The sequence below is a fragment of the Lynx rufus genome, unplaced genomic scaffold (assembly GCF_022079265.1).
Source record: "Lynx rufus isolate CCGP_SWC_20201006 ecotype Redwood Valley unplaced genomic scaffold, mLynRuf1.p SCAF_4, whole genome shotgun sequence".
Classification (NCBI taxonomy): domain Eukaryota; kingdom Metazoa; phylum Chordata; class Mammalia; order Carnivora; family Felidae; genus Lynx; species Lynx rufus.
This window is the reverse complement of record NW_025814856.1, coordinates 155,190,710-155,436,190: the sequence shown is the minus strand read 5'-3', so window position 1 is coordinate 155,436,190 and position 245,481 is coordinate 155,190,710. Positions and strand designations below refer to the sequence as shown.

The following is a 245,481-nucleotide window of genomic DNA, read 5'->3' as shown; positions in this document are numbered from 1 at the left end:
TCTATGGTCTATGTGAAAGGTGGGGGAGAAAAGAGGTGCCTCGGTGACCAGCTGCCTCAGGGAAGGTGGGGTGGGAGCGCTAGTTCAGGGAGAAAGACGGGTTCCCTTTCAGACGTGGTGCTTTTGCGGGATCTGATGGCCCCGTCTGGGAGGATATGCGGCACCGTGAGAAAGGAGCCGTGGACCTAGAGGAAGAAGGAGTACGGGGTGGGGGCAGCACTTCAGGGCAGAAGAGGGGCCCGGGAAGGGGGCAGACAGTGGCTGAGTCTGCTCAGGAGGAGGACCCCGAGTGCAGGTCACAGGAGCCAAGGCTACAGAGATAACAGAGGCCTGTGCCCTTCCTGTACGTAATACCTGCAAGAGAGTCGCTGTTCCAGAGCACGCACACTTAGCCCACCTCAGCAGCTGTTACGGGAGTGTTACCCAAAGCACCTTTATGCCTCCTCTTTCTTCTAAACCGGCCTGCTCTGGTCCAGCCGATTGAGACCTAAATCTGAACGAATCTGTTCTTTTGTAAAAATCCAGACTGTCGGTGTGTATACCTGCGGGATGTTGACCCTTCACCAGGCTCATTTGGTACCGGTTATCAGGACCTACTCTCCGTAGACTTAGCTTGATTTTTGTGTTTGCACCAAGCAGTGAGACTGAGACGCATCACTGTGAGATGTGTTGTGTGACCCAGCCCTCATTTTAGATTGAGAAGAATCAGGTGGTATGCCGAACACAGAGTTTTGGACAGAAACCCTCATTATCTTTGTTCCATTTGAGTACTTCCTGCGTATAAGGGATATTTTCATTTCTTCCCCGGAGTAACCCAGCGAGGTAGGTGCTATATTCCCCATCCTACAGATGAAACTGAGGCCAGAGAGGGTAAATAATATGTGTGGGTTCACACTGCTAATAAAACAGATTTTAATCAAAAGCCTACCTAAAAGCTCTGGTATTTCCTCTGCATTTGGCATTCTCTCATTATTTTAGTTGTATACTTTCAGTTATTAAAAAGGAATAGATGGTCCTTAGGAATGGTTTGTGTTCGGGGCGCCTGGGTAGTTCGGCTAAGTGCCCGATTTTTGATTTCTGCTCAGGTCGTGCTCTCACGGTTTGTGAGTTCAAGCCCCGAGTCGGGCCCTGTGCTGACAGCGTGGAGATTGCTTGGGGTTCTCTCTCTCTTTCTCTCTCCATGCCCCTCCCCTCTCGCAATCTCTCTCTCTCAAAAAATAGACATTAAAAACAAAATGGTTTGTGTCCTAAACGTTTCCTTGTAGGTATCCATTTTGGACTGAAATATCTTCAGAAGTTTTCTGTCACTCAGCTTTGAGTCTAGTTTTCCCAGGGACACGCACACATGAAACACTGGTTTATCATCTAGAATCTCACCTTCTAGTGGAGGACAGGCTGTAAACAGGGAACATGGGATACCATTACAATACATGAACCCAACAGCGGTTCCCAAAGCCGCATCCCAAGGGTCCCAGTAGGGGCTGTGCCCGGTGCCTACGCCGCTTCCCGGGCCTGGATGTGGCCCCCGTGAGGGCTCAGCTGCCTCCCTCGCTGCTGGTGCCGCCACCTTCCCCACTCTGAAGCTTCTCCTGCTGCCCTCTGCACCTCCACCCTGTAGGTGGGCCAGCCCAGGTACGGAAGGAGAGAGAGAAAAGACCGGCTGCCTGCCTTCCAGAGTCTAGCTTTCCCCCCCACCCCCACCCCCGAAAACTCCTTACCATCCAAGTCCCCAGGTCCTCATCTTCACTCACTTCCAGGAAGGTTCTCCATCCCTGCTTCCTGGGCTCTTCCCACCCTCTGACCCAGAAATACCCTTTACGCTCAAAAAGCGCTAATTCTGATGTGTTGTAAAGTCATCCCTTCTATGCCGGAGTTGGAAAAAGAAAAAAATGAAGGCCTACAAATAGAAAGTAACGTGTAAATTCCATACACTTTTCTGTAAGGCAAATAAAACCTGGGACAGATTCTCGGTAACAGTAAGAATAGTATTTGACCTTCCCCTAATCATTTACTCTAGAAGCTGCCCTACATAAGGAACTTGAGGTCTATCTGTGTCTGGCATAAAGCATGTCGTGTTAGTGGTGCTTGGTGACCTGGGGAATAGGAGATTCTGAGGCTGGGAACTTGTAGACACTTCGGGTTTATGTCTTTCTTTCTTTTTTTTTTTTCCTAGTTCAAATAACTTGTCAAATTCGAAATTATAGGAGACAAGTGGGTTCCACCACAGGGTATGGGTTAGCTGCCCAAGAACACACTACTCACGCCGGGGTACCTATCTCACCCCTCAGAAATCAGACCCTCTTGCTGTACTGGCCGCCTAAGTGGGGCTTGGCACACGGGTCAGGGCCGCTGAATGGACACAGAGCAGGTCACCAGGGAGCCCTTCCTCCCTCCTCTTCTACTCTCTGCCCCGTCCCTGCTTCCCTTGAGGCTCTTCTCGCTCTGCAGTGTCTGTTCCTTGTTTTGTTCGAACTACCAGCCTGAGTGTGTTCTATTCCAGGGTTTAGCACAAATCTCACTAAAATACACTGAATAAACATAAACACAGTCCTTTTTACCAAGATTCTCTCTCTCTCTCTCTCTCTCTCTCTCTCGACCAGTGGGATGAGATGGTTGGGGGTGGGGGGGGGTGGTGGGAAGAGATAGGGTAAAAGAAAAAAGCAGAACAATGGGAAAAGAACCTAATACAATTGTAGAATTCGGTCTCAAGTATTAAGAGCTGTGGAGGGGCGCCTGGGTGGCTCAGTCGGTTGAGCGTCCGACTTCGGCTCAGGTCACGATCTCGCGGTCCGTGAGTTCGAGCCCCGCGTCGGGCTCTGGGCTGATGGCTCAGAGCCTGGAGCCCGCTAACGATTCTGTGTCTCCCTCTCTCTCTGCCCCTCCCCCGTTCATGCTCTGTCTCTCTGTCTCAAAAATAAATAAAAAACATTAAAAAAAATTAAAAAAAAAAGAGCTGTGGAAACTCACCAATATAGTATGAAAATGGGTGTTTGAAGTTTCTTTACAATAATAAAAAAGACAGAATAGATTTTAATGAGATAAACGGGTTATATAGCTCACATAGAACCTAAAACTTTAAATTTTATTGTAGTTGCTTTGTAAATATTATATAGGCGTGCCTTGCTTTGGAGCTATGGCAATGGTTAAACAGTAATGGTTAATGTCTAAAACCACAAAACAAATTACTTGGGTGGTACATAATTATGAAAGGATTTTTTTTTTCTATCCAAAAGGAAAAGAGCTTGCTAAAAATTACTTGATTCCACAGAGCACTATTTTCAGAGGTTTGAAGCAGGACCCTTCAAGGGTGCTGTCGCTCTGCTTGAATTCCTGGGCAGTGTAATGTTCGGAAAGGGAATTGCTCAGGAGTTCGGCAGGGCTCACCTTGGAAGACAAGTCGTAACGCAGCTGGCCTGGCCACGGATGAGCGTCTTAAGTAAGCTGAGCCCAGCAGAGACTTTGGGCTCTACCGATTCCTGGTAAGGAGCCTGGTCAAGAGCAGGACCAGCAGAACACAAGCTCATCCAGGCTTGGTTCCCCAGCTCCAGATCAACTCCACCTGGTGGAGACACCTTACACTTGGGTATCAGATCCCAAATTCCCACGCTGAATTGCAAATAGGCTTCTATGTGAGTGGCCTCACCAACGTTCAGTTGCCCAAGCCAGATTCTTGGATGCTGTCCTCAAATCGCCCCTCTCCCCACCCAAATCAACGATTCACCTGACATCAACCATCTCCCCACTGGGTAGTTTATACAGAATGAAACTATGCATGAGTTATGACTGCCTCAGGACAAAATATGGACAAAAAGCTTCCTAGACCCTGCACCCCCCTCCTTCCTCTAGTAAGTAAGGCTAGTTGTTACCACCATCTCCTCTGTTTCCCTTTACAGCAAAATTTCTTGCAGACCCTATCTCCATTTGCTGTTTTCATGTCCTCACTGCCCATTCACACTTCAACCCACTCCAGTCTTTATCCTTAATCATTCTGCCACCCATCACACTATAAAGAAGCTTGGGACAGACTGCTAAGTGATGAGCAGTCACACAGATCCCAGAAGGTGAGGGGCCATCTTGGATGTTCTAGTCCCAGCTGAGCTCCCAGCTGAATGCAGCCCCAGGAATGACTGGTTATACTGTGTGAGGCAGAACTACCCCACTGAGCTCTGTTGACTCACAAAATCATGAAAACGGAGCCATTGTTTTTAGCCCCTAAGTTTTGGGGTGGTTTGTTGCACAGCAATGGATAAAACATTTCTCTACCCTCTTTTACTCAGTCTCTTGATGACACTCAGCGTAGGTGATCATCCTTTCTTGAAATATTGAAATATTGAAATATTTGGCTTTCATGATTCCCTAATTCTGGTTTTCCTCCCACCTCAGAGGCGGCTCTCTCTCAGCCTTCTCAGCTCTAGAGGGGCAGATCGTTGGACTTCTCTTCTCAGTTTACACTCCTACCTGGTGATCTAATCGGTCCTGTGGGTTTAGCCATCTATATGTTCACAGCTCTTGTTCTGACCTTATCTACAAATGCCAGACGCACAGATCCAAGTGCAGGCTGGGCATTTTCCGCGTGGATGTTTAGTAAGGAATCTTCTAAACTCTTCCATCTTAAAACCCTTCGTGACTTGTGTTTTAAAAGGGGTTTGTTAGGGGCGCCTGGGTGGTGCAGTCGGTTAAGCGTCCGACTTCAGCCAGGTCACGATCTCACGGTCCGTGGGTTCGAGCCCCGCGTCGGGCTCTGGGCTGATGGCTCAGACCCTGGAGCCTGTTTCCGATTCTGTGTCTCCCTCTCTCTCTCTGCCCCTCCCCCGTTCATGCTCTGTCTCTCTCTGTCCCAAAAATAAATAAAAAACGTTGAAAAAAAATAAAAAATAAATAAAAGGGGTTTGTTGGGGCGCCTGGGTGGCTCAGTCGGTTAAGCAGCCGATTTCAGCTCAGGTCATGATCTTGCGGTCCGTGAGTTCGAGCCCCGCGTCGGGCTCTGTGCTGACAGCTCAGAGCCCGGAGCCTGTTTCGGATGCTGTGTCTCCCTCTCTCTCTGCCCCTCCCCCGTTCATGCTCTGTCTCTCTCTGTCTGAAAAATAAACATTAAAAAATAAATAAATAAATAATAAAAGGGGTTTGTTTTAATCAGGTAAGACGCACACACAGGGAAATGTCTGTTATGAAGGGAGATGTTTTTATATTCACAAGTCCCCAGAAACAGGAGGCGGGCACACCTTGCAGGGCCACGCAGGGACGCACCGCCAACACTGGCAAGGGGGCAGAGGGAGTGGGAAAAATGCGGGCAAGAGTCTTTATCGTGACTTCTGTGGGAAGGAATCAGGGTGGCATGTGTATGGCCTTCTAGATTCCTAGAAATATATTGGAGCTTTTCAAAGCCCCGGTGGACATCTCATCCTTCAGCTTTTCCTGTTAAGCTTTTGATTCGTTTATTGTTTGCCTCGACTGTTATCCATTGCCTCAGTGGTTATGTTAAAACACTGAACAAACACCGTTGAGGAGAAGCCATTAGGACTAGGCTAGTTACAGTGAGGACGAATGAATACAAGTGTTTTCAGGAAGGTCTTCCAGGGAACCAGTGGACAAGTCTAACAAGGACTTTTGGAAACAGCTCCAGCCCTGTTCTGCCCTCTCTGGTACCAGCAGTGTGGGCTGTTAGCTTTCAAGGCCCCCAAGGACTGAGGAGGAGACAGGACTAGGGGAAGTTGAAGTGCTACAAAGTTTGATGTTTTCAACTTAGATTCAGCTGTTGCTTTTTTTTTTTTTTTATTTAAGTAAAGTCTACACCCAGCCGTGGGGCTTAAATTCACGATCCCCGAGATCAAGCTTCGACAGGGAGGCCCTCGGCTGTTTTTCTTGACTAAATGCTAAATGAGTTGCTGCAAAACTTTATAATTTCCAGAGCTCTGAAAATAGGGATTTTGGCCATTTTGGCCAGTTTTTCACCTGGAAGGGCAAACTTTCTGAGGTCCTTACTCCACCATTTTCACTGCTGTCATCCTTCCTTTTAAAAAAAAACAAAACCGCAAAACAATATTAAAACCACAATTAAAAATTAGAATTTTAAATTAAGAATTAAACCTAAAAAATTGTCCACGATGTTTTAAAGTCCAAATTTATTTTATTATTTATTTATTATTATTATTATTTTTTTAATTATTTTTTTTAACGTTTATTTATTTTTGAGACAGAGAGAGACAAAGCATGAACGGGGGAGGGTCAGAGAGAGGGAGACACAGAATCTGAAACAGGCTCCAGGCTCTGAGCTGTCAGTACAGAGCCCGACGCGGGGCTCGAACTCACGGACCGCGAGATCATGGCCTGGGCCGAAGTCGGCCGCTTAACGGACTGAGCCACCCAGGCGCCCCAGTACAAACCGTATTATTATTTTTTTAATATTTATTTTATTTTTTAGAGAGAGGAGAGACGATGAGCTAGGGGAGGGGCAGAGAGGGGGACAGAGGGTCTGAAGCGGCCACTGCGGTGACAGCAGAGAGCTCAGTGCGGGCTGGAATTCACTAACAGAGATCATGCCCTGAGCCCAAGTCCAACACTTCACCACTTACCCGGACTAAGCCACTAAATCCCAGGCGCCACTAAATCCACATTTAAAAGCCAAGCGATAATTGCCCCTCACCCCCTAATTCATTTGTGCGTGTTACTTTATACTCACCATCCACACACTTAACAGATTTTTACCGTTTTGCGGTAATATTATGGAGAATTTTAACATCGTACCTAAGTTTCCTTCCCCTGCAATCTTCCCGCCCCTCATTTTTCTCCTACTTTCCTAGTGCCCCTTACTGCATACTCCCCGACGCCAGTGTTCATGAGCAAACTTTGGCACAGTGTGTGTCCTTTCTGAGCCTTCTCCTTGCTCATTCAAAAACAGCCACATTGCCACACAAATAGGTTCTCTTTTTGCTATTGATTCAAACGGTTCTGTACCGCTTTTCCCCCTTAACACGTCACGGACGTCCTTCTAGGTCTGTAGAAATTTAATGCATGCTTGCTGAAGTCCTGTAACAAAGAGTCTGGACAAGGATCCCCTGCGTTGCTCCCAGCACCATACCTCCTCCCCGCCCCCCGCCAAACACTCTCACCAGAACTTACTGTTGCTTTTACTTTTTTTTTCTTAGGAGGGCTAATTTTATTTTTTGTTTTTATTTTAATATAGCTTACTGTCAAGTTAGCTAAGTGAAATAAATCAGAGAAACACCAATATCGTATATTTTCATTCATATGTGGAATTTGTTCCTTTTAGTGCTAGAAGATTCTCAGAAGACAGACTGCTGGGTCAAAGGTCATGCATCTTCAAAACTTTACTAGCGGCTCAGGGACTACTTTGCCCAAGGGCGCCAACAGTTCACCTTTCCATCCGCCCCCCCCCCCCAACGCCGGGAGTGTGCCGGGACCCCGAGCGGTCTCTAAGCGCTCGGTCACTGTGCTATTGAGCAGGGCTGAGGAGAAATGGCTTTGCTTTCGCACAGGACAGACGCTTCGGAGCTTAGAACGGCGGGATCGCCGCCCAGAACGGCGCGGATCGCGCCGGCTCCAAGAGAAAGTAGCGCCCGAGCCGCGCGGCGGGTCGGCGTGATCGCGGTCACGTGGTGTAGGATACGGCCCGGCGCCGTCGGGAGCAGTCAGGCTGAGGGGCTCGGTCGCCAGGTGGGCGGCGTCCCCGTTTGCTCGGCCAACGCCCGAGCGGAGAGCTCCCGGGGCCGGCGGCCGCGCGATTTCCAAATGCTCGGGGCTTCGGCGAGCGGCTGCGCACGGCCCGGGCATCTCCGCCCCCGTCCACCAGGCGAAGGCGCTTCGAGAGCCGCGAGGCGCTGCCCCGAAGGACCAGGCTGCTTCTCTCTGGAGCGCCGGAGAGCCGCTTTCCGGGGCCCCCCGGCTGCCGACGGAGCGGGGGAGCGGGCCGCGGGGCCCGGCGGCCGCGCACAGCTGGGAGCCCTGAGGCCGGAAGGCGGCGAGCCCCCTCAGCTGCGGGCCGGTGGGCGTGGTGAGGCGGCACAGGTTCCGTTTTTCCGGGCCCCCGAGAGCTTTCGCTTTCGCTTTCGTTTCCAGCTGGCGTCTGAGCCCCGCGGGAGCCGCCCGCCCAGTCCGCGCCGGCCGCCGCCCGCGTCCCGCCAGCAGCTCTCCGACGGGCAGCGCGCCCCCGCCGCGGCCATGGCGCAGGCTGGCGTCCTCGGCGAGGTGACCCAGGTGCTGTGCGCGGCCGGGGGCGCCTTGGAGCTGGAGGAGCTGCGGCGCCGCTTGCGGGAGGGCGTCGGCAACGACGCGCTGGAGCGGCTGCTGCGGGACCGCGGCCGCTTCGCGGTGGCAGCGAGGGCGGGCGGCGCGGCGGCCTCCGCGCAGCGCGTCGTGGTGGCCGTCTCGGCGCTGCGCCTGTGCCGCGCGTACCAGAGCCCCAAGCCGGGCTGCGTGGGGCTGTGCGCTCAGCTGCACCTCTGCAAGTTCTTGGTCTACGGGGCCTGCAAGTTCATGAGGGCCGGGTAAGCGCCGCGCCCGGAGCCCGACGGCGGGGCCGGGGGACCCTGCTCTCTCCCAGCCCGCCCTGGGCCCCTCCTAGAGTCTGGGGAGACCGGGGGGCGTCCGTTCCCTGGCCTCTCCCCACCCTTAATTCTCTACAGCGAACATTTATTGAGCACCTGCTGAATACTGGGTGCCGTGTAAGGGACTCCGGGTGAAGCGGTGTCCCCAAGGCTCCTGCAGTGTCAGAGAGGGACTTGGAGCGCGGTACCCGCTGCGACAGCCCGCGGGTGGCGGGGGGTGGGGTGGGGTGGGGGATTCTCCGCGAGAAAAAGCCGCCTCTGGCTTCCGGAGCCCCCCGACGCCCGGTCTCCAGGGCGACCTTTGAGGGGCCCCACAGCCGAGGGCTTTCTCTGCCCGGCAGCGAAGGAATCTTCGAAAGCCTGTTTCGGCTTTTGCTCGCTTGCTTTACAAGCCGGCAGTGGCCTCCGTGGCACTGGAAAGAAAATGCGTGCCCCTGTTGAGAAGCTAGTCCGCTTATGTAGAAGAATTCGTTTCTCCTTATTTCCTTTTCTTTCCCCTTTCCTTTCTTTCTTCTTTTTTTTTTTTTTTTTTTTTTTCTGGCTTCACTTCTTTCTTGCTCCCGTCAGGTCCACTAGACAGCATGAGGTAGTGGTCTTGATCCATGCAGTCATTCAGGGACCCAGGCCGACTGACCTAGACTCTGTCTCCTTGGCCCATGGCTCTTTAGGCCATTCTGGGTCTCGGATTCCGGGGAGCAGGTGGAGAAGATGGACAGGGGAGGGTTGGGGGGAGGTTTTCCATCTGTTCCCTGGACCACAGGATGTCTCATGACCCCCATCATGTCTAGATGCGAGGGAGGCGGGGAGCTGGGAAATGTGGCCCCTGGGAAGCAGCTGTTGAGAAATACCTAGATTAGAATATTCCAACCCCCAGCTTAAGGCCTTAAGAGGGGAGGGTGTGTGTGTGAGAAATGAGAGAGAGATGGGGAGTTGGTGAGAGTGTGGGGACAGGATGGGGGAGAGGTGATGCCTGCTATCTTATTGTTGACTGAGGGATGACTCATACCTCTCTTTTTTCCTTGTTGACTGAGGGATGATTCTTACTTTGCTTTCTTATTGGCGGAGAGAGCAGAAGTGTGTCCAGTGGCAGCTCTCCAAGTCTGCAGCCTGGGAGAGCACGGCCAGGGTCCCAGGTGCTGGCATGGGAGTTGACGGCTGCAGCCCCAGGAGCGGGTCAGGTCTGAGGTGGAGGCTGACGGTGGAACCTTGGGCAAACTGGGCCCTCAGGGACTGGTGTGGATGGGTCACTTCAGGGGAGAAGGAGGAGCAGTAGCTGGAGAAGAAGGTGGACGTAATAAATGGTGGATGGGTGCATCTAATGATGGGGTAACTGGTGGATCTTGTTAACGTCTGTATTTGGTGAAACAAAGATGGCAGCCCTTTTCTCAGCTAGTTCCCAAGGTTGGGGGTTGCGTTTTACTTGTCTTGGAAATCTGGGAGTCTGGTATCTGTTGGCCTAGATGATTCTGAGTTTTCTTTTAAATTCTTCCCTGTTCCATTTTCCATGCGGTTCACACAGGACACTTAATTGAACCTTCCTTCTTCAGCTGCTTTCGGGTCACATAAGGGAGAGTGGGTGCGGTTGGCTGCATTTTCTATGCTTTCTTTGGGACTCTGCTTGTCTCCCTGAACCACAGGGTCCGCTGTTTCAGAAATAGATCATGGCTCCTGCTTTTGCCCACTGGTCACAGCTGGGAAGGGTCCCAGGTCCCTGACTTCCATCCTTTGCTGAGGAGCAGTAAGCATCGTGGTTAAGAGCACAGCCCCAAGACCAGCCTGCCTTGTTTCAAGCTGGCTGCACTCCCTGCTAGCTGCACGATTTTGGGCAGGTGACTTTGTATCGGTGTCTCAGTTCCCTCATGTGCAAAATGAGGATAATATCACCTACCTCATAGACTTGTTGAGGACTGAATGACTTAACTGATAAAACCTCAGGAAATCCCTGGTTTGTGATAAACGCTCAAGTCTTAGTAGCTATCGCTGCCGTCACTATCCTAATTATTAGCTATATTTGGTTCTGGCGGCACCAAGTTTGCCTAGAATGTTTTCCTCTTCTTGCCTGGTTCCTCAACCTAAATATTTGGCCCAAGCTTTACACCTTTTAGGCACTGTCCCTTGAGTGCTTCTTTCAGGCTCAGGTGCCCTTCCCGTCTGCATAGACGTACTCTCAGCACAGCTGACCATGCCATTTTAGAGTCCTCTCCATATCTGTTATTTCCGCTAGAGGAGAGAAGGGGAAGAGTCTGGATGACTCCAAGGTTGTCGGTCTGTGCAGTGAAGGAGGGAAGTGGTCTTTTACTGAGCTGGGGGAGCTTGTGAAAGGTGCAGGTTTGGGGGAGTCCGTCACGGGTTGGGTTTTCTTTTGAGATGCTCACAATAAACACGTGAGGTTTGGCAGAGTCTGAGTAAAGCAAATGATATTTGCCTGACTCTTCCGGGTCCTGGTGACCTGGGAAATCATTTGAAGTGTTTGGATCATCAGGGCGTGGTGCCAGTACGTGGCTCACAGTGAATGTTCAGCCAGGGCTTGTTAATGGAAAGAACGGAGGAGGAGAGCAGAGAAGAGGTCTGAGCCTCAGGGTGTGAGTGTGTCTGTGCACATACCTATAACCATAGGTGTCCACACTCATTTATTCAGCCAGTGTTCAAGTGTCTGCTAAGTGCTCATTGTCTGTCATACTGCAACTCTTCTTTGGGGGATGGCACTGTCATTCTTACCAGATATTGATGAGAAGTGCTGTCCTAGGCCCTCGAGCTTGCAAGGTAATGCCTTTTCCTTTGTGAATAAGCATTACATTTTTTCATCGCATAGACATGTGGGTTTTTTTCTGATGCTCCTAAGCAATGTCAAGAACGATGCCTGAAAAATTATCTTCGAGACTGATTTTACTAGCTTTATTAGTTTGCTAGGGCTGCCATAACAAAGTGCCACAGGCTGGGGGCCTAAACAGAAACTTCTCACGATTCTCAAGGCAGGAAGTCTGAGATCAAAGTGTTGGCAGGGTTGATTTCTTTCTGAGCCCTCTCTCCTTGGTTTGCAGATGGCTGTCTTTTGCCCGTGTCCTCACAAGTGTGCATCTGTACCTTAATTTTCTCTTCTTGTAAAGACATCAGTTGGATTGGACTAGGCCCCCACCCCCCAGCCCAACAACCTCTTTATAAACTATCTCCAAATACAGTCACTGGGGGTTAGAACTTCAGCCTAAGAATTTCGGGGAGGCGCAGTTGAACCGTGACACCAGCTCTGCTTCTTTGCAGGAAGAACTGTAGAAACAGTCACAGCTTGACGACAGATCACAACCTGAGTGTGCTGAGAACTCACGGTGTTGACCACCTCAGCTACAGTGAGCTCTGCCAGCTTTTGTTTCAGAATGACCCCTGGCTTTTGCCAGAGGTGAGTTCCAGGAGGGGGTGTGTATGTATGCAAGCGATGGGGGAGAAGCCAGAGGTCGGGAGATAGGAAATCTGTGGCAGAAGAGGAGCCAAGGACCCCAGAGTGACCACAGGGATCTACTTGAAGGAGACCTGGATTGAATTCCTGGCTCTGCTGATTTTTAGACCTGTGACCTTGGGCCAACCTTGCCCCGTCTAGAGGCCTCCTTTCCTTCAGTGTCATTTGGGCCGGTATCTCCTTTTCAGGGCTTCCATGAGATTGGGGGAGTCTGTTTGGCCAGTGGCTGCAACAGGATGTTCCTTACATGGGGATGAGGGGATAAGAGACTCCAGCCTGCTCCTCTCTGTCTAGCAGGACTTGGAACCATGTGTTATTGCCAAACCCAGGAGTTCTGTGAGGAAATTTTTCAGAGATGCTGACAGGCAGGTGATGAGCTCTCTACTAAATCAGTTGCACCCAGGGAATTTTGACCTTTAGTTGATGTGCATTTCAGATGCTCATAATGCATTTCAGATGCTAACCGAACCTCCCTGTAATGGCCGTGTACTATCTTGGGTCCTCCAAGAAGCAGACGCCAAGATGGGATTAGAAGTGTAAGAGATCTAGTGGAGAGGGAGCAGAAGGAGGTGGGGAGCCTTCGGACAGTGATGTTGCAAGAGAGGGGGAAGGAAGGAGACCGGGTAGGAGGAGACCCTGACTGGAGCACAGTTCTAAGAAAGCTGCTGCTTGGCCATTACGAAGTTCTGAGCTAAAGTAGCTCATTGTTGGCTAGGAGCAGCCCGTGGGAGCATGGTCTCTGTGTGAATCAGGTAGTGGCTCCCGAGGGCAGCAGCTGAGCTGAGTAAGTGGTGCTCTGCAGCAGATCCCAGTGGTGTGTTCCTGTGGCCAGCACAGGTTTATGGGACGTTCTGGCACTTTCTCTGGGATAAGGCTACAGAGATTAGATTGACCTGGTTTAATGAAAATGCTTCCATATTACTCAGTTAAAACCACTTATTTGAGAACGGTGCTTTGTGGCTTAGTGACTGCTACGTAATAGATAGTAACTTTTCTCTTGCCTTTTGAAAATTACTATTGATTCAGCTAACCTTTATTGAATAACCACTACGGGTCAGGCACTGCCGATAAGGAGATAAAAGACCCTGTTCTTCCCTTCCAGGAGGCAAGTTTACTGGGTGAGACAGACAAATCAGTGTGTGATTGTAAGGTGCTATTTTAGGTGCTGCGATAGAAGTGAGCACTCTGGCCTCAGGCAGTTGGGGCACTTGGGAAGGCATCCTGGGGTAGGCGGTGCCTGCTCTGAATGCTGAAGGGTGAATGAAGGATGAAGGTCTGGGAAGAAGGGGGGCACAGAGGACAGAACCTGGCACGGTCGGGGGACAGCATGTAGGTGAGCACAGCTTAGATTTAGGTTGGGAGAGGAGAGAAGGAGAAATGGGTGAGTAGAGACTGATCCATGCAGCCTTTGGTATCACAGGAAGGACTTGGGGTGGGGGGTTGTGTTTGGAGAGTGGACATTAATGTTTTGGAGTGAGCAACTTGTCAGTGGTATAAAAAAATGAATCCGAAGGTGACCAGTCTGGAGTGTGTAGCCTCTTGTCTTCTTGGGTATGCAGGTGGTTTTTAGAGCACAGTGCCGGCAACCGGAACTGTGACCATAAACTCAGATCCAGTGCAGCTTTCCTGCCAGGCCTTCTGCTCTCAGGCTAGTCCCCTTATCAGATGAACAGTTGGGGCCACCACCATGAATCGAGCACCCACTATGTTCCAAGGCATTGTCTCGGCCACTTTGTATATTTCCCATTTAATCCTCATAATAACCCAATGATGGAGGTAGCATTATTCCCATTTTAGGGATTAAAAGCTGAAATTCAGAGCTGGTGAGTGACTTGTCTAAGGTCAGGCGTCTTGTAAGTGGCAAAATCAAGGTTAGGGCCCAGCCTCTTCTAGCCTTTTCCCTTGGGGCTTCTGTCCCGAGTGGGGTCCCTGCGTATCTAAGTCTGGGTTCTGCAGCCCTCTGCTGCTTTTTTTTTTTTTTTTTCAACGTTTATTTATTTTTGGGACAGAGAGAGACAGAGCACGAACAGGGGAGGGGCAGACAGAGAGGGAGACACAGAATCGGAAACAGGCTCCAGGCTCTGAGCCATCAGCCCAGAGCCTGATGCGGGGCTCGAACTCACGGACAGCGAGATCGTGACCTGGCTGAAGTTGGATGCTTAACCGACTGCGCCACCCAGGCGCCCCCCTCTGCTGCTTTTCTATCTCTTGTTCAGTGTATGAATTGAGTGGGTAGGCCCTTGGTGGTCTCTAGGAATTTGGAATGTAGAGAAGGAGCAGTTGATTCAGGTTTAAGTCTCAGCTTTACCAACAACGCAGTTCAACAGACATTGCGTATGCCAGATGTAGATAGCTGGCAGTGAACTAGGGCAAGCCAGTGAACTTCTCTGAGTTTCACTTTGCTCTTGAGAAACGAAAGGGCTGTATTTGGCCTTCTCTAAGATGCTTTAAATGCTCAGAACCTCTTTGACCTTGAATTTCAGAAAGAAGGGAGATAGAAGCCTGGCTTTAGGGAGAGTTGGTGAGTGAGTGGGGGAAGGGTGTAGGTGGAGTATATGGGTTGTTAGCCTCCTGCTATGTGAGTTATGTTGAATTGTCTCCTGGGAAGGGAGCAGCTCTGATCAGTTGGAAGTTCTTTGGATTTTCCCAGTGGAAAGGCTTGTTCTGCTCATTGCTGTCCACCCAGTTCCCGTTTTATCCAAGGGCATATGTTAGCAGTGGTCCATCTAGAGTGGAGGATGTTCTCAGAGCTGTGTGGCTTGTGTGGATGACGGAATCACAGCTTTGGCCAGATCTCTGGAGGAACTTCTTCTGACCGTGGACTGGTCAGTAGCGGGGTGGTGTCCTGTGAGACCTTCCTAAGCTGGTGTTTTTATTCCTTTTCTGTCAACAGATCTGCCTTCATTACAACAAAGGAGATGGACCCTACGGCTCTTGTTCCTTTCAAAAGCAGTGTATCAAACTCCATATCTGCCAGTATTTTTTACAGGGTGAATGCAAGTTTGGCACTGGCTGTAAGAGATCTCATGATATCTCTAATTCTGAGAATCTGGAGAAACTGGAGAAGTTGGGCATGAACTCCGATCTGGTGAACAGGCTGCCTTCCATATACAGAAATGCTCACGACATCAAGAATAGGAGCTCCACTTCCAGCAGAGGGCACCCTCCTCCTCCAGGCCCACAGGCCACTTCTGGTAAGGCCCTGGGCTGGCGCTCGTAGATTCCAGCTGGCCATTAATGGAATGTATGACTTTGGGCAAGTCACTGCTGCTTTTAGTAAAGTCAGTTGGTGATTCCTTCACCAGTGGGTGTTGTAAAGATGACTTGGAATCCTAGCCATGAACAAGCAAGACGAATGCCATTTGAGGTTGACTGAATGAATTCCCCACAGGTCTGATCTACCGTGAAGGAAGCATATTTTAATTTCAGCTCTCTTCTTGGCATGAATAAATGGGATTTTTCAGTCCCTGTAAATTTTCTTTGTTCGCTCCTCGTCTTCAGCACCTAGACAGTGCCTGGTCCATAGTGGGCATGCAGGCATTTGGTGAGTGATTGAGCATGCTAGTATACTTTTTTTTTTTTTAATAAAGGAATTTGTTAACTATAGTGGCATCTAGGATTTTTAATAGACCACTTCCTAAAATATCAGTTCTAGGTGTTGCTAGGACTACCAGCAAACACACTTAACACTCTAATCTTTAAAATTTTTTTTTAAATGGTTATTTATTTTGGAGACAGAGCATGAGGGAAGGGGCAGAGAGAGAGGGAGTCACAGAATCCAATGCAGGCTTCAGGCTCTGAGGTGTCAGCACACGTGGGGCTCGAATCCATAAATTATGAGATCATGACCCGAACTGAAGTTGGACGCTTAACTGACTGAGCCACTCAGGCACCCCAACATCTAATCTCACTTGATTTTGATATTTAAAAATTGTCTTTGCCATATATGTGTTTTCTTTACATTTTCTTCCGTTATTTTGGGTTAATTTCTTTCAATAGTAGGAAGCTAGATGTAGACAGGTTTTGCTTTAAATAGGTTTTTAAGAGTGTCAAGTGGATTATGGCCTTAGAAAGGGAGGGAAGGATACTTGTCCTTGGGGAGCAAGGGAGGTTATTTCCAAGGCCCCAAAGGTGTGGGTTTTGAGGCCCACCCTGTGGATGTCTGAAGGGCCCATAAAAAGAAAAAGGAAAAGGAGTAACGTAATTAACAGGCGATACTGAATAGAGAGGGTTTGCGAATGAGTTTTGTTTTCTTGTATTATGGTAGGTGGGTGCGGTGGTAAATGTAATTGTTAGGTAAAGTCTCATTGGAGCACTAGTAAAGATAAATTCTGAAATACCCTCCATGCCTGTTTTAAGTTAAAATTCTTGCAATTAATGTAAAGTTATTAAGGAGGTTTCATATTAAGATTGGGAGCATAGAGCTGAGAAAAAAAGAGCCTCTCCATGGTGTCCTGGATTTGGCAAGCAACTGTGTGGCTTTGGGTTCCCTGGCTCCTCCCCTAAAAAGCAGAGAGGGGGTCCACTTGTATGTCTGAGGGTCATTTTATCTTGAACATCATAGGATTTTGTGAGATTACCTCGCCTACTTTTGTCTTATGCAGGGAAGTGAATGCTCTTTTCTGTCCTTTGTATCTTCAACTACTCTGACTCCACACTGGAAGCTTTGGTGGATGCTGATACATCTCTGTGGTGTTTCCTTGTAGAAAGAAGAGATAGTTCAGGTTGTGTATCCCCAAACAATGCTAACCAGGAGGAGAATGATCAGATCTGCTTGTACCACATCCGGAAAAGTTGTAGCTTTCAAGGTAAGTCAGAGGAATCCCCTTCATCCGCTTGCAGGTAGAATAGCTGCTATGTGTTTCAAGAGTTCTGCCCTAAGGCCACCCCTCAGGGCCCTCTCCCCCATCCAGAGAGGGTTGGGGCCTTCTTCATGGTGAGCTGGTGTGGCACGTTGCCAAACCAGTTCTGAAGCGATTTTGTTGGGGAGTTGAGGATGGTAGGAATTGAGTTTCTTGAAATCAGACTGTAGATGAGTTTTGGGGAATGTAACTGGTTCATTCAGTGTCAAGTGTTGACCCTTGATCACCTTAGCATGAGGTCACAGGCCTGCACAGATGCCCCGTCTAGTGGAAACAAATATAAGTGTCCCTTATAAAGGGAGGTTGTAGACTTAGAAATGCTTCAGAAACCCGGAAGGCCCCCCCTGAGGAGGAGATGCCTGTGTGTGCTCTTGGGGAATAAGAACTTAAGTTGGGGGTTTCTCTCCATGGTCCCTCTTTTTTTTATTTTAAAAACATTTTTTAATGTTTGTTTTTTGAGAGTGAGCAAGCTGGGGAACAAGGGACAGAGAGAGGGAGAGAGATCCCAAGCAGGCTCCACACTGTCAGCAGAGCCTGATGCAGGGCTGGAACTCATGAACCGTGAGATCATGACCTGAGCCGAAACCAAGAGTCAGACGTTGAACTGACTGAGCCACCCAGGTGCCCCTTCTCTCCATGGTCCCTCTTTTATCACAAGTAGCAATTCTTGTGTGTACGTGTTTGTCTGTATTTACTAAAGCTTTGTTTTCTTCTTATTGCTGTCCTGGGTTTTGACTGAAGAAAGCTTCCTTCTCAAATTCGGTGACTGCTCTTAAAAAACAACCGCCAAACTTCTTGTTTTGTTTTCAGTCTTTAAAAGCCACCCAAGCAATTCAGGAATACTTTCACTTTGTGAAAGAGTCCAATAATACAGAGTAAAGTCTGAAGTCCTCCTTCAGCCCTTCCCAAAGGTAAACACGTGCCGTGTGGTTATGATACTTGTTTCGCATGTTTTTCAACAGATGGGAACATGTGATAGGTATTATTTAACCTGCTTCCTTCACTTAACATTGTGTCTTGAAGATTTTTTTCTACATTGGTATGTGTGCGTCTACCTTATTTTGAAAAACAACTGTAGTGTCCAGTAAGAGTGATGTTCCATTGAGCATCTGAGTACACATAGGTATTTCCATAGCTAGATTCCTGGAAATGGAATGCTAGCTCAAGAAATATGTATCATATATGCATGTATGTGTTTAAAGTCAATTGTAGTGAGATATAATTTACACACAATAACATTTTAAGTATTTAAAAATTTTAAGTATACACTGAGTTTTGGTAATAACAGTTGGGGTAACGGAAGAGTTTCCTTATTCTAAAGGGTCCCTTTGTCCTGTTGTAGTGAATCCTCACCCCCCAGTTTCCTGACCTCACACAGTCTCTGATCTGCATTTTGTCACTGTAGATTTGCCCTTTCTAGAAATTCATATAAATGGAATCATACAGCATGTATTCTACTGTACCTGTCTTCTCTCACTCAGCATGTTTTTGTGATTTGTCCATGCTGGCAAATCAGCAGTTTGCTCCTTTTTATTGCTGAGTTGTATTCTGTTGGATGGATTGAATACAATTTATCAATTCATATGTTGATGAACATTTGAGGTGTTGCAAGTTTTTGGCTTTTACAAATAAAACTTTTATAAATATTTATGTGCAAGTTTATTATGGGTGTATGTTTTCACTTAAATATTATTTTTGATGTTTATTTTTGAGAGACAGAGTGTGAACAGGAGAGGGGCAGAGAGAGAGAGGGAGACACAGAATCTGAAGCAGGCTCTGGGCTCCTCCGATGCAGGGCTCGAACTCATGAACTGTGAGATCATGACCTGAGCTGAAGTTGGATGCTTAACTGACTGAGCCACCCAGGCGCCCCTGTTTTCACTTCTTTTGAGTAAAGACCTAGATGTGAAATTACTGGAACGTATATAAGTGTGTGTGTAACTTTATAAGACACTGGTGGGTATACCTTCCCACCAACAATGTATGAGAGTTTGATGCTCTGTGTTTTTGTTAACACTTGGTATTGCCAGTCTTTTAAACTTTAGCCATTGTAATTAATGAGTAGTGATATTTCATTGTGGTTCTAATTTGTATTTCCCTGATGATAATGATTTTTAACGTTTTTTTTTTAAATGTTTTTATTTTTGAGAGAGACCGTGGAGTGGGAGTGGGGCAGAGAGGAAGAGGGAGACTCAGAATCCAAAGCAGGCTCCAGGCTCTGAGCTTTCAGCACAGAGCCTGACATGGGGCTCAAACCCACAAACTGTGAGATCATGACCTGAGCCGAAGTCAGTTGCTCAACCGGCGCCCTGAACGTTTCTGTTCATGTACTCACTGGCCATTTGTATATCTTCAATGAAGTATCTGTTTAAATTTTCTGATTTTTTTATGATAGCTTGATTGAGGTATTGAGTGTAATGCACATACCATACAATTTACCCATTTAATAGTTTTTAGTATAATTATAGAATTGTGCAGCCATCATCGCAGTTAATATTTAGGACATTTCATGATCCTCGAAGAAATCCTGTACCCATTCTTCCTGCACCCCAGCTCCTGGCAACTACAGGTTTACATTCTGTCTCTATGGATTTGTTTGGTTATTTCATGTGAACGGAATCATATAATACATAGTCTTTTGTGACTTGTAAAAAGCTTATTTATTGTGAAAGAAAGCGTGAGTAGGTAAGGGGCAGAGAGAGAGGGAGACACAGAATCCCAGGCTGGCTCTGCAGTGTCAACACAGCCCAGTGCAAGGTTAAGACTCAAGAACCTTGAGATCGTGACCTGAGCGGAAATCGAGAGTCAAACACTTAACTGACTCAGCCACACAGGCGCCCCTTGAGGAATAAAAGTTTTAATATCAGTGAGGATTTTAGTATTTTTTTGTTTTATAGTTTTCTTGTGTCTCAAAAATCTTTGCCTGTTCCAAGCCTCTGAAAATGGCGCCATGTTTTTTTCCTGAGTTTTATCGGTTTTATTGAGGTCGAGTTATTAATCTATATACTCTAATAATTATTTCTTGGGTATTGGTTTTTTTTAATATTTATTTATTTATTTACTTTGAGAGACTGAGTGAGCATGAGCAGGAGAGGGGCAGAGAGAGAATCTTAAGCAAGCTCTGTGGTGACGGCAAAAAGCCTGATGTGGGGCTTGATCTCATGAACCATGAGACCTTGACCTGAGCCAAAATCACAAGTCTGACGTTTAACTGACTGAGCCACCCAGGTGCCCTGGTATTGGTTCTTCTGTGTGAGTTAGCTTCCTGTCTGTGTTAGTCTCCCTCACATGTGGGGTGACTCGTGGTTATCTACTCCAGAATTCAGTGTCTGCTGGTGATGTGGATTCTGATCGAGGCTTAATGAGGAAGGGGCAGTACATTTTGTGCGGTGGCTTGGGCTGCTAGTGTGTATCCTTGGAATGGGGTGGGAGCTTTGATGGCCCTCTTAACATGCTTGTCTCTCTCCAGCACTTAGGTTCACAGTCACATGTTCTGTGGGACAAATAGCAAGGTTGCTGGGCACAAGCAATGCACAGAGGGAGTTCCTGCTCTGGTGGGTCCCATTTAGTTTCATTGTGAGTGGCAAGGTTTCTTTCTTGCCTTTCATTACGTGTAACTCTGAGTTTGTTAGGCCACTCTACCCAGTATTTCCCCCTTCCATGGTAGATCTCTTCATATCTTGCAGGGGTTTCTCTCTCTTTATCTCCCTCAGTTTGATTCTGTGTCCTTCATATTCTTAGGGATTCTTCAATAATTCTGGTCTTTTGATAGCACTGATTACTGTTTTTCCAGCATTTTTCAATTTGTTCTTCTCTCTGGTCTGTCATTTCAAGTGATGTAGGGAGAAAGGGGATATGGATATGGTACTTTGCCAAATTAATTTGTTTTTGCAACTTACCTTCCAGAAGGCCTAGATTCTAGAATGCTGCAACAAGGAGGGGAACGTTAGAAGGAGGGAGAGGAAATCGAGAAAGGGGACAGGAGGACCAGAGAAGATGTGGCAGAGAAGGGGACTCACCAACTGGGACTCCACTCTAACCAGCCACTGTGGCTGCAGTGGCCTGTATGGCACCTTCTTTTCTTAGGCTTGAGTGATATGGTCTTCACGTTGAGCTCACATTAAGAGTTGGAAGCCTGGGCCTGCAGTCTTTTGACCACAGAGCCTTCCCTGTGCCCCTGTGTCCTTCCCAAGGAAGTGTCAGCCTGGAGGGTGGTAGGTGGTGTGCCTTCCTTGAAGGGGATCTTCTTAAGGAGAGAGTCTTCAGGCTGTCCAGGACTCACCTGAGCCGAGGTATATAGGTGCAGTGACTGAATGCTCCTAACTCTGATCATTCCCTTCGTGCCCTTCAGGGAGGGAACAGGAAATCTTACGTGGTTATGACCTCTGGACCATAGCTGTGCTCTTACCTATCCAGGTTGAGCCCTTCATTATTACTGTATTGTGCATATCCCTGGTAGAGTCCAAGAGGTCTCTTGGCTTGGTATGAGCTGTCCACGCTGTAACTCTGGACAAGTCAGGATGTCCTGAGTCCCCAGAGTGGCTGAATCCAGCCTTGGTGAACTTGGAGGGGATTTCCTGGGTTGAGGTGTCTCTTGTTCCCTGAGTCTTGGCTGGGTGCTCTTGTCTGTCCTGTCTGCCTGGCATCAGGCCTAGCCTTTGACACCTTCAGGCAGCCTGCCCACCTTCCTCCATGGTCCTCCTGGACCAAGGTAACTTTTGTAGATCCTGTGGGAAGGAAGTGGCATTGAGATATGTTTTCCTGAAAAGCCTGCATACAATTTTAGAAAGTTTTTTTTCAAGTGTCAAATTAGCCATGCCTCATTGTTAATATTTTGACAGATGAGTTAAAAATGTACAAAGGACAGCCAGTAAGAAATGTCTCCCTCACACCTCTTTTTTCTAGCACCCAGATCCCCTCCAGAAGCAGTCATTATTACCAGTTCCTTGACTATCCTTCCATGAAGATTTTATATGTACACAAGTATATATGTCTGATCAGTTTCCTTCTCACGTAGGTGCACTGTGCACACTGTTTTGTATCTTTTCCCACTTAACTAGACATTTAATTTTTTGGAATATATTCTTGTGGTTCAAACTTCAAAAGAAAACAACACAAGTCTTTCCTCATAACTTTGTCCCTGGCTACCAACTTCCCCTCTGCAAGGAATAATATGTGTATGTATATGTATTTAGAGTATTTCTCATTTTTCTTTTCTACCTTTTTACCCAAGTAGAGGCGTTCTGCACCTTTTTGTGTATCATTCTACCTAATAACATATACCTTGGAAGTAGGTCTGTATCAGAGTGCAAAGAGATTGCTGCTGCTTTTCTTTCCAGTGTGCCTTTCCTCGGTGGGGATGTACCAGAATTTCATATAGGATATTGAAAAGTAACAAAAGTGTCAGGTGCATTGCAGGTGAGGGGCTGGCATGAGCCAAGGCGAGGCAGGCAGAATGTGCTAGGAGTGACAGAGGTCCCAGGGTGCACAGGGAAGATGTAGGGGGAGCACCTGGCTTGAAACTGTAGACCTGGGCCATTTTGTGTGTTTTGGCAGGGGCAGGGCAGTGTATATAAATACCTTCAGGGATGATGTGGGGATGTGTCGAGGTGGTAAGTATGTTAGCAGCCAGAAGATCAAAGCAGGCTGGAACCACGCTGCTGACCTGCCTGTGGTCAGATGCATCGGGGTTTGGATGGGTTTCTAATAGAGATGAATCTGGTTCAGTTTTTAGTGTGACTGCTACCTGTCCACATGCTACATGGATAGTGATAATGGGTGATCACACTGCCTCCCGCAGTCTGATTGACCTTTTCATGGTCAGCTTCTTTGCTCATGAGATGAAATTCAAATGTAATGTTACCTGCCAACATACGTATTTTTAAAAATTGATGTAACGCCCTATTAAAAGGGGAGATGTAAAACGGAAGTGCGTATAATAAAATACACAGTATTTCAGTATTTAGATGCTCAGGTATGACTGCACTAAAAATAATGCCCCCACAGATCTCCAAAATGTTCCCAGGTCAGTGGGCATTACCACCCCCATTGAGAACCATGGGCCTGGGTCATGCTATGTATTGCCAAGATGTCTTACTTCTTAATATTTTTATTTTAGATAAGTGCAATAAAGTTCATTTCCATTTGCCATATCGATGGCAGTTCTTGGACAGAGGCAAATGGAAGGATTTGGACAAAATGGAGCTTATTGAAGAGGCATATAGCAATCCCAGAAAAGACAGGTATGAAATACATTACTGGTGTCTGCTTTGTGACTGGGCTTTTGTGTGCAGTGTGGGAAGTTTAGACACAACAGAGTTTAGGTTTGATCACACACACACACACCCCAATAAACAGCTTGGGCTGGAAATTGGAAGTTACTGTTCAAACTGTGGATTGGTGCCTTTATCTCCTTCAGGGAGGAGCTATGGGGAAAGGAACTGGTGGTACCAGATAAGTTTTGAATTACTAGCTGCTGGGATTGATTGTGTACATATATCCACATTGATTAATGCAGAAAAGCGAGAAGCAGTCGTTTGTGAAATTTTAGCCTTTGCATGTAAAGTCATGCAGCTGAACTGCTGTTTACTATTCAGCCTTTAACTTTTTAATTTTTCTGTGTGTGTCCCAGTGTTTTCACTTAGTTGATTCAGAATGAATGGGGAAGTCCGGGGAGCCTTATTTTCAAATACTTCGCCATATCTTGGATTGAACTTGCTAAAATATGTTGCCATGAAGAGAATTTAAGCCCACTGTTTTTAAGGTGGAAAAAATAAATTTGTGCTAAGAGTGCAATTGTGTGCAAATTGTTGCTGCTGGGGAAGTATGTGGAACAAATGGTTCCCCTTGGGAAGATGCATTGGCTGACTCTTCCCCTCTCTCTGTTTTTCTGAGGCAGAATTTACACATAGGGAAGTGCACAGATATTAATCGTGTAGTTCAGTGAGTCTTGATGAATGCATGCGCTCATGTAACACTCTCATCCAAATAGAGATCATTTTCATCACCGTAGAAAGTCCCCTCCTGTCCCCTTCCCATCCGTGCCCACCCCCAGGCCACCATTGTTTGGACATCTGTCACCACAGGTTAGTCTTGCCTGTTCTTGAACCCTGTCTGAATGGAGCATACGCTCTACCACCACGTCTGGTGTCTTTCTCTCAGTGCTTTGTGCTCGAGTCTCTGCTTGTCTCCTGGTGCGCGTGCGAGCGGGCTTCTGTAGGCCTGACGTTTGGGGATGAGAGTTCTGGGAGGTAGGCTGGCTCCCTCTTCAGCTCTGCCCGGTGGCACTAAATGGTTGTGCCACTTTCCACACCCGTTCGGTCTGTGGTGACCGTGTCCCCAGCGTTTGGTATTGTTTGCATCTGAACGTTTCGCAGCCTGGGGATTTAAAGTGGCACGTGGCATCTGCATTTGCAGGTCTCTGGGTCCTAATGAGGTAATGTGTCTCTTCACCTGTTTCTTGGCCACTTGAGCTTCCTCTGCTATGAAATGTCTGTTCTTGTAGTTTGGCTGTTTTGTTGAAGGGGAAGGTTGTGTGTTCAGTTACTTATTTAGTTTTAGGAATTCTTTAAATTTCTGGATATTAAATGTGCGTTGAAGATAAACTCTTCCTGTCAGCTTATGGTATATTTTAATATAGATAAGTATTTATCCGTCTTTTCCTTTACGGCTTTTACTTTTTGAGTCATAAGAAATCTTTACCTATCCCAGGACTGTAAGGAAATTTTTCTGAATTTTCTTTAAAAAATCTTAACGTTTTAAGGACTGTTTAATCTTTATCCTGCAGGTGGTGAAATATGGGTCCAGTTTCATTCTTACGCAGATGAATCACCGGTTTTGGCAAAACTACTTTTTAAAAATATATTTAAGGGGCGCCTGGGTGGCACAGTCGGTTAAGCGTCCGACTTCAGCCAGGTCACCATCTCGCGGTCCGTGAGTTCGAACCCCGCGTCAGGCTCTGGGCTGATGGCTCAGAGCCTGGAGCCTGTTTCCGATTCTGTGTCTCCCTCTCTCTCTGCCCCTCCCCTGTTCATGCTCTGTCTCTCTCTGTTCCAAAAAAAATAAATAAACGTTGAAAAAAAAAATTAAAAAAAAAATAAAATAAAAATATATTTAATTAAAAAAATATAAAATTGTGGTAATATATACGTAACATAAAATTTGCCATCTTAACCATTTATTTTTATTTTATTTTATTTTATTTTAAATTTATTTTAATTTATTTTAATTTAATTTAAATTTAATTTAATTTAATTTTATTTTATTTTTTATTTTATTTATTTAAAGAACACAGGAGGGGCAGAGAGAGAATCTTAAGCAGGCTTCACACCTTCAGCGCAGAGCCCAGTGCGGGGCTCAGTCTCACAAACCTTGAGACCACGACCAGAGCCAAAGTCAGATGCCTAACCAACTGAGCCACCCAGGCACCCCTTTATTTTTATTTATTTTTTATTTTTCTTCTCATTATTTTTATTCTTATTTTTGAGAGAGAAGTGGGGAGAGGGAAAGAGAGAGAATCCTAAGTAGGCTCCACACGTAGTGCAGAGCCCGGCACGGGGCCGTATCCTGTGACCCCAGGGTCATGACCTGAGCTAAAACCAAGAGTAAAACACTCAACTGACTGAGCCACCCAGGTGCCCCATCTTAACCATTTTTAAGTGTAGTTTCAGTGGCATGCGTTGCATTCACATTGTTGTACAGTCATTCCCATCATCCATTTCTAGCAGTTATTTTTAAACCCATCAAAACTGAGCCCAATTTGGCAGTGTTAACACATTTTATAGCTTATTTTCAGGCTGGTGTGCCAAATATCACTTGTTTAAGTAGGCCAGCTCTGCACCTGTTTCTAAGTGCCACCTGTGTCAGGCACTGGATCAGCGAATGCACCCACTGGTCCTCTCTTCTTGTTCACTGGTCGGTCTGTCTCTGCTTCAGTGTCACACTGTCTTGACCTAGTGGAGCTTTAAGTGTTGGCATCCGGTAAGGCAAATCCCTGTCTTCTCTTTCTTTGAATTGCCAGGGCTCTTGGTCTTTTGCTCCTCTTCAGAAATTAAAAAAAATTTTTTTTTACATTTATTTATTTTTGAGAGACCGAGAACAATTGGGAAAGGGCAGAGAGAGGAGACACAGAATCCGAAGCAGGGTCCTGGCTCTGAGTTGTCCGCACACAGCCCAGCGCGGGGCTCAAGCTCAAAAACCGTGAGATCTTGACCTGAGCCGAAGTCGGATGCTTAACTTTCTGAGCCACCCAGGCGCCCCTAGAAACTTGTAAATGTCATTGGTTTTCACAAAAATCGCTGTTGTGATTTTTGAAATTAATATTGCATTGACTTGGCATTTCTGGGGAACTGACACCATAATGATGCTGAGATTTTTCTGTTCATATACATGGTAGCATGTGATTATTCAAATCTTTTAAAATATCTTTCAGTGGTTTTTATAACTTCTCCATTAGGGTCTTGGATATCATTTGTTAGAGATTTAATTTTTTTTCCAGTTGTGCTGAGATGCAATTGACTTTCAACACTAGAAGTTTAAGGTGTGCGGCATAATGACTTGACATATGTGTATATTGCAAAATGATTATCTGGATAAGTTAACATCCATCACTTCATATAGTTACTAAACAATTTTTTTCCTGACAATGAGAACTTTGAGTTTATTCTCCTACCAACTTTTAAGTATACCGTATAGCATTAACTGTAGTCGTCATGTTATACGTTACATCCCCAGTAAAAAAAAATTTTTCTCTGTGCTGATGTATAGAAATGCAATTGACTTTTGTCAGCTGTTGTATCTGCAACTTTACTAAGGTATCTGAACTCAGAGGACTCTCTTGGTAATGTTTGAATTATCTGTATAGTTATCTATATATTCCAGATATCTATCTAGACATTAATATTTGTGAATAGCATTTTAATTTCATCCTTTTTTATTCCCCCCCTCCTCCCTCTCTCCCCCTCTGCCCCCTCTCCCCCCCCCTTTCTCTCCCACTCCCTCTCTCTCCCTCTCTCCTCTCTTCCTCTCTCTCTCCCCTCCCCCCCCCACAGACACACACATACTCAACTCACACAATGCTGAATTTTGATGGCCAGTACTTAAGATATTTGCATTCATATTTGAGTAAGATTGGTCTATAATTTTTTCATATTGTCTTGATCTGGTTGTTATCTTAAGTGTCTACCCTCATGAAGATGAGATTGGGATGGTTTCTTTTCTGTTTTCTGAAAAAATTTATGTAAAGTTAGAATAATTTTTTTCCTGAATGACCATGTGTCTGTAAGAGTATCTAGGCCTAATGTTTAATTTGTGGGAAGATTTTAAACTGCTAACCAGTCAGGTTTTCTATTTTTCTTGAGTCAATTTTGGTAAACTTAATGATTTTTCGAGGAGTTTGTTCATTTTATTTATTGCTAAACTAATTGTCATACACTTGCTTATAATACCTCTTTTAGTGTCTATGACATTTTTAATTTTTACCTTTTATATTTCCAATATTCTTTTTTTTTCTTATCAATCTTGCCTCTGAGATTTATTGATTTAATTAAAAAAATTATTTTTATTTTTTATTGTTTTATTTTTTTTTAATGTTTATTTATTTTTGAGACAGGGAGAGACAGAGCATGAACAGGGGGAGGGTCAGAGAGAGAGGGAGACACAGAATCTGAAACAGGCTCCAGGCTCTGAGCTGTCACACAGAGCCCGACGTGGGGCTTGAACTCACGGACCGTGAAATCATGACCTGAGCCAAAGTTGGCCGCTCAACCGACTGAGCTACCCAGGCGCCCCCAAAATTTTTTTTTTTTTTTTAAATTTTTTTTTTTCAACGTTTATTTATTTATTTATTTTTTTTGGGGACAGAGAGAGACAGAGCATGAATGGGGGAGGGGCAGAGAGAGAGGGAGACACAGAACTGGAAACAGGCTCCAGGCTCTGAGCCATCAGCCCAGAGCCCGACGCGGGGCTCGAACTCACGGACCGCGAGATCGTGACCTGGCTGAAGTCAGACGCTTAACCGACTGCGCCACCCAGGCGCCCCCCAAAATTTTTTTTATAAGAACCAACTTGTACTCCCCTCCCCCCACTTGGAAACATTTTTCCCCCCTGAGGTACGTGTCACATTGATGTTCACGTCTACCAGCTGAGCATCTAGAAGACCACAGGTAGCACCTGAGTGTTCGCTTGACTGGTGGAATTTTCAGTTTACCTCTCACTTCCTTTGCAGGATCCTCTGTGCTGAGTCAGCCAGCAACTTTCACTTTGATTGTCTAGACTTTGACTCCATGATGTTTGGTGCTGCCCCAGCCCGCCGCCTCTCCACGGCCTCCTCGGTTACTAAACCTCCACACTTCATCCTCACCACTGACTGGGTTTGGTACTGGACTGATGAGTTTGGTTCTTGGCAGGAGTATGGAAGACAAGTAAGTGTCATGGAAAGAGGACAGGTGTTTTCTCCTGAGGGCCCCCAATGGAGGAGCCATTTCAGACATGAGCACAAGGATTGTTCTGGGGAGTCCTTGATAGAGACAAAGAGCCCCAAACCCTCCTGTGACTCACTTGCTTGGGGAGAATTATGATAAAACTAGGTAGTTGGGAGTTCTTCTGTATGATTAGGTATCTGTTGGCCTCATGAGAACATGGCCTAGTGTAAATTATAGTGAGAGGACATTTCTTCATTGGTTTTGTTACATGGGATAGAAAGATGCCTCCCTTAACTGTTGAACAGATAGCTCCAAAGCAAGTGTCTGTGTGTATAGGAGACTTGTGTAGCTGCAGAATAAACTTTAAGGCCCTTTGAAACTAGCTTCTGACTTCTCTGTAGCAGCAACTTCATAGAACGTGGGCAAGTGTAAGAAAATTGATTTATTTCAGGTATTGGTTTGGAATCTGGATCTGATAACTGTTGCTGTCAATTATTTGAAGATGTTCATGGCTGGATCACATTAAAGGGAACCCTCTGGGCGCCTGTAAAGGGACAAGTATAGGGAGGTCACCATTTCTATAGGAACAGCTTTCCGAAATGAAAATTGGGATATGTGGTCTGATAGACATTTGTACTCTTCTGTGTTGTATAAGGCCGTATTAAAGCTTTAGTTTCTTATTTTGACTTACACCTAGGATATCTTTTTCTCTGGGAACCCTGTAATGAGAGCTCCATGAGAGCAGGGAGTTCTGTCTCTCTTTTGCCACACATGTGCCCTGTGTGGAAGACTCTGCCTGTACCCTGCAAGTTCTCAGGTCATAGATGTTGGTGGGTTGAAGGACAGAGTAATTGCTGCCCCACGGCCACTGCTGAGTTGGACATGGTCACTGTCAGCAGTGGCCTTGCTTTAGCCCTCATACACTTCTCCATTTCTTGCAGTGCCAGCCTTTCCTCATTGGCTATTCTGTCTGCCCTCTTTCCCACCCATCTCCCTCTCCTTCCTTGCCATGCAGATATGTTCAGGGAGGCTCCCCAACATTGCTCTCGGTTTGGTCGGGAGCAGGAGGGGAGAGGCCATGCCTGGTATCGAGGAGGGGGATAGAATGAGGGGCTGGTTATGTTCCATGGATGGAACTTCTCTGGTGACCTGATGAAGGAACTCATGGCAGGTGAAAAGCACTTAGCAAATGTGACTACCTCTCACGTTTTTGTTTTGTGGTGTGTTCCCCTTCTCGGGGAGCTGAATGAGATGACATGAGACCCTAAGGGCATCCGGTGAAAAAGTAGGATTCTCTAGGTGACTTGGCAAACTGCATTATCACAACTTTAGGAAGTGGGGGCCTTCTTCCTCCAAACAACCCGCACTCAGGGCTTTACCTTTTTTTTTTTCTATGCTGCTCTTCATTTACTCCGTATAGTCAGAGTGTATAACTTCACTTAGAACATTGAGAATCTCTGGGAATGACCTGATTTGGGTATCATAGATGTGCTACGTGATGGTGGGGCGCAGATGCACGTGTGTGAATTCAGTGGTTATTGGTTGTGCGGTCTCATTTGGTACCATTGGCTGAATTGCCTCATAGGGTGACCTGTCAACTCCAGCTCTTCTTTCCCGTACATTTCTGGTGTCATCCTGTATTTGGATTTCTTTCTTAGTTTTCTGCTAATGGCCAGTTTAGGACCATTTTCTTTTGATTCAGAAAGCTAGGTTCTTTTCTTCCCAAGCTCAGGAGGTACAGCCAAATTTCAGTCCAAATTACCTCCACCCTATATTAATTTCCTAAGGCTTCCATAACAAAGTACCACAAGCTGGGTGGCTTAGAACAGCAGTGACTTACTGTGTCACAGCTGGATGCTGGAAATCGAAATCAAGGTGTCAGCAGGGCCATGTTCCCTTTAAAGCTTGTAGGGAATCATACTTGCCTCCTCCTAGCTTCTGGTGGCTTCCCTGGTCTGTAGGTTCTTCAGTCCAGTCTCTGCTTTGTCATCACGTGGCCATTCTCTTATAAGGACATAGGTTATGTGGATTAGGGGCCCACCCTACTCCAGTATGATCTCAACTAACTACATCTGCAGTGACTCTGTTTCCAAATAAAGTCAAGTTTTGAGGTACTAGAGTTAAGACTTCAGCATATCTTTTACAGAAAAGGAGGTGGCATAGTGCAGTCCATAACCTAATCTTGTGTATAAAGGTGTTACTGTCCAGGCCCACTGAATTTTCCTGCATTAAACTCAATGTCCCTGAGGTGTTGGGCTCCAGGATGCTTTACCCTGACCTGTATCCTTTTTGGATCATTCTCAACAAGCTGCTCATGTTGATAGACCTTTTGAGTTAGCACCCTTTCCTGTGATCTGCTTTGCCTTGATCTAAAACCTCTACAGTTGTTCTCACCCTTTTGGGCCTGAACAACCCATTCATCTCTACATGGAAGTAAAGACCCCTGTTCGTTCCTTCATTTTCCAGGATCTAACTTGTGTTCCTGTTACTTGTTCATCTAGCCACTTTTCATGGAGCGCTGGCAGGACGTGGGACCTTGCCAGACACAGCCCTTACTGTGCCATAGAAGCTGGCAAACGGCCGTGGGCCCAGGTGCCAAATCTTGTGGCATTTGCAGCCTTTGCCCGCTCCCTCCTCACCCTCCTGTCTCATTCCTCCTCAGTCTCCTTCATGGGCTTCTTCTTTCCACCCTCCTTCATGAATGTTGGGGTGTCCCAGGGTCCAGCCCACACCTCCATTCTTCTGACATTAGTGGCCACCTTAAGTGGTCTCTCCACGTCTGTCTGCAGACCAGATTCTTTGAACTTGAGACTGATGTATCTAGATACACTCCTAATATTTCTGTGGCACCTTTACTTTTTGTTCCAGGCACTGTGCTAAGTGCTTTGCAGGCCTTATTTTAATTATTTTCCTAGTCCTTTGAGGATGGGATGGCACTGTGGAATCATGATAGGAGTATGATTTAAGTTTTCTTCCTGTTCTGTTGAGATAGTGGAGGTTCAGAGAGGTTGAAATAACTTGTCACAGTTATGAAGGAGCCAAAATTCAAGCTTGGTCCATCCCCAAATTTTAGATAGCTTGGAGGTAGTTGGATAGAAGTTGTGGGATCAAAATGGATGATTGAAAGCAGAAGAGCTTCTCCAAGGGCCCAGAAAAAGAAAACAGGAAGACTAAGCTCTGACTGCAGGGTGGTGGGTACAAGACTGGGCAGAGAAGAGGCAGCCATGCTCAGGCCATCCCTTCATGCGGATTGGAGAATTCAGTGTTGGTGTTCACCTTCCCTTGAATGGAGGTGTCATCCCTTAGGAGTGAATGCTGTGTCTTATTTTGCTGCCATCCTGGTTATCTTGGTATGGTTAGCCAGGATCTGCATTTACTCCCTTTCATTTTCTGGGCAGCTTTTGGAGGCATTCGTGCTGGCTTCTATTCTGTGCCTCCCTCTCCTGCCGCACCCCTACTCCCTGGCTCTTCTCTTCCGGCTCCCCTGCCTCCCGCATGACACGAATATGCACCATGGTCATGCCTGCAGTGTGGTGTGGGTAGCACCCGGCAGCTTTCCTCATCATTGTAGGTTCTTGGCTTCACCAGGCGTCTGGCTTTTCCCTTGTAGGGCATGGAGCACCCCGTGACCACCGTCTGCAGCAGCGATTTGGAGAAGGCCTACCTGGCATACTGTGCACCTGGGTCTGATGCCCAGGCAGCCATTCTGAAGTTCCAGGCTGGAAAGCACAAATATGAGTTAGATTTCAAAGGTACTTCCTGACCCGCTGCCCCCACCCAGCAGGGCTTGGCCATCTTTTGGCTCTGCCTTCTCCACCTGCACCCTGGAAAAGGTCCATGTGCACACTGAGGGCCAGGAGAGAAAAGGAAAGGGTGGTAAGGGTGGTCCCTGCTCCAGAAGTGCTGCACATCTGGAATGGGAGACAGATCTGTAAACAGATGATGCCAACCCAGTGGGATGGAAGAGAAGTTGCCTGGGGAGAGGGTGGTGAGAGAGGACCCCGAGATGGAGACAGGGGCCCGAAGTGTGGAGGGATGGGGGTGGTCTGCATGCGTGCCGTGGTGGTGGGCCTGTAGGCCATGGACGACGAGTCCCTCTGGTCTAAGGGTTAACTTGAGTCCCTGATTCCTGTCATAGCAGTTCTGCTGTGTCCTCCCTCGAATGGCAGCTCCATGTCGTTGTCTCCGTAGGCACCTGTGGCTTAGGTGGGCTGCAGATTAAACACATGCTAGGTGCACACTTTCATTAAAAGTTGCTGGGAAGCAGATTATCCTGTGCTCCAGATGTTCTGACACTGGGCTTTAAGTGACTTGTCCTGGTTGCCTTTGCAGACAGACAGAAACAGGCCAGATACTCTTTGGCCAGTTCATGTAGTGACTGATTTTGGAGAATTCCTTTGTTTAAATTTTAGTTTTTTTCTGTAGCTTCTCTGAAGACGTTTTCTTTTGGATTTATTAGTCCAGCTGTGTTTAACTCAGTTTTGCCTTACATTTGCTTATTTTTTATTTATTTTTTAAATGTTTTATTATTTATTTTTGAGAGAGAAACAGAGTGCGAGTGGGGGAGGGGCAGACAGAGAGGGAGACACAGACTCCAAAGCAGGCTCAGGCTCTGAGCTGTCAGCACAGAGCCCGATGCGGGGCTCGAACCCACAAACTGTGAGATCTTGACCTGAGCCGCAGTCAGATGCTTAACTGACTGAGCCACTCAAGTGCCCCAACATTTGTTTTTTTAAAATGTTTATTTTTGAGAGGGAGAGAGTGCAAGCTGGGGAGAGGCGGAGAGAGAGGACAGAATCTGAGGCAGGCTGTGCACTGTCAGCAGAGAGCCTGACGTGGGGCTTCAGCCCACAGACCGCGAGATCATGCCCTGTGCTTAACTGACTGAGACACCCAGGCACCCCTTGCATTACTCACATTTTAAACTCTGAATCCTTCTGAATGTTCAGTCCTTTTAAGGGGAATAACTGGGCCTTCATTTAAATATGGTTTACTGTTTTCTCTATTTTTATGGACCTTCTTCTGGATAAAGGGCAGCAAAGTGTGTCTGGTGAATTATCCTAAAATCACTTTACCTGCCTGCTGTTAGCCAGTTGTTTTTCTTGTGGTTGTGGGGCTTATCCTCTTCCTTAAGGTAGAATCGCTGCCCCCTCGACTTGCCCTTACAGAGAACTTAAAAGTTTCTTCTGCTCTGCGATGAGAACTGCTTACCAGCCTTCAGTCTCTGCTGGAGAACACTAGCCGTACATCAGATGGTTTGCAGTCCACGGTCTGATAGGTACAAATACACTAAAGGGGACAGCCAACTCCATGAGGATCAGGTCTATACGGCTAGCACCCATCTGACTGCTGCTGGCAACTGTTCTTAAGTATCTGGAAAATATCAAAACCAGAAATGTCAGATGCAACCTTGATCATTCTCACCCTGGGCCACAGCCCCAGGGGACGTAACAGAAAATCAGGCTAAGGGTGGGAAAGAGCACACAAATGCAGTTTTCTGCAAACTGCAGGAAGAAGCGAGTTCACCCCAGACTGACCCAGGCTCATGCGAGTAAGGAGAATTACTTTTGTTGATGGTGGAGAACAGCAACCACAGAAGTAGTTTGAGATGAGTTAGCTTCCCGTCTCACTGCCTCACTGAGAGGTGTAGTGAAAGCAAGTCTCGGACCCAAATCTGCCAGACACATTTATGAACTAAGTATTATTAGGAAACAAGTACATTTAAGAAACACACACAATAGGTCAAATGATTTGTACTGTAGGATTGAGGGGGGAGGAGGAAGCCTCAGGGAGGTGGTGGGGGAAGACTCAGTATTGTCATTTTAGGGACTCTTGTTATAAGTGCTGCTCAAGGCCACTGCCAGGGCCAAGATTCCAGAGGCAGAATTCTGACAACTGTTAGCTGGCAACAGATGGGTAGAATCCCAAAGGTCAGGCTTGTGTAGGGACTCAGCCTATGTATCCCTGGTAATGTAAGTTAGAGAAAATGTCTTATTTTTCCCTGTCCAAGGGAGGGTTGGGAGTGGGTCTGACATATATTTAGCCAGTCCGCATATCTTGAATCATTTCACTAGTGAAAGCCCATTTCAGATTTATCATGATGTCAGTCAACAGGCCAATAAAAACCCACGTAAGTGTGCTAATTATTGATGGGGAGTTGAGTGGTGGACAACAATGGGGGCAGTGGTAGCCATGTCTGGATTGTGGGTTCTTGATTAGAATGTGGGGGACCCCCAAGGAGTGCCTGCTCTTGACGACCTCCTGGGCTACAGCATGAGGGACACACATCTAGGTGATAACGCAGCATAGGTTCAAATGCTGTAATGTAAGTTACAGACACCTACAAGTTAGTATTAAGTGTTTTTTAAATGAAAAAAAGTTGTTTTTGTACTCCAGGTTCAGAAAGTAAGACTTGACAGGGTTTTCCTGGTGGGTAAGGACATGGAATCTAGCTCATAGGCATTTGTGATTTTTCAACTTGAGGGTCAGTGTCGTCCTCCCCCACCCCCGCCCGCCGCCAACCCTCAGGATTACCCTGAGGGTTTTGGGGTGGGCATGGGGCAAGAATTTTGTTTATTAAAGATGGTACAGGTTTAAAAGGTTTAATACTGCTATGGAATCAGTTTAGTCAAATTAAGAAAAAAAGTCATAAGAGTAAAATTATTATATTAACTAAATCCCACTGGCTTAAGATGTAGTAATTTAGTCTCAGGCTGGGCTGAAGCTTTTTTATATCCAAGCTGGGATATAATTGGGATAATTGCTAAGCAAAATAATAGTTTAAACAAGATTGGAAGGAACAATTTAAAAGTACTCATGTATAATTGTTATGTCAATTACTCATCATTCGTGTGTTCATTAAACCCAGTCTCCTAAGGATACCTATTTTCTTTATGGATATTTGAAATGTGAAAATTGCTTTATTTCTTAGCAGACTGATCCTATACTACACATTTGGATTAGTTTTCCAGCCCATTTAGTTGTGTTTATAAAACCTTGCTGTCCTGTGTGCGTATATACATTTGGTGTTTTTTTTTTTCAGCCTTTGTTCAGAAAAACCTGGTCTATGGCACGGTCAGAAGGGTTTGCCGGAGACCCAAATACGTGTCTCCCCAGGAGGTGAAGGTGAAGCAAACCTGGTAGGTGGCATGTGTGTCAGTTGGGGTGCGCTGTGCTGCGTGTACAGAAAACCTACTCAGACCAGCCAGCACAGTGAGAGGGTTGTTGGCTTCCATAACCGAAAGCGCCCACACTCCCGTCTCTGCCTAGCTCTCCTCCAAGTACCTTTTTTCTTAAAAAAAAATTTTTTTTTAATGTTTATTTATTTTGAGACCGAGAGAGACAGAGCATGAATGGGGGTGGGTCAGAGAGAGGGAAACAGAATCTGAAACAGGCTCCAGGCTCTGAGCTGTCCGCACAGAGCCCAACATAGGGCTAGAACTCCTGGACCGTGAGATCATGACCTGAGCCGAAGTCGGATGCTTGACCGACTGAGCCACCCAGGCGCCCCTCCTCCACGTGCCTTTGTACTTTCCTTCACTGAATGCCAGAGTGCTGGTATTAATATCAGTGTTCTATAAAAGGTCTGAGAGTTCATGAATCTGAAAAATCAGGGTACACCTAGCACATTTCAGATAGAGAAATATTAGCATGTATTACAAGAGTATAAAATATAATGCAGGTATAGAGAGGTGAACGTTAGAGTATTATACTAATTACCAGATTAACTTTTATTTATTTTTAATGTTTATTTTTGAGAGAGAGAGCGAGACAGCATGAGCAGGGGAGGGGCAGAGAGAGAGAGAGAGAGAGAGAGAGAGAGAGAGAGAAGGAGACACAGAATCCGAGGCAGGCTTCAGGCTCTGAGTCGTCAGCACAGAGCCTGATGCAGGGCTCAAACTCACAAAACAGTGAGATCACGACCTGGGCTGAAATCAACGCTTAACCAACTGAGCCACCCAGATCAATTAATTTTTAATAAAGCATTAAAGTGACAAAGCAAACACAACATATGTTTTAAGTGTGCCAGTAATGTTACTGAGTCATAAAGGTACTCTTGTGCAGATTTTTCCAGAAACCAAAAAAGTTCTTGACTTTAGACTGATTTGAGAGAATGGTTAAGAAATAGTAATAATATCACTCCTAATATTTTCTCTCTGTTTCTATCTTCATGTAACTTTCTTTTGTTATAACTTGGAAGGGATCTTTTCAGTAGCTCTTTGGGTTTTTTGTGTTTAGTCCCAGAGTTTTTTATTGATAGTGAACTATGGTTTTTGCTTGTGATAAAAGCACATTGCTCTTTGTTCTCCATTTGCATCATGAATGAATGGCAGTTCTGATGCCAAGTCACCTGTAGCAATTTGACTCCTGGCATCCATATTCCACTACTTGGGAAATGTTTTGAACCAGAGAATTATCTTTGTAGGTAGGAGATTGGTGATACACAATTATAAGGCTGTTAGTTGTGATCAGTCTAGACTTGAACCTGGCTCATCAGGTTTTATTTTCAGTTGACTAGTTGAATTCTAAACTTGAGTATTTTAAAATATTAAAGTAATAGAAAACTAATGGAATTAGATCAATAAAAATCCATGTATTTCAGGACTTGAATCTCATGGGATACCAAAAAACCAAAAACGGATACTTGAAGGCACTAACAGGCCAGCTTCATCCTCAGAGTGGGTTCCCTTACAGCTGCCAGAAGCCATTAGGGTAGCGCCCTGCCTTGTAAGCATTTCAGAGCAGGAGAATGCCCTTCTGCGGCTGATGGGGGTATATTTATGAGCTTTGCTCTGATCAGACTTCCTCTGAACCACTAGTTTTAGGCTTGGTGCAGATGTGCCAGGATTGGAGCTGGGGAAGGGGTCCTTTCTCTCCGATCCACGCAGCCACATGATGGGGGAGAGGAGCCTGGCTGGCAAGAGATACTATAGTACCAGTTACATTCGGGTGTGTCACGGCTTAAGCTGAGACTTCAGCCAGTGTTGTTAGCCATTTCATGGAGAACTGGTAGTTTCTCTGTTGGCTCTTCTAGGTCTCACAGATGGACTTCAGTGGTTGTATTTGTGGAGCATGGTCATTTAGAGGAGAGTTTGATACAGGATAGAGGGGAAAGGTATTAGCAATTCAAGCAAAAGGTACACTCAGTGGTCCGTATCCTGCCTGCTGTTATCTCCAGTGTTTCCGTAATGAGGACCTGTTTGTATAAGTTTTTGGTTTATCTTTATTATCTTTTTTTTTTTTTGCAAAAATAAACAAATGCATATACAGTGTTTTCTGGTTTTTCTTGTGCTAAGGGTAACATTCTAAATGTATTGTTTGTTCTGTACCTTTTCTTTTCCACTTAAAAATAATTACTTCCTTTCAATGTCAGAAGACGTTAAAGTCTTCTGAAATCTGTTGTTGTCTTCGTGGCTCTCCATCACCTGTATATACCCTCGTTTATTTAGTCTGTTCCTTTTAGAGGTTTATTTTGCATTGTTTTAGATTTTTTACTGTCACAAGTGTAACGGCACAATGGATGATCTGGTGTATGTGCTGTTTCATATTCATGGAGGTTAAAGCCCTAGAAGGTAAATGCAGGTTTCTCTTGATGGGGTTGGACCATTATGCACTTGCCCCAGGATGCTTGAGGTGCCTGTTTGCCTCACATCAAGCTCTTGGACTTTTGCTGTTCTCGTGGGTGGCAAAGGGTATATCAGTGTATTTTAATTTGCTTTCTCTTACGAGTGAGGTTTAATATTTTTTCCTAACCTGTAACAGCCATTTGCCTTTTTCTGTGGATGGTTTGTCTTTTTGTCCAATTTTCTGTCAGACTTTTGGTATATTTTGTAAATATTAAGAGCCTTTTATCTTTTGGAGAGCTCACTCGGTTTCTTCTTTTAAATTTTTAAAAATATTTATATTTGAGAGAGGGAGAGAAAATGAGTCAGGGAGGGGCAGAAAGATAGAGACAGAATCCAAAGCAGGCTTCAGGCTCCGAGCTTTGAGCTGTCAGCACAGAGCCTGATGCGGGACTCAGAAACTCAGGAGCAGTGAGATACGACATGAGCTGAAGTCAGACGCCTACCTGACTGGGCCACCCAGGTGCCCCATCACTCAGTTTCTTATACAAATTGCAAACCTTTTTTCTTGGTTTGTTATTTGCCAGCTTTGTGTATGAAATATTTTACCATGCAGAAATGTTTATTTTTTATTTTTTAGTGAAATTTACCCATGTCTTCTGTGTATTGCTTCTGGATTTAGAGTTCAGTTAACTGTGGCTGCTTCTACTTCTGAAAGTTTATTTTTGATTCTTTCCCTATCCAGAGACTACCTTAGATACGGTTTGGAAAAAATCTGTCTCCTTTCTGAGACTGGATGTCTTTTATTGTCACCATCATGTTGTTTTCATGGGGCCACAAACACACCACACATCAGAAATAATAGTGATCATTTTGGTTAAATTCAAACTGAGATGTGACTCAATTTAGGATCTCTCTGCTGCATAAGCTAAGAGTCAGTGTCCATGCAGTGAAGTTTGTGGCTCTTCCTGCTAACCCATGTGACAGTAGCCAGATGTTGTAACTCTAGAAACCAAGTCTGCTTGGGCCTCTGTGGCAGAGTGGGACTATTAGAGTAGGTCGCTTTCAGAAACAACTTCTTGGGGCACCTGGGTGGCTCAGTCAGTTAAGCGTTTGACTCTTGATTTCAGCTCAGGTCATGATCTCACAGTTCATGAGTTTGAGCTTTGCATCGGGTGCTGTGCTCATAGTGTGGAGCCTGCTTGGGATTCTCTTTCTGTCTTTCTCTGCTCCTCCCCCTCTTGATCATGCATGCTCAGAGATCTCTCAATCTCAAAATAAATGAATAAAAAGAGATACAACTTCTCTGTTTATGTGAATGACAGGGTCACAGAATATGATCTCCACATTCCACAGTTATAATACAAGAGTTTAACGTAAAGTTCGAAATGGCATTTACACATCAGCTATCCGGTTTAGCTCCTTACTGTCCTTATATCCTCCATAAAAATGTTTTATTCATGTGATTGGGTCTTATTTTATCTTTTCTTGCCTCCTTGTGGATATTTTTTGTCATTTTGTTTTTTTTCCCTTCTAGTTTGGAAGAGTTATACATTGTATAACTATTTTTTTTGGCCACCTTAGAAATTATAATAAGTGTTCTTAGGTATGAGTCAAGTCTGTATCTTTGTGCTTGTATCAACTAATATAAGGGCTTTCATATACCTGATTCCATTATCTTCCTCTGTTTTTTAACTTTGAGGTACTGTTATTTTATACTATGAATGTTTCATTAGATTTATTCACATTTTACCACTTTGTAATTTCAAATTATCTTAGATGAGTCTGTTGGAAAATTCTGTGTTTTTGTTTGCCTGAGTACATCTTTATTTTGCCCTCAATCTTCAAAGATAGTTTCACTGGCTGTAGAATTTTGGGGTGTGGTTATTTTCTTCTGGAATGCCGAAGAGGTCACTCCACTGTCCTCTGGTTTCCATTGCTGTCTTTGTGAAATCAGCAGTCGGTCTAACTGGAGTTTCTTTCCCAGAATCCCTCGTTTTCCTCTGCTTTGCAGATTTCGTTGGTCTTGCTGTCATGCACTGTCACCTTGGTGAGGCTGGGCATGTGCTTTTATTATCTTGTTTGAGATTCTTGGGGCTTCTTAGACCTATGTGTCAGCGAGTCTCCTTTGTTCTCTTTAAGATTGCCTCCATCCTTTCCTCTCTCCTCTCTTTTTCGAGGTTCGGTTAGGTTCCAAGCAGATTCTGGCCTTCTGTCTCTCCCTCTTCTCTGTGTCCCAGCTTCTTCCCCACATCTTCCACCTCCTCATTGTGGGGCCACATTCTGAATTACCACTTAGCATCTCATTCAGCTCACTCTTTTCTTCCCTTCTCAGGTGGTCTCCCCTGCTCATAAGCCTGTCCTTCAAACTTCTAGCAGGGAGTGTATCTTTCATATTTAGAAGTTCCTCCTAATTCTTTTTCAAATCTTCATCTTTTTATAGTTTAGCTCCTTACATAGGTTTTTAAAGTTTCTCTTATTTCTTTAAACATAGAAAGAATAATTGTTTTATAACCTGCCTCCTAATTTCAGCATCTTTGGTCTTCATGGTCTGTTTCTGGCTGATTCTTGCTCATGGGACCTTGGTTAGTTATTTTTAAACTGTGCTGTTTTCCTAGGAAAGTTATTTGTGGGAGTTCCTTGAGGCTTAGGATGAAGGTACGTCTTATGCCAGTGGAAACAGAAGGAATATCTTTTGTAGGAAGAACAGACCATTCTGAAAAGGAGTCAGAAAAATTTGGAATTATAGCTTCACAGTCCCTGTTCCTAGACCCTTTGTGTGATGTGTCTTTTTTTTTTTTTTAAGTTTTTTGTGGCGGGGTGGGGGGAGCCATGTGCCTTTTAGAACTCCATCTTTCTTTATCTTTTTTGGAAGATCCTATGGTGCTGGTGTTATGTGAGACCTGTAATTAAACTTGCTAATATTGCAGCAGTAAAAATTAAGCATAGTTGGGGCACCTGGGTGACTCATTCAGTTAAGTGTCTGACTCTTGATAGCTGCTCAGGTCATGATCTCATGGTTTGTGGGATCGATCCTCAAGTCGGGCTCTGCACTGTGACAGCATGGAACCTGCTTGGGATTTTCTCTCTCTGCCCTCCCCTACTTGTGTGCTCTCTCTTTTCTCTCTCAAGAAAACATTAAAAAAAAAAAAAAGCATAGTCAATTTAAGTAGGGTATATACAGACCATAAGTAGCCTCTTAGCAGTTTCTTTTTTTTTAAATTTTTTTTTTTCAACGTTTATTTATTTTTGGGACAGAGAGAGACAGAGCATGAACGGGCGAGGGGCAGAGAGAGAGGGAGACACAGAATCGGAAACCAGGCTCCAGGCTCTGAGCCATCAGCCCAGAGCCCGACGCGGGGCTCGAACTCACGGACCGCGAGATCGTGACCTGGCTGAAGTCGGACGCTTAACCGACTGCGCCACCCAGGCGCCCCAACCTCTTAGCAGTTTCAATCAAATTTCTGCTGCCAAATTGGTTTTGACATAGATTTTATGTTTTTAAAAATGTTTTTGTATGCCAATTACACCTAATTGAGGCTGCTTGGAAAAAGTTGCAGAGCTCTTTGAATGCTAAAATGATGAGAGTTTAGGCTGCTCTAATCAGTTATTCTCTGCCTTTCATACAAGAGTTGGGATACAGGTGAGAAATGGATCCCTTGTGCCTTATCATTTGCGTTTTGGCCACATGGGCAAAGTAGAGTGCTCCCACATGGTGGATAGTGTGTGTTTAGGTGCTTCCTTACCTTCTACCTGCTTTCACAAAATGATATTTGTTTACATTTTGTAGCAGTGTCAAGTTTCAAGGCCCAAAGAGCATCCCAGACCACTGGGACCCCTCGGCCCTGCCAGACCCTGGCTTCAAGGTATGGGACTTGCACTGTTTTGGTCTGTGGAGGAGGGCGTTCTGTGACCTAGTGAGTGAACTGACTCCACCACTGAGGAAGCTATGAGGCCAGGCTGGGGCAGGAAGGGAGAGTTCTGTCGGGTTTTGTTATTTTCAGGTATAGGGGGTTTTAAGCCTGGATGACCACCAAGAAGATGGTTGTGGCCCCGAGGGGAGAGGATGTATTGTGGATGGAGCATGATGACTTAGAAATTTCTGGGAAGGGCAGAAATAAGGGGCTTAACAGCTGCTCGGCCAATACGTATTAGTTTTACAAAGCAAGAAAACAAAACCAGGGGAGGACTTAAGTATGATGAGGGACGCGGAGAGGGGGAGTTGCTGTTGAAAGGTGCCGGATGTTCGAAGACCAGGAATAGCGACTCACCTGGCTCATGCAGTGCCTGCCAGCGAACAGGAGCTACACTGAGTTCTGTGGAGTGCTCATGCCATTGTCCGACTGCCTTGTGTACGTGTGGCCCTCAGACTGCCCTCTGCTGCTGGCTTCCTGCAGAGCACTGCAGACCAGCTCTCTGCCCTGAGAGGACTCCTCTTGAGTTGGACAGAGCACAGAGACCCCAGCAGCACACGCACACACACGTGTAAAGGGCTGGGCGAGTTTGAACAGCAGCACTCAGCACCGCAGGACGAGGTGTCTGTACCGAGGGGAGCAGGGAAGATGTCACTGGGTCCACACCTAAATGATGGCTGGTGCTTTTACAGGCAGAGGTAGGGGCAGAGCATACAGGTCGATGGAAACTTCTTAGGGAGAGAGCCTGGGTCAGGATAGAGGGCGTGTGTAGGTGTTGGGAAGCAGGAGCGACATCTGGGCCGTGCTGTGGAGTGCTTGGTTGTGGGGCTGAGATGCAGGCTGTGACAGGTATGGGAGCCCTTGACAGTCTGGTCTGGAAGGGGCAGGCTGGTTCCACACTCAGGGGAGAGGAGTTTGGTGTCCTCCCTGGGGTGCGACCAGGGAAACCAGAGTCAGAATTTTTCTCTGTTGCAGGAGCCCATGGACATTCAGACGGCACTCAGGGTGAGGGTAGGGCATGCTACAGAGGGATTCCTCACGGGTCCCCAAATGGGCTATCACTGGGCCAAGCCTCGCAGAGCCAGGCTGGTTAGGTGCAGGCTTCAGGTGTGGGAATTTGTGGATGGTCGCTGTGTAAGTGTCAGCTGCCCTTGGTTAGGAATCTCCTGGCCCATAGGGAGTACTGTTCCTCAGAGCAAGACACTAGGGGAGAGGTGGACTCAGCTGGGAGGACGCAGCAGCCAGGCAGCATCCCTGCAAGTCTCCCTGTGCTCCTGAGTTGATGTGCGTCTGTCTGCCAGCCTGAGAGCTCCTGATGCGTTGCTGCCCATAAGCCTGTACCTGCTTTAACAGGGCTGGCCCCCCTCTCTCCCAGATGTGTGCACTCCACATTTTTGATACCAGTTCTGGTCTTGGAGGCTATATAGTCTGCCCTGTGTGGGTACAGAGGAGGAGAAGGGATGTCCTGGGGACACCAGGGTGGTGCTGACGTAAGCATCACCTGCCTGTCCTTCAGGAGGGTTTCACAGTGGACAAAAGGGAAGTGACCACAACTTGCATACATCTCACGCCTGGAGACACTACACCTCTTGGCAAAGGGAGGGTGGTCATCACTATCTGGGCTTGTTGGCAGTTCTGGTGTTTTATGAGCAACCTTGAGAAGGGATTGATGTATATCCTCTGCTTTGATGATAACAGAGAAAAAAATATTTGCTCCCTGCAGAAGATTGCCCTCAGTTCTGCATCGGATGAATATCAGAAGGTCTGGAACCTCTTTAACCGCACACTGCCTTTCTACTTTGTTCAGAAGATCGAGCGAGTCCAAAATCTGGCCCTCTGGGAAGTCTACCAGTGGTGCGTTGGGGGCTCACTCTTGGTGGGCTGGTGACCGTCCCTCTGATACATACACAGTAGCTAGCTGCTTGCCAAACATGTTCTAGGTTTTAGGGACAATCTGAGATGGCAGCCAGAGCTGTGTCCCCACTTTCCTCCCCGTCTCACTATCCTTATAGCTCAGTGCTGGCACATCCCTCAGTGCCGAGGGACTGAAGCTGCCCTAGTGACAAGGCCAGTGCTTGCCTCTCTGCCTGAAAGTCAGCGGGACTGGTCAATGGAAGCCACCCACACCTTGAGGAGTTAGAGAGATGCTGTCCTGACAGCCACACAATGGGGGTCTCATCTTTGTGTCCGAGGACTAGCATGTTCTTGGGCACCTAGGGACTTGGCTTTGTTGAGAGGAGATCTGCAGCAGGTCACTGTGGCAGGCCTGGGAACCTGCTGACCTGTCCCCAGAAAGGGGGTTGGAGCAGTGTCCTCTGTATTTGGGGCCCAGTGATGAAATCAGGGTAGCACACAGAGGGGGAAAGGGGTGGCCCCCACTGACCAGCATCTTCCAGTTCCCCCAGCTGAGCTCCATGCAGAAGCAAGGTGCTGAAGAAGAAGTAGGTCTGCTTTCCAAGGACTGGTCTGCTTTGGGAGTTCAAGAAGCCGCTGGAGGCCTTTTCACTCCAGTCCCGCTGTTCACCTTCTTTCCCTGGTCCATGGCTGGTTTCACGGGCCTGGACTCCCGCTGATTGTAATAAAATGTGTCTTCTTGGGTCGAGTGGCCTGTATTTGGCAACAAGCACCCTCTGCCTCCAACATACATTCCTCTCCCATAATTGTAGGCAAAAAGGGCAGATGCAGAAGAGAAATGGAGGGAAGGTGGTAGATGAGAGGCAGCTGTTCCATGGCACCAGTGCCAGTTTCGTTGATGCCATCTGCCAGCAGAACTTTGACTGGAGGGTCTGTGGTCTTCATGGTACTTCTTACGGCAAAGGTAAGGGCGAAGGTGGCCCCACTGGCAGAACCTGGCTTTACCTCCCCCCCACCCCTGGGGCCCGGGTGGCCATTTTAAGGCAAATTGATGGAGGGCATGGGAGAGCCAGGGTGAGTTGATGAGCTGGATCAAACTCAGTGAGGAATGGACCCAGCTGGTGGCACCCTTGTTCTTACTGTGTGCAGTCAGGAGCCTGACCCTAGGTTTGAGCAGCTGGGGTTTTGTGTCCCTGTGGAATGGAGGCTCTGGAAACGGTGAGTAAGAGTGGGGTGAGGAGAGCAGGTACCTTCCCAGCCCTGAGTCCGGCCCCAGACCATGCCCTCCAGTCATTAGAATGGGAATCGGAACAGTTCAGATACGCTTGTGTGCGTGTCATGCCAGCTGTAATGGGAGTTCTCTGTTTTCTGGGTTATTTTAAAACTTTATTTTGAAATAATTTTGAAACTCACAGGGAAGTCTCAAGAATAATAATTTTTTATTTTTATTAAAATTTTTTGAATTTATTTTTGAGAGAAGGAGACAAAGCATGAGTTGGGGAGGGGTGGAGAGAGAGGGAGACACAGACAGAATCTGAAGCAGGCTCCAGGCTCTGAGCTGTCACCACAGAGCCCCATTTGGGGCTTGAACTCGTGAACTGTGAGATCAAGACCTGAGCTGAAGTTGGACACTCAACCGACTAGCCACACAGGTGCTCCAAGAATAATATTTTTAAAACTCCAGCATAAGTTCTACCTAGATTAATCAGCTTTAATACTTTGCTATGGTGGCTTTATCCTGACCCATGTGCAGGTAGGTGGCATATATGGTGCCATCTTTAACGTGACCACGACATGGCTGCTAGATTGAAGCATCTCCACAATGTGATGCTGTAGTGAACAGCCCCTCTTCTGACCCCATCGCTTGTCCATCAGCCGTTCTTGGAGGTGGCAGCAGCTGTGGAGTCGGGATAGAGAAAGCCAGTGGCAGATGTATTTCTGATTGTGTGGTGGCCTCCAGTGCAGGCTCCTGTTCGACAGCTTCATAATTGTCTGCGTGGGGCTCCTGGCATCCAGTGTCCCGTGCGGGGTCTTGTTCCCTTTCCACACCAACCTTGTGAGGCTGGTGTGACAGGCCCAGTTGAGAGCTGAGGAAGCTGAGATCTGGGGGTTAAGTAGTAGTTTGCCCAGGGACCTTTCAGATTTGAGGGACAGAGTCGGAATCTGATCTTTCTGTCTCCAAGTTTGGAGACTCCTCTGTTGGCCTTCATGAGGGAGGACAGGAGGCAGGGGCATGTGGTGACCGAAGGACAGAGGCCATCGGCACTGCCTGGTTGACAGGACACCCCAGCCTCCCCTTCCAGGCTGCGGGCTGTGCCCCGATACCAGCTGAGCCCGCCCGTGTCCTTGCAGGGAGCTACTTTGCCCGCGACGCCGCATATTCCCACCACTACAGCAAATCTGACACCAAGTCCCACACGATGTTCCTGGCCCGGGTGCTGGTCGGGGAGTTCGTCCGAGGCAGCGCCTCCTTCGTCCGCCCCCCGGCCAAGGAAGGCCACGGCAACGTCTTCTATGACAGCTGCGTGAACAGCATGTCCGACCCCTCCATCTTCGTGATCTTCGAGAAGCACCAGATCTACCCTGAGTACATCATCCAGTACACCAGCTCCACCAAGCCCGTGGCGGGGGTCTCCACCCTCTTCTCCTTAGCATCTTTCTTTGGCGGCCGGCAGTGAGCGTGCGGTGATGCTTTTAGTGCCTTTCAGGCTTCTTGTCCTTGGAGTAGCTGTTTGGGAAAGTTTTCTTCTTTTTTTCTTTTAACAGAAAACTTTTTAATGAACTGTTCATTTAACATTGACTTCCTGATGAAGTTACATTCTTAATCTCTCACTGATGATAGTTTTTAGTTTTAAGCCACTTTTGGGCTCATTAGTAAACTAACCAGAAGTGACTGTAGGTGACTGTATTACTTTTTAGTAGTGTGTTAAAATTTTATTATTTACACTCTTTGTTGACTTGGCAGCTGATGGGCACCAGGCACAGAGTTTCTAGATACTATTTTATGGATTGATTTTAGATTTAAGTTGCTTTCTCTGCAGTGAGTGGTTTGGTTTTTCAGGGTCTCAGTGGCATCTCATTTAATTTTTTGTCAGAATGACACAGTAGCCATCGGTACAGGCGGCAGTCACTGTGTCTGTGGCTCTGGCTCTGATCCAGGCAGCTCTTCTCCTGGGCTTCTGGCCTTGGAATGGCCTGTATATCACAGGGTTAGAGCAAGTGGCTACTGTGTGGTGTCACCGCAGTCCTGTCAGTTGCCCTGTGTCCTGGCAGGGTCAGCATCCCTCAGAGGAAGCGCTTTAATCCTGGCAGGTGACATGGTCCCCCCAAGGGCCCCCAGGCTCTACCCACCAACACCCGTTGCCGCATCTCCTGAGTACACTGGACACCCTCCAGATGTGGGTTTTATGTTCCTGTGAGATTGGAATACCTGTGCTGCAAATGTCACAACAGAGTATGGAAATAAAAAATATTTATCTGAGGTGGGCAACAAGCAAAGCTCATTCTTCAGCGTCTATTATCGAGCACCTGCTGGATACAGGCACTTTTCTGGGTGTCTGGATACAACGGAGCCTCCATTACTGGCCTCGGGGGCTGTGTGTGGACTTACCCATGGGGCTGATGAACTTGAGGGTTCAGGGCCCCTCACTTGCTGGGGCTGTCTCCACAATCGTTGCAGGGGTGGGTCCTAACTATGTGGCCACATGGTCATACATCTCAGTTAAATGCGTAAAAATTACATATTTGGATTTTTTTCCTTCTCCAACCCCTATAAATCCCAAGTTCCACAAAACCCAGATTGGCTACTGAGTAGAGTGTGTTGTAGATGTGTGTGTGTGTGGGGGGGGAGGGGTGCATTCTGTGAGTGTCATCCACACACAGCAGGTTATGGGAGTCTCTACCGGGTGCTGGCTGGCTCTGCTCTGGGGGAGGAGGGGCTGACAGGGTGGCTCCGTGTTATGAAGTGGCTGTACCTGTTGGTCTCTGGGTTTAGTCCTCAGCAGTGGGCTTCTCACCTCCCCTACACCTTTCCTACCCATCCCCCCATCTTCCTAGTACAGTGTGTCCACCCCATGTGATGTCTTCACTTCTGCTGCTTTGTCCTCACATTTTCAGTTTAGTTCTTTCCCTCTTTGGAGTAGGGTTAGGGAGTGCTCTGGAACTTTACACAGGTCAGCCAATCAAGACCAGTCATAACTGAATTTTATGACCGGAGGAATGAAACAGCAGTACTCTCTTACCCACCCACAGGGCTGGTCACCTGGTTGTACATGGTGTGATTTTCAGAGCCCCCAAAATATTTCCCCCATGTCCTGACTAATCGTAAGTTTTATTCATTGCTTTTTGATTAAGTCATGGTCCTACTATAGCAGGGGTGTGTTGGAGGTGCAGAAGGGTGTCAGGGAGAACCATTAAATCAGGTGCTTGCCTGCTACATCTTAAATATAAGTGATTCCATGCTCATTAACCACGTGGCTGCTGGGAGCTTAGTAGTGGGTGGCATGGATGGTCTGGGAGTGTGGGTGGGAAGAATGGCTGGAGAACGGTAGGAGGTGATCACACGCTCCAGAATTGGCAAGTGAGCTACGAAGACTCATCAAATCCAGAGGCCCTGGATTTGCTCATCTTTGAGAAAGCAAGCCAGGAAGAACACCTACTTGGATCAGAAATTTGAGAGAAGGATGGGGTCCATCTTGCCAGATTATTGGGATGGGGTGGGCACTGTGATGGAAAGATGTCAAAATGATGGTAATTCTCTTAGTGCAAAAACGTGGTGGGACCCAGGGTGTGTGTGTGTGTGACTGATAGGTCATGAGGACACGGTTGGGATACAGCTAAAGGGTTTTGTGGAAGACCCAGGCAGTGCCATCTCCTACCCCGTTAGCTAGTGTTGCATGTGTATGGTGGGATTTCAGGAGAGCTAGGGATTGTGGGTTGAAACCATGGAAGAGCCGAGTCTAGCAATTCTAGAACATTAGGAAGCTTCCCTGTTCCCCCCCCCCCCCACCCCTGCTGTTTCTAAACATGGTGAGCACCTGGACAGAACAGGTGAGGGAAGCCAATGGAGCTGATGGGCTCCGGTACCAGGCACAGGCTGTGCCCTCAGGAGGAAGCCACGTGCTCAGCTGGGCCCTTCTGCAGGATTGAGGTTACTTGATGGCCAGAGGGGGTCAGGGGTTGGGAGACGGGCAGGGCAGTCTGGGAAGACAGGTTAGATCCCCAGGAATGGGAATGCGTGGCTTTCTCCAGTGAGTCTGAGCCTCAGGGCCAGACATGTCAGAGGGGCTTGATCCCTGAGAGGAGCCGTGGTGGCAGCAAGGTTGCAGAAAGGGCTGTGTGATGGGCTGGCCAGGCAGCACCCAGGGCTGGGACAGTGGTGGGCGACAAAGCTGCCTTCCTATCTCTGGGGAGGCCAGAAAGTGAGAGGAGGGCTCTCTAGGGAAGGACTTTGGGGGAAAGCTTGGGGTCCTTTTGGCTGGAGCAGGAGAAGACCAAACAGCAGAGGCAGGATCCACAGCTATGGATCCGTGGACACCTGTTGTGCCAGCTCTTCTGAAACAGCGTAAGGGTGGTCAGCCTCTGGGTATCCAGGCTTACAGACGCCCGCTCAGAATGTTACCTATGGGGCATTTAGCCCCTTCGTGCTGCGCACGTGTTACATAGCGGAGGGAGCTTTGATCTAGGACAGCTCCCTTGTTTTACAGATGAAGACAATGAGGCACAGGAGGGTGGAAAGACCAGCAGTCATGACCACACACTGCTGGTGGCAGATGTGGGACTCACCCTGCAAGCTCTCTGTTGAATTTTAACTTCTCAGCAACACGACGGTTTTAATAAAGTCACCTCGGTATTGGATTCTTTGATCAAAATGAAGAGAAGTTACGATGCCTTTAGTGCATTTTAGGCTCTATCACTCTTCTGTGCATTAAAACATTATAAAGTTAGTATTAGCTTACCTAGGAAAATCAAAGCAAAAGAAAGCTTTTGAGCCACTTGTCGGAGTTAAGCTTCCGATAAATACAGTTTTTTAAGTTAGACACCATAATGTACGGGAAGTTGGAAAGGCCCACGAGGTGGTGCTGTTAGGGCAGCTCACCGGAGTGTCCCCGTGTCCTCTGCCCTGTAGATTCCTTCCATCCTGAGGCTAGGACTTCCTTCAGAACCCTGAGTTCTCAGTCACGTTGACAAAACTACATTTTTGCCTATTTATCAGCAATCTCTTATTGAGAGGTGGGTCAGCGGTTCCTACACCATCAGCAAAGTTAAAACTAAGTGCAAGAAACATTTATTAAATGTTCAGGAACATTTGGGAAAAGTTATGTAAAGACCTCTTTTATACTTGTATGGTGGGCACCCTTTCAATTGCTTCAGTGATGTTTTCCCCCAAATCTGAATTTCCACATCAAGGTTTCCTTTGCATTTGGGGGGGGGGGTGTCCTCATAAAACTGTCAGCGAGAGACAATCTTGATATAGACGCCATTCTTCGGACCTAGGGCAGATTTGGATTCTAGCTGCAGTGGTACCTAAAATAGAGGAGATTAAGATACTTGTTATAGCTAACCACATCTATAGGAAAGCTTTTTGGAACTGGGCCTGAAGTGGGGTTGTGGAAATTTGAGAGACAGCAGGGCTGAGGGAGCAGAGCAGCCTCCCCAGCACAGCCTGAGACGCCAGCAAAGCTGCCGCTCAGGGAGGCTGGGCGCTGGGGCCCCACCAGCACATGGGTGCCCGGCCCTTTTGTCCATGTTAAAAAAATACTGTAAGTAAGGAGGGTACTCAGTCCCACATTTATCCTCCCAAGAAGTCTGTGTAAGAGGTACTGGTGGCTCACTTTGCAAATGAAGAAATGGAAGTTCAAAGAGGCCAGGTGACATGTCTAAGGTCACGTGCCTGGCAAGTGAAGAGCAAAGTCTCAAACTGTCCCCTCTCCTACTATTCTCACTCCCTGGTGCCCTGCCAGTAGCCAAGCAGCATCCCCTCTTTTCAAGTGGCTTTGGGAGAGTGGCTTCATACCGTTCCCTTCTCATGAGTGCTGTGGCCTAGCCTCACTGCCATTCAGAAAGCTTTCCTTATGTCCAGCTTACAAGGCAGATGGGTGGTGGACTGGGGACTTGGAATAAAAGCCAAAGAATTACTCAAGAAGCAGGTGTCCCCCTGAGCCCCGTGTAAAATGATGGTTCAGTGGCTAAAGGAAAGAAGCATCACTGGGCCTTAGTGCTGGGCCTTGGGTTTTTCAGATGTCTTTGGGGGTTTTAGTTCAGATGGGAGAGAAGTTCTATGACCAAGAAACAAGATGGACTAAACCTGTGCTACCCCACCAGTAGCACATGTGACTGCTGAGCATTAGAAATATGGTTAGTGCAAACGAGGGGCTAAATTTTTAATCTGATTATTAAAATTTAAATAGCCAGATGTGGCTAGCTGCTACTGTATTAACACAGGTATAGACAAAGTGGAAACACTACTGGACTTCAAAAAAGGAGGTTGGCTGGGGCTGGCAAATTCAGGGAGAGCTTCCTGGAGGAACGTGCCCTTTAGGTGGGGCTAGGAGTCGGAGAAGCCTTGTGAGCAGCACTTCTCAGGGGCCACTTCAGGATATAGGGGAATACCCAAGGATTTGGAAGATGGGATTAGGCTGGGAACAGAGGAGTGGGAGAGATGGCATTCTTGGTAGGGAAGAGCAGGTAGAACTCTCGGGGTGGGAATTTGGGGCAGGGAATACAAAGTGGGCTCAGACGAGCTCTCCTTAGAGCTGGTAGGCTCAGGGACTCATGGCTGGTTCTTGGAGCTGGGGAATGCCAGCCATAAGCAGTGTTTTGGGACAATGGTCTGGCTACTGTGCCGTTTGTCAAGATCAAGGGTAAGTGAGAAAAATCCCAAAAGGAAGTCCTGCACACATGGAACTCCTACCTCAGGTAGGGGTCCGCTCTTGTCTCTGTTGGTTTGGCCCTGTGTTCCCAGTTTGCACCTCTCTGTCTAGCCTTGAACCCAGTCTCCCTGTTCGTCAGAGGCAATGAATGCCACTGTTTGAATCTAGAAGTTCTCCATTCATCACTGGGTACTTATTATTTGTTCCCTTATGCACCCCCTGTCCAGCTATGCACAGGGGCTCTGAACAGGCATGGAGGGGCACAGTGTTGTTATGTAGGGAACAGCCAACATGGCAGAGAGGTGGCTCCATGTAGAGGAAGGAGGGAGGCTTGGGGGCGAGCCCAATCTGGTGTGAGCCCCTTTCTTCACTCTCTGGCTAGTCATTCATTTGCTAATATTTGTTCAGTGAAGGTGTGAGTACCTGCCCTGTACCTGCTGCTGGAAGCTCCAGCAATGAATCAGACAGACTTTTGGTTCCTGCCGTCACAGAGCCTGTGGTATATGGTAAACGTAGTATAAGGCCTCAGGCAAGTTACTTAACCTCTCTGAGCTTTATTTTAGCTCCTCATCTGAAGAATGGGGATAATAAAACCTACTCTGGGGGATTACTGGGTTCTCATTGCCGAGGAGAGAAGAGGTACAGCTTCCCTGTACACAGAACGTTCATAGTAATAACAGCTAACACTCGGATGATGTGCCAGGCACTTACCTGAGTGCCTGTACTGGCTCATTTAAGCCTCGCACGGCATGAACAGGGAGGAGGTGTTATTACCAACCCCCTTATACCGATCAAGGCCTCTTGAGGCCAAGAGGGATTAAGGATCGGCCCCGCCATGAGAACTGGAGTGGGCACCCCCTGTGCCCGGGAGAGCGAGCTCACCTGCGTCTCTGGGCAGGACTCGAACCGGAACTCACGCAGGACGTGGAGCAGCGTCAGCTTGATCTCCAGCAGCCCCAGCCGCACCCCGAGGCAGCTCCGGGGGCCCGCCCCGAACGGCAGGTATGTGAAGGGACGTCGGCGCCGCCGGGCCTCTGCCGTGAACCTGCGAGGGCCGCGCAGTCAGGGTAGGTCAGGGTAGGCCGCGGACACCCCGCCTCCCTTCCCCTTCCTCTGCAGCCACTCGGTGTGGCTGAGGGAGCCCTTCATCTGAGGCCACGCTCCTACCAAGTGGGCCTGAACCCCACCGTGCTCAACAGAATTCTGTTTTCACGCGGCCTCCTCCCTCTCTGGAGCAGGTGGCTGCCGATCCCTGAGCTTCAGTCCTACCCTCTCCTGGGTCTGGCAGAGCCGGAGAGGCACTGCTGATGTAAAGGAATCACCTGGAAGGCCCACTTTGCCCTCTCGCCCTCTCCTTAAGAATTAATTGTGCTGTTAACGAGCCTGAAGGCTGTGATTCACGAGGATAAAAGTCTTGAGAAAGCACAGCCCTCCCCTGGGCCTGTGGCACCAAATTTCCCATCAGCCAGCGGAGGGCACCAGCCATCACCAGCTTCCTAAGCAGAATTCCCCAGGGAAGCAGCCCTCCCTGGAGGCCACTACCTGCGAGTTTATCTGTTGGTGCCATTCGGGACAGCTATCTCCCCTGCCCACACTTGCCCTTCTGGTTCAAGTGACACCTGAACCATTGGGTGCTTTCCTAATGGGAGGCCCTTCCGCAGGAATTCTCTCCTACCTGCTACCAAATAGCATTTGCCACATGTGTTCTGTGACAGTAGAGCCAGGTGTCAACTACTGTGTTGTCACAGCTCGATTCTTACTACCTGTGCATTTTTCTGGGCCTAGGAGCCCTTGACCCCCTGCCCCTTTTCAACTAGGATTAATGCACTTTTTTGTTTCCAAAGGTGATGCTGTAAGCCTTACAGCTGCAGTCCAGGGTGCTTGATATTTACTGTATTTCCGAGCCGCTACGCACTCGATGTTATTGATCTAGATGCCACCGCCCACAGGTTCCCAGTGAGGAGGTTGTAGAGTCAGGGCTCCTTTCCACAGAATGTTGTAAGTCCTACAGGTGGAAACAGCCCACCCGGGGCCTCCCCATGGCCAGATCACACAAGGAAGGGCTATGGATTGATTCTGATGCGGAGGGTGTGGACACCTGCTCATTTTAAATCTGGGATCCTTGAAATGAAGTTTAGGCAACGGACCAAATCCGTGTAGGGGGCAGGAGTGGGGATCCAGGTCTACTGTGTTAGCATACCTGGATCTCATGAATTCAGGGAGAAATTTAGTTCATAACTCTTACTTAGGAACAAGCTCCAGTTTTTTAAAAAGGAAATCTATTGTTGCTTACCAGAGCACACCTGAAATACGATCCTGTGTCCTGTTTCCCGGCTTGAAGAAACCGAGGGCCCCCAATTGAAATTGCCTTGTTACTTGCATGCAGGGCTGCTGAAACGCTACATCTCTGGATTCTGTTGGGGGCTTTTAAAAATGGTACCGGTATTTCCTTTGGAAATGATGCCTCACAAATATCTCACTCCCATGACTTTTGACTGGGGACAACTTTACTAAATCGGTGTTTCCCCTTGGCCGCTTCCAAGGGCCTGCCTCTCGTGTCCCTCGGGGGCCCATTTGAAGGGACTGAGCTCACCTCTCAGGGTCGAAGGCCTCGGGGTTTGGCCAGTACTCAGGGTCATGGTGCAGGGCGCCCACCGCCATCTCCACCACGGCGCCTGCCGGGATACGCTGCCCCTGAACCTCACAGTCTCGCGCCGCCTCTCGCGTGAACCTGCGGGGACACACGGGTCAGTCCCCCCCCCCCCCCCGCCTCGATTGCGCAGCCGCAATAAGCAGAACTCGGCGGCGGTGCTCTGGGGCAAACGGAGTCGGAGTCTGAAGTGCGTGGTGAGGCTGGGGGTATAGGGGGTCAAGAGGCCTGGCCCTCTTTCGGGGGTGACCTGGAGGGTTTCCACACACCGCCCCCCCCCCCCGCAACCCCCTCTACTGCCCAGGACCCTGCAATCTCTAGGCTCTTTAGACTCAGTTGGCGCTCACTGAAAATGCATTCATCGATCTCGGTGCATCCATCCATCGAGCCTGAAGAACTTCTCTTAGGCCTGGTTAGGGGAGCACAGGTACCTTTGAAGGGCTTCCTTCTGGGGAGGGGCTTGCAGGGTTACTCCCCTGGCCACGCTTTCCCTCATCTTCCGTTCATGGTCAAGCCTCTTTAAATTGCCCTCGCCCACCGCTTTGCTTTACCTAAAGGAAATTTGGGTTTGAAAATCTGATCTCGGGTCATTGTCTGTGTCACTATGGATAACTTCTACTCGAGGGGAAAACTTTTGGGCAGCTTGTTTACTGTACCAAGTGGCCATGGCACAGTCCCATTTCTTTATATATATGTATTATATATATACTAAAAATTATATATATATACTAAAAATTATATATATACTAAGAATTATAGATATACTAAAATTATATTTATATTCTATTCTATTCTATTCTATTCTATTCTATTCTTTTTGATAGGGGGCGCAAGTGAGTGAGTGAGAGACAGAGGGAGAGAGAAGCAGGGCTCACCCGATGCGGGGCTTGAACTCACAAACCGTGAGATTGTGACCTGAGCCAAAGTCAGATCCTTAACGACTGAGCCACCCAGGCACCATGTATTGTATTTTTAAGGGCTAGACTATAGATTTTTTCATATGAACATAACATTTCTGGAAGAATACCTGAACTTCTATGATTTCTTCTAAGGGATGAGACTGGGGTGGAGGATGGCAGGGGACTAGAGGTGTCAGCTTTCTCTTTGGACCCTTCTGTATTGTTTCGGTTTTTGGTTTTGGTGGTTTTTGTTTTCATTTTAAGTATAAGCATATTATTTTTGTAATATAGATAATTACTTTAAAATTAAAAATAATCTATGCTGGCTTTTACTTCAAATTATAGGACTGGACTTTCCTAAATATCTTAGGGGAGATATAATTGTTATCCTAATTATTATTATATACTCTTCTCACTTCTAAGAGAAATTAAGAGCAATCCGAGGCTCCTTATGGGATTTAACACTCTGTTAAAGCTACCAATGCAATTAATATGTGCTTGGAGCTGGTAGCAAAACACCGGGGCTCAAATCAGAGCAAGAAGGTGGGGGTTTCTGATGTATGCAGCCTCAGTTCTAATGGGTCAAACTAGGCTATACCCTGGCATCCCCTTCTTTGTCGTCTTTACTGGAAATATCTTGGACCTGGATCCAAGACCCCCTCAAAGCCAGGGCTTTCCCTTCTGTATATGGTTGGGCCTCCTGCCGGGCTAGGCCAGGCCACACACAAGGCCAGAAAAATCTGCTGAATTATATTGCATAGAAACCTGGATTCACAGTGATAACACTTCAACAAGAGTTATGTTTTCCACAGGGGCCATTCTGAGATTTGGGGGGAATAATGGTGTGTCAGTGCTTGGGAAAAGCCAAGATGCTTTTTTGAGATTAAAATAATAAAATAAAGTAAAATAACATAGAATTCTCACTGTGCCTGTATTCACCAAATCTATTGCTTGGGCTGAAGCGAATTGGCTTCTTGTCTGGCTGAAAATAATGATGGCTTGCCTCTCTCATTTCTGTTGTTTGATAACAGAAGTCAGCAGGGCTGATACGTTAAAAATTCCAACAGAGTAGGTGGGGAGGAAGGTGAGGCCCAGGAGATCACGGCTTGCCCAGGATTGGAGCAGGATGGAAGCAGATCATTTGACTGGAAGGTCAGTCCTTCTTTCTCTTCACCTCGCACCTTACATGGTGCTCCACTTAGAGTGGTGTGGCTTTTCAGATGTTCTGTCCCACTGATTCTCACCACTCCTGTGGGGCGGGCCGAGCAGACATTGTGTGCCCACTGAACACACAGGAAGCAGAAGCACAGAGCAGTGCAGAATTTACCCAAGATCACACAGCAAACTAAGGGCAGTGATGTGAACCTGTCTTGACTTTCTATCTAAATTTGTTCTGTGATTACGGAGCACTGGCACTGTATGTGACCTTCTGAGGGAATCAGCAAATCTTGTCCTGCCTTCCCGAACCAGCTGCTGGTTCTCTGGAGCAATGCCTTCGCTGGCTTCCTTTTTCACAGTACTGTTTATAAAAAGGTCACTAGGAGAATTGATCAGAGCATTTTGGCATTAAAGAGCCTGTTCACGTTGTCGCTCAACACATCATCTCCACAAGGTCTCGCGTGATGAGTTCTTGATTGGGTTCAGATCCAGGAAATGACGTGTCTTTGGTCATTGATAGACTTTCTTCCCGCTAGAGAACGTGACCGTTCAACTCTGCTGGTTTCTGTCTCGGCCAGGAGCCTCAACAACCGAGCAGGGACCTGACTCCAGTTATCGGCCATCTCTAGGGTCCTGTAAAGGCTTCTTTCCTCTAGACAGCCTTTGTTCTATCACTGAATGTCTTATTTCAAATTTCATTTTAATGTGTATAGCAGATGCCCACAGTTCCCTTGGAAGGAAGCTAGATATAAATCATTAAAAAACGAAGATTGGAGACAGTTTGCTCTGCAGCTCCCAAGGAAATCAGGGAAGGCCCATAGAATCTGGCCCTGGAGTTACTGGCTGTTCCCAGACCAGGGAGACTGAAACCCTGTGTGCTTGAGGACCGTGTGATTTCACTCCTTTCTGTGGAATTCTCTCTCTTTGCTCTGGGTCTGAACACTGCACAGTCGCTACAGTCACACTCTCTGTGATGTTTTTGGTTGGAATATAATTTTGAGATACCTTCAAATCATCCACATTTTCTCTTAAAATGGCAAAAGCTACCTCCAAATGGATTATGTGGTATATTCATTCATAGACATGCAGAGTGGAACTTACAATATATAGGGTTAAATACTTTGTGTTGCTTCTGTTTCTAGAACCTGAAATCTGGCCACTGTTTCCCTCCCTAAGGGTCTGGGGACCCAAGTTAAGATGCTGTGCTCCCTGGAAGGCGTCGCTTAAGGGGAGTTGGAAAGAAGTAGAAGACCAGATTCCTGCTCTCTAGGCACTTACAGGTTGGTGTGAGTGGATGTACTTGGGCAAAATATTGCAGAGGGGTTGAAAAGTATCCAAGAATATAATATGAAGTACAGTCAGCGTGAAAATGCTGGGGGAGGAGAGGCAAATGGCCTGCAGTGGCGAGTCTTGGGTTGGAGTTTGAAGGATAGGACAAGTGTGGGTTGTTGGAGAGTGAGGAGACGCCTCCCAGGCCTTGGAAGGTCCCCCCTGGAATGTCAACTCCAAGGGCAGGGGTTTTATCTGTTTTGTACATGGCTCATTTCCCAGTGCTTGCAACAGCATTCGGCTCAGTAAATAGTTGCCAAATGAATGACTAGTGAAAGCCATTCCAGGCTAGGAGGCCAAAGAGATTGGCTTGGGTTGGGTAGGAAGGTCGTTAAGAAAAGCCCAGTGATGCTTTGAGAAGGTAGTTAACAGAAAGGAAAATGAGCCAGACATTTACTGCTGTGGTTACTGCATGGAAGGCATCGTGCCTCAGGGGATACAAAGAAACCCAAGGCTCAGACCTCATCCTCCAGGAACTTGACTCCAGCATTCCTGATAACCCAGGTTGTGACAGTCTGAGGACTAGTGAGGACCTGAGACAGTGATGCCGAAGGGGCTTTGGGCAGTGTGTTGGGGGCGTGGGAGGGACTCGGGCGTACCTGAAAGCTGGTGGGTAAATCCTCAAGGTCTCTGCAATCACCATGTCCAGGTAGGGCAGGTGTTCCTGGAGGCTGCAGTAGTCAGGGGCCGGCTGATGGAGGAGTCGTGACAAAGGAAGAAAGTTGTTGAGTTATACCAAGTCACACAGCATTCTGGCTTCTCCATTAGCTTTACAGTCCCGCTCCAACTCAGCAGACTCGGAAGTGGAGACGCCACAAAGTGCAAAGTCAGTTCAATCCAAACTGCACTGGGTTAGCACTGCGCATGTCCTGTTGTACTTGTTTCGTGGTGCTGTATATTACTGGGGACCCGCCGGACCAGTTTGGCACCTGGGGATCTCTGAGTGTCATAGAGACGTTTGGTTGCAACCCAATGACAGCAGCTTCAGCTGCAAGCATTTATTGAGGGAGGATGAGGTGGTGGCCACATATTGTATGCACACAACCTGACTTCCTCCTCCCTGCAAACCTGCGAGACAGCTGTTCTCCCATCTCTTAGAGGAGGAAACTGAGGCTCAGAGAAGTGGCTACATAGATACTAACTGGTACATCATAAAGTTAAAGGATGCATAGTGAAGCCACAAAAAAAGTTCTGATAACAGAAACTAAAGAGCTGTTTTAAATCAGTAAGAAAAGAAACTCATTAGGAAAATGGTCAAAGATATGAACAGGCAAAACATAGAAGAAGAAATACAAGTTGCCCTGATGAAAAATACAAATGAAAACGAGGAGATTCTGTTCTTCACTGATCAGATGAGGAAAGGTTGGGGAAAACTGATTAGATACTAGAGACTAAAGGTGTGGAAAAGCATGACCCAGCAGCCCGTGTTGGGGGGACACCGGTGCCCCTTGGACAGTGCCCACTGGAGTGACACTGTCACCTTCACCCCTGGCCTGGGGAGGAGGGACACATGGGATATGAGCTGGGGAGCAGGATGTGGGTGGGAGGGTTAGGATGGGGTCAGGGAGGCTCATTCGCTGTTCTGCTAGGTTTCCCCAAATTCTCTCTCTCTCCCCACTCCCTACAGAGCCAAACACCTGCTTGGTGGGGGACAGCTTCATTTCTTTCAACCAGGTAGTCCTGATGCGAGAGCAGTCTTCAACTTGGAGATGTGCTTTCTCCTCTCCTCCCCTCCCAGAGCAGTAGAGGGCAGCACCAGGAGGGGGGTGGGCAAATCCATGCTGCAACCCCCAACTTTCCAGGGGTGGGCCCTGAGTGGCCTTGCTCCACCCTCTGGGAGCCATTCCCAGGCCTGCAGCTGGCCACATGGGATCTGAGCCAGTGGTTCTCAGAGAGAGAGCTCCCTGGATTGGCCACGTCAGGGTCACCCTAGAAATGCAGATCCCTGCCTTCCCCCGCCCCCCACCACAGACCAGACCAGAAACGGTGGGGTGGGGCCAATAAGCCATCCGGTGAGGGAGGGACTCCACTGGCGAGAGCAGGTGGGCAGGCCCTGTGTGGGATGTGCTTGGTTTACTTGAGGAAGATAACACCAGGCCAGCTGGCTGGAGCAGAACGGGGACTCAAGGGGACAGAGGGGAGAGTGGTAGGAGATGGGGTCAGGGGCCAGGACACATGGAGTCTTGGAGTCCATGGTAAGTATTTTAGCTAATCTATCACTGAACAGCCGTTCGATATAATGCAGCCATTCAACGATGTCTGTAGTATACTGTGGAGTAAAAAAGTCAAGTTACAGAATATGTGTAGTTTAATGTTTATAAATTTGGACGGCAAAGGAGGGGTTTCCATAGTAGAAAATAATAATGATTGGTTTCCCCAACTCACTCTCCTCCTCATTTCTGGGAACCCTTCCTTCGGAAGGTTACCGCCAGACCCTATGTTTCCACCTCCACAGCAGACCGCCAGGGCCTGCTCAGTGAGCATGTGGCCCTTGAGAAGGCCCTGTGCTTGGAGCTTAACGCTCTTTGGTCGCCATCTGTGATTCTTAATTCTTTTACCTTCGAATTGGGACTTTGGAAGTAGAGTCTGATGGGACAGTGGAGGATGCGCCAGGGCTTGGAGCCTCACTTGTGTGTGGTCCCGCCTCTGGCCACCTCCCCACGACCCATTCTCAGCTGCCTGCTCTCCCGCCCCTGGTGCCTGGGGCCCAGCCTGGCCCCCCTCTCCCTGACGTGCCCTGTAACCACAGTTGCCCTCCTCCCCAGTCCAGGGCCTGGGCTCAGGCACAGAGAGGGTGGGGATGGGGTGCATGTATCCTGAGGCATCTTGAGTGGGCATAGTGGCAGCTGTGCCTGCCCTGGGCTGGCAGCATCATGGTGTGTGTCTCAGGGCTGGCCAGAGGCTGCGAATTGGCTAGGGCCAGCCTCTGCCCGCTTTTGGCCCAGGTACCAAGTGTGTCCTGGCACAGAGGTTTTAAAGATCTTTGAAGAGTCACAGTCTGCTATGGCATTGGGGGTGGACCTGTGGGAAGGAGTGATGCCTGGCTCAAGTTCCCTAGACCCTGTCCGCAGCTGGGTCACATGCAGGGGTCTAGTGGCTAGCAGGATGGGGCAGGACCCCTAAACATGCATGGGGGCCTAAGTCCCCAGCCCATTTGGTATCCCCGTGCCTGATGGAGTGCCCCCTTGGGGGAGCCTGGGGAACCCCTCTTCTTCCTTCTAATCTTTAGTAGTTTGAATTGTGCTTGTTTCTTCTGGCCTGTGAGTCACAAAATACAAATTGTGTAATTTCAGTGATCCTGCATGTGAGTTAAATGCTCTGTGATAATTTACATTTAAAACCGGCATTGCATGATATAAAGATGAATGGTAAGATTCATGCTGGAGGAGAAGAAAAGAGGGAGAGCCTTTGTGTTTACCATTAGTGGCACTTTCCCCTAGTTTTGAACGCGGGGCCCCCTATTTTCACTTTGTATAAAAGAATGACATAGTTGGCCCTGGAGGCCATGGTTGATTGGCCCAAGGGTGGGCCTCAGACCCAAGGGTACAATTCTGGAAATTTGGATCTAGTGCAGACAAAAAGGAGTTTTTCTCCAGCGAGTGGAGGCTGAGCTCAGGTGAGTCATGATCTGCTGGTGACCATGTTCTGCCTTGTGGATGAATAAGCAGAAAATTCCAGTTGGCTGTGAGAAAGAAGAAATGAATTAAATGTGCAGAGGGAAGTAGAGGCAAATGACACAGGAAGAGACCATTTCCTGGTGTCCCCTAGAGTTCCAGTTTCTGTTTGCCACCCTCCGACTAGTCACTAGCCCAGTGGGTGGTGAATCAGTACCCTTACAGCATTTTCTCATTTATAGTCTAAGTTGGCAACAGACAAATTCTGTTATCTGCAACCAAAGGAGACTTATCAACATATGCAGAAAATGTAAAAAACAAACAAAAAAAACCCGAAACCAAACCAAACAAACGAACAAAACACCAAACCAGACCAAACCAAACAAAACAAAAAACTAAAACCCCACGAAAAATGGTGGTACTGTGCACCAGAATACAGAACCATATTACAAAAAGAAAAAGAAACCAGATGTGGAAGCAACGTCCCTAACGGTAGATGGAATTGGTTCCCCAAACAAAATTTATGGTTTAGAAGCTGTCAGCATTTGTCAAAGAAAGAAAACTTTTAAAGGTAGGCTAAGGGAATTTAATGTGATCAAGTCACAGTCTTCATTATTCTTTCTCTGGATGAGCTTTTTACTGTGCTTCCCAGCTTTTGGCTCAAGATACACATGTAAACATCATCTTGGTCCCGCAGTTCTCCGCATGATAGAACGTTAGAAGCAGTGGGCCGACTTTTACTATATAAGGATGCTTGGGCCCTGCCCAGCCAGGGACTCAACTGTTGGTTTGAAGTGGTTCTTTCCAACCCCCGCCGTGGTTGTAATGTGTTGGGGGCTGAGACCACTCACTGCATTAGTCCTTCTGCTATCTACCCCCGTGATCCTTTCTGTGGGAGGAGTGGGCAGATGGGATGGAGGGAGGTTCACGCCTGCACATTTTAATCAAACCCAGGTAAGGTAATGAGGTTCAAATCCCTGTCCCACTGACAGACCAGTCTGCCCATCTGGACCTTTGCCTCGAAGTAGTTCTTTCAGGAAAATCAGGAATAAAGGGGTCCTACACCAATCATACCAGCAGAGGGCAGCAAGTGTATGGCAAATGGGGACTCCCTTGCGAGGCTGGGCCCCTACTCAGAATCACAAATTAAACTCCCAAAAGACTTAGGAATCATGAATCTGAATTTTTCATCATAGAGATGAGAAACAGGAGACCCAGAGAGGAAAACTGCGAGGCTAAACTCACAGCTAGAACTTGGAGTAGAAAACTTACGTCCTTATTCATTCAGCAATCTCTCGATGCACACCTGCTGTCAGGTGCTGAGGATCCAGAAATGATCAAGTCTCTGCTCTTTGGGGAAGCCGACTTCTAAGCGAATCATTATACTGGATGTGGAATGTGCTGTAGGATGGACTTAGGAGGAACGGGAAACAGTTCGGTTTGAGAGTTCATTCATCCACTTATTTATTCGACACTGCTGAGCAGATGTGTGCTATTGGCCAGCCACTGTGCTAGGCACAGGGCACATAACTTTGACACACACTGACCCTTCCCACCCTCTTGGACCTTATAGTCCGTCCTAGAATGCAAACCAATGGTGAGGGTTTCAGAGCCTTGAGCACAAGGCTCTGTGGAAGAACAGAAGGACGCACATCCCAGGCATTTGGAATCAGGGAAGCTAACAGGAGAAAATGAAGCCTAAGCCAAGGTCTTTATGATGGATAAAAAAGCCAGCGAAAAGTGGGTGGGCTTATTTGGATGTGGGTTCGGACAAACCAGTCTAAAAAAAAAAAATTTGTGAGTCCATCACAGGACCTTAAACCATGACTGGATATTTGATATACTTATGAAATTATGGTTTATTTGCTGTTATTTTAATTTGAGAGATGGTGGGGAGGGGAAGAGAGAGAGAATCTTAAGCAGGCTTCACACTCAGCTCAGCATGGAGCTCAGTATGGGGCTCCATCCCATGACCCTGGCTGGGATCATGACCTGAGCCAAAATCACAAGTTGGATGCTCAACCAACTGAGCCACCCAGGCTCACCAGTTCATTTGTTTTTAATGTGATAATGGTATGGTTGTCCTGTTTTAGAAAAGAGTCCTTTTATTTTAGAGGTGTAGAATGAAATATTTACAGATGACATAAGACTTCTGAGACTTTTATTTTTAAAAACCCCAAAAACTGGAATTGGGGGAAGGTGGGGAAATACGTGAAACCAAAATGACCATAGTTGACCTCTTGTTGAGGCTGGGTGATGCGTACATAGTCCCCTCAAGTATTCTAATTTGTATAAAGTTTTCCTTAAAAAAAAAAAAGTTAAAATACTGAATAGAAATTGAAATAACAGTACTGTGGCATAGCCTTTTAGATGCGTTACAGAATTAAAAATGGCTCTGTCAGGCTGGCCAAGTGGGAGAGGTGTGGTTTGGAGCCGGATCTTGTAGGACACTTGGCAGTTTTCTGGGCACAAGAGGCAGAAAGCCGTCCCACGCGGGGCAGCCTTTGGGCTGAGTCAGAAGTGTGGTGGGCGTGGTCGGTGGTGGAGCACTGTCAAGAAATGAACCAGAAATGGTACTTGTGCTCGTTGGGTGCTATGTATTTGTCTTTGGCATCTAGAAAAAAAAAATTACCCAATAAAAAAAAGTTGGGAGGGGGTGGTGTAGAATTCACTTGAAGTGAGAAAGGGAAAGAGAGGGTAGCTTAGTCAAGAGAATGCTTTCCCTTAGAAGCAAAGGCTGGCCAGCCTACCCCAAATGTTTACAATAGCAGCAGCATCCTCGAAGGCAGGAGGCAGGGAGCTCGGAGCTGAGGTTTCTGGCCCAGCCCATCCCATCCCTTGCTGTTGCCCTTGGGTGCTTGTACCCTCTGTGCTGCTCAGGGCTGAGGAGCACCTGGTTGGCCTGGAATGTCGGGAGAACTGAGGGGCATCTGAGCAGAACATCCTCTCATTTTGAACCAAGAAGCACTTTAAGCGTCTTGTGTTTCCAAAAGATAAAGATAAAAAGCCATCCCCCAGGGTTCTTCCTGACTTCGGTTACGCAGGCCATATTACTCAGAACTAGAATCAACCTGTCCTGCCTCCCACCCAGCGAGACTGCTACTGCAGCCTCGCTCCCCGACCTTGGCCATGCCTCGGGGTAGTCACTAGGTCCAGCCAGGGTTTCCGTCCCTGGATCCTGTCCTGGATCCGTCGCCCAGCAGCTGTGGCCTTGGGGCAATTGCCAAGGGCAACATCAGCAGGTCACCTGGTCTGTAAGTTGGGGTCATGCCTGGCTCACAGGGCAGGGTGGAGGAGACTGTGAAGGTGAAAGATCTCTGCATCTTTGGTAATGTACCAAAGGAACAGGTAATTCTTCTGTTCGAACGTTATCTGGAGGCAGGGAGCTCATTTCATCACGAGGCCGTCTGTTGCATGAATTAAATGACTCTATGAGGATGTGTTAAGGAAGAAAGTGATTTTAAAATCCCATGGAACTTATTTCAGCTGGGATTTATTTCATAAAATAAGCCACTGTGCTCTTACAAGTTTGAAAAGAAAAAGAAATGTTAAATATTTTTTTAATATTTGATTTTGGGGAACATTGATTAAATAGTAAATATTTAATTACTAAGTATTGGGAAAAATAGAGATTTAAAAATAAACTGAATCTTTGCCTTGTGGTTTACATTCTCAGTCCAGAGTTCCTTGATTTTCCAGGTTTTTTGATCTGTATGTTGATTTTCAGTGGGCAGTAACTTCTAATTTTACTTCCAAGGTTCTTGGTCTCTTAGTCTTTTACTCTTAGAGCTTAGATCTGTAAACCGATATTTAAATGCAAGGGATAAACCTGATGGTTAAGGGAACGTTCTGGAAAATTTGTGGGTAAATCCTTTTAAATAGGAAATAATACTGCCCTCACCTATTAAGGTCACCTTGTTACAGTCAGATTTTTGTGTGCCATTTTCTTCGAGAGCTAGACACACATACACGTGCGCATACACGCACCCACACGTGCACACATGCACGTCCTGCCCCCACGTCACTCACACCTACACTTACACCACGCACATGGTGTGTGCAGATAGAATGAGAAAAAGCAAGTAAAAATGTCACTGCTTTCAAAAAGATTTTTCCTGGAGAGCCAGGGACCTCATAGAAAAATTAACGTTTTCTTATTTTGTGAAAGGAAATAGAAGTGGGGGCAGCTTCAATTTTGTCCTTCCCGAGGACTAACAAGGGCAGCATCGGATGGCACTAGTGAGTGCCCACGCATATGTCACCGGACGTGGTGTTATATAAAGTGGGCTAAATTCTGCCAGCCTTTGCCCTCTAGAAGCAGGGAGCTCGAAATCCCTTAAGACTGGACATGCTAGCATGGGGACAGCCAGGGGCTGTACAGCCATATGAAGAATAAAGATTTCCATTCACTCTCATTCCCTGGGGAACATACGATAATAGTATGAAACCAAACTGCGGAAAATGTAGCAACCTTCGCTTTGCCCTTTTGACCACCAGCCCAGGAGAAAAGCCCCTTCCCCCTGCGCCCGGTCCCCAAGATGCAGGCGAGGCCTGAGTGGGGATCTGGGCTCCTCACTGACCAGTTCTCTAAACAGAGGCTCTGACTTCCTGGCTTTGAGATTCCATAGATGGGCCCATGTGAGCTGTTCCAGGCTTGGGGCGAAAAGCAGTGGGGGATGGAGGGATAGGGTGGGCTATGAGGTGGGCGGGGCATCTTTCTATCAACATCACTGCTTTGCCTAGCCAATGCCCAGAAAGCCCTACATGCTAACTTAAAGAATTTGGCAGATTTAGATGCAGACATGCATCCATGCCTTAGAAAAGGTAATTAGGAGAGTGTGTATGTCTATTTATATCCACTTTAAAAGGAAAGAGAACCCATCTCACATAAACCCCTGGATTATTCTAGGTGCTCCTGTACTCTGAGGCCAGGCCATTAAGGGATTAGGTGACAAGATTGTAATGAAAGAACACAAACCCGCCTGTGTGTGTGCTCACACACACACACACACACACACACACACACACACACCAGAGTGCCAGCCCTTACCACCGAAGGCCCTGGGTTGAGCCTTATCAATATCCCTGACTTTCCATAAGAATTCCTGTCTTCGGAGATCTAAGATAATAATAGCACTCTGCCCCCCTGCAGTATTTTACTGGGTACAGTAGGATTTTTACATCAGTTCTGTCATTTGGTCCTCACAACTGCACTGTGAGGTAGGTAGGGCAGTTTTTGCTGCCTATTTTATAGGTAAAAAAAAAAAAAAAAAAAACAGATTCAGAGAGGTTAGTGGCTTAACCAAGGTCACACAGCTAGTAAATGGCAGAGTCAGAACTAAATCCAGATCTTCAAATTCCAAGACTTGTCCGTCATGCTGTACTGCATAGACCTCCCTCCCTCTCCCCTCCTCCCATCCTCCCTCTTTCCCTTCCTTCCTCCCTCTCTTCCTTTCCTATTTTTAAAATATTTTATTTATTTATTTATTTATTTATTTATTACTAATTTATTGTCAGGTTAGCTAACATACAGTGTATACAGTGTAGTCTTGGCTTCGGGAGTAAATTCCCATGATTCATTGCTTACATACAACACCTAGCGCTCAGCCCAACAAGCACCCTCCTCAATGCCTATCACCCATTTTCCCCTCTTCCTTTCCTTTTGTACATTTTATGGAGGAATCACATGCATACGGAAAAAAATATAGCACAACCTAAAGCACAGAGCTCGGTGAATTTTCACAGGGCGAGCGCACCCGCGTAACCATGCCTGATCAAGCCCCCAGATATTGCCAGCACTCTGAGGTGCCCCCGTGACCCTGTCCAATCACAGTCCCCTCAAGGGCAGCTGCCATCCTGACTTGTAACACGAGCGATTACTTTTGCCTTTTAAAAAATCTGTGTATAAACAGAATATGCCGTCTGTGGGCTTTTGCCCAGGCCTGCCTGTGTGTGTGCGGGGCCAGATGTTGGAGACTCAGCCATGGTGTGGCGTGGAGCCGAAGTGTGTCCGCTCGAGTGATTGGGTGGTGCTCCCCCGGCAACTCATCCTTTCCACCGTGAGTGGACGTTTGAGTCGTCCCAGTTTGGGGCCATCATGAATAAAGCTGAACATTCTTGTATATATATATTTTTAAAGTTTATTTGGAGAGAGAGAGAGAGAGAGTGTGCAAGCAGGGGAGGGACAGCGAGAGAGGGAGGGAGAGAGAGAGTCCCAAGCAGACTCCGTGCCGTCAGCACAGAGCCCGATGCGGGGCTCAGACCCACGAACCGTGAGATCAAGAAATCAAGAGTCGGATGCTTAACTGACTGAGCCACCCAGGCACCCCTTGTATATGTTTTTTTGGTGGACATACATACACATTTCTGTTGGCTCTGTACTTAGGAGTGGCTTTGCTGGGTCATAAGGGAATTGGTTGTACCTCAAATTTTAAGTGAATCAGTTGGAAAACAGGTCATTGACATACATTCCAGTTCCTTCTGTTTAATTTCACTATGGGTTTGACCCTCTTCCCTCTGCCGCCAGATTCCAACTCGCTGAAACCCAACCACTATCTCTATTCCAGGAAAGGGTTGAGAGGAAAAAGTAGTGTATTATTTGGGAGCAGAGTTATTTATCCCTCTAGTGGGCGTGTAGGGAAAAGGAGAGGTAGAGACAAATAAGACACATCTCTAATCACCTGATTTTAAAGAACTGTCCCAGTTACCAGACATAAGGACTCATAAGCATAAAACACACTCCCAAATCAACTAGATTCGAGTCTTTGGATTATCTGTTGTTATGTAATATTTAGGATTCTGTTCTCTCCATTAACAACCAAGTGGTATATGATGTTTAAAGAGATAAGCCCCTAAGTAAGTGACGGTTAAATCGCCCAGCTCACTTTCTCTGCACCAGGGAGAGAGTGTTTTGTATTTAATTTGCAGACCGATGCTTTTTGTTCACTCTGTCCCCACATAGATAGTATGTCTAGGACATGGGTGTCACATGCCTTTAGCAGAGTGTGGGGGCAGGGGGAGAGAGAGACAAGACACAGTCCTATACATTCAACTCACTATGTACTTGGGAAACTGTTTACTTGTTCCTTCAAAGATTTATTATTATGGTAATAGGGAGCCACTGAAGGTTTGATGAGTAGAAGTGACACACTGAAAATGACTATAACTCTGACAGATGATGTATAGGAGGACAGTAGGAAGAGCTGGTCAACAAGACAACAAGGAGACTGTTGTAATAGCCTGGGCAAAAGTGAGGGTCTCTGACGACAGAGCAGTGGTCAGAGTGGGCAGGGGGTTGAAAGAGAAGCAGTGCAAGCAGTGACTCCCCATCTTGGCTGCTCCCCACTGAGCCCGGAGCCCTACCTCGAAATGTTCAGGTTTAGTTGGTCTGGACTGGTGTGCAGGAATTAGTAGTGTTCTAAACGGTCCCTGGAAAACTCTCACGTGCAGCTGATACAGAGTCATCGTAAGGAAGGAAGACTAGTCCAGGGAGGTGAGTCTTCGGATGTAAGGGGGCAGGGAGGGAAGTGATGAAAGCGATCCCGAGGTTTCATTCCTGGGGGCGCCGAAAGATGGACGGAGGACCAGTCTGGGTGGGCTGCCTCCTCCAGGGGAGCTCAGCTCTGGCAGGCTTGTGTTGGGGAAGATGGTGTCCCGCTCAGCTGCACAGAGGGGGATGAGTCCCCGGGATGGGGGTTGGAAGAAAAGCAGGCCACCAAGGACTGAACTGTAGGGCTTTCCAGGGAAAGGAGGCTGAGGGGCTGGAAAGGAAGAGACTGGATAGTCTCGGGTCTCCTGGACACAGCCATGGAGATAAAGGACAAGGAATGGCCTTTGCATCAGTCAACTGAATGGGGGAGGGGTGGGCCAGCATCAGCAGGGTTAACAGATGAGCGGGTGGAGAGGGGATGGAGCGACGGGGAGTGAGCTGGGGCCGGCATGCCACTTCCAGGGGCACACTCCAAGAATTCGGGGGACCTGGGCAAACTAAGGGGGAGAAATGAGAGCATTGCCACACGACTGAGCAGCAGACATGTGACAAAGGAAAAGTACGTGCTGCTCCTCTCATTAGTGGGGCAGACCCAGGACGATGGTATAAGGCGTGGGGAGAACAGTTTTGATGCAATATAGGGAAGGATTTTCAGATGACTAGAACTTCATGAAATAGACAAGCCCCATGCACACTGGAGATTTTCAAAAGCTGTCACTGAGCATCTGAAGAGGTTGCTGGAGGATATTCATGGATCCCTCATTGAAAGGAGGTAGACATGTGTGACCTCATGGTAACTTCCACATCTAGGATGGTCTGAAGCGTCATGACTAACCCCCCCCCCCCAAATGGCACCACATCTACCCAGGGACAGCCTGTGACACTAGCAGATCCTGGGTCACCTGCTGGCTGAAGAAATGTCACGTGAAGGTGGAGAGTGATGAACTTGCCTTATTTACCCCCCACCTCCACCCCCAGCACCACCCCCCTCCCCATCCCTCATTCCTGTGTGCGTGTTGATAATTCAGTCTAAAAGTCAGAGCCCAGGTCAGGTGCTGTTTGGGGAAATGGTAAACAAAGATAAGAGCTTTAAGCACTGGAATTTATTTTTTATCCACTCTGCCTAAAAGCAACTGCATGTTAAATTTAGAAGGCTGGCTTCCAGACCCCTCCCCACCCTCCTGTTTCCTGCCTCCTCTTTACCGCCCATGCTCACAACGCGGTCTTGCTGACCATAGAATAGGAAATGTGTTTGGAAAGCCCAGGAGTCTTTAGAGGCTGCCTGCCTGGATGTTTCTAGAAATGTATCATCTCTGGGCCTGGGAGAGAGGGCCATTTCCTCCGATAGCTGGCTCTGCCCACCATCCCAGCAGCAACCGTCTCTACCCAAATATTTACCCACACGTCCTCTAGGCAGGGCCGTGGTACATCGGCCTCACGCTGTCGGTAGGTGAGATGCTCCCCAGGGAAGTAGCCGCATTTTCAGCAAGACCCCTTACAATTTATTTACAAAGGTCTCCCTCACGCCTGGGAATCTATAATTGAACAGCTCTCTTTTCTATGTAGGTTAAATCCCTTTGCAACCAACTCCAAGAACCTGTAGAAATCCTTTTGTTGGCCTGGAATTCTGTTGTACTGAATATTGTTGGAAATAAATGAGCCATTGTCTGGACTGAGAATTTTCTGGTTAGATAGAGATCTCCACTGTGATGCGATTTATTGTGGCAGGATTTTTTTTTTTCCAGCTCATTTTAAATTCCCTATTGCCTGCTCAGTCCATTTTCCCATCTCAGGATATAAGTGGGGAGGGCTAGGCTGAAGCTAAAAAAAAAAAAAAAAAAAGGAAAGAAAAAAAGAAAAAAGTCTCCTTTGCCCAAGAATGCTGTCCAGAGGCCTAAATGGAGTCTGGGACCAGATTTTAGCGAGGAAAGTGTAGTACATCTACTCACTGGCTTAGGAGAAAGGAGTCACAGGAACTGGCAGCCGGCACATGAGTAGGAGATTAGTTACAGGATGATAAAGAGCCTCAGAGCCTCAGAAGGTCCATGAGTTCAACCCCCTGGGGCCCCACTGCACAGATGAGGACCCACAGCTCAGAGAGGTGGGGTGGCTTGTCTCTGCCTGTGCTCACACAGGCTCATTTACTGCTCTTAAAAAAAAAATTCCACTAACCCAGCTAAGCTTTAAAATATATTCAGCCCTACTTATGAGTACGTTTTTGAAGTTAAAATAAAAAAAAAAAAAAACGTAAGGAGCAATTCACTGTTTTTCTCTTTTATAATCAACTCTTGAGATTTTGCATTTCACGGTTGACAGACAGAATTGTAAGTGGAAAAGCAGAGATGTGGAATTCAACAGATCTGACTGGAGGACAGTGGGCAAGTTATCAAGCCTCACCAAGATTCAGTTTGCTCATCTGTGAAATGGGGACAAATCACATTTCAAAGGGTGGTAGTGAGGATTCCTCAGAGAGTGCCAATTGGGATTTTCTTAAGAAGCTCTGTTTGCAATTCTGCTTTGGGGCATGAGGTGAGGAGTGCATGTATCAGATTTGCTTATTTCTAGAAGTGCTGGTCAGGGACCGGTGAGTCCATGGTAGCCTCAGGCATGGGGTCTTCTCAGGAGGGATGGAAACGACTGTGCCAGTGAGAATTAAGAATTCACTGGGGCTTGGGGCACCTGGGTGGCTCAGTTGGTTAAGTGTCTGACTCTTGGTTTCGGCTCCGGTCACGATCTCAAGGTCTGTGAGTTCAAGCCCCACATCAGGCTCTGTGCTGACAGTGTGGAGCCTGCTTGGGATTCTCTCTCTCCCTCTCTCTCTGCCCCTCCTCTGCTCGCTCTCTCTCAAAAATAAATAAATAAACTTAAAAAACATAAAAAAAAAAAAAGAATTCAGTGGGGCTGCCTTGGAGGAGATGCTGGCGAGAGGCCCCCACTCCTGTAATCAGAAGAGGGAGGAAGATGCTAGAAGATAAGCCCTGGAAGACATCGCAGAGGCTCTTGGAGACCTGCCTCAACTCTTCCCTAAACAAAGAGCCTTGCAGAACGCCTCCTGTCACCTTGGAAGATTCCGCTTTGCCCTGGAGGAGGTGGACGTTCCCAGAGTTTGGGTGGCTTGCCCGGGGCCCCATGGCCAGACATTGGGAGAGCTGGCCTTTAGTCAGAGCCTGTCTCCAGGGCTGCCTCGTACCCTCCATGATGGCTGTCTTGTCACCTCTGTCACCAGACACAGTTTTAGCCCTTGCCGATTTTCTGCAGCTGGTGGCTTTTCGTGAAAAGGATTCCTTGTCAAGAGTGGCCTCTGCAGTGGCAAGGCTAAGTAAACATGGGCCCCCGAGTAACAGCTAACATGAGCCGCCCTGACAGTGGTGGGCCCAAGGACACCAAAAAGCATCCCTCCCTCCCCTTGCTGCCGGAGGACTGGGTTTGAATACATGGGGATGAGGTTTTGGGGGGAAAACCTTTTTTTTTTTTTTTTTTTTTTGTAATTAAATTTGGGGGTGGGAGGAGACTCGCTAAATCAGACAGCATGTTCCTCAGAGGCTTGATAGCAATTTCTGTTCAGAGGAGCTGAGACGCTGAATTCCTACCTCAGCCTCTGGTCTGCTGGGTCGGGGCTGGAGCCTCAGGGGAAGGGGGGCTGCTGAGGTCCAGAGGGAAGGCTGGGCCAGCCGGCCTGCGGGTGGGCCTCCCGGGCGTCTCTGGAATGGCCTGGCAGATGCTTCCTTCATACCACGTTACAGGAGGTGGAGGGCTCACCTCCCTGGCGTGGGCGTCCGGAGAGATGATGGTCACTCCCTGCCATCCTTCTCATGCCCAAGTGTGGGGAGAGAGGGTCCCAGGGAGACTCCTATCTCTCATGGAATGGAGGAGGGTCTCATGGAATGAGAGGCTGAGTGCTCCCAGCCCAGGCTGCCCATTCATCCCCCCATCTGCTGAGCAAGCTGGGCCTGTGGGCCCCCGAGGCAGCCAGCGAAGGCTTTAGTTAGGGGCATCGCTCTCGAGCAAGCAGCTGCTCCTGCGGACAGAGCTTCCAGAGCATGAGCCCTCGGGGACATCAGCCCGGTCCCCACTCGGGGAAGTTTTGTTACCCGTTTTTGTTGTCATTGTTGCTGTTTATCTGATACTGGGCTGTTCCTCTAATGTAGGACGGAACCCCAAAAAAGGTGACTGTGGCCACGTGAGGGGACATTACTGCTCCCTCCCTTCCCCTCTGTGAAAAAAGATTCTGTTTATGTTTTCCTATCTTTACGCTTTTATTTGATGTATTTATTTATTTTAAAGATCTTTCCGGGGCGCCTGGGTGGCGCAGTCGGTTAAGCGTCCGACTTCAGCCAGGTCACGATCTCACGGTCCGTGAGTTCGAGCCCCACGTCAGGCTCTGGGCTGATGGCTCAGAGCCTGGAGCCTGTTTCCCATTCTGTGTCTCCCTCTCTCTCTGCCCCTCCCCCGTTCATGCTCTGTCTCTCTCTGTCCCAAAAATAAATAAACGTTGGAAAAAAAAAAAAACTTTAAAAAAAAAAAAAAAAGATCTTTCCAATAAGAAGAATTTCATCTGTCCTCCAAGGGTCCCCTTAGCAACCAACCTCTGGGGGCTCCCCTGATGTTTGCAGACCACCTGGTCCAGACCACTGTTGTACCGGGAGTGTGTCCCCCACGCCTGCTGTGTGCCCCTGGGTGGGTGGGGGCCCTGGGGGGGGGAGGAGCCCTGTGGACCCCCGCTGAGGCTCACAGGGAGGGGAGCACAGAATGGGGACATGGAGGGGGCCCTGTGGGGGCCACCCAGTCTGCTCAGGGCAGGGATTGGGGGGCATCGGAAACACTTCCCGGAGAAGGGGAGGCTTATGCCGAAGCAATTTTCAAAAAGCATTTGTGCTCTTTCACACAGAAACAATAAAAGCACTTAAACAAGGTTTTGGAGCAGAATTGAACCGAGTTCCTTCACAGGCGCATCGTTTATTGCCGTTTTATTGGAGTGCGTGCTCTCTGCAGTTTATGCCTCTCTGCTTCACGCCAACCACGTGGCAGCCCATGTATCGTGGAGGTGGCACGTGTTAATTACGGCAATTTGTTTTCGCCGTGGATCTTCAGGAATCGTTTGTCTCTTTTGTCTTCTGCGTCTGCTGCTCCCTATCAGGGCCAGGTGTGGGGTGCCTGTCCCCCGCGTTGCAGTGAGGCTTCTTCAAGGGACTTGACCTTCAGGTGGGGGCAGACTGGGGTCTCTGAGGTGCCATAGGTGACAGTGTCACATCAGGAGGCCCCGGGCAGGGGCCGGTGGGCTGAGGGATTTTTGCAGGACGGTAGCTCCAGGCAGCCTGGGGTCAAGTCCACGGCCATGGGCCAGGGAGGGTTGCAGGTGTGGACCTGGAGGGAAGCTGGGTACTTGGGGACAGAGAAGTGGCCTTAAGGAGGTGGGTGTGGCTGAGCTGGGCCAGGCCCATTTGCCGGGCCATGTTTCCTACCCATCATAGGGTGACAGCAGATGGCCTCCAGGAACTCAAAGGGCAAGGACCTTGCTGCTCTACAGGGTCCTGGACAGGAGGCCCAGGAGTCAGGACCAGAGGTGGTGGGGTGACCGCCCAGCAGACATAAGGAGGACATGCGGCTCACATCCTGCCACACAAGACACAGATCTGAGAAGTTAGCTCTCGAACTGCTGTGTTTGCCAGGAGCACAGACTGCTGGCGGCTTTCCTGCCCGTAGTGCTGGCCCCGCAGTATGGCTGTGACAGAAGAGTGGGGTGCTGGACCAAGGACACCCCATTGCCCCTCAGCTGCCACCTTTGTGATGACCTCCGTGTCTCCCCTCCGGGCCAAGCCTCTGAGTGAGGGGCCTGGAAGCCAGCTCCAGGTGATGTTGGGACAAGGGTGGGGACAGGAGAAAGAAAGCCTGGCCTGGGGCAGGGCAGGGGTGGGAGCAGAGAGCGGAACCAACAGTGTTTTTATAAGAAGGGAATGCTCGCAGCTACACTGAGTATTCATTGGCCAAGTCCTGGAGGACAGGCACAGGGCGAGTTTCGCGTGTATCATTTTATTGAGTTTCTGTTTTACAGATGAGAAAACCGAGGCTCAGAAGGGTTTGTGCACAAGGTCAGCAGGCAGAGAGAGGGTGCAGCCTGGCAGAAATAATGCTGTGTGAGTGAGAAGCCCTGTCTGCCCTCCGAAGGCTGACAGGGCCAAGCCAAGGAAAGCAAGGAAGGAGGATTTTTTTCTCTTCCCTGTTCGAGAAGGACACATAAGGGTGTGCTCATGCTCTGCTCCATTACCGCGGCAGAGGGGCGGCCTGGGGACGATTGAAGGCTTCATAAGATAGCACGTAAACTGAGGCAGGAGCACATAGTTGGGCTGGAGGGACGGGAGCGTTCGGGAAGAGGGAGCCCCTGCGGTGGCTGGGGGAGGACAGGACTCTGTGAGTCCGGAGTGTCCGCGAACCCCGGCCAGGCAGGTGGGGAGTGTGCAGTGGCTTCTCCCAGCTGAAGTGCGAAAAGCCCTTGCAGAGACCTCTTGGGTCCTCCTGGGTGCCTGGCAGAGTGCCTGGGCTGGTGAGGGCCCTCGTCCCAGATGGGCAGCGATGTGGGGCTGCTCCTTGGGAAAGGAGAGGGAGCCTCAGGGAATTCTACAGTGCTTGCTTTTGATGTGGTAGCTGTGGAGAGTTTCTGCCTTGTCCTGTTCCTGAGCCTTGGACCTGTAACCCCCATGAGCACCTGGGGAGCTCACTGGCCGGTGAGGAGGCCCCTGCTCTGTGCGATAGTGTCCTGTCAAACTGGGGGGGGGGGGGGGGCGGGGCTCAGGGCTCCTAGCTCAGGTCGCCTACCCCTCTTCTCTCTCTGACCCTAGCTGGCTCCGAGCTTCTTCACAAAGAGCAGTTGCTCCAAGACTGTCCCTGGGTCAGTGTGGGGCCACCCCTGAGGGTCCTGGCCAGACTGATACATATATTTGCAGAGTTTCCTGAAGATCGCACAATTCCCAGCTGTTCTTGATTTTTTCCTAAGGGAAGGGCACAAGGAAACGGTCTTAAATGGCAGCAGGAGGAGGGCCCCTGTGGGATCTTCTCAAGGTTCATTAACCCCACAATGAGTCACCACCTTCCAAAGAAACCGTTCTGATGTCTTGCTCCCTTTGGCCCAGACCGTAGGATGCTGTGATCTTTCCCCAGTAATCTAAGAAAAGAGTCTTTTCCAAAAGCTCAGACTAATGGTGGGTAGGGTTGGATTTCTGGTAGGGGAGTTGAATTTTGTAAAACTGCAAATCTGTCTGATGAGAAAACACCATTTGTTGTGACAGAGCCCTTAACCCCCTGAGCTCATGGAGGTCCCATGAGGTCTTCTAGGTCTTCTAGGCCAAGGCAAGGCTGGCCTGGGCAGTCTGTTCTGGTTTTTGGGACCCCCCCAGATCACTTAGCTTGCCAGTGTGGTGTTTTTTAAATGTTTATTTACTTAGAGAGAGAGAGAGAGAGAGCGCAAGCACAATGGGGGAGGGGTAGAGAGAGGGGGGGACAGAGGATCTGAAGTGGGTTCTGCACTGTCAGCACAGAGCCCGATGTAGGGCTCGAACCCACGAACCATGAGATTGTGTCCTGAGCCGAAGTTGGACGCTTAACCGATTGAGCCACCCAGGTGCCCCACCAATGTGGTTTTTTTAAGGTAAATTAAAAATAGGGCAACAGTCATATGCATTTAGAGCAAAAACGTCTGGAATTCACTTCGGAAAGCTCTTCGTGTTCCTGTGCGTTACCTTTCTTTCTGATGAGTGCTCTTAGTGGAAGTATCATGTTGTAATCAAAATTGTGCTTTCTGTAGCTAACTGTTTTAGGCTCAGAGGCCCTGAAAACTGATTTATGAGGAGTGAAGCTAGGAAACACGGGGTGAGACTTCACACGTATGTAGCCAAGGAAGGAGGGGGTCCTGAACATTCCCACAAGAATACTGGCCAGTCGAGCTGGAAACAGTACAGTACAGTCGAACGGAAAAGCCGCATGCGGCCTCTGTCCCCTGTCGTCAGACTGTCGGTCAGTCTTGGCCAGAGTACGTTTCCTCTGCCCCAGCCCATTTCGGCCTCACTTGGGGTGTGAGAACTTGAAACTGCAGTCCCTGTTGAGGAATGGAAGTGAGACTCCCGTTCTGGGGTCCCCCTGGCCTCTGGGCTCTGCCGTGGAAAGAGCAGGGAAGAGCAGTTTCCTCTTGCGTTTTGATTCATGCTGGTTCTCAAGTTCAGCTGCACCCTGGAGTCACCTGTAACACCCTACAGGAAATGGGGCCTGAGGGTTGAGTCTCAGCTGTATCTTTAAGTTCCCAGGGCATTGCTTAAGCCCATGGCTTACAGAACGTTATATAAAGTCTAGCTCTGTGCACACAGCCTGGGGAATTCTTTCAGGGTCTTCCCCCTCTTTCCACATCAAGCTTCCACCTTGGGAGCCAGTATCGTGCCTTGGGTAGAAGCCCACAGGAGTCACATCGCCCACATCGGAATTTGCGTCTCGCTGCTTCTCGGCTGTGTGACTGTGGTCAGCTTCACTGTCAGCCTCAGTTTCTCACCCAGTAAGATGGAGATGATACAAATACACCTCGCGTAGTCGGCAAAAAGCCTGTTTGCAGACGGCACTTACCAATGCCTGGCACACAGTAAGCGCTTGGTGAGTGCTCCCTGCTGCTTCAGCTGAGGAGCCCTGTGTGTCCCTCCCCCGCCCACATCCATCCTGGTGTCTTGAGCCCTAGGTTCCTCCCCTGTGGCCGGCCTGTTTAGATTGACCACTCTCCTCTGGCAGGTCTGACCTTCTCTCTGACTTGGTTTCTCCCTGAAGATGCTCCTAGAATGCCCGCTTGGCTTCTCACACCTCGCCCGAAGACTAGGCCCCGCCACGACACCATGCTTGGAACGGGCTCTTGGGTGCCGCCCCAATGCAGGATCTCTGTTCTCAGACCCCCAGTTGTCTGGCACATGACAGGAAAGGAGATGGGGTTGATGAGGTGAGGTGGGATCAGAGCCTATAACAGATCCATTCCCTCATTCCTTAGGGCCCCCGGGATTCCCATGGGCTTTGGAGCTACCATAGTGAGTCCCTCTCTTTGGAGCCTCCAGTCGGGCCAGTGTGGGGAGAGAGACGAATCGCATACACATAAAACCACAACAGAGCTAAGTGTTTTGAAGAAAAGATTTGAAGAGGGTGAAGTATGAAGTTGTTTACCATGCTTTGGAACGCTTGAAGGGGTTAATTTTTGGGGGGAAATCAAAGGAAGTACCTTTTCTATCCAGTGTATTTTTTTTTTAATTTTTAAAATGTTTTTATTTATTTTTGAGACAGAGAGAGACAGAACATGAGCAGGGGAGAGGCAGAAAGAGAGAGGGAGACACAGAATCCAAAGCAGGCTCCAGTCTCTGAGCTGTCAGCACAGAGCCTGACGTGGGGCTCGAACTCACAGACCGTGAGATCATGACCTGAGCCGAAGTCGGAAGCTCAACCGACTGAGCCACCCAGGCACCCCTCTATCCAGTGTATTTGAAACTTGTAGGACTTATTACTCTACGGAGTTGCAATAATTGAGATACATTTTGACAAATTCAGGGAAGGTAACTGGAGAACGGGTTATCAATGGCCGCCCCCTGTCCCTGTCACTGGAAACAACCATCATGGAAGCAGCTACTGTGCTCTCCTCTGCACCATCTGCTCGCACCCTGGGTCAGCCTGCTACTCCGGCCGTGTCACCCTCTAGAGGTACACAGGCTGGAGGGAGACTAGGGTGGGCAAGGGACTTGAAAGTGTGCCACATGGAGAAAATTTGCAGAAGCCTGAGGTGGGCAGTCTTTTAAAGGGTCATTTGGGCCCAGAGTTTGAAGCTATAGATGGAAACTATAGGGAAATGGATTTGTGGATTAATGGTCTGGTCCAGCTGTTTGAAACATGGAAGAGGTGAGCCCTTCATTCCTGGAGTGACCAGTGGATGATGGGTCCCGAGCAGGTGCCCAGGAGAGGGCATTCGGGATCAACCAGCAATGTCTGAGATCCTTCCAAGTCCTCGGGTCTTGGTAATTCTACCATTGTTTTGTTGGTCTCTGGCAGAAAATAGTGTTCTGGGGAAATAGGATGTGAAAAGAGGAACTCTGTTGGAAGGGAAGGAGGGCAGGAAAAGTTCCAGGCTGAAAGGGAGGGGCAGCAAGGGACCCCAGAGGGGCAGTGAGGGATGTGGGAGTGGCAGCAGAGGGGCTGCTGGCTGAGGGGCACAGATGCACGTGCTGAGACCCTGGTGGATCAGAGGCACATGAAGGGACACGTGTCTCCTTAAGGCTTCTGAGATGACATCTGTACAATGGGAGTGACAGGAAGCATCGAAACAACAGCAAAATAGAAACAAATGCTTCTGGGGCGCATAGGCACAGGACTGCACGCTAAGTGCTTTACACGTGTCACCTCATCTAATCAGCCCCAACCGAATGGAGCCAATAGGTTTATTATCCCCTTTAACAGGAAACTGAGGTTTACGGTCATGTGGCTGGTTCAGGGGTTCAACCTGGCTTTGAGGCAGGGAATCCAGCCTGGAGCCTGTGTCTAAGCCATCCGCCCAGCTCCATTCAGGGTGGAGGAAGATAAACTGGGGAAAGGGAGCTGCAAATTGCTGTCTGTGAGTCTTGCTACGAGCGTCTTGCTTCGTGCATCCCCGAGGAAGGTGGGTTGTGGCTCCCTGTGCCCAGCCCTGAGGAAGCCAAAGGCAAGATTATTCTGCGGGGTGGAGGGAGAGCGCCAAGTTAACTTCTCCGTGTGAACGGACTGACTGCTGAGCTGGCACCAGAAGGAGCTGTGCATTTGGATTCTGCAAGCCAGGATGGACTCTTTTAGGGCCACGATAGGAGACACGGGAAAGGTGCTCTGGGGACCACGCGTCGCTTTGGACTTTGTCATCACAGCTAGGAAAAAAGTACACGTGGAGTGGATGGTCACAGAGAAGATCTAGAGGATAGTAAACTGAATGATTGTAAGATTCCAGAAAGTCCTGAATGTGGTTTGGAAATCTAGACTTAGTATGTGAGAAAATATACAGCCTCCATGGATATCTCTTGGATTGATGTCTTTTTTTTTCCTGCCAGCGTATTCCTGCCGGAAGTATTCCTGCCAGATGTTTGCGGACATCTCAGCACACTTCCATGTGCTGATGGCAGAGCATAGGAGTTAGAGCAAAAAGACTTGAGCTCTTCAAGTCTGTGTTTGCTGTGTGACCCTGAGAAACACACTTAGCCTCTCTGAACCTATGTTTTCTCAACTCCGAAAGGGACTATTAGAGGGAACAAATGGTAACAAGTAATAGTTACTATTCTTATGTTTTTCTCACATCTCTGGCAGTGCCTGTCTCCAGGGGAGAGTACATGGAACTGTAAAGATCTTCTGAGGCACCAAAATAGTGAGACAGGGTTGGGCGCAGAGGGGAAGTGAGATGCTGCCGCTCAAAGGGTAAGCGCCAAGATGAATTAGTTTGAATGTTTTTAGAAGTCGAGTGGATGTCATAAGCAATGCTATAATCAGTTTAGATCAGCAATGATATAAATCTTGGGAATTTTAGAAGAATCTGAAGTAATAACAAAGTGGTTTAGGAATAGTGTAATTAGGTAAAATGAAACAAAAAAGTGGATCCTAGAATGTGTGTTATAAGTTGGAGATAGGGAAAGGACACTAGAAAGTATGGTAGAATGAAACCAGAAACACAGGCTTGGGAGCTGAGAGACCTCAATTTCATTCCTAGTTTAGCCACAAATTAGTGAAATGGACTAGGAAAGTCTCTTAACTGATCTGACACATTTCCTCATTTGTAGAGTGGATTAAAAAAAAAAACAACTCCTTATTCACTTTCCTGAGTTATAACCCTCTAACCCAGTGTTTTTCAGAATGTGGGCTATGAACCCTTAGGGAATTGTGAATTCAATTTAGGGGATTAAGAGCAGCATTTTAAAAAAGGAAATAGAATGGAATAGAACATAGAGTATATCACACCTAGAAGACTACATATTGTTTCACAAAACGTTTGTTTAATTACGTGGGTATGTCTGTACTCGGTTGACTTATAAATATATTTCTTACGATGTGTTGTGGTCAACAAGTTTGAAAACCATCGCTCTAACACTCCCAGGGCTGCCCCAGGAAAACTTAGGTATGCTGCCTAGCTTAGTTTCTCCCTTTGCATTTGTACGATCTGATCCCTCTGACTCTGCGTAACGATCCCAAGAGCCCTACCATAGGCAATACCTGCTCCCCTCCCTGTGACCATAGAGCCAGTAGGGGATAAGGTATTTATGAAGTCAGAATAGAGTTGCCAGATTTATCAAATAAAAATAGAAGCCTTCAGCAAACTATGAATTTCAGCTATGCAATGAATCATTTTTTAGTATAACCATGTCCCAAATATTGCACGAGACATACTTAGACTACAAAATGATTCTGCGTTTATCAGAAATTAATTTTTTTTAATGTTTGTTTTTGAGAGGGAGGGACACAGCATGAGCAGGGAAGGGGCAGAGAGAGAGCGGAAGACACAGAATTCAAGGTTCTGAGCTGTCAGCACAGAGCCCAACGCGGGGCTTGAACCCATGAACCGTGAGATCGTGACGTGAGCTGAAATCAGACACTCAACCGACTGAGCTACCCAGGCGCACCCCTTTTTTGTAAATTTTTTTTCCAGAAATACCTAAATTTAACTAGCCCCCTGTGTTTTATCTGGCAACCCTAAATAAGTAATAAATAAAGAGCAAACAGGAGGGAAAGTTTCCAAAGATTATGACTTTTAAGTGCCCAAACTACAAAACTTTGTGCTTTAATATGATCATAAATTAACAGCTGTATTATATTATGCAAATTTATGTTAAGTTATTCACTATCTGTCATCACGCTCCAATAAAAATTGTATATATGACATTTAGAAAAAAATGGTATCTTCTGATAAGAGTTTTGTGCTGCATTTTGGTGGTGCTGGTTGCCTTTGGCTTGCCTGAATGCTGCAGTCACAGACAAGCGGAGTCTTTGTGAGTGACTCACTGAATTACTTATGGTCTGTCTAGATCCATGAGAACAATCCCGGTGAGTGACCAGGGGCCGCTTTCCCTCCATTTTCATTCTTTCCCGAAGGAGTGCAGGTTGGCGGGGAAATAACGGGAGAGAACCCCCCCTGCCCACCCCCGTCTTTCATCTAGAAGTTGGCAGTTTCCCACCAGTAAACACTGTGCAGCATGAAGGTTAGCCTGACTGGACAAGCAGGAAGGGAGATTATTTGGTTTTTAATCTCTGTACCCTCACATTTCTTGGTGATTAAACCCAAAGGGAAGAAAGCAATTTCTGCTGTTCCCTGTCTGTAGCGTAGCTATAGAAATGCCCACCAGTTGACTAATTTAACATTCAGAGTATAATAGATAATGTCTTATCTTCAGGCTGATTTGCTTAAGTTTTTCCCTGATGACTGTCACCCACTTGGAGGCTACTGGTATGCCACCAGTATTTTTTTTTTTTTTTAGCTTTTATAATTTTTTTTTTAATTGTGGAATACTGTCTGTGGAAGAAATGCCGGTGTCTGTTCTGGAGGGGTGGGAGGGGTAATGTCTTGACGTCTTGCTAAGGGCACATTACATCCCCAGAGCCGAAGCTTAGAGGACAGGGAGCAGATGGCCTTGAGGAATCTTTGAAGAATGCCAGGCTGGGCTTAGACGACAGGCTGTTGGCAGCAGGAATTACCGGGAGGAAGGCAGGTGAGGCCTGTACAGTGAAGAAGAGACTCTTTGTTCACCCAGAAGAGAAAACACAGAGTCTTTCGTGCTGGGAGCTGTATGGCACTCGCTCTCTGACCACAGCTGCAGACTTTCCCTGCTCCAAAGACAGAGCGTAGGGTCAAGGGCACACGGGCTAAGCTCGGAGTCAGGCACAGGTGACAGGCATAGGCCTGGAGTCAGGAAACCACACCAAAACCTCGTGATCTCGGGTGGTCTCCCAAAGCCCCCTGCCTCAGTTTCCTCACCTGTAGAATAAAGGGATTCGATTGAATGGTCTCTAAGTTTCTTTCAACTTTAGCTTTCATTCATTCACTTATTCATTCATTTACCTAAGCACTGAGCACCTATCATGTGCCCGGATGTGACAACAGACAGGTGTAGTCACAGGGCCAACAGCCGAGCTTGTCTAGGGGTCAGCAAGCAGAAGCATGTCACCCTGCCTAAGGACACAGGGAAGGACACAGGGAAGGAGGGAGAGCATGGGGAGGAGGGGATATGAAATTATTTTTCTTCTAAGGTTGCTGACTTCAGACTTTCTGAAAATGGCTAAGGAAGACAAATCCCTAGGGGAAAGTTTGTTGCTTTCTTGGTCACTGGCTTTCCCAGCTGAGAAGGCAGAAGTCTCTAATGATTCGACTTGGACAACTAGGAGGTGGTCCTTTCTGGAAATGACTATCCAAGATGGAGTACTGGCAGGGATGGATTAAACTGATGGACCAAACTTCACCTAACTCGCACGGAAGTGAATGAACTAATCAGAAAAAAACGTGTGTTGCAGCTCCAAAGGCTTTCAAGTTTGATAGAGGAAATCCGGGTTGGAGGCATAGGTGGTATTTTCATCCCTTCCTCCAGTTGTAGGAAAGAAAATCAAGTGTGGACATTTAATGGGATAGTGTTTAGATGCCAGCAATGGACAGGATTTGTTTTGCTGGATTGTGGCCTGTCTCACCAGAAATCTCACAGAGCCCGAGAAGGGTATTTGTCAGGATACCCACAGACCTTACTAAGTGGGCTTTAAGTTAAATTTTGAGGGTCAGGGAGAAAAATGCTACTAGATACAATGATAAATGACAGGTTTGACATCTAAATTATTCCCAAGGAAGAAACTGTCTGTCTGAAACCCAAGAAACACAATGACTAGAGGGATTATGATGTGGATTTTATGTAGAAAAAAAATTTTTTTTACGTGGAAATATTGATAGAATTTCCTTTTAAGACACCCGAGGGCAGATGAGGAGAATGTAAATTTATCAAACGTTAAGTAAAAAGAAACTATAGACTTCTTGGCTTAGGTTTTTTTTCTTTCTTTCTTTTGCCATAGATTTTTATGTTGTTTGATCTGTTTATTGGTTGTTGAAGTAAATTAATTAATTTTTTATGGTTGAGACTGACACATCTTGATTTATTAGGGTGTCTTAGTTCCTCAAAGCCGAAGATCTAAGTAGCAAATGCCATTTATCCTGGCAGAAGACAAGGAGGGGACCACCCAGGAGAGGAGGAAAAATGACTCTGGGAACTTTCTGACACCCTGAGAGAGCCCTGGCTATCACAGTGCTAACGTAAGGGTCATAAATGTGTCCGAACGTGTGGTTTTAGACAGCCATCTGCTCTCATAGAACAATCTACTACAGACCTAGTGGTCAGTCCCAAGACAGCATCAAGGAACTGTGAGCTAGTGGATCTGAGTTCACATCTAGGCTCTGTTTCCACCTTGAGCCCTTCACTTAATCTCTGAGTTTCAATTTCCTAATCTTTAAGGAAATATTTTCTGTACTTAAAAATAGCGAACCGGTTGTTAGAATTGTTTGGCCCAGGGTCGGGCACAGAACACGTGTTCAATGAATAGCCGTTCTTATTATTATTCCCATCATAATTATTATCAATATTGTTTGATATTGAATACTTGACCCCAAAGGATCACTCCTTGATAAAAACAAATTGGAAACGGGATAGTTCTGTAGCAGAACTTTAACACAGCTAAGGTAAATAGGAGAGAGTTACTACCGGCCGCAGGTTAGAGACTGAGTTAAGGAAGAGAGACAATGCCCCCTGAAATTGTACAAAGTGACTCAGTGAATCACGCCCAGAAACAAAACCGCCAGATGGTACGTGTGTCGCAGAACTTGAGACACTTCCGTTCAGTGTTTCTAGGTGACTTCTAATTGACATAATCATCTTGCTTCATAGGGCCCATTTCTTTACAGAGTTAGGTCAGATTTATTTCATACATAAAATCATCGTGAATAATTACGGTGGTCCATAAATGTTTACTGTTAGGATGATGATGGTGGTGACCACATCATTAGTGTCTTTCAGGTCTACAAATCACTGATTTGCAGCCAGGCTGGCGAATCATTAAATGAGCTTTTCAGAGAAAGGTGAAAGGATGAGAGAGAGAGAGAGAGAGAGGGAGGGACACGCTCTGAGCGGCCACAAACACATTCCCTTCATTCTGAGATGACACGTGGCCTGAGGGAGCTCCCTAGGCCTCAGTTGTCTTGTCCATAAGATGGAGCAACAGCCCCTCCTGCTCCTGCGGGGGGCAGGGGGGTGGGAGGGCGCAGGCCAGATGGCCTCTGGTTTGGGGTCCTCCAGGTCTAAGGGTCGTAATCTAAGAGGTGCTTTCGCAGAGGCTGGTCTGCTGAGTGTTCAGAGCAGTCACCTCGCGGGCAGTGCAGGCAGAGTCTCTGCTGCTTGGCTCTCTGGGTGGGCTGGATCTGCCCCACAACACAGTGGCAGAAGCCCCACTATTTCCAGGTGACCAAATGAGTGACTTCTACAAAAGTAAAAAGCAACTCCAGTAATCATGCTGATTATTTGTAAAGTTAGTCGTGTCCTTAATTATCCAACCCAAGGTCACTGTTTAAGTTTGCAGATACACCTCAGGGGAATATGGCACCAGTTCTTCGGCCTGGGGTGTACCTTAGAATCGCTTGGAGACTTTTCAAGAAGCATGATGCCCCGCCTTGCTGCGGGCCAGCTACATCAGAATCACTGGGGGTGGCTCCCAAATATCTGTGGTTTCTAGTAAGTTCTCAAGGACGGGGACTACCCCTGGCTGCTCTTGGGCCTTAATTTGCATGTGGCCCTCAATCCCAGTGGCCGAGTGGATAGGAGAAGGAAGTGCCGGGAGGTCTCTAGTTGCCTGAAGTCAGATTCTGCCTAGAGGTGGGCTGGGGTCTGCCCTCTAACCCCAGGCCTTGGTCCACTTGAGTCAGAGACTCAGGGGGCTTGGGGAGCACTCTGTAGGCCTTAGCAGGAAGCAGCTGCGTATCGGGGAGGAGTCGGGCAGGAGGAGCATCCTTGTGAGACAGAGGGCAGGCAGCACCTTCATAGTCTCAGGACGAGGAAGGTGGCATTCAGCAGCAGTTAACGGCTGGTGCCAGCCGGGAGAGCATCTAGCCTGGTGTCCAGTGGAGAGCCAGCGAGAGGCAGGACAGAGCTCGCTTTCTACAGTGCTGTGGTAATGGCAGAAGAGGGCCAGGTCGGTAATCAGCTGCAGGACAAATGTCTCAGATGCACATTTCACGCTCTTGAGCAAAGAACACAATGAAAGGCAATTGATGGGAAATTCCAGGGGCGTGGGACCCGAAGGGAAAGCCTGGGATGGCTGGAGGACTGTGTACAATACATGAGACAAGACCAGTGTCACAAAAAAATGAGAAAAGCACCAAGAGTGGTGTGTGGTGGGAGAAAGCAGCCCTGGGATATGATGTTTGTGTCAGGAATATTCCTGCTGCGTGGGGTAGGCATCCAGGGGGGCAGGTCAATGAAGAAGCTGCCATGTACTCTTCATCTTGTGCTGTGTGGGCCACAGAGAAAGAGAACTGATATATTCAGAGAACGGGCCTTGAAAAAGTTCCAGAATGATGGGGGAAAAGCTACCACAAAGCCAAGACCTTCTAGGAAAACTTATCCGTAGAGCAGAGAGCCAGGATGACAGGTCACGATGGTGCAGATGAAGGTGACAGATGATGGTGTGTGCCCCCATCTGCTTGGACAATTGGCATTTTTCTCAATGCGGTGAAAGTGTGGGACAGACACAGCTACAAGCTCCCCACCCCAGGGGCAGCCCAGAAGCCCCCCTTTATAGAAACGCTGGAGCCATCACTGACCCACGAGGGTCACTGACCCATTGAGGAGCAGCTTCAGAATCATTGAACGTGAGAGACAATGCTGAAAAGAATGGAGACTGCATGGTGGGGAGGTGTGAGTTCTAATCCAAGTTAGGCCCCGATCCTAGTTTATAACCCTTGACAGATTATCTTCTCGATGCTTCTGTGATGGTTAGCCTTTCATGCGGACGTGGGTAGGCCACAGAACGCAGCTATTTAATCAAACACTGACCTCGGTGTAGCTGTGAAGATACTCTATAGATGTGGTTGACATGTACAATCAGTTGACTTTACAGGAGATTACCTTTGATAATGTGGATGAACCTCATCCAATCAGTGAAAGGCCTTGAGAGCAAAAACTGAGGTTTCCTGAAGAAGAATAAATTCAGTCTGACGATTGCAGCATTGAATCCTGACTTGAGTTTCTAGACTGCTGGCCTGCTCTGTGGAGTTTGGACTTGCCAGTCCCTACAATCTAATGAGTCCATTCCTTAAGAACTCTCTCTCTCTCTCTCTCTCTCTCTCTCTCTCTCTCTGCCCCCTCCCCTTTCCCCCCATTGGTTCTGCTCCTCTGGATATCTCTGACTCATACAGCCTCTCTTCCCCCATCGATTAAATGGGGATGGTGATAGTTCCTGCTTCGTAAAGTTGTGAGAGTCGAGTTAACTTTTATATGTAAAGAACTTAGTTTAGGGCCTGGCATATAGACATTCAATCATCATCATCATCATCTCTTCCAGCGAAGAAGTCTAGTTCGACCTCTTCCTTTCACAGAGAAGGAAACTGAGGCACAGAAAGGGGAATGGGGGATAATAGCGTATACACTGGCACTGTGCCCAGAATCGTACCTAGGTTCACTCACTTAATTCTTGAGACAGCCTCACAAGCTATATACTGTTGCTAGCCCCACTTTACAGACAGGAAGACTGAGGAACAGAGATTATTATGCCAGTCCTCCATGACACACTGCCAGTGAGTGGCAGCTCAGGGCCTCCACGTGCGCCGTTGGCAGGGCGAGGGCCATAGCACCCAGGTCTCGGGGTCCCCTCACTCGGATGGCAGTGCCTCCTTGATCAGAGAAGAGTCTAGGTTTGGTCTGAATGTGATTGGGAGCCCTCCCCTCAGTGAGAGCTTCTTGACTCTGCAACCAAGCAGGTGCACCAGCGAGAGGCGGTGCCTGTTGCCAACAAGAGGGAAGACTGCCTTCAAGGAGTGGGACCCCTAAATCGTGACTGACAAGGCCAGGATACCTAGGTATACCACTTCCATGGAGAAGTTTGTGCTTCTCCAAGAAACACCCTCCCCCCGGCCCTCCCTCCTCCTCAGCCACTCGAACCCGTTTCTCATCGAGTTGTTGTTCTTGCCTGTAGCTAAGGAGGTGAGAAGTTTATCCTCTGCCTTCCAGTCTTAAATTACTAATTAAAATGTCTTGGAGTCTAAGCCCATTGCAAGGAAGAGCCTGGGTGGCTTTCTAAAGCTTCTTGTTCATAACCAGAGGGAAGTTGATTCTCTTCTCATCTTTATAATAAGGATTCTTTTCGCAGGGTATCTGCTTTATGCTTGCTACAGCTCTGGCCCCAGTTTGGTCCCAGCAGGGGGAGGCCAGTGGAGTTTAATTACATTCCTCCTATAGGGAACGTTCAAGGAATGAGGCTTTGAAAAACAACTTGTGCTACCAAAAAGAAAAAAAAAAATCAAATTAAGCGAGTGAGAAACAGGCATTGCCTTTTGTGTCCTAGAGACCCAATCTAAATATTTAAATTTTAAAGACAGAATTCTAAGTGCTTAACTTTATAAACCTTACACATTGCAATTCATAGGGGAGTCAAACATCCCTTCTGATCTGGAATATTCATATGCTTGGGCTAACAAGCTCATGTGGTTGCTATTTTCACACGTACCATATTCAGCTGTAAAACAAAATGCTAAAAACAAAAAAAAAAAAAACAAAAACCCAAAACCAAAAAACAAACGCAACACACACAAAACACCCAAAATAAAAGATAATGCTGCCTACAGTCCTGGGGCAACACAGACTTGCCAGAAAACAGAGTAAATTGAACGTCTGGGCTACAAGCAAACATTTTAGGAAGGTCCCTGTTCTCTACTGACTTCTCAATTTCCCTTCCTCTCTCCATCTCTGAGATCCCCAGTCGCTGACGATTAGTGAGCATAGAAGTAGCCCCCACCCTGCCTCCCCAGGCGGAAGCTACCGACTTGCTGACTCCACTAGACAAATACCATGAACTGAGAGAAGTAGAACAAGTAGGCAAGTGGGTGGACAATTAACCAAGGCAAATTTCAACTTAATGTAAGGATAAGGTAGCAAGTTCCTTGCTCCTGGAAGCATTCAAGTGCAGTGGCATGTTATCTGTCCTGGGTGGGGGGCTGCCTTAGATGGCTCCGAAGATCCCCTCTGACCCTGAGAGCCCAGGTTCCCTCCGTTCCTTGGCACGCCGGGTTCTGGGTCCCAGCACAATTATAGGACTACAGACCACCAGGTGCTGCCTTCATCTGCCTGCATCTCCCTTGGCCGTGACCTTGTCTCTTTGCCCCCCATCTCCTCCTCCCAGGGTGCAGTAACCTTGTTTTCTCCTGTGCGCCTTCCTACATCTCCCCAACTCAAATTTGCTTTCAGTTTATCTGCTGTTAGAAAAGAAGGGGCAAACGAACATTTGTTCGTTCGCTCATTCATCCAACACCTATTCATCACGAGCCTACTATGTGCCAGGCACTGCTGGAGGCCCTGGGATGTAGCAGTGTGCCAGGCAGCCGCGTCCTTGCTCTCTCAGGGCTCATATCCTAGCGGGGACTTCATTATATTGCCCCTCCCAGGAGTAAGTGGCATTTTAATAATGGATACTGTGGTGAAACAGAGGAAGGATCTCTAAGTGGTGAAATTTAAGGCTAGTGATGGATGGATGGAAAAACGAATGGGAGTCTTTAAATTTGTGCCAGCTGAGACCATTCTGAGGTCCTGCTCCACTGGGGTGAAAGCAGCTTTGGTCACTGGAGTTAAGTGGAGTTAAAAAAAAAATGCATAGGTTCCTTTCTTCCTTCCTTCCTTCCTTCCTTTCTTTCTTTCTTTCTTTCTTTCTTTCCTTCTTTCCTTCTTTCCTTCTTTCTTCATTCATTCCAAAAGCTAATCGTTGGGAATACAACCCATACCTGTGATGTTTTAAGGGCCCGGAATGAGAGCAGTAGTTAAATAAATAAGCCATTCAGTTGAGAATCTACCTCAGTGCCAAGAGGACCCACAGAACCCCGAGCTTCACCTGTGGAGCCCACTTTCCCCAGTTTACTTTTAATTCTTGTTTTTCTGGATTGATGTGCACTGACCCCACCAGCTTATTTGCTTCACAAAGCCTGGCCCTCTAGAGGCTCAGATATTGAATATAAAATACTCCGAGTTGCGACATGAAAGGCACCAAATATATGCTGATTGGTGTGGCCTGTTCCCCAAGGAACCACTCCTTGTGGGTCACCTCTCCCTCTACTGAGACAGAACTTCTCTGCGGGGACTCGCGAGGTGGGGACAGCTTGGAGCATTAATTGCTAAAAATTCAAAGTGCTGAAGTGCTGATCTGGGAAGCATAGGAAAAACATCTGTAAGTCCTTCCTGCTCTTCAACCTGCCTCTCGCTTGATTGCCCCCACTGCCCCCATTCGGGACATCTTGGTACAAAACTACAGGCTTCTGGGGTGCCAGGGGCTCCCACGTGGGCAGTGGGTCAGGAGGTGGAACCACGAAACTTCTGTGTCACTCTGATTCGGGGACTAGAGCCAGAACAAGGGCAAGGAGACTAAATAGTGTGGTGAACTTTGGAGAGAGAGGAGAGGAGACAGAAAAGGAGCAGGACGAGAAGGAGAGGAAAGAGAGGAAGAGGCAGCAGGGCTTCTCAGAGTTCCTGGATGGCGTGAGGTCTAAGGATGTGGCTGTCACTGTTGAAACCCATGGGAGGGGGTCAAGGCCAGGGAGGGTGAGTTTCCTTGGTGGGCGTGTGGGCATGGGCTGTGGACGTCTCCAGGCCGTGGGGAAGAGTTTGGAGCCCCAGGTGGTGGCACAGGAAGGTCTTGGCCCTGAGCAGCACTCATTCACAGCACACGTGGTCCCTGCCTTCCTGCAGGTGTCCCCAAGGGAAAAAATAGGCCGGTGACCTGGATCATGCAGATCAGTGCGTGTATGTAACAATCACATGGGCAGTGAAAAACTGGGGCTGCCACCTGATCCGGGGCGATGGGTCACCCTGCTTCAGGGACTCTTGAGTTGAGTTTTCTTGAGTCGTCTTCTTTCCAGGAACTGGTATTTTCATAGCAGTAGCCACAAATTATGACTTCCAGGATGGAGTTCTAGAACACACCCAGAGAGGCCCCGCTTATAGGCTGTCAAGACTTCTGTGCTCTAATATTAGCTATAGGGATGCCAGGAAAGGGTGAGAGAGGCTCATTTTCTAGGTCAGACTCTTCTAGAATGAAGGACAGGGAGTGGGCAAGTTGGACACATTCCACCTGCAGTGAGAACAGTCCAGATCTTGCTCCAGGCCCCCAGGGGAATAGCATCAAAGAAGTCCTCTTTGACCACAGTAATCTCTGCATGGACTCTCATTTGGGGACTCTTAAAGCTACCATGTACACTAAGGGCTCATCAGGGGAGCTTTTGGTCTAGGAGGAGCTCCCTGCCTCAAAGGTCCAGCCTGGTGGGTACCTGTTGGATGTGACAGGCCTCCAGTCTACGTGTGCATCGTGAGAGAAGGCTCTGGTGATCATCTTCATCTGCCTTGAAGATGACTTCAGATCAACTCAAAAGCTCCCCCTAGCCTCCCACCCTGGAGAAGCAAGATAAGTTCAGGATTATAGGCAGCACGCCTCTAGAGATATACCCAAGATTGGGTGACCCTCACCTCACTTTCCCTCTCAGTAAAGTGAGAGTGGCATCATTCTTTTCAGGACCGTTTTGAAAAAAATTCATAATTTATGAACAAGACGTAAATGGTCATGGAGTATCAGTGCTTTGGCATTAGGCATAAGTGCTTGCCACATAGAGCACAACTCGGGGAGAGGCAGGCCTGAGGGTTTGGAAGCTGGCTGCTCACAGCGCGTCGACCATGGACTGAAGCGTTGGTGCCACCTGGGCGCTTGTTGGAAATGCAGAATCTCAGGCCCCGCCGTGGAAGTCTAGTGGTCTGTTGCTGCCAATCTCACCGTGCCGGTGTCCCTGCTCTTATCTTTGATTCTTTGGTATGACTTTAGGGCTGTAAGTTGTTCTGAGTTCCTGCCTCTTGCCTTGTACGTCTCAGCTTTGTGTCCTGTTGTGCTGTTATGGGATCTGCAGGAAAGGGCTCAGATGCACCTCTAAGCCCCATGGGGCCGGGTGAGCGTGTCAACGAGGACCCCTGAGCATATTCCTCCTAAAATGTTGGACAGCAGGACTCGAGCAGACCTGGGCAAAAGGGGAGGGAACCTGTCCAGTGGGGGAAAACTCATTTCCAGTTTTTCCCCTGAATCTTAAAATCAACTATGCCCTACTCCCGGTGTGAGGACGACCCTGAAGATTCATCCTGGGTACGATCCAAACTGGGAGACTTTTTTTTTTTTTTTTTCCATAGTGAGGACGAATTTGTGTGAAGCTACACACATTTTTTCCACCCAACCTTCCTCTTGTGACAAAGGATGTATATTTATGAAACAGCCAGTTGGGAGCAAAATGGCGTGTGTGTGTGTGTGGCCACAAAATATGCTTTTTTTTCCCCTTTGAGATCCTCTGGCTGCTTCAAGGAACAAATCCTCAACCTTGCTCACATTAGCAGCATGAGCTAATCAGTTGAAATACCCAGCATGGAATGCTTTTATCCTTAAGAGAAAAAGAAAGAGTAAGTTGTATTTTAATTAGATATTTATAATGGTTACAAAGCAGCTCTTCAAGAGAAGTTTTAAGAATCTGGCCTTCCTTCTAAGGCATAACTGTGTTCAAATTATCCTAAAGAGAGGCTGTATATCAATCTAGCCCAATTTGTGATAAATTTACAACTGGGTTCTGCACACCAGATTTATAACAACAATTAAACAGAAGGAAAATGGGTCATAAATTTCGGCTGGCACAGTCCGGCACCAAAGAGAAGAAGAGAGAATGGTTTGGCCAGATCAAAAGTCAATAATTTCCACATAAAGTGCTGAAGCTATAGCAAACGCAATTTATATGGAAAGAGGCTGGGTTTTTTTTTTTTTTTTTCCCTCCGATCCTTTTCAAAATTAGATTTTGGAGAACACAATGAAGCATCTACGTTACAAAGGTCTTATTAAATAATTGGTGTGCTTTCTCAATTTTATGAGTAGTACACGTACAAACCGCTCCCTGCTCCTCAGTGCTTGAATTTAGTGAAGGTAGTGCCCCTTCGATAGGACTAAGGAAACATGGGGCAAAGGAAACATGGGGCAAGTGATTGGGTGACTTGAGAGGGAAAGTTTTAAGCTGAATTTTGGTGGTGGATTGAGAGGAAAGCCAGATGATTTGGAAGGAAACACATATGGCCTTAGAACAAAGCAGCAGGAATTATAAAGTGGGTTGTAACCATATTATAACTGGAAACAGAAATATGTACACCGAAATGAGAAAGACATCAAGGCCACTTGGGTCAAAACAGGTGGCAGGACACAGACTATTACTGGACAGAATGTGTGAATTGTAAAACATGTACCAAGACCATCTTCAGTAGTGAGGGAAGACCTCCAAGTGTCCTTATGCATGCCAGAAGTTGAGTTCTGCTGAATTAGTGACTTTCACTGCTGACAGTTTCACATCCTGACTGATAAAGGAGGCAGCGAGGCCAACCGCCAACCGGGACTTCACTGTAACCAATAAGGAAGCATTGACTGGCTCTGTGGAAATCACAGGACATGTGGCATGAAGTGGCCACACTGTTATGAGAAGGACATAAGAGCAGGCCATGCTCACGGTTGAGAAGCCCAAGATTGCAAGCAGCGTGACGTGCTGTTGGACTTACATCCCACGGCTCAGGAAATCTGGGTTTTGAAAGTTCAGCGGAAAGGTGTGTGTGATTGCAGAAATTTGAAAGTGGGAGCTTCTGATCTGGGGACCATGGATTCTGGGTACTTGGGTGGACACACCGTTTTCTGGTCACCCAGCAGCTATTCTCCCCCCACTCCCAGGAACAGGGGTTTGGGGATCTCCCTCTCCCCCATCTGAGGTCTCAGTGGTTCCTGGGAGGCTGCTCCCAGGCACCAACTCCAGGGATGAGGCAAGTGACCCAGGTCTAAGTCAATCAGAGCATCATAATCTCCTCAGTCCCTGTGATTGGTGGAGGGCTGAGCGTGTGGCCCAGTCGCTACCAGTGAGATGCTGTGAGCCTTTCGCTGGGACTTCAAAGAAAGAGACTCTCGCTGCTTCACATCGCACCTGAGCTGGCTCCGCACTACCCTCCCATCAGCCTATTGAAGGATTCGAGGACTTGAAGGAACACTCGTCGGAACAAGGAATCATCAGCTTAGAGAGGAGTGTTGCCGGGGCCCGAGCCAAGGGATGGGGTCTAGGATAGAACACCCATAGAGTTTGGGGGCGGCTGGCTGAGTCTGGCATTTCATTCTCCATTTCGTTCACCTGTGGATACAGCAGAATTGCTCATTTGCCCTCCCTGCCTATTTGGGCAGAGGAAAAGTAACTGGAGAGAGATGTCAGGGCAGAGGGGGCAGCCACTGTTGGTGTGGCCAAGGTGTGTGTCTCCCCTGGGTCACATGGACACTGCAGGAGGCATGGAGGCTCAGAGTGAGCCATCTTGCCAGTAACCTGCTCCAGGGGGCTGACTGCCCAGGAGATCCCAACGCCCAGAAGCCGTGAGCCCTCTGGATAAGTCCTGCAGGGCCCTGTGCCAGCGTCATGGGAGGTGCTGAGAGAAGCCTCCGTTGTGTAGGAATGGGACTTCTGTTAGATGGTCCCAACCCTGGGAGGAGAAGGGGGCCCAGGAGGGACAGGGAAAGGCTAGGAAGGATTAAAAACAGACCACAGGCTGTCCCCGGGGCAGTTTCCTCAGGCCACAGGTCAGCGTGAGCTAAGGACATGGAAGGACATTAAATTGGATCAGAGACTGAAATTTTAAACTGGACCAGACTAGTCTGGACTTTTTCATGCCGAAAAGTGACCAGAAATCTTTGAGATCTATTGGAGCCATCATCAAGGAAAGGGAAAAGGAGATCATCAGAGCACAGTAAAAAAATGATAATTGGAGAAAACACAAAAAGTTTCCATGTTTGTACCTCACGTAGTTCAGATTGTTCAACACACTGGTTCCACAGCTGTCTTGAGACCACTAAGGGAGATCCTGTCTGAGAATGGGGTATGCCTAGAGTGAATAGAGCTGAAAGATGGGGAGAGAGAGAACACCGGGTTCCAGTGACAGAGTTTGAGCCCCTGCATCAGGCCACACCCGAGACAAATCTCCTGTCTGGAGTTTTCTGTTATGTGGGTCAATAAACTCCCTGAGCTAATATGGATTAAGTTTTCTATCACTATCAACAGAAAAAAAATCCTGGATTGATACAGTGTACATATACACTCTTGTTCTTGGGGAGAGGGACACAGCTTCTGTCGGACTCTCATAGAACATTGCTATAAAAGGATATAACTCAGAGGAAAGAAACCCTGAAGCTCGAATCCAGCGATCCCATTGACAGATACAAGAGAAATCATCGGATGAGATGTGTGGGGTTCTACAGGGGTATCATGGAAGAGCTAGGTCCTTGGGGTAGGGTCTGGGGCCCGAGTGTGGCATTAACTGGCACTCAAGAAATATTTGTTGAATGGAAAGCAACAGGAAAATTATAACAAGTCCTACATTACATGCAAATTTTCAGGAGAATATCGAATGTGTGAACATCTAATCTGCATTTCCATGTCCTGACAGATGGCCCATGTTAACAGAACTCTGACTATAGGAAGGAAGGAAGGAAGGAAGGAAGGAAGGAAGGAAGGAAGGAAGGAAAGAAGGAAGGAAGGAAGGAAGGAAGGAAGGAAGGACCTACAAATATTCATTGAGTGGGTACCATGTGTTACACTTATACAACTATTAACACAGCTGCGACTGCCAAATCAATTTTTTAAAAACGATAACTCCCATGTATCCCTATTTCTCAGAGACAGTCCCAGTTTGTCTCAGAGAAAGAAAATGACCGGGTGGGGGCAGGGAGCTTCCATTGCTGGGGCAGAGCATTGGACCCTGTTTCTTCTTAGAAGAGGGGTTTGGACCCTGAGAGTCTAGGGCTGACTTCTTAAAGTGGAACCAGGGACCACCTGTATCAAAATCGCCTGGTATGTTTATCTAAAACGCAGGCTCCTAGGCCCTGGCCCAGACTTACAGAATAAGAATCTTTGAGGAAAGGGCCCTGGCTTCTGCATTTTTAAACAATCTTCCCAGATAGTTTTTATGCACATGAGAGTTTGAAAAACTTTACTTACCAAAATCTGGTTTTTTCCCCATAGGGTCTCAGTGCCTTGTAATATTCTGCACAGCCCCATGGAAGGTGGTTCTCTGGGGGAAAGAAGCCCCATCTTGGGCTGGGGGGATTGGAAGGAGGCTGGACCACACATTCTAGGCTTGATTACTTGATGCCTTCTGTTGGCCTGGAGGGTTTCATTTGGAAGGGAGGTATTTTTTTCCCATTTTTTTTTTCAGTTGGTGATTAAATTCCATGAAGGTAAGGATCATGACTTCTACCTCTTAGAGCTACTGCTCCCTCTTCAATACACTGCCCTATCTCGCACACTGTTGACCACTCTCTAGATGCTTAAAAGTCTTTAGTTTGACCTGTGTTCTGGTTTGTTTGAGACCAAGGGGCAAATTCTCACTATTGCCTTTGCTGCCTTCCTGGGATAGCAACCAGAACTTCCTCTGGCAGGTGTCTCCCGAGTTCTCTGTCATATGACATGGGTGTGACTGACTCTAGGGGTGGGATTGACTGGCTGAAGCCCTTCCATGCCCCCATTCCCATGGCCATGATAGTTGGTTCAAGAATGGGCAGTGACCTAAGCATCCTGGCCAGAGTTCACCTGATTGTTATTGAGAATTTGGGGCCACAGATTCTTTTTGCCCTTGGTAATGAGCAGGGAAGCCTGTAGTCCTATACATTCTTGGCAGGCTGCCTGGGCTTTGAGAAGAAAGCACAATGAGAATGGGGCCAGTATGAAGTAGGCACAACCAAGAACTGGGGAGAAACTGGGACCTGAGCACATATTTGAGGCCCAGAAAGACTTGCCTGAAGCCACATCTATTCCTAGGCTGCTCAGTGATCTGTACTATTAAGTCCCTCCTCCCCACCAGTTTTTTTTTTTGTTTGTTTGTTTGTTTTTTTTGTGCTTAAATCAGTTTGGGTTGGGGTTTTGTTATGTGCCGCTAAATGCATCCTAACCTGTATGCCCTTCAGCTCCTCTTATTTCTCTTTCTGTAACATACCCCAGACATCTTGGGTCCCTTCTCAAACAAACAGAAGGACAGACAGAAAGACAGACAGAAAAATACCACAAGTACCCATGAAACAGAATAGGATGGGTGGTAGGAATAGGTGGTAGGGTTATTTGGATGCATGGCTTGTTGAGACTCCGTGCCCAAAGAATATTGATTAATGGATCAATTTCAACCTGGAGGGAAGCCCTGTCCTGTTCAACATTTTAATCAATGACTTGGATGGAATAGGAGGCAGGCTTAGCAAGTCTCAGATGACACAGAGCTGGAAGAATTGCTAATATGACAGATGGCAGAATCAAGATTCAAAATTATTTTGACTGAGTTGAGCAATAATAAGGATAAATATAAACTCTTGCGTCTAGGCTCAAAAAAATCAATTGTGTAAGCAGTGGACTGGGGAGACCTGGCTTGGCAGATGTCATAAGAATGTGGAACTTTACGTTGACCATAAGCTCATGATGAGCCAAAAAGTTGAGGCAATTAGTAACACAGTTAATGAAGTTTTCAAATATTTGAAATATCAAAATATTGGAGAACTGCATTGGTGAAGAAAGGCTAACCTTGCCTCTATTTCCCTGGTGGGTTAAAGAAGTGGAATTTACTGGGAAGCAATTTCCAGCTCAGTATATATATTTTAAAAAGCTTCTGATGATTCTAATAACAGAACAGGCTACCTCCCCAAATTGTGAATGTAATAATTATATCAGCATGTAATAGAAGTCTATTATGGTGGTCTTCAATCTATCTATCTATCTATCTATCTATTTATTTATTTATTTATTTAGAGTGAGGGGAGGGGCAGAGAGAGAAGGAGAGTGAGAATCCCAAGTAGGCTCCCCACTGATGTGGGGCTCAGACCCATGAACTGTGAGATCATGACCTGTGCCAAAATCAAGAGTTGGATGCGTAACCGACTGAGCGACCCAGGTGCCCCTGGTCTTCCTTTTAAAAGCACAGATTTAAAAAATGATTTTAACAACTTGTAAGTCAAAGCAATACACACAAAAGCATCCAGAAAAAAATGCGGCGATAAAGTAGCCTAGCTCGGCACTCTTGAAAGTTTGTTTCAGATTCACCAAAGAGGAGCCTCATCTAGAAGGAATATCCAGAATCTGGACTTTGCGCTGACCATCCCCATTTCACCTCATTCCATTTATGGCCCTCCTGCTTGGTGCTCACCCCGGTTTCATTCCTGCTTTGGGTTGGCCCATCCTTATGCCCGCTCCCACTTTCCAGCTTGGTCCCCTTTCCTGCCTCACACTTGCCTCCCAGAGCTGACTCCACAGTCATAGCAGGGGGAAACCACACCTCCTTCCTGCCCCTGCCTTTTGACCCTCACCTGTTGCTAAGACTTTGCAGCCTCCCTGAGCCAGGCCTGGTTTCATGGACAGCCCTAGACAGTGAAGATACGTGTACAATACTCCTTTCCTCCCCTCCCCTCCCCTCCCCTCCCCTCCCCTCCCCTCTCCTCTCCTCTCCTCTCCTCTCCTCTCCTCTCCTCTCCTCTCCTCTCCTCTCCCTTCCCTCTCCCTCTCCCTCTCCCTCTCCCTCTCCCTCTCCCTTTCCCTCCCCCTCTCCCTCCCGCTCCCTCTCCCCCTCCCCTCCCTTCCCCTTCTTTTTATTTTTCTGTTGTTCTGAACACTTCATTTTACTTGCTAACCCAGAGAGGCAGAGAAGGTGGGCCCTATTTCATCACATACACTTAGCATGTGATTTTCGCAAGGAAGTTATCAAAAGTAAGTTTCACTTCTACGAACACAAAATCACGTTTCCTGTGGATTTCACAAGGACAACTGTACTCACGAATTTCTCATTAAAGTTGTCCACCTCTGTCAGAAGCTTCTCTTGGCAGTCAGGGTTGGTGGCCAGGAGGTAGGTGGCAAAAGAGAGCGTGTTGGTGATGATCTCGTAGCCAGCAATGAGGAAGATGAAGGCCTGGCCCACGACCTCATCCACAGTCAGAGGCTTGGACAGGCGTCTGGGCTGGTGCAGGTGGGAGGGACCCGCTGTGCAGTCGGTGGAGAAGACTTGTCTGACCATGTCAAAGCTCTCCACGCCCACGGAGGTGGAGGAATGTCGGGCGTCCAGGATCAGTTGGAGGAAATCTTTCCGCCTCTAAGGGACAAAAGGAGAAAATGCCCGTTTTGGTCTTAGAGTCATGTGACGGAGGCACAGAAGAAGACACACACCTGAGCTTGATGGGAACCAGTACCCTCGTTGTGGGGTTATCTGAGATGGCGAGAACCTGGAACCCCCAGTGTCCCTTACATGGCATTGGTTCTCAGCAAACAGCAGACTGTGATGCTGCCGTTGAAAAAGGATGAGGCCGTTCATCTGGACTGATTGGGAAGGGTGTTAAGCCATTTTGGTAAGGAAAAAACAGCAAGTTGCAGAACAGCCTGCACAGTGGAACCTCATTTCTGTAAAAACAGTACATGTACAATATATATAATTACGCGCATTTGTTCACGCATAGAAAACGTTCAGCAGCATCTATACCCAGCAGTTCACAGTGAACTTGGAGGAGGCGGGGAAACCAGCGTGGGGGGGGGGGGGGGTTGAGTTTTTACGTTATGCATGTTTGTACTGTCGGTTGGTTGGTTGGTTTTCCAACAATAAAACAATGAAAACATCATATAGATTCAAACGAAAGTACACGTTCCCTTGTGCACTTAGGCACCATTCAGGGCTAATGGATGGGTGGCCATACATTTTCCTCACACAGTAGGAAGTTGGCAGAACTGGGGGGTGGGAGGGAACTAGCCTTGGGGAAGCTTGTCTTCAAAGGCTTCCCCCACTCCCTTTGTCCCCAGTGATCCCTTAACCCATTTAAGTGCTTAGAGCTTTCTTACCATTTCCCCCTACCTCCCTTATCAGCAATTTGCATATTCTTTATATTTTTACTGCCACTAATTGTAACCATAGAAGCTTTTGCATATTGCTTTCACTTTGACAAAGTGTATCCCTGGCATACCCCTTCTTTGAAAAGCTCTTTAATGTGATGGGTGACAACCAATATGTTACTCTTTTCTGAAGTTTATGGGACTCAAACAGCAAAAGGAGAGTATCAGAACCACCAGCAGAAACATATTATAATTTCAAAGTACTTTGCTCGGTGCAGCGTTTTCTCAATTCATTGACTTCTGAATTTGTATTGCATTAATAATCTGTGTCCCACACATCAGCACTTAATTCCATCTTTTAAGATTGCTGTTATCTCACCTGTTGTTGCTTTTTCTCCTCCAAGAGAGTGTAAGCGTGTCCAGGGCAGGACCCTGTGTCCCACCCCCTCCCCCCAGCCCACGCCGCGTTGTTGCGCTGAGCACGTTAGGTGTGCGATAAATGATCCCACAAATAACAAGGCTGTGCAGGGAATGCATTTTGAAAAAGGCTGTGTTGGATTGGCTTACAAGTGATGCTATTTGGAGCAGACAGTTTGGGTCATGAGGCCTTTGCGGCTCTACTGGTGCCCAGCTTTTGTGACCTTGCAAGACATCTGCTGAGATTCCAGCAGGGTCACAGCTAAGCCTGTGGGCATCAAGAACCTTGAGTCTCAGGAGCCAAGGCCTCCGTGTCCTGCCAACCTGCTCAGGTCAGCCACACTTGGCTGCCTCTTTCCACCCCGGCCTGCTCGGTCTCATTTCCAGGCGGCATCCTCGAGAGCTGGCTTCCCCCAGATTCCTTCCTGATGCTCTGCCAACATCTGGGTGGCTGTCGTGGCTCCACTGCCAGCCTGGCCGGGCAGAGTCGGGGCAGGGCGGGGCATGATGGCTCATGTGGGAGGTGAGTACCTTCTGCTACCTTGGCTCCTGGAGGAGAACGCGCAGGCCTATCGGCTGGTGAGTGCGAAACTCCTCAGGGTGCTGTGCAGTCCTCCCTGAGGCTCACCTGTGGCTTTGCTGGAGGGCAGTGGGGACGACATGGGCGGGAGAGCACCTTTGGCTTTGGTAGAAGTGCAGCTGGCATCCTTTGCTCTCCTCCCCTGCTCAGGCAGGCTGCTAGAAGGCCATCGGAGCTCGGGAGAAATCTGTCTTCACCTCCAGCTACAGAGGCCGGAGGAAAGGGCTGCTCTCCAGGGCCCGTGCGCTGGAGAAGAGCATTAGTGTAGATGGGTTTCTTTTATTTGCACTGCATCACAGAGGCTATTTGAACAGTGCCCATTTAGGACTGAAACAGTGCTGCTTTATGGTTATATCCAAGGAAAATACGCACCCTGATAGATGTAGGTGTCTAATCCACCCATCGGGCTAGAGCTTAGAAAAATATTTACCTTTTAACATCTGTGCTGCATTTTCCACTGCGCAAACACACATCTGCTTGATGGAATGTCTGCAGAGTTTAGATGGGTTTAAAGCAAGTTTTCTTAGTAACCATATAGCTCTGTCTTGACACGGGCAGTCCTGGATTTGTGGTTGGGAGGTTTTTCTCAGATCAGCTCATTGTTTGAAACAAATAGCTCTCGAGTTTATAAAAGGAAGAGCTGGAGGCAATCCCAGTAATTGGATCTTTAATAAACCCCTCACCTCTTAGTAAGCCATTCGGTGCAACAGTTTTAGAATTTTCAGCCCGATTCCACAGCCTGTGGGTTTTGGGCTGGGGGAGGGGTGGGGTGTGTGACAAAACTGTCATCAGGAAGCCCTTCAGAGCGATACTGAGGTTTGAAAATGCGGCTTTCCTCACCCCTCCTTCCCCGGGCTTCATCCTCATTCTGGAGACTCAGGAACCTGATGAGAATATTCTGTCCTTTTAGGCGGAGCTGGGCCAGTGATATCAGCGAGCTGATTCTTCCCACACCTCCAAGGGCGTCAAGTGGAGTTCACCATGGTGCAGGCCAAGGGGCTGTGAGCTTCTATACACCGTCCCCTGCCCCCTGAACCAGACTCCTTTGCCTCACAGGCTCCAGAGGGGGAAGCCAGGCAGATGAGGCCACTGGTGCATCCAGGCATTAATTAACCCCCCATCTCTTTCTGGGCCAATGGCGCAGCAAGGGACCTCACGTCCTCCCTCGTTAAGCCCTGTGAACCCATCTTTGAGCAACTCTTTTAAAGCTTGCACAAGTCAATTCCAGAGAAGACATGTTAGCCCTGGTTTTTTTTCCCTCTCGAAGCGATGTTCTTGAATGCAACGAGGCCCTTAAAGAATAGTGTTATACATGCATGAATGCATCCAACAGTGACGTTATTTTCCAAACACTGAAAAGTCCAATTTCTATTCTCAGCCAAGTTCAAACAACAAATATTTACTGGATTCCTACTATGCACCAAGCATGGTGCAAGTCTAAGGAGGAAAGAAGTCTCTGGGTCTCAGCTGAAGCGTGAGAGGGCCCTCAGCCCCAGATTTTGCAGCAACATCCTCCATGCTGAAAGTCAAGGTGGGATTAATTGAGAGCTGCCTAAACTCCCCTCTACTGGTAGTGCTGTTCACTCTACAACTCCATCTTGCCGGTTTTCAGTATACAGAATATGCCGATGAAAAGTACATGTGAAAATTTACCTAGAAAATTCTTTGGGGCTGCTATTGCCTGTGCTTGAAATAGAGAGGCCATGAGTTTTGGGGGGTACCCATGGCAGAGCATGGACAATTTGATCTGGGTTTCTCTCCACCATCCTTCCCCCTTCCCTTTCTCTTTCTTGTTCGCCCCCTCCTCACCCCTTCTCCTTTCCTTCCAGTGCCCTGGAAGGCTCTAAGTGGTAGGCCACTGAAGGCCAGCATAGTGTGGTGTGTGGGGTGGGTAGGGAAGAGACAGAAGAAACAGAACTGTCCCAAATTAGGCCCCATTCCATTTCAACGACAGGCCCTAGTAAGATACGTTACCTCTTCTGCTGCTTGCTGGTCCCGCGAGGCAATCACATTCCTAATGAGTTTGTTAAAAAAGCCATTCAGTTCATCTCGGTTCTTATTGGGCAAAATCCGGGCCAGTGGGACCATTATGGATGGAAATGATACTTGAAAGAAAAAAAACAAAAGCGGCACTGAAAACGGGGCGGCAATAACCCCAGGGCTATTAGATGCCTGTTGCCAGGGAAGCAAACCCTGGCCTTGACTTAGTCATTGGAAGCCGGGGCTCCCCTCTGGATCTGCACTCTTCGCGGCAGGGTTTGGACCTCATTTCACTTCCCGACTCCTCACGTTCCTTGCACATTGTAAGCACTCGGTAAATGTCTGCACAGTTGAATCCCCACTTCCATCTGGCTCGCAAGAATTCAGTCTCATACTTAGAAATTCATTTTCCAGGTCCTAGATCTGAGGGTTCAAGGTCTTTGTATTTCATCAAGAAAGGACAGATTATAGGCCGTGTTTTAAATCTTAGCCAGTGGTGGAAGCTGATCTACTTTCTTAACTTTCCGGTCATTTGCATTTTCCCCCTACTTTCTTAACTTTCTGGTTATTTGCATAATTGTCCCCAGAGCTCCACCTGAATGGTCTCTAAGAGCTGCTGCCCAGGGGCAGCTGGTGGCAAGAATGCTGGCCCCTTGGGTATCTCCCCTGCTGTGCCAGGCAGGAAGCCTGTGCCTTTGCTGCCATGGCCTTGGGACAGAGCCACCTGGGGACACTTATCCCCTCCGAGAGGGTGGCTTAGGCTGAGGGGCTGAGCCGCTGCAGTGTGGGTCAGGTCAGTTCAGCTTCCCAGCATCGACAGTGGGCTCACTGCGTACAGGCACGGTGCGGGAGCCAGGATGGAGAGGGTAGTTCTGGACCCCAGCAGATCTCAGAGCACTCTGCCCATTTTCAAGAGCCAGAGTCTGAACCAATGTGGGATAGCAGGGAGGTGGGTTCAGAGAGGAGTAGTAGCAGGGCTGGGACAGTGGGGCCATCCCCCCCACCCCCGGTATGTCCATGGTCAATGGCAAGTGGAGCTGAGTCAGCGGAGTAGTTCCCAGGGGGCCGAGGGGGCAAGGGGCAAAGGGACTGCTTTGACCCCTCAGCAACTCCTCCTATAATTTCATTGCGGGTCTGATGGAAGCGACTTGGACTTCCACAGAAATGGACTCAGAAATGGGAGTGAAACTGACCAAGGAATGAATACATTTTAGCAGCCCGGCAGAAAGGTTAGAAGTTAGGGCAATAATCAATAACAACAATAGCCACACTTCAATACTTCCATAAAAGCAAGAAGATGCTGGAATTGGCCAGAGGGTAAAAACTCACTTCTAAAATAAAAATAAAATAAATCGACCAGTCTCCACAGCATTAGGTAACCTGCTAGTCACCCTTCGTGTATGATTTCTAGTTTACTGTGCTTTGGGCTTCAAGCAGAGAAGTCTTCCAAAGGGGATTTTGCTGGAGGGGAGAAATATGTCCTAGAAAATGAAGGCTTTGGGCTCCAGTCTAGGCTCTGGCTTTCTAAGCCTCAATTTTCTCGTCTGTGAAGTGGGTGAGAATACTTCTCTCCTAGTGAACACAGCACTAACAGGCAGTGCAAGCAAAGCACTTAGCGCTGGTCACGGTTGCTGTTGCTGCTGTGGCGGTGGTGGGGGGGGGGCACTTCCTATCTTGGTGATGGGTAGTCCTGAGTGGTGACAAGAGGAGCCTGGGTGGCCCCGGGAACATAAGGCCTCTGCAGAGTGGACTCCGCAGGGTGACTCTCAGAGGCACCTGGAGTTGTGGCGAGAGATGCCTGGGCCACCCAGCCGTCACGGGGACTGGCCAGCTTGCTGGACCCCTCCCTTGCTGCCCTGGGCGGGAGCTGTACTTACAGATTAAAACCAGGATCGGCCTGGGGATGGAGTACGCAAAGAAACGCCTGCAGTGCTTCACAAAGGGGTCCTCAGGAGCCCCCCGGGAGTCCACCTGGGTGCCAAAGGCGACACTGGCAACCACATCTGTAGTGTAGCAGCTGTAGCACCTGCGGGACAGGAGACCATTTGGATTTGGAAAGGACCCTGCCGTCGGCCTGCCCATCACACACGCTACTAAAGAGGCACCACTTCATCGTCTACCTGCTCGAGCTCAAAGGAGGTGGTCAGAGGGGAGCCCCTGGAATGGGGTCCTTTGAGTGTGGCAACAGAATTTGGGAGGAGACACCAAAACGTATCTGATCACTGATGCAAACACAGACTGGGGAGGGGAGGAGAGCATCACTTCCTCACCTTGCAAGCTTCAGGCAGCCTTAATCAGCCGCAGTCAGATTCCAAGAAATATGCTCCAACCCATCCTCCCCAGGGAGGAGGGAAAACAGTGGACCCAAAGCTCATAAGCATTACCCCAAAGCTGTGCAGCGTTGGTCCAAAGCCAGGATCGAGTGGTTAATTGATAAATAGCAAGTTGGGATTGATGAATTAACAACCTGGTTGTCTAGTTTTATTAGCTCTGTTTCCCCCTCTTCCTCCCAATGATTTTACAGTTTTTGTAAGAGTTACAAACAAAAAACAAGGGCACTTCAACACTCAAATAAATTCAAGACAAACTTTGGGACCAGCTTCATGAACATATGTATATTATTACAGAAAACACACGTTGCACTTTAGAAACAAACAGAAGGAAAAGTGTCTGGCAATCGCTCCGGAAAAATTAACCTCTTAGGCTCTAAGAAACCTGCCCTTAAATGGCCATTTTAAACCAGAATGATCCTTTTTTGTTATCTTAGAGGAGCAGTCAGGTTATTTCTAAAAAAGGCTACCAACGGCGTATGCATATCCTTTTATAATTAAAAGTTCTTATTTTTGTGGCTTGACGTAGGCACATATGTAGTTCCTTTTTTCTCCTAACCAACAGCTTATCATTAAGGGATAAATGACATCTCCAGATGACTTCTTTTATTTTGACTGCTTTATTGAAAACATTTCTACAATTGATTACACATGTCCCCACTATAGCAAAAGCAGTTTGCCTACTGAATGTGATTTCATCTGATCCTAAAGGCTGAAGAGTTAAGAGGGGTTTTTTTTTTTTTTTTTTGGAAGAGTTAAGGATTTTTAAGTTATTTACTTTGCTTTTGTAACTATTCAGCCCATCTTATCTTTAGCCAACTCATGCATCTCATGACCAGAGAGAAAGTGTATGAGAGGATTTTGTAAACACAATGGCAGAATTTAAATGCTGATGATAATTGTGTTATTATTTTATTAGCAGTGATAATAAGAACGAGCCAGCTTCTGGCTGATTTGCGTCTCTCGCCCTACTCTGTAAGCCATAACTTAGCAGAGGACAACTGGAGGGAAAGCCAAATAATTAGTCATTTAAATTTGGTGTTCACCGCTAAGTCATGGCTTCCAGGCTGAGGTGCACCACAATTTTTCTTGAAGTAAAAATGCACAGACTTCCCCCCACCCCATCCCCTGGGGACCCTGTCCTTCCTGCCCACTCCTGGGTCTGCAGAGGTCGGAGGGCGTGTCCAACCACACACCGCTGCCCACTCAAGGCTTCCCTCCACACGCCACACTTACCCTAGCCTTTGTTCATATTCTTTTCACATTTTACGGGGGTTTCCTTTTTTATTATTCAGTCCACCCATGCTTTTATGAGCCTCTAGCATTTCCATAGTTTGCTGGTCCCGAGGTAATTGTCCAGCAATTATGTACCGTTACAAGAAGCAGCAATTCAGAAGTGCAATTTCTCATCTGTCATGTAGCCATGTAGCACCCTTACCTCTGGATGTCGAAAGCATCCCCGGATTCCGCATAGCCTTTTAAGTGAGCCAGGAGCATGTCACAGGCTTGGCTGATTAGGGGAGTCATCTGATAGCAGATAACAAAGGTGTAATTAGGACACGATGCAGAGAGCACACCTAAAGTAGCTGCAGATACAGAGGTTATGTGTGGTCCTTCCTGGGAAAATGGACAAGGCAACCTTCCTGCAGCCGAGATTCAAGAGGAAGTTTTGAAATTCACAAATATCATAACATACAATAGCCATAAATGTCTACGTTAGCTTAAGCAATCTGTTCTTTTGGAAGCAAAAAGAAGAAAGGATGTAGAGTAAATACTGTGAAATAATTACAAAAATGATCATTAAGTGCTTAGACAGAAATGAGAATCACTACTCGGTTGCATGACATTTGGTTAGCATTAGAGAGTAAATAGACCACAATCCATATGTACTCTCTCTGGAATTAGCCCAAATCCATGTTTGCTTGGTTCCAATTATACTTTAGATCTTCTACTAGAGTATAGAATCTTAGTCTCCAAAGGAACGTGAGGTTGTCCATTTCAACTGCTTATTCAATACGAAAATCATTTTTAGAGCATTTCTGTTGGATGGCTATTCATCTCTGCTTCAGCTGCTTAAAACTTTTGAGTATGGGGGCGCCTGGGTGGCGCAGTCGGTTAAGCGTCCGACTTCAGTCAGGTCACGATCTCGCGGTCCGTGAGTTCGAGCCCCGCGTCAGGCTCTGGGCTGATGGCTCGGAGCCTGGAGCCTGTTTCCGATTCTGTGTCTCCCTCTCTCTCTGCCCCTCCCCCATTCATGCTCTGTCTCTCTCTGTCCCAAAAATAAATAAACGTTGAAAAAAAAAATTAAAAAAAAAAAAAAACTTTTGAGTATGTATAAGGGAACCTTGACATCAAGAGGCCTTCCATGCCCACCCAGGAAAACTGCTGAGTTTTTTTTCCTTTTTTTTTTTTTTATTTTTAATGTTTTATTATTTATTTTTGAGAGAGAGAGAGATAGAGTGTGAGCGGGGACAGGGAGTAGCAGAGAGAGAGAGAGAGAGAGAGAGAGACACGGAATCTGAAGCAGTTCCAGACTCGCGAGCTGTCAGCACAGAGCCCGACGTGGGCCTCCAATCCATGAACGGTGAAATCATGACCTGAGCCCAAGTTGGACACTTAACCGACTGAGCCACACAGGCGCCCCCCCTTTTTTAATATTAAAATATTTTCATTTTGGAATCCGTCTAACATATGCCCAGAAAGATACAGAGAATGGTGTCGCGAACATTTGTGTAATTATTATCCAGCAAGTTTGGATCTCACTTCTGGCCGCCACCACGTTGACCCCAGCCGTCTGGCTCAAGTGGATGGAATTCTTTGTGGAGCTAACGGGCAGCCACATGACCTTCTGTTTTCTCCCTCATGTTTGCAAAGCCAGGTCGGAAACATCAAGGGGAATCCTTCCAGCCAGTGCCCGTTCTAGAACAACATCGTAGCTAAAGCAGCCCGCCCTAATACCTCGTTCTGACCATTTCTTATGGAAAACATTTTTGAAATGTTAAATATGTTTAGATTTTACTATTTTGACACTAGAATATAACTTCTCGTGGAGGCCAGGGGAGGTTTCTGTCTTTTTGTTCATTTTTATGGCCCCAGAACCTACAATAGGGCCTTAGCCCATGGTAATTCTTTGTTGAACGAGTGAAGGAGTTGGAATGATTATGTAAGCCTCAGTCTTTGCTCTTAAAGTCTCGAGGATTTGGGGAAAGTAACAAAATGTTAATCTACTTGTTAGAATATATGTTGTTCTGAGGCAAAATCTGCCCCCTTTAACAACCTCGCACCGCTTTCATTGCCTTCTTCCTCTTGGTAGTGCTTCCAATACTCAGACGGCAGGTGCTGCTTCTCCTCACAGACCAGACAGTTCTTCCCCATCCCTTCAGCACCCCTCGTACACATGGTCTACACACACTTCTCCAATCTCATTGCGCGGGCTCTCTCTCTCTCCCTGCCTCTCTCAGTCATCAGTGTCACTCTTGAAAGGCAGCTCCATAAATGGAGCATGGTATTTCAGGTAAGATCCCCTATTAAATCTCTGGGGCGCCTGGGTGGCTCAGTCAGTTAAGCGTCTGACTTCAGCTCAGGTCATGATCTCGAAGTTCGTGAGTTCGAACCCTGTGTTGGCCTCTGTGCTGACAGCTCAGAGCCTGGAGCCTGCTTTGGATTCTGTGTCTGCCTCTGTCTCTCTGCCCCTCCCCCCTCTCAAAAATAAGTAAACATTAAAAAAAATTATAAAAAAAATCATAAATGGATCACTCCCCTGCCTGCCAATCACAAGCCAGGTGTGTGTTGACTTTTTTAGAAGACACATATGACAGGCAAACATTGAGGTTCCAGTCAACAAAAACCACAAGGTTTTTGATCACCATGAATCATCACCATAGGCAATTGATTTTTTGACACTTTAGGCTCCATTCATTAGAAGCGAATTTACATTTACATTACATTTATTGCCTTGAAAAGTTGTCCTGCTGTGTGTTCTGAGCAGAACAAGCTCTTAACTCCCCCTCAAACATTCCGGTGATTGGAGAAGCCCCGGCACAGTGGGACAGCCTGAGTGGCTGGTTGGAGGGACATCGGCTTTGTTGGACCCCGCCTTCCCATAGCTCTGCAAGCAACCCCACGGTCCTTACCCCTCTGGTGGGTAAGGAAAGAACTGTAGCTACAGGGTCTCTGGCAGAGTCCATCCTGAGAAGCAGAAGGACATTCCCAGTAAGAGTGAGCTGTAGTCTAAGCTCAGGGCTGCGTCAGTTCCCAGAACCAGGGACAGTGGCCTGGGCAGCCACATGGCAGGTCAAGGAGCAGACGCTCAGCGAGGAACATACACACACAGTGAAGAGATGGCAGAGCATCCAAGATCCCCCCTTGTTGCCAAGACTGGAAGAAGCGTCTGGGGAGGAAAATCCTGGGGAAAAGGACTTTTAGCTCATGGAGCTTCAAGTGCTTAGAGCCCTGGAGTGTTTGTACCTGGTGTGGGTGGGCCAAGGATGTGCTCACGCATTCAGATCTCCTCTCCTGTAACACTGCCTAGTCCTTTTGGTTCCACGTGAAACTTGATAAGTGTGCCTTCTAAGCCTCCATTCAGTTTGTCACTGGTATACAGGATCAAACACGGAGCCGCGTGGCCCCCCACCACACTGCTACTTTACGTAGCTGTAGCTACGTAACTACGTACGTAGCTACGTAGCTACGTACGATGACTGACGTAGAATCGGTCAGTCATCACCGTTTCTGGCCCCTCAGCCAGCTGTGCATGAGCCTAAGTGAATATTCAGCCAGGCAGCAATTACCAGTCAGTTGGCTGGGGAAGACTTTGTCAAATGATGTGCCCAAATAGAAATGTAATTGACCTCACATGCCTGTCCTGAAGTCCGCTCAAAACAGGGATGAGGATGGCTATCCTGACTGATTCTTGATAACTGGGTGGGCTCTCTATGCCAACTGCGTTCTTTTCTAAATGCTCACAAACTGTCCACTTAATAATCCATCAGTACAAAAGTGCATGTAAATGGGTCACTTTTTAAAAAAATGTTTATTTTATTTATTTTGAGAGAGAGCAAGGGAGGGGCAGAGAGTGAGGGAGAGGGAGAGTCCCGAGCAGGCTCCATGCTGTCAGCACAGAGCCCAATATCAGGTTCAATCTCACAAATCGTGAGAGCATGATCGGAGCCAAAATCAAGAGTCGGAGCCTTAACTGACTGAGCCACCCAGGTGCCCCTAAACGGGTCATTCTTAATGGCCTCTGGGCCATCATTCTCAAAAATTCTTAGACTACCTTTGTGTTCGGAGAACTCTATACTCTCTCAGCCACCTTTCTATGACTGGCTTCACTGGCTACATTCTTCCATTATTTTAATAAACTTGGTGGTACAAGTGAACTCTATTTTTTTTTAATTTTTTTTATTTTTTTTTATTTTTATTTTTTAAAAAAAAATTTTTTTTTCAACGTTTATTTATTTTTGGGACAGAGAGAGACAGAGCATGAACGGGGGAGGGGCAGAGAGAGAGGGAGACACAGAATCAGAAACAGGCTCCAGGCTCTGAGCCATCAGCCCAGAGCCCGACGCGGGGCTCGAACTCCCGGACCGCGAGATCGTGACCTGGCTGAAGTCGGACGCTTAACCGACTGCGCCACCCAGGCGCCCCAAGTGAACTCTATTTTAATAAAATCCCATATACCAAAATGTCTCTTAGATTTGTTTTAGAGGAATAAGAACATGGTAAAAAGAAAAATACTGTTTGAAAGGAAGTCCTTTTAGATATCAAGCTTCCAGCTTCCTTAATGTAACAAAAATGGTATGCGACATAAAATACGGTTTCCACTTAACTCTTCAGAAGTGTGCCCTGTGTATAAAGAGGGGTCCATCCATACTGAATCCCGTTGTATGCTGGACAGTGCAAAGGGGGGCTGTCCCCACTGCCCACCATCGGTTCCTCTTATGTGCTTGTAACTAGAATGCTTTGCGGCTGACTGGCATGATTGTAATTTTCTACCATGCTCTGCCTGCTTTTTTTTGCACTGAATGGATAATGACATTTTTATTTGGGTTAATGTGATATGAGATGGGGCATGTAATATGAAAAATGTTTTAAAAAAGCAATGCAGAGAAAATATTATAAGACAGTAGAGCGTGATCTGTATGTTGGCCAATAGCCATCATTTCAGACTTTTCTTCCTTGCATTATACACAAGTAGTTATGGAATATTCACTCTTACACGAGTTGCATACAAACAAAAGCTCTCTTTGATGGGCTTGCAGTCATCTTTATACCATCCACAAGCCCAGCAGTTATTCCCGTAGATTTGCAGACAGGCAGGCATAGGTGGCTTGTGCAAACACACACGCACAGATGAACACACAATGCTATCGTCAGATCTTAATAGAAGATTCTCATTGGATCGTTACATTTCATCTTTGTAGGATAATGAGAAATTTTTATTTTTGTTTTTCCCCCACATTTTTCACAATGCACATATGTTATACTTACCATCAGATAAAATATTAACGTTATTAGGTTTTAAAAGAAGGATTTCTTTTTGGGGATGACAGTCTAGCAGCCATGCCCCCTGGGGGAAAGTTACCTGTTTTCCTTCTCTCACCTCTCACATTGGTTGTCTTTATTCTAGAAGATGCTGAGTGTATGGCTGGTCAGCTGTTTGGTAACTAGCAGTCACCATCAAGTGTAAAGTATCATCCTCAGCCTGGGAAAGAAATTGTTCAAGGAAGAAGTCCTTGCTCACCTGGGTTGACTGTATGGTTAAATCATCCAGTTAAAAAAATGGATATATATATATATATATAGGTATATATATATACCTATATATATATCTATCTATTTTTGGTATATATATATATATATATATATATATATATAGGTATATATATACATATATATATCCATTTAGGTATATATATATAGGTATATATATACATATATATATATATCCATTTAGGTATATATATATATCCATTTTTGGATATATATATATATGTATATGTATTTTGGATATATATATAGGTATATATATAGGTATACCTATATATATACCTATATATATATATACACAACCTATATATATATATATATATATATACACACATGTATACATGTATACATATATGGATATATATACACACATATGGATATACATATATATAGATATATCCATATATATCCATATATGTGTGTGTGTGTGTGTGTGTGTGTGTATATATATATCTTTTTTTTTTTTTTTTTTTTTTTTACTGACTATGTTTAGGGAATTCTGAGTCAAGGTATAGACAGAGGGCAATAGAGTTAATTCAAGAAGGCGGAGAGAGCTTTCTGAGTAGTCAAAAGAGAATTCGTGAGGTAATGACAAAGAAGGGGTAAGAAGTTCTGCTCAAAGGCTTTCTTCTCTCCTTTTAGGTGATCCCCAGAATTTCATCACTGGAGTGTCCTTCTTTGAGGCTAAGATGCTGACCTTGTTAAATACACTTGACCCTGGGAGAGCAAATACTCAAAGCCTCTGCCAATTATCAGATTTCCTCTCCTTGGCACTTTTTACTTGTGTGACCTTGGGCAAATTGCTTAACTTTATTGAGTCTGTTTCTTCATCTGCAAAATGGGAATAATTAGACCTCCCTTGAAGAGTTTGATAGAGATCATATACATAAAAGGCTTGGCCCTAGACGGTAGGTTGGCTGTCCTCTGGAGGACCCCCATGATCCCAGGCCAGTTTGGATACCTGGCAACATTTTCTCTCCTCTTATTCCTCATAGACAGTGCCACATCTGATCCACCTGTTCTGGCCTCACCATGTTAATATCACTTCCTTGTATCATCTTTATCTCCCCACTGACTATTCTAATTCAGGCTTTGCCACCTGTCACCTGGAATACGGCTGTCATCCTGCTTCTTAAGAACAAAGCGGTGGTGGGGCACCTGGGTGGCTCAGTCGGTTAAGCGTCCGACTTCGGCTCAGGTCACGGTCTCGCAGTCCGCGAGTTCGAGCCCCACGTCGGGCTCTGGGCTGATGGCTCAGAGCCTGGAGCCTGCTTCCGATTCTGTGTCTCCCTCTCTCTCGGCCCCTCCCCCGTTCATGCTGTGTCTCTCTCTGTCTCAAAAATAAATAAACGTTAAAAAAATTTTTAAAAAAAGAACAAAGCGGTGGAAGCATCTTTGTAATCTTAGTACTTTGTGTAGTGCCTGACACATAGGTGTACTAAAAAAAAATTTTTTTAAAGAGCCTCCCAGACTCCTTTCTTTTCACTTTTCAATCCATTCTGTACTCAACACCAGATTGGTCTAATGAAAATACTTGCTGAGGTGCCTGGGTGGCTCAGTTGGTTAAATGTCCGACTTTGGCTCAGATCATAATCTTCACAGCTCATGGGTTCAAGCCCTGCGTCAGGCTCTGTACTGACAGCCCAGAGCCTGAAGCCTTCTTTGGATTCTGTGTCCCTCTCTCATTCTGCTCCCCACCCCCCCGCTCATGCTCTCTCTCTCTCTCTCTCAAGAATAAACATTAAAAGATTCTTTTCAAAAAGAAAATACTTGTTATTATCTAAGTATCTCAATTGGCTGAAGGACAAAGAACAAGCTACTTATCCTATTTTCCAAAGCCCACCAAGAATGGAATCCTGCCAATAACTATGATTGTAAGATTAGCAGATCTTCCCCCAGTCAAGCCTTCAGATGAGATCACAGCCCAGGCCAATAGCTTGACTACTACATAGAGAGACCCTGAAAGAGAGGTGTCTGGCTAATCCATGCCAGATTCCTGACCCACAGAAACCACGAGCTAATAAAGTTTTGTTGTTTTAAGCTGCTAAGCTTTGCTTGGGGTAATTTGTTACACAGCAATAGATAATACACTCTTCATGTCACCTTCTTGGGGCCACTCTTGTATATTGTCATGTACTATTGAAGTTGTCAGTATTCTGTCAGGAATGAACTCAGTGCAACACATTCAGTTGAGTATCTAGAAGTATCTATGTGATGGCAGATTGACTGAATACTCATTGAGCGCCTTGACATAGAAGGAACATTCATAGATTGAAGAGCTCTTTCTATCTTAGTTTAAATGCAGTGCTGTTTGCTGGGAGCTGGCCCTTATGAAAGACCGTGTACCCATGCTGGTTCTACCTCTTACTTTTGGCAAGTCATTTGAATCTCTGTGAACTGGGGTCCTCATCCCCAAATGAGGGGCCAATTGAAATGCACTCTGAAGTCCCTTTCCATGGACATTCTAGGATTTGAAGGCGGCCGCTAAGCATCAGATTGAGAAAGTGACTTAGAGACCATGGAAAGAACAGGCAACTTCCTAGTTGGGCACAGTAAAGGGTTAGATTCATGACCCCTCTACTTGCTCTACTTCCGTAAGAAAGTCTTTTTGTATTTCTTTGATGCACTGACTTCACAATTACATAAAGACCTAAATCTGGTTATTTTTATGCTCCAATGATTTAGTAAAAGTGAGAATTAGAAATCCAGATCCTCTGACTTCTGGCTTGTTGCTTTTTCCTCCAACATCAGAATCCGCATTCCCTTTATTCCTCAGTCTGTTTCTGGGTTATAATTTCACTTCATGCAGCTATGATGCCATGAACTTGGAAAACAAATAAATACCATTAAGCCTTCAGAGCCCTGGAAGTTTGGAAAACAGAGTTGGCCTGAATGCTAGGGAAGACCCATTTTCTGAGCAAGGAGAGGGAAGGAGATGGTCCTTCTGCATTACCTTTTTTTTAATGTTTATTTTTGCAAGAGAGAGAGTACGAGAGCTTGTGCACACGCACATGAGTGCACAAGTAGGAGAAGGGCAGAGAGGGGTGGAGATAGAGGATCCAAAGCAGGCTCTTCACTGAGAGTGGAGAGCAGGATGCAGGGCTCGAACTCACATACCAGGAGATCATGACCTGAGCCGGAGTCGGATGCTTCACTGACTGAGCCACCCTGGCACCGCACTCCTGCATTATCTTATGCTTCAAACTGAGATGACCCCCATACCTCGATGGTGTATAGGCGGGGTGACTCATTTGTCTACATATGAAGAGGGATTCTGAAAAAAGCCCTGAGATCAAAATACGGCCCTTGGGAGCTGTCCCCCTGGGGCCATGGAAAGGGGAGACTCCAGAGGTCTGACTTGTAGCTGTCCTCATCTGCTCCGCAAGTGTCTGTCGCACGGGTCCAGGGGAAGTCTCTTTCCTTACTCCCTCCCTTTCAAGTACCTAATAGCTCCTCACTCTCCAGTGAAGCTCGCACCAAACACGCCCCAGGCACAGAACTGTCGGTGCCTCAACCTACTTCTCCAGTTTTCTCTCATGTACTGTGTGTTCCAGCCAATTTGTACTCCTCTGTTCCCTGAACACATCCTGTACTTTTCATCCAGATGCCTTTGTTCCTGTAGCTCATTCCACTTGCAATGCACCTTCTCCCTCTGTCGAAACTCCGTCGAATCTTCAGGACTCACTTCCAATGCTACCCCCTGCCCCTCAGAGTGGCTTCTGATGCTCCAAAGAGGATGTGAACTCTGTCACTGTTTTCCATACTTGGTAATCATGTAGGAATATGCCCCTGTTGCCCTTCTGCATTATAAACCCCTTAAAGACAGGAACTAATAAACCTTCATTGAATTTTATAAATTTAATGTTTCATTCTATTTGGCACTCTCAGACCTGCAGGCAGTGGTGTTTTGGAACTGATGTCAGAGGGGGATTTTTCTAAATAAATAAGGGTCAGCTCATGGGGATGGGAGATGGTATTTGGGCATATTGTTGGCTTCAAACATGAAAAGATTAATACCTTAAAGTGCTTTAAACGGGTGGCTAACATGTAAAATTAATACCAGTTAACAAAACTTATCTCCTTTTGCCATCCAGATATTAAAAACATCCACAACTTATTTTTATGCAGAATTTCCTGCTGCTAAGTATCAGCTCTAGCCATCTAGGTGAATAATCAAGTGTCATTTCTAATAAGTCAGCGGTTCCTGTCAAGAGTTGTGACCAATTAGAACTCACCCCGATGAGGAGGTGGCTGCTGGTGTTGCCAAGCAACAGCCAAGCTGGGAGGCACATTTAGATGCTCGGTTAGATTTAACCAGTGGCAAGTCAGAGTGACATTATGATTCTGGCAAAGGAAAGCCAAATTATAGCCCAGGATGGGGTACCCGTGATGAGGAGTGTGTTTTCTTTTAAATGCAAATGGAAAAGGAACATTTTAACCAGAATTTAAGCAGTCCATCATTATACTGATTTTAATTAGGAGATTAGGTGTCAGTGGAATACAACTGTGTTGAAAGATAATGGTCTCTTGCTGCTAGATAAATACCCAGACATTCTGCAAAATGGGCAACTGGTCAGGCAGGGACAATGTCTTTTTGGACTCTGAAGTATTTATTGCCACAGCCACACTTGGTTATAATGACTTTCATTTTTATTGTTTGAAAAGATTAAGAAATAAAAGCAAATATTAAAAATAGACTGCTGCAGGCTCATGCAGCCGAGAGAAAGCTGCTTGCTGCAACATTACTGGAAGCCTGGGTCCTGTCCTAGAAGCCCTCATGCATGATCATCCGGAAAGTGTACGGTGAAAATTTAAAGGCCAAACTAAACCATGATGAAGACTGTAATTCTGTGAAGCCTTTTGCACTGAAATGATCGTAGCTATGCATTTACTCATAAGCTGGCTATATCAACTTAAATTTTTTAAAATTGTAGTCATTCTGGAGTAATATGTCTTCTCCAAGGCAGGAAAGGCCTGGAGGGAATAATAACCACATCTGCCTCTGCCTTTAAGATTCATACATTATTGACTGTGCCTTCCTGACAGGAAACATCTGGATGAAAGTGAAAAATTAGGCAGAGAGCTGGATTCTCGGCGACTGTGAGAGATACCAGCCTTCCCTGTCGGTCTGGCTTCTCTTTAACCGAGTCCCTGTCCACGGAGATATGATTGGCTCATTTAGTGTTGAGTGACACGCCCAGCCTGGCTCAGGCTGTCATGTCTGAAGCTTCCAGGTCTCCTGTATCTGCTCAGTCACCATCAGCTTAGTTTTGTGGGTGAATGAGGCAATAACCATCACTTCTACAGTGCTTTGAGGACTGAGAAGACACAAGCCACCATATTGGGTTGGATCCGTGGTCCAACCAATTTGGAGCCACTTAAAAATGGCCGCCCTTCATGGATTCTACCACGAAAGTCACAGCGCCCCATGGCCTCATTTCTCTCAGTAGCTGACTTTGATGTTAACGACCCATGCTTTCACCTACTAAAAACTTAACTAAAACCTAAGCCCGGAACAAGATTAAACGGATTTCTTCACTGCAGATCTCTCCAAACCTGTTAATATGTTAAGGTAGATAGCAAATCGCTCAGAAGATGGTTTGCAGTATTTTCCGGAATTGTATGACCACGGGTCCTGTCAAACCCTTTTCCTCAGTAGTAATTCATAGCTTGAAAGTTCATTGTCATAGAAGTATAGTTTTCATGCTTTTCTCTTAACTGTATTATTTTCTATTTTCTTGGTTACACTGAAAGCTAGCTGCCACTTTTGTGTTGACTTACACAATCTTAGAAGAATGTTAGAAACTTATTCTAATTGATGTGATATTTCTAAAATCAGAAGAGCTTAGAGGAATATACAAATGTGTAGATTTCATGGTGTGCTCCCTCTTTCAGATGAATTATAAAATTCAAAAATAAGATTAGTGCTAACCTCGGTCCCCAGGGAATCCCCCTTATTTATATTTTTCCCTCAGAGGAGAATTAATTTAGCCCCAGTTTTGTTTCTTAAAATTAAATCTATTTACTTCCTGACCCCTAATAAAGTTTTACACAACCCCAGGGTTACTCATTAATAGTCTTTGGTAAAGAATCTAGCACAAGACTCTAAAAATCTCAATAAATCTACTGGTTGCCCTTTTTAAAAACTTAATCTTTTAGGGGACAGGGTGAAAACTCTGGCAGGTCAGCTGGGCAAAATGTTCTCTAATAAAAAAAAAATCCTTTGTTTCCTCAGCGGTGCTCAGCAGTCCTGTAACTTAAACCTCAATAGCTTGGCTGTCACTGGATTATGATTTCGGTGGCCTTTTTTTCTGGAATCAGGGATGCAGCAACTACATTTTCACCAGTTCTGCATCGTTCTGTGTTACCCCTAGCCTTAAGCCGAAACCCAATCTTCTTTTAAGTAAAAATATGGCTTCATGATATAATGCTGATTCTAAAATAACTTTCAAGCGTTGCTGACCCATGCTGCCTAATATGCACACAGATAAAGACGGTGCCATCTAGAGCCTTTGAATATTAATGACACTTCCAGACACAGGTAGTAAAGGACTCAGACCACCAAGGTGCTAAAGGAAAAAAGCCTCAGAATTCCAAGGGAAAGCAAATCTTTATTTCAAGAATAAATTCTGCAGTTTGATAATAAAAGTCCCCAAGCTACTTACAAATTCAGAAAGGAATGGAGATATTGATATTTCAAAGCTATTTCAGGGAAAACGGACTCAGATGCCCATAAACCGAGTGGAAAGCAGGCTCGGGTCTGTTGTCCGAGCCTCTCTTATTGCCTCTGCCCCTCCACCCCATGTCCTTCGGTGCCTCATTCTCCTCTCTGTGTCTTTGTGGTCTGTTTTTTCTGTTTCTGCATGTATAGGCTCGTGACTCCAAAGAGAAAGCCAACGATTTGCCTCCTCCCCTTATTTAATTTTTCCTTGATAAAACTATTTCCTTTTATTTTTCTTTTATCTTAGTCTCAACATATATCCTTCAGTAGAAAGCTTCCTGACTCTTTGATTCTTCATTCATCCATCCATTCATTCATCCAGCAAATCATTATTGAGTGCCTGTTCTGTGCCTAGTGCAATGCAGTTAGCAATAAAGAAAAGAGAAGTAAAGTAAATGGACTGTTCACTGGCAATAGCACTACAGAGAAAAATAAACAAAGCAGGGAAGGGCATAGAGAGTTCTGGGGCCCAGCTCCTGCAAGTCTGGGGAAGCCCTGAGTCTGAGATGGTCAGGCAAGGGACCAAGAGGAAGGACTCACACCAGTGCTTTCCACTCTGACTCTTATCAGAATTGTGTCAGGGAACTTGTAAAACCTACAGGTTCTCAGTCACCCTTAGACATTCTCATTCTGTAGGTCCTAGGGTGGCTAGAGTTATGTATTTTTTAAAAATGTTTATTTATTTATTTTGAGAGAGCGGGAAGGAGAGCGAGGTAGGGGCAGACAGAGAGAGAGAGAAAGAGAGAGAAGCCAAGCAGGCTCCATGCCGCCAGCACAGAGCCCGACACAGGGCTGGGACTCCAGAACCGTGAGATCATGACCTGAGCCTAAACCAAGAGTCGGACGCCTAACTGACTGAGCCACCAAGGCGCCCCTAGAATTAAGTATTTTAACAAGGATCCTAGGTGATTCTGGTGCAGCCCTTGGTCACACAGGTTTGAGGACCAGTGACATAGAGAGCAAAGGCCAGTGGGAGGTTAAGGTCCAAAGAATGCATCCAGAAACTTAGAGGGTTAGTTTGGTTAACTATTGGTTAACCCAAACTATTGGTTAAGTCAGTATTTTACTGGCTACATGTAATAAAGGTGACTCACTTATGCTGGGCAGGGGCACTAAAGTCTGGTGCCCTGCCCTCCTCCCCCACCCCTCCACCCATCTTCCCCAGGATGAAGGACCACCCCCTTGTCATATCCTCCATCCTGTCTACAATCTGGTGTAGAGTGATGCTCCACACTCAGAGCCCCAAATCTTGCTCTTCGGATTCCAAAGGAAGCTCCCTTTGAAATTAGGAAAACTCTTTTCTCTCCCAAGACTGTTTAACTTCCAAGACCCCTGTCCCAGTAGGACTCGAGAAAGCCTGATCTGCTGTTCAAGACTGAGCACCGGCCTCCTTGTTCTGGAAGGCGCCCCCTTCCTCCTTCGGGAGCAACACGCACCATTGACTCAGTGCAGGAAAGAAAATCACAGGGCGTGTGATTTAATGTTTGAAAATATTATCTTTGCCACATATTTTTTCATCCTGGCGTTCCTTTCTATTTCAGCAGCGCTGAACACCTGTGGCTGCCCCTTGCTCCTTGCTTCTTGCCATGCATTTCCCTTCCACTTTCTCCTGGACTCGCAGGCTTTTCTTCCCGAGGCTTACTTGTAGGTGTCTCCTCCGCCCTGCACTTAGATGTGGTTCTCCCCACCACCCTCTTCCCTTCCTAGGTAGACTGCATGCACTCTGGGGGTGAGATCGCCCATGTCTGGGTTTTTGAGGACCATCTTTCCTGCCGTTCTCTCCTGAGCTCCAGATCTGCAGTCAACTACTTGCTGATGCATCTGTTTAGATGCCCCACCCCCCACCAAGAACCTTAAATTCGTGCGGTCTAAATGCTCCAGAGGTGGGGAGAAGGAGGTCTACTGCTGCCACTGGAATGGCATCCTTTCTAATGGAAACCCAAGAACTTAAAGTATATTAAGTGGAAAGAAGATTTTCAATAGAGTTAAGTTTACTGGGAGTGTATGTTAAGTAATGGGGTAGAATCGAGGCAAACCCCAGGGAATCCAGTCTGTGACGTTTCTTCCCCCTGGGGGCACCTGGGTAGCTCAGTTGGCTAAGCATCCAACCCTTGATCTCGGCTCACATCGTGATCTGACGGTTTGTGAGTTCAAGCCCCGTGTCTGGGTTCTGCACTGACAGCAGTGAGCCTGCTTGGGATTCTGTTTCTCCCTAGCTCTGCCCCTCCCCAACTCGTGCTCTTGCGTGACCACGCATGCTCTCTCTCTCTCTCTCTCTCTCTCTCTCTCTCTCTCTCTGTCAAAATAGACTTAAAAAAAAAATTTCTTCCTCTCCCCCTCTTCTCCCACCTCCGGCTCCCTCTGCCTCCCTCCCTGTCATTTATGACCTCCCTCCTTCCCCTAGGTACCTCAGTGCAGTAAAACACTTGGAGGAACTCTATTTTCTGCACCTAATTCAGGTTCTGAGAATTTGATTTCTGAACCAGGAGGAGAAAATGCTTTGGATCCCAGGAGCATGGAGGTTGTTTGGGAAATGACATCATATCCATTTCTGGAGTATACTCTATAAGGTGCTAAAGAAATCTAGACCTTGAAAAAAAGATCCGGATTTATTTTTTTTCCCCAAAGAAACATAGCTTAAATCTGTCAAGAAAACTTTTTTCCCTTTCTTGAAGCTTACTTTAAAAACAAAATCTGGTATCCTTCATCATTTTCTTTTTAACAAATGATGAGATTCCGCATCCAAATCACCTGCCAAATCACCTTTTCCTAAAATAAAGAAGTGTGCTGCCACACGTTTGAGCTAGTGATGTCCACCCATGATTTACCTACTTCTCGTTCCTTCCTCTACTATTGGTTAACTCAGTACTTTACTGGCTACATGTAATAAAAGTGACTCTCCCTCCACCTGTTTGGGTGGTCAAAACACTGCTTTGCAAATTTTATTTATTTTTATTAAAAAAGTTTTTTTTTTTAACTTTTTTTGTTTTTGAGACACAGAGCACGAACAGGAGAGGGGGAGAGAGAGAGGGAGACACAGAATCCGAAGCAAGCTCGAGGCTGTCAGCACAGAGCCCGATGCCGGGCACGGGGCTCGAACCCACGAACTGTGAGATCATGCCCTGAGCTGATGCTTAATCGACTTAACCAACGCTTAATCGACTGAGCCACGCAGGCACCCCAGCTGTGCAAGTTTTGAAGAAGCAGGCCCTTTCTTCAAACAGATCCTCACCTGAGTCTCAGTCTCTAACACAGCGAAGTGTGGAGCAGGGCCCATTGCTTCAGCTGAGGGGAGACCTCCCCTCCCAGTGTTTCCTTTCGGGGAACTTCCACGAGGGGGTGGCTCCCAGCGCTGGCTTCACATCGGAATCACCCCGGGAGTTGCAAAGCCTCAGACCCAGACTGCATTCCAAGCCAGGCCAATTGAATCAGAATGTCTAGACGTGGGACCCAGACACCAATGGTTTTCGAAGCTCCCAGGTGATTCCCATGTGCCCACGAGGCTGAGGAGGGCGGTGTCTCCTGCTCTCCACACCCTCCCTTATCAGACTGGGAGCTGGGAGGAAGGGACTGAGCGTGAATGGGCAGCCGTCAGAATCTGGCTCCGTTCTCCCGTGTGCTTTTCTGCCCTCCTGCCGGTAAGGCTGCAGCGTCCCCTTCCGGGTCAACTCCTGGCAGGCCCACGTGACCAGATGGCAGAGCTACGTTTCTCAAAGGGCGTACCGGTAAGAAAGGAGAAATTTGTATTTCCTCTGTGTGAAATGTGTTTCCATACCTCAGCTGGTTCCAAACTTAGGCAGAAGACACAGAAGTGTTGCTCCTGAGCCCCCTAGGTTTCCAACATAGCCCCCATATGCTCCCCTTTCCCCTGCCCTCCAGATAGCCCCTGGGACAGTCCCACGGAGCCTTAGAACAGTGTTCAAAAATCACACATAGGGTAGAGGAGCCGGGCAAACAGAGAAGTTAAGCGTATTCAGGAGCTGGATTAGGATGTTGGCTCTGACTTACACGCTGTGTGACATGCTCACAAAACTTCATCTCTCTGTGCCTCAGTTTCCTTATCTGTGAAATGAGGGTGCTCATAATCGTATTTACGTCAAAGGGACGTGGTAAAGATTAAGCGTGTTAATATAAATGGGAAGCTCTCAGAGTGGTGCTGGCACAGATAAAAGCTTGGTGGGCTTTAGCTGGTGCTATATGAGCTCAGCGCACCCTCTGCCCTCAGATACCAAAGGCTGTGTGGAAACACAAAACCTCACTGAACGTGGGCAGGACCACTGGTTTCTGAGTGAGTTATATTGGATGGGATTAATTGTGAAGTATGGGACCTCTCCTCTTCCTGGGGGCGGGGTTTTAGAAGATTTCTAGGAATTAATCAGGACTGTACGGATGAGCATCTTGTGATTAAGAGCGGCTTTCACTTATTGAACTGAAGACAGGCGACTCTGAGCCCAGGTTTTCTGGAACAGCTAGACATGGTGGATGAGTCTGGAAGGACGCTTGCTTTGGAGTTGCCCGGGCACTTGGGACTCTGACTGAGGCAGTCCCTGAGTGCTTCACATCAGAAGGGTTCAAGTGCACAGTCCCGAGTTCTTACAAAATTCAGAGCAGACACCGAAGGCGCACCAGCAATTGAGAGGCCATCAGTGAAGATCAAGTGTGACAGAACTTGGCCAAGAGGCAGGACAGACAGCCCGAAGAAAAGGGCGGGTCTGTGGGTGGGGGAAAGAGGGAGCCCAGAGTTTGAGAGCTGGTAGCATGTTGTGGATGCCCCCTGGTCCACTGACTTGGCCCCCAAGTTAACCTGGGCATGCCTGCGTGCCTAGAGTTCACTCCTCCCCAGTGATCCGCGGCCACCTCTTCCCTATTTCTGACTGGACTCGCAGCTCACCTGTGTTTCAACCTGTTCTCTGGTTCCTTGCTGTGTAAGAGGTGTTTCACCTTTCAGATGCATCCGCATCACCTGGGAGTTTATTAGAAATGCAGGATCTCAGACGTGCTGAGTCAGAATCTGCGTTTTAACAAGATCCCCAGGTGATCTATCTGACCTGGAAGCATGAGAGGGCACTCCTCCGGTTTTCTCCTGGGCGCCCCCAAAATGCCTGGGGCAGAGTCTTGGGACTTCACAGGAGTGCCTGTAGACTCACAATTGCTTCACAGCAATTGGAGGTGTGGGAGGCTGGAGAAATGGAAGACACTAGGATACATGCCCTGCAGCATAGGAGGCCCCAGTGGGCAGGGCATTTTAATGCACCTTCTGGACAAGTCATGTGGTGTGAACCAGCGCTCCATCGCCATTTGGAGAGAAGAAACCTCTTTCGGGGAGGGGGTGGGGTGAGTCTGCTTTTCCCGCGTCTTACCTCATTGAGCTTCTCAGGACTGAAAGCAGAAGTCAGGACACTTCTGACCTCTTCCCATCTTTTGTCACGTAAAAACAGGACGCTGTCCAATACGGGTTTGGACTCCAAGCCAGACACCTGAGGACAACAAGCAGATTAGAACACAAGGGAGCCAAAGACACCTTGGTGGCAACACAAGTCTATTGTAAACACTTGGGTTAAAGTCCACCAGTGACCGACAAATTAGGAGATTTCTCTTGCAAGGACGCAGAGGAAGCATGCGAAGCCTCATGGATAACGATGTAAAGGTTCATGGCTGGGGGCCTGGAGGCTGCAGATGGGTGGGCTCTGTGACAGTGCGGTCACTACTGTACAAACAAATCAGCAACTTCTACGTGTTGTGCATTCCCGCTGCTGAGTGAGGGTTCCCCCAGGACCCTACAGAAGGCTTCTCAGAGATGGGCTAGTCTTTCCTGGGGTTGAGTTTCATGTCTGAACTTTGTGGTGAGGGGTTTTGGGTGGCTGGATTGGTCAGGTTGGGCTGGGAGTTGACGGACTCATGTCTCTGGGTCTTTGGTGATGTGTGTGTAGAGCAAGAGAGAACGTGGGGAGCATGGGGGGAGGGAAAGGGAAAACAGAGAATCTTTCAGAGGCATGTCCCACTGGAGCCGCTTCTAAGAGAACACCTGTCATGTTTCCGAGTTCTTCTATTCATTCATCCATTCATTTTTTTTTTCACTCAGCAAACATTTGTTGTGTCTAATGTGCAAGGAGTTGGCTACTCAGTGTTGAATAAAGAAGACATTGTGGGGCGCTTGGGTGGCTCAGTTGCTTAAGCGTCTGACTTTGGCTCAGGTCATGATCTCGCGGTTCGTGGGTTCGAGCCCCACATCGGGTTCTGTGCTGACAGCTCAGAGCCTGGAGCCTGTTTTAGGTGCTATGTCTCCCCCTCTCTCTGCCCCTTCTCTACTCACGCTCTGTCTCCCTCTCCTCCTCTCTCTCTTTCTCTCTCAAAAATAAACATTGAAAAAAAAAGATATCGCACTGACCCTCTTGGAGTTGATAGTCTATTCGGGATGCAGACAGTAAGCCTCTGAACTAACAAATATGCATGTCATGAGAAAGAAGTAGGGCAAGGCTAGAAAATGATAGGTGCCTGACTGGCTAGGAGGGCTTCTCAGTGGAGGAGATATTCAAGCTGAGTCTGAAAGCATGCAAAACACAAGGTCTCCTCACTCTTCTTCCCAGGCCAATCTGTTCCATTTTGAAATCAGCTACTCCTACCCAAGTCATCAAAACTGGGGTCCCTGCAGCTGGTCAGAGTGCACCCAGACCCAGGGCTGTGGGGTACAGGAAGGCAGGGGGATTGGAAGACCTAGTACTCTTTGGAACAATGTGTGAGGGACAGTTTTTGCTATTTCTTTTCACTGTTTTGTAGTTGAAATATGAAGCCAGCCATCATAATTCAAAAGCCTTGTAAAAGCTCGTGTTTAGAGGAAAATTATAATTTTCTGATAAAATATGAACATTCAAAATAAGCTATAAAACATAACTGCAAAGTATCCAGGAGGGGATTTAATTATATATTAGAACAAAGTTGCTGAGATACTTCTCTGCAGAGAAATGCCTCTCTCTGTTTAGAATGAAACTCTAGGAGTACCATGGCCATTCTACAGAATTATTACCTTCATGGAATTTGGGAAACATAATCCATTTGTTTGGGTTCTGGAGTCAAAGAAGGAAAATTTACATATTGGCAAACACCCAGTCCTGGGCCATGTTACATGAAATAAAGCATCTCATTCCAAGGAGAGCTGGGTGGTTTCTGGGGTTTGATGAAGCAGAATAAATTAGAGATAAGAGCAATGGTTGATTGGATTTTGCATCTATCCTTCAGACCCAAGGAATGGATCCATGAGATTTTTTTTTTTTTAATCTTGCATCTAGAGGACAAATCTGGTCTTCCGTGCAACTTGTCCATGTTGTCCTCAGATGTGTCCCTCGTCAGCTTGCCTGCCAGTGCTCTCCTCTTGGCCCAGAACTGCCATTAGAATTCTCCATTTTGTGATGGAAAATTTCAGGGCCTTGGTTAGAGTAATGTTTTGGTTTCTAGAGATGATGCTGTAATAGGGAGAGCAGCCGATTGGTCGTTTCAGGAGAGCCATGGGATGGTGAGGGGACAGTCTGACAGATTTTGGAACATGTAGTTGGAAACAGAAGACTTGGAAGATCAGAGAGTGTGCTTAGGATGCACTGAAAAACTACTTATCAAATACGTATTATGTGGAAGAGGAAATTTAGGTGGTTTTTGGTGACCTTGAGAGGTGGAGGTGGGTTCCATACTGGAAGTGATGGGGGAAATTCCAGCTCACTTTCTAAAGGAGCACTTCTGAACAGTCAGAAGTCAGGATTATTCCAAGATAAAATAACCTGCTTTGAGCGATGAGCCCCCATTGCTGGTGACCGTAATCCATTTTTTAGAAATTCTGCACAAGAGGCTTGAGTGTCAAGGGGGGATTGGTCTAAACGATGCTTAAGAATTGTTCCAACCCTGAGGCTTCATCTCCAGGGGGCCCCTGCAGGCTGTTTTTTGATTTTTAGTTTGCCTACACACACACACACACACACACACACACACACACACACACACACACACACACATATACTTTTCAATTGTGGCAAAATACACATAATGTAAAACTTACCGTTGTAACCATTTTTAAGCACACAGTTCTGTAGCATTAAGTACATTCACACAGTGCAACCATCTCTGCTGCCTGTCCACAGAATGCTTTTCATCTTACACAACAGATGTTCTGTGCCTATTAAACACTAACTCCCCTCCCCTGCTCCAGCCCGGTCTCCACGTAATAATTGACTTGATTGAGTGATGCCTTGAGAGCTCCGTACAGAGAGCTCTCCCCCAAAGGAATGAGGTACGGGACTGGTAAGTCTGGGTAAGGACTATGGAGATAGGAAGGGAACACAAGACTCAGGAAGAAAAATCCAGAGATCTAGGGCTGTCTACCCAGCCCTGTGTCCTGAGTCTTGGCGAAGGCACCTCCACTCACTCTCCAGCCCGGTGTTGCCAGACTGCAGGCAATAACCAGCCATGAAATCAACATAGTGGATGGCAACCAGCATTTTAAAAAAGAAAAGCTAAGAGACACAAGGAATATAACACAGTAGAACATACAGAGGAGCATTTCACAAAGTAAGGATAAGAATTTTGTTGTTTTCAAGATAGGTGTGTGTGTGTGTGTGTGTGTGTGTGTGTGTGTGTGTGTGAGAGAGAGAGAGAGAGAGAGAGAATGTGGTTTTGTGTGTGTGTTCTGTGTCATGATGTGAAAATGTTTTTACTGTAGGCCACAGTCAAACAAGTTCAAAAAGCCTACTTAGCCTACTAAACCCCAAACTGGGAGTCATCCCCACCCCCCCCGCCAACTAAAGTCCTATTGGTCACAGCGTTAGCAAGCGCTAACATTTATCAAGCTCCTACTATGTGCCAAGCGCTATGCTAGCATTGAGACTATCAAGACAAAGAATGGAATCCTTGCCCTCAGAGTTGCTCACAGTTGACTTGCAGGGTGGGAATGGGGTGGTTTACAACCAATATTGCTGATCTTACAGCTAACAAAGTGCTTTTCACACCACTTCATTAATCTTGGGAGTGGTTCTCCAGGAATGAGGAAACACTGCCCTGCCAGGCAGTGACAGATCATAGCGGCCTCGTGGCTCCCCTGCTAAGTTTCCCTCAGACAGCTGAATGTGTTTGTCTTTTCAGTTAAGATCTCTTAAAAGAGAGTGCTTCTTATTAGACCAGCTGAGCATAAACTTGAAAACTTTGAAGAATCCCGTCACCCGGAGGACCAAGTTACGAAAGAAAACCAACATCTCGGCATTCTGTGTTCACATGTGTTCATCATTTATTGGGTGATCAGTGTGGGCCAAACCAGTGCCTCTCAACTGGCCTGATAGAGCCACATGAGAACCACCCACTCTTCCCAGAAGGCTGCAAAATGCCCACGGTGCATTTGCCATAACCGAGTACGCATGTCATTATGCAAAAAGTGTAAAAGAATATGAAGCTGTAGCCAAAAAAAAAAAAAGTTGTGTCCTGGAACATGCGAGAACATTGACTTAAGGTCTGCATGATCTCTATGATGCCTTGGCAAGGCAGACAACAGTTCTCCAGCAGCCACCCAGAGCTGCCGGTAACAGGTGAACAGGATATGGTTATAAATCACTGGTCATGATGCTCGTCCTGCCAACCTGTTTAGTGTAAAAGTGTGTCAAATAGGCTGCAAAAATATTAACATCAAAGTATGCCATGATCACAAGATTCCGGGCCCACGGCTGCAAAGTTTCTTTCAGATTCTCACACAACCTTGTACCAAAGACCTGGTACTCCACAGCACCACCTGTCTCTCTCCTCACCTGCGTGTGTGAAACCTGTCGCACTGCCTCTTATTATATTAATCAACAAAAACTCTAGAATGCTCTCACCTGGATAACCCCAAATTCTGTTTCCTGAAAACCTGTTCTTTCAACGTGTGACAATTGCGATCTGGCTGTTCAAAGATTCCAACCAAACAGGGCTTCTTGTCTGGTGCTTTGAAATAGCAACAGTGTTCCGTCCCCACTGGACAGTTTTCATCCATGCACTCTTGGCCAGTAGAAAATGGTCCCGAGAAACACCATGCTCCCTCACTGTGGTCTGAGAGCATGGCCTCTGAGGAAGGAGGCTGGCTTAGGGGGCACGTGGGGGCTCAACCCAGCTCAGGCTTCATGTTCCAACCTGGCATCTGCTAGTGGAAGGAAGGGGACCTCTTCTATTTGGACAAAGTCCTGATACAGACTCTGGTGGCCCTGCCTGATACAGAGTTCTTAGCATTTTGGCTGCCAAAGAGGAGGAAACCACAGGTTTGGAACTGCACTTCTGTTAGCCCCATGCCCCACAGCTCAGGCTCTTCTTGACTGGGGAAGGGGTCAGGGGGCCTTGTTAAATCTTCTGAGGAAAACTTTCAAAAGCTCTTAGCAGTTTCTTGCCAGAAGCAGAGTTGAGGAGGGGCAGGGTGTCCCTGATCTAGCACCTGTCGCACTTGGCTGGAAGGAAAAATTCCCTTGGGCCCAAGGGACCCTTGCATATGAAGCTCAAGATGGCTCTCTGGGATGCTGGTGTGATGCCATGGTTTACCCACTGGTGCTGACTGCACCTGAACTGGGAATCAGAGAGCCCCAGGGGTTAGCTAGTCTAATGCTCATACTTGACAGGAAACGGGTTCAGAGAAATGACAGGAGTGGTCCACGTTACTCAGCTATTTAAAGGCAGCAAATGCAGATTCTGATTTAATTTCTTTAAGCCAAGTGCCTTTCACCATGCTGCTGGGCTATGGCTTAGAAGTAAAGGGAGAATGGGGGAAAATGGGGTGTCATTAAAAGGAGATTGGGCAGAGAAGCATGAGGGTCAGTACTCACAGGCACAGTGACTTGACTTCCTGAGATGTTCAGGAATCCAACCACTGGGACACCAGCATTGCTTCTGTGGCTTATTTACTATTCTCTCCCCCGAATTCTAGAGGAGATTCATCTCTAGATGAATCTGTCACCATAAAAGTTAAAGAAATAAGGTATAAATACAAGAACAAGATTTTACTTATCTCCTTTTAAAAATATGTAAAGATGGCTTCCTGCTGAACCAAGGGCCTAGTAAGACACGGAATATGAAATCATTTTCAGCGAGATGTTGAAGTTTAAAAAACTGCAAGGCACTGAGAGAAGAGCATTTGAGCATTCGAATCAATACCACTTAGCACAATTCCTACACTCCTAAGGCTTCATGATGCACTCCGTGCCTTTAAAAATGTTAACGTGCACACTTACCTACCAAGTTGAAAACGTGAGGCTATGTGTGTTTTACAGACCAAATGCAATTCTCTGAACCTGGCTTTTTCAGGGCCAGCCATGTCTAGACATGGGGAAAGCGAGGGAAAGCGAGGGATGAGACGCTCCCAGCTCAGGCTGGAGGGTTTTCTGTGCATAGCGCAGTGTGTCATATAAACCAGAGAGTCCTCGCTCAAAATAGAGCTCAGGCAAATGAGATCGCACACATCTGTTTCTGGCTTTCGGCAGTCTGGGTTTTAAGTATGGACGTCTGCCTGGCTCAGAGCTGTGGACCTATCATGTACCCTGACCCTTCTCAAGAAACACAAGGCTACTAAGTGCATTAAGTCAGAGAAAGACAAATACCATATGACTTTCCTAACCTGTGGAATTTAAGAAACAAAACAAATGATCATAGGGGAAAAAATGAGAGAGACAAACCAAGAAACAGGCTCTTAACTGTAGAGAACAAACTGATGGTTACCAGAGGGAAGGTGGGGGGCGGGGGTGATGGGTGAAACAGGTGATGGGGATTGAGGAGGGCACTTGGGATGAGCACTGGATGTCTTATGGAAGTGTTGAGTCACTATATCCTACCCCTGAAACTAATATTATCCTGTCTGTTACCTAACTGGAATTTAAATTAAAACTTAAAAAAATCACAAAGGTAAAATAGCATTCAAGGTTTGACTGAAGTGATGAGAGCTTCCCTAAGTGCGCAAAGACCGTCCTCTCGGTGTAAATCGTAGCGCTTGCGTTTGAAAAACCTGAAAGTTTTCATTTATTCAACATTTTATTTAAGGGAAAGGGGATCAGAAACTCTAGATGAGCAAGTTTTCAAAAGCTGTCAGTGGAGAGGTGCTGGTTGCCGGTGTAGGGGACAGTTGTATGGCAAACCGGCCGGGCTCCCCCCACCCCCGCCTCACCGGACACCAACCAACAGGCAGGTCCCTTGGCCCCAGCACAGGTGGCCCGATCCACCTGGAGCCCTGGATGGAGCTTGCTTGCTGACGAGCTCTGTAACGAGGCAGTACACCCCTGTTACTCTCTGTAATGGGGTGCTGCTGCAGATACACGGGGTAAGAAGGTTCTCAGTGATTCATTTGCCTCAGAACTTGAGTAATCTTTGCTAGTGCCAAGGGCTTTGTGGTTTCACAGGAAAACCTATGATTCCCATGTTGTATGTGGTGAGAGGCGGCACCTGGGGCAGCCAGGCCCTTGGGTCTTGATGGTTCTGGATAAAACCACTCACCAAATCCATTACATGGCTATAGGTGGGACTCTAGTGAGTCAGTGCTGTGGCTGGACCTACGCTGGACAGGGGGCCCCCCAGTGTTGCCTGTGAGGACGTGAGGGTTGGTACCCACACCCTACACACATAACACCACCTCCGCTCCACATGCCAGGGGTGGAACTAGGGATAGGCAGCCTACAGCCCACCCCGTGGACCATGCTGCCATTTTGGTCCAGAACACAGAGCTCCTGGCAGCAGGTTTAGTGACTGAACATGTTGTTTCCATGCCCGCATCCAACTAGACCGATGTAACATAGACCACAGACCACCCTACGTCTTATCAACCTTCCTACAGCTTCCCCAACCCTAGGCTCTGAGGAGAGGCCAGGAATAAGAAGTTCCCCTGCTGGTTATGACTATTTCTGCCCAGTCATGTGAACCCAGCTCCATTTTCCCACAGATCTTTAAAAATAAAAGCTGCGCGCATGGCTTCATGGAGTACCCGATAGCAAAGAAGAGCTAATTAAAGATATCTAAATAAAAAAGCTGGGTCCTGAGGTGCTGGGACATCTGAGGTTCCATAAATGCTAAGAAGGGGGTGCCTGGGTGGCTTAGTAAGTTAAGCATCTGACTTCGGCTCAGGTCGTGATCTCACAGCTTGTGGGTTTGAGCCCCACGTCGGGCCCTGTGCTGACAGCTCAGAGCCTGGAGCCTGCTTTGGATTCTCTCTCTCTCTCTCTCTCTCTCTCTCTCTCTCTCTCTGCCCCTCCCCTGTTTACACTCTGTCTTTCTCTGTCTCAAAAATAAATAAATAAATAAATAAATAAATAAATAAATAAATAAATAAACAAACATTAAAAAATTTTTTTAATTAAAAAAATGCTAAGAAGATTGATTTGGGTCTAATGGTACACTGTGGTGGTACCATCATGAAGGCACTTCAGGAAGCACTTAGTGCCCTGATAGGGGCCAGAGGACTCCATCTGGAAAGCGGGCAAGATGCCGTGGAGACCCTGCCCAGAACTGAGGACCTCCAGCAATGTGAGTGGGAAAGCGTTGATATGAGATCTGCCACCCTGGGTCTGACTCATCGTCTCTTCATCCCAATGTTCTTGAGTTAGAAAAAAAATATTTCATTCATCAATTCCGACTTCAAATAATTGCTCCGTGCTGATGTGTGTCAGAGAGTTCTCTGTGATGTCACACCAGCTCCAGTCAGTGCGCTCCATCAGTCAAATCTTTGGGCCAGACCCAGCTTCCCACATCACAGCCATTCTCCGCCAGGCTCTTCTGGGACACATGTAAGTCAAGCCCACATTTGTGAGCAGAGATGGGCTGTCACAGTCAAAAAAGGAAAGCGTGCATTATCGAAGTTCCTTCTCACTTAATGGATCAAACTAATATGCTGAGGTATTTTCTGTATCACAAGGGACCATTTGGTAGAAGCTTGCGTGGAGTAAGCGTTTAATGTTTACTGAATGAATGTATAATAAAAGCCAAATTGCTGAACACTTAAGTAAACATGGCTTATTAGAGGGAAGGCAGCATGGTGTCGGTATGAAGAAAGCATGCCTCACTAATCTCCTTGAGTTCTTTGAGCAGATAAATAAGCATATGGATAAGAGGGAACCACAGAACCCAATTTAATTTGACTTTCAAAAACCTGTGAGAAAATCCCACTCTAAAGATGGTTTTTAAAAAATTGAGTCACTAAGGATTGTTTTATCATGAATATGGAATTGGCTTAAAGACCATCAACAAAGCTAAAGATAAGTGAATACATTCCCAGATGGAAAACTATAAACATTGGGGTTTCCTAGAGATCTAATAATCTTTGATGGGTCTTTTTACATGTTTAGGAATGATCTAGAAGAGGAAGTGTGTATTGAATCTCCAGGTTCAGGTAATACCTGGTTCTTCTGGGGACAATGTTACGGTGATGGAGGTTCAGTTCAGTTGGAACTGAATAGTCCTCATGTATGTGGGCCATGGGGTGTTAAAGAGAAGGATTACTCCCTGAAGGACCTAAGAGTTGAGTTCGCATGAAAGCCACACCTTCATTTAGCTGTAAATAGCAGAAGGCACAATGGGGTCAGTGATGATGTGGTGCTGATGACAGATGCTGTGAGTATTCAGACAAGGGGAAAGGTAAATGTGGATTGAAGCAGGGAGGCTTCTTGGAGGAGGCAGAATTTGAGGAGAGCCTGGAAGAAGAGCTAGGGTTGAGTGGCTGTAGGGAAAGGGGAGGGTCTTCCCATTGATTTGGTAGCTAATGCATGCCAAGTGCTTGTCTCACCTGCATAGGTGGGGCATGTCTGTGTGATCTCATTTAGCCTCACAGCAGCCCAGGTAGGTAGATCACCTCCTCATTTCCCAAAGACAGAATGAGAGGCTTAAAGAGGTTAAATGATTTACTCCAGCTTACATTGCTGGTAAACCCAAGACCCACTGTTACACCACCTCCGGTTCTAGCAAGTGCCTCAACACAAGCAAAGGCACAGGGGCGGGACTTTCTAGAGCAGTTTACAGAGAGAATGGAGGGGTCGGTCCAGCTGGAGCAACAGCCTGTCTTGGGAAGCAGGGAGACGTGAGGTTCGAGCTTACATAATGGATCCAAATTACAGAGGCCCTTCAGTCTCGCCTGGGGGGCTTGAACCTCATTCCGTGGGCACTGTGTTGAGTGGAAGAAGGAAAATGGAACCATATTTCACAGATCCTGGTCTGGGAAGTAGACAAAAATTAATCTGGGGGATGGAAAAAGGGAGGACAGACCATGAGTTTGGAAGAGAAACTGGCCAAAGCTGAGGCAACTTTATTTTGTGCCCCCTGCTTGAACTTGTGTGCTGGGTATATGCCTGCCCCTGGCACATCAGCGAGAGCACAGCCCTCTTCCAGGTCAGCTCCTGGGATTTCATGCCCTGGTGACATCCTGAGTGTCACATGAAGCTATACAGAGACACACAGCTGCCACATCGCACATCCCTGCTTGGGTGGGGGAGGGGGATGGTCAGGCAGGCTCGATGAGTGTCTTCCTTACCTTCATGGGATGCAGCTTGGGGGCCCGGGTCCGGTGACTCACTGGCTTCCCCTGCTTCTTCCCTTTTTTTTTTTTTTTAATTTTTAATGTTTATTTACTTTTTTTTTATTTTTTTTTTAATGTTTTTTATTTATTTTTTTTGAGACAGAGAGAGACAGAGCATGAACGGGGGAGGGGCAGAGAGAGAGGGAGACACAGAATCGGAAGCAGGCTCCAGGCTCTGAGCCATCAGCCCAGAGCCCGACGCGGGGCTCGAACTCACGGACCGTGAGATCGTGACCTGAGCCGAAGTCGGACTCTTAACCGACTGAGCCACCCAGGCGCCCCAATGTTTATTTACTTTTGAGAGAGAGCAAGAGAGCATACGCACAAGCGGAGGAGGGACAAAGAGAGGGAGACACAGAATCTGAAGCAGGCTCCAGGCTCTGAGCTGTCCGCACAGACCCCAATGAGGGGCTTGAACTCACGGACTGGGAGATCATCACTGAGCTGAAGTTGGAAGTTTAACCGACTGAGCCACCCAGGGGCCCCTTCCCCTGCTTCTTTAATCAACACTCCTTACTGAGTCTGGCCCAGTAGCATTCTACAGCTGCATTTAACTGTCAGACTCCATTCCTGAGATCCCAGCAGCACAGAAGAACTTTAGGGACTTTGCACAGCAGGGTGGCAACATCACATTTGGGGAGGAGCATCTAGAGGCAGCAGTTAAACTTCTGCATTCCCTTCAAATGCACCTGAGGTGACGGCGTTAGCAGGCCAGGCGGTCACCTCCTTCTAGTGGCCACATGGTGTCTGCAATTGGACACAGCACTCTGGGGCTGGAAGATGAGCTGCTTTGGGATGAGCAACCAACTACTCAGTGAAACCTTAACAATCTGGAAATGTCACCCAAGGCAACTATTAATAGAGATGGCAGTAAGGACTTGAGTTGGGAGGTGGCATATGAATCCCTGTTCCTGTTAGGCATGTGACCAGGATTGTCACTTAACCCCTCTGGGTCTTGGTTTCCTTGTCTGAAAAAGAGAGATGATAGTTGTACCAAACTCATAAGTTCTCATGAAATTTAATGAGAAAAAACCACTCTGGGCGGCTCCACCAGCACAGAACACAGGGAGCTATGCTACTATCTTTAAGGCTCTTCCCCCATCCTGGATGGCACAGAGGTTCCCACTACAGTGGCACTTACCATACAAGATTGTACTAGTCTCTTTGCCTCTGCCATTGGCACTAGACTATGAGCTCCTTCAGGGCAAGAGTAGATCTTCTGTCTGTTTATAATCAGAACCTAGACAGTGCCTGGAATACAGTGGGTGTGCAGAAGTTTGCCAAATAACCAACAGTGAACACAGTACCTACTATTCCTGTAAGAATGGAAGTTGAGTTTAATTTGCCCCCCCCAAAAAAAAGATCGTGAGCCTCTGAATTCTCACAAGCAAGTATTTATCAATTCACTTGACAGTATTTCCAAGAATCATCATAAAGTTTCTTGGTCTCTGCTAGAACTCTTATATCCCCATCTTTGGAAAATAGGGACAACACTGACCTCTGCCACCCTCGTCACTTCTTTCATTCTCTGGGAATTCTCAACAAAGAAAAAAGTAGGATATATGCTTTCTAAAAAAGATGGAATGTGTGTGTTCTTTAGTGGATTGGGTTGAATTGATACCAGGGAACCCTCTTACAGGGCTTCTCCTGCTATGAGGGGACAAATTTCCCTTATAATGTTGCTTGTCTCCCCTTTCCGGCCTTATGACTTTTATATGCTCTGGGAAAGGTGTAAGCACAAGAGGCTTGAAATTTTGCCTTGCCTCTGATATTTATTAACCTTACTCTGTCTTCCTCAGTCACTTGACCTGTGCCCTCTGGATTCCTCTAGCTCTGAGCAAAGCTTAAAAAAAAAAAAACCCTTCTGGTTTTAGCATTTTTATTAACCAGAACTTCTCTTGGGCTGTAGCTTTCTGGAAGCATTTCTTAAATGCAAATGCCATTCTTTTGTACCAGTTCTGTATGTCTCTTTTGAAAACTGGAATTCATTGGAGAGCTGTTTTGAGTCTAACTGATTTAAGGGCGATAAGAGGCCCAATCACATCCCTGTTAGATGTGATGCACAGTCGTTGAATCCTAGAATGATTCTCCATTCATCCATATGCAGAAAGAAAACCACATACCATTCTGTTGGTAAAGTTATGGAAGTTCTCAACCAACACCTGCTCGATCATGTCTGGATCAGAGATAACAATAAACATCCGGCGACCAAGATAGTACCTAGGGAGTAAAAAAATTACTTTAAAATGTGTTGTATTAACCTACCCATTTCTCCTTTCCCAAAAGGGTTCACAGTGGCTTAGAATGGAAAAGACAAATAGGAAGTAAAGATGTGGAGAAGATAAGGAAGTGCATGTGCTGATTATAAGGAATAGTATAGTGTGATGATCTAACATCTCATTTCATTCCACAGATGTTTCTGGAATCCCACCATGCACCAGTCCTTAGAGACTGTGGGATAAATAAGACAGAGTCCTTGCCCCCCAAGGAGCTCATAGCCTGATAGAAAATACAGATCTGTAAATGGGAACATAATATTAGGGCATTTATAAGATCCAGAAGGAAGTAGAAATGGCAGAGATCGGTGTTGTCCATATTGCCCCCAAATGGGGAGACAGGTATTCTAGCCAAAGAAGGCCAAAACTTTTATATACTGATCCTTGGAAAAAGTCTAAAGTGAATTAATAAATGCTGTGGAAATTCAGGAAAGATTAAACCTGCTGATAAAGGGCTGAACATCTGGTTGCCACACCTGTACATGAAGGAGTTCAACAGATACTTCTGACATTAATGAAGAAAGGGAGGAAAGGATCAGCCAGACAGCTGGTGGTAGTGAACTCTAAGTGGAAGCAGCACTTGAGTACATGTCTGGTTATATTAATTTAAGTTCTAGGGGCACAACAGTAACTAAGACCCAGTCCCAGCTTTCAAGGGTCACGCAGTCTAGTGGGAATGAAAGTTAGGTCATCAGCACACAGTGTGACCTCTGGCAAGCAGGGGTCACATTGGAGGCACACCCGCCTTGGTGCTTAGAAGAGAATAAAGGCTTCTCAGGGGTGGTGCTTCTCAAACTGAGTTCCAAAAGAGAAGCAGAAGTTAGTTCTGGAAAGTGGGTGGCAAAGGGGGTGAGCGTGTACCAGGCAGAGGAACCTGCTTGTGCAACTGTCCAGGGGCAAGTCTGCTTGGGGAAACTATGAGCACTTGGCTACCAAATGTATGAAGTGGACCCAAGTGAACCCAATGATAAATGAGTCCACTGCATAATGCCATGTTTTTAGTCTATGAAGTTATATGTTCAGGATGTAATTTGATCACTGTCCTAGCCAGCTCAGAGTAGTAAGGGATAGATTTTAAAGGGTAAAGTCATAAGGTATGAAAGCCGCAAAATTTACTCTGAATTATTAGTTGCTGGGAACTTTTCATAAGCTAAAAATGGCTTTAATTTTTTTTTAACTCTTCCTTTTCTCACTCATTAGGGGGGAAATGAAATAAAAATTGCTGGCATATATTAGGCACTCAGAAAATATTCACCTAAGTGATCATATTTTCCAAAATTTTGGGGAAAATCTTGGAGACGCAGGAATTCAACAGATGTGACAGAAGGAAAGAAATGATACTAACTAGGTTTTGTTGTTTTTAACCAAGAAGACCAAAATTTACTCAATATGACTATAAACAAATCCTTTTGTAAAATTTATGGTGAGTGTCATGGACTCTTGAGAATCTAGTGAAAGCTGCAGACATTCTCCTAAGAAACATGGACATTCACAGCATCTTGTATGCAATTTGAGGGGTTCTTTAACCCCTGAAACCCACTCTAGAGCAAAGCTTCTCAAATATAAAATGTGCTTATAAGTCACCTGGATTTGAAGAAATAACTGCTGAGAGTTTCTCCCTTTTGGCAAAAGACATAAACTTACAGATTCAAGAAGCTGAGTGAAGCCCTAGGAGGAACCCAAAGAAACCCATGCCAAGACATTATAATTAAACTTTCAAAACTTAAGAACAGAAAAATCTTGAAAGCAGCTAGGGAGAAGGGATGGATTATTTGTAGGGAACACTAATTTGAAGGATGGCAGATTTCTCATCGGAAACCATGGAGGCCAGAAGGAAGTGGTGTATTTTTCAAATGCTGAAAGAATAGGGCTGTCAATCATGAGTCCTATACCTGGAGAAAATATACTTCAGGGAAGAAGAAGAAACAATGGCATTGTCAGTTGAAAGAACACTAATAGAACCTGTCACTAGCAGATCTACCCTTAAAGAATGGCTAAAGAAAATTCTCCAAACAGAAGAGAAATAATAACAGAAGATAGCTTGAAACTTCAGAAAGGTAAGACTAACCTAGAATACCTAAAAAATGATAGACTAGCCTTCTCATGAGTTTCTTAAATTGTACTTGATGACTGAACCAAAAATGATAACACCATCTGATGTGGGGTTTAATATACTTAGAGATAGTGCCTAAGGGGATGCCTGGGTGGCTCAGTTGGCTAAGCATCCAGCTCTTGATTTCAGCTCAGTTCATGATCTCATCGTTCATGAGATCGAGACCCACATCAGGCTCTCGACTGCCAGTGCGGATCCTGCTTGGGATTCTCTCTCTCCTTCTCTCTCTCTGCCCCTCCCTCTCCCCCATGTGTGTTCTCTTTCTCTCTCTTTCAATCAATCAATAAACATTAAGAAAAAAGAGATTGTGCTTGAGATAATTGTAGTTAAGAAATAAGGAAGGTAGGGGTGCCTGGGTGACTCAGTAATTTAAGTGTCCAACCTCGGCTCAGGTCATGATCTTGTGGTTCATGAGTTTGAGCCCCTTGTTGGGCTCTGTGCTAACAGCTCGGAGCCTGGAGCCTGCTTCGGATTCCTCTCTCTCTGCCCCTCCCCTGCTCACACTCTGTCTCTACCTCTCTTTCAAAGATAAATAAACATTTATTTATTATTTAAAAAAAGTAAGAAAGATAAGGGAACCAAAATGGAAGTAAAGTTTCTTCATATCACTCAAAGTGGTAAAGCATCTATACCAGTAGACTGTGATAAATTACATATGTATATTTATGCAACCACTAATAAAACTATACAAAGTGATACACACAAAAAAATTTTTAGTGTCATAGAGGAATTCTAGAAAATGTTCAAGTAACCTACTAGAAGGAAAGACAAGTGAAACAAGGAATAGAAGAATAAAAAACAAACACATTATTCTATTATAAGTATAATAATCAGATAACAAACTGGGATTTGTGGTGGCAGCTAAAGTAATTTTGAGACATAAATTTGTAGCATTAAGTGCTATCTTAGAAAAGAAAAAAAATCTTTTTTCTTTTTTAGAGAGCAAGTAGGGGAGAGGGGCAGAGGGAGAGAGGGAGGGGGGAGAGAGAGAGAGAGAGAGAGAGAGAGATCAGGAGAGAATCTTAAGCAGGCTCCATGCTCAGCATGGAGCCCGATCTGGGGCTCAATCTCAAGACCCTAGGACGCTTAGCCAACTGAGCCACCTAGGCACCCCCAAAAGAAGAAAAACTCTTAAATGAATAATCTAAGTACCTACCTCAAGCAACTAGAAGAAAGAAGGGCAAAAAACTCTAAATCAAATAGAAGGAAGGAAATAATAAAGAGAAAAAACGAATGGAATTGAAAACAAAAATTAATGAAACAAAAAATTGGCTCTTGGAAAAAAAATCAGTAAAATTATTAAACATCTAGCAAGATTAATAAAGATAAAAAGAGACGAGATACAAATCACTAATATCAAGAATGAAACAGGGTATCACTACAGATTCTGCAGCCATTAAAATAGTAAGGGATGATATAACTTTACGCTAATAAATTTGACAACTTAGAAGAAGTGAACCAATTCCTTGAGAAGCACAAACTACTAAAAATCATTCAAGATTGAATAAACAATGTGAATAATCCTATAACCGTAAAAGAAATTGAATCCATAATTTTAAATTTCTTGGAAAAGACCTCTCCCAGCTCAGATTGTTTCAATGGAACATTCTACCAAACATTTAAAGAATAATTAATAATTTCACACTATTCTAGAAAATAAAAAATGAAAGAACAATTCCCAACTCAATTTATGAAACAAGTATAACTCTGATACCAAAGCCAGAAAAAGGCAGTACAGAAAAAGAAAACTGTAGATCAGTATTTCTCATAAATTTGGATACTAAAATCTTCAACCAAATATCAGCAAATTGAAACTTGCAATGTATAGAAATTACAAACCACAACTAAGTGGTCTTTATTATAGGTATACATGACTGTTTCAATATTTTTAAAAAAATCAGTATGTTCATGGATTGGAAGACTCCACACTGTAAAGATGTCAGTTCTCTCAAAACTGATCCATGGGTTCAGTGCAATTCCTATCAAAAGCACAGCAAACATTTTTGTAGGCATAGACAACCTTTTTCTAAAATTTATATGGAAAGCAAAGGACTTAGAATAACTAAATTCATTTTGAAAAAAAAAAAAGTGAAAGGGGAGGAATCAGTCTACCAGATTCTAAGTCTTGGCTACACTAGTCAAGAATGTGTGGTATTGGCAGAAAAATAGACATAGATAAGTGGAGCAGAACCCAGAGATAGAGAACCCAGAAATAAAGAACCCAGAAATAGACCCACACAAATATTCTCCACTGATTTTTGACAAAGATACAAAAGCAATTCAATGGAGGAAGGATAGCCTTTTAACAAGTGCTGGAGCTGTTGATTATGTAGTGGCAAAAAACTGAGCCTCACACTTTCTACAAAAATTAACTCACAGTGGATTACAGACTTAAATGTAAAACATGAAACTTGTAGAAAAAAAACCTTTGGGATCTAGGACCAAACAAAGGGTACTTAGCCTTGACACCAAAAGTATAATCCATAAATGACAAAAATTGATCAATTTAACTTCAAAATAAATTTTTTTGCTCTCTGAAAACCCTATCAAAATGAAAAAACAGTCAACAGACTAGAAGAAAATATTTGCAAACCATATATCTGACAAAGGACTTGCATCTAGAATCTATGAAGGACTCTTAAAACTCAATAGTTAAAACACAAACAGTCCAATAAAAAATGGGCAAAAAGACAGGAACAGATATTTGACCAAGGAGAATAATACAGATGCCAACAACACACATGAAAACATGCTCAACCTCATTGTCCATGAGGGAAATGCAAATTAAAATCATAATGAGATATTGATATGCATCTATCAGAATGGCTAAAATAGAAAATAATAACATCAAATGTTGATGAGCATTTGGAGAAACCAGATCATTCATGAATTACATCTGAATGTAAAAGGATACAGCCATTTTGGAAAATAGTTTGGAAGTTTCTTTCTTTTTTTAAAAAATAAGTTTTTGGGGCGCCTGGGTGGCGCAGTCGGTTAAGCGTCCGACTTCAGCCAGGCCACGATCTCGCGGTCCGTGAGTTCGAGCCCCGCGTCGGGCTCTGGGCTGATGGCTCAGAGCCTGGAGCCTGTTTCCGATTCTGTGTCTCCCTCTCTCTCTGCCCCTCCCCCGTTCATGCTCTGTCTCTCTCTGTCCCAAAAATAAATTAAAAAAAAAAAAAAACGTTGAAAAAAAAAATGAGTTTCACAGCCAGCGTGGAACCCAACACAGGGCTTGAACTCATGACCCTAAGATCAAGGCCTGAGCTGAGATTGAGAGTCAGACACTTAACCAACTGGGCCACCCAGGAGCCCCAGTTTGGGAGCTTCCTGTAAAACTAAGGAAAACTTACCGTATAACCCAGCAAGAGCACTCCTGGGCATTTATCCCAGATAAATGAAAATTTATGTTCACACTAAAACATGTTCATGAATGTTCATGGCAGCTTTTTTTTGGTAATAGACAAAAAATGGAAACAACACAAATGTTCTTCAAAAGATGGAAGGTTAAACAAACGGCGATCCATCCATATAATGGAATACTATGTGGCAATAAAAAACCCCTCAAACTATTGATACATGCAATGATTTAACTGGATCACAAGGGAATTATGCGAGTGAGAAAAGCCAATCTAAAGAGGTGACACATGACTCTGTATAACATTTTTGAAATAACAAAATTGTAGAGAAGGAGAAGAAATTACTAGTTGCCAGAGGTTAGGGAAGTGAGTGGTAATGGGTTGGTGTGGCTCTAATGGTGGGGGCACCAGAGAGCCTTCTGGTGATGGGACAGTTGTGTATCTTGGCTGTGGTAGTGGTTACATATCTGACAGAATTACATAAAACTACACACACACACACACACACACACACACACACACACACGTGTGCGCGCGTGATCAAATGTGTGTAAAGCTGATAAAATCTGAATAAGCACTATGGGTTGTACCATTGTCATTTTCCCGGTTTGCTAATGTACTGTAGTTACGTAAGAGGTCATTACTGGGGGAGACTGGGTAAAAGGTACCCAGGACCTCTCTGTATGCATTTTTTTTTTGCAACTTCCTGTAAATCTATAATTATCTCAAAACAAAAAACGTTTTAAGTCACCTGGGAGCTTAATGAACAACTCTGATCCTCACCAAGTCAGATCTACTAGGCCTGGGTGGGGCCAAGAATCTGCATTAAATTTTTTTTATGTTTATTTTATTTTTGAAAGAGAGAGATAGAGCATGAGTGGGAGAAGGGTAGAGAGAGAAGGTGACACAGAATCCGAAGCAGGCTCTAGGCTTAGCTGTCAGCACAGAGCCCGATGAGGGGCTCGAACCCACAAACCATGAGATCGTGACCTGAGCTGAAGTCGGACGCTTAGCCAACTGAGCCACCCAGGCGCTCCAAGAATCTGCATTTTAATAGGCTCTCCAGATTCTGGTACCAGAAGACAACTTCCATAATCTGAGAAATACTGTCTGAAGGGAGTGATTTTCAGCCACAGTGGCTGGTCAAAACTGTCTGTTAAACACTCAGAAAATACAGCCTGGCTCCACCCAAACCTACCTGACCAGAATCTCTGGGGTGGAACCCAGTCCCCTTTATTTTTTAACAAGCTCCCCAGGGAATCCTGATGTGACCGACGGTAACCAGGTTGGCCACCCACAAACCCCAAGTTCAAAGCCCTGTTCCATATTTAACCCGAGTTCACATTCATTTCCTTATGTTCTTAGATCTAAAACACATGCATTTACACTGGGGTGCACACATATTTTGGTGATACATTTGTGTCGATTTAGTTATTGCCGAAATAATTTTACATGTAATCTGGATTTTTCAAAAAACAAAATAATACTTCCACGTTCAAATGGAAGTTGTCCTTCCAAGCGGGCACCTTGGGAGTCTTTGTGCTTTTTTCTAGTAATATTGCTAATGCTAAAAACAATTTTGTCACAATTCCTTTAGAATTGCTTCAGAGCTGGTTTATGAACCTCATGAGAAAACTGGCCCCATTTTACATGTAAATTGTGTAATCTTGTGAATTTATATTTATACAAACACTCATCTATAGTTTGAGGAGCTCCTAGAAAGATTTTGAACAGAGAAACATGTAATGAAGATTGTTTTTCAGGCTTTCCTTTTGGATGCCTGGGAAGGTTTTGGTGTTCCAGTCTGCCCAGCCCTCCACTGGGAAGCACCCTCCCCATTCCATGCAGTACTGGAGGAGCTGTTGATTATAGCACCTTTCCATTCCACCCACCAAGTCCATCCCCAGCATCTGGTCATGGACTTGGACTCACAACCCAGGCATGCCAATCACAGTATCTCATCTCCCTGGCAACAGTGACTGGTCTTGGGGTGGACACATGACCCAATGAGGGCCAGTCGGAATCCTTCATTGGATGTATATATGGAGGCTGCAGGGGGGAAGCTTGGTCTTTCTCCTGGAGCTGCTGAACTGGGGATAAATGAATGCAGGGCTGTTGGTGACCATCTTTCTACCACATGGTAGGAACTGTCTGCAGAAGGAGCTAACAGGGATGGGCAGAGATTAAGACAAACAGGGTGTTGAGGGAGTCCAAAGTCCAATTCAAGTCTCCACCTGCTGCGGTCTTCCTGGATCCTCTAAGCTTAGGTTAGCTTTTGTACTTAAGTTCATTTGAGTTGGGTTTCCATCATTTGTAATCCAGAAGTCCGAACTCATATGGCGCCCCCTTTCCTTCTCAACTTTGTGAATACCCGATGCCATCCTGCCTCTCAAAATGTACTTCCCCAAGAGGGCTTGATCTCAGCTTTGTACATTGGTGTGACGGTATGGGGGCGTCTTAGTGCTTCCTGAGATGGGGTGACATACTGGAAAGTAATAGGCATGGGAGCCCGGGAAGCTAGATCTGGGATCATCCAGCGCTGTAACTCATTCAGACAAACACTGCAGGTGAACTCTGCAAACACCCTGTCCCTCGGCGTCCTCGCCTCTGAAATATGGAAGTAAAACAAGACAATCTCTGCAGTCTGGTGTGGCCTTCAATCCTATAATTCCCATGAATTGACAAGGAAATTCCATCATGGTCTTTGAATTTTAAGTCTCCTCTGTATATAGTGTGTGAAGGAACTCCCTATGTCAGCAAAATCAGTTAGTAGTATTTGTATGGGTTGAGGACCCTCCTCAGAACCCTCAAGCTGACTGCAGCTATTGGCCTTTATTGAGTGCTTACTACCTGCCAGGCCTCGTTCTAAGCACCTTGCTGTATTAACTCGTTTAATCCTCATAGAAAACGGGTGGGGTAGTTATTATACCCACTTTTCAGAATAGGAAACTGAGACCTAGAGAAGTTGCCCAAGGGGAGGACTTGATCCGAGCCCGACAGCTGTGGAAGCCCAAGCCCCTCACCACTGCCTGTGCTGCCATCTGTTCCAACGGACACCCTTCTCCCAGGCCGACGCCCCGGTGTGGTGTGGCTCCAGTGCTGAGCAGGTGTGCAAGAGGAAGCAGCCAGAAGCCAGCTGTGCCGCCACTGTCTTGTAAAGGGGGAAACTCAGGGCGGCTTCTTGCTTCGTGGACCAGAACCCCTTCTCCAGCCCAATTACCAAGGTAACTGCTTGCTTCACCTCTTGGTAAGAGTTCTTAGCCAATTATATTAATTTATATTTATTTATGCACATAAGAATTTGCTTATTGAACTACAAAGCACCTGCTGGAAGAGAATATTTGGGCAAATCAGTGACGTGTTGTGTGAACAAGAAGACCCACTTGTCTGACTTGTTTAATTATCAGATTTCTGTGTTGTTGTTGTTGTTGTTTTTGTTCTTCTTCTTCTTTTTTAACTGACCAGTCAGTTCAATCGAAATAGGTGACAATTGTCTTCTGGGACCCGAGGCAGGGTAGACAGCTGGTATGAGCCCATGGGCTGCCTGGCCCTGTTCCAGAAGGCTTGCCCCTATCAGGGGTGACCTAGCTATCAGGGCTGCTCATCAGTGGCAGCTACGGGAACCGACACAAAAGGATGGCCATGTTACACAGCTGAACAGACGAGCACATTGTCAAATAGTGCATGTGGTTGTGTAAATAAACAATAGTCTACCTGACTGTTCATTCAACAGGCATTTATTGAGCACATACTCTGTGTCAGGTGCTATGCTAAGGCATGGTAATAATGCCCCTGGGAAAAGTCTAGAGGAAGATATCTTAGCTAACAGTGCACGTATCTGGAGCAGGAAATTATGGGAGACTTGTACTTGTCATTGTGTATTTCTTTAACATCCCAGTATTTTATAATGAGCTCCTGTAACTTTTGTATTAAGAAAAAGAAGGGGGAAAAAATGGGTTTCTCACTGGATCGGCACCACTGCGTCTTTCAAGAGTCAGGGTGGGGGTCGGCAGTGGTGCAGCTGCTGGGGCTTGGGTTCAAGGCCCTGCCCTGTGATTTAACAGCTGTGTCACCTCGAGTAAACTGCAACTTTCCTGCACCAGTTTCTTTAATGAAAGAGGCTGTTATGAGGGTCAGATGAGAAATAGGAGAATGCTTTGTCTGCAGTACCACATTTTAGGTAAATGCTGGTCATGATAACCTCTCCATCAGAAGCATGGGGCCCCTGTGGGTCCCAGAGGGCATGCCGCACCCTGCTAGAGCCACTTTGTAGAAGCTGAAGAGGCTGGATTGGGGGCTGCCCCTGGGGAGATCAGGCGACTTGCTGACCTCCCTCCCCCCAAAGTCCTCAGAAGGAGTCTGAATGCTCCACCAGAGACTCCTGGTTTCCAGGTAGAGACTGAAGAACGGATGAGGGCCTTCAGTGACTCTGGCAGCTGCTAAACATCAAGCCTCTGATAAATCCTTGCCTTGGTGACAGTGTGATTTCCCAGCAGGTTGAGGATGCTGAAAGGATAACTGCTGTCCTGGCCTTAAGTCTGACCTCCGGTCTGGAAGTGGAGGGAGCTCAGTGCAGAGAGGGGGCATAGACTCCGGGCAGGCACAGTTGTGAGAGTCTCAGACTCTCAACTTCCAGAAAGTTCTTGGAAAGGCTAAGTAGAGGTCCAGGAGTACTAGGGCGTTTGGCTTTCCTAGGAGCTCCCCTGGGCGGGGCAGCTGGCACAGTGCTAGAAGGAAGAATGGCCCTAGGAGTCCTGGAGGTCTGTCCCTGCTCAGCTCACTGAGGCATCTTGCTATCGGTCTGTCATTAGAGCTGAGGAGGCCTGTGTTAGCAGAGGCAGAGCAGACTCAAGCTGCCAGGGATACTTTTCTAGAGGAGTGGTGACAGAGTCACAGGCCCATGGAGTCTGGAATCACTGGGAGCAAGGAGTGGGTCACCTGCACCGGAAAGCCTCAGGGTGCTCACGCCTTGGGGCTGACCCTGACCTCAGACCCAACAGAGCCTATGGCCTGAATTGGCCCTTTATCAGCCCTGCCCCTCTTCAGCGGGGTCTGGGGCCTGCTCAGCTCCTTCCTCCTGCCCTTTTCCTACTGGTAGAGTCTCTGGTCTCTCACTTCCTGGCTGGACTTTGGATCTCCCACTCAGAGACTTATGTCTCCATCATTCTGGCTTATCTCCCCACCTGCTGCTCATCTACACATGGCTCTGACTCAGTTATCCATCTAGGACTTTGTAAACCTCAAATCCAGTTGTACCAGTCCTTTACTGAAAACCCTTCAATGGTTGGTCATCATCAACGGCTTTGGGAGTCTTCAGCTTTCACAATCTGGCCCCTGCCTTGTTCTTCCGCCTTGTCCCTCCATATTCCCCATAACCCCAAGATCCGCTACTGATAATCCCGATTCACTGAAACCCTCCATCATCTCTCACCTCCACACCTTTGCACATGCTGTTCCCTGCTTTCCTGGAACAGCGCTCCTTCTCAGTTTCCTGCCTGGTGAATCGCTAGTGGTTCTCCACTAATTGTAGTGAGATGGTTTTTTTTTTTTTTTTTTGGCTGTCTTTCCACTTGATTGTGAGTGCTTTAAACAAAGAGATCTTACCTTTTTTTCTCTTTGGTGTCTAACACTGAGACTACAGTTTGGGGCAAGCCGTAGGAGTTCCGTAATGTTAACAGAGCGTGTGTATTAGTCCCAACCTCTAATGCTGCGAGGTTGAGGCGCCGTCTTTCTTACTAGGACCTCTGCAGTAGCCCCCAGTTGGCTGTGCCTCCAAACCAACTCCCCCCTCAAGGCCAAAACTACCTTTGAAAATAGACGCTGACTATGTTGTCCCACACCTGATAAACTTCTAATGTTTCTCCATTGTTTGAAGTAACAAGTCTAAGCTTCTGGGCCTGTCATGAGGGCTCCCTGCAGGAGCTCGTAACCTCTCTCCCTGCCCTGTTCCCCTTCCACCAAGGTTGCCAAACTTTCTCAATTCATGGCACCCTTAGGGACTCATAGCAGTAGCTTTTCATAGTCCCCCAAGGCCAAAGGAAGTACCCAAGAGTCTCATTTTTAAGCAAATTACCTCCAAACAACTCAATGATTATTTGTGTTCTAACAGTGGACTTTGGAAAAAGGAATACACATAAATTGAAGGTGCTTCTCACAGTGACCAACAGATGTCACTGTGTTCCCCATGAATATTAAAATATCCCAGGAAGCCCCTATAAATTCACTGTGGCACCCTGGGTTGCCTTAGCACATGGTTTGGGAACCACAGCCACATACAGTTGCTATGAAAAAGGTTATCTGTGGTTCCCCAAATTCGCAGTTATCTCCAGGCCCCATCTTATGCACCCACTTTTCCCTCTGATGTCTTGTCTCCATCTTGTTAGTTTGGAAAACCCTCTGTGATTAGTCGGGCCACCTGTCCCCTCTGCTGTGGAGCCTTCTCAGACCCCTCACTCCTTGCAGTTTCCACAGCACCTGGTCCACCCCTCCACTGATTTGCATCTCATTCTGTTTTATTTGTTGATGGGCTCCTTACTACTATGAATTCTTTGAGGACAAAGCCCTATCCTTTTTTTTCCCTTGCATCCCCGAGAAGCTAGCAGGGCACCTCACACATCATAATAAATGGAGGGATGGTCCTGAATCTGCCTTTCTAGTTCTGGGAAATCACTTGGTATCCTGCTGACTTTTCCAACTCCTTCTCCAGACTGATCTGAAGCCAGACTTGAAACTCCAGAACCTTGTTTCTCTTTCCTCACCTTTATCCGGCATTCCAAAAGCCACCTGGTTCCTGTTCCTTCTAAAATCTTTGGCCCACACTTGCCATTTATCTTCCACCACTATGGAGGAGGCATCCACCTGCAGGGCCGCTCGGCTGGCTTCCTCACCTGTGTGTCTGCCTTTGTGGCCAGCACTGGTGATCTCGGTTCTGGCTGTGCACAGTCCCCTGGGGGGCAGCTGAGCACGCAGAACCCTTACATCACCTCCGCACTGCAACTCCATGGCTCTGCCAGATTTCATTTGAATCAAAGTTTCCATTACATGGTGGCACCAAGATGAGCTGCTCAGATTCCCCCTTTGGGAAAGGACCTGTCCAGCCAATGAGCATGTAGTCACCAGAGAGCCTCCAGTCTCCCTTCAGGACCACGGGTCAGCGTGGACCAAGCTGATCCACCTTTGTCCCCACGTCCAGATGTCAACTTCTCTTGCTCCAACCATTCCCACCCCAAGGTCTTTCTCTGACTGTTCCTACTGGGTGGAATACTCTTCCCTCTTCCTCCTCATCTCCCTGCTATCATCCCTCAAGACCAAGCGCAAGTACCACCTGCTCCTCGAAGCCTTCTCTGCCTTCACTGGTCCATGATTCTACCCAATTCATGGCTTCAGGTTGTCTGTTTAATCATGTATTCAGTCATTTACTACCTGGCATGTTGGTGTAACTTGGCCCTTGTCTGTGTTTTTCTTCTAAATCAGATGCCAAATTTCTTCAGGAAACAAGAAACAAGTGGTACTTTTTTTTTTTTTTTTTTTTTGGAAGGGAGGGATGGTCTCCCCAGGGCCGTCAGCTCAGTGCTATCTATACACATAACCAAGACCGAAATATCTGTTGAGTAGACGATGCCTGGGGTGGAGCCAGCAGTGACTTCTTCCAGATAAGGGGAGAAATGTCCCCTCTGTCTTTGTGCCACTGGAAGACATGGACACAGACGCCGAAAAGAGTGTTGGAAAAGTGATAAAGAGGGTAGAAGGGAACATTCCTCCCAGGATGAGCCAAGAACAGATGGCAGAGACAGCATTGCATTTGGACTTTGGGCCCTTGAATCTTGGGGGTCCAGTCCCTACACCTGGTAGATTTCCCAGGTAGCAGGTAGAAAACAGGTCTCACCACCCTTCTTTCAGGACCTTCTTGGCTACTGCCAAGAATATGCTTTGTCGATGCTGATGTGGGTTTCTAGTGGTGACAGTGTGGGGTTAGTGAGGACTCTGCTGAGTTCACACAAGCCAGCTTGGAAAAGGCCAGGCAACCACAGCACCCCCGGAGAAGTCCATGAGAGACGGCCCTGCCCATGACCCTCCCTGCCTGCGTGCCCCACCCCCTGCCCCACATGTCCTTAACCCAACCCCACCACACCCATGGAAAACATGCAAATGTGTGCTCCTGAGGGGCCCAGGTCCATGGCAATGGCACGGTATGAACGTGGTGGCAGGGTCCCACCCCGAGGCCTCTGCTGCCAAAGGACAACCCCAGGCCTGGCAGCCAGGAGACACGGGTTCAAGCAGTGCTCCATTTTTCGTGAGTTTCTGGCTCTGGGGCAGGAAGTTAATTTCTCCCCCTGATCCTCAGCTTCTTCACCTATAAGATGAAGTGGCCCTTCCAGTCTTGGTGAGTTGTGACTTTGCCAAGCTACAGTCGAGCGTTCTCCAGAGCAGAGCTATGGTGAAAAAAGGGAACTGGACAGCAAGGGGGAAAATTATCTGAAACAAACCTATAACGATAAACCTCTCTACACTATTGAATATACCCGCCCATTTAATTTATTCAGTTAATAAAACTTATTCCCCAGAGGGGGACAGGCAGAGGTAAGCTACAAACCAATCTGCCTGTGTGAGTATGGGTATAGACGTCTAGCTCATAACAATAAAAAAAAGAGTAATTAAGAGATGTATTGAAGTGTATAGAAATCCTGAAGGACACTGAAGAGTCCAATCCAAGTTACTGTCCTTGGTGCAAATTTAATTCAGTAGGGAATAGATAAATAGAAATACAGAAAAAACAAATTCAGAACAGATGTTAGGCAAGCAATTTTTTTCACAGTAAGAATCATAAACGTGAAGAGGAGCCTATAAGGCAAAGTTGTTGATGCAAACAGCATCAAGCTACTAAATAAATAGTTAGATAGCACCGCAGGGACAAAGAAACATTAAAATAGTCATTTGGCTGTCCCTGAATATTTGCGCCCACACAGTTATGCCCAGGCATGTAGATTCCTGGGCATTGGAGGGGGCTGTGTGTGTGTGTGTGTGTGTGTGTGTGTTCCAGTGGGCGTGTGTCCTGTTGCAGAGAGTACGTGCGGGGCATATTATTTGTGTGAGACTCTGTAGCAAAATCTCCTCTCTCCGAATGACATGCGGACTTAGAATATGAATAGCAGGGCTTAACAAAAGCTAGAGTCAGTTCTAGAAAGACAATGAGGTAGGGGAGGAGCCCCAGGAACAGGGAGGGGCGTGCGGTCCTGGGCTAGGTATCAGAGCAGGTGTGTGGCTCTGAAGAAAGGAGAATTCAAAGGCAGAAGGATTTTAGACACAGCTGGGGTAAAACAGGGGCAGGAAAAGAAAATTAAAGCCCAGATCATAGTGGTTTAGAGAAGGATGATTGTTCTAGCCCAACCTCCCCATCTCATAGCTAGGAAAATAAAGGTCCCCAGAGGTAAGGTGACTGGTGGGCACCACATGGACTCTTGCCATGGCCAGGAGGAGGAGAGGGGACAGAAATTCCCTGGGAGACGGGAAAAGCTAGAGACAGTCCTGCCCAGCTTTCCTGAGGACCCGCAGCAGAAAGGAGTGAAACTTGCCTTATACCTGGCTAGGGACCGACAGCCCCCGAAGTTGGCATTATCACAGGGTGCCTGCTGGTGTAAGAAGACCTTTCAAAGACTGAGCTGAAGAGTGGAGGAATCAACCCCACTCCCTGGGCAGGCTTCACTGATAGTTCCTTTGATTCTCATGTCAGACCTGTGAAGTAATAGGCACTCAAGTACTTTTTCAGGGTTGAGGATGATGGTTAAGTCACTTGTTCTAGTCCCATGGCTGGGAATGGCTGAGCAACGACCAGAACCTACCTAGATCTGGCTCCCAATCCAGTATTCTTTCTGGCACCCTGGGGAGACACCCAAGGGTTAGGCTAGGAGAAGGTTGGCCCCTCGGGAGGGGATATGGGTTAGTGGCCCCCCTAAGAGCCTGATGAATGATCTAAGTGGGGGGAGCCCCGCTAGACCCCTCCACCCCAAACCTTGATTTTAGTGAGAGACTTTCCCCAATTCCTTTCATTATGTCCCAAAGAAATAATACTAATCACCAAAATCATCAAAATAACAAGACTTTCCTGTTGAGGTTTTGCCCTGAAAGGCATGTGCGCAGAGGTGGCAGAGGTGATTTCTCCAGTCATTCAGCAAACACGTCCTGAGCACCTTTTCTGCGTCCAGCACTGTTGTGGGCGCTGGGAATATCCCAGCAGGGAAGAGACGGACTTCGTGTCCTCACAGAGCTTGTGTGCTGGCAGGAGCACAGGGCAATAAACAAATAATGATGTGACCTATCATTAGGGGCAATGTCCTAAGGCAGGAGTGTTTGACGCATGAGAGCATCCGAGGAACAATAATAAGGGACACTGGAACAGAAAAGGCTTTGGATTAATAAAGAGAACCAGGGGTGCCTGGCTGGCTCAGTCGGCGGAACACGCTACTCTTGATCTCAGGGTTGTGAGCTCAAGCCCCACATTGGGCATGGAGCCTGCTTGAAATGGAAAAACACTCTTATGTGGATCCTGAGAAACTTAACAGAAGACCATGGGGGAGGGGAAGAAAAAAAAAAGGTTAGAGAGGGAGGGAGCCAGTACATAAGAGACTCTTAAAAACTGAGAACAAACTGAGGGTTGATGGGGGCTGGGAGGGAGGGGAGAGTGGGTGATGGGTATTGAGGACACCTGTTGGGATGAGCACTGGGTGTCGTATGGAAACCCAACTGGACAATAAATTTCATATTTAAAAAAAAAAAAGAAACAAAACAAAACAAAACCTGCACAGCCCTGCACACATCTCTGGCTAACCATGTATTATTCTCGTCATAAAGTCCCTTATGTTTCCATATAAATTGAGGACAATGCAGTCAGCCCAGCCAAACCCGCAGGGTTGTTGAGGTGGTCACGTGAGATACTGTATTGAAAGGACAAGATCCAGATAGAACACCAGAAAACAGTTATGGATTAATATTTACTACATAAGTGGCCCCAGGGAACAAAGATATATGTCTCTTACAGTACTAGAAGCAAGATACATGCCTGTAGAATCCGCACGCAATTCCATAAAGCGTCTGTGAAAGGCTCACTGCAGCATGGCTTGCTGGAGGCCATTGGGTGTCCCCCCTCCAGGAGAGTGGACGGGCAAGATGGGTGGGGGCACCCTGAGGAGGGACAGGCAGTGGTTACAAGCCACAGACTCTATGGAGCCCAGTGACATGACAGTCTGCAAAGCATAGCACTAAGTGAAAAAACCAGAGTGTGGAATGAGGACACTACCATTGGTATTAGCTAAAGAAAATACATGCAAACACACAGTTTGCAAGAACATGTACGTGTTAAGGACAATGGTATGGTTGTCTGTTGGAGAGAGAAAGGGAATGAGAGAAAGGTATGAGGATAAAAGAGAATAAATAAACATGCACAACATGTGGCAGTGTGTTTCCTGTTCTCCACGATGTCTCATAATGGACACACACATGCACACACACACACACGCATACACACACACACACACACACAGAACCTTGAAATGGAGGTAATTAGTAATTGCTGGTTGCAACACAGGTAATTCACAATGGTGAAGTAAGCTATTCTTATCAATGGCTGTTTTTTATGTGGAATACGTTGGGATTAAAATGCTTCTATTTATTAGATCAGTGTTTTCTCTCAAAGCCTGTTCTCTATATTCTAGTCCCAAGAGATATTCTGGAAAACAAAACAAAACAAAAGTTCTGTGGCCAAATAGACCCTGCATACTATATTTCTCACTTGGAGATGTTCCAAGCACATTATTACATGAAAGGTTCTGAGAAGTCCTACAATAAAGAGACCTGTGTTCCTTTGACTAACCTAGTGTTTCTAGCATTTGACCAGGGGGAACTCCCCCTTTTTATTTTCCATGTAACAATTATTATTGTCCATGGAAATGGTCCAAAGGACGCTCTGTGGGAAACAGCACATTAGATTGTTAAAGGATGGGAGGCCGGAGACTCCAGATTCCAAGCATATTCTGGGACCCACACCCTCCTGTCCCCTTCCTAATGTGACTCGGTGATCCTTAAGGTGCTTTGTTTCTAAGCCACCCAGGACCCCATGTCTCATCCGAAACTCCGACCAATTGTGGCAAAGGTGGAATTGTCTTTCCCTCGGCCATGCTCCCCCTCCTCTGTAGGAGGGAAATAGCCATCTTGTCTCCCAAACTCAAAGCCAGCTTTGGTGATTAATGTGGACTCGTGTCTTATTCCTTAGAATGGACAAGTTGTTCAGTTCTGCTGCTACATGACATTTTCTGTATAAAATTTTCCTTCTCCTTTAGACCTTACATTTCTGATGACCCAAATCACTGTTATGGCTCACCTGGGCTATTAGAATGATTGTTTGTTTGTACATTCCATCCCCACCCCTCCCCCACCCACACACCTTGCCTTCTGTCTCTACTCTGTACCTCTACACAACTTCCTTCAAGTAACCGACTTCCTTAACACCACAGCTTAGGTCTGTCTCCTCTCCTGCACTGTCAAGGTTGTACTCCCCATCAGTGCCCCAAACATCACATTTGCTTAGCACATCCTCAGCCTGCACTCTCCCTTTCTCTATCTCAGCCAAAACCCTGACACTTTCTCCAAAGCTTTTACATCTGGGTGTGTGTTCCTCTCTACGGGCCACCTGTCGTCTCTCCTTGACGTGCATGGCTGTGAAGCCAGTCAGCCTCTCTCAGTGAGTGCACACTTGGTGCAGAGACTGTGGGGACAAAGGGGAACTTCAGTGTGCCTCCCCCAGTAGTAAACAATCACAAAGCCAGAACACAGGCCTCTGCCATAGCTGGGTAAATAACAAGCTACACATTGCAAGGCCACGATCTTGACAAGTTAGTTCAGGTAGAAAGCCCAGATAGTGAGGGGCCAGTGCCAAGGAGAGGAGAAGTGGCCCTGCGAATGAGAAAGTAGAAGTCAACAGGAGTCCCAGTCACAGAGGACTAAATTTATATGAGACACAAAGGCCACAATGACCTGGTGGGAAAGAGGAAACTTGGAGGGAACTGAAAGCAGAATTGAAAAGCAAAGGCATAAATTGTAAAGGGTTTGGCAGGGAGTGAGATAAGGGGAGAAGGGGCTCCGGGAGGGACTACTGGGAATTTATTAAAACGAACTGAATTTATGGTGCAGTTCAAGTATTTGTTGATAACAGGGCTAGTCTGGTAAAGAATGTGCTCACTGGCATAGAGTCAACAGGAAGTCAGGGCAAGATGGCTGGGGCCATGCATTCCAACGAGGATTGTGTGGTTCACATTGACCAGTTGGATTCCAGAGCACAAGGAGAACTTTAAACCTCTTCAGGAGTTCACGCTCCAGGTTTGAAGGCAAGAAGTCATGGCCACTTAGCCATGGTTAAAGGGAATAATAAAGCGCTGCCACAAGATGTTCTCCAAATGGAAAATGGTGCGGTCACTACAGCAAACAGTACGGTGGTGCCTCAAAAGTTAAAAAAAGAATTAGCATGTGATTCGGCAGTTCTACTTCTGCGTATGTCCCTGAAAGAACTGAAAGTGAGGTCTCGAAGAGCTACGTTGTACACCCATGCTCATAGCTGCGTTGTTCACAACAGCCAAAAGGTGGAAGCCACCCCAGTGCCCACAGACAGATGCGTGGATGAACAGAATGTGTATGTCCATACAGTAAAGTATCATTTGGCCCTAAAAAGGAAGGGCATTCCAACACATGCTACAACATGGGTGAACCCTGAGGACATTATGCTAAGTGAAGTAAGTCTGTCAAAATCATAAAGCCAGAAAGTAGAATGGTGGTTGTCAGGGGCTAGAGGAAGTGGGGAATGAGGCATTGTTGTTTAATGGGTACAGAGTTCGTTTTTCAAGATGAAAAGCGTTCATCTAGAACCCATCTAGAGATGGGTGGTGCGATGGTTGCGAATGTACTTAATGCCACTGACCCGTACACTTACAAATGATTAGGGTGGTGACTTTTGTGTTGTGTTTTAGCACAATAAATAAAAAAAATCCCTCCAGCCAAGTGTCCTTCATGCATATGCCATCCTCAGTACCTGGATGTGACCAGGGATCAGGGGACCCATTAATGCCACAACCGTGGGATGTGGAGGCATGATGACCCTTTCTGTTGAGTCAGATGGAATCTTTATTCTGTGGGTGTCAGTTGTGGGGTCTCAGACACTGAAGCCTGGTACTCCTTAACAAGTACGGATGTGGGGGAGGGTAGAGCTCAGGATGCTAAGTGTCCATTCAGGAGATAAAGCATCATGGTGGGCTTGCAGGCTAAGGAGGACAAGGAACTGGGATGGTCCAAGGAACCCAAACTCTACCAGAGTCATCTAAGACTTTGGGGAAGCAGTTAAGAATCTTTAGGCTGGAGTCTTTGGGAAAAATCCAGTGGCCATGTCAGTCATAAGACAAAACCTGTGGTCTGGCAGTGAATCAGAGAAGAGAACTTGGACAGTTACAGACGCCCTTCAAAGGACAGTGGAAGGTCCACTCAACGATGGCCTCTCTGGTGGTTGATATACACCGGGCGCTGCATTAGCAATGGAGGAGATGGAGGAGGGTGACCCCGAGAGGACCTGGCTTTCCTTCCCCAAGGGTCCTGTTGGGAAAGGCAGTAGTCTTGATCAATACTTGTATGCCCACGTCCTCTATGGCCCGAGTAGTATCAGGCAGTGCTGGCAAATGTTGTAACACAAAAGACCACACTCACCACGTCCACCTAACACGTGGTAATGGGCCATCCACCAGCCAAAGGCCCAGGGCAAAGGTTATAAGTTCCTCTTTAAACAGAGGCAAAAATAGCATCATCTGCTAACAGTGCCTCCTTAGTGGTTAATGTGGGGAGCCCGAAGAACATGCCAGAGAGTGAGGCCTTTGTAAATAGGCCAATACACCCAGAACCTTACTCAGAGTGGAAAACTTTGTATAATAGGTTGCAAAATTCTTGCAGTTTTGGGGTGTGATGGGGGAGAAGCTGTTAGGGGCATGGTCTTGAGATGCAAACAATAATCAGGGAACCTATTTTAGTAATTAAGTTGCTATGGTGTGCCCCAGGCATGCAGGCATCATAAAACCTGGAAGTCCCTTGCTAGGAATTACTTCGTGTGCACAGCTGTGGAAGTGTTACACATAAGACTGACCAGGAATAATCGGAATGCATAGTAAATAACCCAAACTCTAAAAGATTTTAAGAGTCCCGTGGAAGAAAAAAGAGTATGGTCCATTTTAAAGACAAAATCTGATAGTTCAAAATTTAGTAGAATTTCAAATGTGTGTGATGATATGTGATTTTTGTTTGTGTGAAAGTTTGTAGTATGTATCTAGACTTATTAGTTATTTAGATGCCTTTGCCTTTTGCCCTACATGAGTAACAAGATTTAAAACTGTTGTTTTTTTTTTAATCATTCAAGTGTTCCAAGAACTTGAAAAAAGTTTCTCTGCTCCCAAAATAACGATAAAGAGGAACTTTAAGTTCTGTGTGAATCGGGAATTAGTTGCTCCTTTGTATTGAATAATAACTTCTTTAAAATCTTGAGATCAAAGATGGTTTGTCACTCTTCTTTTTGGACAGAATAGGAATGCTATTTGCATTCTCAATTAATTAGGGTTGCGAGCCATAAGAATTGGGTAAGTGTGTGCAATTTTTGAGATTATCTGTGCAAAACAGTTCTTGACAGAAGAGGTATGCGTAATGCCATGTGCTATCTGGACCTGCTTCCAGATGGGAGAATGCCTTGGCAAATGCCACAGTGATTCATGGCTAGGTTACATAATTCTATTTTGCATTTTGGGTTGAACAACTTGGATTTGTTGCAGGTACAATTCAATTAAATATGGAATTTATTATTTGAAAATATCAGCTTGAAATAGAGGTTTTATGCAATTTCGATCTGAGATGTTCTGTTCTTTGGGGGCGCATTTGTGCAGGGCCGTTATCAGGGAGGTAAAGAAGTTGTTGATGCCATATTGGATGGAGAATGAGCTCCCTTCTACCTTGAACCTGCTATAGTGGTAGATTTCAGAAACATATGTCAAGGAATGTGAAACTGAAAATCTAAGGCTGACTTCCCTGTCTCTGAGACCCTGCACTCTCCCCAGTCAAGTGCTCATTCCCCACCTGCAGTCCAGCCTGTCCCCTGAAGTGGAACAACCCCCAGCATCCTCAACCTTGATCTGTTCCAGCCAGGATAGATCTTTTGCCCCCAGCTGATAACAGGGTTGGGTCTGGTTTCTGCATCCTGGGCCTCACATCATGCTCCCAGTCTTAGGACTGAGTGCCTGTACATGATTTGTCCCCACACCTCTCCCCCTGAGCTGCTGCATGCCTCCTGCCAGACTCCCAGAACACCCCCTCGTTGGGCCCTACTGTCCACTGACAGGCCTTCTTGACTCCTGCTTGCTGGCCTGATTACTGTCCAACTGACACCTTCTCTGTGGGCAACGTTCTCCTGAACTGTCCACGATGGCCAGTGTTCGCTAGAATGGGGAACTGCTGATTTCTTACCCTTTAAACATGGTGCTTTGCTCATCAGCTGGACCCTGCTATCAACACCAACAGCCTGGTCAGTTTTCCATACCTGGACACCCCAGTGAATGGGGCCACTTCCAGTTTCTAGGCCATTCCCTCTGCTGCCCTATCCACTAGAAGTAAGCAATGATGGCCATAACAAGCTAAGACAGGATTTTTGCATAAATTACTTAGGTATTTATCCTCAGTGCAAAAATCTTCACGAGAGATGTTTTAAATTGTCAACCGATATATTGTTAAGCTTTTTTAGCTTGAAAGATTCTGTGTTAAAACTGGGAAGTAATTTTAACAATGCCTGAACTTGTGATTTTAAAGAAGGAAGGTGCTCTTGGGCAGCCAGTGCTGGCCCTGGTTCTACAGTCAGGGACCGGAGCCCCGTTTTCAGAGGAACGGTTTCGGCTTACATTCTACTTCAGCTGCCGATCTGGTCAGAGATTTCCCAGAGTCTTAAACCACCACAAAAACAGGGGCTTATAAAAATGTTCAATTACTGGGGCACCTGGGTGGCTCAGTCAGTTAAGCATTCGACTTCAGCTCAGGTCATGATCTCGTGATTCATGAGTTTGAGCCCCATGTCGGGCTCTGTGCAGACAGCTCAGAGCCTGGAGCCTGCTTCATAGATTCTGTGTCTTCCTCTCTCTCTACCCTCCCCAGCTTGCTCTCTCTCTCTCTCTCTCAAAAATAAATAAACATTACATTTAAAAAAAAGTTTTCAATTGCAGACTCTTGGGGTTGAGCCATCAAGCAAAGGGCTTCAGGCATCATCTGGCCCTTTGCTTTTCAAATTGCTCGTCTTGACTTACTAGTGGTTATAAAACCGATTTAGAGAGTTGTGACCACCTTGAATTTTTTTTTCATGAAATAATAGAATAGTTCAGTGTGGATCTTACAGTAAATTAGATCTTCTTTTGTAAGACTTTTATTTCAGGTGTGTGTGTGTGTGTGTGTGTGTGTGTGTGTGTGTGTGTGTGTGTGTATCCTGGACCACAATGTAAAATATATAATTCACTGAGGCTCATAATTAAACAAAGTGTTGAAGTCCACATCCCTCATTTTATTTTGAGAAAACTGGGGCTTTGAGAAGCAGGGAGAGTGGCCTAAATCCATTAAGCTAACCAGTGGTAGATAGGAGAGTCGAGCTGGCATTTGAACTCCCATTTTCTATTGTAAGTTGGCATGCTCTGTTTGATGTTTTTTCCACCCAAGGAAGAGGAATTAACATAGGTTCTTGATCTTTAGGAGTGTTGGTCACAAAGATGTGCACAGTAGTAGTCCTACAGCAACTACCACCTACAGGTGGTCATTGAATAAGAACAGGGGAAAGGAAATGGTGCGAAATAGTGGGTAAAAGAAGAGATTACAAGTCCAAGAGGCACCTGGATGGCTCAGCCAATTAAGTGTCCAACTTTGGCCCAGGTCATGATTCCACGCTTCGTGGGTTCGAGCCCCACATCAGGCTCTGTGCTGACAGCTCAGAGCCTGGAGCCTGCTTCAGATTCTGTGTCTCCCTGTCTCTCTCTCCTCCCCTCCCCTGCTTGCACTGTGTCTGTCTCCCAAAAATAAATAAATATTAAAAAAATTTTTTTTAAAGAAGAGATTACAAGTCCAGAAATAAATGGGTAAACTTTAGAAGGGTCTTTGGATGAAGACTAAAATAAAAGGTGATCTGAAACTACAAGGAAGAATGGAAGCTTTGTAGTAATTCACCATTCGGTCTGACAAAAGACCAAGATAGGGATAGGAGAGGTGAAGAGTCTACTCAAGGTTATTCAAGAGAAGTGAGATGCTAATAGAATTCTTCTGTCCTTTTCCTCTTTTTTTTAAGTTTATTTATTTTCAGAGGGAGAGAGGGAAAGAGAGAATTTCAACCCATGTACCGTGAGATCATAACCTGAGACAAAATCAGGAGTTGGACGCTTAACCGACTGAAGCACCCAGGCACCCCTCTTCTGTCCTTTTTGGTCCAGATTGCCTAGTTATCTTAGGACAATTGTTCCTTTGATAATTCTACCTATTGGGCTACAAGTTTCGAGTGGTGATAATTGTCACATACTTTCCTACTGACAATTTTCTTCCTTCTCTTAGAAGTCTCCTAGAAAAAAAAAACACCAGCCAATTATACCAGAGTATTCATTTTTATAAAATAATGCACTCCCCCCAAAAATGCAATACCAGTGTAAGTGCTCATTTAAAAGTGGGCCCTTACAGGCTGAGTGTTAGCGATTAATCTATTGTGATCAGTGAGAGTATGGATATTTAACTCGCTGAATGATGGCCAATAGTTATTGCATACAGATCATTGGGTCTCATATTAATTTTGCTTTCAGACTCATCTTGCTTGGAAGTGGTGATTCTAAGCTTTTTTTTCCACATTTTTGTGAAAGACTCAACTTTTACCAAGCTAGGAGACCCAAATTTTGCCCCCTAGTCTGGCCTCATGGCCAGTAATGTAAATATAGTTGAGGATTTCTGTGCTTAATTCCAGGGCTTCAGGGATACCGTGTTTTCTCGGTGGTCATTGTAGTCTTCATTCTCATTGATTCCTCTTAAAATGGAGTCACATTTTTAGGTCAAACATCTAAATGAGTCTCATTGTGAGGCACACACTCCAAATCAGTGGCAGAAACTTCACTGTTTGACTCCTGTGCATCAGCACCTATATGGCTTTTCTGCAACTGTGCCTTCTTTCCCACCTGAATCCTGCCATTCTTCACCATCTATGATTCTATTGAGCTCAGTCCAGCTTAAAAATGAGAACAATCGCCCCGTATCACTTGCCCAGTGTGAGTCTGAATGCTTGTATTTTCTTGAACAGAGCAATAGTTTCCACCCCACCCCATCCTCTGCCACATCTTCAAGCCCAGTGTGTTCAAGTGTCTTGTGTCTTCTTAGAGACCAACCGGGAGGCACAAGGGTGCAAGAGGGCTGAGTCTTTCAGAGCCCTCTAACTCTGATCTAGGGGAGTGGGCCAGCAAATGTCCCACACGTTGATGACCCAGCCATATGACTGAATTAAAGCAAACCATCTCGGCTCTGCCCTTTCATCCGCACCTAAATAGTATACAAGCATGATGGCGAGAAGTTTTTGGATGGCACTCACTTCCGAAGCACACACTCTTCTAATGGATGGCACAATGGAATCTGAGCTTAAAAAAATATTGAAATGACCTTATTGTTTTCATTGCTTTTCCATATGTATCCTAAAGTTCTCAACTTCTTCACTGCCTGGTGACAAGGTGCTATTAGTTCATGTGTGTTAGCTAATTAAATAAAAACACTGCTAAAAACCTCCAAGTTGGACACATATGAGACAGCTTGATCTCCTGTGGGCCTGAATCTTCTATCTAAGTGCCAAGTCTTTTTAACCAAAGTCTTATTTGCTTGCTAAATTGATTTTTTTTTTCAGTCCAGGGACCCAAGGTTCCCTGAGAGGTGGATTGCTTCAGAGTCTGAGACTTGCAAAGATGCTCTTAGAACACTCTACTGCTGCTAGGTACCACAAGGTGCTACATGCATGATATCCAAACGAGGTTATTTGATGTAGCACGGCAAGTGATCAGGCAGAATGGGGCACAGAAGTCAGAAATATATATATGAGAGCTAATAAATGATAAAAAGGACATTCATGTCAGTTGGAAAAAAAATGAATTTCCAGATGGAACACGACCATCCAAAAAAAATAAAGGTGAATGCCTACTCCTGTCCTTCCCCTCAAATAAATGCCCGATGTACTAAATAACTAAAATTTTTTAAGTTTGTTTATTTATTTTGAGAGAGAGAGAGAGAGAGTGTGTGTGTGTGAGCAGCGGAGGGGCAGAGAGAGGGGGAGAGAGAGAGAATCCCAAGCGCCAGCTGTGCAAAGCCTGACATGGGGCTCGAACTCACAAACCGTGAGATTATGACCTGAGCCAAAACCAAGAGTTGGACACTCAACCGACTGAGCCACCCAGGTGCCCCTTAAATATCTAAAATTTTAAAATTAAAATAAAAAACACTAGAAAAGTAGAAGTTAAAAAAATGTCTGAGTAAGATACAAAATGTAGGGGCGCCTGGGTGGCGCAGTCGGTTAAGCGTCCGACTTCAGCCAGGTCACGATCTCGCGGTCCGGGAGTTCGAGCCCCGCATCAGGCTCTGGGCTGATGGCTCAGAGCCTGGAGCCTGTTTCCGATTCTGTGTCTCCCTCTCTCTCTGCCCCTCCCCCGTTCATGCTCTGTCTCTCTCTGTCTTAAAAATAAATAAACGTTGGAAAAAAAAGATACAAAATGTAGACATCATAAAAAGTGATTAAATTGAAGAAAAAAAATGTTTTCTGATTGCAAAAATGCACAATAAACAAAGTTAATATAAAGGAGGAAATATTTGCAATGTATATTAGATGTAAAGGGCTATTTTCTTTAATATATAAAGAGCTTCTACAAATAAATAGGGAGAAGATCTCTAACCTGATAGAAAGGTAGCAAAGAATTCTATAGAAAACAAAATACAATGGATTTTAAACATATGAAAACATATTGAGGCTTGCTCACAATTAGGAAAACAGAAATCAAAACTACCATCACATGATAAAGATATAAAACCATGACCACCATATTTTAATGGTAATCACATGAGAGAACCAGGTGTTCTCATACACTTATTTATGAGAATGTAAATTGATACAACTCCTGGACAGAGCAATTTAAAATAAAATTTAAAAATGTAGATGATCTTTGGGACACCTGCGTGGCTCAGTCAGTTGAGGGTCTGACTGTTGGTTTGGGCTCAGGTCATGATCTCGTGGCTTCAAGCATCTGAACCCTCCATCAGGGCTCTACACTGGCGGCATGGAGCCTGCTTGGGATATTCTCTCTCTCTCTCTCTCTCTTTCCTCTCTCCTCTCTCCTCTCTCCTCTCTCCTCTCTCTCTGCCTTCCCCAACTCGTGCTATCTCTATCTCTCTCAAAATAAATAAATAAACTTTAAAAAAAGAGAATAAACCTATTTTTTTAATGTAGATAATCTTTGATCTAATAATTTGTTCTAGGAATTTATCCTACAGACATACTTACACAAGACAGCAATGGTGTATATACAAGAATATTACCTGCAGTATTGTTTATAAGAACAAAAGTTATTCATCAACAGAGAACTGGTTTTTAAAATTAGGATACATCCGTACAATGGAATCCTTAAAAAATAGAATAGCATTTAACAAGAATGAATGTATTAAAATGGGACAATTTCACAAATATCATTAATGAAAAAAGCAAGATAAAGAACAACATCAATCATATATTATCCATCTGGGTATTAAGAAATTGATAACAGAGGTTGCTTCTGAGGAGTGGCTAAGGGTCCAAGGTGGGAGTCAGTTTTACTTTTTTCTGTATACTTGTTTGTACTTTATGAGTTATGTACAATGCGCATGCCTGCCTACTTACAACTTAATGTTCTAATGAGAATATATGAGATCATTTAACAAATCTGGCTTGATAAAGGGATACAAGAATGAGGGGCCACTAATCAAATGGAGGGGCATAGGTGATGGATGCCAAGAAGCATGAAAATCCAAGGGGTAGCTAAGTTTATACCAGAAATCAAGATCAAAGTGATGTGAGGGCAAGAAGAAATGGGGATGAGGTTAACTAAAAGAAAAGTGACAGTACTATTATTTACAAGAGGGATGGTATGAGGGATAAGAAGCTTTAGATAGGAGCCTTTAGGAGTTGCAAATGAGCTGAACTTAAGGTGCTGTAAGTATTTATAAGTAATTAATAGTAATAGCATAATAAAGGCTGTCATCCACTGGATTATAAAGTCAGTTACAAATTAGAAGGGAAAATAATCTCCATCCTGTTTATATCCAATCACAAATGTATAGGGATTATGTTGATACCATTCTTTTAGGAGTTGGGAAGGAATATAAATCCAACTTGGGGCTCATGCTCAGACTGAAGAAGATAACCAGTAACCATTAATCGACTCAAGGTTATCTAAAGCAGTAAAGCCTCGCTCTCTTCCTATTATGTTGTCAACTCTGTGCAATTCAAAAGAATTCTAATCAAGTTTTGTGAATAAGAGCTGTATAGGTATGCATGCCAGTCCATCTGCTTTATATTCAAGTTCAAAGAAGGCAGAGACTACATGTGTAGTTTTATCTGCACAGAGTATGGCAAAGCAGGCTACATAATTAGATACTTGGTAAAGACATTTTGTTCTTGGTGGTGGTGGTGGTGGTGGTGATAATAAACAGTGATGTTGTCAGCCCTTCTTGGCAGAAAGCTTCTCTAGCAGTATCTTCCCCATGGCAGTGAGTGGGAGGGAAAGTAGATAAGGAGCCCATCTTCAGTTTGGGGACCCTTTCTCTGACTGAGTTGCTATGATAACAACCACGTAATAAGCATAATAATCCCCATATTTGGTGTTCAATTCCAGAGCAGAGAGGACGTCCTCTCTGCCATGTTCCTTCCAACATTTAGTACTATCCTGCCATCTAATGACATAGTGCGTCTCTATTTGGTGTCAACAGTGTGGGGTTTCCTTTGTCAAATGGTGAATCAGGCTATCATTCCAATTTTTAAGAGGACCAATCTGGTCTTGATAATATCTGCTTAAAAACTAAAGGTAGTCTAAAAATCAATATAACTTAAACCAAATCACTGTATAAAGGAAGGATCTTTCATTGAACATAGTTCATCCTCGACATTCCCAACCAGGGAAATTATTTTGCTAAAACTTAAGCAGTCACAAGATCATTTTTAGGGCTAGAATGGACCTTAAATATAGGCTAGTTCATCCCTTTTGTTGTAAAAGGTGAGCACACGGAGTCTCATCCGGATTACAGAGCTCAGTCAGGACTTTGCCCACCACTGTATTGCCTCCAAATCCAGGAAGGGACATGTTTAACAACAAGTCAGCATTTTATGACTCGTCTTTTTTTTCTAAAGCAGAAAAGGTTGATAGCTTTGTAGGAAGAAAGTATGCCATCACCTTTCTTTCTTCCCCTTTTTACCAGAGGTGGGAACAAAGAGTAGAGATGATACTGCGATTTCGATCTCTACAATTTGAAGTCATTCTCTTTAAGTTTTCTTGAAATGAAAAGGATAAGTAGTGTTAACTTAAAGTTGGGGGGTGGGGTTGATTGAATATCTTGTCAAGGAAACTAATTCCCTCTCTCTCTCTTCCTCTCTCTCTCATATACAGACATGCACACCACACCACCCACTAGTTATAAACTCTTTATCTGACATTTTAAAATTATGTTAAAACACCCATGTGCTCTTCTCTGGAAATCTGCACAAGAAGTGCTCAAGGGAAGTGATTCCTAGAATTCAAACTGCGGGAGGCCTTTTCCTACTTCCAGGGAAGCTACTGTCATTCTGAATCAATGCTATGGCTCAGAAATGTATGGGACAGTCCCCAAGGTCACTGGCAAGTCAGCCACAGAATGACACTATTAGACCTGGACTGAGAACTTTTAAAAAGCCATGGAACAGCACCAGAGTAAGAGAAAGGTAAACGGGTCAGTCCCCTAGCCTTTATTGAATATCTATCATGCTTAAAGCAAGAAGCAATGCACTTAAAAAAAAAAAAAAAAAAAAAAGTAAGTAAAGACCAAGCTAAAAGGGATCTTAAAGAGGTAGAGTTGCTTATTATTGAAAGATACGTGCCACGTCCCTGCCCCATCAGTGTCAGTCTTGGCCAAGTGACTTGCTTTGGCCTCACCACAGAGTGTGCTCCCTCCCCTGATTTTGAGTTTGGCTATCTAACGTGATTTGGCCAATAGGATGTTAGCAGACATGATGCGGCAGAAACGTTAAATGTTCTTGTGCTGTTAGGTTTTCTTTCCTGAATGTTTGCCTTCACCTCGAGAAGAGCCTGTCCTAAATGAGCTTACCTACCCAGAGGCCTGGCAGATTCACTAGAAAGCCCAGTTAAGCTCAACCAAGTGTAGTTTACATCAATCTATTCTGACCACGCCTTTGCAACGTGGTGAACAATAATTGGTTGTTGAAGTCCCTGCATTTTAGATGGGTTTGTAATGCAGCAATAACAGACTAATACAGAGAACATCTAGTATGACATCTTCATTTATCACTTTTGCAGGATTACATAACAAACGAAACAGCAGAGAGAACAACTTGGCTAAAACTGTGGCTCTCCAGGGTAGGTTTATTTCCACAGAGTACAAGTCAATCTCTTTTGAAAATCACCCCCGGGAGAACGATGGGATCCATGGGTCCCATGGACAGAAGAATTCACAAACCACTGGACCCCCATTAGCATGTACATTAGGAACAGAACTTCACTGCACCTAAAAAGGTGATCACAGACCTGGAGGTCTGGAGAAGGAGCTGGGAAAAATCACCCAGTGGCTGAGGAGGAATGATGTGAAAACAGACTAAAATGATTAGGGCTCCAGTGTGGAAAGACACATGTTGAGAATCAATATGATTCGAGTCTGTCAAATCTTGAATAGAGTAAATGATATGAACATATGTTTGTTCACCAGATTCTGGAATTTTATTTTATTTTTTTAAAGAAGGAGCACACTCAGAGGCATAAAAAGGGAAACTTCAAGGAAAAAAGAGAGACTCTATTACTTTACATGGCTGAAAACTATGGTGGCCATATGTCCCAATATATCCAGGACAGTCTCAGTTTCCACTGTTGTCCTGGGGTAATTATTAACAGCACCCCCTTTCACGTTCAATACAGTACTGTATTGGATGGTAGATTATATGGTCGTACAGCTGACAGCATGCTGAACAAAACATGGTCAACAAACAGTTGAACAAAACAGGTCCAAGTAAGGTTTAGGTAAGTTCTTGAGAAGACCAGTCATGGGTTATTAAGGCACATGGGACTGAGGCACAGGACCAGTGTGTCCGATTGCAGCAGTGGTGAGAGATGGTCAAGACCCCCAGGGTCTTAAAGGCTGGGAAATGGTATTCTTTCAGCCTAGGATGGGGCCCCCTTGGGCAAACCTGGGGCCTCCTCTCAGTGCCTTATCTGTACTGCCAGGCACTCTCTTTGTGGATTCTTGAAAGATCTAAACACATGCAACATCACCATTTTGGTTATTACTTCCTTATCAGAACATGCAGAAATTGAGGTAGAAGAGTGAGGTTCCCTCTTACCCACACAGAGGTCCGTGTAGCTTTCTGAGCTCCATTTGGCTTTCCCAGAAACCCTGCAGAAAACACAGCACTATAGTAAGGATAAGATTAAACAAAATTTTGAGTATTCAAATTGATTCAGGAAAAAAGTCTGGAACTGTGAGAACACAATTACGTAAACAATAAAAAAGAATTGAAGTTATATTGCTTTCAAGTACTTTGAAGTATTAGAATAAACGGGTAGCCTTAAAAAAATATATTGCTGAGGAAAAATCTCGGTCAGTTCTGCTTTAATGGACAGAAGAGATCATCTGTACTTAAAGTATTTGTGTATAATTGCTTCTAAAATATTTGAAAACCGTTTGCTTTCTCAACTATGTTAACATTCCCCTTGGCAGTTTGGTTTATATTATTATTAATTTTGGCAAAGCCTCTCTTGACAGCCACTATATGTGTAAACGCCTGCTGAATCTATCCAAATTATCACAAGTTCTGAATTATCATGATCCTCATCCAATTTTTAACTAAGACCAACAGAGTCAAAACATAAGAACCTTAGGGTAACTTGATATAGGACTAATAAGAACCTTAGAGTAACTTGATACCCTAAGTAGGACTAAACATTAGACATGTTTCATAGCAGGGAACGAGTATACTTAGAGTTACACGTGGGGTGGAGGGTCAGAAGGTGCCAGATCCATTGTGCTGTAGGGATGCAGTAGTGTTGTAGGGATGGAGTGTGTGTGCAAATATACACAGAGGAGCTGTAGGGGTGAAGGGATGGAGATGTCACACAGATCCCTGTGTTGTGGGAATGGAGTACACAGGGAGACACGTGGTGGGTAGGGAAGGGGAAGGGGGGAAGAGGTGGATATCCTTAATGGAAACACATCTCATTCTTATTACATAGACTTTCGCAGTCTAAGCTTGCCATATATCAAAGAAAGCTTCTATGAATATAAAAATAGTCGCTGAAATTACTATGTTCTGGAGAGAACTTGGCAAGGTTTGCACATACAAGGATGCTGAGCTGAAAAGGAGCATATGTGGAAATTAACCAGAGGCAGGAGCACAGTGTTCTCTTCACATGGACGGTTATACTATTTTTTTTTCCTCAAAAATGTTAGTACTAAATTACTCAACTGAATGCAACTGATCATTCCCCCCACCCCCTGAAATAGGTGAAATTTATTTACTTTAATTTCCTATCCAGTGTGTTGTTCTATTTTGACTCTCAGAAATTTCTTCACACTTGCTTCAAGAACTCACAGGAAGCCTTGATAAGATCGCTATTTGCAGGCTTCACATTGTGAACATCCCCCCAAGACAGAGACGAGGAGAAGGTATTTAAAACCCGAAGAAGAGCAGAACAACAACAATAAAGAGTGAAAAGAACATTGGACAGAGAAAGGGACAAAAAGGAAGAGAAAAGAAAGGAGGAGGGAAAAGGACAGAAATAGCTATTGTTATCTGTCTGGTGTTGAGGGCCAGCCTTTCTGAGGGTAGGGGTGGGGAAATGCTAGAGACATGTTGAACAGATATGATCAGGATTGGCCCACACTTAGCCCTTCCTGTCTCTGGCTCAGCGGCCCTTCACACGCAGGACCTGTCGGCTCCTGATGTTGGGGCTGGTGGCAACACAGCCATGAGTTCGCAGATTAAACCATGTGGCTTCTGAGAAAACCCAATGAGGGAAAACAGAATAGAGTCCTGGGGCTGTATCTACAAATGACTACTGGACATATCGACTTGCATGTCATTCTGGCCAAGGGTATCTCCCTGAACCAGCTGCCTTCCTGACCTTCTATTTCTGTCAACTCATGGCCGTTCTCCCTATTAACCTGGCTCAACACTTAGAGGCACTTAGCTCATTTACCTTGAATCCTCTACACCCAATTCATTCCAGGAGTCACTAACTTTGCCCCCAATGTCCTTCTTTTTTCACACGGACCACCTGGGCCAAGCCCTCACCGATTCACCTAGACTTAACCTAAATCTTCCTCCCTGCAGAGTCACCCTTTACTTCAAGGTCCCTCTCCTGCTTGAAAATGGTAGCACACTAGCCAGCCAGCCAACCCATTGCTGTCTCACACAGCTGCTTCCCCTAGTGCTCCCCCATCTTCAGCTTTTAGTAAGTCCAGGCTGCTCGTCAAGCTGTGCCTTGTTTTTCATTTAAGTGAGATCACACACATCGTTGCTCCCCACCTGGTTTGTGTTCTTGTCTTTGTGACTATTGTTCCTGCAGGACCTCCTTCTCTAGGAAGTCCTCCAGTGTGATTCTAGCCCTGACAGATCTCCCTCTCCTCTGAGAGACACCACAGCTACCATCTCTCTTGCCCAGTCAAACCCTAGGGTACATCCTATCTCATGTTTAACACCATGATTTTATGTGTGTACTCAAGGGAAGAAGTAACTTCTGCTTCTTCCATATCCCAGGCCCTGGCACATTTAGACACTCAGTCAATGGGTTTTGGGGTGAATGGATGAATGAATGGGTGACAGGACTCACTGCGTGCTGATGAGTAATAAACAATGGATTGTTGTCATCATGTGAGAATTCGTTCAGTAGGGGAGGACTCAACACACAGCGCCTTCACATATAGACCACCCCAGTGTAGGCGATGTAGATGGGAGCAGTGCTTCATGGGTAAAGTTGCCCTGGGCTCAGCATATCTTATGCTGGAAGACAATGGAAGGCTTCACTTACCTGGCGGAAAAATGCCAAGTTTCCAACAAAAGGAGAAGGCTTGGGGTGTCTGATGCCCAGCTTCTCCAGTCTTGAAAACGCTGATGTGGAGTACCTGAGGGGAAAAGCAAAATTTAAAAACCAAGGACCTGAAGTTGTCATTCATACGTTGGCCCTGTTAGGAAACAGAATTACTGAGCTCTCCTCAGGGAAGGGTGGAAGGAGTGGTTTCTGGTTGACAGTGTCTAAGGACCAAAGAGGTAGAGACATAGAGATGAGTGAGTGGAATAGAACCCAGGAAATTCCTCCTGATTGAGTGACAGGCTGGAGATTGAGGAATCCTAAAATGTCACAGTTAGAAGACAAGGTGATGGTGTGGTCTAAATGCCCCTTCCCCACCTAAAGTTTCCATCAATACATTATTTTTAAAAATGTACCTCTCCCCAGTTCAGTTCCTTTGTCTCTACATCTACCATGGACAATTATCAGAAGGCAAAGCAGAGAAAAAAAAAAAAAAGTAACAATGGCAAAAATAAGTTCCCTGTGCAAATTTGTGTTTTCCTGGTCAAAACTGACCCCTGCACATAATTTGTCCCTCATCACATTGCATGGACTAATAGAGAAGAATAAAAACCAGGAGGGAGAGAACACACCATGGAGATAAGACCTCATCTCCAACTGCTTATAACCCCTTTATGTCTTTGTTTTCATGTCCTGAAACCATATGGGAAGCATATTTTCTTAACCAAAAATCAGGAAACGTGGCCCGACAGATTTCTGTGCCACTTTCTAGGAGAAAGCAGCAGTCTGAGAAGTGCAGCGTAGCTGTCAAAACATTGGAATTACTAGGATATCTCACCAGTTTATGGGAACAGAGGGATAACACAGTTTAAGTCAGAACTGGCTTAGAAAAACCTGGACATATGGCTAAAATCCCTAATCAGCCAGCCAATTAGGTCAAAAGTTCAGTTAGTTCAGAAAAATTAATGAGTCAAACTGGGTGTTTAGCATCATGCAGAGGTCAGCCAAATCTCAATTCAGGAGCAAGGAAAAATTTAGAACATATCATTACAGCCAAGCTTCCTGGGAGTACTAGAATTTAGACGAGCAAAATGCTGCTCTAAAAATCATTCACTTATCATTAGAAAGATGGAATGTTCGTGGTAGTCTCTGACCTTCCCCCTTCCCACCTGTAGTCCAACAAGAAGCACTTAAAATACAAATTTTTCATCAAATATTCAGAAATTCAGGGAAAGGACAACCCAGCTTAAGTGCTGGTTTATGTTACTCTGAGCAATGGGTCTACTTTCAAAGTAGTCACAAGGGAGAACCAAGAATGGGAAGAAGTTTTCCACCATCTGGCTGCATTACTGGGTTTGAATGAGTTCCCAGGACATCACATGTAAGTCCATGTTCAAGTGTGATTACAGGCCGCACTTAAGAGCCACGTGTGAATTACACGGATCAGTCAGGCCATCATTCCTCTTCATTAGCTTGTGTACGAAAGGTCAACAGCATAGTGTGCAAAAGTTATTCGTTCAAGTAGACTAGGATATTTTAAATAATTCCCCTCACCCCAAAGAGGAAAAACCAAAGAAGACTTACCAGTGCACTTAACACTTCCCTCAGCATCCTTGAATCTGGCTTCTATCTTCATTTCTCTATCAGTTTTTGTGAATTATTTTCTAAATGTGATCTCTAATGGGTAGAAAGAGATATGTAGATCTTGGGCCACGTAATTACATCTTAATTTTTTAATTAGATGTCTTGATTGTCTAATTAAAGGACAAGAAGTCTGTGCCTAATTACACGTGCTAATTATTATGCAAGTCCATGCCCTAATTATGTAACTCCACTTACAAAAATACTGCTTGTGTGTCTCTGCACAAAATTCAGACATTTTCAAACATATGGCATCAGCAGAGAATGTTCTGGACATAACCATAAACGTCACTTTGCAACGTGTACTCCAAGTATAGACTTGGGCCTCTTCAGCTGGGAATTGGCCAAAAGTTGCCATTAGTAACCAGAGTCCTCGTACCAGAATCAACAGGGAAGGATCACTGGCACCAGACTGCTGGGCAAAATTGCAAAGTGAGTTCCATTTGTCTTGCTTTCACTTCCTTCTCTGCATCCTTGTTTCATCCTTCCTGGTCCCAGGGTCCTCATGCTGCCCTCTGTCTGTCTCAACACACTCTCTGGACAATCCATGGACCCTAGCTGTTATGGGTTGAATCGTGTCACCCCCAAAAAAGAATAGTTGAAGTCCTAACCCCTGGTACCTCAGAATATGATCTTATTTAGAGATAGAGTGGTCGCTAATGTGATTAGTTAAGATCAGATCATACCCAAGTAGAGTGGAACTCTAATCCTTATGGCTGGTGTCCTTACAAAAGGACGGCCACGTGAAGACATGGAGACACGGGGAGAATTCCATCTGACAACAAAGGCAGAGATTGGAGTTAACACAACTACAAGCCAGGGAACACCAAAGATGGACAGCAAACCACCAGAAGCTAGGAAGAGGCCAGAAAGGATACCCCTTTATAGGTTTCAGAGGGAGCATAGCCTTGCAAAAACCATAATTTCAGGGTCTGGCTTCCAGAACTGTGAGACAATGAATTCCTGGTGTTTTAAGCTCAGTTTGTGGTACTTTGTTATGGCAGCCTTAGGAAACTGATACACCAAGAATACCCATGAATGAGTTTCAGAGAATCAATGAAAAAAATATCTTTAAAAAAATCTCCTCCTGCTACTCTAAAAATTGTCACCATGAAGGACATTTCTTTTTTATGTCAAATTGTGCCATTAGGTCCTGTGCCATCAAAAAAGTGCAGGTGGCCTGGGATGCTACTGTGAAAAGCAAGTAGTATGCAGTTGTCATGCAGCCGCCATATTGTAGTATTCTTGTCTTTGATGGGAATTAATAAAAACATCCCTTATGATGATGGACATCTATCATTGTTTACCTTAAGGATACTTAAGTTGGAAAATGACATCAAAAAGTATATATAGTAACCTTAGATACCCTTCTCTGGTTTCATTTCACAACTGAAACAGTCATTTCTTGCTATAGCACACAAATTCCTGCACTGCCAGGGGTGTGTCTTCTACTACACCTTCTCAAAATAAATTGAATAATATGAATCATGTTCAAAATAAGATTCAATTTCTAAAGTCTAGAAGTTCCCCAGTATTTCATTTTCCCCGAGACAAAGCCCTTTCTTGATGGATTCCACAAAAGTGGTCAGCCTTTTGGTTAGCCAAAGAAGTCACTTGCGATAAATTGAGGAAATATTTTGATGAATCATGTATGAAAGAGATAGTCAAGCTGATTGAGGTTTGGAGCAAGAGAAGACAGTCAAGTGATGGCCTGCCCTCCAGGATTTCCCTCACTGAATATCTTAAGCAGCCACAGAAGACGTGGTTTCTCTCTTGTGTGCTTCCGGGAACCGCTAGCAACTTGGTTCATCCATTATGTTCTCAACATTACTATTGAAGAATTTCTACTTGGTGAGATTCAGGTCTGTTGATGTGTTTTTGAAATGCTGAAATATTCCTTTGGCAAATAACACATCTCCTGGGATAAAAATCGTGATTCTCCAGTGAAGCCAGGTAACCCCACCTGTCCTGCTCTTTGGAGAAGAAAAGCCCTTTGTCATGGTTACTCGATGCTTGTGACATGTATGGCCATCAGAGGACTTGCCAGCGATTCCATTAAAATTGTGGCCACATTGGAAACATTAGAAACAAGGCCTTAAATTGTTGCCTTCTCAAAAGGTTTTAAGACACGGGAGCAGAGTGTTTGCCAACTTTGACAGAGATTTGGGCAAAAAAACCACTACAACTATTAGACAAAGCCTACTTTCATTTTACTGTAATTCTTTCTAGTTTTTTCTGTGAGGATTTTTTTCTGTTTTTGAGATTACATTCTCTATAATGTTTTCCTATCTCTATTTCTCTATATTTCTACTTTTAAACTTGATATAAGGGAAGAAATCTCTGTATTATTAATCCTTTATGAATATTATTTTTTGAAAATGTTATTAATTTATTTTAAAAAGAGAGATTGAGAGAAAGAGCATGAGCAGGGGAGAGGGGCAGATGGAAAGAGAGAGAATCTTAAGCAGGTTCCATGCTCAGCATGGAACCCTATGTGCATCCCAATCTCACGACCCTGGGATCATCACCTGAACCAAAATCAAGAGTCAGATGCCTAACCGACTGAGCCACTCAGGTGCCTGTGAATATTATTTTTATGGCTGCAGAATATTCCTCTTGTGGACATATCATAATTTACTAAATTATTCTTATTGGTAAATATTTAGGGTGTTCTTGATTTTTTTTAGCTGATTTAAGGTCTGTTACTACAACGAATATCTCTGTGCATCAACCTTTTCTAGCACTTTATGCATCAAGCTTTTCTAGACCTGAAATCCATGAGTGACCGGATTCAAATATTGGTACACAATGCTTTCCAGGAAGTTTGTCCCAGTGAGTCTCACTGGCAGTGTATCCATTTCACCAAATGCTCTCATAAAATTTTCCCCCCTTTTTTAGACACATCAATGTATCTTGATGTCTGCATTTCTTGGATTATGGGGGGCGGGGAAGAGAGAGAGAATGAGAATATTTTGCCATCTCTTTTTCTCTAATTTCAAAAATATCTCCCACCTTTGAAATTCTTCCCTTCTCCCCTCATTACTACCATAGCTGATCCAGGTGGCAGGCATAATTGTGCCACACCAACTGGTTAAATAATTAATTGGAAAATGAGCAGTCATTGATGGGTGACTGTAGGTTGACTCCAAGCACACATTTGGGTAGGGAAACGAAGATAAGCAGATGAATTCTGAATAGGTTTTTGTTGTTTTTTTTTTTTTTTTAAGAAAATAACTCTCTACAGGCTGGTTAGTTGACTTTAAATTGTTTCCTTCTCCTTCCTTGCCCCATTAATACTACAGAAACTGTAAGTAGAAATTGCATCAGCCGTGCCTCCTGGCAGGAGCTCCTTAGAAATACTGAGTTTCTAGATGAGGTCACCCCAGGTCCCCTGTTAGCACCTCATCTCTGTTCAGCATCTTCGTGGTCAGTCCCCTCTCCCAGAACCCGCTGCCCCAAGACCATGCTCTCAGCTTGTCCTCAGGGCTGGAAACCATCTAGTGCACATTCATGTCTCCATTAGTAGTAGTTAGATTATCTACTAAGATACAACCTACAAACCAGAATGTTCATTTACTAATCTGTCAGAGTAGGTATCCTTTTCCAGGAACAGGAATCTGATGTCCCTCCTCAGAGCCCCTCCCCTCCTAGTACTTGAGAAGCCAAATCAATCATCAGAGTGTTGAGTCAGGTTCTATAATGAGAGGTGGCTCATTAGAAGAGGCATGTCACTGGGACCCTGGTAAAATAATCCTGCCCTAATGCCGAGCACATCCCTATAAAGGTTTGGCAATGAGACAGTGTGCTTGCTGTCCCACCCACCTTTCCCCACTGATTTGTAGTGCCGCCTCTATCACACTCCTTAGTACTAGAGGTGCCTGGTTCTATTTTGATCCATTTGTCTGGCTTATGGCAATGCCTCACTATTTTAACTATTACAATTCTGTATTACTTTTTAATATCTTACTCATATTAGTTTTAGAATTAACTAGTCTAGTTTGATGAACTAGTCTGCTGAGATTTTTTTTTATTGGAATTGCATTAAATTTATAGAGTATCAACATTATTACAACATTGAGTATTCTCACCTATGGATGTATTATATCTCTCCATTGATTCTGTTGTCTCTGTCCTTCAGTAACATTTTATAATTTTATGCACAAGAATATCTCTTTGCCATTTACATATGTTGGTTATTGATATTGCTGATGTGTAGGAACACTGTTTTTTATGCCAATCTTGTAATCAGTGATCCTTCTAAATTTTCTTGTTAGTTCTGTGGGATTTACATGTGGGATATCTGATTTCTTATGCTGACAATCATGTTTTATGCAAATAATATCAGTTCTATTTCTTTCTAATCATTTTGTTTCACTTTTCATTTTATTTTCTTATTACATTGGCTGGGACCTCTAGTACAGTGTTTAAAAGAAGCAATAAAAGAGAGCATCTTTTTCATATTCTTGATTATAGGAATGTGTCTAATGTTTCAAACTCAAGAGTGAGATTTTGCTGCAGATTTTTTACAGATATCCTTTATTGGGTTAAGGACATTTTTTTTCTATTCCTCATTTGCTTAGAAAAGTTTTTCTTAGTTAGTCTTGCTATATAGGCTTATCTATCTTATTAATCTTTTCAAAGCACCAAGTTTTGCTTTTATTGATCCTTTCTAGTTTTTTGTTTGTTTGTTTTCTATTTCACTATTTGTTTAGCATTTTTTATTATGGTCCACCTTCTGTTTTCTTTGGGTTTACTCTTTGTTCTTTGTTTCTTTGGGTTTTGTTTATCTGTTTTAGTTTTTTAAGTTAATAATTGTAATTCACTTATTTTTAGTATTTAAAAAAAATAAATGCATTTAAGGCTGTAAATCCTCCTCTAAATGCTTCTTTACCTGCATCCCACACATTCTGAAATGTAGTGCTTTCATTGTCTGATAGTTCCATTCTAACAGGGAACTTTTGAATATAAAATGTGCTATAAGATGGACACAAGCAAAACTCAGAGGGAAGTATTTTTGAATTATAAGACTTTCCTATTGTTTTTCATTTCTGCCCAGCCTTACCTATAAGATTTACTAAGTAAAATTCCTTATAATTTGTTCCAAAAGACCCAGAAAAGGGAACTGCTTAAAGTCCTCACTCCTCTAGGGGAAAAGAAAATAAATGAGTACTGAATAAATACATAAGTATCTGACTGATACTTTCCCTAGTAATGTAAAAACCACAAAAGCCTACTCATTTCAGTCATTAGCCTGACAACAGCTTTGTCACAACACAAGAAAAATACATTTATACAGACATACGATCATATAAGTCATATAAAGGTAGAAATCAATATTATTTTCACATTACTGATTTGGAAATTAAGTCATAAGGAGGTTACAGAAGGCACTTAAGTGCTGCTAAGCAATTGAGTCAGAATGAAAACCAGGTCTGCCACATTTCAAACAGGTGCTGGTATCCACTAACTCCACTAACCTGTTCCTTTCCATCCTCTAGGCTAGGATGTTGTGGATAAGCCACCACATGAGAACACACAGAGAATATGCTGAGAACAAAGGCAGGTTTATTAGAAACCAAAGGTATAGTAATAACAGATACTAATGAACTGATGATCATGATGAGAGATATATTTTGTCTATCTAAAAGCCTCACTTGTGTTTCTTACCCATCTCTTACTCAGAATTCTCAACTATGTCTTCTTTCAGTTGTGTTGCTTTCTCCCGTTCTCCTGGATCATTCCTGTCTGGATACAAACATATTGCAGTGTCTTCCATCATAAAGGAAAAAGGCAAACCCCTTTGATTCCAGTCATTGCCTTCTTTTTCGTCCTTCCTTGAGAGTAACATCCTTTGAAAGCATTATCTAGACTTGTTCTCTCCCCTTCTATACCCCTAGTCTCTTCTCCACCTGTTCCAACTATGTTTTTTGTACCCACCACTATATTGGGATTGCCCTTGTCAAGGTCATTCATGATTCTTATCTTGTCAATCCAATGATTTCTTGCCAATCTTTGTACTTGACCTCTCAGTAGCATTTGACACAAATCAACACTTTCTTCTTCCTGAAACACTCTCCTCCTCTTGCTCCCTGTTGGCATTCCTCCTACTACAGAGGCTGCTCCTCAGTGTCTTTGCTACCTCCTTTCCTTCTAATAGTCTCACCACTTTGCATACCATCTATACATCAATAACTTCCACATTTCTGGGGTGTCTGGGTGGCTCAATTGGTTAAGTATCCAACTTTGGCTCAGGTCATGATCTTGTGGTTTGTGAGTTCGAGCCCCACGATGGGCTCTGTGCTGACAGCTCAGAGCCTAGAGCCTGCTTCAGATTCTGTGTCTCCCTGTCTCTCTCTCTCTGTGCCCTTCCCCTGCTTGTGCTCTGTCTTTTCTCTCTCAAAAATAGGTAAACATTAAAAAAAATAACTTCCACATTTCTATCTCTAGTTCCATTCTCCATTCTCTCCACTAAACTCATCTTTATACAACTGCCAAATTGGTTGCACCCTTTTAATGTCTATTAGGCATTTTAAACTTAACATATCTAAATCTGAGTTCAATTTTCCCCCTAAATTTCATCCTGCCTAGTCATCTCTATGTCACGATTGCAACCACAATCCACCCATTGCTCAAGCCACAAACATTTGAGGCATGGTCAAGTGTGTAATTGTTTAATATATGACTACCCCTTTTAGTTGGAGAATTATACATCTCCACCCCATTTACATTAGGCTTGGTTATGTGGCTTTTTTTTTTCCTTTTTTGCCAACTGAGCGTGAACAGATACAACATGAACCACATCCAAGCAGAAGTCAAGAGAGCAGCACACGGTGAACCATTTATTTTTCCCTCTGCCATGAGACCCCTAGTCTCCCAGGTGAGAGCTTTCCTGAAGTCTGGGTCCTGTAATAAAGATGAGGAGGAGCAGAGCTGAAAGTGATCCATGCTAGACATTTAGTGTGAGCAAGAAATAAATATTTGTTGATGTAAATCACCGAGATTGGAGGCAGTTGCTGTCCATGTGAAACTTACCTGAAGCTGACTGATATTAGACCTGTTTTATCCTTCTCTTTCATTTTTCATACTTTACAATCTATTGGCAAATCCTTAGATTTTGCTCCTTCAATTAGCTCCTTCTCCATAACTGCTCACTTCTCTCCGTCTACATTGCTTCCACCCTGGTACAAGCCCCATAGCAGGGCTATTTGCTAGTATCTAGCAAATGCATTTACCCTTTGACCCATCAAATTCACTTCTAGGAATTTGTTCTACCCGCATCCTTGAACATATACAGAGGTATTCATTTCAGCATTTTTACAACATCAAAAGACTGGAAACAACCTAGATGTCTGTCAGTTTGGGGCTCTTTAGATAAATCATGATGCATCCATTTAATAATATACTATGCAACAAAGATGGAAAGTTGTTAACATACAATATTACACATTGTCGGTGTTTAAATTTCCCCAAGTGTCTCATAATTTTTCTTTTATAGTACATTTATTGAATGAGGATCTAAATAAATTCTATGTGTTGTAATTGGGTCAGAGCCTCTTGAGTATCTCTAAGTCTCTAAATTCCCCTCAACCCCCCCCCCCCCACCTACCTTTTTCCCTCTTGGATTTTTTATAAACAAAACAGGTTGTGTCTTGTAGAGTCTCCCATAGTCTGAATTTCAATAGTTGCATATTCCATGGTGTAGTTTAACATGTTCTTCAGTCCCAGTCTGGTAGTCTGATCTAAACCACTGGTTCCTGAATTTGTCTGCACACTGAGGAGCTTCAGAATATCCTCATGTTTATGTCCTACTCCCCACCCCCCATGGTGACTTAATTATGTAGGGTGTGACTTGGGCTTTGGAATTTTACAAAGATCCTCCATTGACTGCAGTGTTCAAAGCCTGATCCAGAGGCTTTTTCTGTCAGACTGCACTATAGGAGATTGATGATATCTATTTTTCTCTGTTATTTTGATCTTAGGACTTGTGAAGATTGTCACCTAGATCCATTAATTCATTAGGAGCTGCAAAAGGGTGATATTCCTTCTGCACTGTTAGCTGGAATAATTCTGAATTTACCCTCATCTGCTATGGTTATAGCAGTTCATATAAGAAAAGTAGGATCAGTGCTTGAGTCTTTCCTTTTATTGTTAGTTTTCAAAATAATGAGTTGATTATATAACATCGTACAGTAGTAACTCCTATTATTTTTGTATCATTTCGAATTCATGGGTTTAAGTATATTTGATATGTTTTGATCCATTGTAATGATTGCTTTATTCATCAAATTGTCCCATCTTTGGCTAGTGGGACCACATATAAGTTTGCTCCTGAGTACTTTTGATAGAATGTCTTTCTTGCTTTCTGAAATGTCAAGATGCTTCAGGTTCATCTTGTACATTTCTTGCCCCAGACCTAGATTAGCCACTTTCCCAAGAAGCCATGGTTCTGTTTAATGGAAAATGCTATCTGGGGATCATAATAAGAGAAGACTTTCCACTGTACCTCTTGGTGATACTTCATGATACCATTTTGATACTTCAATCACATGAATGCCTATGCAAAAACGTGAATAGATCTTGAAACTTTTAAATTAAATCCTCTATACTTGGAATTATTTTAAATGTAGAGTGATACCTTACAAAAAAAATCAATATGGTGAATACTATCAAAAAGTGAAGGACATTTTTAAAGTTGGTTCACACCCAGCATGGAGCCCAACCTGGGGCTTGAACTCAAGATCAAGACCTGAGGTGAGATCAAGAGTCAGACACTTAACTGACTGAGCCACCCAGGCGCCCCAGGTGAAGGAATTTTTTAAAAGTAAGCTTTCCCAACTGTATTAGTTTCCTATTGTCATTATAACAAATAACCACAAACTTAATGGTTTAAAACAAAACAATGTATTATCTTACAGTTCTGGAGGCCAGCAATCCAAATGAATCTCGCTAGTCTAAAGTTAAGATGTCAACAGGGCTGGTTCTTTCTGGAGGCTACAGGGGAGTATTGGTTCTTTGTTTCCTTGGCTTATGGCCACATCACTCCAATCTCTACTTTCAGTCACCATATTAACGTCTCTGATTCTGACTCCTCCTGCGTTCCCCTCATAAAGGCCCTCATGATTACATTTAGGACCCACCAGGGTAATTCAGTACACCCTCCCTATCTCAAGATCCCTAATCGCATCCTCAAAGTCCCTTTTGCCAAATAAAGTGGCATTCACAAATTCCAGGGCATAGAACATGGACATCTTTGGGAGTCATTATTCAGTTACCACACCAACTTATATTTCTATAAATATAACCTATATTTATGTATACACCCTGACTTTATTTTGGAGTGTGCCTGAAAAGGGGAAGTGCCTGGGTGGGGACCATGAGATCATCAGGGCTTCCTGTTTAGAGAGCACTGGATGGTACATCTGCTTGGGGGTGGGAGGAGGCAAGCCCAAGGCTCACATGACATTAAGCCTTTGTCTCAGGCACCAACCGCTGAACTAAGCTTTACTGGCCCTCCCGACTAAACAGCCAAAATATACGTATTTTAAAGAAAATATTACAATTTTTTTAAACAAATAATATGTCATCCAGTTGATGGCTATTATAGCACAGAGCTAACTTTTTCATTTCTATCCCAACTTTTCGGAGCGGGAGAGTCCATTGAGGAAATAAATCTCTAAACTCAGTCATTTGTATAACATCTTTACAATTTCTGCCGTGTCTGCAAATGTCCTATGCTATTACTTGCTTGCCAATTTCCTTTAAATAAACTTAAGTGCATTTATTTCAAAAGGAAACCTTATGTCATGACCATAAATGAAAACTATTACCGCTTCCATAAATAAGAAGTAACGGTAAAAATCAACACTATACCGTGGAAAAATTTTTAAGCCTGTGAACCCCCTAAAAGTTCACACGGATGGTCCATAGGCCACTGCTGGGAAGACCTGGCTCTTGAGGACAATCTGAGCAGGCCACATGTTTTAGTGTGCTCTGTCTAGTTTGTCCCAGCTTAGCAGACAGCTTAACACCAGGCCCAGAGAACGATGAAAGACCTTTCTCAGAGCGCACGTGGAGAATTAGAGCAAATGAATCTTATTGTCCTGTATTTCTCTCTCTCAGTACTGAAGAGAGCTAGTCTGCTTTTGCCATTGGATTTATTCTAAACCGTGATAGTAGTTTACCCTCCCGAAGAGGTGAGGTCCTAGCAGTGAAGTGCTTTATCACTGTGAGGGCTAATGTTAACCGACATGTTACAAATGAAGAGTATCACTGGGTCGACACAGATTCACTGCATGTCTCGTTGCAGACACGGTGCTGGGTGCTAGGGACGCTGCTGGGACGTGGCACTTACAACCTAGTGGACCAGACAGATTTTCCATGGCTAATGACAAGCAGTTAATTAAGCATTTACAGTATGATCTTTGCAGCAAAGAAGCATCCCATGCCTGTTGAAATGTATGCTTTGTAGTTTGCTAACTTAAGAGCACTCCTCCTGTCCAACTACTGGATGGAATTTGTCGCAGGTGAAAAAAAATGGCAAGCAGTCCTTAAGGTTGTTACTCCCCCTCAAGACTAGTTTGCAAGCAACAGGGCCCTCCCAAGGGGACCAATCTCCTGAAAACCATTAAGCCGAGGACGGAGGGATCAACACTGGCATGGATAACAAGAGCTGTGTCACCATAGCAGGTGAGGGCACTGGAAGAGACTGCTGCTTTGGAAGGGCTGGTAAACCAGGAGGCCAGACAGAGGGAGCAAAGGGGGTACACTGAGTGGGCCCTGCTATCCCAGGATTTCCAATGCCTGTCCCGCCCCCAGAAAACCCACCAGTGGGGACTAATTGGCACCTCTGGGGCTGAGGCAGCAAAGGGCGTGGAATCGGAGTTGGTGGTTAGGAAGTGAGAGGGGCTCGGTGAAGACGCCTCTGCCTCTGCTCCCCGATTCTGCCCCACATCACAGTTGGCCACAGACAGATTATGTGAGCAGGCCTTGCCCTTCTGCATCAGTGAGAAGTAAGGAGAATGATGAAGTAGCACAGAGAAGTTTCACAAGGTGGAAACACATACAACCTAGCTTTCTATTTTAAAAATAGAGCAAAGCCATTGAATTTTGTCATAAAATCGGTTAAGTGATATTTATGAAACACTTCCGGATTTTTTTTAAAGTGTTGGTTGTATGACTGAATTTAACTAGACTGAGCCCCCCGCCACAGACGTGCCGGAAAATACAATGACAAGTATCTGATCTTAGCCAAAAGGCCGAGAAGCGATACAATGACAAATATAAATGCAGCATAAAATCTTCCCCTGAAACCTCTTTTCTAGCATGGAGAAGGAAAAAAAGGACTAATGGCTTAATGCATTTAAGAAGCACAACAGATGAACATAAGGGAAGGAAAAATAAGATAAAAACAGAGAGGGAGGCAAACCATAAAAGACTCTTAAATACAGAGAACAAACTGAGGGTTGCTAGAGGGGAGATGGCTGGGGGGATGGGCTAAATGGGGGATGGACATTAAGGAGGGCACTTCTGGGATGAGCTTTGGATGTTATATGTAGGTGATGAATCACTAAATTCTACTGAAACCGTTATTACACTATGCATTAACTAACTTGAATTTAAATAGATAAAAAATATATTCATAATAAATATTTTTAAATAAAATATTTAAAAATTTTTATGGTATTTAATTTTATAAATTTTAAATACAGATCTACTTATATATAATTTTATATGTTTTTTTTTAATTTTTTTTTTCAACGTTTATTTATTTTTGGGACAGAGAGAGACAGAGCATGAACGGGGAGGGGCAGAGAGAGGGAGACACAGAATCGGAAACAGGCTCCAGGCTCTGAGCCATCAGCCCAGAGCCTGACGCGGGGCTCGAACTCACGGACCATGAGATCGTGACCTGGCTGAAGTCGGACGCTTAACCGACTGCGCCACCCAGGCGCCCCTTTATATGTTTATCTATTTGAAAATTAAATGCTGGGCCTTGAATTTCTCAGGCGTCCAGAGGCCGTAAGCCTGGACGTGGCCTCCTCCAAAGCCCCTGCCTCATTCTGCTTCCCCCAGAAGCTGGCGAATATGGCTCTTGAGAGGAAAAAAGCAAACTCCCAGGTTTCTTACAAACTCCTGTCAAGAAAGAATTTTGCTTCGGTGAACTCCTCTCTTCTCAGTTCCCCCACCGCTGATTCCGCAGCCCTGCCCATAAGAATGAGGTTCTCAGCAGTGAGAACACAGGCAGCTTCTAGATCTACAAACACAAGTCACCCACGACGTATTTTTGCAGTGGCGGAAAAAGAACTAGGTTGCCCCAGTTCGGCAGGAGCATCACGGAGAGACAATTTAAAAGACTCTTGTTCCTCCTAGACAGGTAAGGGTCCAGGCCAGAGCTGAGGGTTCATCTCTCTCTCTCTCTCTCCATCTGCCAATTAGTAGACTGGGCCTCACTGATAATTGTGCTCTCAAGGTAGTGGCTTGTTTAAGTAATTGATGATGTTTGTCCTCACTAGGGAATCTTAGCACATCAAAAGATGTTGAGAAAGCCAAAATTCACCTAGAGTCTGAATTAATCACTTTGTCAAGCACAACAAAGGCTGTCTTGCTTTGCTAATAATCCCAAATGAGGTAGCAACCCTCGGTTAAATAAGGAAACTGTGGTGTCTGTAATTAATATTTCAAAGGGCTCAGACTGGCTTTTTTTACTCTGTTTTTATGAGAGCACAGCGAAATGCATGCAGAGCAGGAAGAGTGAGGCCTGACTTCACTGGCTTCATAGAAAAAGATTTGGGGGCTTTTGTTAACCGCAGGGTCAATGTGTATGGCTGAGCCTGGGCCAGAGGAAGTTAGTCCCAGCATCTGCCTCCAAGTGCTGCCTGGAGCCTCAGCACTTCCTCTTGCCCGGGCTTGGCTTCTGGAGCGCCACCGAACACCTCCCCTTTCCCCCCGCTTCAGCCGCTTCAGCCTTTCTGGGCTCACCTCAGAACCCACCTGCCCTTCAGCCTGCTCTCTGGCCAACTCTCTGACCTCAAATTGGCTCTCTTCACCTGACAACGCAAACTTCCCCAGCCTCCCCACGGGCCCTCACTGCCCTCTGCCTCCCTACCTCCCAGACCCCCACGCCAGCCCAGGTCAGCCCTGGCATCCAGTCACACTGAAGCCCCGACTCAAGATCATGCAGCACAGGTCAGAGCCCCGGGATCCTGCAGGTCCAGGATGGAAGGCTGAACACGTTGCTGTGTTGGCCTGATTCCAGCTGCGTGGCCGTCTCTAAAAGAACATTGACGCCCCCAAGGCCACTTGTTAGCCGATGAGCGGGATGAGGGGATGGGGTCTGACAGCCACCCAATTCGGTTCGGCGATCCTTACAGACTGTGGATACCATACAAAGGGTGAGTAAGACACATCTCAGCCCCCAGAGAGCCTACATTCTGGAGATCAAATGGGAGGGAGGGGATGGGATTTCCCTTGGACTTGGGTGAACCCTGATAACTAACTGCCTTCTAGTTACTTCTTATCTTACCTACTAACTCCCCAGTTAGAAACCTCAGTGTCATCTTTGATTCTTTCCATCACTCTTCGTCTGCTACCAATCCTCACATACTGGCAGTTCGGCTTTCAAAACATCTCGAATGTGTTCTCCTTTCTTCTAACTGGCACTGCACGATTTCAGCCATCACTGTCTCCCTGGGGCATGGACTCTTCATTGGTGTCCTGAAATGGCCTCCCAGCCTCTGGTCTCTCTCTTCATCCGACAATCTGCTATCCACACCAATGCCAGAAGAATCTTGGTAACGTGCAAATCTGACCATGTTGTGGCCCAGTTCAGAGTTCTTCGTTGGCTCCCTGTCACCAAATACTAAACTCCTTTATTTGGCACACAGGGCCTTGGATGATCTGGCCCTGGACTGACTCTTCAGTGTCATCCCAAGTGGTCCCTTCCCCTGCCTTTAGACCCCAGCAATCTTGCATGACTTGGACATTTCTAGTTATACCAGTGTATTTTACCCTTCCAGGCTTTTACCCATGCTCTTCTCCAGGGCTTGGACTGAGGTGAGGCAAGTGAGGCATCTAGGGTGCAACATTTAATGAGGCACTCACTTCCAGGGATGTGCAAATGCCAACCCAGCTCTTGTATGACCCTGAGAGTGAATGCCTCCTTAAATCTTGTGTTCCAGATGCCTGTTTTCCTCACCCTGGTCCCAGCACACTCTTGTCTGCCTGTTGGTGTCTGCCCTCTTCCACTACCTGGAAAGTCCTAACCGTTCTTCAGGCTCTGCTAGAGGGCTACCTCCTCCAGGATCCCACCCAGAATAGAGATGTTCTCCTTGGCCACCAGCTCCCTAATGTGGAGGGGTTGCAAATGAAGAGCAGGAAAGCTCAGTATATTGTTTGTGAGAATATAATCCTGTCTAAGTTCTTTATTTACTGTACCTGGTTCTGTTTCTATCATGCGGACTTAGTCATCTGTAGTTAATCCTTTTGTTTTTATGAAGTCCTTAAAGAACCCTTTAGATGTTGTTGTGAAAAGGAGACATCTGCCTTGAGTGAACCCTAACAGACAATTAAATTAGAGCGCAGAGAGGGCAGAGGGGGCTACTCTTGTCTCTGTGTCCTGCATAGTAATAGCGAACAATTACGGAATGTTTCCCATGGGCCAGGAGCTGTTCTAAGTGTTTTGCTTTTATTAACTTATTTATTCCTCTCCACACTCTGTGCAAGAGGTGCTACTTGGATCATCCTCATTTTTCAGATGGGAAAACTGAGGCTCAGAGAGATTAAGTAACTCACCCAAGGTCACACAGCCAGTAAGCAGCTGAGCTGTCTGGTTCTGGAGTCTGTGCTTAAGCTGGCAGCCTCCGCAGTCTGTCATGTTACATTTGCAGAGCAGCAGATTGCCTGGAGCCCAACCTGTCTTACAAGCCCTGCCCTCCTCACTTCTGTGGGTTAAGGACTCTGAGACCCCTGCTAAAAGGCAGATGCCGTCCACAGGACTCTGTCATCCCCTGGGATCCAATCAGTTGATCAAATCAGCCAGTCAGTCAGCAGAGCCACAAGACTTGATATAAGGACAGGTAAACTTAAAGTGAAGACTGGCCTGGGCAGAGTGGAGGCCAGCTGAGTTTCGATATGTCTGAGTAGCCAGGGTTGATACACAGGGGCATTGGGTATTGGTACAGAAGGATTCTGTTCTTTTGTATCTTGCCTAGTAGGCATTCAAAAAATACTTGCGAATTGGATGTGAGGTTATGTCTTCATAAACCCAGCCAATATTCCCATCTTTCTGTTGCGTTGTGACCTGTCCAATAGCCTAGAACAGGCCAGGGAAACCCAATTCTGTCTCCCAGCTTAGCAAATGGCTTAAAATGCTTAGGCAATCGAAATAACGAAAGGATATTGTGAGTGTTTCAAAAATATTTAGAATCCCATTGTATCTTGTTTGTTACTGTAATCCCCAAATCTTTGCATTGACCTAAATCTTAGCAAGCTGACTCTTTGGTCTTTGCTCATCTCTTAGCCACAATGCTCAAGTGTAGGTCCAACTGGAAATTGCATGAAAAAAAGGCAGAAGGCAATAGCTCCAGTCTAAAATCACTGAGAGTGTCAATGCCCTTTGCTCATCAGCTCTTAACCCTCCGAGCCCTGGTTCAGATGTGCAGACCTACGGAATCAGCCTGACCTTCGCCATCAGGGGAACTGCCTGCCACATCAGTCGTGCCACAGTGTGAATAAATTTAATTAAAGTACATCTGTCATCCAAAGTTTCACCATGGGTTTTTCAAGTCAGTTACTGAGCCTTGTAAAATCTGTAAGCTCTTCTCTCCTATGATGAGGTATTGAAACAAGATTTGGTTGTTCCATTCTTCATTCCATAAAGATGTATCTAGTGCCTGCTCTGTGCCAAGCACTATGCCAGATGCCATCACACTGTACCAAGAGAATACGTAGGCCTTCTTGGCTTTTACTGAAGAGTAAGATCGGGGCAGTTGCCAACTGAGGAGAGTGAAAATGGATGGAGAGCCTTCAGAAAGCACATGGCTAATGATAGCTAACATTTCCTAAGCACTTGCTATGGGTCAGGCATCGTACCAAATGCTTCGTGAACATTGTGCCCTTTCGTCTCCACCCACATCCATGTTATGTCCACTATGTAGATGGGGAAGCTGAGACTGAAAGCTGGCCCCACGGATGCAGCCCAGGCTTGATCTGACTGATGGAATGGCCTGAGCCTCCATCCAGGCCACTGATGTGTCTGCTTTGGCCCAACAAAGCTGATAAGAAAAAGGAGACTACAAGAGTCTCCTAGGAACAAAAGAAAAGAGAAGCACCACAAACTGGGGGCTTATAACCATAGAAATGTATTCTCTTGCAGTTCTGGAGGCCAGAGTCTGAAATCAAGGTGTCACAGGGCCATGTTCTCTGAGACTCTAGAAGAGGATCCTCCCTTGCTCTTCCTAGCTTCTAGAGTTGCTGGCAATCCCCAGAGTTCCTGGCTTACAGCCACTCTCTCCAACTCTGCCTCCACTGTCACATGGCTTCCTCCCTGTGTGTCTTAGTCTTCATATCACCTTCGTTCTGCCTGTGTCTGCATCCAGTTTCCCACTTCTTATAAGAACATCAGTCATGGATTAGGGCCCACTCGAACCCACTGTGACCTCATCTGAACTTCAGTGCATCTGCCAAGACCCCATTTCCAGCTAAGGCCACATGCTAAGGTCCCAAGTGGACATGAATTTTGGGGGAACACTACTCAACCCAGTGCAAAGACCATCAGAGCTGTCAGCAGACCTGGAAAAAGCCTGAAGAGAGTAACCGATATGTGTATATTGGTGCGGAGGGGTGTTCCATGCCATCCTGGGACAGAAAAGATGATACAGAAAGAACCTGATCCTAATGAAAGAAGACAGTAATTCAAAAACGTTTTTCCCTAGCTCATTCTGAATGCCATGCTTTGTTTTTTTGCCTACTGGGGTGTGGGGACTCTTTTGGTATTTATGATTACATTAGCTCATCTATATTTAGTTGTTTTACTCAGCACACCCATTTTATAGAGAAAAAGGAAATGAAGTTTTGGCTGATTATGGATTACAAGAGCACTTGCAATTCGGATTTGCCAGCAACTTCGTAGAGGACAGTGTGCACAAGTGTATGACAGGGAAGAGCGTGGAAGTGAGTTAAGTCTCCTTTTATCTTTGAAACCCCAAGTGAAATTCACCCTGTGTAACAGGCCTTGCGATACTGGGATATGCCCTTTCTTCTTATAACCACCAGCCAGCACCAAGGGGTAGTTTCTGGAAGGGCAAGAGATAATCCTAAAACATATATATATATATTTTTAAGAACACAGTAGGCCTTAGCACCCATGAGAATATTTAAAGCAATTCTAGAACTATTTATGTTTTCAGCCATAGCCGTTTCTTGGCATAACAGCATCCATAAATTCACTGCGCAGCATAGAACAATACATTTATCCTAAACAACACAGCTCCCAATCTGCAAGGGTGTCCCCTGGTTATAATATATTTCAGGATAGGGTGGACACACTAGGTTTTCCATATTTAGGCTTCTTTGGGTCTTCTGGACTTGGGCGATGCCTCCCTTCCATCTTGCTTTTCCTGACTGAAGTTGGGCCCTCAGTGTGTTAGCTACTCACTTCCCCACCTGATCCCCTGAATCAATATTTGCTGTTCTCAGTGTATGCTCCAGCTCAGTCATCAGCCCACCCCTGACCTCCATTGTCTGTTCACCGAGAAATACCTGGTCACATCCCCAGGCTCCGTTCAGGTCCAGCCTGCACCCCTACTCTGAGCTCGTGACCCCATGGTAATACTCTTGGTGCTAGTTCATCACTCCACAGCTAAGACCACCGCAACCCTCCATGTCAGTGTCTCGGCTGCCAAAGTCCTCATCGATGTCCATTCCTTTTTTTTTTTTTTTTTTGAGATCATTTTTTTCACTTACAGTAAAAATCCAAGTGTCCAATAGCTTTAAGGTTTTGTTTGTTTGTTCTTCGTTTGTTTTTATTTTTGTTTCTTATTTTGTTTTGTCTTGTTACTCGTGGCCTCTTTCTGCTTCGCCAGAGATCAGGACCCAGACATGAAATCTTGGAGCATATGGTAGATTGAATCATTGCTTCCAATTTTTCACACCCTCCTTGTTTCAGAATTCTATATCATCATCCTTTTTTGATGTCTTTTAAGTACCTCCCTCCATGGTGGGCGGAGTCTTCTTCCTCCTCATTAATGTTAGGCTTGGGCATGTCACTTGGCTTATCCAAAGAAATATGGGCAGAAATGACAGTAAACCACTTCCAGGCTGAGGCCTCAAGAGACATTATTTCCTCTAGCATCTTTTGCACTCCTGTGATCTGTCAGGTGTAGAGCTTTTCCCCAAGTATCCTCTTCATCCTGGGCCCCATTACAAACACATATGAAGTAGATCTGAACCCCACCCACAGCCTAAAACAGAGCCACCCCAACCACCCCACAGACTGTGAGACAAATAAATGATATTGTTTGCCAATGAGCTTAGAGGGGTTTGTTATACAGCACTGCAACAATGGCTAATACAGGTCAAGTCACTTGACTTCTCTACACATTCATTTCCTCAACTATAAAATGAGGCCATTGGATTATAATCAAGGTGCTTGGCCTTTTTTCTACCCCTGCACTGCTGAGGTCTCTGGAATATACCCAACAGTAACAGAGACTAAATGTGTCAGAGTAAAATACTACAAATCACTAGAGAAAGAGAACAATGGGGAAATGTTAATTCCCTTTAGGAGTGGCCATGGAGAGAGTCATTTCAGTGGGGCTGAAGGGCAAATGGGAGGGGAGAATGTGATCAAGTGTGGGATCCTCTTTCTAGTCTTTTGGCTGGAAAGAGAAGGATGGGTGGAATGGTAGCTGAGTGGAACACACAAAAAAGAGGTGGTTAGTTGATTGGTTGGTTGGCTGGCTGCCTTACTTGCATATAAGACAAGAGGGATTTGATTCTGCAGAGACACATTTATAATGTCATAATTAAGGGATAACGGAGGTAAGGGCTTAGACAGGAGTGTGCAGGAAATGAAAGGTCTGGTCTACAAGAGAGAGAGTGGAGGAAGACATACCAGGATTTGTGTGCTGATTTGATATGCATCACTGACACTTCCAATTCTCAAACGCATGGGCAAGGCAAGCGTCAACCAATGAAACAAAGGCCAAATGGCAAAAAGAATTGTGCGGTTACTGTTCAACTCAGAGGATACATGTAAATTTTGTCACAGGAAAATCTTAAATTTTTCTGGAAAGCAAATGGGCCTAAAGCTTGGTTTATAGAGCACTTTTCAAGAAACAGACTTTTTTTTAAACACCTAAACTAAGAGATAAACAATTGCCATCAATAGACTAATAATAACATATGGATGTAAGATATACTGGAATTTGAAATTTATCGGATTTGAGATTTATTGGAAATTGAAGCTCAGAAAGGCAGCTGACATCTCAACCTTCTTCTTGAGAGAAAAGTCCATCCTCTTCTCAATTGCCTTCCTTCCTAATTGCTTCGAAACCTGCTGCATTCTGGCTTCTGTCCCCATCACCCCATTAGTGACCATCTCCAGTATCACCTAAGACTTCTTAGTTGTTAAATATCACAGGCATTTTTCAGCCTCATCTTACCTGTTCAGGGTCAAAAGCAACCTAGTGATGTAAGCCCACGATCATTCAAAATAAGACCACTAGTTTGAAATGCAGCTCTCCACCCTTTTCACTTTTATGCATTCCTAAAGATCATGGGAGAGTTCTGAACAGTGCTAGAACTAATTAATAAATTAATAGAAACAAAAACAAAATCATGATCTACCTACCCAGCATCTACATAATTACGGCTGAGTATAAGCCTGCAGTTAATAGGTAACAACTAGCTAACACTTATTGAACACTACTGGGCCGGGCAGGTCTACTCCATGTCTTAACTCACTTAATCTTCCAAGCATGCTATGAAGCCAGTACTGTTACTATCCCTATTTTACAAAAGGGGACCCTGAGACATAGAGACCTTACCAACTTGCTTACGCTTACAAGGCTGGGCAGAGTTTGAATCCAGGCAGTCTGACTGCGGGCTCAAACTCTGGATCACTGCACAAATGCAGAAAGGCAGCCATGAGTGAAGTGGTTTTTAGTGAGTTTTTAAAGACAGTATTGGAGAACTGACACACTGGTGAAGTTCTTGGGAGTCATTTGCTTTCCTAAATGGGTTCCCCAGTCACCTTTGCACTGTGATTTTGTTTAGCAGTCCTTCCCTTATAAATAGTGCAGAGATGACCTTCACCCACAGCACAGGCTAGGCTGAATTATAGAGACATAATCTTTTATTAAGATCCAGAGCTCAGGGTGCCTGGGTTGCTTAGTCGGTTAAGTGTCTGACTCTTGGTTTCCGCTCAGGTCATGACCTCATGGTTTGTGAGTTCAACACCCGCATCAAGGCTCTGTGCTGACAGCGCAGAACCTGCTTGGGATTCTCTTTCTCTCCTTCTCTCTCTGCCCCTTCCCTACGCATACTCTGTCTCTTTCTCTCTCAAAATAAATAAATAAACTTTAAAAAAAAGGATCCAGAGTTCGATTCGATGACATTTTGTTATATAACAAGTGAGAATTGTAGCTGGTCGTGGTGGAATGCAGCCAGAAACAAATGGAAATTCACTATGATAATATTCATAGCAGCAAAGAGCAGCTGACATGTATTGGGTGTCTATATATGCCAGGCCCATGCCACACAAAATTCTGTGTATTATCTCTCAGTTTGGTTTGGCTCAACAAAAAAGTGAGTGCCTGTTATGCATAGAAATGTATTGAGTGGCCCAAGCACGATACTGGGTACTTGAAGCAAAAGCTGTGTAAGACCCAGTCCTGCCTCTGGGAGCTCACCTTAGATAAGTGGAAAGCGAGAGAAGGGACCAGGTGCAATGGGGCCAGGAGCACAGGGAATGCAGAGGCTCTCACTTGAATGAAGGAGAGAAGGGAATGGATGGTAAACAGCGTGGTGTATGGAAGAAAGTGTGAGCACCAGAAAGGGGAGTGCCAGGTGAGAAGCAATGGAAAATGAACATGCAGAGTGGGAAGTAACCAGGTCAGAGAGAGCCTCGGGGGTGCTAGGCCAGGGAGACTTCATTCTGGGGGCAGGGAGGGCCATGGAAGGGTTTTACGCAGGAGAGTGGTGAGTTCCTGTGGTGTTATTCTGGCTGCAGAGTTGCAGGACAGATTCGAGGGACCCAGGCAGGAGGCAGGGAAACCAGTTAGGAGACTATTCCAGCCAAGGGATGCTCTTGAAATCCTGGACTACAGGGGGGCCTGAGTGGCTCAGTCAGTTGAGTGTGTGACCCTTGATTTCGGCTCAGGTCGTGATCCCAGGGTTGTGAGATCCAGCCCCACATTGGGCTCCTCACTGAGCATGGAGTCTGCCTAAGATCTCCTCTCTCTCTCTCTCTCTCTCTCTCTCTCTCTCTCTCTTTCTCTCTCTCTCTCCCCCTCTGCCCCTCTCCCCCTCACTCGCACTCTCCCTATCTCTCTCAAAAAGAAGGAAGGGAGAGAAGGAGGGAGGGAGGGAATCCTGGACTACAGTGGTAGAAGAGCAGAGAGAGAGGAAAGAACGATTCAAGGACCACTTAGGAAACCAGACTGGCCAGAATATGGATTGACTGGCAGGTAGGGGTGAGTGAGAGCTGGCCTAGGTGGCCAGTTGGAAAGGTGCCATATGCTGAGAGGCAGGGACTGTCAGCCTTCTCTTATTAATGAGGAAACTAGTGAGGATGGAATGATTTGCCCAAGGTCATCCAGAAGAAAAAGTGTGTCTGTCCTACACTGTAACGACCTAGCTGATTTCCACGGCACCATATTTCTCCTGAGAACTTCCCAATGAACTTCCTTTACCATCCCTCTTATCGTGAGATGATGCTACCAGTTTTGGTCACTCTCTGTTTACAAACAGAGTTCAAACCCTTAAATGTATAAGTGACTATGCTTTACAATGTTTACGGCCTGAGGTCCCCAGATACCTATTGACTTGTGAAGGTAGGAAGGGGGTACATGAGATGTTTTCCATATTTCAAAGGGCCTAATGTAAATCATGCATTTATTGACAATAAGATTGTGCGGGTTACCTAAAATGCCAAGTTTTTTTACCTTGGAGTGGAATAACTTGGTACACTAATGCTGGTTATCTCATTGATCAGCTGTTCTCATTGGCAGAGCTACTATCATTGTCTTTGAATGATTAAAATGGGAAAATCAATCAATCATTACTTAAATATGCATTGTTATCTAGACAATGGGACCTATGGGGAAGTAATATAAACAGAGGATGCTGGAGAAGAGTTTAGATAGCATTGCTTTAAGCTGTGAGGATTAGTGTTCAATAGAACAGGGTAAGAGGAAGTGTGTGTCCTTTGATGCCTCTCTGCAGGGGGCTAGATGCCTCCTATGCCCCCCTCCGCCGCACTATTGTCAGGGTACCCTGGTCAGACCCCAAGAGCTCTATGATCCCTCATATGCCACATCTAGATGGCTATGTCCTGCATTCTGTCCCATCCCTTCCTTTTGTATCAGAGCCCTGCTCTTCGATTCCTAATGTGACAATTACTTTATCTATCTGAATTCATGAGAATGTTATCCACTGCACATCAATGAGGTAGAACCAGCACACAGCCTTGAAAGCCTTCAGCATTCAATGAGTGTGCGAACTAAGAAGTCATTTATTTACTCTTTCAGTGAGCCCTGTACAAGGCATTCTGCTAGGTAGTGGGAACACAGGCCACTAGTGTGCCAACAAGTCAGAGGGAGATTGATCCTGTCATCCCCTGTGCGCGCTCTCTCTCTCTCTCTCTCTCTCTCTCTCTCACACACACACACACACACACACACACACATGTAACAGTAATCATTTGGAAGCAGTGTCACCATCTCCGTTACCTGAGGCATGGTGATGATCATTAACATTTACTGAGCAGCTACTGTGCACAAGGCACTTACTGGCTTAAGATTCAGCCCTGCCCTCAGGGGCTTGGAGTCAGGCCAGGAAGACAGGACACATGCATTCACAGGAAGATAATAGAGTGAGTGCCAGGATGGCTATAGAGACCGAGGACACTACAGGAGTTCAAGGTGGGGGCAGAGCTCCAGAGGGCTGGCCTAGTTAAGGTGACCTTCAAGAAGAGTGACATTTGGCCAGGTTTTGATGGCTGGCTGGGATTTAAACAGAGAGAGGAGGGCATTCAGACGACAGGGACTGTAATGAGTGAGCAAGAGTAGGGAGAAGAACAGGCACATTGTGTGCAGCCAGGAGGGAAATGCGGGGGAGGATTGTAGGGCACCTTTCAGCTGAAATGTGGAAGCAGAGGCCAGTTTGGATACAGAGCGCTGGCTCTCCCCAGGGTGTCTATGCATCGTGCTCAGAAAACAGGGTTTCGGTTGAATCCACTATTTGTAGAGGTTGGCTCTGCTTTCAGGCCATCTCTGACACCATCTTTCCAGATACCTTTGAGCAAAGGAAGGGTCGCCCTCTCTCTGGGACCATGTTCAGGAACTGCCGTCTGCTGAGGTGAAACCCAAGACACCCCTTTGCAAGGACATATGGAGGTTGAGGATGGCCCCACAGTGTGGCCCAGTGCCAGACTCTGCCAGGAGACCAAAGACTCTGCCAGGAGAGCCGAGGGCTCCAGAATCTACCCAGTCAGACAACACCCCAACCCTGCCCATCCCAAGGAAGTTGTGAAACATCACATATTTCTGACAAACCAGAAAAAGGTGGCTCCTAATAATTGAAGCACCAAATGTACAGCTGCATGAACAAGTGTCCCCTGTCCCTTCTCTACCCAAAGTTCTGTCCCCATGTTCAGATATATGTTATATATACAACACTGCTAATGTTCCCAAAGACAGAGCACTTAACCTCAATGGCAAATGACAGCCTAGGAAGATGGTTGTTATTATGGTATTCAGGGGTGCAAGGAAGGTTCGTTCAATAGCTCTATTTCTGGAAGAGCCACTGTCCTCCCAGGGAAAGCAGTCCCAAGCGTATACTTGAGCACCTCATTAAAGCACCAACATAAATCCACTGATTTGCTTTGTTTATAGAATGAATGAGATCCTTCTCTCTCTCCCCAGAGAGTAGATGCTACCAGAAGCCTGAACTCCTTACAAGATAAGAAGAGAAGGTTTGACCACAAGTCTTAAGATCATTGCTGTTGTTTTCTTTAAAACAAAACAAACCAGGAAGTGAGCAACAATGCATATGCCCTAGGAGTGTGGCCCCTCAAGTGGAATCCCCAGGCTTCCTGGTTCATAAACCTCTCGAGTATAGAAGAAGCCTTATTGTTTTCTAATCACATTTTATTTTGAGTTGAAAAGAAGACGACCCAGTCTAATCACCTATTTGCCTATATTGGGACTGTTTAAAAAAAAATCAGTCCATTCTCAACAAAAATGGCGACTGGCTGCCATGAGACTGTCAAAAGACTGACTCTAGACACCAGGGCCATTCCTAAGTGAAAGTGCTAAGAATGCCTTTTCTGATAGTGCCATCTCTGCAGCAAAGGTTTAGCGTATCAGGAAAATGCTTTTGAAGGTCATAAAATTCATTTGGCTGTATAAGTTCTGGTGTGTATGCTAAAATAATCAGTCACGTTACTTTATAGTCACGCCTCGTACTCTCGTTCTGGAAAATCAATAAAGTAAGGGGAAAGCTAGGGATATTGTGTATAACTATGTGAAAGAGGGAAAACAAAAAAAATATTCTGTGGAAATGGTCCTCGAGGAAGTGCAGACCTAGTTTTCCTAAGCAGGTTCAATTTTATCTCCAAGCTCATCACTGAGTTATTAAACCAAAGTACCCATCATATCCTAAACAAAAGTACAAAAAATAAAAAAGGGAAATAGCATGCATCTTTCTCTAGATGCTCTGGGGCACTGGAAATTATCCATGGCCTTTAAAATGTATTTCTAAAATATGTCCATTATTCACACCCTTAATGTCTTGTTCTACCAAATGTTACAAATCCTGCTGTTGTGACCCTTCCTCACCTGAAATTTTCTCCCTCCTCTCCTGTGCCACATCACTTCTCCCTTATGTTTCCAGACCCAGTCCAAGACGCTTCTGCTTCTCCAAGCCACCTCCAAGGGGCTGGGGACCCAGAAAGTCTGAGGAGCAAGGGCTGGAAGGCAAGAAGAGTGTCCTGCATGAAGCCATAATGAGGCCCCACGGAGTTGCTTTGTGAGAGTGTTCCAGGCTCCTGCCTGGGACAAGCTCTCCTCACCATGGGAGCTGCTGCTGGGGACAAGAGGTGTGTCCAGGCAGAAGAGGGAGCAGTCACTAGTGGATCTCTTGTGCTTTATCTGACTTTTCCCTGGTGGTAGCTAGGTTCCGTGCAGACCTTCCCATACACTGAATCTAGATCCAGAAAGCACTCAGTGGTCATCTGTGCCAAGTGCCCGTGCCACGTAGGAAGTGCTTTGGCAGCATTCCTGGTGGATGTTGAGGGACGCTCACCACCTCCCAAGGCAGCGTTCCTACCATGGCCAGACAGCTGTGGTTATTCATTTACTTTGATGTTGAACTGGAGCCAGCCTGCATGTTGGCCCTATTTTGCCCTCCAGACTATCTATACCCTCTGTGCTCTGAAGTAAATATCAACCCTGGTGCCTCAGAGCTTGCAAAAGGATAGTTTTCATGTTTTATTCCTCTGTTCGGCAGCTCCTCCATTTCCACCAGACTACGTAGCTGCCTGATCACCAACAACACATCCAACCGCTCATTTCAAGGGAATGTCTCAGCTGGTCAAAACTGACCTTCTCTCTATGATCCTACACATCATTTCTTTTTTGTTGTCGTTGTTCGCTTGTCTATTGTTTAATGTTTATGTACATATTTATTTAGAGAACGTGAGAGGGGAAGGGGCAGAGAGAGTGTGAGAGAAACCAAGCAAGCTCTACGGTCAGCGCAGAGCCCGATGTGGGGCTCAATCTCACGAACCGTGAGAATCGTGACCTGAGCAGAAACCAAGAGTTGGAGGCTTAACTGACTGAGCTACCCAGGTACCCCCACAATGTTTCTTAATCAAATAAGTTTAGGAAGAACTGGACTAAATGAAGTTAAACAGATTTCTTTACTGCAGAACCTCTTGGGACCTTTGATATGCTATGATTCTCCAAGAAGGCTTACCTTATGCTTAATTTCCCAAACATTGTTAGGAACAGAACTTGGGAAAATGGTAGCCAACTGATTTTCAAATACCCTCATTCTGCAGCCAGACACCCCTCCCTCTACCTATGATTATACCAGGGAACACCTACATGGCTTCCTTACTCTGACAAATTCAAGATTTCTTAGCTGGGCTCCATATTCCAATACAGTGGTGTTTGCTTTTTTAATTATTATTATTTTTAACTTATCGAGGTATGATTGACAAAGGAATTGTATATATTTAAGGTATACAGCTTGGTGTTTGATACATAATGATTACCACAATGAAGCTAACTAACATATCCATTATCTCACATAGTTACCATTTGTGTGTGTGTGTGTGTGTGTGTGGTGAGAATACTTAAGATTACTCCCTTAGCAAATTTCATGTATTCTACATCATTACTGACTATAGTTACCAGGCTGTACATTCAGCTCTAGAACCTATTCATCTTATAACTGAAAGTATGTCTCCCCCACCCTCCAGTCCCTGGCAACCACAATTCTACTCTTTACTTCCATGAGCCGACATTTTAGATTCCACATATATGTGCGATCATGCTGTATTTGTCTTGCTGTGTCTGGCTTATTTCATGTAGCATAATAATCTCCACGTTCCTCCATGCTGTCACAAATGGCAGGTCTCCTTTTTTAAAGTTGAATAATATGCCATTGTATATGTAGACCACATTTTCTCCATTCATGGGTGGATAACATTTAAGTTGTTTCCATGTCCTGGCTATTGGTGAATAGTGCTGCAGGAAACATGGGAGTGGAGATATCCCTTCAAAATGCTGATTTCATTTCCTTTGATATAGCCTCAAGAGTAGGAGTGCTGGATTGTGTGGTAGCTCTATTTTTAATTTTTTGAGGAACCTCCCTACTGTTTTCATAGTGGCTGCACCAGTTTATGTGCCCACCAACAGTCCACAAGGGTTCTCTTTTCTCCGTGTCTTCACCAACTCTTGTTATCTCTTGTCTTGTGAGGTGATCTCTCTTTGGATTTGCATTTCTCTGATGATTAGTGATGTTAATCAACTTTCCATAGACATGTTAACCATTAGTATGTCTTCCTTGAAAAAATGTCTGTTGAGTTCCTCTGCCCATTTTTTTTTTTTTCCAATGTTTATTTATTTTTGGGACAGAGAGAGACAGAGCATGAACGGGGGAGGGGCAGAGAGAGAGGGAGACACAGAATCGGAAACAGGCTCCAGGCTCCGAGCCATCAGCCCAGAGCCCGACGCGGGACTCGAACTCACGGACCGCGAGATCGTGACCTGGCTGAAGTCGGACGCTTAACCGACTGCGCCACCCAGGCGCCCCTCTGCCCATTTTTTGAATGGGTTATTTTGTTTTGTTGCTATTGAGTTGTCTGAGTTCCTTATATATTTTGGACATTAACCCCTTCTCAGATATATGGCTTGCAAATATTTTCACCCATTCTGTAGGTTGTCTTCTCATTTTGTTGACTGTTTTCCTTGTTGTGCAAAAGCTTTCCAATTTGATGTGGTCTCACTTGTTTATTTTTGCTTTTGTTGCTTGGGCTTTTAGTGTCCCATCCAAAGACTCAATGTCAAGATCAATGTCAAAGGGCTAGCCCTTATGTTTTCTTTTAGGAGTTTTACAGTGTCAGGCCTTACATTTAAATCTTTAATCCATTTTGAGCTGATTTTTGCATATGGTATAAGATAAGGGTCCAATTTCATTCTTTTGCTTATCACAAGCAAAACTGATCCAGTTTTCGCAACATCATTTAATGAAGGGACTATCCTTTTCCCATTGTGTTTTTGGCTCCTTTGTCAAAAATGAATTGACCATATATGCATGAGTTTATGTCTGGATGTTTTATTCTGTTCCATTGGTCTATATGTCTAATTTTAGGGAAGAACCATACTGTTTTAACTACTACAGTTGTGTAATATAGTTTGAAATCCAGAAGTGTGATGCCTCCAGGTTTGTTCTTCTTTCTCAAGATTGCTTTGGTTATTCATGGCTCCATAAAAACTTTAGGATTTTTTTTCCTATTTCTGTGGAAAATGCTCCTGGAATTTTGATAGGGATTACATTGAATCTATAGATTACTTTGGGTTGTATGGACATTTTAACAATATTAATCCTTCTGATCCATGAACACAGGATATCTTTCCACTTATTTGTGTCTTTTTCAGTTTCATTCATCAGTGTCATAATTCTCAGTGTACAGATCTTTTACCCACTTGGTGCAATTCATTCCTAAGTGTTTTATTCTTTTTGATGCTATTGTAAATGGGATTGTTTTCTTTATTTCTTTTCACATAGTTTGTTGTTATTATAAAGAAATGCAGGGGCGCCTGGGTGGTGCAGTCGGTTAAGCGTCCGACTTCAGCCAGGTCACGATCTTGCGGTGCGTGAGTTCGAGCCCCGCATCAGGCTCTGGGCTGATGGCTCAGAGCCTGGAGCCTGTTTCCGATTCTGTGTCTCCCTCTCTCTCTGCCCCTCCCCCGTTCATGCTCTGTCTCTCTCTGTCCCAAAAATAAATAAAAACGTTGAAAAAAAAAAAAAAAGAAATGCACCTGATTTTCATGTTTGACTTTATATCCTGCAACTTTAAGGAATTTGAATTTCATAAACTTTATTTATTAGCTCTACCAGCTTTTTGATTGGAGTCTTTAGCATTTTCTATATGTAAGATTATGTCATCTATAAACAGAGACAGTTTTACTTCTTCCTTTCTAATTTGGATGCCTATTATTTCGTTTCCTTTTCTAATTGCTATGGCTAAGACTTCTGGCTTGATATTGAATGGTAGTGGTGAGAGTGGGCATCCTTGTCTGGTTCTGATCTTAGAGGAAAAGGTTTCATCTTTTCACTGTCAAGTATAAGATTAGCTGTGCACTTGTCATATACAGCCTTTATCAAGCTGAGGCACAGTCCTTTTATACCTAATTCATTGAAAGCTTTTATCACGAAAGGAAGTTGAATTTTATCAAATGGTTTTTCTGCATCTATCGAGATGATTATGCGATTTTTTTTTTCTCCTTCGTTCTGTTAATATGGTATATCGTGTTATTTATTTGTGGATATTGAGCCTTCCTTCCATCCCAGGGAGCAATGGTTTCTTTTAAATATGGCCTGGGACTAGATTATCTGGATTACCAGATATGGTCTGGGCTTAGAATTAGAATCTAGTCCTCCTATATGTAAAGCAAGCTCTATCAGAAAGAAACTTCCAGGTACAGTGATTTTCATTATAGTCTGAAGTCTTAATAATCACCAATAACATTTTACCTTAACGTTATCTTAGAATGAGACTTGATCAGAACTCTAAAACACCCTGATTCCTGTCTTCACAACTAGTTGACTCATTCCTCTGAGTCTTGGGCTTCTGAGCCTTAAATGCAGCCTGGCATGAAAAGCCCTTGCATCTCTGTAAGACAGCACTTCTCAGCTGCCAGGGTATTCATGTATTTACCTGCTTTGACTCTTTAGCTACTTAATGGAACTGCCACAGTTTACCTTTCACACTGCCTCATTAGCCAAGAAGCTCCCTCATTACTCTGAATTCCCCTTGTATATTCTACTCTGTTGGTGCAAATAGTGAGATTATAGCCCCGAAACCTCCATTCCCACAGCATAAAACTGGTTTCCTCTTCACTACTAGAGAAGAACAATTTCCTTCTCCCTTTAATAACATAAAGTAACATAATAAAACATAAAAATAACATAAAGTAACAATTTTTTGCTCCGTAATTCGTACTCATTAAAGAAATGTGGAAGATGTAGAAAGACTAAAAAAAGAAATGAAAATCATCCATAATCCCACCAATGAAGAAAAACCACTATTAATATTTGGGATACTCTTTTTTTTTTTAATGTTTATTTTGAGAGAGACAGAGGCAGAAACAGAGCACGGGGATGGGGAGGGGCACAGAGAGAGGGAGACACAGAATCTGAAGCAGGCTCCAGGCTGCTTCATATGTGCTTCATACGTACACCTTTGTATGTACTCCTAGCTACTATATTCTATATGCCTGCTCCGTCTTCCAGCCCCAGTGGAGTGGCCCTGATCTCCTTATACCCCAGTTCATGCTACTCAGCCACATATCTGTCAACTTAAATAAGTATTGTTGAAAATCGTGTCAAATTCACTTTGAGGAGAACTACTGAAATATACTCTGCCTATTTTATAATGGTCTCTTTTTAAATGAAATGAACTCTTTTGTCTTCTTTCCAAATTCACATGTACACTTAACAATTAAGAAGTATTTATCAAGTACATGGCATGGTCTGTGTTCTACAAGGTGGGTGGGGATACAAAAACAGTACACCTGCAACAATTTAAAAAGGAGTCACCAAGTTGGTACAAACTGAAAACACAATAGGCTTTCAGGAAAAGGAGTGACTCATATGGGCAAAACTGTTAAGATTTGTACTGAACTATAAAGGCTCAGAGAAGAACCGGCAAGAAAAGTACCAGCAGAGACCAGAGGCTGGAATTAGCCTTCAGCCAACATTTATTTAAAAAAATTTTTTTTAGGGGCGCCTGGGTGGCTTGGTCGGTTAAGCGTCCGACTTCGACTCAGGTCATGATCTCACGGTCCGTGAGTTCGAGCCCCACGTCAGGCTCTGTGCTGACAGCTCAGAGCCTGGAGCCTGTTTCGGATTCTGTGTCTCTCTCTCTCTCTGCCCCTCCCCTGTTCAAGCTCTGTCTCTCTCTGTCTCAAAAATAAATAAACGTTAAAAAAAATTTTTTAATATATTTTTTAATGTTTTTATTTATTTTTGAGACAGAGAGAGACAGAGCATGAGCAGGGGAGGGATAGAGAGAGAGGGAGACACAGAATCCAAAGCAGGTTCCAGGCTCTGAGCTGTCAGCACAGAGCCTGACGCGGGGCTCAGACTCACGGACTGTGAGATCATGACCTGAGCCAGAGTCGGACGGTTAACCAACTGAGCCACCCATAGCCAGCATTTATTATGTGCTAGTGCTACATACTGGGCATTGGGGGGAGGGGAGGTGATGAGAGATGATAAAAGCAGCACTGAGTGGGGGCTTGTAAGTGCCCTGGACAAACAGGAGAAGCTTCCATGAGGAGATGCCCCTGAACTTAGTGCTGAAGGAAAGAGAGGAAGGGAATTCCAAGCATGGAGACTAGCAAGGGCAAAGGAAGGACTCATGCAGCAACATGGCCGCTCTCAGAACAGGATATGGGGGATGGATGAGGGAGATGAGGCCACTGGAAGAGGCAGGAGCCAAACCCTAAATCCTGGGTGCTGTACTTCTTCACTTTACCCCCTTTAAACCAAACGCTAGAAGAACATTTGTGCCATGGATAGAAATTTCTGGAATTGCAATGAGATATGAGACCTCGCCCCTGCCTTGCAAGAACTCACAGGCTGGTTGAGGAGGCAAGAAGCAATCCTCATAATCCTCATTCTCAGAGTTTAGGCTCTCCATGACAGTCTTACCTGGCCCAATGGCAAAGGTAACTCTCAAAGGAAAGACAAAGGAGTCTGGTCAGGGCACACCACCCTCCATAGTTTCTTCTTAGGAGCGAGATGGCTGTGGGGGGTGGGGGAGGTCTCTCCACCTCAGCTTTCCCTGAGCACCCCTCTTCTCCCACAAGTACCTCTTAAGAGAATGAAGCAGGAGGGAGACCCCACCTCATTCAAGCTGGAGTCCGTTGCTCAGAGGCTACCTAGAGCCCTGCCTGGAAGAGGAGGGTCGAGAGCCTGAGGATGGTTACCTTGAGCTGGATCAAGGGATGGACTCAGGAGCTCCAGAGCCATGGCCATAGCCACTCCCTTCTGCTGCCTGCTCTCCTTCAGCATTATTCCCTCCAGACACCAAGCTTACCCCAGAACCTCCATGTATCCCCCAGCCTTGGGCATCTGGTCCAGACCTCCTGTTTCCTGACCTTGCACCAGAGCCTCCCACTCTCTGCCTGGCGTACATTAACAGATCAACAAATATTTCTGCGATAACAAGTGGAAGTCAGCTTTCACTTCCTATTTACCACCTCTGCTTCATGCCTTTATCTAATCTCTGTGTCTTTGACCCAGGTTATTAATATGGCCCCGGGAATAGATTACAAATGCAGAGCTGCCTTGCTGAATGGTGCGGTGTTATTGCCCGTGACTCCCTGATCTACACTGATTATAAACATCCAGTTACAGCAGCTTATCAGTCAGGACACATGCCCTTTTCCATGACCAGAGCAACATTAACGTATGCAATTCATTCATTCGTTCATCAAACATTTATCGAGGCCGTGCTATAAGTCAGACACTGAGCTTGGGAGTTGAGGATACAGAAATGAAAACACACACACACACACACACACACACACACACACACACGCTAAAGACAGAAATGTGTAGAAAAGTGTATAATCTAAACATTAATGCTGAGACCACCTGGAGGATTCTGGTGGGACACACTTTGAGAACCACAGTCAGAGCATAACTATTGATGGGAAAATATATTCATAATCATACTAATAAGGAATTTCAAATATGCCTGAACCACTGAAGACTTATTTTCCTCTGTTGTTAGGTTACCTAAATGGTTGTGAACAATGGCAGTGGACATCTATGAAGCACCTGCTATGTGTTGGCACTAAGGCGTGTGCATCACTGAGCACAGAAACACGTTGAGATGGATAAATGGGGTGCAGCAGGGGAAAGAGGGCTACCATTTGCTCCTGGTTTTGCATGTGGCTGGTTTCAAGGAAGAGAAGCTACACTGAGAACTAAGTTCAAAAGATAATTAAACCAGTTAAAAAGCAAAAACAGCACTGGGACTGAAGCGGAGTTTCAGAGCCAATTTCCAAGAAGTAATTTCATCATCATAGAACATCAAACGTGAATTCCATTTTCAGCTATGCAAATTCCAAAAGAATAATACCTCGCATTTGCATAATGCTTGATGCTTTTCAAAGTGCTTTCCCAGTTATTAATCTAGGGAAGGCTTTATTATCACCAGAAACATAAATTGAAATTCTGTTCAAACTCAAGTTCTCCATTAATTTTTTCACTTTCCCCTCAAAAACCAGAGCCACCTAAATCCAGGTGCTTTGGATTGAGTGGGTAACTGTAATAAGTTTAACCAGCAGGGTGAATACGCATAAATGGGGCATATTGTGGGCCCTTGCATCTCCAGACACAGGCCTTCGGCAGAGCCAAACTTCAGAAAGCCTCCTGTTGAATTAACAAGATAACAGGCAGCTGCTCTCAGTTCAAATCCAAGGTCCTTTCGGGGTCTCAAACTTTGTGGGCATGGCACACGCTATGTTCATCAGAATCCATTCCCTTCTATCGAATATCAGAAAACTACGCAATCAGTTCCACCGCTTTGTCCTTAAACCTGCAGAAATCCCTGTGAATGACCTCCTGCAAAGTGGTCCACGATGCCAGACAGCTCCGATGTCCTTTTTGTTTTTAATGGCATATGAACCGAGAGCTGAATCTGCTGTAAATCCAACAGGGGGAGAGGATCTCAGAAAAGTGAGGTGGAAGATATGATGGGTACGAGGAAATACTTCTCCCCAAACCTTTCCAACTTGTTTCTTTTTCCATCTCTTGCAAACTTAATTATGTGTAGTGCTCTCAGTCACTGAATCACCAGCCTTTCCTGACACCTCGATCTCATGCATTTTAGCAAAAGATTAACCTGGCTGTTTGCTTTTAATTCTGAGGCTGTGTTAATACTCAACTCCCTCTAGATTAGAAAAGAAGAAAAACACACTCCCACATACCCCTCCCTGGCTCCAGCAAGGCTCCAGGGCTGCTGTTTCTGACATTGTCACAGTCATGGGAACCTGCTGGCCACACTTACCATTTCAGGAGGGCCAAGAGGACCACTGACAGGGCCACTGTCACCATGGGGCCATTCACTTCCAGTTTGAGAAACCCCAAGACTTCCATTGTTCCTCAGAGTCCCAAGAGGGGCGGTCCTCCAAAGGAAAGAGGGAGGCTGATGCCCCTGCCGTTACAGGGACCACGCTGTACAGACGGAAGAAGGAACAGGCAACCAAGAACACACACACCAAGTGGGTCCCCAAAATGTGCTGTTTGTCAGAGTGTCTCCTTATAAAGAGGAAGGAAGAGGAGGGAAGAAACACAGAGTTTCAGTGTAAGGCAGTGAATCAGCAACTTTATTTTCTTGAGGACTGCACTGTCAATAAACATTTATGTTAACTCCCCGGGGAATTAGCAGCAGAACTGGTCCCATGTTTGCTGAGAAGCTACGTGGTTGCAACCAGAGATTTCTACTCTGATGAGAAGTCTGAGTAGTCTACGAAAAAAGACTCCCCTTCAAAAAAATTCATAATTCAGTAAAGATATGGGTGAGGAGACTCTGAATGTCCCAGAAAAAGTTGGGGTCAGGTATCAGCCTGATGGTAAATACTGGCTGCATTGAGGACATCGATCCCACAAAGTTCATTGGTTCCTGGGGTCCGAGGGGCCCTTGATGACTGGCTGTTGGAACAGAGATCTTGCCCTGTGTCAGCACTCTCATCATGAGTCAGAGGATTTTTCCAATATCTAAAAGCATATCCACAGGCCCATGCGTTGGTCCTTTGTTCTAGTTCTGAGCTTATCTGACTAAAGTAGACAGAATTATTTTTTGCTTATTAGTCAGCATATTACACTTTTAGTAATGGGGAGGGTGTATTAGACAGTGAGTCATTCACGCACCATGACATTCATCCATCCATTCGGTATGTGTGGGGCACCAGGCTCTGAGCTGAGTTTACAGTGTTTGGAAAACAGAAGTAGTACCAGACTCTGGGAAAATTTCTCTGGGGAGAGACAGACAATAGACAGGTAGACAAAGAAGTAATTGCTCTGAAGGTCATGAACACACAGCTATGACTGAGAACAACTAGAGTGACCCACTAAGAGAGGGTTATAGGGGAAATCTATCTAGAAAAGAAAGTTTGGAGCTGAGATTCTCAGTTGAAGGGGAGCCCATCACATAAAGAGCCATGGGCAAAGCCTTCTGGGCAAAAATGGTGACACAGATAAGGGCTGTAAGGTGGGAAGGAATTCCCGTGTGTGGGAACTGGAAAGAGGCTAATCCTGCTGGAGTAGAGCGGGCCAACTCAGGGAGGCAACTGGGAAGACAGGGAGATGGTCAACAGAAGCTAGACAGCACAAAGCCACGGTGAGAAGCGTGGGCTTCATTTTATGGGCCACTTAGGGTTTTAATATGTTCATATTTATGTTTGTTAAAAGCATTCTGGCTGCACGGGGAGAATGTGTTGGAGAAGAGCAAGAGGAAGAGCAGGGAGACCGCTTAGAAGACTAGTCATTTATCCTGAGATGAGCCTGCTCGGACCAGAGCAGGGATGCAAGTAGAAAGAAGTACGTAGATGAACTTGAAATATATTTAGCAGTCAACTGCAGAACTTCCCGGTGGATGGGATGTGAAAGGGAAGGGGGAGACAAGTCTGATTCCTGGGCTCCTGACTTGAGCTGTGAGTGTATGTGTAGAGGTGACATTTCCTGAGATGGGGAAGTTGGGGTATTGGTGGGAAAAATCAAGAGTTTAATTTGGCTCCTGTTTAGTCTGAGATGCCTGGGACACATCTGAGTGGAGTTGTCAAGTCAGAGAGGAATCTTGGCTGAAAATACAACTAACAGTGATGAATGACAACAATGCCATTTATGTAGGACTTACTATGGGCCAGTTACTATTCTAAGAGCATTCGTATGCGTTAACTTATTTCATCTTCATAAATAACACTATGAGGCAAAGCTTTTTATCAACCCTATTTTATAAAAGAAACTAAGGCACGGGACATACGACTCCCAAGTCCATTCTCTTAATCAAAAGATTGTATTCAAACATGGAAGGCATCGATAAACAAATGGGATTTAAATCCAGATGAGCCACAGCCACAAATAGCTAGCAAACCACACAAGGACCAAGTACCTTCCAAATACTTCCCTTGTCTCTGACCATTTGCCCTGCCTCCCGGTTTTTCATTCCTACTTAGGTGCCCGCAACAGCTGCACCCAAGTGTCCCATGCTTCAGCCCAGCCCTTTTGGATGTTTCTTCCCCTCTCCATATTCTACATCTCCTTTGTCCCATTTGATCAGGACCTTGACGCACAGTTAAGGGATCTCTATATTCCCACTCACAAAGCAGAGGTATGCTTCATCGAGGGCCATCTGAGATATGATGCTTTCGGCCACAGTGGCCACGGTATGGGGTGTCAGGGCAGAACAAGCTGGTGTGAAGGAAACAAGTCATTATGGCCATGGATTCTGAGAGCTGGAAAGACCTCAGGTATTACTAAGACCAGTGTATGTATCAGCGAGATGCTCATGAAAAAAATGTTAAGATTCCAAGGTGAAATAAATGTGAGAAAATGCTGGTGTCAGCATTGATAAAGTAAGTTTATTTCCTGAAAGACCTCTCAGAGACTTGAACTTGCTAATGTGCATTGTGGAGCTCCAAGACTAGCATGCAGAGAGCAGCATTTCCCAAGTGTATTTGACCACAGAATTCTTGTTAAGGGGCATTTATTAACACATCCCAGATGTAGTGTTCTTAGGAGCATGCTTTGAGAGATGTTGGCCAAATCTAACGCTTATTTACGGAGGAGGAAATAAAAACCCAGAAAGAAAAAGTGACTGGTACAAAGTCCCATTGCTGCCTAGTGATAGCAGCTCCTTTTCGGGCTCTTCATCTAGAATATACTCCTCGTGTCCCCCCACAGACATGTTGCCCATGCACCTGGAACAGGTCCTGCCCTGTTCACAGAGAACCTTTGCATGTTCAGAGGTGGCCGGTTCAGAGGTGTCTGACCTTCTTGAGGGGTTGTTCTTTTCCCCAAGTGACTGAGTTTACTCATTCATTCCTCTGACTAATATCTTTGGAGCCCTTTCTATGTGATTTGGGGGAGCTGTAAACGCTGTGGAGAGATCATTGTACCCTTTCCACACTAGCCTCAAAGCAGAGATAACACTCAGTGAATTGTGGATAGTAAATAAACCAAAACAAAGTGGAAGGGTCAGATATGAGAGATAATAAGCATTTTTATCAGAGAATAACATAATTAAGAATGTATCACAATTTTGGAATCTGTGACGTAAAGCAAGGACACATTGGGGGTTTTCTGCGATGAAGGACAGACTGTCGCCATCATGCTTACCATAATTAAACATCAGGCCTTTACTTTCTGAATATTTTCTTTTTAATGGTATGTCTATTAAAAACAATCAACTTTATAGACCTGTATAAAAAATCTTCTATAATTCCAACTCCGAGAGACAAACTCTGTTAACAAATTAGTGTGTGTCTTCCCACATCCTTTTTTCTATGCATATACAAACATAGGTATGTCCTCAGTTCTTATAAAAACAAGATCATCATACCCATGCTATTCTGCACTTGGTATCATGCGTATATCCTTCTACATCATACCTAGAGAGATACGTCACTGGCTCTGCTGTACAGACGTGTTGTGATTCATTCAGCCTGTCCTTCACTGATTGACATTTGTGTTGTTTCCAAGCTTTCCCAACTACAAATGAGACCACCAGGAACATCCTTGTACATATCGCTATGGCCTTGGGGAAGGCTATCTGAAGCGACATTCTTAGAAATGGAAGCATTGCATGCAAAGATGTGCCTTTCAAAAATGCTGGTAACCGCTTACCTCCCTTGAGGTGGTTTCCATTCTCCCTGCCTCGAGCTGTGTGTTGAAGTGCCCACTTGCCCCACCTGGTGGGACACCCCACAGAGCTTTTCTCTTCTGTCTCAACCCACCCCAAGTCGATCCTTTTTTTCCTCCTCCGTCCAGGCAGACATCTTCCCCAGAGTTGAGTCAACTGTTTTGACTTAAGTCTTGTGTTTCTTTTTAAAGCTTTCACTCCATAAATTCTGTGGTATTTCCTCCATGTTCTCTGTGTTTAAAAACTGCCTCTGCAGATGTCTAAGTGGTGGTTGCCTTCTCTGCTGAAGGTTCCCAGCTGGCCTGCCCTAAGCCTGATGTCTCTGGGATGTTTGAGGCATGGGGCACGTTCTCCCTTCCAAGCAAGACCCCTAGGAAAAGGACAGTGGGGCTCACCCAGCACCACAGAAGTTCAGAGAACATTTACATATAACCTCATTTCAGTCTAGAGCAGCCTTGAGGAGTAGGTGAGCAGGACCTTTCATTCCTGGGCTCTGAGAGGAAGCAACTAGAGTTCAGAGATATTACATGACTAAAATCATACGTTAATAAATTCTAGCGGCCAGGCTCAAGCCCCAATCTTCTGGCTTTAAACCCTGTGTTTTTTCCACTAAATCTAAAGTCACATCTTGGCTTAAAAATGCATCGTTCACCAAGCCAGCCCATGGTTGTGATATAGTTTATCTTTATGTTTGCCCCCCTGGGGTCTAGAGTTGCTACAGTTAAGGAAGACGGAGGGATGGTGTGTGCCTGTGGGCTGCTTTATCTCCTTGCAGATGATTCTAGGGCCCCTTGTGGAAGGGGCAAACAACAATCTCCTCAACAGCATCCAGTATCTTAGAGATTCTCATCCATTTTCTGAGAACAGGAGGTCAGATTAGGAGGGCTCATCCATTCCTTTAGTCAACAAACATTTATTGAACAATTGCTAGGCATGAAGCACCAGGAATAGAATCCCAGTGTGTAAGACCTAGGTCTTGCCACCAAGGCACTCTGTTCCCAGGATAGGGAAGCACACACGTAAATACTTAAGTGCCCTGGTGTTGTAGGTACTATGACACAAATAGGTACAGGAACAAGGGGACAAAAATGGGAGGGAGGAGATTGGTAAAAGGTTTGAACAGATGACTCATGAGCTTAGACTGGACAGACGACTTCACTGAGCAGATGAGAATAGGACAGATGTGCTTAGCAGAGGGAGCACAGCTCATCCTTGCTCCCAGGCATCAGGGGCTGGCAGTAAGGAGGGAGAACAGACAGATACTCAGAGACCAGGTCATGCAAGGCATTTCCATGCCAAAAAGTTTACACCCCTTTCCAGGATCCATGGGAAACCAGATGAAGACCTAAATTGAGCAGTAACATGATTAGATTTGCTTTTAGGAATATCCCTCAGGAGGCAGATTGGATGGGTCACACCCAAGGTGGGAGGCCAGCGAAGAGGCTGCTGGCCATCTAGGTAAGAGACAATGGCCTGAAGTAAGCTGTAGAACTGGAAATGAGTGAAGAAGGGGTTGTCCAGGATAACGCCCCAATTTCTGGCCCCATTGATTGAGCCCGTGTGTGCCAATCACACAGGGGAGGAGGAACAAGTGTAGGGGAATTACTGCCGCCTCCCTGGTGGGCACACTAAGCCCCTGGTGGCCACACAGGTAAAGATGCTTAGGAGGAAGCAAGGCCTGGAGAGAAATCTGAAGCAGGGAAGTCATTTGAGTTTTGAGCGCCATCTGTACATGGATGGGGTGAAGCCATAAGGATACATTGGCTACAGGGAAGAGAGAGAGTGTTAAAGAGCGGACCATGGAAAGAATATCAAAAACAGCAGCTTTGGGAGAAGGGTGGGCATGGGAGGTGGTGGGGTGGGTGATGGAGTGCAAAGGGACGGTGTGCCTGGAAAGGGATCGAGGGGGAAGGAATGGTCCGAGAGAGCAGGAAAACCAGCAGAGGAACCCTATTTCAGTGCTTGAGGATGTAGCTTTTTGTTTTCAGATGACCTGGGTTCTTTGGCTCTCTAGCTTGAAAAGTTATTTAACCTCTCTGAGACCTCAGTTTGTCATCTGTGAAGTGGGGGTAACAGTACACCCTTCACAAGGTTGTTGTGCTCAGCACCTTGCTGCTCAGCAGAGCTCTTGACACATAGTAAGCACGTGCGCGTGCGGTCTGGGATTGTTTTCGCCAAAGCCACAGGAGAACGGCTGTAAGGAGCAGGAAATGGCCATGGTGTGAATGTTACAGAAAGGTCAAGTGAGGTGGTTACCGAGGCATCTTTGGATTTGGCGCTCGGGTCATTACGGCCACCCCCAGAATGGTTTTGGCGGAGCGGTGGGTGTGGAGAGGCAGAACCAGAGACAAGGAGGTTTGGAAAGGGCTGATTCAGCCTTCTCCGTCATCTCTTTGGCCCCACGGTTGAGACGTGGGAGAAGACGCAGATTTGCACTGGCTAGAGTAGAATTTCCAAGCGTCACTAATGGGGGACCCACGTGAAGTGAGAACACCTCCCGCATCGGGAGACGTGGGGACAGCAGCCATCTGTTTGTGTTTCCCCTCCCACAATAAGGACAGAACTCTCTCCTCTCTTCGAGGTTGCTATGGAGACACGGATGGGTTCTATGTCACATCTTGACGTTGTATTGGTTGTGAGGGCAGGGACCATATTTTATATATCATTGTGCGACCGCACCGCCCGTCATATTGCCATCTCATATACTCGCTCGGCTTTAATTAACATCCGTGAGCCGATCACTCCCAAATCTATTCTCTCCAGCCCGATTCTCATTCCAGAATTTCAGGCTAATATATCCAGCTGCCCAGTGGTTCTCTTCTCATAGATATCCCACAGATGCTAACAGCTTGAAATGCCTAAAGCTAGACTCATTGTCAGAGCCTCCTCCTTCCTCCATTAAACTCGTCGACCTCGTGCCACGTTCCCCATGTCAGTAAATCATACCACCTTCCGCTCAGCTCCCAAGTCAGAAACTTGAGCTCATCCTTGACCCTTCCTTCTCTCCCAGTCCCCCAGCCCCACATCCAATCAATCACCAAGCCCTATTGTTTCCACCTGTGAAGTCACGCTCATTCTGGTCACTACTCCCTTTATCCGTTCATTCTTTCGTGCATTCCACCTCATTTCATTGGCTCAGTGAACGTGCCGGCATCTGATCAGTATCAGGCAAATGAGACTGCACTGGTATGGCAAACAAGCCGGGCTTCCCACCTCATGGAGCTTGTGTCTGGAGAGGGACCCACCCAACTCACCGCTCCGTGATCTCTCACTAGACTGCGGGAGTCTTCTAAGAGCCTCCCTGCCCCTCGTTCACTCATCAGCATTTGTCTGTCGAGTTTGTGCTAGGTGCCTGGCCCTGTGCTGTGTATGCCTGAAGAACATATAGACCAGCACGACTGGGATTCATCAAGCAAGGGGAAATGTAAGGCTGGATGACGTAGGAGGATGGCTAGCGGTCAGAATACCCAAGATCTGCTGGGCCCTGTGAAAAATATACTATCTCCTTTCAAAAGGAAAGGGAAGCCATTGAAGAAAAGGCTTCAAGCAGGGAAGTGACATAATGCTATTTGGGCCAACTCTATCCCATGTGGCTTCATCATTAAAATGAGCGTGGAGCTCCTCAGATGACAGTCTAACAGCCACATGTCACCATCGCCCAGGTGCCCCAGTCACAGTGGGGGCACCGAGGCAGTGCTACCGTTCAGACCTTGACTGTGTGTCTCGTCAGAAGGCGGGAGACGCACTTGACTCTAGGGCTGCTCTCGATATTGCTAATCAGACATGGCCCATCCTACCTCCTTCACATCTCAGCTTCTCTATCAATTTGTGTCGCCCATGATCTCAGCTTGTCAGATGTTAGCACTTTCTAAATTGTCATCCGATCTCTCCTGGCACTCCGCGTGGCTGAGTGTGGCTCCATGTTGATGATTAGGCATGGTTCTGCTTGTGAACGTGGAGAGTCAGCAGATGGCTTGACTGCCTTAAGGCAAGTCTTGGAGTTTTCAGGCAAGCTAGTGCCCAGAACAGCCATTTTTCACCTCCTATCAGTGGAGAGGGAACAGGCATTGTGAAGACAGACTGCATGCCCAGAAAGCAGAATTCATAATCCAGAGTGTGACAGCACAGTGCGATGGTATTCCAGTCAAGTCAGCACGATGAAGTCCCTACACAGAGTAGAGAGGGCACTGTGACATATGCATGGGGCCTAATAATGGGGATCCCCAAGCAGAAGATAATCAGAAGTTTTGGCAGCAGCTGTCTTCAAGGAAGTGTATACGTGAGCGGGAGGTAGAATCCCAGGCCCCAGAACGGCAACATAGAAATAAGGATTGCGTCCTGGTGGGGGCGGGAATGGAAAGAGAATGGATAGGAAAGGTGTTGTAACAAGGGGCCCCCACATCTCGAGGGCTTAACGCTACAGAATTCTATTTCTCATTCACCCAACAGTCCAAGTGCAGGCGTTCCGTGGGCAGCCTTCCACGCAGTGGATTTGGTGGACTCAGCCTCCTTCAATTTTGTGGCTCCGCCATCCACTACTGGCTCAGGGGAAAAGCAAAGAAGAAAAGGTGAGCAGAAGGCTTTTACAGGTGGGGCCTGGGAGTGGCGTAAACACTCCCACCTTCATATCCTTGGCCAGAATTCAGACACGGCCACACCTACCCGCAGAAGAGGCTGGAGGTGGAGTGGGCCCAGGAAAAAAAGAAAGGAAGTTTGGCAAACACACGGCATTCCTGCCACAGGGAGGTCCCATCTTGGGTATGTTCTCCGTCCAATGATTCCTGCCTAGGAAGTCAGCTACTAGAACAGGGTAGAAGGTGGAGCTATTGAGGCCCCCCAAAAGCCTAAGCCCAGTAGTCAGTTCAGGATCAAGGATAAAGAGCAACCAGTCTCTAAGGTAATAGGGTGCTGCTATCTGACCGTTTTCCCTGCTCTCTCCCCAGCTGAGCCCACTTTCCGTAGCACCGGCTGCTAGCTGGGGTTCTGCTCTAGGTGGTGGCCGGGAGCTTGCCCACAGCTCCCTGGGGCCATTGGAGCCTTGTATGATGCTCATCCGGACCCAACCAGACTAGACTGGTCCACTTAACTAGATCCTCTTAGAATGTGGTGCTGCTTGAATCAACTCCCCCCACCCCACTGGGCTATGAGAATCAGAAGTATTTGCTCTGCCAATAGAAGTCAACTTTGGTACCTTGAGCATTCCGTCAAGCCCTGCCTTTACTGGTCCCAGCTCCCTCCCCCTCGTACTGGTCTGTGTACTGAGGTCCCTGCCTGCCTTTTACCTGTGCCACCTGACTTATGACAGGCCTTGTGTCATTCTATATTCTCACCCTCCCCTAACAGGCCAGGCTCCTTCCTGTGCCTTTCCAAAATGCAGAATGGATGTCACCTCCTCAAGGAAGCCTTCCAGGACTACCCGTGATGATGAGTTGCGTTTTTATGTCCTGCCATACCATCCCAGGCTTTCTCCATTGAAGTTGCCTGACTGCATATCTATACTCTAGGTGGAAGCCTTTCCAGAACAGAGGGTGGACCTGATTCAACAGTGTATCTCCAGTGGCAAGGAGGAAGCCTGCCTGTCACTCAGTAGGTGTTCACGAAATGTTGGAGCGAATGAACGCCCGCCTGTGTTTCAGGTAGCAGCCACCAGATGGCAACAGTGTTCTTTGGGCTATGAAGGTAAACGGTAAGCTTTCTGCAAGAGCACCTGAAATAAATGGAGGTGGGTCCCCATAATCGCGGCACTCGGCTATTTTTCTAAAAAACATATCAGTTTATCAAAATAACCGCAAAGTCATTGCTCAAGCCAGACCTTGTGCGAGAGACACAGCAAACAAAATCCCGAGGTAGGGACCTGTGCACCACGGAGGGCTTGAACCCTTAGTACCATTCTCCATGGGATCTCAGCATGGTATGGTCTAACTCGAGGGCCCGAGAACACCCATTCAGACTCCTGAGCATTTGACGCGTCTGAAGCCATCCCAGCCCGACACCCTTGTGGCTGCCTGTGCCTGTTCCGGGTTCACTGGCTCTAATTTTACCTCCTTATCTTATCAGGGTTTTTACCAGTAGACCAGTTTGGCCGGAGAGGAAGGTTTATGAAGGTTCGTGAAAGATAAGGTTGGCGGTAGGGAGGGGCCAGCAGGGGAGGCCTGTGGATACCAGGCCGAGGAGTGTGGACTTTACCCCACACACGATAAAGTAGCTGGCAGGCTCTTGTGCCGCACGCATGTGCACGTGTGTGTGCAGGCAGGCGGCACGTGTGTGCATGAGTGAAAGGGGAGTGGAATGGGGAGGGACGGACAGGTACCAAACGGTGTCGAGAAGGATGGGTGATGGGGCTGGGGGGCAGCAAGGGAGGCCCGCGGGGGGTCACTGTAGCAACCTAAGGTGTAGGGCTGAGGCACCAGACGGTGGGTGGGGGTGGCGGACGGGAGACGCCCAGATGGATTCAGGTAAGTTCTGCAGGGAGATCCACTAGAGGATTGGGTGATTGATTGGGAAGGACGGGGAGAGCCCAGAACCAAGCAAGGAGCTTCACTGTTGGACTAAACCCTGACCTTGTGCAAATTAGGAGGCCTGTCTTTCCCAGGACACTTGACTTCTACCTGCCACCAAACTGTCTTGCCTGCAAAGCTCCCAGGTGAATAGGCCCCTGAGGCAGCCAGTCCGTGCCCGCCCTGCTCCACGGTGGGGTGGGACCCCAGCATTCCAAGCCTGGCTGCAGGAGGCAGGGACGGTATTTCTGAGAGAAATGGTTTAAGGAAAAGAGCATCCCGAGTCTCATACATCTCCAGTGCGGTGGTTCTCGAACGTCAGTGGGCGTCAGACACACAGGGAGGGCTTGCTAAAACACAGGTCGCTGGGGGTCTGATTGCGTAGATCTGGGCTGGAGCCTGAGAACTTCCATTTCTACCAAATTCACTGGTGACACTGTTACTGCTGGTCCGGGACCACTCTTAGAGCCCTACCCAAACCAAATGAATCAGAATCCAGGTAGGAGAGCATCTCCTGGACATCTTTCTTCCACCCACACGTTAGATTCAAAGATAGCACCTCTGGGGGCAGCTCAGGTCTGAAGACGCGGCTGTATTTGAGCTGCAGGATATTGGCAAATTGTTTGGTTCCTATTGATGAATTTCCCCCATTTCATCTCTAATACTCCCCTTTTCCCCCAGGAGAGGCTTCAACTTCCCCTCTTTCCCTGACAGGAGTACCAGGCTGGCCCGAACTGTCCAGTCCTCCCTAACAAGCAAGGTGACCTGTGTCAAAACCTGCTTCTTTCATAATAAGTACCTGCCACTTTGCTTTTTCTAGCTCTTCTAGATATCTTTTAGAGATTCCAGAATTTCCTGTGGGCCGGACATGCCTGTTTACTGCTCACCTGCTGAAAAGGAGCTACCGGTTCCCCTGCCACCCCCCCCCCCCACCCCGTCCCCTGTCATGAGCTCCTCCTACCCCAACCCGGGTCCCACCCCTGCCCTCTGCAGCCACCCAGTGCTTTGGAGTAGATGTCTGCCTTATCTGCCACCAAGGTTATTTGAGGTTCTGCAGGAACTAAAAAAAGTGTGTCCTTTCTCTCAATATGGTAGTAGAAAGAAGAGGTAACATAAGGTGTGTGTGGGATAGAAGTAAATATGGGTCTGAAAAACCCACATAATTATATAATGGAGAAATACTGCCAAGGTAAATTAATAAGAAAACAGTTGGGTGATGTTTACCGACAAAATCAGTTTGGGGTGTGTTATTCCCTGCATTTCCTTTGTCAAACGAGCTACAGATTGGAAGAATGCGTCTCCAAAGAGGCAACCCCCTCATGGAAGTGGCCATATTTTTCTGTCTGGTTCGTCAGGCTACCTAGAAACCAGGGAAATTGCCAAGGTAAGGCCTGGGAGCTACCTGGGGGCTCCACTGTCACTGGCTGCTTTGCTGGACACCTCTCTGTCTCTCTGGCTGGCTGGCTGTCTCCTGTCTGTCTTTCCATCTGTCCTGCTCCCCTATGTGACTCCCACAGGCTTGGAACAGCAAGGCCAGAGTTCTCAACTCTAACTCACAGTCCAAATGTGAATGCCTTGAATCTGCATTCTCTTACATGGAAACACCTGGACGGTAAAATTGTGATTCAAACTGCGTCCATTGTCAGTATCATGGGGATGCCTCTCCTTTCCCGAAAAGTTTTGTAACTTGGTCCAGCCGGTTTGGATTTGAGACAGGATGTAGGCTCGTAACTGAGATCAGAGGAGCCATCACCCATTTAGGAAACGCTCTGGAACGTCCGCCAGGAGTTCAGGAACAGGGGCTAGGAGAAGAAGATGGATAAGAGAAGTGCCCTGTGCTCAGGGAGCTGGGACTCAGCGACCCAGGGTACCAGACTCCAATCAAGACCACAGGATGCAGTCTATATGAGGACTCTAGGTCAGTGCCAAGAATCACCCTCTTTGGAAAAGTCAGGAAAATCACAATCTTTGGAAACCAATGAAAGACTATAGGCACTTAGTCTAGTCTTTCGCCTTCATTATCCTGGGCACCTAGTCGACTGGTCTCTGCTTGAATTCCTCCAGTTCTGGGGAGCTCACGTCCTCTTGTTGTCAGGCTTCAGAACCTGTATCAGGTTTCCCCAAGGCTGTATTTCCCCTTGCCACTCCCACATCTGGTCTTTCACCTGATAGTGACAATCACCCTGTGATTTAGGCAGGGTCGTCGAGTGCCCACTTGACCAAGCAGTTACACTCAGTGTTGGTCAGGTTCAGTGAAATTTGGCAAAGACAATACTGGCACTCCGGCTGCTGAACTCCTTGCCCAACATTTTTTTTTTTTTTTAATCATACAGCTCTGCCATCATGTTGGGAGCAGTCCAGACTCCAGATTTCTGAATTTGAAACATAACCACGCTACTAACCTTCCCAGCAATCTGGGGGAGAAAGCAAAGGTTGGAACCATAGGCCCTAGAATTCCAACCTTCATGAAGAACAAGCCAATTGCCTGGGCTAGGGGCTGAGTCAATGGGGAAGACAGCAGAGGGTCAAAGGGAAGCCTACTCTTCATACTCTATCTAGAGATATGGAGTTAGAGGCTCTTTCCTCCTGTTTAGATGACCTCTCTGTAGTGAAGGGATGATGCCATCCCAATGTTGTGGTGCCTGACCCAGGAGAGATGGAGCAAAGGTGGTGCTGGAGGAAGGCTTTGGTCAAAGCCACGTGACCAAAGTGTGTGTCCAAAAAGAACACCCATCCAGGGGGGGCCAGACAGAGAGATGACAGCCAGATCCACACCAACAGACTGGGGGCAGACACATCGCTTGTGCAGAGTGGACAGAAGGTAGGACCTAGGGAGCTCTCGTTTTGCCTCTGCCTCATTTATCCTGGCTGGCTTGGAGAGTGGGTCCCCGATATCACAACTCTGATTTATACCTGCTGTTGGCAGGAAAAGGTGTATGTTCTATCTGTTATTATTGATCCTAGGATTCATGAACATTTAACACGGTTACAAAGAAGATCTAGCAAACCCACAGTCCTTGCGCTCTAGGGTTCCTGACACACGATCAGGCAGCTTCAATTACATAACCAAAGAAAAATGTTTATATGAGATTCAGGGACCCAATCCAAGGTCTGAGAACAGTTTGGGTGGCCATAGTCCACAAGTCTGTGATGGGTGTTTTTATTCAAAAGAAGCAGGGTAGGGGCGCCTGGGTGGCGCAGTCGGTTAAGCGTCCGACTTCAGCCAGGTCACGATCTCGCGGTCCGTGAGTTCGAGCCCCGCGTCGGGCTCTGGGCTGACGGCTCAGAGCCTGGAGCCTGTTTCCGATTCTGTGTCTCCCTCTCTCTCTGCCCCTCCCCCGTTCATGCTCTGTCTCTCTCTGTCCCAAAAATAAATAAACGTTGAAAAAAAAATTTTTTTTTAATAAATAAAAAAAAAAAAAGAAGCAGGGTATAAATAACTAAGTGCTTGGACAAACCCAAGGAACCCTAGACTTATCCTTTCATCTCAAACACTTTTCAGGAAGCCATGAGCAGTCTAGTGGGCAATACATTTCCCTCAGCCCCTTGACCAGAAGCATGTTTTCTTGGCCAGTGTGTGGCCAGTCGCTCTGTGGTACTGTGGAATGACTTACACATGAAGGAAATGATCTGATGACTCCCACGAGGGTAGTCCAACATCTCCTGAAAGGACGTCATTGACCCAATGCTGGGAGGTCTCTGGAACATCGCTTATTGGAAGGACTGAATATGAAAGGTCCGTGCCCTGCTCGAGATGTTCTTCTTCACTCATTGTCCTTAAGTAGAATGGGTGCCTCTTCAGAAGATTAACCAAGTGACCCAGCAAACGTTTGCAGACATTCAAAGTACTTTGAATGAGGTAGTAATTATGCATATTTCACGGGAAGCTTATCCTATGCCATGTTAATCCATGTAGGAATACAGGGGCTCTCCATTCTTTCCCCCCCAAAATGGGGTTGAGAATGTAGTGAGGTGGTATGGTCTACCTCCACTCCTTCTTTCATGTCCCTCCTATTCATTTCAAAACCAATCTCTAAGAAGAGTACTATCTTTATTTAGGCCTAATCCACAAAATGTAATACAGGGCAAAGGATGTGTTTTTGCATATACACGTGGGAAAAGCAAAGGGAATTTTCTTCCATATGTTTGTCTGAACTTCCAAAAATCTAGAATGAACATATATTACTTTTGTAAATGGGGGAAAGTTCTGGAAAAACTTTTGATTTGGGCTGCAAGCAAACTGCTCAGAAGATAACTATTCATAGAAGGTTTTCGTTCACTCCATCTCAGTTTCTTTTTTTTTAATTTTTTAAATATTTATTTATTTATTTAGAGAGACAGAGGGAGACAGCATGAGCAGGGGAGGGGCAGAGAGAGAGAGTGAGACACAGAATCTGAGGCAGGCTTCAGGCTCCAAGCTGTCAGCACAGAGCCCGACGCGGGGCTCGAACTCACAGACCATGAGTTCATGACCGGAGCTGAAGTTGGACACTTAACCGACTGAGCCACCCAGACGCCCTCACTCCATCTCAGTTTCTTCCCAAAGATGTACCGTCAATATCATCTCCCTGTGCTCACGTATATTTGCTCAGGAGGAATTCGACATTGGCCACAAAATGTAGAACATTTCAACCTAATTATCCTTGCCTTGGAAAGAGCTTCCATCTAGCTTTTTATGGTGCACTGAAAAAGGGAAGTTCTTCTAACATTCCTATATGCTGCTGCTTTTCAAGGATAGCAACAAGAAATAAATATAAGATACCGACTTTCCACCTATGGAAGACTACTCTGTGGCATGACTTCCAGTTGTGCCAAGATCAGCACTTGAGCACCTTGAATTTGGGAGCTAGAAGCCATTGAGCCCCAGATTTATGACTGTTCCCGTGTCTCAACCATCTGCTCCAGGCACGTTCCCGAAATTTATGAAATGCAATTGCTCTAAAGGGTACAGGCCAGGAAGTGCAGGGTTGAAATATTCCACCTGGCCAGAGACACTGTCGTGTGGACTAATTTAAGGCTTTGCTCATTTTAAAGGGGGTATTTCTCATTCACAGTAGAGTATCTTCTGTGCCATCTGAAGTATCATAAAGCAGTCAAATCCTGCTTGAAATGTTCAGAAAAGATTCCTCACCAAAGGTCATTTGCTCTTTCCATCTTTCAGGTTAATTACTCCTGTGGTTCTTGTCTGAGTGAAAAAGTCCTTTTCTTTTTTCTTCTTTTCCTTCGTTTGTTGCCTTGACAGTTGGGTATTGACTCTGTAGACCATGTCTAGGTTTTTCTTACAGAATTAGGTCCCTGGCTTCCCTGTTCAAGAGCCCCAGTCGTGCCATGGAATCATCTCTAGTCCAGAATTGTCAAGAATGAACAGTCAGTTCTCCAAAGATGTTGATGTTTTCAAAGACGTGGGAAGAGTCTGTTCATGCCTTTCTGTCCTTCTCCAGTGGGGATAATTTGGCTTTCAGACTAATTGAAAGGCACAGCTCTTTTTTTGAAACATCTACTGAGAACAGCTTTATCCCTGTCACCCACACCACACCTCGGCTCGTGAATCTTAGACTCTTGGGAGACATCTATTCATCTCAGATGTGACCCATTATCCACTGTAACAAAGAATGGCTGTGTGTGCAGGGTATACACAGATTTGTACCCATTAGAGGCAAGAAATGATGTTTCCCTGTAAAAGGAGATTTTTAAGAAATGTCAGTATTTTCAGGTTGAATCCAGTCAAAAATAAGTTCTTTCAAATTCTACTTACGCGAATTCAAATTAAATTCAGAAATTAAAACCAAAAGGCTGAGATCATTCAATTTAAATTCATGTGACCTCAGTCTTTTGATTTTGCTTTTCAGACTGATATATGTGTATAGACAGAATCTTAAAGACACCAAGCTTTCCTTGGGGGACGGAGTAAAATTGACACAGGTTTTATAAACATTTAATTCTTATGAGACACGGGCCCAGACTAGCTGGCGTAGTTTGGGTATGTGTGATAGTTGGTTTTCACTCTGTTATGATTTGCTTTTAAATATTTATTTGTGAAATATAAATCTTGCTAACATTGAAGTCTGTTCTGAAGCAATGACTACTGCTTTTGCTGTTGCTTAATGGAACTGTTGAATCTTCGTAGAAAACAAAAAGATTCAGTTATATAAACAAATCATACTAGTGAAGCATCAAATAACAATTCTAGAGCCTCTGTGAGGCTGGAGCTACGTTCTGCAGATGGGTGGTAAGTTAGGAACCCTAAGATAACAGCCTACGTGGTCAATCAAAAAAAATGTGAGTGACTCAAAAATGCTGAGAAATTAGGGTCTGTGTCCTTAAATAACAAGCACTCACTTGAAAAATTGGAAAAATATCACCAGTTTCATCAGTACATTTATAGATTCCTTTTCCATTGATCCATTCCCATTGCTAATACACCTGTTATGTAATAGATGCTTACTCACTGTTCTGTCCAGTCCAACAGATAACGACACTTCCTGGTGGACGGCTCTGATTTTCTGTCAGTCAGAATGATGATTTAGAATGTTCAGCTCATTCAGTAAAACAGACTAGTTCTGAGCGTAAAGGCTGAAGGACATCAAATGTACAACTGTTTTAAATGATCACTTTCCCACGAGTGATGAATTTACATCCTATATGCTGTCAACATGAACCATGACACTCATGGCCGTGGGGGACCCCCTGTCTGGGGACTAGCTGGGAGAGCACACCCTTTCCTACCTTGAATATATGAATAAATTATTCACAGCTATAAATGCTCTGGTCCAGTTGGTCAGTTAAGCCAATCAACAAGCATTGTTTTCATTGAGACCTGGCTCCCTGTTCCATAATGCAGTCCATAGCCCTTCCCAGAGTGAATGGAAGGGAGATGGGTGAGGGAGGGATGGGGCCAAGAGCAAAGGCATCAACAATTTTTTAAATAATAATTCCTGGAGTATCTGCTGTGTACCTGGCACTGTACTGGGATTATAAAGATGAATGGAACATAGCCTCTGCCCTCAAGTAGCTCATGGAAGAGGGGGGCACCTGGCTGGCTCAGTTGGAAGAACATGTGACTCTTGATCTTGGGGTTGTGAGTTTGAGCCCCACGTTGGGTGTAGAGATTACTTAAAAATAAAATCTTAAAAAATAAAGAAGAAGAAGCTCATGGAATAGGAGAAGAGAGAGGTGTATAGACAGATCATTGCCATGCCATGTGGTAAGAACAATGATGGAGACAGAAGAGCGGTACATTCCCAGCATGAGCAGGGCTGACTCTTAAAGGAAGAATAAGCATTGGCCAGATGTTGGTGAAGAGGAGGGGTCTCTGGGAAAGGAGTCAGTGGGGCCGTGGAGCTGGTTTGAATGGGCTCACGAGGACCAATCATTAAATGTTCAGGCATCTTGCTAGCTGGCTGTTACACACGATCATAAATTATTAAATAGCAAATAATTAACATTATTTTAATTATTACAATTATTAAAAAGTAAATGATGCAAGTTTATGATTGAATAAATCACAAAAACGGCAATAAATACTAAAAATGTATCACTCCCTAATTATTTTACTACATTTTACTATTATCTATGCCCTTGAGTTTTTTTTTTCAGGTCTATTGCATACGTCTGGTGAAAATACTGTCTAATTGTGGCCACTGCCTACCTCTTCTCAACTCCACGTTTAATGACATCATATAAGTTTGAAGTTGGCTGTGGTGGGAGTATTTACACCAGAAAAGCCACACATGCTACAGATCAGGGATTATTTCCTCCCCAGAAGGCCATTTACCAGCAGGCAGGGGCAAGGCCATTCAAGATCAAGGCAGGGAACTCCAAGCTGTGCAGAAAGCTGGGAACACAGTGCCGCAGGGAGCAGAGAGTGAGGATACCAAATCCCACATGACCTTTCAGGCCACATTGAGGAGGTGGAACTGGAGGCTTCAAAGGACTTTTGTGGTGTCTGGTCTGTGAGATCTAGCAGAGAGCTGGACGTGTAAAAGGAGCTTCAGTGGCATCTGGGCGGGGGCCCTGAACGGGGCATCGTGGGCGTGTGGATGGTAGTGAAACTTTGAGTGCACGGGGCCACCAGGAGAGGGTCTGGAGGAAGAAGTGCAAGAGGCTGGGGGAGCAGGGGGCAGGGGAGGGGAAGCAAGGTGCCCACAGAAAAGGGGCACAGGAAGAGGCTCATCTGGAGACCCTCCCATGGGAAGGGAGGGTATGGACAGCAAAGGAGAGAGGTGTTTCAAGAAGCAGGAGAGAGAGAAAGGGGAGAAGGGAGCAGGAGGGAGACTTGGAAAGAGAGGAGCAGAGCATAGGCATTCAAACCACAATGAAAACCAAAAACATTTCTTTAATAAAAATCGGGGGAAATCCTGCTCTGTGACAGAGAAGTACCAAAATAAGCCGCGTGGTTGTCAAAAACAAAAACAAATACAAATACAAATACAAATACAAATACAAATACAAATACAAAAACAAAACCCTGTGATTTGTTTTAGGCTTTTTATTTTTAAGTTTATTTATTTTAAGAGAGAGAGAGTGCATGCGCCTGCGTGTGCTTGTGAGTGGGAGAGGGGCAGAGATCGAGGGAGAGAAAGAGAATCCCAAGCAGGCTCCGTGCTGTTAACACAGAGCCCGACCCGGGGCTCGATCGAACCTACCAACCGTGAGATCATGACCTGAACCGAAATTGAATCGGACACTTAAGCAACTGAGCCACCCAGGCGCCCCCATGATTTGTTTTAGGTAGTCAGGCAAGGGGGAACCAAAATGAGAAGGAAGACCCAAAATTCGACTTACCAGAAAGTGATATGTGTCCAGGCATGGAAGTGGAGTAAGGTGATGAGGGCAGGGAGAGCCTGCTAGAGAAGGAAGCATCCTCCCCCAAACCAGCATCAGGAATGAGGTGTGGCCACCCCAGGGGGGAAGCCCTCAGGCAACTGACCTCCCTAAAGTATTCTGAGAAAACTGACCTGGAGGTTTCAACCAGAAGTGTTGCAGAAGGTCATCAAGAGGACGTGACCCCGGGTGACCCACAAGCTAGACTGGGGAGAAAACTCACCTGGCCGCAGTCCTTGGAATGCACATTCTGCCTTCTGTTCCCACAGTGGGAGCCATTTTCCCAAGAGAGCAAGGTGTTCTTGAGGCCCGGACTAAATATGTGATGAGCCCCCTTATGGCCTCCATCTCAACTTTCGAGATCCTAGCTGGAGGTGGCGGGGATCTACTGGTCTTGTGGCATCTCAGACCAGTCCGTAAGTTCCCCTGCTCGTCTCACCTGCTGCCTGGGAGTCTGCACACTCTGCGTCTTCAGTCTCTCCTTGCCCTCTGGGTTCGGGGACCAGTTTGCAAACCAACACACATGAGGAAGACAGAGGCATAAATAAAGAAATTAGACATCAGTGACGTAGAAGTTAGGCACATAGATTCCCGAGCCAGATTAGATTCGAATCCCGGTTCTACTAATTCTTTGCTTGGATAATTTACTTAAAACTGAGCCTCAGTCTCCTCATCTACAAAATGAGGATAATGATGAAATATACCTCAGAGAGTTATTGTGAAGATTAAGGAAATCCATGTAAAATATTCGTAACAAGCCCTGATGTCCAGTGGGAGCTACTGATGATAAGGATTATGATTCCCTGTTAGGACAGCTTTGCAGCCCCGGCCTCCTTTCCACACCCACCAGGCTGTGGGATCATAGACCTGGTCTGTCTTTCATCCATGGATTCACAATTTTCCAAAAACTAGAACGCTTACCATTCAAACTGCATTCACTAGTCAAAACACACTCAACGTAATTCATCTTTCTTTGAAAATTTAGAAGTTTCCTCTAAGTTCTTGTCATGCTGCAGGGTCACCATTAGGGACATGAATTATGGATGGCAGGAAACAACCTTATCTGAAACAGCGCTACCATGGTTTGGGAACAAATGTCCTCTTTGAACCTTGGTATATGTCGTGTACAGACCCTGATCTCCTGCCCGCAAGGTTGCTATTCTCACACTTTGCAGAATTTACCCAGACTTTTCTTCTGTTTTCAGTGTTAACTGACTAACATTTTGTTTTCTGCCTTTCCCTTCTCACGTACCTCAGAAGCCATATGGTAGGCAGCTAATAATGTCGTTTCCAGAACAGTATATACCTGGTTTCCCCTACTCCCGGAGCAATGAAAATGGCTCCATCCGCTCAGTGTCCCTGTGTTCTCCCCGCTTTGCCTCCCCTGCTGACAATCTGCTTCTCCCCCTCCGCTTCTTCCATTTTGTGTCTTCTTCTCTTCCTTCTTCACCTGCTCCCTTCTTTCCCTTCTGCCTTGTCTTTCTCAGTTTGTCTGCTTCATCCACCTTCTCCCCGAACAGAGCTCATAGATTCAGAACAGCACTTGCTTGAATCTCATTGTCTGAGCAATGACTGCCCTCCCTGACTTCTGTCTGTTAAAAAAAAAAAAAATTCTTGTCATCCAAGCTTCGTGACTGCCTGGATTCCAGATAAACTAAGATTTATTGTGTGTACACAGTGGCGACCCCCAGGCTATGCACTCTGAATGCATATCATGGGCATGCTGAGGTGGAGTTTAAGCAAGCAGTCTCTTTGTTTTATCTGGAAAACATTATTTTGATGATTGTTGCAGAAGGCAGTAAATCGAATCAAATGGATGCTTCATGTGGCCAGATCAGTGGTTGAGACCAAAGGAATCATCATGAGGGCAGCGCGGCCGTTTTTAGGAGGCTCGAGTCCTGGGTCACCATCTGCTGGGAGTGGACACACGGGACTTCAGAGCAGCCCGTGAACCACATGTGAGCCATCATTTGCTGACTTTTTTGTTTTTTAAGTTTATTTATTTTGAGAGAGAGGGAGAGAGAGAGAGAGAGAAGGCAGATGAGCGTGAGTGGGGAGGGGCAAAGAAAAGAGGGAGAGAGAGAATCCCAAGCAGGGTCCACACCATCCGTGAGATCCACAAACCATGAGATCATGACCTGAGCCGAAATCAAGAGTCGGACGCCCAACCGACCGAGATGCCCAGAAGCCCCTTCATTTGCTGACTCTTAACTATTCTCTCTTTCTCTTCTTTCCCCCCCCAAAGCCAAAGAACAAACAAGAAGGTAATGAGTTAGGGCAAGTTCGGAGGTTTGCTGGAGATAGGAAAACATGGAAGGGCAGAAGGAGAGCTTTCCTTTTCCCCAGCTCATAACAAAGCACCTTCTACCCAACCAGTTGAATTGCTACGTGTATAACCTAATCTATTTGTTGAGATGGACAGAATAATAGGACTTTGGAATGGCTCATGCCATCATTTCAGCCTTGTTAAAACCTAGACAAGAAGACACTATGTAAGGATAAATATGGGGCAAATGGCTAATACTATGGCCAAAATCCTTGCCTGACCTCAGAATAATCAATTGAGGCACGATCTTTAGGGGAGAAGTCACCTGGGTCAGTTACTCCTAACTACGTTCTTTCAAAGTTGAGTTTGGCTGCATTTGAATTTGACCCCATTACTCACTGAACTGATTTTCTGGGGCTCCAAATATTCATGTTGTCCCAGGTAGATATGGCTTTTCCTCTAAGCTTCTGTTAAGAATATAAAGGCAGAACAAGAAGAGAGAACTATTTTAAATGACAATAATATCTTTGTAGGCCTTCTTTCCGTTTATGTCTAAGACCTACAATGATACACGAATGGATTTTTTCATGTTGAAATTTGTGTGTTAAACGTTGAGTCTTCCACTGACATTAGGACTGCACTGAGTCTGTGTCATGAGAACATATATTATTCAGTGAATTCATTTGAGAATCCTGGATATTGTGTCAACATGATGTCAAACAGCAAGTGTAACCGAGATTAACACCAATAGATACAGCCTTTGGAAAGCTAAGATACAAGGATTGTTTCAGGGAGTTGAATATTCTTTATCCCAATAGCCATTAGAGGCTACAGTGAGAAATCTAAAACTTTTCTTTTAATTAATAGGTTTTATTTTTTAGACTAGCTTTAAGTTCACAGAAAAATGAGCAGACAATACAGAGAGTTCCCATATCCCCTGCCCACCCCTGGAAGTTTCCACTATTATTAACATCTTACATTAATATGGTGCATTTGTTATAACTGATGAGTCCATACTGATATATTATTATTATTAACTAAAATCTGTAATTTACACTAGGGTTCACTCTTTGTGTTGTGCATTCTGTGGGTTTTGACAAATGTATAATGACATAGTATCCACCATTATAGTACTAGACAGAATAGTTTCACTGCCCCTTAAAACCCCCTCTGTTCAACCTATTCATCCCTCCCTCCCCTTGGGCCCCTGGACACCACTGATCTGTTTGATATCTCCATAGTCTTGCCTATTCCAGAACATCACCTGGTTGTAATCATACAGCACATAGCCTTTTCATACCAGCTTCTTTCGTTTAGCAATACGCATTTAATGTCCCTCCATGTCTTCTTGTGGCTTGATAGCTCATTTACTTTTTTATCACTGAGCGATATTCCATTGTATGGATGTTCCACAGTTTGTTTATCCATTCTTTTTTTAATTTTTATTTATTTATATATTTTTTTAATGTTTATTTTTGAGAGAGACAGAGCTGAGCGGGGTAGGAGCAGAGCTAGAGGGAGACACAGAATCCAAAGCAGGGTCCAGGCTCCGAGCTGTCAGCACAGAGCCCAACGTGGGACTCAAACCCACGAACCGCAAGATCATGACCTGAGCTGAAGTCGGACACTCAACCAACTGAGCCATCCAGGCACCCCTCTTTTTTTATTTTTTAATTAAATAACCCCCATGTGCTCTAAATTCTACCTAGTTCTATGAGGGATACCAAAAAATTCTAAAATGTCTTTATTTTCAAGGTTAGTCTATGAAGATAAGGCACATGTTAGGCAAAATAATATAGAAGTGTATTTTAATCAATTGAAGTATATTGATGACATGAAACAAATGTGTGCTAGAAATACCATATTTTCAGGGGAACATGAATCTCTTGAAATCAGACATGTGTGTGTGTGTGTGTGTGTGTGTGTGTGTGTGTGCATGTGCGCACGAGGGTGTGCTCAGGGTCCAAGATATTCATCAAATTCTCAAAAGGATGTACCACACCTCCTCCCAATATTACAAATGAGGAGGGGTGCAAATAATCATCAGTTGCATTTATAGCTGGATAAGAGCCCATGAAGGTGGTTGGGCTTGATCTAAAAACTGAAGGGTGGTGATAGGACAGGGTTTGGTGAAGCAAGGGATGAGGAGTAAGGGGAAGTCTGTCAAGGTCAAGGAGATATTTCATTGGGGATTATAAGCTGTGAAATGTCTTGTTCATCCCCAATAGAAGGTGCCCATGCCAACGGTTAGTGGGCGTGCGCGCGCGCGCACACACACACACACACACACACACACACACAGATTTACAGAAGCAACACTGCCCCCTGGTTCCCTTTGTCAGCTTTGTACAGAAAAATTCCCCTCTAAGAGGGCTTTAGGTTAGAAAGTCAATATGAAACTAAGAATCCTGATTCAGGAAAGAGAGGATAAGGCAGAGGGGGAAGGACAGATGATTACCTCTGCTCTGTCAGCTTGACCTCAGCAGTGGGCTCTGACAAGCTTTGCTCATTTCACCTCCGTAGCATGGATGAGAAAACAGTGTGCAAACTGTAGAGCGCTTTGTAAATGCAAATTATGCTGCAATTCATGCTGTCCTGTCTCATGTGAAACAGGTTTCCTCTTCTTCTCTGCTTTTCTCAGTCAGATCCATCCCTAAACGTCTGGCTCGAAATTCAAGGTTTCCTTTGTTTGCTCATTTCTTCTGGTCTCTGCTTTGTCTTTTACTACACGACTGTGAGACAGACGTGCTCACTGATGTATGCTATGCACTAAAATGGTGTCTGACACACAGGAAGTGTTCAATAAATACTTTCCTAAAGTTTATTTCTTTATTTTGAGAGAGAGAGATGCAGGAGAGGCAGAGAGAGAGGGAGAGAGAATCCCAAGCAGGCTCTGCACTGTCAGCGCAGAGCTCGACACGGGGCTCAATCCTGTGAACTGAGAGATCATGACCTGAGCTGAAATCAAGAGTCAGATGCTTAACCGACTGAGCCACCGAGGAGCCCTTCAATAAATACTTCTAAATGTACTAATGACTAATAGAATGCCTGCCAGAATGTTTTACGCTATTTTTCTTCCTCATAAACTTTTAGTTTGTGCCATTCACAGAGTCGATAACTGTTCAGTTACATATCTAGAAACTGGTGATCTGATTCAAACGTCTTACCTACTTGGCCACGAATTAGGCAGGCTGCAGACAGACAACCCACACGATCCTTCTTCGTGTAGGTCAGATAATGTCACACCAAGTAATGTTGCCTTTCTTTTCCTTGACCATCTTGTCTTGTTTCCTGTTGACGTTCTCTTATCTGGGCCCCAAGCGATACTGAATAATGTTTACAACTCTAAAAATGCAGGAGGAGTGAAGGCAACCTCTTCTTTCTCCCCCATTCCCCCCCCCCCACAGCAGAGCTGACTGTTAGCAAGCTAACACCTTGGCTAAGAGCAAACCCAGGCTCCTACAACTGTCTAAACACAGGGGGCTACACATCTCTAGTGGCTGATGGGGACTGGCTCGCCAATCGTGGCATTTCTGAAGAATAACCACCCATATCTCTACCACTGTTTTGCTGACTTGTTTGTTTATTGATTGTTAATAGACTGTAGGCAGATGCCGGACCAAGTTCTCTGATACATTTGACTTAAAAGACACTGTCTTCAAATTCAGGGAACTGCAGAGAGAATAGACCAGAGAATGAGTGATAACACAGGTCAGAAACAAGCCACAAAGAGATCATGGGTGAGGCCGGTTGGATCTTTCAGCTCACAGGGTTTGTATCTCTGCGGAGTCTCGTGGCGTCAGGGCTCCGTGTCTCAGCCTTGTGGTTTTGGTAACTCTATTTTAGCAGTTTACCCAAGAGTTATCAGGATCTGATGAGTTGATTCATTCTAACCAAACCACAGACTGGCTTTGTGTTTTTTTTCCCCAATCACAGAACTAACATACTAATTTAGAGAGAGAGAGAGAGAGAGAGAGAGAGAGAGAGAGATCCTTTCAATGTCCAAATATTTGGGTTCAGGGCACTTACCTTCTGATATACATGAAACTGATAAATTACATTTCTAATGAGGAGACAGCTTGCTAAGCATGGAATCAGAGTCTTGGGGTATATTTCTATGGGGAATAGCGTAGCCTGATGTATACACACGAGCCCTGCTCTGCTTTGGAAAATATCTTCCCAGGGAAAAGAATACTACAATGTGAAGACACATTCTTCTTCCTTTCTCTTTTTTTTCCCCTACATTTCATGAGGACTACCCTCCGTTTATATATGGCATTCTAAAATGTCCTTTGTTTCAGTATTTTAAAATCAAACTTAAAATTCTTTTAATTCCTAAGTATGTGATCATTGTAAGAAAAAAATATACTTCATGGATGTGTAAAGAAAAAGTTAACCCTCTTCTGTCTCTGCTGTAGTCTCCATTCCTAGCCCTGGAGTAATAGATGTGGAGAGATTGGGTGTATGGCCCTTCTTCACCTCACACCGGGGCCATGCAAAGATATGCAGCGTAGTTAGGGATCTTGAAATGTATAAAGATGGGGTTATGCAATGCACTTGACTCTGAAACTTAACTCTTTTCACTTAATGCATCGTGGACAGTCCCCCGAGGTCAATGGGTAGAACTTAAACTCATTACTTTTAAGAGCTACATCATATTTCGTGATGTGGGTGGATGGACCCAGCATCTTACTTCAGTCAATTCTAGTCTTTGGCCACTACAAACAATCAAGTGTTAAACACTCCTGTGTCCATATTGTTAGATATTGATATTTTTGTTTCTCTAAATTAGTTTCCCCAAAGTGGGTCAATGCCTTTTAAAAAGAAATGGTAATTCTAGTTCTAGAAGCTGTTTTGTGTGAGTTACAGTGAATTCTTTTGACCATTTCCTAATGCCAGAAACATAAGGTCCCTCTTTTTTATCAGAATCTCCGAGTCACGTGAAGGGGCTGTTAAGCCCATGGGGTGTGGATTCTTGCAAAACTTCAGCCGCAGTGGGAGAAGTCCCCTGATTTAAGTATTTTGCCCTTTTCATAGCATTTGAGAATATTTGAGCTGGCCTAGCCCAGTAGGCACTTAATAAATATTCGTTGAGTGTTCAATACATGAAGGTCATCTGGTTCAAGTTTCTCATTTCACAGATGGGGAAATTGAAGCCCAGAGGGTTAAATGAGGCACAATTAGGGTGAAAGGGAGGAAAAAATCTGAGTGATCTAAGTTGCAAAGCAATCTGGGAGCTCGGAGTGGGGAGGCGAGGATTTCGGCAGGTAGCTGCCATCTATCCAGGACACGCATGTGGAAAGCAACAGACGGGAGAAGACAGCTTACAAAATTTGTGCATTAAGAATATAATTCTTCTTTGAAGCTTTGTTTGGATGATGCAGTTAGGGCTCACATTTAAATTTCTCATTTTAATTATCTCTTCAGGCTGCACCCGTGCAGAAACTGGACCATCGACAATCCAGGGGTGGGGACTGGGCAGCATTCACCAAACTCGTTCTCTCCCACTTGGGCACTCAGATAGACCCATTCCCCAACCCCCTATGCGGTGAGGTATAGCCATGTGACTGAGTTTTACCCTTGGACTGTGAACAGAAGATAGGACACCACTCCCTGCCTGGCCCATAAAAAAATCCCACAGGGGCTCTTCCATTCCTTCCTCCTGTCTGCCACCTGGAAATAGAGGACTCCGAGGTCCCACACCCAGGTGGGGGAAGCATGGGTCCCTGCGTCCCTGCGTTAAAGGCTGCCTGCTAAGCACCCACTCTGGACCGTCATTAAGAGCGAGAAATCAACTCCCATCACGTTAGGCCACTGTTAGCATTTATCTGTTACAGCGCCCTGGCTACTTAATTAACTATATTAGCGTTTCTGGGTGTGTGTGTATGTGTGTGTGTGAGAGAGAGAGAGAGAGAGCGAGAGGATAACCAGATGTAAAGTCCAGAACCTGTATCAATCAATACTACTGTTATTATTACACATTTTCTTAATACCCACTAATTCATACACATGTAACGTGGAGTCCTAACCCACCTGCCTTCTCCAGGAGAATGAATACCCAGGAGCAAGGGGGAGAAAAAGCTCTCACATTAAAAAATTTTCCTTACTCCCATGTCACTTCAGTTAGTTTCATTTCTCTTCTCCAAGAGTTTATGGAATCGTTTTTCTTTTTGAGCATTGTCTTTTTGTCCACTGTTCTTGCCTAATCTTGCCTATGTAGGTTTTATTGTCTTGACAGGAGGGGAAAGTTTCTAAATAATTATTTCAGGGTTCCCCCCCCCCTTTTTTTTTATCACTTTAAAGGTAGGATAAAGGATGAATAGAAACCAGCTGGGGAAATGAAAGGAAGGAGGATTAAAGGAAATTTGCAGGACCTGGATTATTCCAGTTTCCCAAATCATCCCAACACCGTTAGTAGCCTCAGCAGCAGCAGTAGCAAGGAGTAGTGGTAAAAGTTGGAATGTTTCATTCAGGCATGAACCCCAAAGGATCTTCATGGCCCCTACTGGCATTTTCAACCAAAGCTACATTGACTCTTTAGAGCTAAAACAAATTGGTTAGTAAGCCTACGATCTTTTGTTTTCCTTTTCAATTTTTTATTTAAATTCTAGGTAGTTAACACAGAGTGCAATATTGCTTTCAGGAGAATTCGGTGATTCATCGTTTACATACGACACCCGGGGCTCATCCCAACAAGTGCCCTCCGTAGTATCTGCCACCCATCTAGCCCAGCCCCCACCCACCTCCCTCCAGCAACCCTCACCTCGTTCCCTATTGTTAAGAGTCCAAGATCTTGATGCAGCCGTGTGGGAATAGAAGGATTGCCACTTGGTCACAGGTATGTGGGATAAAGGGAAATTATTGTGGAGCGATCTGTGCTTTGTGGTGAGGAGGAAATGGTGGAATGTGTAAACAGGTGACTTTGGAATGTCATCCGTGGGCCTCACGAACCATATTGCTCGGATTACAAAACAGCAGTTAGGGCTCAGTGTGGGTTGATGGGAAAATTGACCAAGAAGTCCATGAAAAGACCTAGAAATAATCTAGAAAAAACATAATGCTCAAAGGATACAGTGATTTGGGACCATAGTAAAAAGACCATCAAATCCTGGCCACTGGGTCGCATGTTTTACCAGCAAAGAGATTAAACCTATTAACAGTATAGGCATTTTCTCTAATTTCTCAATTTATTACAAAACAGACACGAAGGTAAATATTGTGACTGGTGGGTCATGACACAGCATCATGCCAAGAACTCTCACTCAGCAAATAGGTGGGTGTTGCATGTACAGAAGTGGAGAGGAGGGTTACACCTTCTCTTGATAACGATTTATAAGGTGGGTACTTACCCAGACTTAAAACCTTGTAGCTTTTTGTCCAGCCCTTCCTTCCTATTTCTCTACGTCCTTATTTCTCGCTTTACCATCTCGGACTCCTGCTCAGAAATATTCAGTGCTTCTCCATTGCTTGTAGCAATAGAGTTGAATACCTCTGCTTGGTACCAAAGCCCCACCTCCCCACCCCCACCCAATCCAGGCCCATCTAACTGTAGAGACATATTTTGTGTCCCCTGTTGCCTCACATCTGCCCCCTGCTGGGACAGGGCAACCTCCATTCAGGGCACCATGATCGTTCCTTCATTCCCGGGCCTAAGCCTTTCCCCCTTGCCTCTTCCCTTCCCTCCACATGGCCCGTCCTATGGTGCTCTGCACGGAGTTCAGCATTCTGAGATCCCCACAGGGGTCTGGCTACCGTCCCGAGGACAGGATGGCTTCATGGACACAGTTGCACAGGACTGGGACCGTGTGCTTGGTTTGATATTCTGTCGTCATGGTCTTGAAACAATTTCTGAAGAAGGAGCCATTTTGTATTGGGCTCCTGTCGCCAGGCCCGTGGTGGTGGTGGTGGGGGGGAGCTATTCACGGGGGCAACTCCAACACATGGCCCTGTGATTTTATTTAACTAAAATGAAGACAAAGCTGGAACGTACCTGGAGCACTTTATGTGTGCGAAGCAATTTTACGTGCACTGCCTCGTCTAAACCACCCAGCCCTCCCCCCACCCCCGCCCCCAGGGGTGAGGATGTTGGATCCCAGCAGCAGTTGTGGGCCTTAGGCATTTATGAATTGATTTAAAGCATTTTCTGGTTTTCCTTTTAATGTGTTGTTCCTGTTGTTTGTTCATCCCCAATCCTTCTTGCTCTGTCATGTTTATAATGATAAAAGCTCAGAGTAGCCTAAACATTCACGGTCCTGGTGTAGCTAAACTTCACCCTTTGCTAATTTCCTTGAGCTGCTGTAACGAAGTACCACAAATTGAGTGGCTTAAACACCGGAGATGTATCATCGCACTGTTCTGAAGGGTAGAAGTCAGAAATCAAAGTGCCCTCAGAGCCACCATGATCCCTCTCAAGCCTGTAGAGGAGTCCTTCCTTGCCTCTTCCTAGCTTCCGGAGGTTTTCAGGCCACCTCCGGCCTTCCTCGGCTTGGAGACATGTCTGTCCAATGCTCCGTCTTCACGTGGCATTCTCTCTGTGTCTCTGTCTTCATGTGCTGTGTTCTTACAAAGATGCCTATGATCTTGGATGAGGGCCTGTGCTCATACTCTGATATGCCTTCATCTTAATTTAGTGAATTACATCTACAAAGGCCAATTTCCAAATAAGGTCACATTTTGTGGTATTGGGGAGTTAGGACTTCAACCTATCTCCTTTTTGGGGGGGGGGGAGGGCACAATTGAACTCATAACACTGCCCCCTCCCCCTTTTATGGGTCATTACGTCCTGCAGGCTCCAACTGTGGAGTGTGTTTTGCAAACAGTCATTCCCCTAATTGTTGTCATCCCCATGCCCAGGTCCCCCTGTCTTCCGGCCTTGTGGCCCTCCAACATATTCCCACTCTGTCACCAACAGGAGCTTCTAAAAGCTGGATGGGATCTTGTCATTCCCTCACTTCCCATTATCTCTTGGAAAATCCCAACTCATTGATGGAGTCTCTAATGCCTTGGGTGACTTGATGCCCTTACCCCCCTGACCTCTCCTGTCCGCCTTCGCCATCACTCTTCCTCCTGCCAGCTATTCCTATTCCTCCCTTATGCTCCACACAGACTGAATTTCCCCCAGTTAAGGACTAAGATCTCTCACTCTCCAGACCTTCATGCTGCCAGAAACCCTCCCCTTCCTGCTTCACCCTTCAGGGTGTCCTTCATCCTGGGTGCTCCTGGGTCTGGGCAAAATTAGTGCTGAGGGGGCCTGCACAGCCCTCTCCCCTATGCTGTCTACCAAAGAGGACCCTGAAATCTCCAGCCCCGATATTTCAGCCCTGCCCCTTCCTTCAGCCCCAAAAGAAGGTAAGAATTTTAGTCAATCTGCGCATTGAAATCCTGGGGTGTCTGGGAGAAGGAAATGAAGTCTGGGGTGGAATAAAGGAAGATTTAATAATGCTTGTCTTGCACTATGAACTTGAATTCCCATTAGTGTTGTTCCAGAAATGCAAAAGCCAATGGAATTCATCCGAAAGTAGGTGGAGCTAATGAACTATTCTGGACTATGGCAGTGCACCAAGACTAAATTTCATGGGGTTCAAGATATCACAAGTTACCCTCTTACAGCATTGGTCCTTTGTCCATCAGAGCACTTGTCATGCCATTGTGCATTTCCTCATCTGTCTCCCCACTAGACTTCAAGTGCCTGGCACAATGGCAGGCACCTAGGAAGCCCTCCCCTGATTAATGGATGAATGACCAAATGACGTAAAAGAAACTAAGTCACAGAGAGGTTAAGAGATTTGCCCATGGTCAGACAGCAGACATTGAACTTGGGTTTTCCCAACTCCAAAGGCCATGTTCTTAGCCACTGCCCAGTGGGTGATGAGCTCTAGAAGCCCCAAGTCTGGGTCTCTCTTGTTACGGTAAATCCTTGCCAAATGAATTTCTTGAATGAGAGAGAAACAAATAGAGGATAATAAGAAAGAAAGGAAAGGAGAGAGAGATCGTAAAAGTGACAGAAAACAGAAGGAAGAGAGGAGAAAGAAAAAGAAAAAGAAGACAAGAGAACTCTTTGCCATCCTGCCTGGACTCATGCTGGTGCATTCTGGCCTGATTCATTGACCAGTATTTATGAAGCCTCCAGCAAGTGCCAGGCACTCTTTAGAAACTCAGGACGCATCAGTGAACAAAACAGACAAAGGCTCCTGACTTAGTGGAAGTTGCATCTTAATAGGGAGAATCAGACAATAAAAAAAAAAAAAACAAACTTAAGAGATATGTAAATAATATGTCAGAAGATGAAAATACTGTGCAAAAATAGCAGAACGGGAGATATCCACAAGGCGTTCGTGGATAGAATTCAGGGGGTCTGGGAACTTGGATGGGGGCGCGGAAAATGACTTGTTTATTCTCATTCCCCTTAGACTTTCACATCTTGTAGGCAACCGACAAAAAATAAAGGCAGTACTTGTGAATTTGTTACCAGTGGAAGTCACAGGAGTTTTTATACTATAGCCACAGTTGTTACAGATAGGTTCAACTATTGTTCATACTTGTCACTACTTTGTAGCTGTTGGACCTCCAGTTACAGCTTGTTATTTAATGTATCAGTAAAGAAACATACATTTGGAAACTGTATCACAATGTGATTAGTTTCTTTGGTAACCTTTTGTGTTTTTTTGAAGGCATTTTATTTTTTATTTTTTTTTTCAACGTTTATTTATTTTTGGGACAGAGAGAGACAGAGCATGAACGGGGAGGGGCAGAGAGAGAGGGAGACACAGCATCGGAAACAGGCTCCAGGCTCTGAGCCATCAGCCCAGAGCCCGACGCGGGGCTCGAACTCACGGACCGCGAGATCGTGACCTGGCTGAAGTCGGACGCTTAACCGACTGCGCCACCCAGGCGCCCCTTGAAGGCATTTTAAAACATTGTTGTGAGAAGGGATCCCTAGGCTCCACCAGACTTGCCAAAGGAGTTCACAAAACAGAAACGGTGGAGACCACCAGGCAAGGGGAAACGAGGTACAGCGGAGGACACTATGGGGGCGGAGGGATAGTTGCGATGCTAAATGAAGTGGGCAGGGTCAGTCTCATACCTGATGTCCTGCTGAACCTGTTTCTAGCACATACTTCCCTCGGCCATCCTCAGTCAGCCCTGGCTGGGACTCAGGCACCGAGCGATGCCAGCCTATTTCACCAATGGAAGGACTCTGGCCCTTCCCCGGTACTCCCCGCCCTCCCCCCCTCAGGGGCTACTTAACACAGGATTTAACATTCAAAAGTTGGGGATCAACAAACTCACGTGTCGAAAGAGCACAAGGAAATTCTAGAATATGTTTTTTAAAATCTTACTTTCTGCTGCTCAGACGTCCAGCTCTACCAGACAAACTTGCTCGAGCCAGCCAGGCAGTAGAAGTCTTCCACAGAAAAGATAAGCAAATCGGGCGGTTTCTGAATGTTAAGTGCATCACCTAGGGCAAATGGAATGTGAGCTGAAGATACTGCCGTATTTCAAGAGAAATCCTTGAAAAATTCACATTCCTCTCACACGTACAGTGAAAATCCTCAGAATCGTATGCCAAGAGATCTTCTGGTTTTGGACTTTTTAAAATTACACTTTTGGGCGGTTGAGGTCTGTTTGAAAGATCTACACGTGGACTGCGATAAAATATTCTCTGGGAATCACAAAATTAAATTCTTCCTTATATTAATGAAGATGCTGTAAGTAACAGGAGGCCCGGGTAAAGGTAAGCTCAATCCAGACCTCACTTCTCTCACTTAAGGAAAAGCCTGGAAGTCAGTGCCTCGTCTCCAAGATGTCGGGGTTCTGGGTTAGCACCGTGGACCCTAGAGCAAACCACGCAGCCCCTAGGTGACTGGGTCTCTCCCTTCCAATTTGCAGCTTTTGCTTTCAACTTCTCACACCAGGGGGTATTCCATACCGGTGGCCGGAATCTCTCTGTGACAACTGTATCCCCTACAGAGTGAGTTTTACATGCAGATTTCCAGATTCCACCGCCAGAGATTCCTGAGTCAGTAGGCCTGGGGTTCTGCCTGAGGAATCCGCGTGTTTAGAAAGTCCCTTTGGGGTTTTGGTGCAGGTGACCCAGGGACCACACTTGGAGAACTGACCCCTTGTAACCTCTCCCGGTGTGGTCACCTCACGCCTATGGATTAGCTCCCCGTGATATACTGATGACTCAAAAACAGATTTCTCTCTCTTATTAAAAACTTGGCTGAGCTCCAGCCTCCTACACTCATTTGGCAAATGAGCATCCCTATCTCAATATCTCGTAGGAACCTTAAACCCAACAGGTTCAAAATTGAACTTGTTTTCTCCCCACACCTGGTGCGTATAGAATAAAGACATTCCTTGACTTGGCAAATACAAGACTCTGCCTTTCCTTCCAGCCACATTCCTGACCACCGCCTGGGCCTCGTTCTTGGTGTTTAGCAATATTCTGACTTCGCACAGACCCTGAACACACATGACTTTCTACGTGCTCTCTCCCTGCCAGAAGTCATGCTCCTGGGCACAGGTGGGCCATCTCCTCCCATACTGTCAACACACTCCTGGGGTGCCTGGGGGGCTCAGTTGGTTAAGCGTCTGACTCTTGATTTCAGCTCAGGCCATGACCTCACGGTTCATGAGTTCAAGCCCCGCTTCGGGCTCCAGGCTGACAGTGCAGTGCCTGCTTTGGATTCTCTCTCTCCCTCTCTCTGCCCCTCCCCTGCTTCCCTGCTTGTGCACTCTCTCTCTCTCTCTCTCTCTCTCAAAATAGAAATAAATTAATTGAAACAGACACACACCCTCCTGGCCATTTGTCCCTCTGCATTAGCTTCTGACCATGTGCGCCCTTTTACTGCTGCACTCACTGTAATGTATTCTACTTTACCTGGTGGTTTTGAACTTGAGCTCCTTGAAAGCAGGGGCTGTGGCTTTTTCCCTTTTATACTCTCAGCTCCTGCTCTAGAATCTAACACATGGAAAGCAGTCATTGAACATTTGATGAGTTGAATTTCTTGGTGAAAGAAAGAAATAAAGAAAGAGAAAGAAGAAAGAAAGAAAGAAAGAAAGAAAGAAAGAAAGAAAGAAAGAAAGAAAGGAGGGAAGGAAAGAAGGAAGGAAGGAAGGGAGAAAGAAAGAAAGAAGGAATGGCCAGGAAAGTTGAAGGGAAAATTTAAAAGTGCACTGTTAAGAAAGGTCAAGGGAAGGGATTGATTCAAGAAGGTTGAAGGGATTAACAGTGTCTAACTAATGTTTGTTTAGAGATCAAGCAGGGGAGAGGCTGAGAAAGGGCACTGGATTTGGCATGGGAGAGGTCACTGGCAACCTCAGAGCACAGGCGGCCCCAACAGCCCTCTGCTGTGATGACCATCCTCCCTCCAGGGGCTGCCCCACAGGGACAAGCTCTTTCCTGCCAGGGAGAGGGAACTTTACAGTACGAGGCTGACATGACACGGAAACATACAGGTCCACTGATGAATCAGTGAGTTAGGCTTAACTTGGCTTAACGGGATCCTCGGGCTTTTGAAAGAGCTCTCCTGTGTCTACCCTCTTCTCTATACCCGCTCGAGCTTCCCTCCGTGCCACTTCCCTCCGTGCCACTTCTGCCTACTTTGTCCAGCCTAGACTTGATGTCAGACAAACCAAGCTGTTACCCGTCTCCTCTCATCACAGAAATTCTTCTGCAGAGATTGCTTCTCAGCTGCTTCTCGGGTGCAGATCCGTCCTAATCTGCCATTCCCGAAACCTCAACAAAATCACCCTGTCTTCCGGACATCACGGCTTCTTTTACATTCAGAGGCTGGTGGCATTTATTCTTTTGGCCACGACTCCTTTCTGTCCAATGCTGTCTGGCCTCTCCTTGCCTTTCCTGTATCCCTGATCAGGTGTCTGATCAGTTTTCTTCTAGGAGCAGAAGCAGAAAATGAATGATGTTTCTGTATTCCCCTGATTTTGCCAGTGCGATTTCTCCAAGACTGCCATTTTCCACACACTCCCTTCACCCTGCCAAGTCATGCTCTACCCTTTGCCCTTAAAACCAGAGCCCCTATTGTTCCTAACTTGAATGCAATGTGTACTCTTTTACATCCTCTGTCAGCCTCCTGTCCTTTGTTTAAGGAGTCCTGCAGTTATTAAACACCAGTCTATTACAAAATGTGTCATTTAAGCCAATCAAAGGTTTAAAGCAGAAACATGAAGTAATTTCTCTGAAATAACTAAAACAAATGTAGGTCAATATTGTGACTCGTTACGAAATCAATCATAAAGAGAGGAGAGGAGAGAAATAAGAAATCGCGTGTGGAAGAGATAGGAGGATGCACAGAAAAAGAAAACGAGACCAAAGCATTGTCAAGAGAGAGGCAAACAGACACACATAGGGCCAGAGACCAAAAGAGAGGCAGGATGTTGAAAGACAGAGCCTGAGAAAGTGAACCGCCTCTCCCCAGGCATATCCCCCAAAGACAAGACCACAGGCTCTGACACAGAAAGGACCAGGCAGGACAACAGGAGCATCGCACACCGAGTCCAGATAAGATACAGCCTGCACAGATATTGCGGTAGAAACACCCGGAGAGCGATAACAAGACACGAATACCTAAATATATACACCCCAAGGACAAATATCTCCATCTTGTGGTCTTGAAGATACTGGGATGTTACGCATTTTCACAACCGGAGGCATAAATGAAGAAAAGACCATTTGTCATCCGCCCTTTAAGCAAAATGAACTTGAAACCGGCTCAAAACTCCCTCCACGTCTGGTAACCCCCGAGAAAGGTATTACTCATGCCATTTATAGAAAAGACACATTGGGAAGAGGTAACTGGCATAGATGACTAGTAAATCCTCTCCGGTTCTCTTGCATTTATTATGCGTCTTAAAAGACACTGAAGTTGCATGTTCTTACGGCAACCTAGAGTTCCATGTGGTGCGAACAACAAAACAAAACAAAACAGATGTATTAAATGAGTGAATATTTGTAAACTTTTTAGAACACTAAGTGCTAAGGTGTTTATTGAATAAATGTAACGCGGTGCCTACTAACCTAGCCAGATGTGATAGCTCCTGGACCCGGCTCGTTGTCTCACCCTGTGGCTTTGGTTGCAAGCTCTCTACCTGGAATACTCTCTACTGCCCTCTTCTGGAGCCTTCAGAACCCTCCTCACCCTCCCCCCTCCACCTACCAAAACACTGCACATCCTCTTCAGGCTGAAATGAAGAACCCTCCCTGCATTTCCCGCAGAAGTGGTCTCCCCAGAGTCACTAATGTAACCTTGTTGCAAAATCCAGTGGACGCCTCCCCGTGTGCGTCTCATGCGACCTCTCATGAGCGCACAGCGCTGCCAACCATATCTCCCGTTGCGGCGGTCTTTCCATGTCCAAGAGTCATTCTAAGTTTAGGTTGTCCTCTTCCTTCCCTGTCCACTCCTCCACAGGGAGTTCTGTCTCCTCTTCCCTTACTTCAGATACGGGCGCTCCTTGGGGCTCTGTCTCAGATTCTGTCCCCTTCCTGATCTCCCACCCTCCTTCAGCCATTCACTGTGAGCTTGTAACCCTGTTCCCACCTGACTGCAGTCACCGGAGGGAAGGGAGACAAATAGGGGTACTCAACCTGCCAATTCATGAGAAAAAAAAAATCTGGGGCGCCTGGGTTGCTCGGTGGGTTGTCTGGCTTCGGCTCAGGTCATGACCTCGCGGTTCCTGAGTTCGAGCCTCGCATCGGGCTCTGTGCTGACAGCTCAGAGCCTGGAGCCTGCTTCGGATTCTGTGTCTGCCTCTCTCTGCCCCTCTCCCGTTCGTGCTCTGTCTCTCTCAAAAATAAATAAACATTAAAAAAAATTTTTTTAATCTAAATTCACTTAAATAACCTTTCCCCAACCATGCAAGGCCAAGCAGGCTAGCTCAACTGAATGCTTCTTACCGAAGTTGTGTGTCGTGATGGGGCAGCTTTAGTCAGTGGTTCGAAGAGAAGGTGGGGATCTTCCTTGTTTCGCTCCCTTTTGCTCTCCTGTCGTGGGGCTCACTTTCCATGCCCAAGGTGGGCATGTGGCAAGGAGACTCCTCTCAAGATGTTGGCACTTGATGCAAGTGCTCTTTCTCCATTTTAATTCACCTTCCATGGGGGTATCTTAGCTTCCTGGGGCTGTCATGCCAAAGCACCACAGACCGTGTGGCTTTCACAACCAAAATTTACTTTCTCACAATCCTGGAGGACAGAAGCCTGAGATCAACATGTCAGGAGGTGTAGTTTCTTTTCAGGCCCCTGTCCTTGGCTTGCAGATGGCCACCTTCTCCCTGTGTCTCTTGTGGTCTTCCCTGTCCGCGTCTGTGTCTGAATTTTCCTGAAAGGACACCAGCCATACTGGATTAGGCCCCCCCCCGAATGACCTCATTTTTTAACCTCATTACCTCTTTATTTTTTTAAAAATTGTTTTTTAACATTTATTCATGTTTGAGAGACAGAGAGAGACAGAGCATGAGTGGGGGAGGGGCAGAGAGAGAGGGGGTTGAATCCGAAGCAGGCTCCAGGCTCTGAGCCATCAGCACAGAGCCTGATGTGGGACTCGAACTCACAAACTGCGAGATTGTGACCAGAGCTGAAGTCGGATGCTTTAACCACCTGAGCCACCCAGGCACCTCTGAATTATCTCTTTAAAGACCCTATCTCTCAATACAGCCACATTCGGAGGGACCAGGGGTTAGGACTTCAACATGTGAATTTGGGGAGGATGGAGGGGGTATCCCAGAGACCAACATGGCCTGGAATCACTCATGGCTTAAGAGCATTGGGGTGGGTTTAGAGGCAATTATTTCAATGGGGTGGGTTTAGAGGCAATTATTTCAACACCAATCAGTGCAAGCTCTGAGCAGAGGGGCATCCAAATGAGTATGCCATGGACCTGGCCCCAGAATGCTGCCAAGTCAGCCATGGGGGAACAGACCGCCTCCCTAGAAGGGGGGGGGTCGGCCATCTAGGCTGGGCGATGCCATGTGGCAGCAGAGTGTGCGTGCCAGGAACTGTTCTGTAAGCCTAGAAGAAGGAGAGATAAAAATCAGGTCAGTCCCACGGAGGTTTTCGAAATAATCACAACCACCTCTTATCGAACCTCTACTGTCTGCCAGCACTCTATACAAGCTCTGTCTCCAGACCAGTCCCACCCCAGGTGCCGTGGAAAGTCCTAGACCCAATAACTTCTACCAAGTTCTCAGTGTTGTGCTGGACGCAAACGAGCGCATGTTAAATGGCAGCTATCATCGCTCAACTAACACTCGTCCAGTACCTACCATGTGCCAGGCGATGTGCTCGTTGCTGGGGATATAAGACCAAGCAAGATCAACACCGTTTCTGCCCTTGCTGAAGGTGCACTTTAGAGATGCACCACCCAGTATGGTGCGGAGCCGCTAGCCACATGTAGCCATGACAATGAAAAATTCAGCTCCTCGGTCACATTAGTCACCTTTCATGTGCTCAACAGCCACGAATGGTTACATTTTCATCCCTGCAGCATTTTCTATCAGGTAGCACTGGAAAGGGGCGGAGAGATAACACCTGTACAGTAAAGGTCGTGAGGGAAGAATAGTGATACTGTTACTCTCTCAATGCAACAGCGTTGCAGAAACTGAAGCTCAGAGAGGTTAAGCAATTTGACTAAGTTCACACAGCTACTAAGTGGAAGAACTGGGATCGGAACCCAGGTACATCTTAATCTCATGCTGCCTCTGGCTGTTTTGTGGAGGAAACTGTCAGGCACAGGTAGAATCTGGTTAAAGAGAAAAGACAGAGAAGGTGCCCTTGGTGGGAAAGTAGCAGCTTGGGCAAAGTCACAGATGGGCAAGGCTGGCAAGAAGACCATGAATAAACCAGTCTGGCTGGAGAGGCAGTGACTTGCTGAACTCATGTGCTTGGAATGGTAAGTCGGGGCCTGCCTGCTTTGATTCCGAGCCAAGGAACTGGGAACCACGGCAAAGGGTGACTCCTTGAAAGGTGTCGGCAGGTCCACGGCACGGTCAGAACTGTGTGTTATGGAGGTGACGGTGCTTAGGGGGAACTGGACTGAGACCAGTTAGGGATAGCAGTCGGGATAGAAAGAAAGGAACGAATGAATGGTGTGGAGCAAAGAACACCAA

The 245,481-nt window shown here is 45.9% G+C and overlaps 2 protein-coding genes and 1 long non-coding RNA gene across 5 annotated transcripts; 2 read left to right on the top strand and 1 right to left on the bottom strand.

Annotated features, from left to right (window-relative positions):
- Window positions 1-8,115: 8,115 nt before the first annotated feature.
- On the top strand, window positions 8,116-47,121 carry PARP12 (poly(ADP-ribose) polymerase family member 12). The gene is made up of 12 exons (XM_047096856.1): window positions 8,116-8,504; window positions 11,823-11,958; window positions 14,909-15,209; window positions 16,722-16,823; window positions 22,996-23,119; window positions 28,102-28,297; window positions 31,908-32,049; window positions 35,340-35,436; window positions 41,651-41,726; window positions 43,498-43,628; window positions 44,441-44,592; window positions 45,981-47,121. The coding sequence occupies exons 1-12, from the start codon at window positions 8,179-8,181 to the stop codon at window positions 46,304-46,306; spliced, it is 2,109 nt and encodes a 702-aa protein (XP_046952812.1). The 5' UTR covers window positions 8,116-8,178; the 3' UTR covers window positions 46,307-47,121.
- A 2,777-nt stretch (window positions 47,122-49,898) lies between these two features.
- Window positions 49,899-206,157, bottom strand: TBXAS1 (thromboxane A synthase 1). 3 transcript variants are annotated; one of them, XM_047096857.1, is made up of 13 exons: window positions 205,921-206,157; window positions 170,247-170,340; window positions 167,561-167,613; window positions 136,264-136,360; window positions 123,963-124,079; window positions 106,552-106,640; window positions 104,661-104,809; window positions 102,778-102,908; window positions 98,767-99,078; window positions 58,135-58,226; window positions 54,093-54,230; window positions 52,382-52,544; window positions 49,899-50,153 (listed from the first exon to the last, which is right to left on the bottom strand). In XM_047096857.1, exons 1-13 carry the CDS (start codon window positions 206,007-206,009, stop codon window positions 50,079-50,081), a joined length of 1,599 nt encoding a protein of 532 aa, XP_046952813.1. In that variant the 5' UTR covers window positions 206,010-206,157; the 3' UTR covers window positions 49,899-50,078. The 3 variants fall into 3 exon arrangements, with proteins under 3 accessions (XP_046952813.1, XP_046952814.1, XP_046952815.1); XM_047096858.1 differs by lacking the exon at window positions 136,264-136,360 and adding an exon at window positions 171,831-171,923 and having other exon boundaries at window positions 205,921-205,950; XM_047096859.1 differs by lacking the exon at window positions 136,264-136,360 and having other exon boundaries at window positions 205,921-205,998.
- Window positions 206,158-214,227: 8,070 nt separating this feature from the next.
- LOC124524144 (uncharacterized) lies at window positions 214,228-223,148 on the top strand. The gene is made up of 4 exons (XR_006965162.1): window positions 214,228-214,340; window positions 215,277-215,458; window positions 217,553-217,653; window positions 221,555-223,148. It is a non-coding gene; the product is annotated as an uncharacterized LOC124524144 (long non-coding RNA).
- Window positions 223,149-245,481: the final 22,333 nt, after the last annotated feature.

What these genes read in the sequence shown, in the direction of transcription:
- TBXAS1 (XM_047096857.1), bottom strand. Translation starts at nt 206,009, where the DNA reads ATGGAAGTCTTGGGGTTTCTCAAACTGGAAGTGAATGGCCCCATGGTG. An exon ending in CTACACGGACCTCTGTGTGG is followed by an intron (nt 136,361 to 167,560) that starts GTAAGAGGGAAC and finishes TTTACTCCCTAG; the next exon opens with GTACTATCTTGGTCGCCGGA. An exon ending in AGTCCTGCCCAGAGACGCAG is followed by an intron (nt 50,154 to 52,381) that starts GTGAGCTCGCTC and finishes CCTCTATTTTAG; the next exon opens with GTACCACTGCAGCTAGAATC.
- PARP12 (XM_047096856.1), top strand. Translation starts at nt 8,179, where the DNA reads ATGGCGCAGGCTGGCGTCCTCGGCGAGGTGACCCAGGTGCTGTGCGCG. An exon ending in ATATGAGTTAGATTTCAAAG is followed by an intron (nt 32,050 to 35,339) that starts GTACTTCCTGAC and finishes TTTTTTTTTCAG; the next exon opens with CCTTTGTTCAGAAAAACCTG. An exon ending in TGCCAGACCCTGGCTTCAAG is followed by an intron (nt 41,727 to 43,497) that starts GTATGGGACTTG and finishes TGCTCCCTGCAG; the next exon opens with AAGATTGCCCTCAGTTCTGC.